At 43.3% G+C, this 224,551-nt stretch overlaps 1 protein-coding gene across 4 annotated transcripts; it reads right to left on the bottom strand.

The window, feature by feature from the left end:
- Window positions 1-21,377: 21,377 nt before the first annotated feature.
- fbxl16 (F-box and leucine-rich repeat protein 16) lies at window positions 21,378-195,973 on the bottom strand. 4 transcript variants are annotated; one of them, XM_087997658.1, is made up of 6 exons: window positions 195,799-195,971; window positions 142,812-143,531; window positions 68,444-68,952; window positions 31,270-31,354; window positions 27,151-27,214; window positions 21,378-24,466 (listed from the first exon to the last, which is right to left on the bottom strand). In XM_087997658.1, exons 2-6 carry the CDS (start codon window positions 143,517-143,519, stop codon window positions 24,318-24,320), a joined length of 1,515 nt encoding a protein of 504 aa, XP_087853784.1. In that variant the 5' UTR covers window positions 143,520-143,531; window positions 195,799-195,971; the 3' UTR covers window positions 21,378-24,317. The 4 variants fall into 4 exon arrangements, with proteins under 4 accessions (XP_087853784.1, XP_043567985.2, XP_043567986.2 ...); XM_043712050.2 differs by lacking the exon at window positions 195,799-195,971 and adding an exon at window positions 189,595-191,267; XM_043712051.2 differs by lacking the exon at window positions 195,799-195,971 and adding an exon at window positions 143,795-143,925.
- Window positions 195,974-224,551: the final 28,578 nt, after the last annotated feature.

Below are 224,551 nucleotides of genomic sequence, written 5' to 3'. Positions count from 1 at the left end.
GTGTGGAAACAGGCCCTTCGGCCCAACAAGTCCACACCGACCCGCCGAAGCGAAACCCACCCATACCCCTACATTTACCCCTTACCTAACACTACAGGCAATTTTAGTATGGCCAATTCACCTGACCCTGCACATCTTTGGATGGTGGGAGGAAACCGGAGCACCCGGAGGAAACCCACGCAGACACGGGGAGAACGTGCAAACTCCACACAGTCAGTCGCCTGAGGCGGGAATTGAACCCGGGTCTCTGGCGCTGTGAGGCAGCAGTGCTAACCACTGTGCCACAATACTTTTTTTTCTCAGCAATAACCATTACAGACATTCAATCCCAGTGAGATATTACTCTTGTCACTCTTTAATTTCTTACTTGACTGATGAGGTTGCAAGCATTTCCATTTGTTGGTGTTCTGCACGTTCATCAGATGTGATTTTCTCTATTACTCTGTCTTTCGGATATCCACAGACACAGTCTAACTCACTGACTCTTCCTCATTAAATTCGAAGAAAAGTTGAAATAAAAACTGAAATTGCGAGAGACATTCAGCAGGTCTGACAGCATCTGTAGAGAGAAAGCACAGTTAACACTTTAAGTCCAGTGACCTTTCTTTGGAACTGATGGAGGCTAGGAAAATGTGGTATATTTGTGAGAGACAGGAGGTGTGTGGGTGGAGGGTAAAGGAGTTAGTGATATGTTGAGGCGGATTCTAGAAGGAGAAAAACACAGGCAAACAAAGGGATGGATAATGGTAAGCCACAGAGAATGGAGAGCAGTTAGTGGGGACGATAAGTAGGTGAAAATGAGTTGGCTATGCCAAAAAAACAGTCCATGTGATGATAGGGACTAGGTTGTGAGAATGTGTAAAGGACATGGAAAAAAGGAGCTCAAGCCCTAAAATTATTAAACTTCAAATTGAGACCTAAGGCTGCAGTGTCCCGAAGCGGAAAATGAGGTGCTGTTCTTCCAGCTTGTGCTCAGCCTCACTGGAGCACTGCAGCAAGCCTATGATAAGAAATGTTGGCCGGGAAGCAAGATGGGGTGTTGAAGTAGCAAGCAACTGGAAGCTCAGAGTCACTTTTGCAGACAGAACATAGATGTTCCACAAAGTGGTCACCCATTCTGCATTTCGTCTCCAGTGAAGAGGAGACCTCATTGTAAATAGTGAATACAGATGACCAGATTGAGTGAAGTACAGGTAAATTGCTGGAAAGTGTGCCTGAAGCCTTGGATGGTAAGAATGGAGGAAGTAAACAGGCAGGTATTACACTTCCTGAAATTTCATGGGAAGGTAATGGAGGTGTTTGGAGGTGTTAGGAGTTGAGGAAAAGTAAATAAGGTGTCCTGGAGATAACAGTCCCTGCAAAATGTTAGCAAATGAGGGGAGGGGAATATGTGACTTGTGGTGGCATCTCACTAGAGGTGGCAGAAGTGGCAGCTCATGATCCTTTGAATGCTGGGATGCAAAGTGAGGACAGGGGAACCGTATCATTATTGTGGGACAGAAGAGAAGGAGTGAGAACAGACATGTGGGAAATGGGTCTGACACAGCTGAGTGCCCTGTCAACCATGCTTTTTTGAGGAAAAAGGTGGACCTTTCTGAGGGACCTGTGAAAGGTAAACAGATGCGACACAGAGGAACAGGGAGAATGGAATGGAGCTTTTACAGGGGACAGGGTGTGAGGATGTATAGTCAAGGTAACTGTGTAATTCGGTGAGTTTGAGGTGGATATTTGATGGCCAGCCTATCCCAGAAATAGAAACAGAGATGTTGAGGAAGGGAGAAGTCAGAATTAGACCAGGTCAAGGTGAGAGCAGGGTGAAAATTGGAAGCAAAATTGTTAAATATTTCCAATTCCGAATGAGAGAGGGAATCAGCGCTGATGATGACACTAGTGTATCAGAGAAAGAGTAGTGAGGATGGACCTTATAGGCTTGGAGCAAGAAATGTTCTTTGTACCCTACGAAGAGACTGGCATTACTGGGACCCATGTGGATACCCATGGCCACACCTTTGATCTGAAGGAAGTAAAAGGAGAAGTTGTTCAAAGTGAGGATGAGCTAGGCCAGATGGAGGATAGTAATGGTGGATGCGAAGGGTTCAGACCTTTCCTGGAAGAAAGGAATGTGGTTCCAATAATGTAATTGTCCATTGGATTTCTTTCATCACCTGAGATAATATCGCTGGGTTGAGTCTGTCGGGATGTTGTTTTAGCGGTTATACATCTCCTATGTTGGCATCATATATATCCAAAATATTTTTTTCTTGACACATATTTGCAAATTGATGTAAGAGTTTGTAATAAATTTTTTAAGTCTCTTTGAAAGTTTTTAGAGGAATAGCATGATCTTCAATCTAGTTTTATTGAGCACCTCTGTATTATCCAATCTAATTACTGGAGCATCAAATTTAGAATTTTCTACTTCTTTAATCTTTCTGATATTTACGTTTCATTCCCAATTTCTTTCAGTGCTACAAATACACTTCTGTTCTAATTATCCACCCTATCACAGTATCGCTTTAACATATTAACACGACATATTCATATTTCCTCTTATCTGGAGTGCACAGACTCATATCTTTTACAAATCATTCCTTTTTGATTTCAAGTCCAGTGAACTTCACTTATATTAGTTTACCAGAGTCAGGTAACAGCACTAATGCCTTGTCTCCAGCAACAATATTTTGTGCTTTTTTTTAATCGCCTCTAGGCATTAGTTCATTCCTGATGAAGGGCTTTTGCCCGAAACATCGATTTTCCTGCTCCTCGGATGCTGCTTGACCTGCTGTGCTTTTTCAACACCACACTCTCGACTCTAATCTCTAGTATCTGCAGTCCTCACTTTTGCCTTTCGATAAGTTCTTTGTTGAGTACTTTGAATTATTTTTTGACTAATTCGTACACTTTGGTTAGTTTTTTCCTCAGACACTTTATACATAGGTTAGAGTCCCTGACTTTACATGGTTTTCTTTAACTAACTTTAGGAGTCCTGTCACCTCATTCCCAAATATCAGCTAAAAAGGACTGAATCTTGTTGACTCCTTAGATAAATCATTAATGGCAAACAATAATGAGAGAATTGCCTTAGTCCAATTATTAGTACATTCTTGGCAATAAGCTTTAAGCATAATCTTTATAATTTGATGCCATCATTCCAATGTTCTTTGAGATTGTGGGCAATAAGTTGACGACATAGCTTTTTTTCACAAACTATTTTTTTTTGGGTAATCTATATTTGGTGTAAAAGTTCATTATTTTCACAAATGCTTTAATTATCCCTAAAGGCAATGCTTCAGGAATTCTTGTTGAATCATGCAGAATTGTTAAAAGATACTGATTCCCACTGCAGGTTTTAGGTAGGCATCTTGCACACTTAATTAGGTCCTTGCTAAATAACATGTTAAGAGCTGGTCCTGGAATTAAAGGGGCAGGTTTCCACAATATCTGACACACAAAGCATGTCTGGCAATATTTCACCACATCTTTAATTAATCTTGGCCAATATTTTAGTTTGTGTTTTCCTGAAGACAGAAACGACCTGCCATTGGAACTTCAAAAGCCACTTCTACAATTGTTTATACATAGGTTTTTGAAAATAGTGTGAAATAACTGAATTTCCAAGTCATCTTTCTTTTTCATTGACTTTTCCTCTTCCATTCTAATTCTGTGGGCATGAGATCTAGTCATAACACAATCTGAAAACAATCTAGAGTGGTGGTCAGTAGCATATCAGTTTATTTTGCTTCTATAGTTTATTCCAACATCCCAAGTGAGGTCAATATTTATGAATACAAAGTTAAAAATTAATTCCTTTTATCATCATTTGTTGCACTACTCAATCTACAACCTCTCCACTTACTAAGTTACACTTTAATCTAACTCTGTATAATGGCCAATGTTTGTAACTTCCATATATAATTGTAGTTAATATTTTCTTCCATCATACTTTTCATCATTCATATAAATCATTCGGATGTGAACATAGGAGGTATGGTTAGTAAGTTTGCAGGTGAGACCAAAATTGGAGGTATAGTGGACAGCAAAGAAGGTTACCTCAGATTGCAACAGAATCTTGATCAGATGGGTCAAAGGGCCAAGGAGTAGCAGATCGAGTTTAATTTAGATAAATGTGGGGTGCTGCATTTTGGAAGAGCAAATCAGAGCAGATCTTATTCACTTAATGGTAAGGTCCTAGGGAGTGTTGCTGAACAAAGAGACCTTGGAGTGCAGTTTCACAGTTTCTTGAAAGTAGAATCGCAGGTAAATGGGATAGTAAAAAAGGCATTGGGTATGTTTTCCTTTATTGGTCAGACAATTGAGTATAAACAGGACGTTGGTTAGGTCACTTTTGGAATATTGCATGCAATTCTGGTCTTCTTCCTATCGGAAGGATGTTGTGAAACTTGAAAGGGGTCAGAAAAGATTTACAAGGATGTTGCCAGGGTTGGAGGATTTCAGTTATAGATAGAGGTTGAATAGGGTAGGACTGTTTTCCCTGGAGTGTCGGAGGCTGAGGGGTGACCTTATGGATGTTTATAAAATCATGAGGGGCATAGATAGGATAAATAGATAAGTTATTTTCCCCAGGGTGAGTGAGTTCAGAACTAGAGGGCATATGTTTAGGCTGAGAGGGGAAAGATATAAAAGGGACCTAAGGGACAACTTTTTCACACAGAGGGTGGTGCGTGTATGGAATGAGCTGCCAGAGAAAGTAGGAGAGCCTAGTACAATTACAGCATTTAAAAGGCATCTGGATGGATATATGAATAGGAAGGGTTTAGAGGGATACGGGCCAAATGCTGGCAAATAGAACTAAATTAGGTTAGGATATCTGGTTGGCATGGACGAGTTGGACCAAATGGTTTGTTTCCCTGCTGAACAGCTCTATGACTCTATTAGTCATTGTAAGATAATTAAAATCATCAGCCAGCATCAACAACTAACTGACTCCAATGCCTTCCAATCTCTTTATTGTTTTGTTTCCTTGTTCAGAAGAATAAAGAAATTATAGAGTCATAGAATCCCAACAGTGTGGAAGTAGGGCATTCGGTCCATTGGATCCACAACAACACCTCCAAACAGCATCCCACCCAGATCCAGTCCCCTAACCTATCCCTGTAACCCTGCATTTCCCAGGGCCAATCCACGTAGAGTGCGCATCTTTGGACTCTTTGAGTATCTTATCCTTTGAAATAAAATATTCAGAACCTGTAGTGCTCTGATTTTCTGTATCGATAATGCAGGAAAAATTGTCTTGACTGTCCTGAGTCATCTTTCCCTTCCTAGTATTCCTGGTGAGTCCTGAAAGAACACAATCCATCTGTACTATTGATACAATTTCAGTACTCATTTTTCTTTCCTGATGATACACGGCTTTTCTGAGGATTCCTTAGGTATTCCTGCAGCTGCAATGGATCTCATTTAATTTCCAGCAATTGGCTTCCATATGTCCAATCAATATTTTTTTTTTCCTCTCTCAACAATCTACCCATTCCATTTAGTCTGAGCATGATTTTTGCCTGGCTTCCTGAGCCACAGGTTCAAAGTTTGAACAGCAGACTTTAGACTCCCTGCTGTAATACAACTTGAGTATTAGATTTTCATAAGCACCTCTCCATTTTATTGGTTAAGTGGAACTGAAAATGCCTCACATTAATCAGATATTTTCTTTGTTTTGGCCGGCAGGAAGCCTATTCCACACATTTTCTATCCACAACTTCACTTCAACCTCTTGCATCCAACTGTTATCATCCATGTGTAAATCCCTGCAGAAAACTTGATTTTTGGCATGTTCTACATTTATAAATTACCCTGAGCTTTAATTTTGTTCTGTCAGCTGTGCAAGCTGGAAAACCATGCCTTCTCATGTAGTGTGGTTTTCACCAGACTAGCCTCACAGCGCCAAGGACCCAGGTATGATTCCAGCCTTGGTTAACTGTGTGGAGTTTACACATTCTCCCTGTGTCTGTGTGGGTTTCCTCCCAAAGTCCAGAGATGTGCAGGTCAGGTGGATTGACCAAACTAAATTGCCCATAGTGTCAAAGGATGTGCAGGCCAGGTGGATAGCCATGGGAAACGCAGGGACGTGGTAGGGAGGTGCACCTGGATGCGATGAACTTCGGAGGATTGGTGTGGGCTGAATGGCATGCTTCACATTATAGAGATTGTATGATTCTAATGTTAAAGTAAGTTCTACATGTGCATTTATTAGCTGAAAAATGAGATGGGTGGGGGCGGGGTTTGACTTATACAACCTTTGTAGACCTAAACAAGCATTTTGGTCTTGGAAAAATTAAGTTGTTTTATATGCTAAGTTGATGTATATTTATGTTCCATCTACCATACTTTATCTAACCCTGTCAGCATAACCTTTTATTCAATTCTGCCTTGTGTCTTTTTCTAACCTGTCCTTATATGCTATTCACACCAACTAGTGAGTTTCACAATCTAACTGCTCTTTAGTTAGTGATTTTTCTCCTGAATTCTTTGCTGGCCTTATCAGTGACTATTTTATATTTCTGTCCACCAGTTTTCTTTTTCTTCTGAATAAGTATCCTGTTAAATTTATTCACAATCTTTAAAACCTCTGTGAGGTCATCCTTCGTCCTGGAGAAAAGTACCTCAACCTAGTCATAGAACATAGAACATAGAACATAGAAGAATACAGCGCAGTACAGGCCCTTGGGCCCTCGATGTTGCGCCGATCCAAGCCCACCTAAACTACACTAACCCACTATCCTCCATATACCTATCCAATGCCCTCTTAAATGCCCATAAAGAGGGAGAGTCCACCACTGTTACTGGCAGGGCATTCCATGAACTAACGACTCGCTGAGTGAAGAACCTACCCCTAACATCAGTCCTATATCTACCCCCCCTTAATTTAAAGCTATGCCCCCTTGTAATACCCGACTCAATACGCGGGAAAAGGTTCATACTGTCGACCCTATCTAACCCCCTAATCATCTTGTACACCTCAATCAAGTCACCCCTAAACCTTCTTTTCTCTAGTGAAAACAGCCCCAAGTGCCTCAGTCTTTCCTCATACGATTTTCCTTCCATACCAGGCAACATCCTGGTAAACCTCCTCTGCACCCGTTCCAATGCCTCCACATCCTTCCTATAGTATGGCGACCAAAACTGCACACAATATTCCAGATGCGGCCGTACCAGAGTCTTATACAACTGCATCATGACCTCAAGACTCCGGAACTCAATTCCTCTACCAATAAAAGCCAGTACGCCATATGCCTTCCTCACCGCACTATTTACCTGGGTGGCAACTTTCAGAGATCTGTGTACATGGACACCAAGATCCCTCTGCTCATCCACACTACCAAGTATCCGACCATTAGCCCAGTACCCCATCTTTTTGTTATTCTTCCCAAAGTGAATCACCTCGCACTTAGCTACATTGAATTCCATCTGCCACCTTTCTGCCCAGCTCTGCAGCTTCTCTATATCCTGCTGTAACCTGCCACATGCTTCCTCACTGTCAACAACTCCTCCGACTTTCGTATCATCCGCAAACTTGCTCACCCAACCTTCTAACCCCTCTTCCAGGTCATTTATAAAAATGACAAACAGCAATGGTCCCAAAACAGATCCTTGCGGAACACCGCTAGTGACGGCACTCCATGAAGAAACTTTGCCATCAACTACTACCCTCTGTCTTCTTCCATCCAGCCAATTCCTAATCCAAACCTCCAACTCACCCTCAATGCCATATGTCCGTATTTTCTGCAGTAGCCTACCATGGGGAACCTTATCAAACGCCTTACTAAAATCCATATATACCACATCTACCGCTTTCCCCTCATCAACCTCCTTCGTCACCTTTTCAAAGAATTCAATAAGGTTTGTGAGGCACGACTTGCCCTTCACAAAACCATGCTGACTATCCTTGATCACATTATTCCTATCTAGATGTGCATAAATCCTATCCCTTACAATTCTCTCTAAGACTTTGCCCACAACAGAAGTGAGACTCACTGGCCTATAGTTACTAGGGCTATCCCTACTCCCCTTTTTGAACAAAGGAACCACATTTGCTATCCTCCAGTCTTCTGGCACTACTCCTGTAGACAAAGAGGACATAAAAATCAAGGCCAATGGCTCTGCAATCTCCTCCCTTGCTTCCCAGAGAACAGTCAGTCTCCTAAACCCTGCAAAATACCTTCACAAATATGTAGAGCTAACAAACTAGGCGGGCCTTGGTTCAGATGTTCAGTTTATACTGAGCGACCTTTGACTTCAGAGCTTTGAGCCAGTCAGGAGGCATTGTCCTAAGCTCTTAATTATTATCCAGTGGTGGCTATAAATGTGTGCATGTGGCCATTATTTAAGGTAAAGGTTGGGTTTTACTGGGATGCCCATCAAATGGCTTGCAATACTTCACTTTGAGTGCTGGAGTCAGCATATTGATAAGGAGAGGGGAGCTCTTCCACATAATGAAAAGGAATTACTGTCATGATACATTTGCAGCAAAGAATTGTAAAAAATATTCAGATTCCAATCTGTCCATCCCTGTTTGAGATACTGTACAATAAACAAAAAGTCATTCTCACTCCATAGGGACAGCCTAAGAATTAGGAGAGAAGACAAGAAACGAGCTGTCAGTTTCCTTTTCTGCACAGAACTGTTTAAATAATACATACAGATTGCACAAAATCTGCTCTGATATGCAAATATAAAGCAGTAAGGTACTGCTTTAATGAATTCACACAAAATGACAATGAGGGCAGATGTTCCACAATGATCATAGTCACAGTTTAACAGTGCATTATAATGGACAAAAAAACTTCATGATTCCTGTTGAAACAGTTAACAAATATATGCTGTATTTTTCTCCATTGTTGTCTTAATTCTTTTAGAATTGAGTGACTGATAAATAATGAGTGATGCAACATCCTGTGAAAATAGTTCAGCATTAAGTGAACTTATTTCCTGTATTTACATCTATTTATCATTATAAGTAGTCAGTTGATTTGCAGTGTCACCTCATGCTGTGCTTTCAAGATGAGATTGTTTAAATAAGCTAATTAAATACACAAGATATGGCCTTACATAATCCAACAAGTAAAATTTCTGACAAGAATGTGTGGGTTGGTTTGTGATATATTTTAAACAGCTTTGGCAAATTTGTCCAAATTGGAAACTCGGGTGGGTAGGTGGGCAAATTTTAAACTTGTTGACCTGCCTGCTGATAATCCAATCGACAAAAGAGGAATTTGAATGTGGATTTTGTGCTGAATTTGTCTGACAACTTTGCATTTGCAACAAGGGACATTGTCACCAATCTTGTCAGTGCTGAACAAAAATCTGATCAATCAATGTCAGCAACTCATTAGTAACACCCTAGTGTAAACTCCACAGGTCAACAAGTAAGTGAACAATTCACAAATGTCAACAAATATGTCATAATGCTGAAAAAAATGTCAAATTCCAATGAATTAGGCAATAACGTTGAGTACATATCCTGTGCAAATATTATATATTCTCTTCACGCTATGAGGGAACTGCTCTCTGTCGGTCCACAGCCTGTGTACAAAAGCACAATGCATATTTAGTTATTTTTAGAGACTAAATCCCTGGGGATGTAAGCGTCCTTGCTATAGATTGGTGAAAGATGCACAGTTTGTTGACCTTCTTATGATTCAACAGATGAAAGAAAAATTTCAATGGGGCCTCATGTTAGATGTTAATGAGCAGATCAAGTCACTCTGCAAGACAAGCCATAAATGTATAATGTATTGAGACCTAGAAGCTTAATGACCGTGTGTGCTTTTCAGGAACACAAAGGCATTTAAGGTTTGAGGTTTGTGGCCAGTTATGGGCCAAAAGTTCCAGACTCACCATTTTCATAAAGATTAAAAAAGAAGCATCCAGGATTCACAAGTTAAATTTGCATTTGACTTAATTTTTCATTCACAGAACAAAGGTAGTTTTCCCCCTGAAAATCAGGAACAGTTCCATGGTCATTAAGCATTTGAATTCCAGATTTTTATTGGATTCAAATTCCACCATCCGCTGTGGTGGGATTCAAAACCAGGTTCTCAGAGCATTACCTGGGTCTCAGGATGAACAGTCCAGTGATAAGACCACTAGGCCATTCCTGCCCGTATAACTTATAGGGACCTGAGTGGTGTGGACTACAGTGAGATTTGCGGAAGAATTGTGTGAGAAGTCTAGTGAGCCTGATCTCGATATCGGGAGCAACTCATTGTGGTTTTTTATACTTTTGTTGAGCAGTTTCTCACTGGGCAGCAGTGAGTTCCCAATTCAGGGAGATTGTCACTGTAAACACCCTGTTAATGGCACAACACACCTCATTAATATTCAGCTTCCTATCTTACCTTACCATTCGCACGGAACAAGCTTGGCACCAGGAATTCTCCACATGGAAGTCTGAGCGGGTACCTAGTGACTGCAACTCGCTACTGGCTGTGAGGCATCTTCATGTTGCTCAGCGTCTCAATGCACCATCCACGGGCGCCAGCTGCAGTCACACCCTCTGTCCACAGGGATTGACATCCAAGATCTGTCAACCTCTCATGATACTCATGGTCCGTCTCCATGATCCTCATGGTCCATCTCCATGATCCCCCCATGGTCCCCATAGTTCATTTCTGATCCACTTGCAGAACACAGAGGAAGCACAGACTTGCATTGCCAATGAACTAGCAGCGGGTATTAAAACGGCTGCTGTAAGGACACGTTCGACTCAGGGACAAGGACCCAGGTCATAGACTGGATAAGACTGTATCTCAGGGCTGCACTCAGTGCTTACCTGCATGGTCACATCATCTAGGCCTTGCTTTGCCATGCTTGGCCAGTGAGTGTATTGGTGCTTCAGGCAGAGCTGATGGCTCTCAGTATTGCCCTATTCTGATGCTCCTTTGCACAGATGTGCAGTCAGGCTGCTTGTCAGTAAAGATCTTTTGGGTGCAGGGGACAGTCTTATTGTCAGGCACACACCAAAATATAAACATAATAACCTCATGGCAATTACACTGCATATTCTTTCAACCAAATGGATGTGTCAGAAATTGGGAGCAGGCTTGTCCCATTCATCATTTTTCCACTCAGTCTGGCCATGATCAAGGGCAGGTCCAACTGCAGCCCGGGGTAGCAGTCAGTCTGGTAAGGCCAGCAGCAGCACTCATTTGGGAACCACATCTTGTCAGTTGGGGAACTGCAAAGACAGCAGTCCAGGCTCCGGTCAGTCATGTCTAGGAACTGCCAATTGGAGTCAGTCAGAGGTTAGAGTGCGTAGAGTCCCAGTTGTCTGCACATTGGTGGTTGGGGAGGGAGCAAGAGGGGCCTGTTGAGTCATCATTTGCCAAATGCGTTGCAGTGGTTAGCAATGCTGTCTCACAGTGTCAAGAACACAGGTTCAATTCCAGGACCGGCGACTATCTGTGTGGAGTTTGCACATCCTCCCCGTGTCTGCATGGAATTCCTCTGGGTGCTCTGATGTTTTACCACAGTCCAAAGATGTGCAGGTTAGGTGGATTGACCATGGAAAATGCAGAGTTACAGGGAAAGGGTAGGGGGTTGGAGGAGGGTGTGGGACTAGCTGAAGTGCTCTTTAGAGGATCGACTGAATGGCCTCTTTATGCACCATAGGGATTCTATGAAAAGGGGTGGGGAAGTCAAGGCTGGGAGGGGGAACACAGAAACGTGTAGAAGTGGGGACAAGGATGATAATGGGAATGAAAATCCAAAGGTGTATTTGGGAGAAGGCAGAACTGCATCTGAAGGCATAGTGGCTATGAGAGGGAGGGTAATTAGCAATGACCACATCAGGACCATTACATGGATATCATAGAGGACCAGAGTGGGCATCATTAAGCTGTAATGTCAGACCTTAGGGGGTCTGGTGGAGGAAAAGTGCCCAGGATGGGCAGAGTCATTATTTCTTTGATGGGTGACAGCAGGGGATTCCACATCTGCTGGGCACTTGGACATCGAAGAGACAAATACATAAAGCATGGATTTGCAAACACCGGCTGCATTTCAGTTGCAAACAATTCTTTACCCATTTACAATGGCAAAGCACACAGAACGAACATGCTTGGGGTTCAAATGCTGCTCCCGGGTGATTACACCATACCACCGGTGCTCACAAACTTAACAATTCCACATCAATGATGCAGAAAGTAGCAGCAATGACTTTAAAAACAAGTGACTGCTATCCAAAAGCGTCCCATCACTTATAAACCTTTTGAGGGTGGTGTGGGAAAAGGGGGAGTATCTCTGTGTCATGTGACTATGATGATGGACTCTGCAATGGAAAAGTGAATGGTCAATGTGGCGCTGGGATGGGAGCGGGGTCAGAGGCACTCCCTTGATGTAATGAGTTGGTCACTTTGCTGGAGCAGTACCTTCATTAAGTCAGTGCCCATGCCATGGCCAGGGCCATAGTGGAGCTGATGTTGGGGTTGCTGAAGGTGTGGTTTCACAGCTTGGACTGTTCTATGGGGACCCTCCACCAGTATAGAGCAGACAGTATTCGGTACCACCCTGTTGTGCTGAGCTGTACTCTGCACAATTGGCGCGGGTAACAAGGCAATGTGATAGATACTGAGGAGCTGAAAGAATGGAAGCAGTCATCTGAGGATGAGGATGAAGGCATTGAGCTGGAGGAGCTCTTCTTGGACGGCTGCCTCACAGTGCCAGAGACCCGGGTTCAATTCCCACCTCAGGCGACTGACTGTGTGGAGTTTGTACATTCTCCCTGTGTCTGTGTGAGTTTCCTCCAAGTGCTCCGGTTTCCTCCCACAGTCCAAAGATGTGCAGGCCAGGTGAATTGGCCATACTAAATTGCCCGTAGTGTTAGGTGAAGGGGTAAATGTAGGGGTATGGGTGGATTGCGCTTCGGCGGGTCGGTGTGGACTTGTTGGGCCGAAGGGCCTGTTTCTACACTGTAACTAATCTAATCTAATCTAATCTTGTCTACAGCAGAGCTCAGCTGTGTTGGACACTAAAAGCTAGACAGGAGCTGATGGACAGTCAATGACGGCTGGATACGGCAGACTATTACATTATTCGTCAAGATGCCAGCATTTGGTTTATATTGTGAGGGTGAACTGCAGCCTCTACTCATTTCATTTTTGTCCACTTGACTGTAAATAAAAGCTCATCTTCGGAATTATCCGATTGCTCACCTATATGTGATATATGTATGGACCATAATGCACTGTAGGCCTCCAGTATATACTGGGGATAGAGTAATTCAGCTGTGAGGGTGTTCATATAGGATGTAGCTGCACACAGGTACCCTGAATGGCCTAGGGGTTAAACAGCAACTGGTGTGAGAGAATGACATTGTAGATGTGAGGGAGTGTCAGCCCATGCCAGCTCTGTATCATGAGCAGAGTGATTTTGTGGCTGCTGTGCCATGACTGTGCTCCTGGTGTGGGGCAATACCAATTGCCAATGCGTGTCCATGTGGACTATTAAAGGTGGCACAGCTGACAATCTTTCAGTAGATATCCACTGAGTAGTGAGGTGTTCTGGGGAATGGTGCATGCTAAGACAGGGTTAGAATTGGTTAAGAGGGGCGCCATAGGGGAAAAGGAAGTAGTTAATGAGGTGATACAGTGAGAAATCTTGCTAGGTCTTGCAGCAAAAATCCCAGCAAAAACCACAACACAATTGATAAAGATGTAAGATTCAGCCCTGTGCATTCCAAGCCCGCTTTGTATAATTGGTCTGCCCTGGATACAGCTGGTGCTGGCTGGCTTTGTTCAGTTAAACATACTGAACCAGGGTGACACCACCATCATAAAGATGGGTTTGAAAGGAAAATTGGCTTGATGGATGTGCCAAGAGGCCTTATTCTGCACCATAACCATTCCATAATTCCATGGAGCAGCAATGTGCAGGACCTAAGGGAGAAGGACATGTACCAGGAATGCCAACTTGACACCTACTAGACAGGCATGCAGATGCCAGATTGAAGGACAATTGGACAAAAGAATTGCAGAATATTGGTGTGCTGGGGAATGGAGGAGCTATTTACATGAAGCACATGGATAAGCTATTTTCTGAGAGCTCTCGCAGCTCAGTACATCACAAACACGATCGCTATTTGTCTTGCTCTACCTCCTTGTGGTGTTTCTTTTCCTTCTCATTTTCCCACTGTACTGTATATCGTTTGCCTGAGATGCTGGAAAGGGATGCACCTTCATTATGAAAAAGTCAATCAGCAAACAATCACATAGCTAAATGCATTGCTGAATGCCACACAGCTCCTCTCTCTGCACGAGGAAGAATTTCTTGTGTATTGCATGACTTATTGATGTTATTGTTGGTGGAAATCAGTTTGAGATGTGACGTGCTGTTAGAATAAACAAAACACAGATGACTGGTGGAGGATGAAAGAATCACAATCTTTGCCAGGAAATCAGGCACAAACTGCTGTATTCACTGCATTCGGTCACAAACAGGCTGGACAGTGAGGGATTAGAATTATTTTCTAATCATAAAGACTGTGGGGTTAATCTTTCTTTTTTTCTCCAAGTGCATGTAGCATTGAGTTTCTTTGGAGCGATTACTAGGGCCTGCTCCGATTTCCATTTAGTGTTTCTAGACATTTAGGCTATTTGGCACTTTTGGTAATATAGGAAGTTGAACATTAATGAGGTGAGTTGGAGTGCTAACAAGGCATTTATTAAGCAGTAATCTCCCTTAATTGGCAACTCACAGCAGCCTAGTGAGAAACTCACCACACGATTTGGCAAAACATAAAAGGTGAAATGAGCTGCTTCCAACGTTGAGATGAGACTTACCAAAATTCTCACACAATTCCACTACAAATCTTGCCATTCTCCATGTTACACAGGCATGTATAAAGTACTGCATAGTGGTAGGGTGCAAACAAGGCAGTATGGCTGCATTCTGTAGTTCCTTGGACTATGAGGAGCCTGCAATGTCATTGAAGCCCACAGCTGCTCGCACTGCTCATTTGTAAAGTGGTGCTGGTGTTCCTCTGGCACAGAGAACTTCAGCAGCTGACTTGATATAGTGACACACAGCAAACTGGGAGACAACACTCATGTCACATGCTATGGCCTGGAAGGAGTTTGCTACTTAATAGTTAATGTCTCACTGACCTCATCCACAACATAAAAGTGCTGTCTATACTTTGGTGTGAGGCTGCAGTTCTTGTTGTTGCCAGTGACGTCCTTGGTGCAGCAAAGGCACATTGCACATTGATCATCAGTGAAACCAAGACAGAGGATGTACTGACTGAAAGTGTACAGGGTACTCTAATATCATTTTGAATATAGTTTGTTTATTTGTATTCTATCTACTTATCCTATCTCTCGAGTTCAATTTGAATTAAGTTAATATCTTTTCAAGATTTAACTTACCCATTGTTGAGAAGTGTTCTTAAATAATGGGGCCACTAGCAATGTATTGTTCGTATTATATAGGAGCTGCCAGTTTGGCACATGCTGAGGTAACTGCACTCCGAACAAAGAGCACAATTTGGGGATCTTCCAGCACATGTCTCCAGTGATTCTCCATTCACTAAATTATTTTAACAAATGGCAAACAATAAGAATGTTCCAAGGATCAATCTTTACAGGACTTTCATACAGAAATGTTGAAGGAGAAAGCTTGTCCCATATAATTTTGCATTGTTTAATTTTTCTAAGGTCCTCTACAACCCTTTGAAATCACTGCATGTCTTCAGATGCATCACCTTACACATCCTGGTTTTGTTTGTTCCATCCAACTATTGACCATGCCTTCAGCTGCTGGAGTCTTGAGCTCTGGAACTCCGTCTGCTTCTCTTCCCTTCTCTCCTCCATAAAAATGCTTTATAACCTTCCTCTTCGAACAAACTTTTCATCACCTGTCCAAATTTCTCCTCATGTAATTGATGTGAAGGTTTGTTTGATAATGCATTTTGGGATGCTTTGACATCTTAAAAATTTTCTATAAATGCAAGTCATTGCTGTTGTAAATTTGTAGCAAGCCTTGAGACATAATAGCATTTCTGATGACATGAAACTTGGTGGGGTTGGTAAATAATGAGAAGGATAGCCTTGGGTTACAGGAGAATATAAATGGGCTGATCAGTAGCAAATGAAATTCAATCCGGATAAATGTGAGATGATTACTTGGGCAGGACAAACAAGGCAAGGGAATACATGAGGAACAGTCGGAGCCCGGGAAGCGCCAAGGATCAGAGGGACCTTGGCGTCCCCTAAAGTATCGGGATAGATGGATAAAGTTGTTGAGACAACATCTGGGGTTCTTGCTTTTGTTAGTTGAGGCATAGTATCAAAGAGCAGGGAGCTTATCTGGAACTGTATAAAGCATTGTTTAGGCCCCAGCAAGAGGTCTGACAAAGAGCTTATGCTTGAAATATCGACTCTCCTTCTCCTTGGATGCTGCCTGACCGGCTGTGCCTTTCCAGCACCACACTCTTCGACTCTGATCTCCAGCATCTGCAGTGCTCACTTTCTCCCAGCAAGTTCTGGAATCTTCTCCACGGGAGGGATGTGATAACACTGGAGAGGGTGCAGAGCAGATTTACCAGAATGTTGCCTGGGCTGGAGAGTTTCAGTTATGAAGAGTCATTGGACTGGGATTGTTTTCCTTGGAACATGATTGAGACGTATAAAATTAGGACAGCACGTTGCTTTTCCCCTTGGTGAATGGATCAATGTCCAGGGAGTGTAGATTTAAGTTAAAGGGAGGAGGTTTAGAAGGAATATGCAAAACGTTTTTTTTCTCAGAAGGTGATGGGAATCTGGAACCCACTGCCTGCAAGCATGATAGAGGCAAAAACCCTCATAACATTTAAGAAATATTTAGATGTACACTTGTGATTCCAAGGCATACAAGGTTATGGGCCAAGTGCTGCAAGATGGGATTTGAATAGTTAGATGCTTGTTTATGACTGGCACAGATTCAATGAGCCAAAGGGTCTTTTTCTGTGCTGTAGACCTCAATGATTATGACTATAACTATGAGTATGAACTATAATACTAAAGCACAAACTGTTTTAATAATCTTATCAGGACCTCGAAACGTGTTGTAAGTGTTAATAGATCTCAAAGTTTGTCATACTTTAGAATGTAAATGCTTCTTTGTAAATCAGAGTGCATCAATAAATTTCACTAACCTCTTCTGGTTGGTTCATACAGTCACTATATACTAAATTAAACAAATTTAGTTTTTTTTATCAACTAAATTTGATAATAACAGCGCCCACAAACACCCAACAATGTTGCTTATTTTTCCTGAAACTAGATTTAGCTGTTCTCTGACCTAGATGAATGTGTAAGTTTTTAAAAATTACAACATTAAAAAGAGAACATAGAACAATATCAAACTTAACTACTTTTCTACTAGGAGTGCCTTGAAGAATACCTCAAACAATGCACTGTTATCTACTTGTGTTACTCTGTGCATACCACATGGGTGGATCAGGGAAGACATCTATGCTGTCAGAATGCAGCTTTAGCTTCTCACTTCCTACTTAATCTTCTACAGTAATACAAGTATAATATTAGGTAGTGAGAACAGAGCTAAGAAGTAGGAAGTTGTAACCTTTTCATTAACTAGTCAGTCTTTACATGAGCCTTCTCTTACGAGAGATTCTGTTGCACTGGTCTGTTTCCAGTTCCACTGAACATTAATCCATGACTAGCTGCGTAATTGAGAGTTTCTCCATTGTAGTGAAATGGTACTAGAGTCTCAAATCCGGAACTCACACCCATGACCTGGCTTCCACCATGTGAAATGATGGGGGAAAAGAAGATTGATGTAAATTGCACATAACTGGTTCACTGAGGCAACTGCATGTATTGAAGTGCATGTATTAATGGAATGTGGGCATTGCTGGCTACACCAGCATTTATTGCCCATCCCTAATTGCCCAGAGGGTAGTTAAGAGTCAACCACGTTGCTGTGGCTCTAGAGTCACTTGTAGGTGAGACGAGGTATGGATGGCCGTGTTCATTAGTGAACCCAATGGGTTTTTTTTTCAACAATTGGCAATGGATTCATGGTCATCATTCGACCTTTAATTCTAGGATTTTTATGGAATTCACAATCCACCATCTGACGTGGCAGGATTCGAAAGCCGGTCCTCAGAACATTACGTGGGTCTTTGGATTAACAGTCCAGCAATAATAGCATTAGGCAATTGCATCCCCTTGTTGGTTCCAGTCTGATCCAATTTTCTTTAGTGGGATATCTAAAACACAACTTGTTCAGGTTAAACCTGACAGGAGAACAAAATGAAATTCTTTGCTAGGCATTTTCAATATTGTCCAAACTTGGGAGAGGTGAAGTCCACTTTGGGAAAGATAATGTGTCTTTTGGGATTGTTAAAAGTGGACATGAAAAGAACATAATGCATGCATAAACCCATTGCAACAGTCAAAGGAAACTGTCAAGGAAGCTGTTAAAGGGAACCATCAGAAAGAATTGTCAAGCAGTTAAATATCTTGCATTTGAAAAAAAAACTATTGTGTTAAGGAAATCATTGTTTGCTATTTCACTCTGTTTAAAGTGTGACAATTATCATTGTATGATAAGTACTGCATGACCAATTTCACAACCTATCATTATCACAGTGTTTGCCTGACAGTTCATAGTTTGATTGACAGATCTATTTGCATTTAAAGGCTTTGAAGTGCTTCTATGAATACAAATGCTTGCTTTTACAAGGGATCAAAAGAAGATAAATATGGTGAATAAGCTTTTTAAAGACAGTAAGTTCATCAATAGTCACCTTAGAACTCTTTAATTCCAGCACAGGTTTTAGAAGCTGCACATGGTGACAACTGGGTGAGTTAGCATGGGGGTTAATGGTGAAGGTGATAGATGGGGGCATATGTTGGCATTAATTTGACATAGATGCTATAAAGAGTTGTATGGTTTGTATAGAGGGTCATCGGTTGGCATGGAGATTATGAGGGTCCGTGGGATGTGAGATGGCATTGGTTGCCAGGGATGGGACATGGGAAATATGTGGGGCTGTTAAGGATGAGGACTGGTGGTGTACTTTTTCTTTGATTCTTTTCACCTCAGCTGTGACAAGGTGCTGGAGCATAGAGGTGGGCCTCACATATAGCCCACTTCTGCACCTGTCCTGTGCGTTCCTGCCTTCCCAACCCCCACTGACTGCAGAACAAAAGTTTAAATCTACATCACTGTTTCTGTCCCTTGTCCCTTGCTTACTTCATTGTGTTTTATTCTCAACCCTCTACTATCACCCCTGTATTGCAGTCTCCATTTTCCTACTCCTTGCAGTGTAAAACTTGCTGCACTAATGAATTTCAATGCAGAAGAATTACTTCCAAAAGTCTTGCCATATTTTCGTCCAAATTAAACATCAGGAGAGACATGCCCTAACTCACATGCCCATGAATAGTTAAGATGTAGAAATGCCAGTGTTGGACTAAGTTGGAAGTCACACAACACCAGGTTATAATCTAACAGGTTTATTTAAAATCACAAACTGTTGGACGATAGTCTGCTGTTGTATGACTTCTGACCAGGAATAGTTAAATCATACACAATAAAATCTTACCGGGGTGGTTATTAATGTACAGACTGAATCATATGACTTGACAAGAGAGTGATAAGGGATTTATTTCTGAATGATGCAAAGGAATGTCATAGCTTGAATACATTTTATGCATAATTAGAAACTGGGAATGTAATTGGAGTCTGAATTATACTTCAAGGGTTTTAATGATGCCACAAACTATTGGTGAAAGTTGTGGAACTATGAATGCCATCACATCCTGTGAAGGTGTTGTTGTCTTTAAAACACTTACAACTACTTTTATTGTTCTTTATGTCATTTACATACTTTATTCCACTTCATACTTTATTCCACTTGAGATGGGAATGAAGTTTACATCTTCTGTCACTTGTGACTGTTTTACTTGTGAAAAGAAAAGAGGTTTACATAATTTGAAGATTTTTTATTAACATCTATCTATTTTATTGCAGAAGAGCAGTCTGGAATATTCCAAAATATTCCGGGTGGGGCAGCATGGTGGCTCAGTGATTAGCACCGCTACTTCACAGTACCAAGGTCCCAGGTTCAATTCCAACCTTAGGTGACTGTGTGGAGTTTTTATGTTCTCCCTGTGTCTGCATGGGTTTCATCCGGGTGCTCCGGTTTCCTCCCACAGTCCACAGATGTGCAGGTCAGGTGAATTGGTCATGAGAAATTGCCCATAGTGTTAGGTGCATTAGTCAGAGGGAAATGGGACAGGGTGGGTACTCTTCGGAGGGTCGGTGTGGACTTGTTGGGCCGAAGGGCCTGTTTCCACGCCGTAGGGAATCTAATCACTGTAATATGCCAGAGTTTTATTCAGTGTCCTAAGAGATGCCTCAAGCATGATGAAAAATCAGTGGAATTTCTTCAGAGAGTTATAGCAAATTACATTTAGCTAACTTATTTTCAGTGAAAGGTAAGCCTTTCTGTTGTTTACATATGATCTCCTCACTTAAATTCAGATAATCTCTGCTGAACAACACACATGTAATAATAAGGATCAACTGAAGGACATCCAGCCATTCTCCTGATCTAGACTTTTCTTTCTGGACTATCATTTCACTAGCCTCACTGTCATTGCAGTTCTACATCTTAGCCTGAACCTATCCAAGTTGAAATCATTTTGTGCACACAAACTCAATAATAATATATTCTTGCCCAGGTTTCTTTGATCAGTGTAAAACTTACTGCACTAACAATGGAGGAGAATTACTTCTGAAAGTCATGCCATATTTTCTTCTGAATCTTGCAGTGTTGCCTTTTGCTCTATTCCTGCATCAAATTTCCAAGCACCAGCTTTATCTATGCATCGTACTTCTAAATATTTTTCTTTCCTTCGCTCCTCTCAATTAAACTGAGAAGCACAAATTGTTTTATCCTGTGCTGGTTTAGGCTGATTGGTTGATCCTTACTATATCTCATTCTTTAGCTCTGCTCTGAAATAAGTCAATGTCTTATCTTTTCATGCCCTGCAGAAGGAAGCTCATTTAGGAGTGTCAACATCGAGGAAATCGCAGTAGTTCTTGAAATTGTGTCATGGAATTGTTGATAGCTGCCTGAGAGGACAGACAGAATCTGATAGGTTCCAATACCACAATGAAGAGCGAGTCTAGTGAAGTGACTGCACAGAGGCTGGTATCCCGTCACCAAGTCACCCTTTATTTACTAGTGCTTAGCCAGCCAGCCAGCTTGGAGTCAGACCCCTGAACTGAGGAGATTCTAAATCCCTTGGTTAGATATTTTTAAAAATTTTTCTCACTCAACCATCTATGGTAGTGCTTATTTTTCCCCAGCATCCATGTTGTGCGTGTGCAGGCGAAGGACACAGTGAAGAACAATGAGTACAGAAATCTTTATTTATATTCCTCCACCACCATGAAGAAAGGAAACACCAGAGTGGCCAATGACTTTGACCCAGCGACACTGAAGGAACAGCGATACATTTCCAGGTCAGGATGGTGAGTGGCTTGATGGGGAATTGGCAGGTGATAGTGACCCCATTTTTTTAATATGGTCATTCCTAGGATCTTAGCATCACTAGCTAGGTTCTGTCTAAGAAGCCTTGATGAATTTCTTGTAAAAGGTACATACTACTGCTACTGAGTGTTGGTGATGGAGGGAGTGGATGTTTGTGGATATGATGTCAGTTTGGCTGACCAGTTTGTCCTGGATGGTGTCAAATTTCTTTTGAGTGTTGTTGAAGCTGCACCCATTCAGGCAAGTGGGGAGTATTCCATCACACTCCAGACTTGTGCCTTTTGGATAATGGACAGGCTTTTGGAGTCAGGAGATGAGTTATTTACTACAGTATTCCTAGCCTCTGAGCTGCTCTTCTGGCCATAATATTTATATGGCTAGGAGAAAGTGAGGACTGCAGATGCTGGAGACCAGAGTTGAAAAGTGTGGTGTTGGAAAAGCGCAGCAGACCAGGCAGCATCCTAGGAGCAGGCGAATCGACTTTTCGGGCATAAGCCCTTCTTCAGGAATGACGCTGGTGTGCCAAGCGGGCTGAGACAAAAGGTAGGCGGGGGGAATTTGGGGGAGGGGCGCTGGGAATACAATAGGTGGAAGGAGGTGAGGGTGAGGGTGATAGGCCAGAGAGGGGATGGGGGCGGAAAGGTCGGGAAGAAGATTGCAGGTCAAGAGGGCGGTGCTGAATCCGGGGATTGGGACTGAGATAAGGTGGGGGGAGGGGAAATGAGGAAGCTATTTATATGGCTAGTCCAATTCAGTTTTTGGTCAATGGTAACCCCCAAAATATTGATTGTGGAGGATTCAGTGATGATGATGTAAATGAATTCTCTCTTATTGGAAATGGTCATTGCTTGGCATTTGTATGGCATGAATGTAACTTACCACTTTTCAGTCTGAACCTGGATAATGTCCACATCTTGCTGTGTTTGGACATGGACTTCTTTTGTATCTGAGGAGTCACAAATGGTGCTGAACATTGTCCAATCACCAGTAAACATCTCCGCTCTGACATTGTGATAGAAGGGAAGGTCATAAATCAAGCAGCTGAAGATGGTTGGGCCTAGGACACTTCAGATAGATGACAATCAACATGGGCCCCTCTTGACTGATAGTATCTGCCAATCTCTTCAAGCAATGAGTAAATTTGAGAAGCCCAATGCTAATGTTGTTATACTTGCATTGATGTTGCAGTTATAAATTTTTTAAAAAGTGCGATGCGACATCTGTAGCTGAACACAGAAATGGGAAATCATTTGCTTAGGTATGAAGATTTGTTCATTAAGGTAATAGCAACTTTGCAACCATGAACAACATTAAAATGGCATTGGTTTAGTAAGCATTTGGGTTTTAGCAAACAAGTGTTTGGATTTAAACTGGCAGTGGATGAACAGGCTCATTTAGTGTGGAATGGTCTTCAATGAATTTGTTTGGCAACACTTTCAATAATATTAGCCAGGCCTAGGTGTTTGTTTGGAATATTTATTTTAAGAATATTTGTACTGACAGTGGGCTGACTTTCCGAAAGGATACTGCAGCATGGAAGCATCACACTGTACACAACAAAGGCATCACAATCCAGCGGAAAGCAATGTTAGAAATAATATTCAGCTTTTGCTTTGAATGTTTTTTGTAAAATTTCATTGTTTTGGGGAGGGAAGGAGGGGGAGGGTGGTAGGGGAACTTGGTGCTTTTACAAGTGGCATATGGAGTGCAGGCCTTCCTTTTCACCTTCGTTGTCTCAATCTCTTCCTGTACCTTTTCGTTTAAAGCGATGCAGTATATAAATCACAGGCGAGCCAGTGGGCAACAGCACAGGAAAACACTTAGCAAATATAAGCTATAACTTTTTTTTTAAAGAGTATCCAAACAGACAGAAAAATATATACAGTAAGAAAGTCCCAGAAGCATCCTGCTCTCGCAGGAGGCACAGAATCAGAGTGGGCTTCTTTTGGTCTCTATGAAAACAAACTCTTGCAGATATCAAAACAGTCCAGATTAGCCCATCTCTGAAGTCTTAAGGAATGAAATGGGCCATCGCTGATGCTGACCTTTTCCCCATTTGTCCTTTGACCTGGATGGAAAAATGGCATCCGATGCACTTGATCGTCTAAATCCCAATCCAGTTCCCCCACTTTCTTCCTCTTACAGATTTCAGCAGTGAACCAGCCAGCCTTAGTAACTGAAAAGGAGAATACCAAGTTAAAAAGAGAATTATCTGCTGATGTGAGGGCTGGCGGTGACAGGATTCCGTTGTTAGTCAGATAGAGTCAAGAGAATGAGTTGGCAAGCGCCTCCTGAAGAGATCCATCCCCAGTACAGGGGATGATCATCACAACTCACTTCTAACAAGAGAATTACAGCCTCACATCCGCAGTGGGAAACATTTCAGCAAACGGAACTCTACACAGACGTTAAGACACATTACAGAGATCCAGCACTGAAACAACAAGAGTTACAGCAGTGGCATGTGACAGCAGCTACCCGCAAATGCTGCACATGCTCAGAACAAGCCTGGTCACAACCACTCCACGTTTAGTTAAAAAGAGCAGTGTGATGAGCAGGAATGATTGTGGAATTCACACATCCAGACAGAGAATGGGATGACTCTGGTGCACACCAAAGCAAAAAGAATTTCAGTTTGTTAATATTCACAATTTCTTTCTCATTCCTGACACCATGAAAAACACTTTTCCGATCATTTGAGCCGATGCAGATTCGTCTCCAAGCTTTACTCTGATTGGTCATCAGTGCTGGGTTTGGCTGGAGGTGGTACTTCTGTGAAAACAGCCAATCCCTGATTTAATTACTCAATCACCATACAACGGGGTAGGTGCTGTGAGTAATATTTGAAGAGCTCAGGTGTAGCACCAGGGCAGTTGGTGAGTTCCAGCTCCTCCAAGTCTTGCAGTTGAATTAAGCCTGAGAGGCCAGCGGTGGTCAACAGTGGACACCCTAGGAGACAAAATAAAGCACCGTTATAACCCAACTTCAAACAAAAAGCAAACACATCACTTACATGGGGAATTATTGATAAGATGAGAGCTGGGCATGAAACTGTTAATCCCAAAAATCAGGACAATGTAATCGCACAATCTCTTTCTTGTGAGTTGTGTTGGCCACATTTAAATGGCCCCTTAAGTAACCTATTTATAGCCATTAATTATTCCTTTTCTTTATTTTTCTCTTTTTATGGCCACCCTTTCTGAAGCCAATAGAATATAATACTGCAGTTCCTCCGAGATTTCACTTAGTTGGCCATTCTTCATGCTGGAGCCTAGACAGCTAGGCCTTGAAGTGGGTTGGTACTGCATATAATAAATCAACAACCTCATCCTCCAATATAGTGATTACATACAAATGCACATTCTGCACCATAAGTGCACATGTATAGGTAAACGTTTGTGTGTACCATCCAGAGTCAACACCTGTTACAGATGTGAAGCCCTTTGCAGATGCAAATCAGGCATCCATCATCTATTTCTGACTTTCTTTGTAAAGTGCATTAGTTACTGATTTAATGTTGCAGTCAGTATTCTCTAACAAACCCGCATTCATTAAAGACACCACTGGAACTCAAAGATAAGTTTTAATTTTTTATACCATATTTTGAATATAGGAGGTGCAGCCAGTTCCATGTTAACTTTAGACTTACTCATAGACACCACTCACCTTCTCCCACTGCCATTTCTGGCCTCAACCCCATGCCTCGGCCAAAGCCCATGCCAGCTAGTCTTTGTTATTCAAAGAACCCACTAGTTTGGTTGGTTTATGATGCAGACTGATGCCAACAGTGTAGGTTCAATTCCACATTGGCTGAGGTTACCTTCATCTGAGGCGTGGTGATCCTCAGGTTAAACGCATCACCACCCATCTCTCTCTAATGAGAGGGCAGCACTCTGGTCCTCTGGGACTGTGTTGACTTTAACTTTAGTTGTCGCTGTGGCCCCAAATTGTGATCGCTGATGATAAAATGAGGACAAGTTGACTTCCATGTATTCTTGGCACTAGTGTGCTGGCCTTGAGCATGCCACAGCTGTTGCTCTTTATTTGTTCTGTGCAATTCACTAACCCTCTATGTCTGCCTTCCCTCCCTCTTTCCCCCGTCTAAGTGCCAATCTCAATGCTGGTGCCTTGGAGGTATGTAGTGCATGATGGTGATTCTTCAAGGGGTGGTAGGTATAGGACAGATGTTAGGGGTAGATTCTTTACTCAGCAAGTCGTGAATTCATGGAATGCCCTGCCAGTAGCAGTGGTGGACTCTCCCTCTTTAAGGGCATTTAAACGGGCATTGGATAGGCATATGGAGGATAGTGGGCTAGTGTAGGTTAGGTGGGCTTGGATCGGCGCAACATCGAGGGCCAAAGGGCCTGTACTGCGCTGTATTTTTCTATGTTCTATGTTCTACATGTCTCGAGCCTTTGAGCTCTCCACTTTGACAAGTTGCTAATTAGGTTCTTGCTGATGAAAAGAACCTAAAGGAAAAGAAAGCAGGACAGCATTAGGATGGTAATGAAAGGCTGAGGAGTCACCAATGCAGGCTCACCTTTTGCACTTATCTGAAACTATTTGCTTGGGGTTCATGAAAAGGCCGAAGTATGAAGCTGTCACTGCTCAGAGGAGTTATCAGCTTTGCCATCTTCAAAACTGCCAGCTCCTGTTGTGCCTCCTGCTCTACCTGGGTGGGAGCCACAATAACAGGTGTTCTGCCACTGTGCAGATCTCTTTACCTTCTGTTTTGCACTGTCTGCTACCGTCAAAGAATAAAAACGTCATGAATAAATACCTAAAAGGCAAGGGCACAAGTGAGGTTTATGCATGCAGTGCACGAGCTGGGAGGGAGACCTTTGAGAATGAGAGGAGGTGCCTTGTACTTAGTTTTGAAGGTGGATGTGCAGGTGTGGTCACTGCTAAAAATGTCAGAGGAGATTGAGTGTAAGTAGGTGCAAGAGATCACAAAATCACTGGCTGTATGGACCTTAACTCTACTTGTGAGGTCAGTAAGTATCTTGCCATATCATTTCTGATTTCCATTGTGCCAAATGTGTTGACTCCTTATTCTGACACGGTGAGACTCTTCAGGTCCTCCTCACAAACAATAGCAAATAGAAGAAGGCACTCAGGTCTGATCAGCATTGACCCTCTTCGTCTGTTAGCTGCGTATTCCAACCAGTGTACGATTCCAAGCTGTATGCTCACACACACGCAAACACACACACACACACTATAACAGACCACAACATCCCCAAGTAAACGTGACCAGAATGTCTGATGGCAGACTGCAATCAGCCAACCAATCCATCGAGCATTTTGAAAATCCCAAGAGCCACATGCAGGTATCTGTATTTGTGTTTGCTGTCAGGAGCCTCTCCCCTGTATATAATGATGACATTCCTCTCCATTACCATCACACTGATACATTAAGCTGTGCCTTTCTAAGTTATAGTCAGATCACAGAAATCAAGGGATGTAAGATCCACATCAAATGCATTCTATATGGGACAGAGCAGTTGTTTTCTCACATGAGGAATTCAAATATCCCTTTATAAAAAAAAATCACGTGAATAAAAATTAGGGAAAATATTCCTTACAGTTAATGGAGATAAATTGGAATATTCAATAAAAACAAAATTAGTCACCTGCTAATGAAAGAAATCGTAAACTCCTCATTCCAAAGAGATGTTGTAAACCAAAATCTTGCACCTGTGGAAAGAAGGATATGAGTCCATTAATTATCGAGGAATTATTTCACAGCTAGGAACTGCAACGATTGGTATGGGGTAACAATGAGGTAATTTGAGGAAGTTAATATAGAAAGGTCTGCTTTCATTAAAGAAACAGACCTGGGGTACTTCCTAGGTTCTGTCTGGTGCTGTGGCATCGTGATTAGTGGCAGCTGTAAGCCACTGCATGCCGCACTCGAAGCATCTGTAGGGGGAGGGGGTAGAGACTGTCACACATCTCCTGCTAGAACGTGCCTTTGTAAAGGAGGTCTGGAGAGAGGTGCAGTGGTGTTTGTTGAGGTTCGTCCCAAGCAGCTCCATGATGCAGGACTCTGTTGCTCCATAGTCTGTTCCCTAGGATGGACGCAAGACAAACATCGACTGCACCTGGAGGACCATCAACGTGGAAAGATGCTCTTTAGTTTTCCAGAAACCTAATGGTCTACTACAGCAAGGAGTTAACCTTGACTGAGTGTTGCAGGCTGGCACATTCCAAGGGTCCAGGACTATGTGCTGTGGTACGCACTAAAGCTTGGGGCAGCTGTTGCCAAGGCGCAGTGGGGAAAGACCACTGTCTGAGGTAAACGGGGGTCCATTCAGTTATTGGACCCTCCTGGTACCTCAAATATATGCAAATATAATCTTGCATAAGTAAGAAATGTCTTTAGTTTGTTCGTTGGATAGAATCAACTCCAACGTTTTTTTGTTCCTTCATATGTTACTGTACGGAACCAAACTGCTTCAGTGACTAATATATAAAGATGTTTTTATGAATAAAGTATATTTTTGAAATTAAAAGAAAAGTGATTACTGAGCATAAAGATTATTTCTAATCCATGTACACTCCTGCAAGCTTGGAGTAAACAGGGCATTTTGAATGGGTGCTTCCATTTTTATCTGAATGTAGATGCTTGGAAACAATGGTTATTCATCCAATGATAGTTCCACCTCTTTTTTTCTTGCTATTTACAAAGCTATACTTATGTTGATTCTATCATTGTGCATTTCATTTATTATTAACTCTATCAACTTGGAGTTTTCTGTATTTATACTTCTTCTGTCAATGTTGTCCCTGTATTAATACTGTTATCTCCCATCCACACTAACACTTATCCTGGGCACTCTGCCAAAATCACTATTATATATATTTGTTCAAATCTATTGTTATAAACCCTATGTACTGATCATGTCACAGATAATTAATTCTGACAGTTACACTGTTAGAACAGTAGTCAGACTGACTTCACAGATTGTCGACAAAAAAAAAGACCCTGAGCTTCTAGCTGCCTGCCACTTCAACATACCAGGCGAAAGTGAGGACTGCAGATGCTGGAGATTAGAGTCATAAAGTCATAGAGTCGTAGAGATGTATAGCATGGAAACAGACCCTTTGGTCCAAACTGTCCATGCCAACCAGATATCCCAACCCAATCTAGTCCCACTTGTCAGCACCCGGCCTATACCCCTCCAAACCCTTCCTCTTCATATACCCATCCAGATGTCTTTTAGATGTTGCAATTGTACCAGCCTCCACCACATCCTCTGGCAGCTCATTTCATACACGAACCACCCTCTGCGTGAAAAAGTTGCCCCTTAGGTCTCTTTTATATCTTTCCTCTCTCACCGAAAACCTATGCCCTCTAGTTCTGGACTCCCCCACCCTAGGGAAAAGACTTTGTCTATTTACTCTATCCATGCCCCTCATGATTTTGTAAACCTCTATAAGGTCACCCCTCAAACTCCGACACTCCAGGGAAAACAGCCCCAGCCTGTTCAGCCTCTCCCTATAGCTCAAATCCTCCAACTTTGGCAACATCCTTGTAAATCTTTTCTGAACCCTTTCAGGTTTCACAACATCTTTCCGATAGGAAGAAGACCAGAATTGCACGCAGTGACCTAACCAATGTCCTATACAGCCGCAACATGACCTCCCAACTCCTGTCCCCAATACCTGAACTATAAAAGAAAGCATACTAAACGCCTTCTTCACTATCCTAACTACCTGCAACTCCACTTTCAAAGAGCTATGAACTGCACGCCAAGGTCTCTTTATTCAGCAACACTCCTTAGGTCCTTACCATTAAGCGTATAAGTCCTGCTAAGATTTGCTTTCCCAAAATGCAGCACCTCACATTTATCTGAATTAAACTCCATCTACCACTTCTCAGCCCATTGACCCATCTGGTCAAGATCCTATTGTAATCAGAGGCAACCTTCTTCGCTGTCCATTACACCTCTAATTTTGGTGTCAGCTGCAATCATACTAACTGTACCTCTTATGCTTGCATCCAAATCATTTATGTAAATGACAAAAAGTAGAGGACCCAGCACCAATCCTTGTGGCACTCCACTGGTCACAGGCCTCCAGTCTGAAAAACAACCCTCCACCACCACCCTCTGTCTTCTACCTTTGAGCCAGTTCTATATCCAAATGGCTAGTTCTTCCTGTATTCCGTGAGAGCTAACCTTGCTAATCAGTCTCCCATGGGGAACCTTGTTGAATGCCTTACTGAAGTCCATATAGATCACATCTACCGCTCTGCCCTCATCAATCCTCTTTGTTACTACTTCAAAAAATTCAATCAAGTTTGAGTCAAGATTAGAGTGGTGCTAGAAAAGAACAGCAGGTCAGGCAGCTTCCGAGGAGGAGGAATATCGGCGTTTTGGGCAGGAGCCCTTCATCAGGAATCAGAATGAAGGGCTTTTGCCCAAAACGTTGATTTTCCTGCTCCTTGGATGCTGCCTGACCTGCTGTGCTTTTCCAGCACCACACTAATCTTGACTTCAACACACCACCATATTCCCTGGCCAACATCTCTATTTTAGGGTTGCTGCAATACTCCAGGGAAGCTCAGCACAAGCTGGAAGAACAGCACCTCATTTTCCACTTGGGGACCCTGCAGCCTTGTGGACTCAATAGCGAGCTCAACTTCTTTAAGGCTTGAGCTGCTCCCAAGTCCTCACCTCAACCCCACACCTTGTTATCCAGGCTTGTTATCCCATAGCCAGGCTTGTTATCCCATAGCCTGTTATAATGCACAACCTTTTGTTAGCCACGAACAGTTTCCATTAATAGCTATTCACTCTCCCAGACAGATCATTATCCACTCCTTTGTTTGTCCAACTGTTCTTCTCTCTCTTTGGGTTCTCTCTCCACCTATTGTTTACTCCTTAACCCCTCTCAGCCCATTCTATCTTCTGCATAAAAACCAACATTTTCCCAGCTACTATCAGTTCTGAAGAATGGTCACTCATCCTGAAACATTAACTCTGATTTCCCTCCACAAATGCTGCCAGAACTGCTGAGCTTTTACAGCAATTTCTGTTTTTGTTTCTGATTTCCAGCATCCACAGTTTTTCCAGATTTTAGATTGACTTCACTCTTTCTACAACTTTGTTTTGTAGCTACGGAGGAGCTATAGTTATGCCACTGGACTGGCAACCTAGAATCCTCGGCTAATGTTCTGAGTTCATGAGTTCAAATCCCATCATGGTAGATGGTGAAATTGGGATTCAGTAACTTAAAACAAAACTGGGAAAAAACCAAAAAGGTCACCAAGTAGCAAGTACTGCCAACACCAGAGGTGTGTCTGAACAGGTAGATCTAAAACATCTGTGATCACTGTCAATTGTTGTAAAAACCCATCTAGTTCAGTCATGTTCCCTAGGGAATTACATCTGTTATCCTTACCTGGACTGGTCTACATGTGACTCCAGACCTACAGCAATGTCGAGAGTGTGGTGCTGAAAAAACACAGCAAGGCAGGCAGCATCCAAAGAGCAGGAGAATCGATGTTTCGGGCATAAGTCCTTCATCAGGAAGGGCTTTTCCAGCACCACACTCTCAACTCTTATCTCCAGCAGACCTCACTTTCTACAGCAATGTAGTTGATTCTTAATTTTTCTCTGGGTAATTAGTAAAGTCTGGCCCAGCCAATGACACCCACATCCCATGAATGACTTTTTAAAATATTAACACATAGAAGTGACTTGAATTTTTATTTTACTTGAATATATGCATATTGCAATACATACCTGACAACACCATCTCAGGTACAGACTGCGCAGGGAAGACATTGTAGAGAGATAGCCAAGTCCAGTGTCAGTAATCCGCACGCATCTACAATGTCAATAATGTGGAACAATTAGAAGGAGTGAGGGGAATAAACTTAACAGTAGCATTCAACTAAAATTAACTCCATTAAGTGTGACTGACAACTTGTCACTGTCAACTGAGATCATGACTCAAGTGGACTTGAGCAGTTTTCAATGTTCAGTACTACCAACACTGTGTACTGTAGAAATCAATCTGGTTCTACTCAGGAGAAAGCATAAGCCTTTTAAATTAATTAAGTGATAATTAAAACCAATCAGTAAGCCTGTCTAGTGTTTTATTCTGCAATAAAACAACTAAAAAGTGATAAGAAAGATTAAGTGGTTCTTAGATGTTAACACTCGGGACATTATTGAACTGAGCTGCTCTATGTAACTCCTGCCATTGAGGTTTGCATGCACGATTTAAGTAAAATCATGTAGTCTCTCATCTAAAATCCAATGAAATATCATTTTGCACCCTGATAAGGGCAGAACACATTTCCTATGATGATCAGCAGGAAGCTATTACGATAGTCTTGCAATGACCAGTTACCCTAGTTCTTGTACAGGGTCACAATCTTAATTATAAAGGGAAGTGCAGAGAATGCCATTTCACTTTCTGACTTGTGCTTTATACATGTCAACTGACTTTCAGGAGTCAGGAGATGAGCTACTCTCCATAGAACTCACAACTTCTAACCTTGTATCTGGGAATTTGATCTACATGGACAGTGATCCAGACATGTGCCAGGGAATGAGTGGTTAGAAAGGATTCGAGAGAAGGGTATCATCGGGCAAGAAGGCAGATTTCACCCCTTCTCAATAACCTGAGGCAGTGTTTAGTCATCGGTAGTAAGTCATCTGTTTAAAACAACATGATTGGTGTAATCCATGAGATTTACAGGCCTTTCAGTTATAGCATTTCACCCTTGTTTTTCCTTCTTCGACAATGAAGATCTTGTTCTTCTGATTTAGTCTGTAAAGTTTCCAATTATAACCTTGCTAGGGAGAGAAAAAGAATCACATACAAACGCATTTATGCAAGGAAGAAAAAAGCTGGAGATGTGGGATATAAAAATTGTTGGCGGCTGATTGGGGTGGGGAATCAGAGCAGGAATCTCATTTTCATACAATAGCATGTTGTGCTTATTCATCATGCCATGTTAAATTGTACCTTTGGATTTAAGTATGCAGCAAATGAACAACATGCCTAAAGATTCACACTGGTTAAAGGTGGTGTGTAGTCCTGTTTTCCAGGTCTTGCTGGTGGATTTGGAATGAAGAGCCGCACCCTCTCCTATATACTGAGCTTTGGTGAAGCGAGGAGAGGAGGCACTGATACACTGAAGCTGGGTGGTGCCTGTGAAAGGTGAGCAGGCATGACTGACTGAGGAGGGTGTTAATGGGTGGCAGCCCTACAAAGGCTCATGGGGAACAGGGAAGGAAGCGGGATCATCCAAGAGAAGGTCACTGTCAGAAGATGTTAGCTCTAAGCACGATGATAGATATGTCAATGGTGAAGACCAGAGAAATGAAAATAACCAAGGTCAGGTCAAGATGGATAGATGGAGATTCATGAATGGCAAATGGTAAGTTGAGAGTGGCAGTTGACAGTTCCAGTCTGCCCGAGGACTGACCAATGGTGATGGGAGAGGGAGCTCTGATTAATGGGTGGTCAAGGGTGACTGGGCAGGGGTAATGATAGTTGGGTTGAGAGACACCTAAGGGAGGATAATTGAAAGACACCTCAGATGGACCTTTGACACTTCCTCACCCTGCCCTCTCATCCAGATTCCAGCCAGAATGAGGTCCATGCAAGATCTCTACATCTACTCATGAAATGTGCAGAGATGACAAACTCTTCACAAAAAGCTAGACTGAAACTGTCAGATGGCAGGAAGTGAATGCCTATCTGAGTGTCACTCATGATGTGGATAAGTAAATATCAATCATGAAAGAAGGAGTGAATTGTTCGAAGTATAGAAAGGAATCGAAATGTCATAGCGCCATTAATGATGCCAAAATGTTCAGAAAAACCTTGGCTCTGTGAGCGAACAGGGGAGCCAATGGCTCCCAGCACAATCCCTGCCACATGCTTGGTGGGGATGTCTGATTGAGTGACCACCATGCGATTACATGTGTCCCCCCCCCCAGTTTGGGTCTCACATTGGAACCCTTCAGCATGAGAAGAAGATCCTGCCCAAACTCTGCACTTGGCATTGGCTCATTTGTTATTGCCTCCTTTTGGCCAATTGATAAACTAAAGGCTACAGGATAGCTGTGTGGTGCAGTTGGGGTAAGTCTTAACATTCTTTGGCAAGGAATTGATTCACAAAGTGTAGCTTTTAATGATTCCCAGGCCGTGTCACAAGCTGTACAGGTAGAAACATCACCACTTCAACAATGCTATTCCCTTTTATACTGCAATATAACATTTTACTAATTCTGGCACCTGATGTACAATAATATCACCTTTTTAAAATAAAAAACCATTAGACATATTGTTTTGTGATCAATAATTCTGATGCATCTATTTTCTCAGCACAATCATTGCTTTTAACAGTACTCTTACAAAACATAATTTTATTTAAGTTCTTCTGATAAAGCAAGTCTAGTTTCAATGCCAAAAGCAATATTTTCCTCTGTCTCTTTCTTTGAGCCAAATGGGCAGGTGTATGAAAAGAACAGCTACTTTCAGAATTACAGGATAAATCATGCAGGAGTCTGGGCCAGTCAGTCCATTCATCAAAGTTTTGTTTAAGATCAAATGACAGAAGAGACTGCTGCTGAGCGCTCAATTAATCAGAGTAAGAATGGACAAAACGGCTAATTTTTTCAGTTGAAGCGTGTTTGTGGGCTCATTTCAAGGTCAAATACAGATAATTATAGCAGCAAAAACAGCAGCAGCCTGGAAATAAATCTGCTCCAAGCAGAACCGTGGAGAAATTGAACTGGCTAATGTGCCAAAAATGCTGCTTGAATGTTTCCTACAACTTTCCACAGACTCCACTCAGGACAGCTCATTCTAGAAATTCATATTAATTTCAATAATATATATTTCTGCCATTCAATTTCACAAGAGCAGTCAATCCATTTTTAGCAAATGTGAAGCTACCATAGCTTCTTAGATTTCTCAAATTTGCCTTCTGATATAACACACTAACCACATACAGTAATCCTGCTGGACTAGACCCTGAAGAAGGACTTATGCCCGAAACGTCGATTCTCCTGCTCCTTGGATGCTGCCTGACCTGCTGCGCTTTTCCAGCAACACATTTCTCAGCTCTGGACTAGACCCTTCACTAACACATCAATCTATATTATACCAGAACATCTAATATGAAACATAGTGCCATTATAAAACTCACTTATACAACTGACCCTGCTTGGAATTATTGCCATTTTGCCGTTTTTTAAAATTCATTATGTTGTTTGTGATGTTTCAGTTAATGTGCTATGATTTTCTCAAATGGCATAAACTTTACCTTATATCACTTTAAGTGTTGAATATACATGGAGAATATCAATATTGAAGGAAGGAGTGAACTCCTTGAATTATCGAAAGACTTGTACAATGATGTCTTGCCATTAATGATACCTATATATTCAAAAACACTTTACAGTCAATGAAAATATTTGAAGTGTGGTTCCCGTTATAATTTTAGAAAACTCAACAAATCTTATTTTAATTCCCTCATGGGAGATGTGCATCGCCATCTGGGTCAGCATTTATTGCCCATTCCCTAGATGTCCTTACGGTGTTGGTGGTTAGCTGCCTTCTTGAACTGCTGAAGACCACATGCCGTAGGAAGTCTTTGCAGCTAAGACTTCAAGCAGCAATGAGATAAAAGACCAGATCATCTATTTTTGTAATTTTAGTGGAGGGATAAATATTGGCCAGGACATCAGATAAATTCCCTGTTTTTCTTTAAATAATCCTTGCTTAGCCATTTACCAGTACCCATACTGAGAGCTCCTGAGACCTGGCATTTCTCTCTACCATTAGCTTGATGTTTGGGAGATACTGAGGAAGGGATATAAAATATAAATCCTGATCAGAGAGCCGCAAACCATGAAGGGAACTTTCCAAACTATCCAGGTTTCAATACTAATAAGAGTTCTTTTCTAGAACATTAAGTTATGTTTACGTACAACACTGGAAACTCTCTTATTCAAGGGAATGAATGCCTAGAATGGGATACATAGCCAATTATTTGGCTACTTTCATCTAGGAAACTGAAGCTCCGGTTTCCTCCCACAGTCCAAAAATGTGCAGATTAGGTGGATTGGCCATGCTAAATTGCCCATAGTGTATAGGGATGTGTAGATGAATTATCCATGGGAAATCGTTAGAGTGATGCTGGAAAAGCACAGCAGGTAATGCAGCATCCGAGGAGCAGGAAAATTGACATTTTGGGCAAAAGCCCTTCATCAGTAATGAGGCCTCATTCCTGATGAAGGGCTTTTGCCCAAAACGTCAATTTTCCTGCTCCTCGGATGCTGCCTGACCTGCTGTACTTTTCCAGCACCACTCTAATCTTGACTCTAATCTCCAGCATCTGCAGAACCCACTTCTGCCTATCCATGGGAAATGTAGAGTTACATGAATAGGGTAAGTGGGTGGGTCTGAGTGGGATGCTCTTCGAAGAGTTGGTGTGGACTTGTTGGACTAAACAGCTTATTTCCATGTTGTAGGGATTCTATGATCTATATCCAGGCATCCACCACACTCTGAGGTAGTGAATTCCACCGACTCTTTCAGACAAATAATTTATCCTCATCTCTGTTTTAAATATGCTATCCCCTCCTAAAACAATGACCTCTCATTCTAGATTGCTGCACACGAGGAAGTATCCACTCCACATCTACTTTGTCAACCTCCTCTCGCATCTTACGTACCTCAATTAGATCTTCTTTCCTTCTTCTAAACTAGACCAAAGGCCTAAACTGCTCAATCTCTCCTTAAGATAAAACCCCTCATTTCTGGAATCAATTTAATGAACTTCATCTGAATTGCCTCCAATGCAATTACATCTCTCCCCAAGTAAGGAGACAAAAGCCATATGCATTACTCCGGATGTGGTCTCATTAATACCCTATACAGTCACTGCAACACTTCCCTCCTCTTATACTCTCTTCCTTTACCAATAAATGACAAAATTCCATTTGTCTTACTGATTACCTGCTGTATCTGCATACTAGCTCTGTGATTTGTGCACAAGGACACCTGGATCTCAGAATCTTCTGAATTACTGGGAGAACCAATTGAATATAACATTATTGATCAAGAATCTGTTTATTCCAAACTATGCAATGAATATGATGAAAATAATTCAAACTCTCCATTATTGGCAAAGGGATTCATTAAACCTGAATAGATAGTAACTAAGGGCTACTGCTCCTCAGATGCTGCCTGAACTGCTGTGCTCTTCCAGCACCACTAATACAGAATCTGGTTTCCAGCATCTGCCGTCATTGTTTTTACCTATATATCTCTGGATCAGTGGTGCTGGAAGAGCACAGCAATTCAGGCAGCATCCGCCGAGCAGCAAAATCGATGTTTCGGGCAAAAGCCCTTCATCAGGAAAGGCTGACCTAGCGTGTACAGTATAAAGGATAGAGCAGAAAATAAAGGCTACAAACAGATGAGTTTTGACCTTATCTAACAGCAAAGCAGGCTTGAGTTGCTGACTCCTGTTCTAACTAATATGTTCAGCCATAAGTATATTTACGCATTTCTTTCAAAAGTACCACTGATGTACTCACATCTGGTAACAAACCACATCGTTATACCACTCTCAAAAATGTCACAAGACCGAGTAGATTATCTTGTCCATTGTACTTCACCCATCCAAATGCAGTCTCCAGTCAGCATTGATTTTCTATATTGACCTGTTTCATTCAATGCATTTGTGGCTTTTGCATTCATTAATCTGTATGAACTGCTTCCTCATATCAGTTCTAAAATTAGCTGTTTTAGGAGTTTGTCCCTATGTCCTCTTGACCTACTCACAAAGTATAATTGGAAGTCACAGTCCACATATACCATTTATTATCTAGGATATCTTTAAAAGGACATCACTCACGCTCTTCTTCATCAGCCTTAAAGGTCTGAGTTTTCCCAGCCTTTCCTCACATCATAAGCACTGGACCTCATATGCCGGCTCTTTGCACTGCCTCCAATTGATTTCAAACTCCTTTGTGGAGAAAGTGAGGACTGCAGATGCTGGAAATCAGAGTCGAAGAGTGTGGTGCTGGAAAAGCATAGCTGGTCAGGCAGCATCCGAGGAGCAGGAGAATCAACGTTTCAAGCATCAGAATTCCTGATGAAGGGCTTATGCCTGAAACACGATTCTCCTGCTCCTCGGATGCTGCCTGACCGGCTGTACTTTTCCAGCACCACACTCTTCAACTTCAAACCCCTTTGTGCCTTGAAGACCTGAACTGGATGTCATTCTGGTGGTGCAATAAGACAAGAACAGTACAATTTGATTATGATTTTCTTGAATATTTGTCAAGCTGCATTGGGTAGATGGTTCCGCCTCTCTTGGATTTGATAATAATCTGTTTTTTTGCTGGTTTGAATCATTAATGTTATATCTGGTATGACCTTGATATCTTTCCACTTGATTTTTACATATTTCAACCACTTGTGGGTAGAAATTTATCTTCACTGTGCCATGTTTTATGAAGACAATAGGAACAATTTCTACTGCTATGTTTCCGAAGGACACCTGAAGTACTCAAATGCAGTTGACCCCAGTGAATCCAGCCATTTTAAAGCTCTGACCCAGGCTGCTTGGTGGCTTGGATGAGTGGAATCTATCCAGTCCCTGAACGATGTGGACTATGGCGGGAAGTTTGGGAAACTCAGGTGAGATGTTGAGACCAAAATGTTGTATTTTCCAACCAAGTTCAAAACATTGAGACAAGATTCTTGTTAGTGAGTGATGAGAGGTCTACTAATGAGGATATCACTCTGTATCAACATAATTAATACATGATCCCACCCCATTCATATGATCTCACATTTTCCCACTTGCTGGATGCAAACTAGATGCTGTGAATTCCCATGCATGAAAATCTGAGCAGGTACCTGTGACTTCCTTCAGACAGACAAACAGGAGGCTGGAAGAACACAGGAAGCCAGGCAGCATTCAGGGGGTTGACATTTCAGGTGAAAACCTCCTTCAGGACCCTTGCTCCTTTAGACCTCCATCTTGGACATTTGGTATCAATGTCCCAGGGCACAGTCATGGGCAGTGACTGTACACTGCCCATGTTCATTGACATTGACATCCAATCTGTACCAGCCTGTCTATATGATCATGGAATATCACAACAGCTGCTCTCTCTCTAGAGTACTGCTGCAAGGACCCTGTGCGTACAGGCACGGACACAGCCTACATCCTCGGTGCAGAGCTCACTCACTCTGAGCCGAGCTGGATGCTCACAGCATCCTGTCTCACTATCTCCTGCCCTGCCTTATTGTTCTTTGGTTCCTCAGCTAGATCTTATAGAACATGAAACAGTCCAGCACAGGAAAAGGCCCTTCAGCCCACCAAGTCTGTGCCAACCATGATGCAATTATATGTATGGAATGCTCTGCCCCAGAAGGCAGTGGAGGCAAAGTCTCTGGATACTTTCAAGAAAGAGATGGATAGAGCTCTTAAAGATAGTGGAATCAAGGCTTATCGGGATAAGGCAGGAACAGGATACTGATTGTGGATGATCAGCCATGATCATAATGAATGGTGGTGCTGGCTTGAAGTGCCAAATAGCCTACTCTGCACCTATTGTCTATTGTGTATTGTCTTCTGCAATTCTAAACTAAATGCTGTGCCTGCATTTGGTCTACATCCCTCTATTTTCTTAAACGATCACAGCATTTCTATCTGGGCTTGTTGTTTAATGCCTACACAAGACCAGGCAGCCTGTCATGGTTATAGAGTCATACAGTACAGAGGAGGCCTTTCAGCCCATTGAGTCTGTGCCAACCTATTTATACTAGCCCCTTTTCCAGCACTTGCCCCATAGCCTTGAATGTTATGACATTTTGAGTGCTCATCCACATTTTCTTTTAAAGCTTATGAGATTTTCCAACTCTACTACCCTCCCAAGCAACACATTCCAGATTCCCACCACCTTCTGGGTTAAAAAACTTTTCCTCAAATTCCATCTAAACTTCCTGCCATTCAACTTAAAATTATGCCTCCTCGTTATCGACCCTTTGACTAATTGTCAGGAAACATCAGTGAATGGGGTGGATAGTTTGCTGTGTGGCACCATGCTATATCATTGTTATACCTGTACCATACACCAGCAGAGTATGCTCCAACACACTGCACTTGCTGCAAGCAAATAGCTTTGTCTCCAAGTCTGAGAGGTATAGTTCTCAATCCAGTCCAGGGAGACACCATCAGTCAGTGTGTCCAGGCACAGAAAGCCAAGAGCATTCCCAGAGGCATGGGGATGGCAAGTTATAGCTTTTTAAGTTTGGATTGTATGTTTATATGGTACGTGTTATGGAGGGAGCATGGGGGATACAAAGCTTTAGTTTCATTTTTGAGTTTGAGCGTTGCAAAATCTCAAGTCTGTTCACATGTATATTTTTTAATGAGTGTTTATAGCCTTGGAGTAGAGTTGTGGGTTAACAGTTCAATATAAAAACAAGGCAAAATTTGGGCTCTTGCCTAAGTGACCAATGACATATAAAAAGACAAAGACATCCGGAAAGTCAGTGACTGCGAACACTCTGGACAATAGAGACTGAAGTGCTAAACCAGCAGGAAAACCTTCCAGAGAACTGCTGCAAGTTGAGTGTTTAAGAAATCCATGTGTTTGGAAGTCAGTAAGATAGAAGCTCCAGAAACCACTGCATCACAGGAACAGGAGTAGGCCATTTATTCCCTTGAGCCTGTTCCAAACATTCAATGAGAACATGATTGATCTGTGGCTTAGCTCCATATACTTGTCTTTAACCCTTTTCCCTTAAGACTACTTCTTAGATTCATAGAGTCATCCAGCATGAAACAGACACTTGGTTCCAACCAGTCCATGCCAAACATAATTCCGAATTAAACTAGTCCCATCTGTCTGTGCTTGGACCATATCCTTCCAAACTTTTCCTTTTGGTGTACTTATTCAAATGTCGTTTAAATGTTGTAACTGTGCCTACATCTACCACTTTCTCTGGCAGTTCATTCCACACACTCTCTGTGTAAAAAAAGGTTAGATTTCCTCCAGTATGGAAATTGGCCTTTCAGCCCAACAAGTCCACACTGACCCTTCAAAGAGTGGCCCACCCAGACTCATTCCCCCACCCTATATTTACCCCTGCCTAATGCACCTAACACTATGGGCAATTTAGCACAGCCAGTTCACCTAGACTGAACATCATTAGGCTGTGGGAGGAAAACCACACAGACACAGGGAGAATGTGCAAACTCCACACAGACAGTCACCCAAGGTGGGAATCGGACCCAGGTCCCTGGTGCTGTGAGGCAGCAGTGCTAACCACTGAACCAGCATGCCACCCCTTGCGTCCTTTTTAAATCTTTCTCCTTTCCTTAAAATATGCATCTTAGTTTTGAACCCCCTCACCCTAGAGAAAAGAGCTTTTCATCCTATCTATGCCCCTCATGGTTTTATACACTTCAATAATATAAATAATAATAATATTATAATATTATACAATAATATAAACCTCATGCTCAACCTCCTACACTCCAGTGAAAATAGTCCCAGTCCTTCCAGTTTATTTTTATATCTCAAACTTTCCCTTCCTGGCAACATCCCGGTAAATCCTTTCTGAACTCCAGTTTAATAATGTCCTTCTGAAATAGGGTGACCAGAACTGCGGAAGAGGCCTCACCAATGTCCTGTACACTCTCAACATGATATCCCAAGTCCTATACTCAAAAGGTCTGAGTAATGAAGGTAAGCCTGCTAAATGCCTTCTTAACCACCCTGTCCACCTGTGCTGCTAATGTCAAATAATTATGTGCCTAAACACCTAGGTCTCTCTGTTCTACAACACTACCTGGGGCCCTACCATTAATTGTATAAGTCCTGTCCTTGTTTGTATTACCAAAATGCAATATCTCACATTTATCTAAATTAAACTCCATCTGCCACACCTCAGCCTATTGATCCAATTGATCAAGATCTGTTTGTACGCTGAGGTAACCTCCTTTGCTGCCCACTATGCCACCAATTTTGGTGTCACCTGAAATTTACCAACCATGCCTCCTATGTTCTCATCCAAATCACTTTTATAAATGATAAACAAAAGTGGACTCAGCACCCGATCTCTGTGGAACACCGCTGGTCACAGGCCTCCAGTTTGAAAAACAACTGTCCACCACCACCCTTTGCGTGACAAAAATGTATCTATCTCAGATTTAAACTGAACAACTGATGCTGCATGCACTACCATTTGTGGAAGACCTTTACCACTCCTTGTGGGTAGAAAGGCTTCCTCATATCTCTCGAACTGTCTGGACTTAATTTTTAGACTGTGCCCATGAGTTGTAAAATCTCCAACTATATCCGGTCTATCCTTTTCCATCACTATTTTAAAATGAATAAAATTATGGTCGCAGGCCCCAAAGTGCTCCCCTACTGACACCTCAGTTAACCTACCCTGCCTTAATTCCCGAGAGTAGGTCAAGTTTTGCACCTTCTCTAGTAGGTACATCCACATACTGAATCAGAAAATGTTCTTGTACACACTTAACAAATTCCTCTCCATCTAAACCCTGAACACTATGGCAGTCCCAGTCTATGTTGGAAAGTTGACTTCTTCGCCCTCCACCAAAAATACTTCCTGCTGACCGTTCTGCTAACCTGTCCTCCATGGCTACTCATCCAGTCCCTTTCTCTGTGATGTGCTTTGGAATATTTTATATCTTACAGAGTTTTATCTCTGGTTGTTTATGTACTGAATCACATTTTTAAGTTACAAATATTAAATACAAGTTAAATACAAATTATTGTTGTAGTATATCCTGATACTCATAGAGTCTTAAGAGTCATAGAGATGTACAGCACAGAAACAGACCCTTGAGTCCAACACGTCTATGCCAACCACATATCCTAACCCAATCTATTCCCATTTGCCAGCATTTGGCCAATATGCCTCTAAACCTTTCCCATTGATATATCCATCCAGGATGCCTTTTAAATATTGTAATTGTACCAGCCTCCACCACTTCCTCTGGAGGCTCAGTTCATACACAACACTACCCTCTACGTGAAAAAGTTGTCCCTTTTAAATTTTTTCCCTCTCTCCTTAAACTTACGCCCTCAAGTTTATGACTCCCCCACCCTAGGCAAAAGACCTTGTCTGTTTACCTTATCCATGCCCCCCCTCAATCTCCGACGCTCCAGGGAAAACACCCCCAGCCTATTCAGCCTCTCCCGAAAGCTCAAACCCACCAACCCTGGCAACATCTTGTAAATCTTTTCTGAACCCTTTCAAGTTTCACAACATCCTTCCTATAGCAGGAAGACCCAAATTGCACGCAGTATTCCAAAAGTGGCCTGATCAATGTCCTATGCACCCACAACATGACCTCCCAACTCCTATATTCAAGGCACTGACCAATAAGGGCAAGCATGGTTTGAGAAGATTTGTAGCTCAGGTTGAGATTCTGGATGTAGGTTTGCTCGCTAAGCTGGAAGGTTTGTTTTCAGATGTTTCGTCGCCATACTAAGTAACATCTTCAGTGAGCCTCCGAATGAAACACTGGTGGTGTAGCCCGCTTTCTATTTATATGTTTGAGTTTCCTAGGGTTGGTGATGTAATTTCCTGTGGTTACATCATTTCAAGCATCATTGTCTGTGTTCACTGGGGAAGACACAAACAATCTCCCTGAGGTAACAGTGGCTGAAGGACTTGAACTTAAGGGAATCTATATTTGCCAGGATTTGGTGTTGGAGAGACTGTTAGGTTTGAAGGTTGATAAGTCTCCGGGGCCTGATGGTCTACATCCCAGGGTACTGAAGGAGGTGGCTCGGGAAATCGTAGATGCGTTGGTGATTATTTTCCAGAGTTCGATAGATTCGGGGTCGGTTCCTGAGGATTGGAGGGTGGCTAATGTTATACCACTTTTTAAGAAAGGTGGGAGAGAGAAAGGTGGAAATTATAGACCAGTTAGTCTGACCTCAGTGGTGGGAAAGATGCTGGAGTCTATTATAAAGGATGAAATTACGGCACATCTGGATAGTAGTAACAGGATAGGACAGAGTCAGCATGGATTTATGAAGGGGAAATCATGCTTGACTAATCTTCTTGAATTTTTTGAGGATGTAACTCTGAAGATGGACGAGGGAGATCCAGTAATGTAGTGTACCTGGACTTTCAGAAAGCTTTTGATAAAGTCCCACACAGGAGGTTAGTGAGTAAAATTAGGGCACATGTTATTGGGGCAAAGTACTAGATTGGATTGAAAATTGGTTGGCTGATAGGAAACAAAGGGTAGTGATAAACGGCTCCATTTCGGAATGGCAGGCAGTGACCAGTGGGGTACCGCAGGGATCCGTGCTGGGACCGCAGCTTTTTACAATATATGTTAATGATATAGAAGATGGTATCAGCAATAACATTAGCAAATTTGCTGATGATACAAAGCTGGGTGGCAGGGTGAAATGTGATGAGGATGTTAGGAGATTACAGGGTGACCTGGACAAGTTAGGTGAGTGGGCAGATGCATGGCAGATGCAGTTTAATGTGGATAGATGTATGGTTATCCCCTTTGGTGGCAAGAACAGGAAGGCAGATTACTACCTCAATGGAATCAATTTAGGTAAAGGGGCAGTACAGAGAGATCTGGGTGTTCTTGTACACCAGTCAATGAAGGCAAGCATGCAGGTACAGCAGGTAGTGAAGAAGGCTAATGTTGGCCTTTATAACAAGAGGAATTGAGTTTAGAAGCAAAGAGGTTCTTCTGCAGCTGTACAGGGCCCTGGTGAGACCACACCTGGAGTACTGTGTGCAGTTCTGGTCTCCAAATTTGAGGAAAGACATTCTGGCTATTGAGGGAGTGCAGCGTAGGTTCACGAGGTCAATTCCTGGAATGGCGGGATTACCTTACACTGAAAGACTGAAGCGATTGGGCTTGTATACCCTTGAGTTTAGAAGACTGAGAGGGGATCTGATTGAGACATATAAGATTATGAAAGGATTGGACACTCTGGCAGCAGGAAACATGTCTCCGCTGATGGATGAGTGCCGAACCAGAGGACACAACTTAAAAATACGGGGTAGACTATTTAGGACAGAGATGAGGAGAAACATCTTCACTCAGAGAGTGGTGACTGTGTGGAATGCTCTGCCCCAGAGGGCAGTGGAGGCCCAGTCTCTGGATTCATTTAAGAAAGAGTTGGATAGAGCTCTCATGGATAGTGGAATCAAGGGTTATGGAGATAAGGCAGGAAGAGGATAGGAATGATCAGCCATGATCATATTGAATGGCGGTGCAGGCTCGAAGGGCTGAATGGCCTACTCCTGCACCTATTGCCTATTGTCTATATCAAGTGCTTTCTTCACTATCATATCTACCTGCAATTCAATTTTCAAGGAGCTATGAACCTGCACTCCAAAGTCTTTGTTCAGCAACACTCACCAGGACCTTACTATTAAGTGTGAAAGTCCTGCTCTGATTTGCCTTTCCAAAATGCAGCACCTCACATTTATCTAAATTAAATTCCAGCTGCCACATCTCGGCCCATTCAAAATGCAGTAAACTCTGGGTTCTAAGAATTATGATCTCTCAAAGTAAAACCACGCATGTTCAAACCCCAAAGCTTAAACAGAGCAGCCAATATGGATTTAGTAAACTGTGCCGATAAATCCACTGAAATTAACTTTCAAAAGCTGGGAATATGTCAGGTGTAGACGTAAATAGATCGTTGAATACACATCTAACAAAACTCAAGTAAGACTAGAATATTGTCAAGAATTTGTCACCTCTCTCCAAAATCACACAGCAGCGGTGCAAATACTGTAACAGCACTGGGAAACACAGGTTTATGGAATGAATTATAGTAGCCATTTCAAACAATGTAAGACCAACAGTGAATCTGGTTAAAATAGCAAACACACTATTGGTGTCTAGAGTGTCACATACCAAATAACTAAATTGCTGCCAGAGGAAGTGGTGGAGGCTGGTACAATTGCAGCATTTAAAAGGCATTTGGATGGGTATATGAATAGGAAGGGTCTGGAGGGATATGGGCCAGATGCTGGCAGGTGGGACTAAATTGGGTTGGGATATCTGGTCGGCGTGGACGAGTTGGTCCGAAGGGTCCATTTCCATCTCTATGACTATGACTCTATGATATGATCACGGAACAGGAGCAGGCCATTCAACCCATCGAGTCTGCTCTGCCATTTAGGAAGATCATGACAAAATCCACATTCCTGCCTATCCCAAATAACCATTCAATAATTAGCTTACACGAATCTACCCACCTCTGCTTTCAAAATATTCCAAACTCTGCTTCCACTGCCTTTCGATGAAGAGAGTTCATGATCCTCTGAGAGAAAACATTTCTCCTCATCTCTGTCTTAAATGGGTGACCATATAATTTTTAAACAATGAGCCTTAGTCCTAGACTTTCCCACAAAAGGAAACCTCCTCTCCTTATCCCCCCCCCCCCCCCAAGACTTCTCAAGATCTTATTTTTTAATCAAGGTTGCTCCTTATTTTTGCATTTTATCAATAGGTCACAGATCAGACACTCAAAAAGGTTTTTGCTATTGTTACTAAACTATTGCTTGGCACAGAAGGCAGGGGAGTGCCTGTGTCAGATGGCATTCTGTTGGTAAAATCTTTCTTCTGGTCGCAGTGGACTACCCCCTTCCTACTGAGAAAACAGGAGCCCCATGGAATATGTTTCTCAGCTACTGAACTGTTGAGGACAATAGTGGACTGTGACAGGAGGGAGGGAGAAGTAAGAGCAGGAAATAATAGGAAGGAATGAATCTTGTTTATAATTTTATGTATCCCATTCTTGAGCCCAGAGGGCAGAATTTAATCAGTGACTAAACATATTGTATTCTCTAAGGAGATAATTATTGCTAACATGATTCAAAATACTTACCTTTTGTTATTCATGTCTTTTATATGCTCAATTTCTCAGTATCATGCTCCCACATGAACCACCAAACAGAGTAGACCCAACCTTGCACAGAATCAGCCTGCAGGGGGCACTCTTATTCTACTCAATGACAGGAACCATGAAAATGGGGTCCAAGCTTGATAGGGCTACCAGCAAATGAAGAAATTCTGTATTTTGAGTTCTTGTTTCATAAGGAATTTCTGTTATGAGAATTAAAAAGTGCAGGAACTGCAACCATGACAATAGATCCAAAAGAATACTTCAATTCAGCTACCTGGTTGAACTGAACATGTGTCCGAGAAACAACAGTCTTACCACTCTCCATTAATACACAGATTACAGTCGTACACACTTGCTTAAATCTATGGACATTCTTATCCATTTATTCTTTTCCTTCTCTATTTCTCTTTAAGTCCCCTATCTCACCTTAATCCTGCATCCTTGGCACATACCATACCCCACTTCTTAAAACAGAAGGATGACCTGCATCAATCCAGCACCACACCTGCTCACCAAGTGTTCAAGAAAGAATATAGGAGTCGCTTGGTTTGAGAGACTTTATTTTTAATTTCAGCTTGCTCATCAAATGACTCTGTGCTCCATGCTTTGTTCCCTGACGACACACACCAAAACAAACATCGACCGTGCCTGGAGGATTCTTTGGTCTGCCTGAAATTGGTTGGTCTTCCAGAACAAGGAGTTGACTCCAACCGAGTGTTGCAGACTGGCATATTCCAAGGACCTGGACTATGTGCTGAGGGACGCAGTAAAGCTTGGGGCAGCTGCCACCTAGATGGAGCGGGGAAAGACAGACCACTGTCTGATGTCTTCCTGCCGAAGATAAAGGGGGGTCCATTCAGTTATCGGATCCTCCTGGTGCCTCTAATGTATATAAATATAGTATTGTATGTGTAAGAGAGGTGTTTGGCTTATAGGTTAGAGCCAAACTCCAGTATTGTTTCCTAGATATGCAACTGTGCAGAACAGAACTGGGTTTGTTACTATGTGTACATATTAATGATTTTTTTTTATGAATAAAGTATATTTTTTAAATGTAAACAAAATCTTTATTTTTGGCTTCAGCTTGCTCACCAATTCTAGGGCTGAACCCAGTTCCTACGCCTCCATGGTTACACAACACCAATGTACTTGTGCAGGTTAGGGTGAATTGGCCAAGCTAAATTACCCATCGTGTTCAGGGATGTACAGGTTAGATGCATTAGTCAGGGGAATGGGTCTGGGTGGACTACTCTTCGGTGGGTCAGTATGGACATGTTGGGCTGAAGAGCCTGTTTCCACACTGTAGGAATTCCAATTCCAAAAAAAAACTGTAATTGCAGAGCAATGTTTCCTCTTGAGTCGCTGAAGTCTATTTTTTCACAGCTATGCAAAGCAAACATATACCACATTCAATCCTCCTGAGTCATTTCTTTGTTACCAAATATTTTGTTTATGTGATTGCTGACTCCTGCCTCTGAGATGCCCATCACCAGAGATTCCAATTTGCTGCAAGTAACAACAAAAAAGCTGAATTTGTTGGTCACTGCAAAGACTACAGACCCTGACAACATACCAGCTTTAATGCTACAGACACATGCTCCTGAACTATCCAGGCCTTGAACCATGTCTACACTGCCATTTACCGGAAAACTGCCTGTTTATAAAAAAAATGATAAATCCAACCCAGCCAGTTACCACCTCATCAGCCTTCACCCAATCATGAGTAAAGTGGTAGAGTGAGTCTCATCCACTAATTATCCAAGCCTTGTGTATTTGCAGTGAGGACTCTCCTGAAAGAGACTCCACTTATTTGGAAAGTGTCTAACTACAACATCATTTACAAAGCTCAACACTACGTTGAAGAAAGTGTTCTGATTGGTCAGAACTCAACCTATTTGATTAAGCACACACAACTTGCATTATCAGTGAATCAGGACACAAATCAGTAAAGTTTCTTCTGCAACATCTCTTGACCTACATCAATTAGAATAACACCTTCAAATTATCTCCAAGTTGCACAGCATCTAGACTTGAACAAATGTCATATGTCACATGACACCAGGTTATAGTCCAACAGGTTTATTTGAAATCACAAACTTATGGAGTGCTGCTTCTTCGTCAGGAGAAGTGACTTCACCTGGTGAAGCAGCAGCACTCCGAAATCTTCACATTTCAAATAAACCTGTTGGACTATAACCTGTGGCTGTGTGACTTCTGACCTTGTCCACTGCAGTCCACCGGCAGTTCCACTTCATGAACAAATGTTGGCATTCCACCACCATCATCACTAGGTCAAAATCCTGGAAGTTCCGAATTAACACTGCTGTGGGAAAACTTCCATTACATGGATTTCATTTGGTGAAGAAAGCAGCTCACCATCACCAACATGGTGATAAATGCTGACCATGCCCCAAAGCAATGCCCATGCCCTGAAGAAACTGGTTTTCTTCCTGACTTCCTGGAACATGATTCTACCTAATTTACATGAACCTTTACCCTAACTAAGAGGATACACTATAACACTAACATCGATTTGTGTATGATTTGCATTGCCTTTTGTGATTTATTGCATTCTAAAATTTGCAACATTGAAAATGCAGAGGGAGCAAACAGAATTAAAAACAAACACAAAACGTTTTTCTGCATTGCGACAGTCATGCAATGAAAGAATGAACTTTTGAAAATCTGGCCTTTCATTTTGACAGAAGATGCATTGGAGGTGTATGAATAATTCGATTACTTCCAAGCCGTAACTTGTAACCAAGCCAAACATGTCCTTCAATCTATTTGTGCTCCCAGTGATATAGTTGGAAAGCAGAACTGAGCACAAACTCCATAGTCAGCTTCGATCAGTCACACAGAATGTACATGTGTGGGTTCACTCTGCTGCAACACCTTGGTACAGACTCTGCAACAAGAACGTTGTAGATGAGGAACATTTGTTCCTTAACACTATCGGGGCACTTTTTAAAAATCAGCTACAGTGGAAGTAAAACCAGCCCCATCATGCTTTCTTTCCTCACCCCGTCTGATTCCTGTTTGAACAACTTTAGCAGGATTTAGCTGTAATGTTGCTGCCACTTCCTACTTCTGGTTCGGCTACCGCAAAATTCTCCAGTTTTTTTATTCATGGACCGTATTATAGAGTCATAGAGATGTACAGCATGGAAACAGACCCTTCGGTCCAACCCGTCCATGCCGACCAGATATCCCAACCCAATCTAGTCCCACCTACCAGCACCTGGTCCCATATCCCTCCAAACCCTTCCTATTCATATACCCATCCAAATGCCTCTTAAATGTTGCAATTGTACCAGCCTCCACCACTATCTCTGGCAGCTCATTCCATACACGTACCATTCTCTGCATGAAAAAGTTGCTCCTTAGGTCTCTGTTATATCTTTCCCCTCTCACCCTAAACCTATGCCCTCTAGTTCTGGACTCCCCAACCCCAGGGAAAAGACTTTATCTATTTATCCTATCCATGCCCCTCATAATTTTGTAAACCTCTATAAGGTCACCCCTCAGCCTCCAACGCTCCAGGGAAAACAGCCCCAGCCTGTTTAGCCTGTCCCTGTAGCTCAGATCCTCCAACCCTGGCAACATCCTTGTAAATCTTTTCTGAACTCTTTCAAATTTCACAACATAGGAAGGAGACCAAAATTGCACACAATATTCCAATAGTGGCCTAACCAATGTCCTGTACAGCCGCAACATGACCTCCCACTCCTGTACTCAATACTCTGACCAAAAAAGGAAAGCATACCAAATGCCTTCTTCACTATCCTATCTACCTGCGACTCCACTTTCAAGGAGCTATGAATCTGCACTCCAAGGTCTCTTTGTTCAGCAACACTCCCTAGGAACTTACCATTAAGTGTATAAGTCCCACTAAGATTTGCTTTCCCAAAATGCAGCACCTTGCATTTATCTGAATTAAACTCCATCTGCCACTTCTCAGCCCATTGGCCCATCTGGTCAAGATTCTGTTGTAATCTGAGGTAACCCTCTTCACTGTCCACTACACCTCCAATTTTGGTGTCATCTGCAAACTTACTAACTGTACCTCTTATGCTCGCATCCAAATCATTTATGTAAATGACAAAAAGTAGAAGGCCCAGCACCGATCCTTGTGGCACTCCACTGGTCACAGGCCTCCAGTCTGAAAAACAACCCTCCACCACCACCCTCTGTCTCTACCTTTGAGCCAGTTCTGTATCCAAATGGCTAGTTCTCCCTGTATTCCATGAGATCTAACCTTGCTAATCAGTCTCCCATTGGGAACCTTGTCGAACACCTTACTGAAGTCCATATAGATCACATCTACTGCTCTGCCCTCATCAATCTTCTTTGTTACTTCTTCAAAAAACTCAATCAAGTTTGTGAGACATAATTTCCCACTCACAAAGCCATGTTGACTATATGATGAGGGTGTCCATCTCTAATTGCCCAGAGGACAGTTAAGAGTCAACCACATTGCTGTGGGTCTGGAGTCGCACATAGGCCAGACCAGGTAAGGATGGCAGTTTCCTTCCCTAAAGGACATTAGTGACCCAGATGGGTTTTTCCCAACAATGGCTTCATGGTCATCGTTAGACCCTTAATTCCATTTTTTATTATTGTATTCAAACTCCATCATCTGCCCTGGTGGGATTTGAACTCAGGTACCCAGTACATTACCTGGCTCCCTGGATTAATAGGCCAATGATAGCATCACTAGCCATTGCCTCCCCTTAATCGGTTTAATGGGACATTAAAGGAAGTTAAATTGCATAATCTCTACCTATACAACAGATTGTACAGCATTTCTCACACTCGGTGTCGCTATGGAGCAAAACACAAGAAATAGCTTTCAAAATTTATTTCCATTATTTCTGTCTGTTAGCAACCTTCTTGTTTATTTTTGGACAGACATGTTCTCTGACCGACATTGTTTCCAGGAAAAAGACCTTCACATTTGCTGTTGTGACTGAAGGATATTTAGCCAAGTTAACTATAATGCAAAATCAGACAATATTAATGTTCTTTTTCTTAATTTATCCTATTTTGCAAATTTACGTGTTCAGACATGTTAGCACACACCTCTGGAGCAGGTGGGACTTGAGCCCGGGTCTCTCAATCTAGGGGTAGGGTCACTACCACTGCACCACACATTCCGTGGAAGCAGGGAGTGATACTTCCATGTTTCAAACTCCTGTTCTTTCTCTGAAAGAGGCTGACTGAGATGTTGAAAATCTAGTGCGTGGACACCCACGGAATCAATTTACAATTTGACTGGATGCTCAGTACCAGCACCCCAGCGCCTCAGAACCAGCGGCATGGACAAGTTGGACCGAAGGGTTTGTTCCTGTGCTCTATAACTGAAGTTTGCATGTATAACTCTAAAGAATCCGTTGATAATTTGAGATGCATTATAGAAAATATGATGCTTCCTGCTTGCTGATCCAACTGAAAAGATTAAATGCATGCACTATATCCACATTGAGAAATTTAAGTCTATTCTTTGACCTCTACCACTTGCATGCAAAGCTAATTCCAGAATGTTCCAGTTAGAATGGTATCCTGAGGTGTAAGGAGTTTGGATTTCGCAAGCCACTTCTCATTATTACTTATGGCAAATTTGAAGCATGAATGTTTAATTAGGTTTGCTGTCAGCAGAATGGAAGTTATTTAATAATGAATTAACATAAGGAAGGACATCCTCATTATAGTGTCTTCATGGGCGTGTGCGGGTTGAGTTCACTTTCTGAAGGGAAGTGGTTTTCCTGGCGCAATTAATACCTCCACCAGAGAGTACAACCCACACTGACCTCAACAGTTTGTTTCCACATCACAATTCTCTTTGAAAAACGTATACTGGCTCACGAAAAAGTATTGTTTATTTAAAAGATGCAATATCAATGTACACCTGTCAGAATTGAGGTAGCTGAACCTCTTGTCTTTGGCTTTCTCTTAAAGAACAGTTGACTGTAATTGTCATGTTACTTTTATTTATTCATAAGATGATGGGCAGCATTTGCAACAGTACGTCAAAGGTGACTCAATACCAGCTTCTCAAGGGCTATTAGGGTTCAGCAGCAATCCTAATTAGCATTTTGAGTCTTCTCTTCAAAACTGATCCTTCCTGCCAGTAGCTTTGCATAGTTCACAGTATGTTGATAGTATTGAGGGCTATTGCAGGCTGCAATGCGACATAGACAGGATGCAGAGCTGGGCTGAGAAATGGCAGATGCCATTCAATCTGGATAAATGCGAAATGATGCATTTTGAAAGGTCGAACTTGAATGCTGAATATAGGATTAAAGACAGGTTTCTTGGCAATGTGGAGGAATAGAGGGATCTTGGTGTTCAAGTGCAAAGATCCCTCAAAGTTGCCACCCAAATGGATTGGGATGTTAAGAAAGCATATGGTGTTTTGGCTTTCATTAACAGGGGGATCGAGTTTAAGAGCCGCAAGGATTTGCTGCAGTTCAACAAGACCCTGGTGAGACCACACTTGGAATATTGTGTCCAATTCTGGTTTAAATTAAATTAATTAACAACTTCAGCCCAATTAATTAACAACTTCAGCCCAACAAGTCCACACCGAACTGCCGAAGTGCAACCCACCCAGACCCATTCCCCTACACCTAACACTACGGGCAATTTAGCATGGCCAATTCACCTAACCTGCACATTTTTGGATTGTGGGAGGAAACCGGAGCACCCAGAGGAAACCCACACAGACACGGGGAGAATGCGCAAACTCCACACAGAGAGTCGCCTGAGAGAGGAATTGAACCTGGGTCTCTGGCGCTGTGAGGCAGCAGTGCTAACCACTGTGCCACCATGCCGCCCATGGTTATCCTATTATAGGAAAGATACAGGGGCTTTGGAGAGGGTGCAAAGAAGGTTTACCAGGATGCTGCCTGGACTGGAGGGCTTGTCTTACGAAGAGAGGTTGACTAAGCTCAGACTTTTCTCTCTGGAAAGAAGGAGGAAGAAAGATGATCTGATCAAGATATACAAGGTAATGAGAGGAATGGTTAGAGTCAATAGCCAGAGACTTTTCCCCAGGGCAGGATTGACTGGCATGAGGGGTCATCGTTTTAAGATATTAGGAGGAAGGTATAGAGATGTCAGTGGTAGGTTCTTTACACAGAGAGTTGTGAACGCATGGAATGCATTACCAGCGGTGGTGGTGGAAGCAGAGTCATTAGGGACATTTAAGCAACTGCTGGACATGCACATGGATAGCAGTGAATTGAGGGGTGCGTAGGTTATTTTATTTTATATCAGAAATAATCGTCAGCACAACATCTGGGCCGAAGGGTCTGTTCTGTGCTGTACTTTTCTATGTTCTATCTATGTTCAGAATTTCAGTGGTAATCAAAACAAAGACGACATTGATGGGGTTTCTCAGGCCATGAAGTAGAGGTTACAGCATTGGCCCAAACTGAACATGCTTTCGAGATAGCCTTTTGCTCTGCCTCCAGCACTCTTTGCTGACTCTGCGCAAAACAGCTTGAAAGAAAATTCTGCTATTAATTCAACATTAGCTACCAATACCTTCGCAAAGTCTTTGATCAAGTTTTGGTTTTGCACATTCCCTTCACTAAATATAAAGATTCATTCAAATATTGAATGGTTTGAAACAGAACTTCATACAGACCTAACAAACCATTTCGATAATTCTAGTTCTGAAGAAGGATCACTGGACTTGAAACATTAGTTCTGCTTCTCTGTTCACAGACGCTACTAGTCCTGCTGAGTCCCTCTCTCCAGCAATTTTTGTTTTTGTTTAATTCAAATCTCCAGCTCCTGCAGTTCTTTGATTTATATTAGGAAGTTCAAGGGTGAGATCATTCAGAACTTGCAGTAGGTTTTACAAATTTAGAGACTAAGACAGGAATTTTAGTGGAGACATTCACCTAATAGTCTCAGAAATTGCTGGAAAAGCTCAGCAGGTCTGGCAGCATCTGTGGAGAGAAATCAGTTAACGTTTTGGATTGAGTGACCCTTCCTCGGAACTGGTTAACAGAAATGCTAACTCTGGTTTCTCTCCACAGATGCTGCCAGACCTGCTGAGCTTTTCCAGCAATTTCTGTTTTTGTTTCTGATTTACAGTATCCATGATTCTTATGGGTTTTTTAACCTAATATTGTCTTTAGATTGTTGATTGTATTTGCTCTTCATTCTCAATGATTTCTGTTTTTTAATTTTAATTTCCAATACTTGTTTTTTTTTAAATTCCTGTCAGATTATATTTTGTTCATTGGAATCCAATGTAAACTAAAACAGCGCTGTTTTACGTTGATTATCTCGCCATGGCACCTTAGTGCCACATCTATGTGTAGTTTCCGAGTGTTACAAAAAAAGAAATGCACGTTTAACATTTACTGCTTATCATTTTCACTGACCTTTGGTGATCCCTGAGGTCAAATTCACTTCTGGGTGAAACATGATGAGCCATAATGGTTTCTTTGGCTTCCCCCAGAGAACATGCAAAGTGAATTTGAAACAGAAATCAATAACACCTCAGTGAAGTGAGGGAGCCTGAGTCTAGATGCACCAGGAACTAGCTATGGTGTAAGTTTAATCTAACTCCCCGATTGGGAATCCCAAGGGGATGGCTGGAGGTTACTTTGTGCCTGGGATTACTCACTGCACTTGTTAAAATGAGAACAATTGGGAGTATAGATCCAGTGATGTCCGTTCCCTTCAGTTCTTCACCAGCAGGTTAAATTAAAATTGGCTATATTAAGATTCTGTACAAAGTACCATTATTCTGTAAAAAAGTACCATTTAAGGAGTTGGTCGCTCAGTCGTCTGTAAGCACATAATCCTGCAGACTCATCAGCAAACATAACTATCAGCCAGTCATTTCACAAGTCAAGCAGAAAGCACTAGCTACATCATTTTCTGTCTTTGGGCCGTTAGCTCTGATGATTCATGGGTTCTATTTTAGAATGCAGGTTCATTGTTAGTTACAATAAACACAGTGTTTTATTTCCCAGTCATCAGCTGTAAACTCAAAGGACACTGCCTTAATGAACGCATATATGATAAACCTTGGATAATTTGTTTACGTTGTACAATGCAATGAAATGAAATCTCACTGTAATTTAAACAATGCATTCTTAACTTCAGTATCACTGTCTGGGAGCATCACAATAAAAAAAATTGAGCACTTTTTAATATGGTTTCCAGCTTCTTAAATTCAATTCCTATTATTGCCGGAGGAAAGTAAAACCCAAAATGAAAATAAAATGAAACCAGTGCTGAAAAATCCAATGACTGTATTGTAAAACTAATGGCTGCACAGGAGGCCATTGCTGGTACAATCTCATTGTGGCCTTCGGAGGGTTAATGTAAATGTCATCTGGACTCCTGAGGCGATTACATTCACTCAATCACTTTCAGATAGCCATTATTCTTTAGATAATCTATGTTCGGACAGATGATTTCTTTCAGAACCTGCAGAATTGATATCACAGCTCTTAATCCCGGCTTGAGCCCCTTGATTAGATTGTAATACCCAGTTATCCATTATGCTAAATACAGTGTAATGAACATTGCAGCAAGCTCTATATTGGCTTTGAATCAGGGAACTGATTAACACATGAGGCAAAGTGATCAGCTTTCCTTAATCCACTATTGTGGGATGTTTACACCAATCATGAATTAAATAAATGATTGACCTAACAGCCTATATGTAGTTGTTGAACTGCTCAAAGTGTAGGGTTTTCTAATGTATGAACAATAGGAAACAAGCAGGTGGGTAAAATTCAATGGTTACAATCACTAGAGAGAAGACTCCTTTCCTTGTGTGATAGCTTAAGTAATTCCAGGACAAACATGATGCATGTGGGTGGGTCCTTAATCAATCACTTGTCTCCTCAACATATAAACAGGTTCCCATTTATGCATGAGGAGAGCTGCTGCTCACGCGACCTCATTTCTTGTGAATTAAGATCATTCATCATTATTTCATCAGCCACCACACAGTCTCATTTTTCGAATTAAAGTTAAAATGAGAGTAAGGAGGCAGATTACTTTCCCGCCTGTGGATGCAATTCATCTGCAAGGAGCCCCTCTGCAGTTGAAGACATTTAAATAATCCATGGTAATGAGTGCTCGATAGACTTGTTGGGGAGTCAATTTTGCATTTAAGAGAAATGAAAACAAAAATCTCCAAGCTTGAATTAAAGCACAGGAGATGTGCAATTTTATTTCAAAAAAAGACAGGAAACATAGTTTTGTGGCATAATGCATTTCTATGTTAGATATTGTGAGAGAACTGGCCTGTGTTATTATAAGAGAGAGTGAGGACAGCAGATGGTGGAGAATCAGAGTCGAAAAGTGTGGTGTTGGAAAAGCGCAGCAAGTCAGCCAGCATCCAAGAAGCTGGACAGTCAACGTTTCGGGCATAAATCCTTCATCAGGAATGTGTTATCTTATCCCTGCAGCAACGCTGCCTTGTAGCACTATTTTTGATCATCACCAGACTAATACACATTGAGATTTCTCTCTGCTGCTAACACTCTCCTGTCATCACACAAAATGTGAATAAAAATTTGATTTGGTTTATTTATTATCACGTGTATTTATTCCAAATACGATATTGTTTAGTGTCGCAGCTCTCTGGCGCCATCTTGAAATGCAGAAAAATAAACCAAAACACAGAAATATACAGCCAGAAAAATTAAACAGTGAAGTTCATCTTGTGGTCTTATCTCAATAGATTTAGGTGGTCTTTGTAATAGCTCCTGCTTGTAGATCAGTCCTGGGCCTGGATCCAGGCTCCTCCAGCCTAGTTCCACATGTCTATGCCACTAAACCAACGACACTGCTGTAACTGCGCTCCACTGCTGCTGGAGCAAAGAGCCACCACGCTTCATTACCATGTGTTCACACTGGGCCGACCTCACCAACGCAGCCACCGTCGATGACGCAGGAACCTGTGCTGGAACCAAACTCACCATCGTCAAGCGCCCAGGCCTAGTCACAGACCTGGAGTCTCGGCTAGGTCTACCAATCTGGATTGGGGGATTAAGCCTGGGACCTGCTCCTTGCTCATTAGGAGACCTCGGGCAGGGTTGGAGCCATGTCTGTCTCATCCTGCCTACTTTAGTTTTGTTTTTACAGAAGAAGAGACTTCTTTAAAATGCTAGGGAAGCAAATTGTTGATTGGGAAGGAGGAATAGATGGAGGTTAGGACTAGTAAAGAAAAGTAGTGCTAAGGAAATTAAAAGGGCTGAAATCTAATAAATCCTGGGCCTGATAATCTATATCCCAATGTACCAAAGGAGAATGCTATGCAAATAGTGATGTATCGGTTGCCATTTTCAAAACTTTTTTAGATTTGGGAGTCGTCTGGGCAGATTGGAGGGAGGCAGATATAATCCCATTGTTTCAAAGAGGGGAGGAGAAAACTAGGATTTACAGATGGTTAAGCCTAGCACCAGTTGTCAGGAAATGCTAGGATCTATTATAAAGGATGTAATGATAGGACACCTAGAAAAATACCAATAGGATTAAACAAAGTCAACATGGATCTATAAAGGAAAATCATCTTTGACAAACCTTTCGGAGCTTTTTGAGCATGGGTAATCGGTCGAATAGATGAGGCTGGATTAGTGGATGTGGGGCATTACAGAAAGCTTTTGATTAACTCCCAGGCAAGAGGTCAGTATGCAAAATGAAAGTACATGGGATTGGTGGCAATATGTTGGCATGGACCGAGAATTAGCTAGAAAACAGGAAGCAGGAAGTAGAAATAAATGGGTCATGAAATTCAGTGATGAGTGGGGCACTGTGGGAATCAATGCTTGGACCCCAGCTCATCAGAATATAAAGTAACAATTTGGATGTAGGAATCAAATATTTCTTGATTCCATCACCAGTGAGAACTCTGTCCAGACCCCTCATGATTTTGAACATCTGTATCATGTCTCCTCTCGAATTCCCTTCTCCAGAAAAATAATCCCAACTCTCTGATCTATCCGCTTTTCTCCTCTATTGAAGTTTCCCCCTGCTGGAACCCTTCCTTGTGAAGCTTTACTGCCCTCTCGCTAATGACTTCACATTTTTCTTAAAGAACAAGACACAACACTCCAAGTGAGGCTGAAACAATGTTTTATACAACTTTAAACAAAGCCTGTTTACCTTTGAATCTCTTGGGAAATTTTATGTGTGAACCATCGCACTAATGATTGCTGCCAACAATCGTTTTGGGCTTTCTACCTCAGAAAAGTTGTGTCTGATCATCATTTAGAGTACCTGGGATAGAGCTAGATGGATTTTTAGATCTGAAGGGAATTAAAATATATTGGGATAGTATAGGAATATGGAAGTTAGGTGAACAATCAGGGATGATCTTATTGAATAGCAGAGCCAAATGACCTTTCTTCTTTCCAATAATTTCTTATATTTTTACAATGGAGTTAAATGCAATTATTGAGAGGGAGGCCTTAATTATATGGTTAAAACTGTCAAATTTGATTCAAATCTGGAATTAAGCATTAAAATTGTCAATTTCAAAATTTAATATTTGGAAACATATGGTTACTAGGACTGTAAATCCCAAAGTTGAATCTGTTTTTCATGGTCTTATTTGAGGAAACAAAGAATATGAAGCAATGTCAATCATTTAATGTTTCTACATAATGGGCAGAACAGAGATTGTTGGTCTCTCTCTAAGGCACCTGCTGAAACCACGAGAGAAAAATCGTGGTATTGTTGGTTACAGCACATCTGTTCCTGAACTCAAGATATGGATAGTTTACTTGCTGTTTTGCATTGCTAAGTGCCAGTTGGCGGGGATATAACAATTTTATATATTCACAGAGTGGGTGTTTCATTTTATCACTGCTGAGGGCTAATGTTACTGCTCCTGTCAGCATTGTGATAAATGATTAGCTTTTCCATATGGGCCCAATGCGCTGCTTCATTGCTGATTTCAATAAACATGATTGGTGAGGTTCTTTGGTTTGCTTAATGCAATATAAGTTCCCCACAAAGCACTTAAATCTATTACATTTTATGTTCCATCACAAGGATTTCATGCTCAGTCACAAGGTGGAATCTGATCCCAAACCCATCACAAGAATAGCATCTGATTGTGCAACCTCATGGAGACACTACAAAGCCATCTTTATCCTCTTGTCACATGAACTGGCTCAAACAGAGAAGATTTTTTAATTAACCAATCTGTCTTCTCTTTACTCCTGTTTCAAACATCACAAGGCCAGACCATAACGTACCAGTAAGCCTCCAAAGCAAAAGTAAAACAAGCTTTGAGTCCTTTACTCTGCCTTTAGAATGGGCCAATTTGATGAAAACAGAGCAGAGATTACAATTGGTGATGATTTATCATGTGGTTTGTTGTCACGCTATGAGGTTGGGTTCTGTACACACAGAGCGTGGTGCTGGAAAAGCAAAGCAGGTCAGGCAGCATCCGAGGAGCAGGAGAATTGACGTTTCGGGCATAAGCCTTTCATGAAGAATTCCTGATGAAGGGCTTTTGCCTGAAATGCTAATTCTCCTAACCTCCATCTATTCTTCCTTCCCAATTGACAATTTGCTTCCCTAGCATTTTAAAAAAGTCTCTTCTTCTGTAAAAACAAAACAAAAGTAGGCAGGATATCAGTTATTACCTCATGTAACTATACAAGATCACACAATCTTATAATCCACAAGCACCTGAAGGAGCAGCACTCTGAAAGCTAGTGCTTCCAATTAAACCTGTTGGACTATAACCTGGTGTTGTGTGATTTTTAACTTTGTATACTCCAGTCCAACACTGGCATCTCTGAATCATCACTGTAGTGCAGCTTACAAAGTTTTCTAACTCTGCCCACACTGTGGTATTTGCACTTAATAATGTGCAGCTTGGTGACATCATCATAAGGTTGCTCAGGGTTCTAATCCTTTATGCAACAGGTGCCATTTCTTTATGAACCTTACAGAGCTAACAGTGTTTGTGCAAAAGCAACACAGCGTATTTCACACAAATATAGCAATGCTCACACTTTCTACCCTAATGACTATCACATTTTACATTATTTATTCCCTTTACTATTCCAAGCTTTCAACAGCAAATCTGCTGATGGGAGTGGAGGGGTCTGATACCTCCGCATTATTTTGTAAATTTGCAATTGAGCAATTTTGCTTTGACTCCACACCAGCTAAGGTGGCTTTGATTCATAGTTGTGCCAAAATATGAATCAATCCTATTCTGGCATGTACTTCTCAGACTTCACAATCTAAGAATAAGGTGTAAGCCATGAGATGAGTGAGCTGTGAACCTGTAGAATTCTCTCCCACAGGAAGCTGTTGGGGTTGGTTCACTAGATATATTCAAGAGGTAGCCGGATGTGGCTCTTGCAGCTATGGGATCCAGGGGTATAGAGACAGAGTGGGAACAGGATACTGAGATTGCATGATCAGCCATGATCATATTGAATGGTGGTGCAGGCTCGAAGGGCCGAATGGCCTACTCCTGCTCCTGTTTTCTATTTTTCTGTGTTTCAACCAAATTTTTTAAGATAGGGTGAGAAAACTTGCTAGATCTTGCAGTGATAAGCCCTCCTGAAAACTCAATACAACTCACGCAAAGCTAAAAAATAAGGTAAGATCCAGCCCAAAGTATTTCATGGCACAATTTGATGAGCAGTATGGGAATTTTCCTAATGTCCACACCAAGATTATCCCTCAACCAACGGCATCAAAAGTTAATTAACTGGTCGTGTGTCTTACTTTCTATTTTTTTTTTAACAAGAATGACTCCAGTTGGTAAGATATTCATCAGTTATGAAGCCCTTTATTTTACAATAGCAGACATGTTATGCTTCTTCACCTTGATCCTGTATTTACCAATGGGTTTCACATTGGGACTGCATTGGCTGCCCTCGTACTTGGCTCATGGCCAGGTTTGGCCACAAACCCAGAAACATACAGGATCTATTGCATCAAAATGGAGGAGCAAGAGGACCCAGAAAAATTGCATCCTCTTACATTGTCAGGAAGCTTGGTTAGAGAGCAAATCAGGTCACCAGAAGCAATGTGTTATTCACAAAGAGGATGGCGAGTAATCTGCCAGAAAAAAACCATCTTGATAATGGTGAGGCAAGAATGCTGTGGGGAGGAGGCGAAACGTGCCATGGTTTATCTGGCTTTGCATTCAAGTGAATAAATTTTATATATATATAAATATATATATATATATATGTGGCTTTTTTTGATCGGAGAATTGCAGAGGACCCTGGAATGATCATGGCTACTCTACACACCCACAACAGACTGAGAAAACCTGGAAGAGTGAGATAGTTCCAGGAATGAGCCCATAACAGATGCACATCCCAAAACTCCATTGGAAATGGGCTGACAGTTGCTTCATCCAGTCATTCTGGATGGAGCTCAAACCAATATGGCGAGTTGCACAGACCTTGCATACTCACACAGTACACCTTACTGGTCCCTCAGCTTCTGATCTTCAGGGATAGAATGGCCACTGTTTTCAATGACCATTATGACAACTGTTGAATTGTGGTGCACCATCAAACAGCATAAATAAGCACTCACAATTTTGCATAGGTCTGTCATAGGAGACAGTGAGGCCTGCAGATGCTGGAGATCAGAGTTGAGAGTGTGTTGCTGGAAAAACACACTTTTCTAGCAACACACTCAATATCTATCATAGGTCTATTGCAATCACTGGAATCGTACTTACTTTTATCATATTCAAAATAGGTAAGAATATATTACACTTTTTTTTGACCTGGGATATGCATATCATTGGCATGGCCAGTAGGAATTGCCCATCCCTAGTTGCCCTGAGAAAGTGGTGGTGAGCCACTTTCTTAAGCAGCAGGAATCTGTGTAGTGTAGATACACCCACGGTATTGGTAGGAAAGGAGTCCCAGAATAGAGCTGTAGTAAAGGAATGCCGACATCATTCCAAACTGGGATGGTGAGTTATGTGGAAGTGACTGGTCTCCATTGCAGCTGCTATCTTTATCCTCCTACACAAGTTTGGGAGATGTCTTTAAAGGTGCCTTGGAAAATTGTTGGATGGTGTTGAGTTCTTCCGTATTGTTACTGCTGCTCTGATCCATGCATGTGGAGAATATTCAATGATGGTTTTGTCTTCGCCTTGTAGATAATGGATATGTTGTGAAGGAGTTAGGATTTGAGTCATTCACTGCAGAATTCCGAGATTCTGATCTGCTCTTGAATTTGATTTGATTTGATTTATTGTCACATGTACCTAAGTACAGTGAAAAATTTTGTTTGCAAGCAATACAGGCAGATCATAGTAAGCAATACATAACAATATTGGGTGCTTCGACAGAGTGAGGCATACAGGTTACACTGCACAGGAGATACGTGAAGCAAGATCAACATTATTTGAAGTTAGAGATTCCATTCAGCAGTCTAATAACGGCATGGAAGAAGCTGTTCTTGAACCTGTTGGTGTGTGTTCAAGCTTCTGTATCTTCTGCCTAACAGAAGGGGTTGTAGAAGAGCATTACTGGAATGGAATTGGTCTTTGATGATGTTGGCAGCCTTTCTGTAGCAACAGGAAGTGTAAATGGAGTCCATGGATGGGAGGTTGGCTTCCATGATGGTCTGGGCAGGGCACACAACCTTGTGTAGTTTCTTACGGTCCTGGTTGCCACACCAGGCCGTTATGCACCTGGACTGTATACTTTCAATGATGTGTCTGTAAAGGTTGGTGAGATTACATTTCTGGTCAATGGTAACTCCCAAGATGTCGATAGTAAGGGATTGAGTGAGTAATGCTATTGAAAGTTAAGGGGAAGTGCTCCATTAAGAAAACTTCTACATGCTTTTCTGTGCAAGTTGCAAGTAAAACTTTTTGTGGCATGACTTTAATCACCTTCAGAATACATTCATAACTGAAACTCCACAGGTCAAACAAGATAAAAGTGTGTCAAATAGAGGAGAATCTTTGACAGAAGATATTCCGCTTTGAAATGGAAATTTCATTCCACTGAAGAGTTCCAAAATGAGGGAGATGACAGAGGAAACCTTTTACACCAAAAATGATTTTAAAAATTCCTCACTTGGTTGATAAATCTTATAGGCACTTATAATGGATGTTTGTATGACTTAATTATAGTCCTTTCTCTTAGTTTTATGTAAAAATATAAACATATCAATAAGCAATTCTCCAAAAACCTTTATGATTGAGGATTCCTTTATTGTGTACTTATACAGAGATAAATAACCACAGTGCAATTACTTGATGCACTTAAATATTGATCATGTATGATATTATTATACATGTAGACTTGTTCGATTCATCAATAGATTTCCAAGTATTGGCAGGAATTCTGCAAGGAATTCTCATTCAAGAAATTTTCACAAAGTGACAGTCAAGGTTGGAAGTGTTTTAAAGTGATTTCAAAGCCACATTGCGATTCCCATTCACAGTGTGCTCTGAAAAGTGAGGTCTTCGAAGTACTTGGATTAAACTTGATGAGTTATCAGTGTGCCCTCCAGGTTGAGTAGAAACACAAGCTGCTTTTGCCAGTTACACCCCTCTAAATACTGTGCAACAATGCCACATTACTTCAGCAAGGTTTCTCAAATGGCACAGGATGGGTGGAGTTTAGTGATTGCAGGGAATAGGGCCAGCCGTTGACTGGAGAGTCGGTAGCAACACTGACCACAACCATTTCCTGGGGTTTGTTGGGAATAGTTCCTGGTAAAGTGGTCTGCTGGCTGCTCTCACGATTGCCAAAGCCTGCAGGGAGACTTCCTACCTTCAGCCCAACAGTAATAGCAGGGCCAAGGGAGCAGATGTCATTGGTAGTACTCCAGCCAATGCAGGGAAGAATGATCATCAGTACAAAGGACACCAGGGGGATCTTTCTGTTCTACTGGCAGTCTCCACCAGTGAGCAGTGGATGCCTGAGAAGGAAGGACCTCCACCATCAGGGTAATACCCTTCCAGGTATTAAGTTCAGTGCCATAAGCACATTGCATTGCAAAATGGGTTTGACAAAAGACCTCCTCTAACATTATCAGTGTAAAATGCTAGAGCAGAAAGACAACTCCTGCCTTGTCAGTAGTAGACTCGCCAACTTTAAGGGCATTTAAATGGTCATTGGATAGGCAAATGGACAAGAATGGAATAGTGTAGGTTAGATAGGCTTCAGATTGATTTCACAGGTCGGCGCAACATCAAGGGCCAAAGGGCCTGTGCTGTGCTGTAATGTTCTATGTTGTCAGCAAGGCCATTCTCTAGTATTCTTTGCGTTGGAATGGTAAAGGCTCAAAGAACAGTTCTGATCACACTTGACATGTTGACCTTTTTCTAAGCAACCTGCTTGGAGTTCAGATCGCACATCCTTCTTGCTGGAGGTATTCCTGTGCGTTTTATTCACCTTCAGAAACTGTATCACCTGCATCATCTCACTGGGGTGCTCATCTGTAGAGATACAAATGATTTCCCATGATTAGGCCGCACACTGGACTGTACAGCATTAACAAGGAACAATGCAGGGAGTTATTAGTTGACTTTAATAAATAAATGATCAGTCATTATACATACTTTATAAAGAGAATATCCATTTTTATTGAAAAGCAACACAGAACTTAGATTATGACTTACCAACTCTTGAAGCAGTCTTCAAGGCGCGGATAGTATCTGCGAATCAGTCATCTGGGCAAGGATTTTCTCCAGGCTTGTTAGGTATTTCCTTGGCGGTCTTTTGGAGTTCAATGCTATAGACAATAGACAATAGGTGCAGGAGTAGGCCATTCTGCCCTTCGAGCCTGCACCGCCATTCATTATGATCATGGCTGATCATCCTCAATCAGTATCCTGTTCCTGTCTTATCCCCATACCCCGTGATTCCACTATCCTTAAGAGCTCTATCCAACTCTTTCTTGAAAGGATCCAGAGACTTGGGCTTCAAAGCCTTCTGGGGCAGAGCATTCCACACACTCACCACTCTCTGGGCGAAGAAGTGTCTCCTCAACTCTGTTCTAAGTGGTCTACCCCTTATTTTTAAACTGTGTCCTCTGGTTCGGGACTCACCCATCAGTGGAAACATGCTTCCTGCCTCCAGAGTGTCCAATCCTTTAATAATCTTATACGCCTCAATCAGGTCCCCTCTTAGCCTTCTAAACTCAAGCGTAAACAAGCCCAGTCGCTCCAATCTTTTAGCGTAAGACCTGATCTTTCTGATTAGTTAAGGTCATTGATTCTGTCTCAACAATCAATAGCACTTCCAGTCTTTAGAACATCAGTATAGTCCTTTGGTAATGCTGACCCATCCCTTAGCACAGTCATCTGCCATGGTTAAAGTGGCTGTCTCTCTTGGAAAAAAGATTCTTCTTCTGGATTGAATTACTGGAGGATAAAGTTCTCCTTTGCTGAAGCATGATCTCATGTATCATTTTCTCATACGAAGTCAGATTATTTTATGCAGGTCAAGTGGTTCATTTACATCGATAATAATATCACATTTGTATAAATAAACCAACACTCGTTCAGAAGGTTACCATTTCCGCTGACTATGTTGAAGTCCAAAATAACCAAAACTAGGTTTGACGATCATAACTACGCAAAATATTAAGCTGTTTAAAGTGTCAAGCAGATACAAACAATATCCTAAGGCCTGCAGTGGTCATGAAAGTAGAAGCTAATGGAAGAGTTACAGAGGAACATACTTGCTGATCCATTTGTATATCAAAAGGTATAATTGCCATAGTCCCTAGGCTCTCAGGTGGTTTAACCTGAGGATCACCACACCTCAGGCAAGGGAGGGCATTGAGAAGGAGAGTCCTTTATGGTACCTTCAGCTGCTGCAGTTGGAATTGAACCCACATTGTGGGTATCACTCCACATTGTAAAGCAGCCACCCAGTCAACAGAATTAACGACCCCTGATGGGTAATCCGCATCTGTATATTGCAATATGAATAATCAAAGGAGTTTTGGTGGTTCGGTAATCTAGCATCCATTACAGTAACTACGGTTAATGCAGTTGGCAACTGAAAATATCTGCAGTGATATGCACATGCCCAAAATACCTCATTAATAAAGTTGCTAACTGAAATCGAAATCAGAGACAAAGACAGAAATTGCTGGAAAAGCTCAGTGGAGAGAACTCAGGGATAACGTTTCGGGTCCAGTGACTCTTCCTCAGAACGGGACCGAAACGTTATCCCTGATTTCTCACTGCAGATGCTGCCAGATCTGCTGAGCTTTTCCAGCATTTTCTATTTTCGTCTCCGATTTACAGCATCCGCAGTTCTTTTGGTTTATTCAGATATGACACATTTTTGTCATTATGAACATTTGTCAGCTTTCCATTACTGCTCTTACTCTTCAGCTCCTTAGCAACTCCAGAATCAGCCCGTGTATATACAATGTCCCTTGAAGCTCCCCAGTTCACAGCTGAACTTCACGGAGGACAGCTATTGTAAATCAATAAGCAAAAAGAATAGTTCTGCAGCATAGCAACAGTAAATATAAACACAGTCAATGACAGGGTATATTATGTGCATGCACACATCGCACGAATCATGGGACAAAGAAACAACAAATGCGGCCAGTCATCTGATTATATGCACTTAATTTCCAGTTAAACAAATTTCATTCATATCACAGTTTATGAGTAACAGATAAACTCAGCAGAACTAAGCTGGTTTTGGCTGTGGATTTGGAGTTTGGACAGCAACAATACTTTCCAATGACTACACTTCATCTTCCAGATTCTTCTGCTTAAAGTGCCCATGATGGTCACACCGGGACCCTCACTTCATCAAGTGAATGTATATATTTTATATGTTGGTAGCTTTTGTGACAATTTGATGAAACTGGGCTGTGCAAAGTTGGTGCTACAGTTCCTCCTACCCTTGGGCAAACACAGGGGTGAGTTTTGACCATAAGCTAAAATCAGACCTCTGTGCGAAGAGAGAGGGAGAATAAAGTCACCAGGCGGTTAAGTATTGTCATAGTTATTGCCGAGCATTATTGTTAAGACCATGAGACATAGGAGCAGGCCATTCAGCCCATCGAGTCTGCTCCACCATTCAATGAGACATGGCTGACCTAATAATTTTCAATTCTATTTTTCTGTCTTTTCCCCAGAAACTCTTGATCCCCTTCCTGATTAAAAATCCATTCATCTCTGCCTTGAATGTACTTAATTCCCCAACGTCTACAGGCCTCTATGGCAACATATTGCACAGATTCACTTCAGAAGGTCCCTGACTTATGAACACAACCTCAAACAGCAAGTATCATTTCAAAGATCTGTCATATGAACATTTTCCTGTACGTACAAACAGCCCTTTACTTGCCCTGCTTTGTTTCTGACTTGTACACAAACCAACCTGCAAACAGACTCCAGAACAGAACTTGTTCGTAACCTGGGGACAACCTGCAGCCTGAGAGAGAAGAAATCCCTCCTTATCTCTATCTCAAATGTGGAACTTCTTATTCTGAGGTCATGCGCTTTGGGTCTAAACTCTCCCATTGGGGGAATCCACATCTACCCTGTCAAACCTCTCAGAATCTTACATGTATGTGTACGGAATGAGCTGCCAGAGGATGTGGTGGAGGCTGGTACAATTGCAACATTTAAAAGACATCTGGATGGGTATATAAATAGGAAGGGCTTGGAGGGATATGGGCCGGGTGCTGGCAGGTGGGACTAGATTGGGTTGGGATATCTGGTCGACGTGGATGGGTTGGACCAAAGGGTCTGTTTCCATGCTGTACATCTCTATGCTAGCTTATACAATCACTTCCGTGCATGTAAGTGCATTTGGAGATTTGTCTGTGAGATAATGGAGACCCCTACAGCTGGTGCTGGTGTGGACCTTTGGAAATTCACTGTGTGTGTGTGTGTGTGTGTGTGTGGCTTCACTGATAAATGACCTGAGACCAGTAATAATAAGTCTCACTGTTGCGTATGAAACTGCCCACATTACTAATGTCAACGGAGATGTAGGCTTTGGTCTACCTGTCCAATATCAACTCCTCGAGCTTGTGCAGATCACATGCAATATACTCCAACGCCATGTCGGTGATGCGTGGACACCACGAGAGGTCCAAGCTGCGCAGCTTGCGTAGGTTCTCCGCCACGAGCTCCACGCCGTCGTCGGTGATCTTGGAGCAGCCGGAGAGGCTGAGGGCGGTGAGGTTGGGCAGGCTGTGTACCATGTTCACCACGCCGTGGTTGGTGATCTCCCAGCAGGAGTTGAGGCGCAGCGTGTGCGTGGTGTAGCCCTGCTTGGCGGTGAAGTAGGCCATGGCCGTGTCCGTCACGTGGTAGGCCTGTAAGTTCAGCTCCGTCAGGTTGGGCAGCAGCTGCGAAATGGCGGCGATGGCGTCGTCGGCGACGTTGATGCAGTCGCTGACGCTCAGCGAGGTAATCCGCGCGTTCAGGCTGGACCACAGGCCGGCCTCCGTGAAGTCGTTGCAGCCTGACAGCTCAAGGTGGGCCAGCCCTTGCATCTGCTCCAACATGACCTGGGGGAAACGGAGAGAGAGCGAAGACAATGTGTAAAACACCGCAGCTTCCAATTCCCCGACTACACGAGCAATTCAAACCAGAGTTAAAAATCACACAACACCAGGTTATAGTCCAACAGGTTTAATTGGAAGCACACTACTTTCGGAGCTACGCTCCTTCATCAGGTGATAGTGGAGGGCTCAATCGTAACACAGAATTTATAGCAAAAATTTGCATGTGATGTAACTGAAATTATACATTGAAAAATTGATTGTCTGTTAAGCCTTTCATCTGTTAGAATACAGTGATAGTTTCACTTCTTTCATGTGTAAATCACAAAAATCACAATCAATTCAAAACGGCAACATAAAAAAAAAATTAATGAGGCAGAGAAATGAATTGCAGTTCCCCTCTCCAACCGCACACCCCAACCAGCAGAGGACAGGGATTACACAGAACTACCCAGGGAGAAATCAAAACATGAGAAGACTTTTTTTAAACAAAATTAGAATAGATTAATTATCTACAGTGTGGAAACAGGCTCTTCAGCCCAACAAGTCCACACTGACCCTCCAAAGAGTAACCCATGCAGACCCATTTCCCTCTGACTGATGCACCTAACACTACAAGCCAATTCACCTTGTCTGCACATCTTTGGACTGTGGGAGGAAACCAGAGCACCAGGAGGAAACCTACACACAACGAGAATGTGCAAACTCCACACAGACAGTTGCCCAAGGCTGGAATCAAACCTGTAACCCTGGTGCTGTGAGACAGCAGTGCTAACCACTGAGCCACTGTAGGGCCCTTTGATTTCTCTTCTCCCAAAATGGATCTTTTCCCGGTAAAGTTGAATACAGTCCTTCACAATTCGCTGGGTAAGCCTTCAGGACAAACGTTGGGGAATCTGAGTTTCTGTCTCAAGTGGCTATGGCATGGTCATACCCAATGCAGTTCCTTTTATTTATTCACGGGATGAGGGTGTCATTGGCCAGACAAGCATTTATTGCCCATCCCTAATTGTCCAGAGGGTAGTTAAGAGTGAGCCACATTGCTCTGAAATCACATGGAAGCCAAGGCAGTTTCCTTCCCTAAACGACATGAGTGAACCAGATGGGGTTTTTTTTCCTAACAATTGACAATGGATTCTTGGTCAACATTAGACACTTACTTCCAGATTTGTTTTTAAAACTGAATTGAAATTCCACAATTTGCCTTGTGACCCATGTGACCAGAACATTACCTGGGTTTCTGGAATAATATTCCAGCCATAATTCCACTTGGCAATTGCCTCAGTTATTTTACAATCTATTGTCAAATATAGAACAAAATAACTTATACAGATGGACTACAAGAGACTAGGTAATGTCAAACCCCTGGTGTCAGTGGTTATTAATATCATTCAAACCGTGATCTTATGTTGCATATTTTCATATTTGAACCAGTGACCATCTAGTCATGTACACAGTGTCCACTGGATGGCTTTACATGTGCTATGCAAAAATCTGTGGGATGTGAATCATAGCCAATAATTGGGCTGACCTAAAATAACACAGAGAATTGCAGATGCCGGAGATCAGAAATTGCTGGAGAAAGTCAGCAGATCTGGTGGTATCTGTAGGGGGAGAAACAGAGTTAATGTTTCAAGTCCAGTGACCCTTCTTCAGAACTGAAATCAGTTGACCATTGTTGAAAACTGCGCTGCTGTGGACTCTAAAATTGTTCCATCAGACTACAAATGATCGGATATTGAGTAAAATGCAGCTTGTGATGGATCTGTTCCTGTGTCACCTCAAGTTCAATGCAAACCCTCAACTTCATGAAGCTGACATATGAGGTTGTTTTTCAGCAGTGTCCTTTAGCTAATGTTCAGGTTAAAAATGTGTTGCTGGAAAAGCACAGCAGGTCAGGCAGCATCCAAGGAGCAGGAGAATCGACGTTTTGGGCATAAGCCCTTCTTCAGGAATTATTCAGGAATGAAGAAGGGCTTATGTCCAAAACGTCGATTCTCCTGCTTCTTGGATGCTGCCTGACCTGCTGCGCTTTTCCAGCAACACATTTTTAAGCTCTGATCTCCAGCATCTGCATACCTCACTTTATCCTAATGTTCAGGTTGTCCTGCTCACATAGGTTTCACTACTTACAGAATCCCTACAGTGTGGGAGCAGGCCATTTGGCCCATCAAATCCACACCGACCCTCTGAAGAGCATCCCATCCAGACTCAGCGGTATCCCTGCATTTCCTATGGCTAATCCACCTAACCTGCACATCTTTGGCATGTGGGAGAAAACCCACGCAGACACGGGGAGAATGTGCAAATTCCACACAGACAGTCATAGAGAGGTACAGCACAGAAACAGACCCTTCAGCTCAACTCATCCATGCCGAACAGATATCCCTACCTAATCTAGTTGCATTTACCAGCACCTGGTCCATTTCCCTCTAAACCCTTCCTATTCATATACCCATCCAGATGCCATTTAAATGTTGTAACTGTAGCAGCCTTCACTACTTCCTCATACACGCACCACCCTCTGCATGAAAAACTTGCCTCTGAGGTCCCTTTTAAATCTTTCCCCTCTCACCTTAAACCTATGGCCTCTAGATCTGGACTCCCCCACCCCAGGGAAAAGACTTTCTCTATTATCCTATCCATGCCCCTCATGATTTTATAAATCTCAGCCTTCGGCGCTCCAGGGAAAATAGCCCCAGTATATTCAGCCTCTCCCCATAGCTCAAATCCTACAACCCTGGCAACATCCTTGTAAATCTTTTCCGAACCCTTTCAAGTTTCACAATATCCTTCCGATAGCAAGGAGACCGGAATGGCACGCAATATTCCAAATATGCCTATCCAAATCTCCTGTACAGCTGCAACATAATCTCACAACTCCTATACTCAATGCACTGACCAATAAAGGAAAGCATACCAAATGCCTTCTTCACTATCCTATCCAGGTGCAACTCTACTTTCAAGGACCTCTGAACCTTCACTCCGAGGTCTCTTTGTTCAGCAACACTCCCCCAGACCTTACCATTAAGTGTATAAGCCCTGCTAAGATTTGTTTCGTCCGAGGGTGGAATCAAACCTGGGGCCCTGAGGTAGCAGTGCTAACCACTGAGCCACCGTATGGCCCTTTGTGAGCTTTTGATCAGTGGCAACAGGATACTTGTATATGGTCCTAACTGCATGTGTTCCTGCAGAAATAGAAATCATCGAGGGAACATAGTCACTAAGAAACCAAACCGAAAATTTAGAAGAAACTTCTTTACTCAAAAGAATATTGAGAATGTGGAGCTCATTACTGCAGACTATATTTTAAGATGAATGGATTCATACCAGGGAATGTGAGATGATTATGAGGGAAATGGGAAAAGAGGGCTGTGATAGTCAAGCCAGATAATGAAAGACTGAGAAACATAATCGCTGGAATGGACAGTTTCTCTGCTGTATATTCTTTGTAATATATCTAGCTGCCTCACCTTGACCCAAGTTTGCTAGATGGTGCCCCTCAGCTATTTATAATCAATTGTTTCTCTCTCTCACCTCTGGTCCTTTGTGTAATGTTGTTCATTTATCTCTGGCTCGTGCACTATATATTCAGACATAAAGGGTTTTGATATCATTAGTTGCAATCTCCTGTTAATCTACCAATCGACAAAGTTTTTTCATTAGTCCCTAGGAATCCAAGTAAACAAATGTGCTTTGTTTCTCCTTTGTCACGCATATTGTTGGGTTCTTTTTAACATTCACACTGAGAAACTGACCAGGCAATTCCTCTCCAAGATAAATATAAAAGTAATAGTGGTTAGGGTTTCAGTGCGCTCAGGAAGTAAACATGTCAATGCTTACAGGCATCTAACTAGATCCCATTGCTTATTTATTCATTCATGGGATATGAATTCACCACCCCAATCGTGGCAGGATTTGAATCCTTGTCCCAAGAACATTAGCCGAAGGTTCTGGATTGCTGGAACGGGGAGTTGAAATGATTCGCCATGCAGCAGTAGGGCTATTTAGTGCATGTGTCCCAGAGATGTTCTTTGAAATGTTCTGCAAGTTGGTGTCCTGTCTCCCCAGTGTAGAAGAGACCACATTGAGAGCAACGGACACAACCCCACCACCCTGTGACTGAACACCTCAACTTCCCCTCCCACTCTGCCAAGGACATGCAAGTCTTAGGCCCCCTCCACCACCAAATCCTAGCCAGCCAACGATTGGAGGAAGAACACCTCACTTTCCACCTTGGGAGCCTCCAACCATATGGAATCTATGTCGATTTCACCAGTTTCCTCATCTCCCCTGCCCCCACCTTATCCCAGATCCAACCCTCCAACTCAGCACCACCTTCTTGAACTGTCCTATCTGTCTATCTTCCTTCCCACTTTTCTGCTCCACCCTCTGCTCCAACCTATCACCATCACTCCCCCATGATCATCTACCTATTGCGTTTCCAGCTACCTTAACCCCAGCACCTCCCCCATCTCTCAGTCCCCTTTGCCATTCCCCCCTCCCCACCATCACATTTCTGATGAAGAGCTCATGCACAAAATGTCAACTTTTCTGCTCCTCAGATGCTGCCTGACTGGCTGTGCTTTTCCAGCACCACACTTTTGACTGCAATTAGTCCCCAGTTAAGGACCACCTCCTCCCATAGCAGCCCTGCAGAAAGCCTGTAAAGTGAAAGATGTTGAGGCTGTTGGTCGACTCCCATGTTGCCATTGATCAAGAGCTTATGATATATCATGCAACCACCTACTTAAAGAGGTCAACCTTGAACCTTGGCAAAAATTGGCCCACTGCTTCTCAAAAGCTAACATGGCCCAAGGAAAGCCAACTGCTGTGAAACAACCTCATATACAGCTTCCTGAAACGTGAGGATGAGAGGTTGCATTGTGAGGGCAGTGACAGGTAGGCAACCCTATCACTAGCTGAATTTCTAACCTGGTGGAACAATCTTAGAGTTCATAGCAGGGCAGTTTTCAACAATGGTCATTGAATTTTGCAACTTAGACTGAAGGTTTTTCACTCTGTGCTAGATTGAGGGAGCTGGAAGCTGAGTGCCACGTTCTTGCCCTCACTGTGATCCTTACTCTCCTCCCCACCTCCATCATGCACCTCTGGCCTGGCTCACTCAGTGAGCATGGGGCTCAAGTGCCTGCAATACTAGCAGCAGCCACTATGCCTATTGTTGAGCAATGCAGAGTTGCCAGCCTCTGGTTGTTCAGCTTTTCTGAGAAGAGGATCTTCGATCCCCCAAGATCCTTTGCAGGGCAAAGCCAGGTCTGTCTAGTTAAATCTTTGATTGGCACTTAGTGCAGATTACTTTCCAGAAAGGAGACGATATTTGGTTCTCCCCACTTCTCCTGCCAACGGATAAGATCCCTGACAGCCTCATTAAATTCTGCCCATTCTCGAGGGCTAAATATATAGAGATCAGTGTTGAAAATAAACCTTACACTTTCTTTCAGTAACATCTACAGCCATCAAATTAAGATAATTAGTACAAGAGCCAAAGGGAAATTGAGAATGTTTTTACATAGCAAATTACTTTAATCTGGAATCCACTGCCTGAAATAGTTGCAGAAGCAGAGTCACTAAAGGCAATCAAATGTACATCTGAAGAGGAAACCCTTGCTGAACTATCGGGAAAGAGCAGGGAGTGGTAATAATTGAACAGCTCCTTCAACGCACTGACACAAACGGACTGAAAAGTCTTCAGTCCAAGTTACAAGATTCAATGACCATTGTTGAAACTGCAGTGTTGTGGACTCTAAGATTGCTCTGGTAGACTAGAAATGATCAGATGTTGAACAAAATGGGGTTGTGTTGGACCTGTCATGGGCCCAGATTCGATTCCAGCCTCGGGCAACTGTCTGTGTGGAATTTGCACATTCTCCCCGTGTCTGTGTGGGTTTCCTTTGAATGCTCTGGTTTCCTCCCACAATCCAAAGATGTGCAGGTTAGGTGGATTAGCCATGAGAAATTGCCCATAGTGTTGAGTGCATTAGTCAGAGGGAAATGGGTTTGGGTGGATTACTTTTTGGAGGGTGGGTGTGGACTTGTTGGGCCAAATGGCCTGTTTCCACACAGTAGAGAATCTAATCAATTGATATGTCACTGCATTTTCAATGCAAACTCTTATCTTCATGTTTCATGAAGCCTGTATATGAGGCTGTCTTTCAGTAGTTTGCTTTTTTCAGTTAGTGTCAGCTTTTGTGAAGCCTTTTTTTGCACAGTTCAAGGTTGTTCTACTTACAAAGTTTTCACTAGAGTCATTGAGATATACAGCATGGAAACAGACCCTTCGGTCCAACACTATTGCCAGCATTTCGCCCATATACCCCAAAACCCTTCCTGTTCATGTACCCATCTAGATGCCTTTTAAATGTTGTAATTGTACCAGCCTCCACCACTTTCTCTGGCAACTCATTCCACACACACACCACCCACTATGTGAGAAAGTTGCCCCTTAGGTCCCTTTTGAATATTTCTCCTCTCACCCTAAACCTAACCCCTCTAGTTCTGGACTTCCCCCAAGGGAAAATACCTTGGCTATTCATCCTATCCATGTTCCTCATAATTTTATAAACCTTTATGTGGTCACTCTTCAGCTCTGATACTCCAGGGAAAACAGTCCCAGTCTATTCATTCTCTCCCTATAGCCCAAACCCTCCAACACTGGCAACATCCTTGTAAATCTTTTCTGAACGCTTTTAAGTTTCACAACATTTTCCGATAGGAAGGAGACCAGAATTGCACACAATATTCCAACAGTGGCCTAACCAATGTCCTGTACATCTGCAACATGACCTCCCAACTCCTGTATTCAATACTCTTACCAAATGCCTTCTTCACTATCCTATCTACATGTGACTCCACTTTCAAGGAGCTATGAATCTGCACTCCAAGGTCTCATTGTTCAGCAACACTCCCTAGGACCTTACCATTAAGTGTATAAGTCCCGCTAAGATTTGCTTTGCCAAAATGCAGCACCTCGCATTTATCTGAATTAAACTCCATCTGCCACATCTCAGTCCATTGGCCCATCTGGTCAAGATCCTGTTGTAATCTGAGGTAACCTTCTTCGCTGTCCACTACACCTCCAATTTTGGTGTCATCTGCAAACTTACTAACTGTACCTCTTATGCTCACATCTAAATTATTTATATAAATGACAAAAAGTAGAGGATCCAGCACCGATCCTTGTGGCACTCCACTGGTCACAGGCTTCCAGCCTGAAGAACAACCTTCCAGCACCACCCTCTGTCTTCTACGTTTGAACCAGTTCTATATCCAAATGGCTAGTTCTCCCTGTATTCCGTGAGATCTAACCTTGCTAATCAGTCTCCCATGGGGAACCTTGTCGAATGCCTTACTGAAGTCCATATAGGTCACATCTACCGCTCTGCCCTCATCAATCTTCTTTGTTACTTCTTCAAAAAACTCAATCAAGTTTGTGAGATATGATTTCCCACATGCAAAGCCATGTTAACTATCCCTAATCAGTCCTTTCCTTTCCTTTCCAAATACATGTACACCCTGTCCCTCAGATTTCCCTCCAACAACTTGCCCACTACTGATGTCAGGCTCACTGGTCTATATTCCCTGGCTTGTCCTTATCCCCCTTCTTAAACAGTGGCACCACGTGAGCCAACCTCCAGTCTTCCGGCACCTCACCTGTGACTATCGATGATACAGATATCTCAGCAAGAGGCCCAGCAATCGTTTCTGTAGCTTCCCATAGAGTTCTCAGGTACACCTGATCAGGTCCTGGGGATTTATTCATCTTTATGCATTTCAAGACACCCACCACTTCCTCCTCTGTAATCTAGACATTTTGCAAGGTGTCACCATCAATTTCCCTACATTCTATACCTTCCATATCCTTTTCCACAGTAAATACTGATGCAAAATACTCGTTTAGTATGTCCCCCATTTTCTGCAGCTCCACACAAAGGCTGCCTTGCTGATCTTTGAGGGGCCCTATTCCCTCTCTAGTTACCCTTTTGTCCTTAATGTATTTTTAAAATCCCTTTGGATTCTCCTTAATTCTATTTGCCAAAGCTGTCTCATGTCCCCTTTTTGCCTTCCTGATTTCCCTCTTAAGTATACTCCTACTCCCTTCATACTCTTCTAAGGATTCACTCGATCTATCCTGTCTATATTTGAAATATGCTTCCTACTTTTTCTTAACCAAACCCTCAATTTCTTTCCCTACCAGCCTTTCCTTTCACCCTAACAGGAATATACTTTCTCTGGATTCTCATTATCCCATTTTCCAGCCGTCCCTTTACCTGCGAACATCTGCCCCCAATCAGCTTTCGAAAGTTCTTGCCTAAATTTCAGAGCATTGCATTTGTAAATAATTCTGCAAATGTCCTAAATGTTGCAATTAATTCAGTTGAGATTCAAGATTTTAACGTAAGTTATTTCATTCATTGGTAATGAACAACAGACACAAACAATAATCCTCATGCCAACATCAACACAAATCAACAGTGTTTTCAGCTTACAGCAGCTAGCAAATAGAATCCAAACTGAATAATAAAACCCAACACAATATAAATACACTACAGACACATATTTCATATCGACTACATGCTGAATCTGAAATGATATGAGTAGGATCTTTTACAATGAATTGTGTTTGTGTTGAAGATGATGTTTGCATGAGAATGATCTGCACAGGATGAAAGTGGAAAGGAGAACATATTCTATTTTAATATAAAGGATGATAATTTTGGCATTATACCATTATCAGCAATTGTTCAAAATGGAAGTGTGTCTCTGCATATAATTGTGAACCAAAACTGCAGTTTGAAGATGTGTATCACAAAAATGGATTGGAGTGTGGGATGGTCAGGTGGAGTTTTAAGTAAGAGTTGAAGGGGAATGTTTTGTCATTTGGAGATCTAGGCTTATTTTGAATCCATGAATCATAACCTTTGAACTTCACTCTGTTCAAGTAACAGTCGGAAATCTGAAGGGTCAGTTTTCAATTTATTGATAAAAGGTAGCATTTTATTTTGAATATTTGAGTTTCATTTGGGTAATATAATTTGTTAGTTCTGAATTGCATTAATTTATGAATGTATTTGAAATTCATAAGTAACTGAAGTAGTAAATATTTTTATGAATAATTGTGTATTTCAGTATACCAATGCTGAGCTGCCAAATCTATTCCAATTCTATCCCATTTTGTGTGCTAGTGCCCCACAACTCAAGAACACACTCTGGTTGGGGGGACTTCAAAGTCCATCATCAAAAGTGACTCAGCAGCATCACTACTGACTGAGCTGGTCAAGTCCTAAAGGAAATTTTAATAATCGAAGATTATTGTAACTGCTTCAACCTTATATTCATCACTGTTGTGCAGGGCTCTCTTGTGATTGAGGATGGGGATATTGGTGGAGATTCCTCCTCCAGCAAGTTGTTCAACTCTCCACCACTGTTCATGAATGGTGAGGTAGGATTGCAGAGCTTAGATCTGATCCATTGTTTGCTGAATCCCTTAGCTTTGTCTAACATCTAACGCCTATGTTCCTGCATCCAGGAAGGCATCGAGCACCTCAAGACTTGCTGTTGGGAAAAGGTGGAAGCTGGGCGAAAACAGCGACAGGAGTGCACTGCCACACTAACGCCCCACCCACCCATTCCTGCGACCACCTTCTTCCCCCAGTGTAACACAGCCTGTGGTAGCCCCATCGGTCTGTACAGCCACCTATAGGCTCACCTTGAGAGTGGGAGAAAGTCATCTTCATCTGCGGGGAACCACCAATGATGACAATAACATTTTCTCTTATTTCTGAATCCACTGTGCGGACCTCTGAAGACTGTGAGTGGCAATGGGATAGAATTTGAACAAAGCTTGTATACTCTATGTCCTTGCCACCCTCAGTGCTGCTAAACATTGAGGAGTACCGATTCATCAGATTACAATAACAATAATCTTAGCAACTGTAATACGTATGATTGTATTTTAATTCAGTTAATGTGTTATTTAATCTTGCTTGTGAACATCGATGACTGCCCAGTGTCACATTCCTTTTATTGTTAGTTAACACTGGATCTGCTTTGACAGCACAACTCCAGAGGTCTGCTGCCTTACATCTTGGCCAGTCTTTAATTAGTACAAGTGGGAAAACAACAAAGGTCAATATCCACGAGTTATCTTCCTAAAAATATACATGTCCAGTACTCACAGTTAAGCTATAAGCATATTGCTGTCAAATCAGCCAGGAGGAATGTTGCCTGTATTACAAAGAGGTTATGAAAATGACAGACAGAGTCTTAATAACAGATGGTGTCAATATGTTGCACGCTAACAAGAAAATGGCAGTGCAATGTCCAACCACTAGTTCCTAATGCAATACACCTTCTGGCTTAGGAGAAGATAAAGAAACTCTTGGTGTGTTTCATAACTTCTCCTAAAGATGTTTGATTACTGTAGATCTTGTGTGATGACATAGCATTGATCCTCCAGTTCCTCAGCAAACCAACTGTCCACAATTTGCTCACTTCTCAATTAACCTGGATTACTGATTGCATATTTAACGGAAATAGGCACAATGGCACAGTAACATGGCATTCAGCACAAACTGTTTGTGCTCCACCCAAGCCCCTTTCCATCCTTCCTCCTCTTCATGTATCATGGTCAGCTCAGGAGTTGATCCCAAATAAGCTGATGTGGCTGAAGTCAATGAAACAGGTGTAGGAATGAAACTGGATGGACCACCTGACACTATTTTAGGCCCTATCCATGCCTAAATGTAGCATGAGCTGGATAATATCCAGGCTTGACCTGGCAAATGCAAAATAATATCAATGCCATACAAGTGCCAGACAACGACCATCTTCAATAAGAGAGAATCCAAATATTTTTCTTTGATATTTGATGGCAACATATAGAGTATTGAGTCTCCTATTATCAACATACTGAGGTTTACCATTGACCATTACAATTGAAATTGTAATGTGGCTACAAGAGCAGGTCAGAGGCTAGGTATCTTGCAGCAAGCAAGTGACTCTCCAAAATTTGTCCACTATCTACATGGTATAAGCCAGGAGTGTGATGGAATACTCCCCATTTGCCTGAATCAATACAGCTCCAGCAACACTCAAGAACTTGACACCCTTCAAGGCAAAACAAACACACTTGATTGGCACCACATCCATAAATATCCACTCCCTTCACTATCAATGCTCAGTAGCAGCAGTATATGTGAATTATAAGATGCGTGAGTGAAATTTATCAAGGCTCCTTAGACAGCACCTTCCAAAACCACAATTTTTACCACCTTGAAGGGCCAGGGCAGCAGATACATGGCAACACCACCACTTGCAAGATTCACTCCAAGCCGCTCACCATCCTGACTTGGGAATATATTGCTGTTCCTTCAGTGTCACTAAGTCAAAATCCTGGAAATCCTACCGTATAGCATTGTGGGTGTTCCTGCACCAATTGGACTACAGCAATTCGAGAAGGCAGCTTACCATTACATTCTCTCAGGCAATTAGGGATGAGTAACAAATGCTGGTCAGCCAATGACACCCATAACCCATGAAGGTTTTGTTAAAAAAACCCCATTTCAGATTGACCTGAATGTCCCAGGGGCCTGATGGTCTACATCCCAGGAACTGAAGGAGGTGGCTCGAGAAATCGTGGATGCATTGGTGATTATTTTCCAGAGTTCGATAGATTCGGGATCAGTTCCTGTGGATTGGAGGGTGGCTAATGTTGTACCACTTTTTAAGAAAGGTGGGAGAGAGAAAGCAAGAAATTATAGACCAGTTAGTCTGACCTCAGTGGTGGGAAAGATGCAGGAGTCTATTATAAAGGATGAAATTACGACACATCTGGATAGTAGTAACAGGATAGGTCAGAGTCAGCATGGATTTATGAAGGGGAAATTATGCCTGACTAATCTACTGGAATTTTTTGAGGATGTAACTCTGAAGATGGATGAGGGAGATCCAGTAGATGTAGTGTACCTGGACTTTCAGAAAGCTTTTGATAAAGTCCCACATAGGAGGTTAGTGAGCAAAATTAGGGCGCATGGTATTGGGGGCAAAGTACTAACTTGGAATGAAAGTTGGTTGGCTGATAGGAAACAAAGAGTAGTGATAAACGGCTCCATTTCGGAATGGCAGGCAGTGTCCAGTGGGGTACCAGAGGGATCAGTGCTGGGATCGCAGCTTTTTACAATATATGTTAATGATATAGAAGATGGTATTAGTAATAACATTAGCAAATTTGCTGATGATAATAAGCTGGGTGGCAGGGTGAAATATAAGGAGGATGTTAGGAGATTACAGGGTGACTTGAACATGTTAGGTGAGTGGTTAGATGCATGGCAGAGGCAGTTTAATGTGGATAAATGTATGGTTATCCACATTTATCCACTTTGGTGGCAAGAACAGGAAGGCAGATTACTACCTCAATTTAGGTAAAGGGGCAGTACAGAAAGATCTTGGTGTTGTTGTACACCAGTCAATGAAGGTAAGCATGCAGGTACAGCAGGTAGTGAAGAAGGCTAATAACAAGAGGAATTGAGTATAGAAGTGAAGAGGTTCTTCTGCAGCTGTACAGGGCCCTGGTGAGACCACACCTGGAGTATTGTGTGCAGTTCTGGTCTCCAAATTTGAGGAAAGACATTCTGGCTATTGAGGGAGTGCAGCGTAGGTTCACGAGGTCAATTCCTGGAATGGTGGGACTACCTTACGCTGAAAGACTGGAGCGACTGGGCTTGTATACCCTTGAATTTAGAAGCCTGAGAGGATCTGATTGAGACATATAAGATTATTAAAGGATTGGACACTCTGGAGGCCGGAAACATGTTTCCGCTGATGGGTGAGTGCCGAACCAGAGGACACAGCTTAAAAATACTGGGTAGACCATTTAGGACAGAGATGAGGAGAAACGTCTTCACCCAGAGAGTGGTGGCTGTGTGGAATGCTCTGCCCCAGAGGGCAGTGGAGGCCCAGTCTCTGGATTCATTTAAGAAAGAGTTGGATAGAGCTCTCAAAGATAGTGGAATCAAGGGTTATGGAGATAAGGCAGGAACAGGATACTGATTAAGGATGATCAGCCATGATCATATTGAATGGTGGTGCAGGCGCGAAGGGCAGAATGGCCTACTCCTGCATCTATTGTTGATTGTCGATTGTTATTAATTTAGGTACCTGAGCTAAGAAAAAAAATACAACCTTATGAGTATAGAATATCAGCCAGTTTTCTCCAGACTTTTCAAACTTAGAGCTTCTCTGAATAAGAGATGAATGAATACACTCGCAGTCACTGATGTAAAGAAAGATCTCAAAACAAGCTAAATTGATGATATCAGATATGCTACTTTTTAATGTGGGAATGGTCATTATGCTGCCAATCTTCCTAGACTTGTTTTATTTACACATTCATTCACTTGATGTGGGTATTGCTGGCTAAGCCAGCATTTTTTGTCCATTGCTATCTGCCCTTCAGAAGGTGGGTGTACAAACTGATGCAACTTTCTGGTGTAGGTACACAAGACAGTGCTGTTAGAAAGAGAGTTCCAGGATTGTTGATGCTTTTAGGTAGGGCGTTATCACCTTGTAGTGTGAAGGCCCAACACCATAAAACACATCATTGTGGGCTTTTGCTATCTTCATTCAAGAGCCATGAAAACTATTTCAGAAATCCATGTACAAACATGTTCACTTCTACTTTAGATGATAGTCCAACATGGTTGATTTGCAAGTACTAGCTTTCAGAGCGCTGCACCTCCATCAGGTAGCTGTGGAGCAGGATCATAAGATCATATGTCACTTTTTTTTATAAAACCTTAAGTTATCTTGAGAATGCGACTTGAAAGAAGTTCTGGGATTTACATATTAATGAACTGAAACCTGCAACCCATTCTAAAAGATGAAAGAATTAACAGCAATCTAGGTTTGTTCAATATATCATTTCAGTTGCATGACACTGAGATCTTTTGCTATAAATTCTGTGTTATGATCCTGCTCCACTAACTCCCTGATGAAGGAACAATGCTCTGAAAGCTAGTACTTCCAAATTAACCTGTTGGACTATAACCTGGTGTTGTGTGATTTTTAACTTGTGCACCCCAGTCCAACACCAGCACCTCCACATCATAGCTACTTTGTTCACGTCAGCTGATGTCAAGGAATTAAATTATATAATCAGCAAATTAGGACTGCACTTGGCTGTGAATATTTTCTTAAGAAAGGTGTAAATCCTTGTTTGCAGGAACCAGTTCAGTGGAAGTGCAAAGTATTAGGGAACAGATGATTCCTGAGCAAAGAAGCAGGCTTCTCAAAGAGAAATTGAGATATTCTTAATTGCATAAAAGCTCTCATTCTGTGAAGCCTATTCTCGTTTTCATTCTATGTTTCTGGTCTACTGATCATGAAATTCAGCCAGCTGTGTGATATCTATTTGGAGTGTGACACTTGGGTGTCAGGACCAGGGAGAGATGTCCCGGAAGTGGCATCTGAAGTGACATTCGGGGACAAGCTTCTGGGCTTGGATGTTTTGATGTGACATTCAGCTGTGATGTCAGGGGAGCAACATTGTTATTCAATAAATATGCTTTTAAATATTGTTACTAATCAATCTCTTGTGACATTGCACAAAGTATAGGGCATTGATGAGACCATAATCTTCAATCTTTATTTAAGGGAGAATGTAAATGTATTGGAGACAGTCCAGACGAGGTTAACTAGGTTAATAACTGGAATGAAATGGGTTCTTTTTGAGGATATGTTGGACAGGCTAGGCTTGATTCCCCTGAGTTTAGAAGAGTAAAGGGTGACTTGATTGAAGTATTTTTGATCCTGAATGGTCTTGACAAAGTGGAAAGAATGTTTCCTCTTGTGGATCAATCCAAAACTAGGGGGCACTATTCATAAACTAGGGATCACTCTTTCAACACAGAGATGAGAAGATTTTGTTTTCATATTCACACAGCACAGAAACCGATTCTTCGGCCTAACTAGTCCATGCCGAATATAATCCCAAACTAAACTCGTCCCACCTGCTTGCTCCTGGCCCATATCCCTCCAAATATTCCTTAGTCATGAACTTATCTAAGTGCCTTTTAATTGTTGTCATTGCACCCACATCCACCACTTCCTCAGGAAGTTGATTCCACATGCAAACCACTCTCTGTGTAAAACATTTGCTTTTCATGTCCTTTTACAATTTCTTTCCTCTCACCTTAAAGTGTGACCCCTAGTCTTGAAATCCCCATCCTAGGGAAAAGACAACTACCATCAACTCTATCTATATCCCTCATTATTTTATAAACTTCTATAAGGTCACCTCTCCACCTCCTACACTCCAGTGAAAAATGTTCCAACCTATCCAGCCTTTCTTAAAAACTCAAACCTTCCACATCCGGCAACATCCTGGTAAATCTCTCTGAACCGTCTCCAGTTTAATAATATCCATCTTATAGCAGTCAAGATCTGGAGATGCCGGTGTTGGACTGGCGTGTACAAAGTTAAAAATCACTCTACACCAGGTTATAGTGTGGTGGACTGTTGGACCATAACCTGGTGTTGTACGATTTTTAACTTTCTATAGCAGGGTGACAAGAACAGCATTCCAGAAGAGGCCTCAACAATTCCTGTACGATTTCAACAGGTCTTCCCAACTCTTATATTCAGACTGTAGAGGATTGTTTAACCTTGTCTCAGAAGCAAGGTCATTGAATATTTTTAAGACAGAGGTAGATTCTTGTTAGGCAGAAGAAACAAAGGTAGATGGGAATGTGGAATTTGAAACACAACAGATCAGCATGATCTTATCGAATGATGGACCAGGTTTGAAAGGCTGAATGGTCTACTTCTGCTCTTTCATATGTTCATACAATAAGTGAGATTAATAAGAACAGGAACACTATTTACTGTACATTATCAGTTTATCACCATAATATGTCTGTACGGCTACAAACTCTAAATGCTCTTTTAAAATAAGACCAGTTGAGGGCTTCAGATGTTTTGGGTCTTGTGCCACTATTTTAAGTTGTTGGGTCAAGTTTGCATATTCCAAAACGATTGGCATTGTTTTATTATACATTTTTAAATAAGGCACAGTCATTTACAATGTTTTTAAAAATTATAAATTTCTCATGCTGGTGTTCAAATACCTCTTTAGCCTTCACCTTCCTTATCTCCAAAATCAAATCCAGCCCTTTAACCCCCTCACCCTGAGATAGCAATGACCCATCACTCTGAATTCTCATGCCTCTCCAATTTGAAATGCTCCACCACTGGCAACTCTAGCCAGGCTCCAAGCCCCAGAGTTCCTGCCCAAACCTCTAGCCCATAAGACATTTATTCAAACCTTTCCCATGGTCAAACTCCATAACATGTGTCCTAAAATCTCCTTCCACAGCTCAGTGTCAAATTTTGTTTGATAACATTCCTGTAAAACACCTTGGGGTGTTGAATCATGTCAAAGATGCTGTATAAATGCAGGTTGTTGTTATTGTTTCCAGAGCATCGCCGGAGTATGGTAGTCAGGAAATTGATGGCACAATATGGGGTTAGCTGACCTCCTTGGCATTGATCATGATGAGTCAGACAATAAACAGTCTTTCAGAGTCAGGAGTAGATATTTTCTAATCAACCTTTTCAGAGTGTCTGAGCTGTAAAGAGAGACTAGAAAAAAATCGGGGTTTAATTGTAAAAAGTTGCAGCATGCTGCTATGCAGAGGCACCTGGGTGTCCTTGTGCATGAATCACAGAAGGTTGGTCTGCAGGTACAACAAGTAATTAGGAAGGCAAATGGAATTTTGTCCTTTGTTGCTAAACGGATTGAGCTTAAAAGCAGAGAGGTTATGCTGCAGCTATACTGGGTGCTGGTGAGGCCACACCTGGAGGATTGTGTGCAGTTTTGTTCTCCTTACTTGAGAAAGGATGTACTGGCCCTCGAGGAGGTGCAGAGGAGGTTCACAGGGTTGATTCCAGAGTTGAGGGGATTGGCTAATGATGAGAGACTGAGTAGACTGGAGCTATATTAATTGGAATTTAGAACAATGGGGGGATCTTATAGAAACATATAAAATTATAAAGGGAATAGATAAGATAGATGTAGAGGGGATGGTTCCACTGGTGGGTGAAACTAGGACACGAGGGCATAACCTCAAAATTAGGAGGAGTAAATTTAGGACTGAATTGATAAGGAACTTCTTCACCCAGAGGGTTGTGAATCTATGGAATTCCCTGCCCAGTGGAGTAGTTGACACTACTTCAGTAAATGTTTTTAAAACTATGTTTTGAACAATGAAGGAATTAAGGGATATGGTGAGAGGGTGGGTAAGTGGAGCTGAGGCCACAAAAAGATTAGCCATGATCTTATTGAATGGCGGAGCAGACGGCCTACTCCTGCTCCTGGTTCTTATGTTCTTATATTTTCTCTAGAGGGGTGGAGGTTGGAAGGAGACTTGATATAAATCGATAAAATTATGAGATGGGTTGACAGTCCGAATCTTTATCCCAGAGTTGAAATGTCCAAAACTAGGGGGCATGCATTTAAGGTGAGGGGGGGAAAGTTCAAAGGAGATGTGAGGGGCAAGCTTTTTTTTAACATTTCTTCCACTGCCTCTGCCTCCGGGCCCACTTTTCAATCAAGACTCCCACCCACCCACCATGGACTCCTTCTTCACCTCCAATACACTCCACCCACCTGGACACCCCATGCTAGTCTGTTACCCACCCTTGACCTCTTCATTTCTAACTGTCGCCGTGAAATAGATCACCTCAACCAGTCCACCCTCCTCACCCACTCTAACCTTCCACCCTCATAACACCCAGCCCTCCACTCCCTCCGCTCCAACCCTAACATCACCATCAAACCAGCTGACAAGTGGGAGGGGGGGGGGGCGCCGTGGTAGTTTGGCGCACCGACCTCTATAGCACTGAAGCCAGGCACCAACTCGCAGACACCACCTCCTACTACCCCCTCAACTTCGACTTCATCTCCCATCATTCCAGACCATCCACAACCCCATCACTTCTGGGGAACTCCCATCCACAGCCTCAAACTTCATAGTCCACGAACCCTGCACCACCTGATTCTACCTCCTACCAAAGATTCACAAAACTGACTTCCCCAGTCGACCCATTGGCTCAGCCTGCTCCTCCCATTGAACTCACCTCTGCATACCTTGACACCGTCCTGTCACCCTTAGTCCAGGAACACCTCCACTTATGTTTGGGATACCACCCACACCATTTACCTCCGCCAAGACATTCATTTCCCCGGTCCCCAGCCCCCTACACCTTATATTCACAATGGAAATCCAATCCCTGTACACATCGGTCCGCTACACCCTCCATTTCTTCCTCTCACGCCGTCCCAACCAGTACCCTTCCAACGACACCCTCACCCACCTGGCCGAACTGGTCCTCAACCTTAACATTTTCTACTTCCAATCCTCCCACTTCCGTCAAACCAAAGGGGTAGCCATGGGCACCTGCATGGGCCCCAGCTATGCCTGCCTCTTTGTCGGGTACGTGGACAAGTCCATTTTCCACAGCTACACCGGCACCATCTCCCATCTTTTCCTCCCCAACATTGATGATTGTATCGGCACCACCTCATGCTCCCACGAGGAGGTTGAACAGTTCATCAACTTCATTAACACCTTTCACCCCAGCCTCAAATTCACCTGGACCATCTTGGACACCCCTTCCTGGACCTCTCCATCTCCATCTCTGGCAACCAACTAACCACGGACAGCTACTACAAACCCACCGACTCCCACGGCTACCTAGGCTACACCTCCTCCCACCCTGCCTCCTGTAAAAACACCATTCTTCATTCCCAATTCCACTGCCTCCACTGCATCTGCTTCCAGGATGATCAATTTCTATATAGAAAATCCCAGATAGCCTCCTTCTTCAAAGACCAGTATTCCCCCTCCCACGTGGTCGATGATGCCCTCCAGCACATTGCCTCCATTTCATGGACCTCTGTCCTTGAACCCCATCCCTCCCAATGCAACAAGGCCAGAAACCCCTGGTCGTCACTTTCCACCACACCAACCTTTATATACATCGCATCATCCTCCGCCATTTATGCCACCAACAAACAGACCCCACCACTAGGGATATATTGCCCTCCCCACCCCTATCAGTGTTTCATGAGACCATTCTCTCCAAGACTCCCTTGTCAGATCCACACCGATCCCCACCCCCCCCCACCAGCCCACAGCCAACTCCCAGCACCTTCCCTCGTCACTGCAAGAAGTGCAAAACATGCGCCCACACTTCCCCCCCTCACCTCTGTCCAAGGCCCCAAAGGTTCCTTCCACATCTGACGGAAATTCACCTATACTTCCACAAATGCCATCTACTGTATCCATTGCACCCGATGTGGTCTCCTCTATATTGGGGAGACAGGATGCCAACTTGTGGGTCGTTTCAGAGAACATCTGTGAGACACCCGCACCAACCAACCCCAACCTCCCTCTTGGCTGAACACTTCAACTACCCCTCCCACTCCACCAAGGATATGCAGGTCCTGGGCCTCCTCCACCGCCAAACCCTAACCACCCGACACCTGGAGGAAGAACACTTCATCTTCCGCCTTGGGACTCTCCAACCACACGGGATCAATGTAGATTTCACTAGTTTCCTCATTTCCCTCCCCCCCACCTTATCCCAGTGCTAAGCCTCCAACTCAGTATCGCCCTCTTGATCTGTCCATCGTCTTTCCCATCTATCACTCCACCCTATCATCTTCTCTCTCACTTTCATCTACCTATTGCAGTCCCCAGCCCCCCTCCCAGAAGCCTCATTCCTAATGAAGGGCTTAAGCCCGAAACGTTGATTCTCCTGCTTACCAATGCTGCCTGACCTGCTGTGCTTTTCCAGCACCACACTCTCGACTCTGATCTCCAGCATCTGTAGTCCTCACCTTCTCCTGCAAGACCCTGGGGGTGCTGTCAGAGCTGGAGAAAATGCAGTTGCCTGCTGAATATCTTTCTGATGGGTCAAAGATCTTTGTTCTACTTGGAGGGTTTTTTACATAGAGAGTAGCAGGAGTCTGGAATGCGCTGCCAGGGGTGGTGGAGGTAGGTACGATAGGGGTGTTTAAAATTTTTAGATAAGCACATGATTGAGCAAGGAATATGGACCAAGGGCAGGCAGAAAGGATCAGTTTAATTTGGCATCATGTGCGGCACAACATCATGCGTCGAAAGACCTGTTCCTGCCTGTTACTGTTCTATGATGTTATGGCACACTTCTGGAGTAGGTGAGAATTGAACCTTCATCACCTAGATCCAAGATAGGGAACTACCACTGTGCCACAAGAGCCCTTCAGTGTCAGGAGCATCATACCAGGGAATGTATAGGTCATTACCCTATTGGTAATGCGTAATTCTGCAGCATTTATCTCCAACATTTTAACAGCTGATAAGTGAATGTTAACTTGAGTTCATGTAGAGTTCAACAGTCAGGCTGCAGAATCTAGCCTTTGCTCATTAACAGTAATTTATAAAACCAATTAAGAGACTGCAGGCATTTCAGATACAGTATTTCTAATTCCTGAAGATTATTTTTGTATACAGTGCAAATGTTTCCATTCAATCCTTTGTATTTCCACTTTATGTGTGACAAGAGATCTGAGTGTGACACTTTAATTGTGATGGTGAAGTCTGATGGAGAGGAAATGAATAAGTGCAATGAACCCAATCAGGATACACGCAGACCACAGAAACATCTCTGTCAGCACAAAACTGTTCCCTCCATTCCAACCATATTTCAGTCCATGCAGGAACTTGTCTGCTCCCTTGTCTCTGCAGGTGAACTACATTTGACTAGCGGCAGTGACTTCTGCATCAGACCCTGGGGGTGCTGTCAGAGCTGGAGAAAATGCAGCTGACTGCCGAATATCTTTCTGATGGGTCAAAAATCTTAGTTATACTTGGAGGGTTTGAGAATTCTCGCAGGCTTTATGTCAAGCCCTGGCCGACACCTTACCACTGACCCCAAAACACTCACAGTACAGAATCTGAATGTTGCTGCAAAGAAAAACATGGTACCAAAGGTTTTCATCTTGCACTCCATCAGGATAAATGCAAGAATGCCAAATTTTCAACAATCCTAACAGTACAGGAGAAAAGGGTGTTGATTGATTGATTGGCATATTGATTCTGATTGTGTGAGGTGTTCCCTTGACAAAAGCAACAGGGTAAAAACTCTCAGGTAATTCAAAAAAGATGCAAATTCATCTTGATTACAGAGATTGGGTCCCTGAGCTTGAATATGTATCACTTTTAACAAGCATAAATGAGTCACTTTACAAGCTTCAGTGATTACCTTAAATTGGTCATTTGTGTAGCTATCAACACACAGAGTTCAGTGATATGTTCACCCACGTATCCAAGCAGATGCATTTATATAATGGTTGCCAATGATCTCTGTTGCTAGTTTCACTAGAGTATCTGGGCTCAGTGGTAGTCTCCTTCAATAATTAAAAGCAATTAAGAATCAACTGCATAGACCAGAGCAGGTGAGGATGGCAGGTATCTTTCCTTAAAGGACACTAGTGAACCTATGGGCTCATACTCACCATTACTCAGAATAATTTTTAAGTGCAGCTTCTGCTATAATGGGATTTGAACTCAAAAGCTGGGTGGAAGGGTGAAATATGAGGAGGATGTTGTGAGAATACAGGGTGACTTGGACAGGCTCCGTAAGTGGACGGATGCATGGCAGATGCAGTTTAATGTGGATAGATGTGTGGTTATCCACTTTGGTGGCAAGAACAGGAAGGCAGATTACTACCTAAAAGGAGAAAGTGAGGACTGCAGATGCTGGAGATCAGAGCTGAAAATGGGTTGCTGGAAAAGCGCAGCAGGTCAGGCAGCATCCAAGGAGTAGGAGAATCGTTGCTGGAAAAGCGCAGCAGGTCAGGCAACATCCAAGGAGTAGGAGAATCGTTGCTGGAAAAGCGCAGCAGGTCAGGCAACATCCAAGGAGCAGGAAAATCGTTGCTGGAAAAGCGCAGCAGGTCAGGCAGCATCCAAGGAGCAGGAGATTCTTTTCCAGCAACACATTTTCAGCTACTATCTAAAAGGAGTCAAGTTAGGTAAAGAGGAAGTACAATGAGATCTATGTGCTCTTGTTCATCAGTCAATGAAAGCAAGCATGCAGGTACAGCAGGCAGTGAAGAAAGCTAATAGCATGTTGGCCTTCATAACAAGAGGAATTGAGTATAGGAGCAAAGAGCTCCTTCTGCAGCTGTACAGGGCCCCGGTGTGACTGCACCTGGAGTATTATGTGCACTTTTGGTCTCCAAATTTGAGGAAGGACATTCTGGCTATTGAGGGAGTGCAGCATAGGTTCACGAGGTCAATTCCTGGAATGGCAGGACTATCATATGTTAAAAGATTGGAGCGACTGGGCTTATATACACATGGGTTTAGAAGGATGAGAGGGGCTCTGATTGAGACGTATAAGATTATTAAAGGATTGGATACTCTGGAGGCAGGAAGCATGTTTCTGCTGATGGGTGAGTCCAGAACAAGAAGACACAGTTTAAAAATAAGGGGTAGGCCAATTAGAACAGAGTTGAGGAGGAACCTCTTCACCCAGAGAGTAGTGGATATATGGTATGCTCTTACCCAGAAGGTTGTGGAGGCCATGTCTCTGGATACTTTCAAGAAAGAGAACGATCGAACTCTTAGAGATAGTGGAATCAAGGGTTATGGGAATAAGGCAGGAACTGGATACTGATTGTGGATGATCAGCCTTGATCATAATGAATGGTGGTGCTGGCTTGAAGGGCCAAATGGCCTACTCCATTCCTGGGCACCTATTGTCTATTGTCCAATTCCTCTAGAACAGAGCTCCTAGATACTAACTCTGTGATATTACCACTACACCACTCCCCCTAGCTAGAGGTTAATGGTAGGTACCCATGTAATTTTGCAGACCTACCAGAGGTGGGGACTGGGCCAAAGCATTAGTGGATGATGATTGATGATCTCCAAACCATCAGCCCCCCATCTCCTCCTGACAAGCCCTGGTGCAGCAGTGGATTGGGTCAATCCAGTCAAATGGAGTTACTATTTCTGAGGTGTTATAGTTCACCTGGGTCCCTGGCAGGTCCTACTTATACTACAGAACAAACATAAACACTGGGATTAAGCTGGTGCCCAGAGAGTTAGACAATCCAGGGGCTCACCCATTGCAAACCATCCAACCAGGTATTCTGCTGAGCTCAGGAGAACTCAGGGCCATTGTCCAATATACAGGTAGATGCAGATATTTACAGATTTGCCAATAACCTGTCCATAAAAAGCAACACCATCCTTGCTGCCTCAGTCTGCGAGGGTAATGTTTGAGGTGGAAATGTAAAACAGGGCAGTGACACATTAACTGCACACAATATATTATGTCCTTAGGTGATGGTTAAGGACAATTGGTTGGGATACAATGGACCGCTGATAGGCGATTACCTATTTTGCATCGAAAGTTCGAGTTATGTTAGAATTGACATCTGACACTGCCATGCCACATGATAAGGGCAGGTCCACTCCAATACCTAGAGAAGAAACAGTTCCTGTATTGACGTTGTAGATGCTATTGAATGCAAAAACATTACGGTATCCCATTACATGTATATTTTTATAAACTTATATACACATGTGGAGAAAGTGAGGACTGCAGATGCTGGAGATCAGAGTTGAGAGTGCGGTGCTGGAAAAGCACGCAGGTCAGGCAGCATCCAAGGAGCAGGAGAAGCAACGTTTTGGGCATAAGCCCTTCATCAGGAATTCTTGTGACTGGCTTATGCCCGAAACGTCGATTCTCCTGCTTCTCGGATGCTTCCTGGCCTGCTGTGCTTTTCCAGCACCACACTCTCGACTTATATGCATATGTATATATTTTATGCTTTTTTTATTCTTCCCACATATTGTTGTTTCTAATTCCATTTAATGTTGAATTAGTCACATTTTGTGTGCATCTGTTTACCAAAAGTTGGATTGCACGCTCAGGTCATTAATTTACAGGGTCTCTCGTATATTGAAGGAAGAGCTGAGAATAGCTGAAGTGTGTTGGTAAACTACACTATCTCCTTTTATTGCTCTGCAGCTGGCTGCTGAGAGGTGTGGGACACAGATGTGCTTCCTCCGGGTTTCTCACTGTACATTTTTTTCCCTGTAAGTAAACACCTGGCCCCAGTTAAGTGCCCCAGTTCTGCTGATCGGAAACCTTCTGATAGGACTCACAAGCATCTACCCAGCTGCACTCATTCGCTCTGCAACACGGTGAATTAGATCTGTAACTTGATTCTTGTGGGGAGTATGAAACTCTCAAATTTAAGTAAAATCTGCTCAAACAGTATTGCATCTGTGCGGCAACGTTATCCAGAAAGAATACAGTCGCCCAGCTCTGCCTTGTTGAAAAACATTGAGGTCAACCATGCTTTAGTAAGTGAACAAACAAGATTGACATATACTAACAGTTCCTAAGGTTAGAGCATTACCAGAGCTGAGATCATTCTTGTTAAAAAGGTTGTGTTGTATGTAAAATCAATGGCTCACTGTTCCAGTTAAAGGACCACATCAGTGACTTTAATTTCAGTATTCAGAATGAAGTCATCGAGGGTGAACTCTGACACAAAACATGAATTTGTAATGTGTTGACTCACAGAGAAAGGAAATGTGCATTGCAGTACATCAGTAAGCTCCAGAACAGTAGTACAAGGCGTTAATTAGAAACCTTCAGAATAATTAATTGGAGCAAGATGCAACCATTATAAGGAGTCACTTTAGCATTTATGATTACCTCACCTTTAAGTAATGAAGGAGGCTTTATATAGTATTTTTGTCATTCATTTGTCATGGATTGACCAGAATATTGCAGTGTGCCAGGGTTCTACATAAAAGTCAGTGTCAAGACTAGCCTCGCTCCAGACATTGTCTGGAATTAGAATTAGATTTTACTGTCACGTGTACTCAAGTAGTAATATAGGAGTACAGTCACCATTTTAATGCAAAGGCCAGAATTAATACTATGAAAAAGCCATCAAATGCTCTGTGGGACATTAATTGAGTTGAAGCGAGACTCTGTCCCTATCAGTTTGGGTTCCACCAGGACTTGGAATTACATTTTTTTCTTCCTGTATCGCTGGATCAAAATCCTGGATCTCCCTCCCTCACAACATGATGGGGTGTCCCCACACCTGAAGATTATGGCAACTCAAGAAGACAGTTCAGCAGCATATACTCCGGGGCCGTCAAGGGTGGATGATGGATGCTGCTCTGGCCAGTGATGCCCACATTCCAAGAACAAAGACAAAAAAATCAGGATTAGATTCCCTACAGTATGGAAACAGGCTATTTGGCCCAACGAGTCCACACTGACCCTCCAAAGAGTAACCCACCCAGATCCATTCCCCTACCCTATACTTACCCATGACTAATGCACCTAACCTGCACATCTTTGAATTGTGGGAGGAAACAACTGGAGCACCCGGAAGAAACCCACCTAGACACAGGGAGAACATGCAAACTCCACATAGTCGCCCAAAGCAGGAATCAAACCCAGGTTCCTGACGCTATGAGGCAGCAGTGCTAACCACTGAGCCACCATGCCACCCATAAAGTTCACAAGCTGGCAGCAAAGGAGAGAGGTGTTCATCCAAGGAGGAGTTTCATATATACTGGGAACTGGCTGCAATTTCTCTGTAGGTTGAGGGAGCTCATTTCTGTTCCTCTTGGGCTGTCAAAGGTAAAAGTGAAGGAGTTTGTGCAACCTTTACTTAAGAACCTCAGTCTGAGCCTTCGATGAGTGTTTAAAGTTAATTTCATTAGTTTAGTGATAAACTAGGAAGAGAATACCATCTATTCGTGACTAAGTTTTGCATCCATTTTTAAGAAGGTCAATCAGCCAACCTTCTGGTTGATGAAAACATGCCAAAGCTGAGGTAAATTCACCACAGTCCCAGTCTCTCATTAGACCTGAGGGTCCCCACCTCAGGCGAGAGGCGAGGTTGAGAATCAGAATCCCAATGGTAACTTCAGCTGGTGCAGGAATTGACCTCATGCTGTATGGCATCACTCTGTGTTATAAACCAGCCAACTGACCCTCTAATTTGGAGGTCTAATGTTTGTAGTGAGGCTATGATGTGGAGGTGCCGGTGGTGGACTGGAGTGGACAAAATCATATGACATCAGATTTTAGTCCAACGCGTTTATTTGAAATCACAAGCGCTGCTCCTTTGTCAGGTGAAGTCAGGATGAGTGATGGCCAGAAATAACGACCCTCCAGCTACGACCATCCATAGCTTCAATCTACAGCATGCAGGAAAAAACATACGTTGCCACAGCAACTCAAACTCAAACTCCCTGATTGAACCATAATGCATCACAACCAACACTCATTTTACATTGGCGGCTGTGGGCTGAGTTTGTTCCCCAGTAGACAGGCAGGATGCTGGAAGAACACAGCAAGCCCGGCAGCATCAGGAGCTGGGTGGCATGTTGGCTCAGTGGTTGGTACTGCTACCTCACTACACCAGGGACCCGGGTTCAATTCCAGTCTTGGATGACTGACTGTGTGGAGTTTGCATGGTCCCCCCGCTATGTTTGCATGGGTTTCCTCGGAGTGCTCTGGTTTCCTCCCACAGTCCAGGTGAATTGGCCATGCTAAATTGCCCATAGTGTTAGGTGCATTAGTCAGGGTTAAATAGAGGTTAGGGGAATGGGTTACTCTTCAGATGGTCAGTGTAGACTTTTTGGCTAAATGGCCTGTTTTCACACTGTAGGGAATCTAATCTTAAAGTCGATGTTTTGGGTGTAGGATTTCTTCCCCAGACAGGCCTCACTCAGCATTAACATTCAAGGCTGCACACGGTTTCCACTTCCGGAAGCTTCTGCTGCACACAGACCTTGGAAGTCCATGCAGAAGAAAAAGTAATGAGAGGGAACTTTGCTCAGGATGATTGCATTATCGCATTGCTATAATGGAATTACCAACCTACGTGCTCGGGCTTAAAAAATACACAGAAGGCAGTTTTCAACAACATACTAATCTTGAAACGTCACTGCCTCACATAAATATCTGGACAGATTCTGTAGGCAGATTTGAGTTTCATTAACATAATCTCCAAGGACTGGACTGGGATGGGTTTCCACTGGACTGCACTGATCGTTTTCAATGTGACCCACTCCAGATCGGCCAAACCAGCGCAAAAGGGCGAGGAGTTTCAAAAGCTTCTCACGTCCAGCAGGAAAAACAAAATCACACTTTCACAATCTTTCGCAATAGTTTACAAAAAGTCTCTGGAAACAAGTTCCGCACACATACTAGGTGAGGCACCCCCACATATGAGCCGTCAAACGGACTAAATATTAAACCGATAAACCAATTTAAATTTTGACCAATAAAATTGCAGCAAGTTACCTGTACTGAATTTACCAAGGAATCTTTTTAATGCAATTAGTTTTAAAATGCACTCTAAAATGGTACCCAGTTGTGTTTGATAATGGAACATTTTCATATTTAGTAATAGGTACACAATTTAATTGAATACTTATGCAAAATGAAGAATGCCCAATTTAAGCTCAAATTTCTCTAAATTGTCATCTGCTCCTAAACCTGAAAATCTTGGCCAGCAACTTTGTCTAACTGAATTGTGAGAAAATCCTTTGTGCAGCCACTTTCCATTTGACTCAAAAAGAGAGCTCTTCATTTGACTGTCTTTTAAAAAAGTTCTTTCATTAAAACACAGACTGAATGCAGTGCAGCCCATTGTGTGTGGCTAAGAACCATTCCACTTGGAAGAAAATTCCAAAAGAATTAAACCTGCGCAATTGTCAACTCCAGAGTCACTGTCTTCATCTCCCTCTATGTGTTCCTCTCCCTGACTGACAAAGTGTGCAGAACTATTTCTGAATAGGGATGTCTTTGTTGTTGAATTATGTCTGCATTGGCACTGTTTTGTGAAGGATACTAATAGACTGAAACTTGCTGATTGTGCTTTTAGTATGGCTCTTCAAGAACTTATTGCAAAATGTTCAAATAGAAGAATATAGAAAACGCTGTGTTATTCTGTGGGATCCTCAAAGTAACAGAAAGCTCTCAATATACAACACCTAAATTGTCTACCCACCCACACTGGAGTCTCTTTGTAAATGATGGCAATTAAGGATAATCCCTGAGGTTTTGATGTTACAACGGGTTAAGAGGTTAAAAGCAGAAGCAGATGGTTAAATGTTAATGCATCTGACATGTGCATGAAGGTACCCCCGTTTCATTGACTGTGGGATTTCTATTGACAATGTTAATATTTCAAAAGTATAGTGAGCAATCAGGACTGTTATATTATCATTTAATATACTTTTCCCCATCGTTTTCAGTTGAATTTTATTTGTTCAATTCAGTTATTGGCAAAACAATGAAATATCCAGCACCAAGTATAGGTGAGTCTGACAATGTGAAGGAGCTGATTTGAAATCCCAATCACGTGTGCCTCTTATTAATGTGAAGATAAGGTTGGACTCAAGGAGAAGTCAGAGTCACCTCAGATGCGAAGTCAGGATTGTTAGAGCTTTGAGACCACTTTTGTGCTCACTTTTCCCTAATGATCAGTCGGTCACTCTCACTCGTAATCTCTGTTTTTTGTTGAAAGTACGGGCACAGCGTCAAAATTATTGTTATAGAGATGATTGATTCGATAGAATTTCACAGAGTCTACAGCACAGAAACAGATCATTTGGCCCAACTGATTAATGCCAGTATCTTTGCTCCCTGTAGACTACACAATACTTCTTTCACTCTATCAGCACATTCTTCTGTCTCTCTTAATGGACTTGTCTAGCTTCATCTTAAATGCATCTATGCAATATTCCCATGTTTTGATACAAACTGCACATTATGAAGCATATTTCAATCTCAGAATTAACATTAATTTTACCTCAAAGTCCCCAAAACGGTTTGATAGATTAAGAAAAAGACATTTTAGTTACTGCATTATCAATTTTCAGCAGTTTATTCCTCCCTGTTAATCCCCAAGCTCTAGAACCAGTAAACCACTCAAACAAATATCATTTTCATTGAACAGCTGAGTTGGTAATGATCCAAGGTAGCATTGCTCATGCTTTGATATTGTGTTGCAAAGGGAAGGAATCTAGTTACTGAAAGTGCTGAAAAATGGATTGAACATTTGTAAAGCAATATAAAATAAAAATTGCAGTAACCCCGTTGGCATTTTTGCTGCAGTCTGCTTAATCTGCACTTCCACCTATCTTATTTTTTCTTCTTTGTTCTTGCATAGAATACGGGAAGGCCAGCATTTGCTGCCCATCCCTAGTTGCCTTTGGTCCTCTTGGCCATTTAACAGTCATGCACATTGCCGTGGGTCTGGAGTTACATGGGGGCCAGATTGGGGAAGGATGGCTGCTTTTTCTTCCCTAAATGCATTAGTAAACGAGATGGGATTTTTAAAAATCACAATCAACAGTGGTTTATGTTGGCATTGTTAGACTAACTTTTAACTCCAGATTTCATTGAATTCAAATTCCATTATTTGTCATGGTGGGATTCAAACTAATGACCCCATGACGTTAGGCAGGGGCTCTGCATTACTCATCCACTGGCATCACCACAACACTTTGCCTCTCTATATGAAAGAATATTGACTGCAGTATATGTTATATTGTTCCATCCACCTGAACCCTCAGAGTTATTTTGGATAGATTCACTGCCACCAATACTCCTTGCTAGAATCAGTCTAAGCTTCTGATACAATGTGGGGAAAGATATCCACATTTCAGCTTAGGCAGAAGGTAGCTTCAGTCTTTGCTAAGCAGTATGAGTTTATTGAATGTTATATAATTGATAGTTATAATAGCTCTTAGATACATAATGGATTTGAATCAGATTTGTTTTAATTCATTCATGGGACATGGGCATCACTGGCTGGCCAATATTTATTGTTGATGGTGTTCCCATGTATCTGCTGCCCTTATCCTTTGAGATGGTCATGATTGTGGGTTTGGAAGCTGATGACAAAGCAATGTCAAAGTTGATGTCCTGGAATTCCCCCCCCCCCCCCCCCCCCCCCCCCCCCACCCACAAGGGCCTTCTGTATAACCTACAGCAGGTGGACTGCAGCGGTTGAAGAAGGCAGCTCACCACCACCTTCTCAGGAGCAACTAGGGACAGACCATAAATGCTGGCCCAGCCAGAATGCCCATGTCCCATGAAGGAATAATAAAAGGACTCTTGGTGAATTCTTAACTGACATCCTGCGGACAATACACACTGCTGTTAGTGGTGGTGGAGGCTCTGAACGTTTGTGGATGTGATGCCAATCAAGTGGGCTGCTTTGTCCTGGATGGTGTCAAGCTTCCTGAGTGTTGTTGGGGCTGCACACATCCAGGCAAGTGGAGAGCAGAGGAGGAAAATTGTGAGATATTTGGATGGAGCAGGGGAGTGGAATAATTGGACTTCAAGTTAACTAGTACAGACCGGAATGATATCCTTTTGTGCTTTTTCTCTATGCTTATATAACCTTGTGTTTCCAACATCCCATTCTGAACAGCTGCATTTCCCAGAAATGAAAAAGAAAGTCAAAATAGGAAATATATAATTTTTGTTGAATGTCCTGAGAACCTTTCTGCCAGTTTACTCATAGCAGTGTCCAGGATAGTAATCTTTTATTCTTAGAGATTCCAGGACATTCCTAGAGGCTTTTGGAACCTTTCTGTTCTGCTTTGCATGCTTCACACACTGAGTTCAAAAGCATGGCCAGACGGCCTTGTACAATTCTGTCTCAAACATCCCCAGCGCTAAGTTATTCTGTACATGTGCTTCAGAAGTGGGCCCATTGCCCAGTAACGTGTGGCAGAGCTGACTCCACTTTAAAAGGTGCAGATTAGTTCCCTTACAAATCTGCTTGTTTGCCAGGAGCACACAGATTCTATACAGCACAGCACAGCTCCTCCATGGGAGGAAGAAGCTGGCTGGCTCAGTAACCTTTAAAATGATTCATTCACTGAAGAGAGCAGCAACAGAATGGCTGAGCAGTAATTGTTGATCATGAGTGCATCAAATGTCAGCTTATGGAACATAGATATTTAACCAAAGATTGTTTGTGCTTTTGTAAGAAGAGTCTAACTTCAGGAGTTGACAGAAAGAATTTGTTTACAGCATGGAAGCAGAAAGGAAAAGCAACAAAGTTTGAATGAATCTAGCTTCCTCAAGTACAGGGCAAAAGTGAGGACTGCAGATGCTGGAAATCAGAGTCCAGGTTACATTGCTGGAAAAGCACAGCAGGTCAGGCAACATCCGAGGAGCAGGAAAATCGACGTATTGGGCAAAAGCCCTTCATCAGGAATCAAGTACAGGAAAGGAGACAAACATAAAGCATAGAACATTACAGCGCAGTATAGGCCCTTCAGCCCTCGATGTTGCACTGACCTGTGGAACCAATCCGAAGCCCATCTATCCTAAACTATTCCATTTTCATCCATATGTCCATTCAATGATGATTTAAATGCCCTTAAAGTTTACGAGTCTAGTCCTGTTGCAGGCAGTGCGTTCCATGCCCCTACTACTCTCTGAGTAAAGAAAAGACTGATAAGAATGGACAGGAGTTAATCCCAAAATGCTGTCCCCAAAATATGTGGATGGCAGTAGCAGTGGCCAACAGCAAGACAAACAAAAATGAAAAAGATCAAATAATGATACTGTAGTGAAGGTCTCCTCTGTAAAGGAGACCTGATAGCCTAATGGTATTATTGTGAGTGGTGTCTTCACTAATTGTGTTATCGCTAGTGATATTATCTAGATAATGTGCTGGGGGCCCTGGTTTGAATCTGTCATGGCAGATGATGAAATTTGAATTCAATAAAAATCTAGAATTAAGCTGACCATGAATCAATTGTTGGGGGAAAACCCACCTGGTTCACCTTTTGGGAAGGTAACAGTGTGTCTGGCCTACATGTGACTCCAGACCCACAGCAATATGGTTGACTCTTAACTGCCTCCTGGGCAATTAGGGATGGGCAATAAATTAGAGATGGACACCCTCATCAAAGAGTCATAGAGTCTTTGAATACAGGAACAGATCCTTCAGTCCAACTTATCCATGCTGACCAAATTTCCCAAATAAGCTAGTCCCATTTGCCTGTGTTTGGCTCATATTCCTCTGAAACTTTCCTATACATAGAACATAGAACATAGAAGAATACAGCGCAGTACAGGCCCTTTGGCCCTCGATGTTGCGCCGATCCAAGCCCACCTAACCTATACTAACCCACTATCCTCCATATGCCTATCCAATGCCCGCTTAAATGCCCATAAAGAGGGAGAGTCCACCACTGCTACTGGCAGGGCATTCCATGAACTCACGACTCGCTGAGTGAAGAACCTACCCCTAACTTCAGTCCTATATCTACCCCCCCCTTAATTTAAAGCTATGCCCCCTTGTAATACCCGACTCCATACGCGGGAAAAGGTTCACGCTGTCAACCCTATCTAACCCCCTAATCATCTTGTACACCTCAATCAAGTCACCCCTAAACCTTCTTTTCTCTAATGAAAACAGCCCCAAGTGCCTCAGTCTTTTCTCATACGATCTTCCTTCCATACCAGGCAACATCCTGGTAAACCTCCTCTGCACCCGTTCCAGTGCCTCCACATCCTTCCTATAGTATGGCGACCAAAACTGCACACAATATTCCAGATGCGGCCGCACCAGAGTCTTATACAACTGCATCATGACCTCAGGACTCCGGAACTCAATTCCTCTACTAATAAAAGCCAGTACGCCATATGCCTTCCTCACCGCACTATTTACCTGGGTGGCAACTTTCAGAGATCTGTGTATATGGACACCAAGATCCCTCTGCTCATCCACACTACCAAGTATCCGACCATTAGCCCAGTACCCCATCTTTTTGTTATTCTTCCCAAAGTGAATCACCTCACACTTAGCTACATTGAATTCCATTTGCCACCTTTCTGCCCAGCTCTGCAGCTTCTCTATATCCTGCTGTAACCTGCCACATCCTTCCTCACTGTCAACAACTCCTCCGACTTTTGTATCATCCGCAAACTTGCTCACCCAACCTTCTAACCCCTCTTCCAGGTCATTTATAAAAATGACAAACAGCAATGGTCCCAAAACAGATCCTTGCGGAACACCGCTAGTGACGGCACTCCATGAAGAAACTTTGCCAGCAACTACTACCCTCTGTCTTCTTCCATCCAGCCAATTCCTAATCCAAACCTCCAACTCACCCTCAATGCCATATCTCCGTATTTTCTGCAGTAGCCTACCATGGGGAACCTTATCAAACGCCTTACTAAAATCCATATATACCACATCTACCGCTTTCCCCTCATCAACCTCCTTCGTCACCTTTTCAAAGAATTCAATAAGGTTTGTGAGGCACGACCTGCCCTTCACAAAACCATGCTGACTATCCTTGATCACATTATTCCTATCCAGATGTGCATAAATCCTATCCCTTACAATTCTCTCTAAGACTTTGCCCACAACAGAAGTGAGACTCACCGGCCTATAGTTACTAGGGTTATCCCTACTCCCCTTTTTGAACAAGGGAACCACATTTGCTATCCTCCAGTCTTCTGGCACTACTCCTGTAGACAAAGAGGACATAAAAATCAAGGCCAGTGGCTCTGCAATCTCCTCCCTTGCTTCCCAGAGAATCCTAGGATAAATGCCATCAGGCCCAGGGGACTTATCTATTTTCACCTTTTCCAGGATTTCCAACACCTCTTCTCTACATACCTCAAAGCCATTCATTCTACTTATTTGTGACTCAGTATTCACATCGACGACAATGCCCTGTTCCTGAGTAAATACTGAAGAAAAGTATTCATTCAGTGTCTCCCCAATCTCTTCCGCCTCCACACGCAACTTCCCACTACTATCCTTGACTGGACCTATTCCTACCCTAGTCATTCTTTTATTCCTAACATACCTATAGAAAGCCTTAGGGTTTTCCCTAATCCTACCGACTAAGGACCTTTCATGTCCCCTCCTTGCTGCTCTTAGCTCTCTCTTCAGGTCCTTCCTGGCTACCCTATAACTCTCAATCGCCCCAATTGAACCTTCACGTCTCATCTTGAGATAGGCCGCCCTCTTCCATTTAACAAGGGATTCCAATTCCTTATTAAACCACGGCTCCCTCGCACGACCCTTTCCTCCCTGCCTGACAGGTACATAATTATCAAGGACACTCAATAGTTGCTCCTTGAACAAGCTCCACATATCATTTACACTCTTGCCTTGGAGTCTACTTTTCCAAGCCACACATCCTAAGTCATGCCTCACCGCATCATAATTTCCCTGACCCCAGCTATAACTCTTGCCCTGTAGTACACACTTATCCCTCTCCATCACGAGAGTAAAACTCACCGAATTATGGTCACTATCCCCAAAGTGCTCACCTACCTCTAATTCAAACACCTGGCCTGGTTCGTTACCCAGAACCAAATCCAGTATGGCCTCACCTCTTGTTGGCCTGTCTACATATTGTGTCAGGAAACTCTCCTGCACACATTGAACAAACACTGACCCATCTAACGAACTTGAGCTATAGCTTTCCCAATCAATATCAGGAAAGTTAAAGTCCCCCATAACAACCACCCTATTACTGTCACTCATCTCCTGAATCACCTTCCCTATCCTTTCTTCAATGATTCTAGGACTATTAGGAGGCCTGTAAAAGACTCCTAACAGGGTGACCTCACCTTTCCTATTCCTAACCTCAGCCCAAACTACCTCAGATGGCAAGTCCTCATCCATCGTCCTTTCCACCACTGTAATACTATCTTTGACAAGCAATGCCATACCTCCCCCTCTTTTACCCCCACCTCTGACTCTACTAAAACATTTAAATCCTGGAACCTGCAACAGCCAATCCTGTCCCTGTTCTAGCCATGTCTCCGTAATAGCCACAACATCGAAGTCCCAGGTACCAACATGTGACTGTCCAAACATGTTTTAAATGTTGTAATTGTACCTGCATCTGCCACTTCCTCTGGCAGTTCATTCCACATACAAACCACACTCTGTGTGAAAAAGTTGCCCATCAGGTGCCTTTTAAGTCTTTCTCCTCTCACTTAAAAAATATGCATTCTAGTTCTGAATACCTCTACCCAAGGGAAAAGGCCTTTGCTATTCAGCTTATCTATGTCCCTCATGATTTTATAACCTTTATGAGAAAATATTGGATTCAAAGTGTTAGTTTGTTATTTATTTTCTTCTTTTTTTCTCTATTTCATATCCAGAAGTCCTCTTACAAATAACTGAACATTCTTTTCTCCTTCACCACCCTAACCATGGTAACGTGCCAATTTGGTTTCTCTCTCCAAAAACTCCCAGCATCTGTAGTATTTTCCCCAGGGTAGGAGAGTCCAAAACTAGAGAGCATAGGCTTAGGGTGAGAGGGGAAAGATTTAAAAGGGACCTAAGGGGCAGCTTCTTCACACAGTATGGAATGAGCTGCCAGAGGAAGTGGTGGTGGCTGGTACAACTACAACATTTAAAAGACATCTGGGTGGGTACATGAATGGGAAGGGTTTAGATGGATATGGGCCAAATGCATTTAGATTAATTTGATCAGCATGGATGAGTTGAACCGAAGGGTCTGTTTCCATTCTGCACATCTCCATGACTCTACGATAATAGTTTTATTAGATACTGAAGGAATGAATATGTACCTCAGTGACAGGGCACCAAAAACTAGCTCATTTTGCCTCAGATCCATGTTTACTTGAGGCTTTGTGGTTCAGTTACTAGACAAAGTCAACTTGAACTTCTTCAATAATTCTACTAGGCTCCTACAGATAAACCAATGGAGACAAGGGACATTCCAGGGAATAACATGAACAGAGCCAATGACTATTAGTTCAAGTTTTTCTGAAATGCCCTCCAATGTCCTTCTTGAGCTAAAGCCCAGCGGAGGCTCAGGATTAATTCTTGGCAGATTCCTACCACATTCCTTGGTGGATCAATGTTGGAATGAACCCATTTCTAATCAATTCATCAATGCCTATGAACAAAATAATGCACGTGACAGAACTCATGCAGGCACTAAACACAACCAGCACCTCAGTCTTTACATCCTCATGTAATACAAACTCAGAATAATAAATGTAATTAGATTAGGTTCCCTACAGTATGGAAACAGGCCCTTCAGCCCAACAAGTCCACACCGACCCTCCAAAGAGTAACCCACTCCCCACTGACTATGGGCAATTTAGCATGACCAATTCACCTAACCTGCACATAGAACATAGAACATAGAACATAGAACATAGAACATAGAACAATACAGCACAGAACAGGCCCTTCGGCCCACGATGTTGTGCCGAACTTCTAACCTAGATTAAGTACCCATCCATGTACCTATCCAAATGCCGCTTAAAGGTCGCCAATGATTCCGACTCTACCACTCCCACGGGCAGCGCATTCCATGCCCCCACCACTCTCTGGGTAAAGAACCCACCCCTGACATCTCCCCTATACCTTCCACCCTTCACCTTAAATTTATGTCCCCTTGTAACACTCTGTTGTACCCGGGGAAAAAGTTTCTGACTGTCTACTCTATCTATTCCTCTGATCATCTTATAAACCTCTATCAAGTCACCCCTCATCCTTCGCCGTTCCAACGAGAAAAGGCCGAGAACTCTCAACCTATCCTAGTACGACTTCCTCTCCATTCCAGGCAACATCCTGGTAAATCTTCTCTGCACCCTCTCCAAAGCTTCCACATCTTTCCTAAAGTGAGGCGACCAGAACTGCACACAGTACTCCAACTGTGGCCTAACCAAAGTCCTGTACAGCTGCAACATCACTTCACGACTCTTGAATTCAATCCCTCTGCTAATGAACGATAATACTCCATAGGCCTTCTTACAAACTCTATCCACCTGAGTGGCAACCTTCAAAGATCTATGTACATAGACCCCAAGATCCCTCTGTTCCTCCACCTGACTAAGAACCCTACCATTAACCCTGTATTCCGCATTCTTATTTGTTCTTCCAAAATGGACAACCTCACACTTGGCAGGGTTGAACTCCATCTGCCACTCCGCAGCCCAGCTCTGCATCATATCTAAGTCCCTCTGCAGCCGACAACAGCCCTCCTCACTGTCCACAACTCCACCTATCTTCGTATCATCTGCAAATTTACTGACCCACCCTTCGACTCCCTCATCTAAGTCATTAATAAAAATTACAAACAGCAGAGGACCCAGAACTGATCCCTGCGGAACTCCACTTGTAACTGGGCTCCAGGCTGAATATTTACCATCTACCACCACTCTCTGCCTTCGACCGGTTAGCCAGTTTTCTATCCAATTGGCCAAATTTCCCTCTATCCCATGCCTCCTGACTTTCCGCATAAGCCTACCATGGGGAACCTTATCAAATGCCTTACTAAAATCCATGTACACTACATCCACTGCTCTTCCCTCATCCACATGCTTGGTCACCTCCTCGAAGAATTCAATAAGACTTGTAAGGCAAGACCTACCCTTCACAAATCCGTGCTGGCTGTCCCTAATCAAGCAGTGTCTTTCCAGATACTCATAAATCCTATCCCTCAGTACCCTTTCCATTACTTTGCCTACCACAGAAGTAAGACTAACAGGCCTGTAATTCCCGGGGTTATCCCTATTCCCTTTTTTGAACAGGGGCACAACATCCGCTACTCTCCAGTCCCCTGGTACCACCCCCGTTGCCAGTGAAGACGAGAAGATCATTGCCAACGGTACTGCAATTTCCTCTCTTGCTTCCCACATAATCCTAGGATATATCCCGTCAGGCCCGGGGGACTTGTCTATCCTCAAGTTGTTCAAAATGTCCAACACATCTTCCTTCCTAACAGGTATCTCTTCTAGCTTACCAGTCCATTTCACACTCTCCTCTTCTACAATACGGTCCCTCTCGTTCGTAAATACTGAAGAGAAGTACTTGTTCAAGACCTCTCCTATCTCTTCCGACTCAATACACAGTCTCCCACTACTGTCCTTGATCGGACCTACCCTCGTTCTCGTCATTCTCAGGTTTCTCACATACGCATAAAATGCCTTGGGGTTATCCTTGATCCTATCCGCCAACGATTTTTCATGCCCTCTTTTAGCTCTCCTAATCCCTTTCTTCAGGTCCCTTCTGGCTATCCTGTATCCCTCCACTGCTCTGTCTGAATCCTGTTTCCTCAACCTTATGTAAGCCTCCTTCTTCCTCTTTACCAGACATTCAACCTCTCTCGTCAACCAAGGCTCCCTCACACGACCATTTCTTTCCTGCCTGATAGGTACATACATATCATGGACACGTCGTATCTGCTCTTTGAAAAAGTTCCACATTTCCACCACATCCTTCCCTGACAGCCTATGCTCCCAACGTATGCTCCTCAAATCCTGCCTTACAGCATCGTAATTTCCCTTCCCCCAATTATAAAATCTACCTTGTTGTGCGCACCTATCTCTCTCCATAACCAAGGTGAAAGTCACAGAATTGTGGTCACCATCACCAAAATGTTCACCCACTAACAAGCCCACCACTTGTCCCGGTTCATTACCGAGTACCAAATCCAATATGGCCTCCCCTCTGGTTGGACAATCTACATACTGCGTTAGAAAAGCTTCCTGGACACACTGCACAAACACCGCCCCATCCAATCTACTTGATCTAAAGAGCTTCCAATCAATATTTGGGAAGTTGAAGTCGCCCATGACTACGACCCTGTGGCTTCTGCACCTTTCCAAAATCTGTTTCCCAATCTGTTTCTCCACATCTCTGCTGCTATTGGGGGGCCTATAGTAAACACCCAACAAGGTGACTGCACCTTTCCTATTTCTGACTTCAGCCCATACTACCTCCAGAGGCAGATCCCCTTCAAACTTCCTTTCTGCAGCCGTTATACCATTTCTAATTAGCAATGCCACCCCCCCTCCTTTTTTCCCACCCTCCCTAATCTTACTGAAACACCTGTAACCAGGAACCTCCAACAGCCATTCCTGTCCCACATCTATCCATGTTTCCGTGATGGCCACAACATCGTAGTCCCAGGTACCGATCGACGCCTTAAGTTCACCCACCTTATTTCTGATACTCCTTGCGTTGAAGTATACGCACTTGAGCCCATCTCTGTGTCCGCAAGTAGTCCCTGTCAGTGCTACCTTCTCCACAGCCTCCCTACAGTCTTGGGCATCCTGACAAACAGCTAACCTACTTGCTGGACTACAAGTCCGGATCCCATCCCCCTGCCAAATTAGTTTAAACCCCCCCGAAGAGTGCTAGCAAACCTACCCCCCAGGATATTGGTGCCCTTCTGGTTCAGGTGCAACCCGTCCTGTTTGTACAGGTCCCACCTTCCCCAGAATGCAGTCCAATTGTCCAAATATCTGAAGCCCTCCCTCCTACACCAGCCTTGCAGCCACGTGTTCAACTGCACTCTCTCCCTATTCTTTGCCTCACTGTCACGTGGCACCGGCAACAACCCAGAGATGACGACTCTGTCTGTCCTAGCTTTTAGCTTCCAGCCTAACTCCTTGAGCTCTTGAATGACCTCCCACCCCTCTTCCTACCTATGTCGTTGGTGCCAATGTGCACCACGACTTCTGGCTGCACACCCTCCCCCTTAAGGATTCTGAAGACACGGTCTGAGACGTCTCGGACCCTAGCACCCGGGAGGCAACAAACCATCCGTGAGTCTCGCCCATGTCCACAGAACCGCCTGTCCGTCCCTCTAACTAGAGAGTCCCCTATAACTAGCGCTCTCCTCCTCTCCCCCTTTCCCTTCTGAGTCTTAGAGCCACCGACCCCTTCACTGCAGCTTACACCTGCAACGCTGTCCCCCCCAACAGTTTCCAAAGCTGTATATTTATTTTTTAGGGGAACGACCAGAGGGGAACCCTGCTTTGGATTGTGGGAGGAAACCAGAGCACACCCACCCAGACACAGGGAGAATGTGCAAACTCCACACAGGCAGTCACCCGAGGCTGGGATTGAACCTGGGATCAGTGAGGCAGCAGTGCTAACCACTACACCACCGTGCAGGAATTATAAGCATGTTGCGCTGTGCACAGTTCCAAATTTGATTAACTGGGTGAATAATTAATATCTTTCATGATGTGTTTTTTTTACAGAAAAGCATTTTCTTTCAGTTTCAATTAAGTACCCTGTATATTGCATGATGTAAGGCTAGTCCATGTGAGCTTAATCAGAAAAGTGAAGTAAGACTTTTCTTGTAATGTCTAAGAGCACAATGGCTGTGTGCAACTCAATACTGCCAATGTCCTAGCCAATAATATAATGGCTGATGTGTGTTCAGACTGGTGTACGTGCAGACTAACAGGGAAGGCAAATGGGAGTCTTGAGTCTGCGATTACTGTGGATTTGAGTTGGCACTTGTACAAGAAAGTCACTCCTTTGAACTCTGCAACGTATTTGTAGCTCTTAACATTTTGATTCAAGTGAGCAAGGCTGGCCTTATTACAGTAATACTCACCATTGCTAAAATTAGCAGTCATCAGCATCTTTACTGTTTCCTTACTATACATTTGCTTCTCCCATATTTAACCTTATTTTCATTGATAACCTCAAGTTTTGATTCATCATTCTTCATAGCCAGGTATTACTAATCAGTTAACTGTCCTCTGCTTTCTACTTGAATATTTTACATTCTCAATTCTTATGTTTCTAACAAAAGATCGATACTCGAAATGTTAACTATTTCTTCACTGATTCCGCCTGAAATGCTGGGTGTTTCCACCAAGTTCTGTTTTTGTTTCAGACTTCCAGCATCTGGAGTCTATTGAGTTTAGTTTGTGTGATAAACTTTAGCCTAATTTTGCGTCTCTTGAATTAAAAAAAAGAGATTGAGCTTCAGTGGAGATTTTCCCAGCCAAACTCTGGCTGCAGACCAGTGAGATCCCAAGAGAAAGGCACACATAGCTATTTCAGTTGCTTCCCTGCTGTCTCTGTTAGTTTCTTGTCAGAGATACAACCGGCTGCAATCCCTGTGGACTTTTAGGGCCAGTTTCGGGCATGCTGATGACTTCATTGGGGAACTGGTTTAGAATGAAAACAATCATTGAGGAAACTGGATTAGCATGCAGACGGGGGATGGGACACGATAATGGAAACATTTGCAGTTACTAACTTTATCTCTGACCAAGATAATTCAGAACCTTGGAACGGAAAAGCAGAGATGATTTGCCTTAAAGCAGATTTGATATAACAGGAGTTTGCTCCAACCGTGGTGAAATGTCTTCCTGGCCAAGTGACTGCTAGTGAACCGAGGATAGCATGACAACAATCCAACAGGCAACTCAATGATACAGTCACAACCCTTGGGATCTCCCTGTTCCAGATTTATTTCTAAGTCACAGACTAAAGGTAAACCAAAGGAAAAATACAAAAACTAGCCGGAGGCAATTAAGGTATTTCAGAGAAACAGCCAATGGAATACGAGGAAATAGACAGTTTTTTTTTAACGAGAAAGGGGTTGCAGGATTGTGGAGAATAGGTGGGAAATTGGAGTTGAGGCAAAAATGAAATCAGCCATCATTGTATTAAATGGCGAAACAGACCCAAGGAGCCGAATTGCCTATTCTTGCTCCTTGTTCTTATGAAAGGCTACTGAACTGAGTCCATCTGATGTATTCTAAGTCAATCCGTATCTTGCATATTCAAAATGGGAGCATACTGATTATGTTACTGGGCTAGTAAAGACCCCAGACTATAGATTTGGAGATATGGACTGGATTTTCCCAGCTTTGTTGAGGGATGTTAGGGGAAATGGGAAAAAGGCAGGACATCCTTGGGATAAATGTTAACCACAATCTGCCAGGAAAGTTTTTTGCTTTTAGCGTTTTTGGATACCTCTCACCTTCCCCCGCTCCCCCGTTCCACCCCATGCCACCCGATAAAGCTTAATTAGATGAGGCTCCAGTAGACTGCTTCTAATTGGTTCCTCAGGAGATGTCAAACAGGAATTGAAGCCAATGTTAGGATCGCAAGCTGAACTGGGAAATCCATCTTTGTGTTCAAATCCCACCAGGGCAGCAGGAGAACTTAAATTCAAGAATTAAACACATCTGGAGTGAAATGTTAAAATCATTAATGGTAATCATGAACCTACTGGTTTGTTGTACTAGTTTCCCTTTAGGAAAGTAAATCTGCAATCTTTGCCTAATCTATTTGTTTACATCAGACTCACGACAATGTAATTGATTCTTATCTATCCTCTGAAGCCACCAAGCAAATGATTCAGTTGTATTCCCACCACCATGTCAAGGATAATGAGGCATAGACAATAAATGCTGGAATTACCAATGATGCCTACACCTCACTCATAAAGAAAATGCACTTTTTGAGAATTCAGACATTATACTTTTAATAAAATATAATTTAAGCATGAACAGTGACTGCTTGTCTGGACTTGACCTTAGAAGACAGTGTTCAGTATAAACACAGCAAGATTTAATCTACAGTCTTGTACTAGATGCATGCAGACTGGTGATTTGTACTTATGATCATGACAGCCTTTAGTCCTGCTACATTAAACTGAAATATGCAATACGCCTGGGAAATGATGACCCATTTTCTAACTACATCGTAAGCATTATGACACAAGTATGTTTCAACCATTATGCTATAAAAGATCTTGCAGTCAATCAAAAGTTAATCTCTAATAAGAGAATTCAGGAGATTCTACTGCTATCAGTGGTATTATACTCCTCAAACAGATGCGTGCATGAATCTCGGACCACATAAACACGTCAGAAACAGTGCCAGGGGTAACCATCAGACATGACATAGGACTGAGTCAGCACAGCTTTGCCAAGGTGAGGCCATGCCTGACAAATCTGTTAGAATTCTTTGAGGAAATAATGAACAAAACAGTGAACATAATCTATTAGGATTTCCAGAGGGTGCCACACAAGAGACTGCTAAGTAAGATAAAAGCCCATGGTGTTAGGGCAAAGGTACTGGCGTGGACTGAGAATTGACTGACTGACTGACAGGAGGCAGAGAATAGGGATAAAGGGGTGACTAGTGGAGTTCCACAGGGGTCAGTGTTGGGACCAGAACTATTAAGGTTATACATTAGCAATCAGGATGGAAGAACTGAAGACATTGTTGGTAAGTTTTCAGATGATACAAAGATAGGTGGAGGGACGGGTAATTTTGAGGAAACAGGCTGCAAAAGGACTTGGAAGGTTAGGAGAGTAGGCAAAGGGGTGGCAGATGGAATACAATGTAGATAAGTCTGAGGTTATGCACTTTGGTAGGAAGAATAGAGGCGTAAACTATTTTCTAAATGGGCAAAGAAATCTGAAGTGCAGAGGGACTTGGGAGTCTGAGTCTTAAGGTCAACATGCAGGTTTAGTTGGCAGTTAGGAAGGCAAATGTAATGTTAGCATTCATTTCAAGAGTGCTAGAATACAGGAGCAGGAATGTACTGCTGAGGTTGCATAAGGCTCTGGACAGACTGCATTTGGAATATTTTGAGCAGTTTTGAGCCCCATATCTGTGCTGGCATTGGAGGGGGTCCAGAGGAGATTTACAAGAATGATCCCAGGGATGAAGAGTTTACCATATGAGGAATGGTTGAGGACTCTTGGTCGGTACTCAATGAAGTTTAGAAAGTTGGCAGGGGATCTGATTGAAACCGAGATGCTAGATACAGTACAGGGATGTGGAGAAGATGCTTCCACTAGGAGGAGAGACTGGGACCCAAGGACACAGCCTCAGAGTGAAGGACTGACCTGTTGGAACTGAGATGAGGTAAAATTTCTTCAGCCAGAGGTTAGTTATTCCACAAAGGGCTGTGGAGGCCAAACCGTTGAGTTATCTAAGACAGAGATAGATAAGTTCTTGATTGGTAAAGGGATCAAGGGTTACAGGGAGAAGCAGGGGAATAGGGTTGAGAAACATATGATTGAATTATCATGATCCAATGGGGGGAGCAGATCAATGGGCTGAATGACCTAATTCTGCTCCAATGTCTTTTAATTCTATGGTCTTATGACTGTACTGAGTGGCATTGCCCATAACAGCAAGTAGAGACGGTAATGTGATGAAAACGGTACATTCAATCTTTTTTACTTTTCACATCGAGCTCAAACTAGCTCAATCTTGGATTATAGAACATAGAACATAGAAGAATACAGCGCAGTACAGGCCCTTCGGCCCTCGATGTTGCGCCGATCCAAGCCCACCTAACCTACATTAGCCCACTATTCTCCATATGCCTATCCAATGCCCGCTTAAATGCCCATAATGAGGGAGAGTCCACCACTGCTACTGGCAGGGCATTCCATGAACTCACGACTCGCTGAGTAAAGAACCTACCCCTAACATCTGTCCTATATCTACCCCCCCTTAATTTAAAGCTATGCCCCCTTGTAATAGCTGACTCCATACGTGGAAAAAGATTCTCACTGTCGACCCTATCTAAACCCCTTATCATCTTGTACACCTCTATCAAGTCACCCCTAAACCTTCTTTTCTCCAATGAAAACAACCCCAAGTGCCTCAGCCTTTCCTCATACGATCTTTCTACCATACCAGGCAACATCCTGGTAAACCTCCTCTGCACCCGTTCCAGTGCCTCCACATCCTTCCTATAGTATGGCGACCAAAACTGCACACAATACTCCAGATGCGGCCGCATCAGAGTCTTATTGTCAGACAGTACATCAGAATCTATGAGAGCTGTGAGAGCCTGCTTTTAGTGAGTGGTTAATTAACCTAAACATTTTATATAGTGTTACCACAAATAACACAACATAAAGAAAAAGGAGGAAAAGACACAAATGATGAGCTACGTACAAGCTCAAAGATGGAGATGAAAATGTGGACTGTGAAGTTCCCACTAACATTATTGGAAGGAGATCATTTGGCCTATTTGGTCCACACTGACCCTCCAAAGACTATCCCACCAAGACCCACCTCCTACCCTATCTCTGTAACCCTGCATTTCCCATGGCCAATCCACCTAACCTGCACATCCTTGGACTGTGCAAGAAACCACAACACTGAGTGGAAACCCATCCAGATGTGGGGAGAACATGCAAAATCCACTCAGACAGTCGCCCGAGGGTGGAATTGAACCCATGTCCCTGGCACTATGAGACAGCAGTGTTAACTACTGAAACACGTGTTGGAAATGTCCCTCTCTCTACCACTGATGCTTATTAGCAGCAGTATGTACCAGCTATGAGATGCACAGCAGAAATTTACCAAGGGGGCAAATTCTTCACACAGTGAGTCATTCGTGTGTGGAATGAACTTCCTGAGAAAGTGGTGGATATAGGTCCAATTACAACATTTAAAAGACATTTGGATTGATACATGAATAGGAAAGTTTTTAGAGGGATATGGACCAGGAGCAGGGAGGTGGGATTAGTTTAGTTTGAGATTATGTTCAGCATGGACTGGCTGGACCAAAGGATCTGTTTCTATGCTGTATGACTCTATGAATCTATAGCTCCTTACACAGCATCTTCCCAACCCAAGGCCACTTCCATCTGGAAGGGCAAGGGCAGCAGATACACATGCAAGGTCCCCTCCAAGCCACTTAACTTCCTGACTGTGGAAATATAATTACCTTTTCTTTAGGTTCTCTGGCTCAATATCCTGCAAGTCCCCCACTAGTCTACCCACAGCACATGGCCCACAGTGGATGAAGAAGGCAGTTCACCACAGCCTCTTGAGGGTTATGTACCGATGGGCACTAAATACTGACCCAGCCATCGATGCCCAAATCACATTAGTAAATCAAAAAACATTAAAGTATTTGTATAAGACACTTGTTAGACTTCAGCTGGAGTATTGTGCACAGTTGTGAATACTACATTATCGGAAAGCTGTGAGTGTATCCGACAGAGTTCAGAAGTGATTTACAAGAGTGGTTTCAGGCATGAGAAACTTCAAGTATGAGGACAAAGTGAAGAAGTTGGGACTCTTTTCTTGGAAAGAAGAAGGTTAAGAGGAGATCTGATATGGGGTTTTTAAAATAATGAGTGGGCTGTACAGAGTAGGTAGGGAGGCATTTGTGAATGAAACATTATTTTTCTGATAACCAACAAAGGCTTTATGGTCATTGTTAGACTCTTAAATCTTGATTTTTATTGAATTCAAATTTCAGTACCTGCCATTGGCGGGATTTGAACCCAGGTCTCAAGACAGTTATCTCGATCTCTGAATTAGTAGTATCCAAACAGATACAGGGTATCAAAATATGAAACCTGATTACTCGTAATGAGGGAGTCTTGCCAGGTGGAGTCCCTGCTTCCCCAGTAGGAACACCACAAAAACTGATGATTGAGACATATTGTTCAAATGTGTATACTTCAACAGAGAGGTCTGCCATGTTCATTTTCCAAGTAATACAAGTTTTCTGTTTACTGGCTTTCCTCCAGCTCCCCAAGAACAAACACTAGATTTCCCAGTACAGAACGTGTTGCCCGCATTACTGCAGTCCAGCCTCTCCACAACAAATCCATATAATGAATGAAAGCCTCTGTCTTTTGGCCGGGATAATTGTTCAGCAAAGTCTGTGCTGACTAGCTGCATGTTTATTGATGAGATTTGCTGAATAAATATGAGGTGCTGCATTTTGGAAAGGCAAATCAGGGCAGGACTTAATGGTAAGGTCCTGGGGGCTGTTGCTGAACAAAGAGACCTTGGAGTGCAGGTTCATAGTTCCTTGAAAGTGGACTCTCAGGTAGACAGGATAGTGAAGAGAAGGCATTTAGTATGCTCTCCTTTATTGGTCAGAGCACTGAGTACATGAGTCGAAAAGTGTGAGGCTGGAAAAGCACAGCAGGTCAAGCAGTATCCAAGGAGCAGGAGAGTTGACGTTTCGGTACATAAGGTCTTCATCAGGAATGAAGTGTTTGTGCCCGAAAGGTCAATTCTCCTGCTCCTCGGATGCTGCCTGACCTTGTGTGCTTTTCCAGCCCCACACTTTTCGACTCCAACTCTCCAGCATCTGCAGTCCTTACTTTCTCTCAGTCGCATTGAGTATAGGAGTTGGGAGCTGAAAATGTGTTGCTGGAAAAGCGCAGCAGGTCAGGCAGCATCCAGGGAACAGGAGAATCGACGTTTCGGGCATAAGCCCTTCCTGAAGAAGGGCTTATGCCCGAAACGTCGATTCTCCTGTTCCCTGGATGCTGCCCGACCTGCTGCGCTTTTCCAGCAACACATTTTCAGCTCTGATCTCCAGCATCTGGAGCCCTCACTTTCTCCTATAGGAGTTGGGAGGTCATGTTGCAGCTGTACAGGACATTGGTTAGGCCACTTTTGGAATATTGTTTGCAATTCTGAGCTCCCTTGTACAGAAAGGGTCTTGTGAAACTTTGAAAGGGTTCAGAAAAGATTTACGAGGATGTTGCCAGGGCTGGAGGATTTAAGCTATAGAAAGAGACTGAATAGGCTGGGGCTTTATTCCCTGGAACTTCTGAGGCTGAGGGGTGGCCTTATTGATGTTTATAAAACCATGAGGGCATGGATAGGATAAATAGACAAGGTCTTTTCCTTGAGGTGAGGGAGTCCAGAACTGAGGGCAGAGGTTTAGGGTGAGAGCAGAAGGGTTTAAAAGGGACCTAAGGGGCAACTTTTCCACACAGAGGGTGGTGTGTGTATGGAGTGAGCTGCCTGAGGAAGTGGTGGAGGCTGATACAATTACAACATTTAAAAGGCATCTGGATGGTACATTAATAGGAAGGGTTAAGAGGGATATGGGCCAAGTGATGGCAAATGGGACTAGATTAATTTATGATATCTGGTCAGCATGGATGAATTGTTTCCATGCTGTACCTCTCTATGACTATGACTGTTTGACCAATAGCATTAGGATTGCACCTGTGCATATTTCAGCTGCAGTGCCCTTTTGTTTCAGACCTTATCCTCCACTCCAACCTTTACACTATGGCTCCTACAATATTGTGTCTGGTTGCATTTGACTCCTGACCCAGGGTCCTGTGTACATCTTTTGACATCTGCAAGAGAAGGCCTGTCTAGGATATCTTAAGGGGTTGACCACAGATGGACACGATGTTTTAGGAGTTTATGAATGATTATGTCAGGCATATGGAAATCTCCCCTGCACATTTCAAATTTAAATATTAATTCTTGCCATACTACTGTGGGGGAGAAAGCAGTGCAAATCTCCATGTGGATGATTTCCAGCACTAAACCAAAGGGAATAGCTTTTGTGTGGGTGTAAATCCACAATACGCTATCAAGAATAAAGTTCAAAAATATAGAGTAGCAAAGGCCAGGAATCACTTCCATGGCAACATAATTAAATCCATATTTCATGGATTAAGTCACTTTTTGAGAAGATTTGTAGCTCAGGTTGCGGTTCAAGTTGTAAGTTTGCTCTCTGAGCTGGCAGGTTTGTTTTCAGATGTTTCATCACCATGCTAGGTAACATCATCAGTGAGCCTCCGGTGAAGCACTGGTGTTCTGTTCCGCTTGCTATTTGTGTGTCTTGGTTTGTTGTGGTGGGTGATATCATTTCCTGTTTTATTTCTGAAAGGTTGGTAAATGGGGTGCAAATCGATGCAATGGTTGATGGAGTTGCAGTTTGAATGCCAGGCCTCTAGGAATTCTGGAGAATCGACGTTTCGGGCATAAGCCCTTCTTCAGGAATGAGGAAAGTGTGTCCAGCAGGCTAAGATAAAAGGTAGGGAGGAGGGACTTGGGGGAGGGGTTTTGGAAATGCGATAGGTGGAGGGAGGTCAAGGTGAGGGTGATAGGCCGGAGTGAGGTGGGGGCGGAGAGGTCAGGAAGATGATTGCAGGTTAGGAAGGCGGTGCTGAGTTCGAGGGATTTGACTGAGACAAGGTGGGGGAAGGGGAAATGAGGAAACTGGAGAAATCTGAGTTCATCCCTTGTGGTTGGAGGGTTCCCAGGCAGAAGATGAGGCGCTCTTCCTCCAACCGTCGTGTTGCCATGGTCTGGCGATGGAGGAGTCCAAGGACCTGCATGTCCTTGGTGGAGTGGGAGGGGGAGTTAAAGTGTTGGGCTACGGGGTGGTTGGGTTGGTTGGTCCGGGTGTTCCAGAGGTGTTCTCTGAAACGTTCCGCAAGTAGGCGGCCTGTCTCCCCAATATAGAGGAGGCCACATCAGACCACTGCCTCTGTGACTCCCTCATCAGGTCCACACCCCCCACCAACCCAACCTCCACTCCCGGCACCTTCCCCTGCAACCGCAAGAAATGCAAAACTTGCGCCCACACCTCCCCCCTCACTTCCCTCCAAGGCCCCAAAGGATACTTCCATATCCGCCACAAATTCACCTGCACCTCCACACACATCATCTATTGCATCCGCTGCACCCGATGTGGCCTCCTCTATATTGGGGAGACAGGCCGCCTACTTGCGGAACGTTTCAGAGAACACCTCTGGGACACCCGGACCAACCAACCCAACCACCCCGTAGCCCAACACTTTAACTCCCCCTCCCACTCCACCAAGGACATGCAGGTCCTTGGACTCCTCCATCGCCAGACCATGGCAACATGACGGTTGGAGGAAGAGCACCTCATCTTCTGCCTGGGAACCCTCCAACCACAAGGGATGAACTCAGATTTCTCCAGTTTCCTCATTTCCCCTTCCCCCACCTTGTCTCAGTCAAATCCCTCGAACTCAGCACCGCCTTCCTAACCTGCAATCATCTTCCTGACCTCTCCGCCCCCACCCCACTCCAGCCTATCTCCCTCCACCTATCGCATTTCCAAAACCCCTCCCCCAAGTCCCTCCTCCCTATCTTTTCTCTTAGCCTGCTGGACACACTTTCCTCATTCCTGAAGAAGGGCTTATGCCCAAAACGTCGATTCTCCTGTTCCTTGGATGCTGCCTGACCTGCTGCGCTTTTCCAGCAACACATTTTCAGCTCTGATCTCCAGCATCTGCAGCCCTCACTTTCTCTCTAGGAATTCTGTTTTGCCTGTCCTGGGATCGATGTGTTGTCCCAGTTGAAGTGGTGTCCTTCTTCACTTGTATGTAAGGATACTAGTGATAGTGGGTCATGTCGTTTTGTGGCTAGTTCTCTGCCTGTCTGTCCTGTTTGTTGCAGTCCTTGCACGGTATTTTGTATATGACATTCAATTTGTGGGTTGTTGGTACAGGGGGGTCCTTTTGGTTCATCAGTAGCTGTTTCGGTGTGTTAGTAGGTGTGTGGGCCACCATGATGGCTACCAACACACTGAAACAACCACTTATGAACCTAAAGGACCCTATACCAACAACCAGCAAAACGAATGTCATATACAAAATACCATGCGAGGACTGTAACAAGCATTACTTCGGACTGACAGGCAGAAAACTAGTCACCAGGATACACGAGCACCAACTAGCCACCAAAAGACATGACCTCATTATGACTAGTATCCTTGCATACAGACGAAGAACACCACTTTGACTCGGACAACACATCGATCGTAGGACACGCACAGGAATTCCTAGAGCCCTGGCATTCAAACCAGAACTCCATCAATAAACACATCGATTTAGACCCCATTTACCAAACTCTGAGAAAAAGAACTGGAAATGATATCACCCACCACAACAGACCAAGACACACAAATAGAAAGTGGGACAGAACGCCAGCGCTTCACTGGAGACTCACTGATGATGTTACCTAGCATGGTGATGAATGTCTACGAACAAACCTGCTGGCTCAGCAAGCAACTTACAACCCAAAATCACCTCTGCCCACAAAATACTAAGAAAAATGAGTTTGGTAATTCATAGATTACAGTAAACGTGGAACTTTGGGGGAAGAATGGGAACCCAACATAGTGAAAGAAAATAAAAGAAGCAAACATTATGTAAATATTTCAAATAATTGTCACAGGTCAAATCATAATGATAAAGTTGCATTTATTTCATGTGCGAACTCATCTGTTTAATAGATTTTTTAAAAACGTGTTCATGGGATATGGGTGCTATTGGCAGGGGCTGCACTTATTGCCCAGCCCTAATTGGCCTGCAGAAGGTGGTAGGGAACTGTCTTATCGAACCATTTATCTAGAGTAGGGACACCGATGATGCTGATAGAGAGGAAATTCCAAGATTTTGACCCAGCAACAGTGAAGTAACAGTGACACAATTCTAAATCAGGATTTTAAAAACTTATTCATTCACAGGATGAGGGCGTCGCTGGTACAGGAAGCATTTATTCCCCATCCCTAATTGCCCAGAGAGTAGTTAAGAGTTCACCACATTCCGGAGTCATATGTAGACCATACCAGGTAAGGATGGCAGTTTCCTTTCCTAAAGGGTATTAGTGAACCAGATGGGTTTTTCTGACAATGACCAATGGATTCATGGTCATCATTAGACGCTTAATTCCAGATTTTCATTGGATACAAAGTCTACCATCTGCTGTGGCGGGATTCAAGCCTGGGTCCTCAGAACATTATCTGGGTCTCTGGGTTAACAGTCGAGCAATAATGCCACTAGGCAATCTCCACCCCTGTAGAATGTTGCTACTGGGGGATTCAGTGATGGAAATGTCACTGAATATCAGGGGGTGATGGTTAGATTGTCTTGCTTGGCATGCATGTTATTTTCTACTTATCAGCCCGAACGTGGATATTGGCCAGGTCTTACTGCATGGGGACACTGACTTCTTCCATATTTGAAGTGTCGCGAATGGTGCTCAACATTCGGCAATCAACAGAGAACATTCCCATTTCTGACCTTACAGTGGAGGGAAGGTCATTGATGAAGCAGCTGAAGATGGTTGTATTGAGGACACTACCCTGAGGAACTCCTGCAGAGATGTCCTGAGGCTGAGATGATTGACCTCCAACAACCACAACCACCTTCTTTTGTGCCAGGAATGACTCCAACCAATGAAGAGTTCTCCCCCTGATTCCCCCAACTCCAGCTTTCCCAGGGCTCTTGATGCCGCATTCAATCAAATTCAAGGGTGGTCACTCTCACCTGACTCTGGAGTTCAGCTGTTTTGTTCATGTTTTCACCAGGGCTGTAATAAGATCAAGAGCTAAGTGGACCTGGCAGAATGCCAGACTGAGTGTTTGTGAGCAAGTTATTACTTTGCTCGATAGCACTGCCCTTCCAACCTTTCACTAATGTTTGACAGTAGATGAAAAGGGCAGTAATTGGCCGGGTTGGAGTGGTCCTGCTTTTTGGACACAGGGCATACATTGACAATTTTGCACGTTGTTGGGTAGATACTAGTGTTGTAGCTATATTAGAACTGTATGGCAGTATGGCAAGTTCTGGAGCTTAAATCAATGGCTGGGATATTGTCAGGGCTCATCGCCTTTGCAGTGTCCAGCCATTTCTTGATATCACATGGAGTGAATCAACGTGGCATCTGTGATGCTGAGGACCACAGGAGGAGCCTGTGATGAGACTGAGGATGGAAGTGAATACTTTAGCCTTGACTTTTACACTGATTGATTCATCTTATGCCTATAATCTTCAAGCCAATATCCACAGTGCAGTTATATTCATTATACCGGTACTTGTGAATAAACATTTATATATTAATATACAATAATATAGTGCATTCATATATTACTTTAAATATAACTATACATAAGAACACAGGGCTTAGGAGGAGCCATAGGCCATTTGGTCCATCAGGCCTCCTCCACCATGCAACGAGATCATGTCTAATCTGCTTATGTTTTCAATTTTATTTTCCTTTTGCACCCGTAACCCTTAGTGCCATTGTCCATCACAATCAATCAATTCAGCCTTGAATAAATTTGAAGTCTTGGCCTCCAGTATCAGCTGAGGAAGAGAATTCCTCACTTTAATGGCCCTTTGAGAGAAAACAAATCTCCACATCTCTGTCTTAAAAGGAATCTCTATTATTTTCAAGCTATATTCCCTCGTTTCACCCTCACCCATGACTGAACACATCCTTTAGATAGCTACCTACCCAGTTCCCTCAAGATGTCATCCCAAGATGCGACACAGGAGAGAATGCTTGACACCAAATGATGTACAGGGTTATCAGATCAGGTAGACGAACACTTACTCAAAATGATAGTTGTTAAGGAGTGAGAGGTTGGAGCAATGGATAGGTTGAAGAGGGAAATTCCTGAGCCTAGATCTTTGGAATCTGGAGGTGTGGTCATCAGTAGTAGGGCATTCAAGTGGACTATGTAAAGCGAAGGAAATGAAGTAACATTGAGAATGGTTTCTAAGATTTGAATCCAATATTTAATACTTAAGATCTCAAATGAAGGTCATTTCAAAGGTTTTCAAGGATATGTGTTGTATAAAGTAATGGTTCTGAAGAGGTTAATGTTCCTTCTACATTACCCATCCATTTCCACTGCCGTCATACACAGTCTGTGGTGGAGACAAGCAGTTCAACTTTAGCTTTCAGGGGGAGGAGATGTAACTGTACCAGCTCCCTCGCATCCATGACAGCACAACAATGTTTCTACTTCCTCAGGAAGCTAAGGCAATTCAGTATGTCCATAAAGACTCTTACCACTTTTTATAGATGCACCATAGAAAGCATTCTATCTGAGTGCATCATAGCTTGGTACGGCAACTGCTCTGTCCAGGACCATAGGAAACTACAGAGAGTTGTGAACATAGTCCAGTCCATCACACAAACCTACCTTGCATCCATTGGCTCCATCTACACTTCCCGCTGCCTCGGGGAGGCAGCCAACACCATCAAAGACTCTCCCACTCCAGTTATAATCTTTTCCAACCTTTTCCATTGGGCAGAAGATACAAAAGCTTAAATACACATACCCACAGATTCAAGAACAGCTTCTTCCCCACTGTTATTAGACCTCTGAATGGACCTCTCAACTTTTAAATTTAATGTTGATCTCACTCTCTGTTCATCTTCCCTGCAGCTGTAACATTGTATTCCTCACTCTGTTCTATTACCTTAATGTGTTTTGTATGGCATAATCTGCCTGTTCTGCACACAAAAGAAACCTCTTCACTGTACCTAGTTACATATGACAATAATAAATCAAATCAATCAAATCAAAGTTATTTTGCCTGGCCAAATGTAGTTGTATTTATTGCCATGATGGAATAAGCCACCCTGATATCTAAGATCAGTGCCTCTTCAGTAGATATCAATGTTAGCATACCCTCTACCATTCATCACTACCACAGACCCAAAAGGAAGCAAAGACAAAGGAGAATTTGTGGCAACAAAGCAACCCTTAGCCAGTGCCACCTACTAGTAGAGATGGCAAGTACCAGAAGATGCCAACAGTGATCATCTGGATATACATATATTGCACAGGATAGACAAGCAGGAGGCTGGAAGAACACAGCTAGCCAGGCAGCATCAGAAGGTACAGAAGTCAACATTTCAAGTGTAACCCTTCTTCAGGACCCTATCGCAGGTTACACCCGAAAAGTTGACTTCTCCACTTCCTGATGCTGCCTGGCTTGTTGTGTTCTTCCAGCCTCCTGCTTGTCTACCTTGGATTCCAGGATCTGCAGTTTTTTTGTCTCTATATAACTCAGGGAACATGCTTGGTTTCAACAAGAATATATTATGAAGGTAAGATCTCAGCTGGTCTTTGAGAACATGCGTGAGAGAAAATTAGTTCCTTATGGTTTTGGAGCATCTAGAGTAAGACTGGCCTTTACATTATCAACCCATCTGGAATCACTTTCCATGGCCTCTGTGCAAAAATATAGCTAGGCCCAGACCATGCAGTCTCAGCAAAGCCCTCAAGCTTCAAATCCTGAAAGGCAACCATCTGATTGGCTACATAGCAGGTTAGCTGCGGAGTAGGAAGCTGCAAATAACCCATGACTGAGCAGTAAAAGGTCACACACGCTGCATCTGTTCAGACTAGCTGTGCAACATCTGTAGATTCCAAACCATGGAGGAAAGACAACTGAAGCTGTTGCAAATGAATCTCTGCACGGAAGGGTCAAACTTGTAACCATCAGTACAGATGGCTGAAAATTTACAACGTGCAACAGCTTGCATTTACATAGTGCCTTTCAAGTAGTTAAGTAGCCCAAAACTCTTAAACATTGCAGCTGTGAGAATGCAGTGGCTGACAGAATGTACAGTCATGGTCAGCATTATGGGTGCTGGGCAGACATGTCCACAAATCTGTCAGAAATTCTCGAAATAGATAATGAAAAGGTAAACGAGGCAGGGGTCAGACTGAGGAAAACTGCTGATTTGAGAAGCTATGTCCCACAAGTGTGTGAAGAAAACATCGGAGTTACATGAGACTGGAGGGACTCATAGGTTGTATGTCACTTGTATCCTGTACAGCACTGACGTAGCACATTTCTAGAATTCTGTGAGATTTTCATCTTGTTGAAGTCACAGTTTGGACGAGTCATTGATGGTCTTAGTAATATTACTGCCAATTGGGACCATGTGGGTTAGACATTTTGGAATGAACAATATAGAACATAGAACTGTACTGCACAGGAATGGGTCCTTCGGCCCACACGGTTGTGTCAAACATATCGCCAAATTAAACTAATCCCTTCTCCTGCCCTTGATCCATATCCTTCCATTCCTTGCATATTCATGTGCTTATCCAAAAGCCAAAAGCTTATCTAAATGCCACTGTTGTATCTGCCTCCACCACTACCCCGGCACCGTGTTCCAGACTCCTACCACTCTCTATTTAAATAACTTGCCTCTCACATCTCCTTTGAACTTTCCTCTCTCACCTTAAATGCATGTACCCTAGTTTTAGACATTTTTACACTGGGGAAAAAGATTCTGACTGTCAACCATATCTATGCATCTCATAATGTTACAGACTTCTATCAAGTAACCCTCAGCCTCTGCCATTCCAGGGAAACAACCCTAAGTTCTTTTAGCCTTTCCTTACAGCTCATATCCTCTAATCCAGGCAGCATCCTGGTAAACCTCTTCTGCATCCTCTCCAAAGCCTCCATGTCCTTCCCATAATATGGCGACCAGAATTGAATGCTTCCAGGCTGACGGCAACATTACTATTTTCAGTTGGAGTCTAAATGTGCTCTCTATCTTTCACACAACAGACCACAGCTGGTGAAAAGGGAGAAGCACAAATTAAATTCTCAGAATCAGAGAATTTTTACAGTCCACAAGGAGGCTATTCAGCCCATCGTGCCTGTGCTGATTCTATTACCAAGTGCCAATCTACTGTCTTTTCCCCATATCCCTGCACACCATTTTGATCCAAATAACCTCCATTGCCTTCTTCAAAGTCTCAATTGAACCTGCCTCCATCATATTTCCAGGCAGTACATTCCAAACCATAACTAACAGTAAAGTCAGCAGAGTAGATTAAGACTGCTGTCTCCTCCGAGAGAGACATTGGGTGGTGGTTTAACCTAAGGGTCACCACATCTCAAGCAAGCTGTGAAGTTGAAAAGGCATGACTTTCACAGTAACCTCAGCTAGTGCAGGGATTGGACCACACTGTTGGCATCACCTGTATCACAAACCAATCATCCAGCCAACTGAACTAACCATAACTCATGCTCTAACTTCTCCCTGTGTGAAAAAGATTTTTTCTCACATCACATTGCTTCATTTCCACATCAGTTTAAATCTCCTCCTTCTTGCTCCTTTTATTTTATGAGTGGGAATACCTTTCCCAATCTAATCCCTCCAAATTCCAGCGCTCAGAGCCTAAGTTACTGAAGTGACAGTCACCAATGGCTGAGCAGGTTAAAAGTGGGAATATACGAGAGGCAAAATTACAGGTGTGCAGATATCTCATAGGGTTGCACAACTTGAGGAGATTACAAAATTAATGAGGGTCAAGGACATGGAATAATTTGAATTTTGGAGGATGGGAATTTTAAAACCAGGACATTGCTTAATCCTAAGCCAATGTACATCAGTGAGCAGTAAGGGTTTTGGAGGACCTCAAGTTACAGAATGTGGGAATGCATGGGAATAGTCCAGTCTGGAGGTGGTGGAGGAATGCATGAGAATCCCAGTAGCAGATAAGCTGGGATAGGTGAAGTCAGGTGATGTTCCAAAGGTGGAAATGGACAGTCCTAGTGATGGTAAGAATATGAAGCCAGAAGATCATCATGGGATCAGACATTACAAAAAGGAGTTAGGAACAGACCAGCTAACACCAGGGAAAAGGACGGAATGGGTATCTAGGGAGCCGAGATTGCAGCAAGGACCGAAAACAATGGCTTCAGTCATTAAATTGGAGAAAGTACTTTTTCTGATGAAGGGCTTATGCCCAAAACATTGATTTTCCTGCTCCTTGGATGCTGCCTGACCTGCTGTGCTTTTCCAGCACTACTCTAATCTTGACTCTAATCTCTAGCATCTGCAGTACCCACTTTTGCCTAGAAAATATTTCTGCCCACCCTGTACTAGATGTTGGATAAACAATCTGATAAATTAGTAAGATGTGTTGAGATGGGTGTTTGTGACATAGAACTGGATGTCATTAGCGTATGTGTGGAAACCAGCACAGTATTTTCTTCTGCTGTTACTGTGAAATAGTTTGCAGATGAGAAACAGTAGGGGACCAAGGATAGATCCTGGCCTCACTTTGGAAGTAACATTTGGGAGTAGTGCAGTGCCACATGGCTGAAAGACAATGGAGAAATGTTGGATGAGGATGGTATGGTCTAACCTGTTAGAAGCGACAGATGGGAAGAGAAAGTTCAAAAGCAGAAGCTTGTAGTGAAATTCATTGTCCACCCAATGAGGAATTCGAATACTCAAGACTGGATGGGAATGGAAAGTTAAAAGTGTGAGTTAATGAGAGTTAAAACAAGCAAACTAGATTCTAACCTGTCTATAAGACACCACTTCCCACTTTAACAGACATAGGTTATGTGGGGGATGGGGATCACGGGATGGTACAATGGATATCCAGCTGGAGGGGGTGGGCAGGGGGTGGGGGGCGGATATCTTTAAATAAGGCTTCTTGCCTCAAATGTAACCAGTGCTTTATTTTGTGTGGAAGAGTTTCTGGACATCATAAACCAGAAGATAAAGAAGGCAAAAGGAGCTGAATCCATCAAGCAAGTGTCTTTCCAGCATGGTCAAGATGAGCACGGTGTGATCCCAGCACCCCGAACTAACCTGTAAATGGTCCCGTGATACGTGCTAGATTTGTGAACACTGCCCACCCCCTCTGCCCCAGCACCTGACCTTCTGAGCCATCAAATCTGCAATATCTGACTGGCCTCCCCCTCACTTTGCTTACATCCAAATCTACAATGTCTAATTTCCCCTACGTGTGCCCTTCCTCTCACTATCCGACTCATCCTTTGGTGAACCATACGGCTGCCTATCCATGTGATGGCCACCCATTCTCTCAGTCTGGCTGGCTGCTGCTGGGAAACCATCAAAAATGTGAATCTACCCGGCCATTAAATTCAGCAGACCTCTGGGAGTCTCATATGCTGAGGTTTCTTGTCTGTGGAATTCCCCACTTTCCATCTTCGTTTTCTTCTTGTTATTTTTGGGCTCAATCCATCTACCTATTCGCAACTTCCTACTTCCATCTGTACGATATACAGTGCCCCCTAACCTAATGTCATCTGCAAATCTGAACACACAGCTCTTTATCCCTTCATCCAAGCATTGCAAAGAGTTTAGGACATTTTCCAGAGGTGGACACATTCCCTGTCACACCTAGGTCTGCTTTAATCATTCCTTCTCATTCAAATTTGTAATACTTACTCAATGATTTGCACCATCTGCAAATTCCACAGACAAGTTTTCCAACATTGTTAACTGGGTCATAAATACAGATTGTGAAGCGCAATACTCCCAATGAATCCCACGAATAATTGGTCTCCATTTGGAAGCATTACCAGTATTGACAACCTTTCGCCTCTAAGACTGTATCAATTTATTGACCAGCCCAAAGGAATTCCCAATTCCATAAAACTCATTGTGAAAAATAGCCTATTTGAAAATTGGCACCTTTCAAAAGGTTTTGAAAATCCAGGAATGCAATATGAACTACATTGATGTCACCTACCAACCTAATAACTCCTCAGACAGTTCATCCAGATTTGGTAAATATTATCTATTTTTTATACCATACCATGTTGAAAGTCTCTAATAATCCCTTTGCTGATCATGAATCATACAGTCTACTTCCAATGATACTTTCAGCAACATTCCTACAACAGAAGTCAAACGAATTGCCCTCAAATCTTGGTTATGATTGACTGCCCTTTTCACCTTGGCACAACATCAGCCTCCCTGCAGTCACAATAAGTCCTAATGAATTGTTAAAGTCAAAGGCACATTGAGCACAGCTCTTGTTTGAGTGTCTTTTCAGATCACCTATTCTTTCCTGGATTATATCAGAATCAAAGTGATACTTGTATCAGTATATTCCAATAATAATACCTATGCTTCGGCTGCCAGGAGGACAGCTGTTGCAAATGAGCTATTTGAAATCACTGTCCTACTCTGGAAGGTCACCTGATCCATCTCTAAGGACTCTTTTTGACTGCCCCAGTTTGTCATCACCTTCTGACTCCCAGCATAGCTAATAGAAAGATTCTCAATTAAAGGCTCAAAGCCTTTCCCTATTCCTCTGAGACTCACTTTTACTCTACAAGAGTAATTTTATTTCTAAAGAAAAGTCACTGAACCGGTAACGTTAACTTTCTCTCCACAGGTGGTGTCAGACCTGCTGAGTTTCTCCAGTACTTTCAGATTTTGTTTCAAATTTCTAGTATTGCATTTTTAATTTAATTTAATTAAAAACTGACTGACTTGGCTTTGCACAAACCCAATTAGCCATTGAGACTTGATTTTACTGGATGCACTTTCCTTTTGACATAGAAGGTCTTCTTTATAATTAGATGGTTCAAAATCCTTTCTTAGGGTTTTATGGTAATATTGGGGGGAAGGGAAGATTAACTCCGACTGTAGTTTCTAGTCTCAGTAATTAAAGAACACAGGGCAATTTCCTCTTTAAAGCAGTTTAGAACTCATCGATTATTTCTCATATGTATGCTCATTTGTAATTGCATAGCACCTTTAACATAATAAAACTTAAAAATCACACAACACCAGGTTATAGTCCATTTGGAAGTACTAGCTTTCGGAACACTGCTCCTTCATTTTAATCTAAGATTGTTTATTGCATCACATCTCCATGACATTGGACTCCTTTGGCTATAAATTCTGTGAGCATGATCTTAACCTCCACAACCACTTGTTAAGACATTCTGAAAGCTAGTGCTTCCAAATGGACTATAACCTGGTGTTGTGTGATTTTTAACTTTGTACAACCCAGTCCAACACCAGCATCTCCACAATATAATAAAACTTATCAAGCCACTTCACAGAGCCATCATGAACCAGCAATGACACAACCACATGAAAGTGGTCAATCAGATTGGTTTTTAAGGCACGCCTTAAAGAGGGAGAGAGAGGTGGAGAAGTGGAGAGATGCAGGGAGGGAATTCAAGAATCATGGGTCAGCAACAGTGGAACAACTAAAATTAGGGATGCTCAAGAGGCTGGAACTAGAGAAGTATAGATATCTCAGAGGATTGTGGGGATGGAGGATGAAATAGGAAAGGTTATGGCTATGGAATGGCTTGAGAACATGGATAGGAAATTTAAAATCTAGGTATGGTTTAATTGGGCACCAGTATATGTCAGTGAGCACAGGATGATGCCTACAGCCATATTAGTGGGAAAATGCCTGAACACATCTAACCCAGAAGCTAAGTCCTAGTTTATATCCTAGATCCTGGAATCCTTACAGTGTGGAAGTAGGCCCTTTGGCCCAACAAGTCTACAACGACCCTCTGAAGAGTAACCCACCCAGACCCATTCCCCTATCTTATACTTACCCCTGACTAATGCACTTAACCTACACATCCCTGGACACTATGTGCAATTTAGCACGACCAATTCAGTAGCCTGCACAGCTTTGGATTGTGGGAGGAAACCGGAGCACCGGGAGGAAACCCACGCAGACACGGGGAGAATGTGTCCATGCAGACAGTTTAATTGTATTAGCTTTAACGTGTTCTTTTACATGATGTGTGTTACAGGGTGTTTGACCCCAAGATGTGCTTCCAACACACACCTACCCATCGTTAAGATTGCCTATTGCCCTTCCATTGCACTGCTGGTTTCCTCAGCTCTTCTGCTACTGAAGCTCTCATTCCTAATTTGTTACATTCAGAGTTGACTGTTGTAAGACTACCTGACAAATCTCCCACTCTTACCCTCTGAAAACCTGAGGTCACCAAAACACAACTCTGTCTGATCTTATACCAAATGTCTTTTTATCAATCATCCTGTTCCTTTAAATCAACCTGTTATGACCCATCTTTGCAGCAATCACACCCAAAGAGATTTGAGCTTGGTCCTGCTAGCCCAGAGGTAGGAACACTACCAATGCACCATGAAGTCTTTTAAAGCCTACTGCACCTCCTTTCAACCATCCAAGCACTGGGTGGTTAGCACTGCTACCTCACAGCGCCAAGGACCCGGGTTCAAGTCCAGCCTCAGGCAACTGTCTGTGGAGTTTGTACATTCTCCCCATGTCTGTGTGGGTTTCCTTTGGGTGCTCTGGTTTTCTTCCACAGTCCAAAGATGTGCAGGTTAGGTGAATTGGCCATGCTAAATTACCTCTGGTGTTAGCGGCATTAGTCAGAGGGAAATGGGTCTGGATGGGTTGCTCTTCAGAGGGTCAGTGTCGACTTGTTGGGCCAAAGGGCTTGTTTCCACACTGCGGAAATCTAAATCTCTTTGTTCCTTGGCCACTCACTCCTCCTATAAGACTCTCCTAAAGTTTTACTTCAACCTTTAGGTCACCATTCCTACTATCTGGCCTCGTATCAAGTTCTCCTTAGTAATCGCCTGTAAATAATCTTGTTGGTGGTGGTACATACCCATATGTATAAGATGACAAACCAGCATGAATCAGAAACCCAGAAGGGTGAGTTTAAATATCAAAATCAATCTCATACCCCTGACCAATCAAAGCCCTTATGGATAAATTTGTAAACTGGTGACAATCCCACAGCTAGGGAGGTCAGTAAGAATGAAACTGGTTCAAAAGCAGAAACAAATACAGAACAAGTCTTGATATCACACAGTCTGCTATTACACACAACCCATTGTAAGTCACTAACAGTCCCCATTAACAGCTATTCACCCTCCCACCTGGATTGTTATCCTTTTGTTTGTCTGTCCAACTGTTATTCCCTCTCTTTGGGCTCTAGTCCCACTAAAGGTTTACCCCTTACCCCTTCCCACACCCTATCGTCTGCATATAAACTGACATTTTTCTAGCTACCATCAGTTCTGAGGAAGGATCACTGGATCCGAAGCGTTAACTCTGATTTGTCTCCACAGGTGCTGCCAGATCTGCTGAGTGTTTCCAGCAATCTCTGGTTTTGCTTCTGATTTACAGCATCCGCAGTTCTTTAGGTTTTTAGAACATAATTAGTGTTGATGTCAAATTGGTCAGCTGTTATCTCAGTAGCTGCCTGAGCTTGTTCAGACACTTCCAGTAACTTATTACCCTGGGTGAAAAGTCAAAGTTCACGGTACACGAAAAATCAAATGTCCAAAATATAAGAGAGAAAACAAGGTAACTCAGAATTATTGTTAGGTCTGCTGTGGATATTGGTGCAAGATTTTTTGCATCATGGATTATGCAAAGGCATAAAATAAAATTATCATCACTGGGTCTCTTTCCATAGTCATAGAATAAATCTTTGTGGAAAGCTTCATATATTCCTAACCCAAGCAGACCATTGCTTTGGAGGAAGAGTTCAATTGAAGAGAAGTTGAAAAAATCAACAGGAACAAGAGAACAGAGGTGTGGGGTCATGAAGAGGTGAATGACAACCAAAGTTTAACAGGAAGGGGTAGACAAATAAGCAAAACAATGCAGCAGAAATTCAAACCCAAATAAGTGATAATGGTAAAAAGTCAAAATTCTTTATCTGACTGCATGCAGAATTTATAATAAGATAGATCAGTTGATGGCACAAATAGAAATAAATGAATATGACTTGATAGCTATTACAGACAGGGTGTTACACAGTGACCAACTCTGGGGACACAATATTCAAAGGTGTTTGATATTCTCAAAGAATAGGCAAAAAGGAAAGGGAGATCTTTTTTATTCATTCACAGGACATCACTAGTGAGACCAGCAATTATTGCCCATCCCAGTTCTGAGGAAGGGCCACTGGACCCGAAACGATACCTCTGATTTCTCTCTACAGATGCTGTCAGACCTGCTGTGCTTTTCCTTCTGTTTTTGCTTCTGATTTACAGCATCTGCAGTTCTTTTAGTTTTTATTGCCCATCCTCAATTGCCCAGAGGGTAGTTAAGAATCAAACATATTACTGTGGGTCTGGAGTCAAATGTAAGCCAGGTAAGGACAGCACTTTCCTTCCCTAAAGGGTTGGGTTTTTCCTAACAATCAGCAATGGATTTGTGGTCATCATTCAACTCTTAATTCCAGACATTTATTGAATGCAAATTCCACCACCTGTGGGATTCAAGCGCAGGTCCCCAGAACATTACCTGGATCTCTGCATTAACAGTCCAGCAATAATACCATTAGACCATTATCTCCTCTATGGTGGTGGGGCTTTGTTAATAAAAGATTATATCAATGTCGTGTTTAGTAGTGATGTCAGTGAAAATAGATTGTGACGTGGAATCAGTTTGGGTGGAAATAAGAATATGAAGGAAAATAAGTCATGGCTGAGAGTTCACCATAGGCTCCTGAAGAATTGTCTCTCTTTAGGACAAAGTATAAATCTGTAAATAAGAGAAACATTTAAGAAGGACCCTAAAATTGTCATGGGTGATTTAACCTGCATATTGACTGAACAAACCAGACTGGTAAAATGGAAAATGAATTTGTAGAATGCATCAGGGATTGCTTCTTAGAGCAATACATTACAGAACTTACCCAGGAACAGGTTATTTTAAGCATAGTAATGTGTAATGAGGTAGGACTAATAAGTTGCTATATGGTTAAGGATCCTTTAAGAAGTAGCAATCACAATATGGCAGCCTTTCAAATTCAGCTTGAGGATGAGCAACGTGGGTCTCAAATCAGTGTCCTAAATTGGCCATTATAGAGGCATGAAGAAAGAATTGTTTAAAGTGGGCTAGGAAAATAGCTTAAGGGAAGGTCAATGATAAAGAGTAGCAATCAAGGCATTTCATGTTGCTAAGCAAAAGAATAAATATTGCCAAAAAGAAGGACTGATGAGAAGGGTGAACCATCTGTGGTTATTAAAGATAGTTAAGGGAAGTATCTAAACAAAAAAATATATAAAATGGCAAACACTTTTGATAGGCCAGAGGAATGGATTTTTTTATTTTATGAACTAGTAGTGGATAATTAAAAAGCTAATAAAGGGATAAATTGATGCTGAAAGTAAACTGGCAAGAAAAATAAAAATAAACAGTAAGAGCTTCTACAGATATATACAAAGAAAAAGAGGAGCCAATGTGAGTGCAGGAACCTTTGAGGATGCAAATGAAGAATCAATAATGGGGACCAGGGAAATGGCAGGTAATTTAAATCAATGCTTTAGATTGGCTTCACGCTGGAGGATACTATCAACACCTCCCCAAAGATAACAGAAAACAAAGTGTTAATGGGAGGAAAGATTCTATTACAAGGGACAAAGTATTTAACCAACCAATAGGACAGAAGGCGGACAAGTCACAGACACTGAGCCACTGGGTGGCATGGTGGCTCAGTGGTTAGCACGGCTGCCTCACAGCACCAGGTCCCAGGTTTGATTCCAGCCTTGGGTGACTGTCTGTGTGAAATTTGCATATTCTTCCTGTGTATATATGGGTTTCCTCCCACAGTCCAAAGATGTGCAGGTCAGGTGAATTGGCCATGCTAAATTGCCCATAGTGTTGGGTGCATTAGTCAGAGGGAAATGGGTTTGAGTGGATTAATCTTCGTAGGGTGAGTGTGCACTGGTTGGGCCAAAGGGCCTGTTTCCACACTGTAGGTAAGCTAATCTAAGTCACAAGGTCCTGATAACCTGGATCCAATTGTTTTACAGGAAGTGTATTCAGAGATAGTGGATGGTCGAAATATTCCAGAACTCACTGGATTCAGGGGGAGTTCCACTGGATTGGAAACCCATTAATGTTATGCCCCTGTCCAAGAAGGGAGGAAGGCAGAAAACAAGAAATTATAACCTAGCATCTATCATTGGAAAAATGTTGGAGTCCATAATTAAAGAAGAAATAATAGGACATTTGGAAAAGTTTAATGCAATCAGAAATGACATGGTTTTGTAAAAGGAGCATTATGTTCGACAAATTTGCTAAAGTTCTTTGAGAATATAGCAAGCAGATTTGATAAAGGGGAACTGGTAAATTTAGTACATTTGGATTTCCAGAAATTATTCAATAAGGTGTCACATAAAAGATTAGATCTGATGTCACAGTATTGAGGTTAACATCCTACATAGGTGGAGAATTGGTTAACACACAGAAGACAAGAAATTGGGATTAATGGGTCTGTTTCAAGTTGGAAAGATATAACCAGTGGACTACTACAAGAATCAGTTCAAGAGCCTCAATTAGTTATTATCTTCTTTAATTCTTGCTGGAGGGGGCAAGATGCAATGTATCCAAATTTGAAAAAAAAATGCAAAAATATTTTTGCTGAGAACATTAGGACTCTACAAGGTGGTTTGTTGGGCTGAGTGAGTGGACAAAACTTGGCAGATGGAGTTTAATTAGGCAAGTGTACCTGGGGAGAGATACACTGCATCTGGGGAGAGAGATACTGTACATGGTGAGAGATACACTGAATATGGGGAAAGATACAATGTACATGGGGAGAGAAACTGTACATGGAGAGAGATACACTGTACTTGGGAGAGACATACTGTACCTGGAAAGAAATACACTGTACCTAGGGGGATATGCACTGTACATGGGGAGAGATACATTGTACCTGGGAGAGATACATTGTACATGGTGAGAGATACACTATACCTTGGGGAGAGATACACTGTAAACAGTAAGAGATACATTGTACCTAGGGAGAGACACACTGTACCTGGGGAGAGATACACTATTCATGGGGAGAGATGCATTCATAACTATCTGTACATAAAGATGGGGACATGCATACAGTGTTCAGGACTGAACATGATGCAGCTACACACAGAATGTGCAGCACGCATAAAACCAATTACTATTTGAAGGTCCTTCTTGAAGGATTTCACAATTATTTCGTGATGTTTTTTAATAATTAAAAGTTTTTTTCCCATTTTGTGCACAGCTGTTGACCTTTCCAAATAAATGATTTATCTTTACATTGTTATACTGTGATCTTTATGTATATATGTATTTATTCATTTAAAGTCACTCAATCAAATCCAACATTTGAGCAGTTTACTGAAATGATTTGAACTACAAGACTGAGCAAAAATAAACCAGTCCTCACTGACAACAATACATTGTCCAATGGAATATCTATCATAGTCCCAGTAAAAATGGAACCCATTTTGCAACGCTAGTCTAAGGTGATGAAGTGATAATAGTTTAAACCTGAAAGACTATAATTACTGCAATGTAGATCTGTCAGATGATCCACGGAGTATAGGTTAATGGAAACCTCTCTGATTAGTGTTCTCTTTTAAAAATTAATTGTTGAAAATACAAATCTGAACCAATAACAGAAAACTACATGGATTTAGGACTGGGCCATCAACATTTGAGAAATTGAAGAAAGCCTAACATTTTAGATACAGAATGATGGGTCTTCAGTGAAATGTTGCCCAATGATTTCTCTTTGCACTGTGGCAGCATTTTCAGTTTTAAATCATCTCTGAGGTGTTTCAGCTTAGGCATCAGTGTAAATGGTTTTATATTCACTACCTTCAGCTCCAGAATTGAATGGCAACTTTCAATTGATCAGCAGCTGGTTGTCACTGTTAATAATACTATAGATACACAGTAGGGAATTCCTTTTCCAGTTATGTTTCTTGCTGTTACAGCATCATTTATCCAATTTTACTTCAAAGTACTGGAGGGGGAGCAAATTCTTATGTACCTGTCAAGTGACAACATTATAGACTTTTTAAAAAATATAAACAGGTCTAAGATATCCTGACCCATGGTGCACAGAGGAAATCTTCCGATGCAAGGTAGGATATAAAAGAGTATTGGTTTTGTGACTGTATTCAGAGGATATTGGATTTGTAATGTTGGACCTGATGAGATAGTGCATTAATGATGCAGGGGCTTGAGGAAGTTTAGACTTGTGCCATTGGATCCAGCAAATATTGGATTTGTACCATCCCTGTTGGAATATTCAGTTTCTGATGTATGGTATGAAGCATATAGCAACCTGAAGATCTGAAGGACGTATAAATGCCAGACTTCAGAATTCCTGAAGGATATTGAGCAGGACTTGCCAAAATGAGAGTTAGGACCCCAAGTGGGGTTATGGGCTGAAATGTTAATTCACTATGGAACTTTAACATTATTATAACAGCCACAGTCCTGTCCTTCACATTCTCACTGAGGATTGTAAAAAAATTCAAATATTGACATAGGATAACAATTGGAAAAGTTTTGGGAATATTGATGTAGATGTTCAAAAGGTTCTTGAATGTGAGGATCGAGGCCTGTGGGAATGTTGGATTCATGGAATACTCCTATATAGTAAAACAAAATCAGGAGTGGTTCACTGCTTTGTTCTACTTTTAAATTTTGTAGTTGAAAATATTCCAGCTGGGACATTGTAGAGTGTGAGACAAACAGGTGGAAAGTTGCCTGCTAGCCTCAAATAAGACAACGTTATATTCAGCAGAAGCTGATTTACAAACACACCTGGACATTAACATTCACAGGCAATGACACCAAATGAAACTTCAAATTCAAAGTAAAAGGTAATTACACAAACAATGAAGGCAAAATAAGAATTTCAAGTAAGAAATAGAAATGGCACATAACTAAGCTATCAATCATTAATGATTTCAACTCAATGATCACAAAATATATTAATGAAGTGCTTCTTAAATTGTTTGCGGTTTGCATTGAATTTTGTAGATCTGGAACAGGACTTACTATCAAAGTTTTCATTTCACAACTGTTGATATAAAACGCTATTTACATTAATACCCACTCTAGTAATTAAAGAAAATCAACTGAATAGTTGTTCAATGAGAATTCTAACTTTTGCAGCATGATCAATTTTGTTCAATTTTCATCCATTTGTAAGGACTTAAATAACACAAGCAGACATTTTTGGAACAAAGAGTTAACTTTAACTCTACCCTGTCAGCAGTTTGAGGCAGATGTGTACATTGAAAGTACAGAAATTCACTTAGAATCCTATTCCTGATTTGAAAGTGAAAAGTCTTCAGAACACCAGAGGACCATAGGCTGCTCCCTCATTAGACAGAGAGACAGACAGACAACTGAGTTAAACCTGAGACTCACCATATCTCAGGTGAGAGTTGAGGTTGAATCCACACCTTGGTATCACTGTGTCTCAAACCAGTCTATGAACTAACTGTGCTAACCAGCCAAATGTCTTTGTGGAGTTTGCACATTCTCCCCGTGTCTGCGTGAATTTCCTCCGGATGCTCCGGTTTCCTCCCACAATCCAAAGATGTGCAGGTTAGGTAAATTGGCCATGCTAAATTACCTGTAGTGTTAGGTGCATTGGTGAGAGGGAAATGGGTCTGGGTGGGTTACTCTTCAGAGAGTCGGTCTGACTTATTGGGCCGAAGGGCCTGTTCCCACACTGTATGGAATCAAATCTAATGTATATAAAACAAATGTCACCCCGATGCTCAGAAGCTAGAAACTTGTGTGTGTTGATCAATGATTTCATATTAAGGTCCCCATGATATTTTTGGGACTCTGGTATTATTTTCTGCCCTTCTGATGACTGGAAAGAGAATTTAAAGGGGTACTCACTTAAAGTCATTTGGATGGTTAAACATCGCAGTGCTTTTTTTGGTTAGTAGATTGTCAAAGGATTTCTAAGCTTTGATATCTTTGCCTTACTCTGATTAAGGTGTTCTTGCTTTTCCTTTGGTCTAGATAGAGGAACAACTGGATGAAGAACAGCAGTATCTTAGTTAATTGGAAGACAGTGAGTAAGCAGGGATGCCTGGAGCAGGTCATATCTAGCCCAAGGGTTTGTAGACAAAGGTGCTTTCATACACATCTGGAGAATCAAAAAGTACAGCAGGGCCAAAATCTGATGGATTGTGGTACCATCTTTATCGATGGCCTTGAAAATAACTTTACACCCTGTATGTTTTCACCTCCTACATACCTACATCTTCAAGTGTGCAGCAGCATTGAGCAGACCACCAATTCCTCTTAAACAGAGGCAGTCGCTTTGGTCCAACTCGTCTAGACTGACTAAGTATCCCAAACTGAACTAGTCCCATTTGCCGGCATTTGGCCCATTATCCTCTAAACCTTTCCTTCCCATGTACCCAGCCAAATGTCTTTTAAATGTTGTAATTGTACCTCTTCTAGCACAGTAGTTCATTGCTGCCTTACAATGCCTGGGATCTGGGTTCAATCCTAACCTCAGGCAAACATTTGTGTGGAGTTTGCATGTTCTCTGTGGGATTCCTCCCAAAAGTGTGCAGGTTTAGTGGATTGGCCAAGCTAAATTGCCCATTGTATTCAGGGATTAGGTGCAGGCTAAGTGGGTTAGACAAGGGCAATGTGGGATTGAAGGAATGGGGTGGGTCTGGGTGGGATGCTCTTCAGAGGGTCAGTATGGCCTGAATGGCTTGTTCCCACACTGTAGGGATTCCACCATTTCCTCTAGCAGCTCATTCTATACACACACCACACTCTGTGTGGAAAAAGTTGCTCCTCAGGTCCCTTTTAAATCTTTCCCCTCTCACCTTAAACCTATACTCTCTAGTTTTGGATTCTCTTACTGTTGGAAAAGGACATTTGCTATTCACCCTATCTATGCCCCTCGTGATTTTATAAACCTCTATAATGTCATCCCTCAGCATCCAGCATGATTTCATTTCAGATGACTGAACTCACGTCTTTAAACACTGAAGTCCTCAGCCTGTAGTGCTTTTCTTTATCAAAAAATGCCTTATTCTGTGCTCCCTACCAGCTACTCCTCCCATTATCTTCATCCCAACTGGTACAGAGTTACTGTTGTTCAGTCTGGGGGCCATTGAGTTGGCCAATGACTCCTAGCTGCCTGAACCCAAGAAGACACAGTTGCAGGTGGCATCACTTTAACCTCTGCTGGGTATTGACTGAGGGTGTCGTGCAGGGTCAAACACGCGGACATCCTGAGAATGAGCGACATGTACGTCCCACACCTGCTATCCCCAAGGGAATGGGGTGCAACATCGCCACCTATCTGTGGCAAAGCAAAGTACAGAAGATGAACATCTCTTGAAAGCTCCTACCCCTGTGTCTCATCAACGCCTCCAAGATAGACATCTGCCACTTCAATGCTTTTCTCTCTAAAGTGGAACACTCCAGCATCTACAAAGGCAATCATTTGAGACTGTCCACATCAAAGCACCCAAACATGGAATGATGCTGTAAGGGTGTGAGCACACTGTCCCTGGAGATGGCCATTCTATTCTAAGCTGCAAAACTCTACTCTATTTGTGGAGCCACTACTTGGGTTTTCCTTCGTATGTCCAGGCCTGGAGGAGCAACCCCATGGCAAATTCTCCTCCAATTGTTCGAATAAGGCCAGCAGTCAATACCGAACCCAAGAGAACACCTCACACACCAGCAAGGTCTCTCTCAGGCAGGTCCTGCCACTACGATCAACCTTTGTGCTGTAGTGCTCAAGGCATCATTCTGTACAGATCACTCTAGCCCTCTCCCTCATGTCAATCTCTGTGCTGTTGCATGGGTGGGATGGGGTGCATGACTGTGCCTGCTAAGGAAGATTATCCATCTCCGAGGAACTGGCTGTCTAGAGGAAAGAGAAAAGGGACAATAGTTACGTTGGCATTTGGAAGCTACAGAGTTGCAGAAGACACAGGTATTCTCAATGTAAATTAATGTGTTGAAACTGATTCAATGCTGCATGCACTTTTCCAGGGCTTCATGAAAGAGAGGCAAGTCACTATCAGAGACACTGTTCAGTGAAATTTCTGGCATCAAAATGCCCCTGCCACACACTCTGTCTGGGTCACAGATATCTATAAGTCACTGCTACAGGATCATGAAAACAATTGGTCCTATTCTAATCCTTCCCCTAAAGCTTTTTCATTTCTCTTGCAGAGAGACAGTCAGAGGCATAGTGAGAGGTCAATAAGAAAGAGAACACAGAGATGAGCAGATGTGCACAGGAATGAGAGGTAAACAAGATGAAGTGCAGCTGAATGAGCTGTACGTTTGCAGATTGTGAAGTTGGGAATGATTCAGGGTTGGAGCTCATGACTGTAGATTAGTGAGAGAGGAAAAAATGTTATTCACAATCGATATGGAGGAAGAGAGGGACATGTGAGCATCTCTAAGTAATGAGAGGGCATATTGCTTGGTTGGCTCTAGATGAGAGTCAAGTGGCCGTCTGGAAAGAGAGAGAAAGACCCTTGAAATGTCACACCTATAGATGCAATTGGAAGTTCCAACAATAAAGGGGGAAAAGTCAAGTCGCAATAGACTGGGCTGTGATTTTTTGTGACTACAAAGATAGTAGAGGTGATGACCATCCCTCATCAATAGCATGCCACTTTGTGTTTTTCTCTTTGAAGAATACACAAGGACAGAGGTTAAAAAGCTAGTTTCAGTTTTACTGGAGTGCACTAATGGGACTAAATGGTCTTATATGTACCAGTTTGTGGTTGAGTGTCAGCATGCTGTGAAGAACTATCCCCTAGTCACCCTGGTGTTGGATTCAGAGAGACTCTCTCTCACCCTGAATGCTGGAATTCTGTCAAGGTCGAAATGAATCAGGACAAGAGAACCTCAACCAACCTACAAAATAAAAATCCTGAAATGATCAATTATTAACATCAAAGCTATCAGTGCAGCGCCATTGCAACTGCCATAACATGCAACTGCCCATTCTTCATGACCAATTCAGAGACAGTTGCGTAATTCTAAACACTTATTTCTTTTTGGACTCACCTCCCATTTCTAATCTGTATTGTGTTATTAATTCTTCTCACGTAGTTATCAATAAATTTACTCTTCATATTGGTTTTAAAACAGCCAGGTTAAATTGGCTCCATCAAAATTAATTTGGGTTTGGGAGAGGGAAGGGATGTGGTTTTAAATTAACCTTGTTGCAACCAATTTGTCGGGGTTGGGGGCGGGGGGGGGGGGGGGGGGAGTGGGGGGGGGGGGGGGGGGAGGAGATGGTGGTGGTGGCAGGGTGGTGGTGAATAAAGAAGGGGAGGAAGTTTATTTCCTCCTCACCCAGGAATTTAATTTTTTGGAGAATCCATCAGGCACCATAACAAATTGGGAAATCTCACCTGGGTGTAACTGTTGGATGGTGAACAATGGTGGGGAATTATTACCATAGATTGGAGGAAAGTGTGAAGGACTGCTGTCAAATGATATGGACAGCATAGGGAATAAATAAAGAGTAATACTCACTCTTGTCCCTCCTGTAGGTCACTGATCTATTTCCTCCAGGTCCTGGGAATGACAGTCTTGGAACTCATGACCACTGAATTCTCTCCTTGCGGATACAGTGTTTGGCAACCATCTAGGAAACTCTTTCTTGGGCACATGTCCCCACAGAGGCTTCTGAGGGCCTGGGTCAGTGACGCAATTCAAAGAAAGATCTTTCTCCAGCACCTTGGAAATGAAATGAGCCACAAGGGAAGTAACCCCTCTTGAAGAGACGCGTTCCTACTTTAAATAGACTGGCTGATCTGTGGGAACGGTCTCGCCGGAAGTGGATATATTCCTGGTCAAGTCAGTTCAATGAGAAACTTGGCAAACACATTATCGAGAAGTCTCAGAGTTAAAATATCCTGGGCCTGTTTTTGGTTGCAGATCACCCACCCAAGCACTGGAAATAGAACTGAGAAAACGAAAGTATTGTTGGAATATGTGCCCTAAACATTTGACTGCAGCAAGACTTGTTTCAGTATCCCTCGTGCTAGTTTCATACTGGGTCTGTGCCAGTTCTCTCAGCAACATTATTTCCAAAATGCTCCTGTGTAGACAGCAGCTTAGTCTAATCGATTTTAAAATAATTATAACTTTTTAAATTATAATTAAAAGTAAATATTTTATAATAAAATAGAAAAACATTTCAGCCAGCCACGAGTAAATGTTTAGTGTATTATTTATTGTGAATCTCTTTCTTTTCACTCTCTGGCCACTGCAAAACAACTCAAGACCACCTGGTTAACATTCAAGGATGTAGAATCCCTACAGCATGGAAACAGGCCCTATGGCCCAAAACGTCTACACCAACCCTCTGAAGAATATCTCATCCAGACCCATGCCCCTACCTTCACCCTCCACAAACGCACCTAACCTACACACCCCTGAATACTATGGGCAATTTAGCATGGCCAATTCACCTGACCTGCACATCTTTTGGTTGTGGGAGAAAACCGGAGCACCCGAAGGAAACCCACGCAGACACGGGGAGAATGAGCAAACTCCACACAGACAGTTGCCCGAGTCTGGAATCAAACCTGGGTCCCTGGTGCTGTGAGGCAGTAGTGCTAACCACTGAGCCACCGTGCCACTCAGGGGTTGGGATCTTGAACATTGTCCCTTTTCTGGACAGCAATTTACTCTACAAGTGGCCCACAAAATGGGAGGTTAAGCTGTAGAAAATTGGAAGGTTAGTCTGGATTACTGAGATTGCAGGGGGATGATATTACCACAGGGTGCTGGAGATCGGTAATAACAAGGATATTGATGTCTCACCTCAAGTCCTGCGTCAGTGATCGTCGATCTTTTCAAGCTCACTGACCTCACACCTTTTTTGGACAGAGGGTAGTTGTCTATAAACTCACAGATGTCCAGATCAGAGACTCCAATCAGGCAGAAAGAATCAAAGCCACGGATGGCGAATCCTTGCAGGTTGACAAACTCCTTTTCTCCATTGAGAAGGATATTGTACAACTCCTTTGCATGGAGAATGGGTGTGATGCCTTCCCAGAACTTGACCTGATACAAGACCTTTCTCCATACTTTACAGACCTGCGCCAAAATACATCTTTCGCATGAGGAAAAGTACCAGAAGAGTCGGTTGATGATCTTCTCATCCAATATAGGCAATTGTCCTTCCATTGAAGACAGTGACAGTTTTCGTTTGGACCCTGATGGCTGGCATGTACTTTGCAAGATCTTGTTAGAGTTTGGTTCCACCAGTGGAATCGTGTCAGTCAGTCCACACAGAGATGAGGAGGGTCCGTGTGCTGCCTGGGTTAGTGAAGCCAGTTCACTGTGGTTAGGTAGAGGTGGGGGGAGTACTGTTGGAATTGATGAGGACTGGCACAGTCGGTTTTTAGCGGCAGGGGTTCCTTTGGTGATACTGGCTGATCCTAATCCATTGGACTGGGCTGGAATCTTGACTAGTCCGTTCCTGGGCATGCAGGGAGGCTTGATGTCACTGGAGCTATGTGTAGACATTTCTCAAATTCACTGCAGGCAAATCAAGACCATAGATCAGTAATTAGAATGACAAACAATGTACATAAAAATGCAGAGATACTATAGCACAGAAACAAACTATGGCAGCCAGAACAAATTACATTTATCCTCCAAATTCCCATATCCCTTCAAATCCTTTTCCTTTTTCCATCTACCAACGTAATCTTTAATACAGACCTGGCTTCTGTCTTGACTGCTAAGTTTGGAAGTGAATTCCACAGACTCATAACTCACCGTGTAAAAAGGAATTTTACCTGTTCTCTGCTTCAAATATTCCACAGTCAGTCTTGAACCCACGCTCTTTCATTCTTGAACCCCGAGAATCAAGAATCGTCTATCAACTTGACACCTCGAGTCATCTAAACACTTCAATCGTATCACCTCGTATTTTAAAACGCTTTCACGAGAAAGGTCCCGTTTCTCATTTTTTTTTAATATTTGTAGTTCCTCATTCCAAGCAGCATCACAGTGAATCAGCACTGTACTCTCCCTAAGGCATTAAAATTCTTGCTGCAGTGTGGCAGACTCAATGGTAAACACAATGAGGTCTTGTAAGCCTCAACAGTGACTTACGCCTCTTACACTCTATACATCTTGAGATAAAACATAAAATTCCATTAACTTCCATTAAAAGATTGATCAAACTAAACAACTGCCACTACTGATCTGTGACCCTTTTCTGACCTGGGGAACTTTTACACCTAATAGGATGAGGCTGAATTTTAATGTTTGGGCCTACTCTAAGCAGGAGTTGACAGCAAACAGGGTGGGTTTCACCAGGGTTCTTTAACACAACCAAGGCCTTAGCATCCTAAGTATTGATTTCCTGATAATTGGAGCTACATGAGTGACTATACACACCTGACTGGAGGGATAGATTGACTCCTTTGTTAAGGAAGAGGGACAACCCCACTGACAGATGTAGGAATTCTGTCCCCAGATCTTTGGGGCATCTGTGGGGAACTGTTGTTCCCAGCTGATAAGCATGTTAAGGTCAAGCAAGTGTGGCTGGAAGCAACTGAGAAGCAGGAGTGTAGGCCCTGAGTTATGGGTACGAAGCCACCTGAGACTCCCTAGTTCACTGAGGCAGACATTCCCCATTCAATTGCCAAGCTCCTCACTGTAAATTCCCAGCCTTCTCCAGCTCCATTCATTCCTGTCTCAAGACACTTTCCAGTAGACCAGCTACGTCTTACACTCACCTTTATTTTATTGCCATCGCACACTCTATCCTTCGCAGTTACCTCCCATAAAACGTCCTTCAAAACATTCTCCATTAAAGAATGGGAGGGAATCTAATTGAGGTCATAAGATGCTAAAGGGGATTGACAAAGTGGATGGAGAGTGGATATTTCCTCATTTTGGGACAGTATAGAACAAGAGGTTTTGGCTAAGGGGTGACAAATCTAAGGGGTGATTGAGGTAAGGACGAATTATCGCTCTCGAAGGGTCATGAATCTGTGGAATTCACTACCCCCAGAATGCAGTGGACTGGGACATTAGGTAAATTTAAGGAGGAGGTAGGCAGATTTTCTAAATTCATATTAGGTTGAAGGGTTTTGGAGAGAGGGCAAGAACGTAGGGTTGAAGCCGAGATGAGGTTAGCCATGATCATATTAAATGGCGGAGCAGGCTCAAAGGACTGAATGGCCGACTCCTGCTCCTCGCTCTCATATTCTTATGTTCTATTTCTTGCACACATAGAGGGCAGAACATTGAAGAAAAGGAATGATCTGGGGGGGGCGGGGTGACCCTCCAGTCATTGCCCCTCTGAGTGGTAGAGAGAGTGTTTATTGGCTGAGCGTTGGAATGCAAGGAATTGCAAGTGGCCTCCCAGACACTCGGTGACAGAATTAGCACAGGAGCCTCCAGGTTCTGCTTGGTTAGACGTTGATGCTGGACCTCAGCCACTGATTGAGAGCAGCAGCAGGAATTACGTGGCATTTTACCAGCCTTTCCAAAGGCAGTGCACATATTCCGAGAGATATGGTTCAACTCTCAGGCGAAGAAAGCAACAGTGTGCCCCAAGTACTGCTGGAGGGGTAACACCCTATTGGCGCAATAGGAAAAGGAGCATTAAGATTTTCAGGTTTCATCAGGGGAAATCAATTGGGTGTTTTTGTAAGTTTGTCAATAGTTCTGCACCATTCATAAAGGAGATAAGGGTGTCGCAGGCAATTATTGCCCATCCCCAGTTCTCCTTGAACTTATGAGTTCTCGAGGCCAGTTTAGAGTCACACTGTGGGTCTGGAGTCACATCTAGGCCCAACCGAGTAAGGGCATTAATGAATCAAATAGATGTAGAAATCCCACAGTGTGGAAACAGGCCATTTGGCCCAACAAGTCCACACAGAGAGCATCGCACCCAGACTCACCTCCACCTCCGCCTATCTCTGTAACCCTGCATTTCCAGTGGATAATCCACCTTAACTTAGGTGTTCCTGAACACTATGGGCAATGCACCTAACCTGTACATCTTTGGACTGTGAGAGGAAACCAGAGCACTTGGAGGAAATGCACACACACACTGGGAGAATATGCAAACTCCACACAGAGAGTTACCCAAAGCTGGAATTGATAACAGGTCCCTGGCACCGTGAGACAGCAATGCTAACCACTGAGTCACCCTGGTTTTACATCACTCAGCAGTGGTTGTAGCTTTTAGTTCCAGATTTTTATTGATTTCAAATTTCGCCATTTGGTTTTTAAATCTGTGTCCCCAGAAATTTAAACTAAAATTAAAATACTGATGATGTTGGACATGTGTAACAAAAATAGAAAATGTTGGAGAAACTGGGACACCCGCACCAACCAACCCCACCGCCCTGTGGCCAAACACTTCAACTCCCCCTCCCACTGCACTGTGGACGTACAGGTCCTGGGCCTCCTCCATCACCACTCCCTTACCACCCAAAACCTGGAGGAAGAATGCTTCATCTTCTGCCTTGGGACCCTCCAGCCCTATGGCTTTAATGTGGATTTCATCAGTTTCCTCATTTCCCCTCCCTCCCACCTCATCCCAGTTCCAACCTTCCAGCTCAGCACCGCCTTCATGACCTGTCCCACCTGTCCATCTTCCTTCCCACCTATCCACTCCACCCTCCTCTCTGCCCTATCACCATTACACCCACCTCCATCCACCTATTGTACTCTCAGCTACCTTGCCCCTTGCCCCACCACCCCTCTCCCATTTATCTCTCCACCCCTGAGGCTCCCAGCCTCATTCCTGATGAAGGGCTTTTGCCTGAAACATCGATTCTCCTGCTCCTCTTCAGAACTCCAGTTCAGAACACGCAACTCCTCAGAAGAAACTTCCCACCCCCATCAGTCAGATGGCCTCCTGACCCCATGATTGTGTTAACTTTTCGAGTCGATATTCTTCAGAAATGAAGAACTTGAATTCTGGAGAAGAGTCACACTGGACTTTGAAATGTTAATTCTGCCAGACTCCTGTTGAATTTTTCCAGCATTTTTGGTTTTTATCAGATTGTCAGGCTGGGGTTCTGGAGTACTAGTCCAGTGTCATTACCACTGTGCCATTGCCTCCCACTCAGTATAGTTTTAATCTTCATTGCACTCTTGTCTCCATTGTTGCCACTAACCAGAACTACATCAACCTCAAGGTAAGAGGAAGATGAGCACTCGCTGACAGCTGAATTATTGACTGAAGGGCTGCGATTAGTTAAATTAATGGGGATTGCCCATTGAGTTCTGCACTGGTGTAATGTTTGACAGTGCAGAGTCTGATTAGTTGAATCATGCCTGTATGAAACTTTCCCAGGAAAATCTAGCAAGGAGGTGAGGGACCACGGGAACCTTGTCCACATCCAATTCCCTCCTTGTCCTGTTAGTGCTCCTCCTCTGATGATTCCATAAGACCATAAGATATAGGAGCAGAATTAGGCCATCCAGCCAATCAAGTCTGCTCTGTCACTCGATCATGGCTGATATGTTTCTTAACCCCATCCTCCTGCTTTCTCCCCATAACCCTTGATCCTTTTACCAAATAAGAATCTATCTGTCTCTGTCTTAAATGCACTCAATAACTTGGTCTGCGCTGCTTAACGTGGCAATGAGTTCCACAGATTCACCACCCTGTGGCTGAAAAAATTCCTCCTCATCTCAAAGCAGCTCTTCCTCAGCATGGGGGCGGCTCAGTGGTTAGCACTGTTGCCTCACAGCGCTAGAGACCAGGTTTGATTCCATCCTCAGGTGACTGACTGTCTGGAGTTTGCACATCCTCCCCGTGTCTGCGTGGGTTTCCTCCGGGTGCACCGGTTTCCTTCCGCTGTCCAAAGATGTGCAGGTCAGAGTGGATTGGCCATGCTAAATTGTCCATAGTGTCCAGGGAAGTACAGGCTGGGTGGATTAGTAATGGGACATGTAGGGTTACAGGGTTAGGGTTGGGGATGGATCGGGTGTGAAGCTCTGCAGAGAGTTGATGTGGGCCGAATGGCCTATTTGATATAGTCAAGATTCAGGTGAGACTAGTTCATTTGGGATTATGTTCGGCATGGACTGGTTGAACTGAGGGTCTGTTTCCGTGCTGTATGACTTGAGCAGTGAGATGCTCATTGGAAGGACTTGATTGGCTGAGTGGCCTGCTTCCACACTGTAGGGATCCATTGACTCCTGCCGCACCAGTCTTCTGTACAGATGTTGCACTGGGCGTGAGGTGTCACTATCAGTCTGGATACCTTTGCTGTTAAATTTGGAAACTCAGGTTCTGTCTGGTTACCTGCGCTGCATCTTCAGCACCCCAATGGCTTTCTCAGGGTCTGCCTTTTGGGCTCCATGTGGCTTCAATTATATTGTATCTGCTAAGCAGTAACAGGTTGTGTCAGCATCTCTTAGAGAGTGCTCCTTCCTTAAAAAAGTTCAATTGCTGATTCGTCATGGAAAGGCAAAAATCTGGGAAAGTCTTGATGAACAGGGAATGAGGACATCACAACAGATTTCTAGCTATCCCCGTGTAAACAATGATCTGCTGATGAGGCCATCCAGCATCGTCAACAGTAATGAATATATTTACTTTTATTCCCGTGGATCATTGATGGTGTGAAATCCCTCCGGACGGATGAATGTTGCAGATGAATCAAAAGGGACCTTGATCACACAGTCCCTGATTCTGTAGGCCCAATGGGATTTAGCTGGTGTGCCAACTCCAAGCTCCCCCTGTGTCTGATCAAGACTCAAATTGCACGGATGTGGCAACCCTCTCTAACATGGCATCGTCTGCCTGGTAGATTACAGATTGTTAAATGTCGCAGATGGCACCGGGGCAGGTGCTTGGAAGAAGCAGGAGCCAAGGAATTCAGGGGATGTGATGGCAGCTGGCAGTGCCTGCTCTCCAGTCCACTTGGCAGGAGGCTTGGTTCCAGGAGCTTCATCAATGACCTGCTTTCAGAGGCATCGGTCGTGCCTTGAAAGCGGATCGTCAGTCCCTGAGCTGGGTGCATTGGTTCTTGAAAGGTGCTTGTCTCCTTTGTTCGGTGCTGCAGATGGTAGCTGAGCAGAGGACAGCTGCTGTTGCTCGCTGCTGCTGCCATCCCCTGCCTTGGGTCATGTTGGTGGTGTAATAGCTCATTTCCCCAGCACAGGCACATGCCAAAACTGCTTCCATTTGGCTGTGAGGGGGCTGACAACTGACAGATGCCAATCAAAGGCAAAAAGGTCTCAGGCCAAATGGATGGCCTACGTTGTTTCAAAGCACCTTCAAAACAGAAGAAAGCAGACTCTGAGAACAGCTGCCTTTCATTAACAACCTGTTTGGCTGCTCCTTGAAATGCCTTAGCAAGCCCCTATGATCAAGAACATTGAGGGATAATCGATAAATGTCAGCTTTGCCGGCAACATCTGTATCCTTGGAAAGAATTTTTAACAAGGCAAAGACGTAACAGTCACATTCTGCATTTCACTGTCAAGTCCTGCTGCCCATTCACTTTCAAAGAATAAAATAGAATCCCTGCAGTGTGGAAACAGGCCCTTCGGCCCAACAACCTTCAAGTCCACACTGACCTTCTGTAGAGTAATCCACCCAGACCCATTCCTCTACATTGATCCCTGGCTAATACACCTGACCTACACATCCTTGAACACTATGGGCAATTCACCTAACCTGCACATCTTTGGACTGTGGGAGGAAACCAGAGCACCCAGAGCAAACGCACACAGACACGGGGGGAATGTGCAAACTCCACACAGACAGTCGCCTGAGGGTGGAATCAAACCTGGGTCCCTGGCGTTGTGAGGCAGCAGTGCTAATCACTGAGCCACCGTCTTTCAGTTGGCTGGGGAGACCTGGGCATTGGCATTTAAGAAACAAAGAGCGAGGGCAAAATGCAATTTATTGTCTTTTTGCATTTTGTAAATAACAGGCATCGTCCACACACTTTGAAATGCACAACAGTGAAATGCAGCTCTTACAGAGTGAGGGCCCATTTGCTCCATAGCTTCTTCCTTGTACAGGGTGATGGTTTCAATGCAGACATGTTTGTACCCTACCTTTGGCATGTATGGTGTGCCAACTTGGCTTGCAAGTAAATAAAACAAAGGAGAAGACTTAGCTGTGAAATGTGTGTCATTACCAACTGGCATAGGAGAGGTGAAGGGCCAAGAGTCTGGTACAGTAGAGGAAAGGTTTTTGTGCTATGGTAGTTAGGGAATAAATGTAACCATACAGTTAGAAGCATCCCTAAACTGAAGGCAGTGGTAAAAGTTGACCGTGAGAGTGCTGCTTTAAGAGAGTGAAGAATGTTTTGGTACCCAAGGGTAGAATTGAGATAAAAACAGGAGGTACCCATTGCCGTTAACTGGAATTGTTGAATGAAAGCAACATACTGCAGATGCTGGGAATCTGAAATAAACCCAGCGAATGCTGGAGAAACTCAGCAGGTTTGGGGCACCATCTATGGGGTGAGCGAGAAACAGAGTAAACGTTTCTGAAAAAGACCTGAATCGTTAACTCTGTTTCTCTCTCCACAGATGCTGCTGAACCAGCTGAGTTTCTCTAGAAACCTCTGTGTTCGCTTGGGCTAGCTGAATGTGTTTATGAAGTTCGGGAGCTGAGTTGGCAATTCTACCTCCGTCCTGGCAGCATGACTCAGATCCCTGGCAGCATTAATCCAGGAACCTGTGTTCCCTGCCTTCAATATCTTCATGGATCATGGCTGGCTGCATTCGTGAAGGTTTTGGTACTCTTCACCAGGATTAATTTGAACCTGCTGCTCTCTGAGTACAGGTAGTACTTTAGGAAGCAGAATTCTGTGCAAACATAATTTAGTAGTACAGTCTCAGTGAGCAGAGACAAGAGATTATACATGAAATCTCCACAACAACCTGGAAGGTTTGGAAGGGTGGGCAGAGAATGAAATTGGGCTAGAGGCAGAATCTCTTTTCCCTGACGTTGGGTTAAGTTTTCACTACTGATTTCTTAGAACCTTTCAGGCAGGTCAGTTTTATCAGAACCGCATATGAATTCATTAGCATGTCATGATTGCTCATTAACACATCACCAGCCTTATAGAATCATAGCATCTCTGCAGGTTGGAAGCAGGCCATTCGGCCCATTGAGTCCACAGTGACCCTCCAAAGACAATCCCACCCATTCCTCATTCCCCCTAACGTATCCCTATAACTCTGCATTTCCGTTGGCTAACCCACCTAGCCTGCACACCCCTGGGCATAAGGGGCAAATTAACACAGCCAATTCACCTAACGTGCACATGGAATGGAATTATTCATGAGTGCAATCTTGTCAGCCCAAAACAGGAAACCTGCACATACAATGTGTGTACTTGGCAGGGTAGACTTCTTTCTCTAAGCTCCACTGGGTACAATCTTCCTCACTAACCTGAGGTGGGGGGGGGGGTGGCCTCTTAATCTGTAAAAGTTAAAGCCTCACCAGATCAATCAGCTTAAGAGGGTGGTGGTTGATGGGAAATATTCATCCTGGGTTCAGTTACCAGTGGTGTACGGCAAGGATCTGTTTTGGGGCGACTGCTTTTTGTTATATTTATAAACGACCTGGATGAGGGCATAGAAGGATGGGTTAGTAAATTTGCAGATGACGCTAGGGTCAGTGAATAGTGCTGAAAGATGTTGCAGGTTACAGAGAGACATAGATAAGCTGCAGAGCTGGGCTCAGAGGTGGCAAATGGAGTTTAATGCGGAAAAGTGTGAGGTGATTCACTTTGGAAGGAGCAACAGGAATAAAGAGTACTGGGCTAATGGCAAGATTCTTGGTAGTGTCAATGAGCAGAGAGATCTCGGTGTCCATGTACATAGATCCCTGAAAGTTGCCACCCAGGTTGATAGGGTTGTTAAGAAGGCATACAGTGTGTTAGCATTTATTGGTAGAGGGATTGAATTTCGGAGCCAAGAGGTCATGCTGCAGCTGTACAAAACTCTGGTTAGGCCACACTTGGAGTACTACATACAGTTCTGGTCACCGCATTATATGAAGGATGTGGAAGCTTTGGAAAGGGTTCAGGGGAGATTACTAGGATACTGCCTGGTATGGAGGCGAAAGTCTTATGAGGAAAGGCTGAGAGATTTGACACTGTTTTTGTTAGAGAGAAGGTTTAGAGGTGATTTCATTGAGACATATAAGATAATCAGAGGGTTAGATAGAGTGGACAATGAGAGCCTTTTTCCTTGGATGGTGATGGCTATCATGAGGGGGCATAGCTTTAAATTGAGGGGTGATAGATACAGGACAGATGGCAGAGGTAGTTTCTTTACTCAGAGAGTAGTAGGGGCGTGAAATGCACTGCCTGCAACAGTTATAGACTTGCCAATTTTAAGGGCATTTAAATGGTCATTGGACAGACATATGGATGAGGATGGGATAGTGTCGGATAGATAGGCTTTAGATTAGTGCAACATCGAGGACCAAAGGGCCTGTACTGCGCTATAATGTTCTATGTTCTATGTTCAGTAGTCTGCCTCATTGTCCTTCAGCATTAGGGGTGAAGCCTCCCAGGGTCAACAAGCCTGCCCAAGTGAGGCAGTCATAGTGGCAGATGCCAGCAAACTTAACTGGGGCAGGTAAATGGGGCTGAACTTAAAAGGGGGGCTGAACTCTGAGGACCATTCTTGTCCCTCTCAAGCCTTTATTGAAAACCTGTCGGATGTACACATGAAAAGTCAATGACATGGTGATGCAATGAGTTGCAGACAAGTGTTGCTCCTTTTGCATTTTAAATGTGAACTCTGACAGATGTCTGCGATATAATATCACCATTTGTACTATTATTGGTAGCTGCAATAAAATGATGGAATTTGGTTCCAATGAGGCATCTGATGAAGATGTCTGTCACCCAACCTCTTGTGTGACAGTCCTGTACAGTGACAACTCATAGCGCAATGAAGCATGATGTAGATTGTGGCACATACTCTGGCAAAGGGTATGATTCACCTTTCATTTAAGAAGTATTCAGATGTGCACTTACAATGCCTTGGCATGTGAGGCTGTGGGCCAAGAGCTGGAAATGGGATTAGAATAGCTAGGTGCTTGTTTATGACTGGCACAAACTTGCTGGGGCTCAAAGTACCTTTATCTGAGCTGTTTATGGCTCTATAACATCCTCTTGTGATGCAGGAACTGGCCATTGGTGCTGACCACCACAGTCTCCTCTGTCCAGGCCACCATTGTGAAGAAGAATGGCCTCTTTTTGCTATCCTTTCTCTCCTGGACAGCCTTCAGGAGATCTTCTGGGGAGGCATCGCAAAAACGTGGTGACACTTTTCGCCAGGTCGCTGACATCTCCAGGGGTTAGATAGGAGTGGTGTCAAGCAGAGGTTAGGGTTGTTGAGTGAAGTGCATTCTGGGTACCTTTTAAATATGGCGCCTAGATGTTGGAACTTGAAGGGTCCCAGTGGGTCTCAGAACATTCAACACATAAAATAGAACATAGAACATAGAAGAATACAGCGCAGTACAGGCCCTTCGGCCCTCGATGTTGCGCCGATCCAAGCCCACCTAACCTACACTAGCCCACTATCCTCCATATGCCTATCCAATGCCCGCTTAAATGCCCATAAAGAGGGAGAGTCCACCACTGCTACTGGCAGGGCATTCCACGAACTCACGACTCGCTGAGTAAAGAACCTACCCCTAACATCTGTCCTATACCTACCCCCCCTTAATTTAAAGTTATGCCCTCTTGTAATAGCTGACTCCATACGTGGAAAAAGATTCTCACTGTCGACCCTATCTAAACCCCTAATCATCTTGTATACCTCTATCAAGTCACCCCTAAACCTTCTTTTCTCCAATGAAAACAACCCCAAGTGCCTCAGCCTTTCCTCATACGAAAATCTAGCTTTTTAACCCATGAATACGTCTGAAATCGCTTGAGAACATGGCACACAGGAAAATCCATCCCACTCACAAACCGACATCTCTCCTGTTTCTCTCTCCCACCTCCTTGCTGTCAATAACAGACAACTTTCTGCCTCCAGTCTCTAAATACTGTGTTGACCTTCAGCAAGGTCTTTGTGTCTGGTAGGAGCTGATCTTCCCCTCCCATTTTACCTCTGGGATAGAAGACAGAGAGTAAAACTGACTTTTTATTTCGCTCTTCCATGGGCTGTAGGTGTCATTGGTAGGGCCAGCATTGAGCTGCGCGATTAATGTGGTTCAGTAATTCACTGTTAGGAAGGTAGTTCCAATTTGAACAGGGTTGCTGTGTCACCATAGTATTACCAGACCATAGGAGCTGCTCTCTCATTCAAGAGAGAAGTGACTGGCAGTGATTTAACATGAGAACCACCAGACTTCAGGTGAGGGAAGAGGTTGAGAAGGAGAGTCCTTCATGGTAACCTCAAACCAGTAATGGGAATTGAACCCATGCTGTTGGCATCACACTGCTCTGTAAACCAACAATCCAGCCAACTGAGCTAAACCGATTCCCTGAACAGGGTCAAAGAGTAGGTGATCTTTCATTGGTTTCCTGTTACATGCTCTGCCTCATAATCACTTTCCATTGGCTTCAGTAGGAATTTTGTATAATAGAGGGAAAATACCAATCTGCCACATATCCTTGTATATGTTTCACCCTAGGAGAAGGTGAGCACTGCAGATGCTGGAGAGTCAGAGTCATAAAATGTGGTGCTGGAAAAGCACAGCCGGTCAGGCAGCATCCGAGGAGCAGGAGACTCAATGTTTCAGTCATAAGGTTGTCATCACCTGCTCAGCTTCAGGCTCAGAATACTGCTCCAGAAGCCTGCAGGCCACTCCCAGTCAGTGGGATTGAACTGAAGACCTCACTATCACCATTCCCAGCCAGCTGCCCTCACAATATTGCATCTGGCCAATTCTGGTGGTAAGCAGTCAGGATAACGGCCTGTAAGAACTTCCAAGGTCCAGGGCCACGTGCACTAAAGATTAGGGCAGCTGCTGCCGAAGTGCGGTGGGGAAAGACCACTGTCTGAGATCTTTCTGTCGAAGTTAAATGGGGGCCTGTTCAGTTATTGGATCCTGCCAGTACATCAATTATCTGTAAACATAATCTTGCACAAGTCACAGATGCCTTTAGTTTGTTTTTTGGATAGAGTCAAACTCCAATGTTTGTTTGTTTTCTTCATATGCTACTGTACAGAACTGAACTACTTCGGCAACTATGGATTATATAAAGATTTTTATGAATAAAGCGTATTTTTAAAATTAGAAAAGAAGATAATGGTCTATGCATATTGTTACTGAAAGCATCCAGCAAGTAATCTCCTGAATACAAAGGCAGCATTTTCTGTTTTTGTCAAAGAAATAAGTTTTCTCAGGTTCTATAAGGCATGGAGCAGAAGAGAAATAAAAACGTTGCCAGGGCATCAGTGAAATGATCAGAGTGAAGTGCCCAGTGCTGTATCCTCTTGTACCCCTTTGGGTTCTCCCAACCGTACCTGACTCCTTCACTTGCTTAAACATGATCTGCACATAGAGTCATAGAGTCATAGAGATGTACAGCATGGAAACAGACTCCTCGGCCCAACCATCCATGCCGACCAGATATCCAAACCCAATCGAGTCCCATCTGCCAGCAACCAGCCCATATCCCTCCAAACCCTTCCTATTCATATACCCATCCAAATGCCTCTTAAATGTTGCAATTGTACCAGCCTCTACCACTTCTTCTGGCAGCTCATTCAAATACACGAACCACCCTCTGTGTGAAAACGTTGCCCCTTAGGTCTCTTTTATATCTTTCCCCTCTCACCCTAAACGTATGCCCTCTAATTCTGGACTCTCCCACCCCAAGGAAAAGACTTTGCCTATTTACCCTATCCATGCCCCTCATAATTTTGTAAACCTCTATAAGGTCACCCCTCAGCCTCCGACGCTCCAGGGAAAACAGCCCCAGCCTGTTCAGCCTCTCCCTGTAGCTCAAATCCTCCAATCCTGGTAATATCCTTGTAAATCTTTTCTGAACCCTTTCAAGTCTCACAACATCTTTCCGATCGGAAGGAGACCAGAATTGCACGCAATATTCCAAAAGTGGTCTCAACAATGTCCTGTACAGCCGCAATCTGACCTCCCAACGCCTGTATTCAATACTCTGACCAATAAAGGAAAGCATACCAAACGCCTTCTTCACTACCCTATCTAACGGCGACTCCACTTTCAAAAAGCTATGAATCTGCACTCCAAGGTCTCTTTGTTTAGCAACACTCCCTAGGACCTTACCATTAAGTGTATAAATCCTGCTAAGATTTACTTTCCCAAAATGCAGCAGCTCGCATTTATCTGAATTAAACTCCATCTGCCATTTCTCAGCCCATTGGCCCATCTGGTCAAGATCCTGTTGTAATCTGAGGTAACCCCCTTCGCTGTCCACTATACCTCCAATTTTGGTGTCATCTACAAACTTACTAACTGTACCTCTTATGCTCGCATCCAAATCATTTATGTAAATGACAAAAAGTAGAGGAACCAGCACAGATCCTTATGGCACTCCACTAGTCACACATTTGCACAATTGACTACAGAATACAAGTATGAGCAGGTGGGAGAAATCTATGTGTAACACCCATCACAGACGCTGTTGGACACATTTATTTTAAAGAGGCAACAAAACTGTCATTCATTTTGAGACAACTCTAGGCTATAGGGGCCAAATGAATCCTCCAAAGTCCTTCGCACCCATCTGTCCCATTTCTGGGGGTACATTCTTAATTTCAAGATTCACAGAGAATGTCTAGATATGTAATGGTTTCCCAATATTATATAACTAGCTTAATTTCTCACTACAAACATTAGTGGTTCATATGCTCCTTGTTTGGACATCTTTTCTCATCTCTGTTTATTGCAAACCTGTCAATTCTCACTCAAGCGGAATATGGCTTGCTCCTTTTGAAATACTATCCATTTTACATCACTCATGCATTTAAATGGATTTGTATTCTGCCTCACGCTTTACAATCATTCATGTCACTGCAAACATTGTCAGCTTTAAGAAGAATTACTGGAATACATTGGAGGAGCTGAGCTAAGGGACATCAAGGATGTGGAGGCTTTGCAGAGTATTGTATGGCCGCAACTTTACCAATATTCAGTCGCTCTCAGTTCTCCAACAATATAATTGGCAATTGTTTCAATAATTCAAAAAAAAAGGAATTACAGAAACGAAGTGTTCTAGGATTCTAATGATGAATTGCTTGTCCTTTGTTAGCTACATATCCTGAGCTTTGTCCAGGTGACTCAGTCTGCTACTAAGCCAGAGATCATTGACTGACTGTAATTATAGCATGGCTTCATTACAGATGCAATTTTGCAGTTTCTGGGGCTCAACGGAACGGGTTTCTAAAATCATATTCATCAAGCACTGACGGCTTGATCCATAAATTAAGACTGTGCATTTGCCAAAAATGTGCTCAGTTCAGGAATTAGCTGCATTCTGAAGGTTTCACTTCAAAGGGATTAAACAATTCTCTTTCATATGCCCGGAACCAAACAACATTAGCAGCTAAAGGAGACTGAGAGGCCAGGGGCTCCAATTTCAGTATATAGGATAGGCGGCACTCAAGGGAACCTGTTTGATAAGTCTGCCCCCACCCCCTGTAGGTTTCATTTCTCCTTTCTGCAAGAAGAAAGCTGTTAAAAATGACAGCAAATGCCCTTCACAGCAGCTGCTGCCTGAAATGATGGTCATTAGATGTGGCAAAACCCAGGAATCACTTCTGCATTTCACGTTGGCAGACTGTACAATCGCAAGGACCTGGCATATGTCATCTGGCAGACATTGGGAGCTGGCAGGAATGGTGTCTCTGCAGACACAAACAACACCTCCAGCATTTTCTCCCCTTAACCAGCAAACAGGAAAGGAAATCTCCAGGAGACTTGGCGAGCTAAATTCACTTATACACACACACACACACACACATATACACACAGACACACACACACAGACACACACACATATACACACACACACACACACATACACATACACACACGTAGAGACACAGACAAACAAAAACACAAACACACACAAACACCAATAAACACACAAACAAACACACAGACACAAACACAGACAAACACACACAGACACACACAAACAAACACACACAGACACAAACACAGACAAACACACACAAACAAACACACAGACACAAACACAGATACAAACACAGATAAATACACACACACACACACACAAACACAGACAAGATGTGGAGGAGTGCTCGTGCTTCCAAATAAACCTGTTGAAGTTTAACCTGGTGTTGTGTGATTTTTAACGTTGAAATACAGACAGGAGAGATACAACTACAGACACTTAACACGAACACACACACAGACAAGTGTATACAAAGACAGACAGATAAACGCACATGCACACAAACTCACACAAACAGACACACCAACACAGACAGACACAACTACAAAACACACCCACACACACACAGGTGTTGTTTAATGAAATGTGAGCCTGCAGCCGGCAGCATTTCGTAATGAACTGTTTATCATTGATTAGATTTGACATACAAACCAGTATTACAAAGATGTATGGACACAACACAACACAAACAATCACAGTTATTGTTCTTTCGCATTCCTTAATAAAGTCATAGCAGCTAAATAGAATGATGAGGTTGAGCTGGTTTCAGTTGAAGGAGATTTTAAATACCTTGCATACCTAACATAAGTGTTTCACATAGTTATAAAGACTGGGCCCTACTACATTGATTGCAATGCATTCCTAGCAAAGTTTTCTGTCCCCCACCCCACCTTTTGCTGTATGGTGGCTCAGTGGTTAGCACTGCTGCCTCACAGCACCTGGGTTCAATCCCAACCTTGGGCAACTGTCTGTGTGGGGTTTGCACATTCTCCCTGTGTCTGCGTGGGTTTCCTTCCACAAGCCAAAAGATGTGCAGGTCAGGTGAATTGCCCATAGTGTTAGGTGAATTAGTCAGGGGTAAATATTGGACAGGGGAATGGGTCTGCCTGAGTTACTCTTCAGAGGGTCGGTGTGGACTTGTTGGGACGAAGAGCCTGTTTTCATGCTGGAGGGAATCTAATCAGTCTCCTTCTCCAGCTTCGTGACAACTTTCTTTCCTGACTTCCAATGGCATTAGGAGTAGGACAGAGTCTAGGAGCGAGAGCTATCATTTATACTCTGAAGGAACTGAGCACCAGCTGAGAGGACACTACTGACTGTACAGGGTAAAACAGCCTTCATTATATGTGGCCTGAACACAATGTGTCAAAATGTTCTGTAATCAGGCTACACTAGTCAGAGGATTCGGGCCTAGATTCAACGTGAGAAAAGCAAGCCTGCAGAGAGGCCGGAAGGCTGTTTAGACCCAGGTCTCCATTCAGCTAATCCACTTATTCCACATGTTCACACTTGTACTTGTCCTCCTATCAAAAAAATGAATTTCAATCCACCAGCAGCAGCTCCTAGTTATTCTTGTGCACCAGTCACTGAAAGTAAGTATGCAGGCAGTGAAGAAGGCAAATGGTATGTTGGCCTTCATAGTGAGAGGATTTGAGTACAAGAGTTTGGATGTCTTGCTGCAGTTGAACAGGGCCTTCGTGCGACCACACCTGGAGTATTTTGTGCAGGTTCAATCTCTTTCTGAGGATAGTGAGGACAGCTGAGATGATCATCGGGGTCTCTCATTCCCTCCATTAAAGACATTTACACCACATGTTGCATCTGAAAGGCTAAGGGCATTGTGGATGACTCCACACTCCCATCACTCAAACCCTTCTCCCTCCTGCCATCTGACAGAAGATACTGGAGCATTCGGTCACTCATGGCCAGACTGTGCAACAGTTTCTTCCCCCAAGCTATCAGGCTCCTTAACACTGTATGATCGGACTCTTTCCCTTCTGAAATTCTTTGCACAGCTTCAAACTGCTGCTAGAAGAGTGTCTATCATTTGCCATTCTTCTGTTACACTGTAATTTGTGTGTTTTGCATTTCTTATGCACTTTATTGCGTGTACGATCGCAAAGTTTGTGCTGTCCATGTAGCACCCTCAGTCCTGGAGGAACGCTGTCTCATTTTTACTGTATCAGTTGGATATGGGAGAAATGACAAAAGTGCCTCACAAACCTTATTGAGTTCTTTGAGAAGATGACCAAACAGGTAGATGAGAGTAAACCGGTTGATGTGGTGTATATGGATTTCAACAAGGCATTCGATAAGGTTCCCCACAGTTGGCTATTGTACAAAATGTGGAGGAATGGGATTGTGGGGGATATAGCAGTTTGGATCAGTAATTGGCTTGCTCAAAGAAGACAGAGAGTGGTGGTTGATGGGAAATGTTCATCCTGGAGTCCAATTACTAGTGGTGTACCGCAAGGGTCGGTGTTGGGTCCACTGTTGTTTGTCATTTGTATAAACGACTTGGATGAGGGCGTAGAAGGGTGTGTTAGTAAACTGCAGACGACACTAAGGCCGGTGGAGTTCTGGATAGTGACGAAAGATGTTGTAGGTTACAGAGAGACATAGATAAGCTGCAGAGCTGGGCTGAGAGGTGCCAAATGAAGTTTAATATGGACAAGTGTGAGGTGATTCACTTTGGTCAGAGTAACCGGAATGCAAAGTACTGGATTAATGGTAAGATTCTTGGTAGTGTAGATGAGCAGAGATCTCGGTGTCCAGGTACACAGATCCTTGAAAGTTGCCACTCAGGTCGACAGGGTTGTTAAGAAGGCATACAACGTTTTAGCTTTTATTAATAGAGGGATCGAGTTCCAGAACCATGAGGTTATGCTGCAGCTGTACAAAACGCTGGTGAGGCCGCACTTGGAGTATTGTGTATAGTTCTGGTCACCGCATTATAAGAAGGATGTGGAAGCTTTGGAAAGGGTGCAGAGGAGATTTACTAGGATGTTGCCCGATATGGAGGGAAGGTCTTACGAGAAAAGGCTGAGGGACTTGAGGCTGTTTTCGTTAGAGAGAAGAAGGTTGAGAGGTGACTTAATAGAGACATATAGGTTAATCAGAGGGTTACATAGGGTGGACAGGGAGAGCCTTTTTCCAAGTATGGTGACGACAAGCATGAGGGGGCATAGCTTTAAATTGAGGGGTGATAGATATAGGACAGATGTCAGAGGTAGTTTCTTTACTCAGAGAGTAGTAAGGGCATGGAATGCTTTGCCTGCAATGGTAGTAGGTTCGCCAACTGTAAGTGCATTTAAGTCGTCATTGGACAAACAAATGGACGTACATAGAATAGTGTAGGTTAGATGGGCTTCAGATTGGTATGACTGGTCGGTGCAACATCGAAAGGGCCTGTACTGCGCTGTAATGTTCTATGTTCTATGTTCTAAAACCTACTCTACTCTCTACTACTCTCTACTCCTTATCTGAAGAAGGACGCTCTGGCTATGGAGGGAGTGTAGCCAAAGTTTACCAGACTGCTTCCTTGAATGGCAGCATTGACATATGAAGAGGGGCAGGATATGTTTGGATGATATTCTCTGGACTTTAGAAAAACGAAGAGTGATCTCATAGGAAGCTATATAATTCTAACAGGCCTAGACAGGATAGATGCAGGAATGATGTTCCCAAAACCATGGGTCATAGTTAAGGATATAGGGAAGGCCATTTAGGAATGAGATGAGGAGAAATCTCTTCATCTAGAGTGTGGTGAGCCTGTGGAATTCACAGCAAGAAGGTGAAGCCAAACATTGAGTGTTTTCAAGACAGAGATAGATAGATAGGTCAGTAGGTATCTTGGTAGGTAGATAGGTAGGTATATAAAGAGTTCATGGCCATAAAGAGTTCATGGGCCAAAAGAATCAAAGGATATAGTGATAAAGTGGGAATAGGAGACTAATATGGGTGATCAACTATGATCATATCAAATGGCAGAGCAGGCTCAAGGGGCCAAATGGCTACTACTTTTGATATGTCAATGCTTTTCTGCTTTGTTCAGTTAGTAGGTGATTGCCAGGACTATGTAGTCACTGGGGATATCTCCTGCTCTATTTGGCTCACTCTTTGTCAGCTATAAATTCTGAAAGGCTTCCCTTAACAGGCGTAGATATTAAATTTACATCGTTAAGGAGGCTATGCTTGTTTCAATTTTCTGGCTTGACCCTTTATTCCGCTAATCAGGAGAGCAGCACAGGAGGCAGCTTGCAATATGAGACCTGCAATCCCCTCAGATCCAGGCCCAAGGAAAACCAGAGGCAGCAGCTGGAAAACGGGCTCCCCTGATAAAAGCAGGACATCTGTCATGACTTAGCATTGTTCCGACCAACTCAAACACCAAACCACCCCCCCCAACCTTTTAATCACTGTACATTTACAATTATTTTAGACACGTTCCCTAACCCTGCTTTCTCTCCACAGATGCTGCCAGACCAGGTGAGTTCCTCCAGCAACTTCTGTTTCAGATCTCCAGCATCCACAGATCTTTGCTCTATTTTTTCTCTCTCGCTGTATTGTTTGCCTCTTTCTACATAAAGTGCAAGGTTCCATCAAAGGTGTCTTTCATTCTTTTACTGGGTTATGCGGTGTCCCACTGTTTCCACTGACTGCAGTCACCAGGAACTATAGGACAGGTTCACCCCAAATCAATCTCTCAATAACGTACCTTCTAAATACAGCAGTTAGACCAACCCTCTCTCCTGCAGTAGTATGACTGCCCCTTTCCCATCCTGTAGGCACTTTGGTTTCTTTTCTGAATGAACATAATGTGTGCTGCATTCATGTCAGTTATATTAAAAATATGCCCAGCCTTCTATGATGGAGCCATCTCTCGGCTATTTGACCAAGCAGGGCCTCACACTAAGCCAGCACCATCCATACACTCACATACTCATGGAGAATAGCAAGGCTGATAGGATAATGTTCGAGGAGAAAGTGAGGACTGTAGATGCTGGAGATCAGAGCTGAAAATGTGTTGCTGGAAAAGTGCAGCAGGTCAGGCAGCATCCAAGGAACAGGAGAATCGACGTTTCGCGCATAAGCCCTTCTTCAGGACTTATGCCCGAAACGTCGATTCTCCTGTTCCTTGGATGCTGCCTGACCTGCTGTACTTTTCCAGCAACACATTTTCATCTCTGATAGGATAATGTTGTAGTACAAAGTGAGGACTGCAGTTGCTGGAGATCAGAGTCGAGAGTGTGGTGCTGGAAAAGGCAGCATCCGAGGAGCAGGAGAATCGACGTTTCAGGCATAAGCCCTTCCTGATGAAGGGCTTATGCCTGAAACATCAATTTTCCTGCTCCTTGGATGCTGCCTGACCTGCTGTGCTTTTCCAGCACCACACTCTTGATAGGATAATGATGGCATTATAAGCTTTAGAAATCAGAGAGCACTTTCTAATTTAGAATATGATGTAAACACAGCTTGCCCAATCAAAACTGAATGTTCTTTGGCTTTGTTCCATTCCATAAACTCACAGATTTATTTCTCTCTCTAAAAGGTAAAGCAAAAAAAACCCATCATAACAGTAAATGGGAGATACAGATTTATGGTCTGATATTGATGCACACACAAGATTAATACGGGAATAAAAACAATCACAGAATCCCTACAGCGTGGAAGCAGGTCATTCAGCCCATCGACTCCAACCCAACCCTCCAAAGAGCATCCCACCTAAACTGACCTGAGTTCTGTAACTCTGCACTTCCCATGACTAATCCATCTAGCCTGCCTAGACACTATGAACAATTTAACATGGCCAACCTACCTAACCTGCGCATCATTGGACTGTGGGAGGAGAGCCATGCAGACACAGGGAGAACGTGCAAACGCCACACAAAAAACAGTAGACCGAGGGTGGAATCAAAGCCAGGTCTCTGATGCCATGAGGCTGTAGTGCTAACCACTGAACCACCGTGCTGCCTAATGTCCTGTAGTATGCTGGAAATGTGAAGTAAAATGAGGAAGTGCCTGAAAAACTCAGCAAGTCTGGCCACAGTTAAGGGGAGACTTAATGTTTTGAGTCCAGCATGACTCGTCTTCCATTTGTAAGGGATCTGGTCACTGTTTGAACTATGAAGGGAGCACAGCATTTTCACAACCCCAAGGACAGACAGCAGAGGGCCATCAAACCGAGCAAACCTTTATCTCAGCTCTCATTGCTGGAAATGAATCCAAGGTCAATGCTTACTCATGAAGAACTGTGCTTGGTTTGAAATTTGCTGGAGGTCGTTTTGAATAGACTCAAATACATCCAATGATGTCCACTGAACACATAGGAATGTCCGTTTGAAAAGAAACTTTAACCAGAGGCAATGGCATTGCATGATAGATGAAGCCGATCGCATTCTCACCCCCTACCCTATCATTACTCTCAAGCTGCTTTCACCACAGTTTTCACTTCCTGTGAAGGTAAAGGTCATTGGCAATACATCATGACATTGTCCTAATATGGCTAACCCTCAGCAATTTTCCACATCAGAACGATATTGGGAGCATATATGGTGTTTTGGTAAGCAATTTTATTAAAATGGCTTTTAAAGAGGAAATTCAGTCTGCAAATATGAATTTAACACCTGACCACATGATTGTAGTCATATCTGGCATGAAGGTTGTGACTATTGGGGTCAGTCATCTCAGTTCCAGGACATCCCTGCAGGAATTCCTCAGGTAGTATTTTTGGTCCAAGCATTTTCAGCTGCTTCATCAATGATTTCCCCTCCATCATAAGGTCAGAGGTGGGACTGTTCGCTGATGATTGCACAATGTTCAGCACCATTCGTGATTCCTCAGATACTGAAGCAGTCCAAATGCAGCAAGACATGGACATTATCCAGGTTTGGGCTGACAAGTCATAGAGTCATAAAGATGTACAGCACGGAAGTAGACCCTTTGGTCCAACTCATCCAGGCCGACCAGATATTCCAATCTAATCTAATCCCACTTGCCAGCATCTGGCCCATAGCCTTCTAAACCCTTTCTATTCATATACCCATCCAGATGTCTTTTAAATGCTGTAATTTCCTCCCCACTTCCTCTGGCAGCTCATTCCATATACACACCACCCTATGCATGAAAAGTTGCCCCTTAGGTCTCTTTTATATCTTTCCTCTCTCACCCTCTAGGGAAAAGACTTTGTCTATTTATCCTATCCATGCTCTTCATGATTTTATAAACCTCTATAAGGTCACCTCTCAGCCTCCGACGCTCCAGGGAAACAGCCCCAGCCTGTTCAGCATCTCCTTGTAGCTCAAATCCTCTAACCCTGGCAATATCCTTGTAAATATTTTCTGAACCCATTCAAGTTTCACAACATCCTCCCAATAGGAAGGAGACCAGAATTGCACGCAATATTTCAAAAGTGGCCTATCCAATGCCCTGTACAGCCGCAACATGATCTCCCAACCCCTATACTCAATACTCTGACCAATAAAGGAAAGCATACAAAACGCCTTCTTCACTATCCTATCTACCTGTGACTCTACTTTCAAAGAGCTATGAACCTGCACTCCAAGGTCTCTTTCTTCAGCAACACGCCCTAGGACCTTACCATTAAGTGTATAAGTCCTGCTGAGATTTGATTTCCCAAAATGCAACACCTCACATTTATTGGGCAGTACGGTGGCTCAGTGGTTAGTACTGCTGCCTCATAGCACCAGGGATCGGGTTCGATTTCAGCCTTGGCCGACAGTCTGTGGGGAGTTTGCACATTCTCCCTGTATCTGCGTGGGCTTCCTTCGGGTGCTCTCACAATCCAAAGATGTGCACATTTGGGTGAATTGGCCATGCTACATTGCCCACAGTGTTCAGGAATGTGTAGGTTAGGTGCACTAGCCTGGGGAAATGTGGGGTAATGGGTCTGAGTGGGATACTCTTTGGAGTGGTGGTGTGGACGTGTTGGGCCGAAGGGCCTGTTTCCACACTGTAGGAATTTGAATTCTAAAAAAAAATTAAACTCTATCTGCCACTCCTCAGCCCATTGGACCATCTGATCAAGATCCCATTGTAATCTAAGATAACTTTCTTCACTGTCCACTACCTACAATTCTTTTGGCATCTGCAAACTTACTAACTATACCTCCTATGTTCCCATCCAAATCATTTATATAGATGAAGAAAAGGAGTGGACCCAACACCGATCCTTGTGGCACTCCACTGATCACAGGCCTCCAGTCTGAAAAGCAACCCTCCACCACCACCCTCTGAATTCTACCTTTGAGCCATTTCTGCATCAAAATGGCTAGTTCTCCCTGTATTCCGTGAGATCTAACCTTGCTAACCAGTATCCCAGGGGAACCTTGTTGAACACCTTACTGAAGACCATATCAATCACGTCCACCGTTCTGCCCTCATCAATCCTCTGTTACTTCTTCAAAAAAACGCAAGTGGCAATTAACATTTGCGTCACAGAAGTGCCAGGCAATTACCATCACCAATAAGAGCTAATCAAGATATTCAATGACTTCATCATGACTGAATCTCCATTATTAACATCTTGGGAGTTACCATGAAACACAAACTAAATTGGTGTGGTCATATAAGTACTGGCGCTATAAGAGCAAATCAGAGCCTATGACTCATGTGTTGATTTCCCAAAGCCTGTTCATCAATTACAAGGCACAAGTTAGAAGTATAATGGAATATTGCCCACTTGCCTGGTTGAATGCAGCTCCAATAATATTCGAGAAGCTTGACATCGTTCAGAACTATCTAGTTGGGGGTTCATGTTAAGGGTATACAGGACGTTTATTAGGCCACCATTGGAATGCTGTGTGCAATTCTGGTCTCCCTCCTCTAGGAAGGATGTTGTGAACCTTAAAAGGGTTCAGAAAAGATGTACAAGGATGTTGCCAGGGTTGGAGGGTTTGAGCTATAGGGAAAGGTTGAGTAGACTGGGGCTGTTTTCCCTGGAGCGTCGGAGGCTGAGGGGTGACCTTACAGAGGTTTATAAAATCATGAGAGGCACGGATAGGGTAAATAGACAAGGTCTTTTCCCCAGGGGGAGTCCAGAACTAGAGGGCATAGGTTTAAGGTGAGAGGAGAAAGTTTTAAAAGGGATCTAAGGGGCAACTTTTTCACGCAGAGGGTCATGCGTGTATGGAATGAGCTGCCAGAGGAAGTGGTGGAGGCTGGTACAAATACAACATTTAAAAGGCATCTGAATGGGTATATGAAAAGGAAGAGTTTAGAAAGATATGGGCCAAATGCTGTCAAATAGGACTAGATTTATTTATAATATCTGGTTGACATGGACGAGTTGGACTGAAGGGTCTGTTTCCATGATGTATATGGCTCTGTGACACTATGACTCTGTGACAAGATGCACTTCAGATATTCACCAAAGATCCTTAGAAAACATCTTCCAAACACATGACTGCTACCATCAAAAAGGCCACGGGCAGCAGATTCATTTGCAACACCACCACTTGTAAGTTCCCCTCGAGCCACTCATTGTCCTGACTTGGGGATATATCGTCTTAACTTCAGTATCACTGGGTCAAAATCATGGAACACCTTCCCTAACAGCATTGTCTACACCAAATGGTTCAAGAAAACAGTTCACCATCATCTTCTCAAGGGCAACCAGGGATTGGCAATAAATATTGGCCCAACCATATCATGTGAGTGAATTTTAAAATAAACCTTTGCGGTATTCTGATGACCAAATACAAGAAGCTTTTAAGAGAACAGCTTTTCCAATTATAACATTCAGCATAAGGACTTTCACTTATAGGGAACTTTTAACATAAAAAAATGCTCTGAATGAAGGTATATAGAAACGTGATTCAGAGGACATACTAACTGCAGCAACCAATCTCCCCATTAACATCAGTATGAGGCATTCCCAGGGCAGTTACATCTTAGGCTGAATTCAAATTAATAATCTAATTCCATTTTCACTTAATATAGAATCATAGAATGCATAAAGCTTGGAAGGAGACTTTCCATGCTGTAAAGCTCATGTCAGCTATCCGCTGAAGTTATTCAGGGACTCCCACTTCCAACCCTTTCCCTACAAACCTTTCCCTCAGACTTAACTAATCCTCTGCTGAAGGCTAGGATTAAATCTGTCTCCATGACCTTTGCAGACTGTATTTCCTGATTCTAGTAACTTGTTGCATAAAAATGTTTTTCCTCATGTCCCCTTTGATATTTTTGCCAATCACTTTAGCCTTGTGTCCTATGGCTGTGGACCCTTCCACATGAGAATAGTTTCTTTCTGTCGAATCTGTCTAGACTCCTCATGACTTTGAACACCTCTAGACAATTTCCTCTCAACCTTCCCTGCCTTGGAACAAACTATCGTCCCAAATTTATCCTCATAAGTGAAGTTCCTCATCCCTGTAGTAACAAGGTCCATTAGCTGGACTTCATTGAATATGAGTTTGCTGACTGGAGCTGTTAATCTGGTCCAATCAGGAAGCCCAGACTGACATATAAAAAAGGGTGAGTACTGTTTGATTACGCAGCATTGCCCTCTGAGAAGGGCATGGCTTGTCACTGGCCACCCGGGTGTTTTCCTATCTTCCTGGTGGTGGAAACTGAATAAAGATTCGTGCACCTTGTGTCTCTCACTGTGTCTCACACCTGCACGCACACAACATGGGTGCTGGAGAAAAAATAAGCACTACCGTGGTTAGGCGGTAGTGTGGGGGTAAAATATTTTTTAAAAATTAAAAAAAACCCAGGAGTGTCAGAGGTTCTGTTCACTCTGAGAGCTGGCTCTGAGGGAGCCGGACCAGTGTCAAGTACCATGCACATGAAAATGAAGGATGACTTGGTGACAGGATACCGACATCTGTGGAGTTATTTCAAAAAGAGGATGCCCTTAGCCCGCTACGTTATCTGGAGAAACAAGAGAGGAAAAAAAGGGTGAGTACTGTTTGATCACGTAGCATTACCCTCTGTGAAGGGCATGGCTTATCACTGGCCACTCGGGTGTTTCCTTTCCTCCTGGTGGTGGAATATAAATAAAGATTTACACACTTGTTGTTTTTCACTGTGTCTAACACCTAAACACACAACATGGGTGCTGGGGAAATAATAAGCACTACCGCTGTCAGATGGTAGTGTGGAAAAGGTAAAAAAAGAGATTAAAAACAAGATTAGAGAAGAAAGAGTGAGTGTCAGATTCACTGTATGAGGCAGTACTATTATCAAGGAGAGTCCTTGGTGATGGGATACCGGCCTCTGTGCAGTTACTTCAATCCCTGGAACCATTTTCTTAAATTTTTTTTGCATCCTGTAAAAAGCCTTAACATTTTTCCAGACGTGCAATGCAAAGGGTTGAGAAATTGCATGCAGTAACGATATAAACAAAAGATTACTCACATTCACCTCTATTAGTAACTGACCCAGACCCACTTCCCTCTGACTAATGCACCTAACACTACAGGCAATTTAGCACGGCCAATTCACCTGGCCTGCACATCCTTGGATTGTGGGAGGAAACGGGAGCACCCAGAGGAAACCCACACAGACAGTCACCCAAGGCTGGAATCAGAACGTGAGGCAGCTGTGCTAACCACTGAGCCACCGTGCCACCCGATCAAAATTACCCCCAAAAATGTGTCAAGCTGAACTTAAGCATGGCAATCTTTAATGCATCTTTGCGACTTTTCAGATGATCTTGAATTGTCTCTGAATTGAGGTTGTTCAATCCAATTTGTTTAAAACAACTGGCAGAGATTGAAAGGAGACTCTCAACTCATTGATCTGGTTTGTATTCAGACTGAAGTTTCGTACATAAAGGGACAGTGTTCTATGTAGATACAATGACAAAAATAAATGTGTAGCATTTCTTCAATCAAGTCAAATTATTTTGTGTGTTGAACAGAAACTAACCAGAGCTTAAAAGGATTAATCTTTACCTTTTTGTCATAAATGCTTTGAAAGAATTCATAGAATCCCTACAGTGTGGAAGCAGGCCATTCAGTAAGTACCAACCCCCTGAAGAGCATCCCACCCAATCCCTGCATTCCCATGCCTAACGCGGACACTAGAGGCAATTTAGCATAGCCAATCCACATAACCTGCATATCTTTGGACTGTGAGAGGAAACTCAGAGCACCCAGAGGAAACCCAACCAGACATGGGGAAAAAGTGCAAACTCCACACAGACAGTCACCCAGTGGAATTGAACCCAGGTTCCTGGTGCTGTGAGGAAGCAGTGCTAACCACTGAGCCACTGCACTGCCAATCAGCTAGCTTTGACTGTGAGTTTTAATCATAATGTGAGTGACCTCTCTGGCATATTCTGGATGAATTATGTCGTGTACATTATTTCCTAATAAATCACCACCTTCAGCCTGGAATGTATTTGCCAAACTGTAAACAGCAGGGATGCCAGTATCCACATTAGCACCAGAACCCAGCAGCATAAGCTCTATTCATAACCATTAATGACATACAGTGCACAATAACCTTGTAGTACAGACTGTATGAAATTTATTTTATATCTACCTATATAACACACACAGCCCTGCAGTGCCATACCACTGGAAAACTGTAAACAGAAATTATGTATTTGAGTTAGGTACAAGGAATGCCAGATAAATATGTACAAAGCTATTTTAAATCAACAACAGACAATCTTAATTATATAAAAATATAGAAGTATTACCCAATATGAAGTTAGTGGAAACTTATAAAAATCCTAATAAGGGACTACCATTATGTGACAGTCTGTCCAATGAGTTTTTTTTGAAAAATACTTCCCCCCTTCACTTTGTACGATAAGTGAATATGTTCACAAGCCCCTTCACTCCATCATTTGAATGAATTTGTTAACCTATTTGTTTTAACAACAACATCCCAAGTAAACACACCTTGCATCTATGTAGCACCTTTATCATAGAAATCTGTCCTCTGACACTTCATTTGGGATCGAGCAGAAAAATTGTGTCGCCATGAGCAAAGAAGGAGGTATCAGCAAAGGTGGCCACAAAGCTGGTCACTGGGGTAGATTTTAATGAGAGTTTAAAGAGGTAGAGGAAGGCAAAGAGGTTTAGAGAGAGAATTTCAGAGGGCTGGATATTGATGATTAACATCCTGGTCACTAATTGTGCGTCATAGAGTCATACAGCACAGAAACACACCCTTCAGTCCAACTCATCTATACTGACCAAGTTCCCCAAACTAAACTAGTCCCCCTTGCCTGTGTTTGGCCCATATCCTTCTAAACCTTTCCAATTCATGTATTTTCCCAAATGTCTTTTAAATGTTGCAACTGTACCTGCAACCATCACATCCTCTGGCATTCTCTGTGTGAAAACGTTGCCTCTCAGGTCCCTTTTAAATCATTCTCCTCTCGCCTTAAAAATATACCTTCTGGTTTTGAACTTCCCCACATTAGGGAAAATATAGACTGAGGAGTGGCAGATGGAGTTAGGCATTGGTGAGGACACTTTAGGAGTACTGTCAAACTCAATCAACTTTGTAAGACACAATTTCCCATGTACAAAGCCTTGCTGATTATCCTCAATCAGTCCTTGCCTCTCCAAATGTATGTAAATCCTAACTCTCAGAATCCCCTCCAACACCATGGGTAGCATGATGACTCAGTGGTTAGCACTGCTGCCTCACAGCGCCAGGGACCCACGTTTGATTCCAGCCTCGGGTGGCTATCTGTGTGGAGTTTGCACATTCTCCCCGTGTCTGCGTGGGTTTCCTTCAGGTGCTCCGGTTTCCTCCCACAGTCCAAAAATATGCAGATTAGGTGAATTGGCCATGCTAAATTGCCTGTAGTGTTAGGTGCATTAGTCAGAGGGAAATGGGTCTGGGTGGGTTACTCTTCAGAGGGTCGGTGTGGACCTGTTGGGCCAAAGGGCCTGTTTCCACACTGTAGGGAATCTAATCTAAAAATAATCTAATCAACGTATCCACCACTGATGTCAGACTCATCGGTCTGTAGTTCCCAGGCTTCTCCTTACAACCTTCCTTCAATGAGCCACAAGATTAGCCACCCTCCAGTCTTCTGGCATCTCACCCATGGCTATAGATATTTATTTAGTATCTCTCCCATCTCTGGTTGATCCACACAGAGGTGAGTTTGTTGATCTTTAAGGGACCCAATTCTCTCCCTTGTTGCTCTTTTGTTCTTGATGTAATCATAGAATTTCTTTGGATTATCCTTAACCTTATCTGCAAAGATTATCTCATATAGCCTTTTTGCCCTTCTGATTTCCCTCTTATGAATGCCCCTACATCCCATAAGCTTGTCAACGATTCATTTGATCCCAGTTATAGAACATAGAACATAGAATAGTACAGTATAGAACAGGCCCTTCAGCCCACGATGTTGTGCCGACCATTGATCCTCATGTATGCACCCTCAAATTTCTGTGACCATATGCATGTCCAGCAGTCTCTTAAATGTCCCCAATGACCTCACTTCCACAACTGCTGCTGGCAACGCATTCCTTGCTCTCACAACTCTCTGTGTAAAGAACCCGCCTCTGACATCCTCTCTATACTTTCCTCCGACCAGCTGAAAACTATGACCCCTCATGTTAGCCATTTCTGCCCTGGGAAATAGTCTCTGGCTATCGACTCTATCTATGCCTCTCATTAGCTTGTATATCTCAATTAGGTCCCCTCTCCTCCTCCTTTTCTCCAATGAGAAAAGTCCGAGCTCAGTCAACCTCTCTTCATAAGATAAGCCATCCAGTCCAGGCAGCATTCTAGTAAACCTCCTCTGAACCCTCTCCAAAGCATCCACATCTTTCCTATAATAGGGCGACCAGAACTGGACGCAGTATTCCAAGTGCGGTCTAACCAAAGTTTTATAGAGCTGCAACAAGATCTCATGACTCTTAAACTCAATCCCCCTGTTAATGAAAGCCAAAACACCATATGCTTTCTTAACAACCCTGTCCACTTGGGTGGCCATTTTAAGGGATCTATGTACCTGCACACCAAGATCCCTCTGTTCCTCCACACTGCCAAGAATCCTATCCTTAATCCTGTACTCAGCTTTCAAATTCGACCTTCCAAAATGCATCACCTCGCATTTATTCAGGTTGAACTCCATCTGCCACCTCTCAGCCCATCTCTGCATCTTGTCAATGTCCCGTTGCAGCCTAGAACAGCCCTCTATACTGTCAATGACACCTCCAACCTTTGTGTCATCTGCAAACTTGCTGACCCATCCTTCAATCCCCTCATCCAAGTCATTAATAAAAATTACAAACAGTAGAGGCCCAAGGACAGAGCCCTGTGGAACACCACTCACCACTGACTTCCAAGCAGAATATTTTCCTTCTACTACCACTTGCTGTCTTCTGTTGGCCAGCCAATTCTGTATCCAGACAGCTAAGTTCCCCTGTATCCCAGTCCTCCTGACCTTCTGAATGAGCCTACCATGGGGAACTTTATCAAATGCCTTGCTGAAGTCCATATACACCACATCCACACCTCGATCCTCATCAACTTTTCTAGTCACGTCCTCAAAGAACTCGATAAGGTTTGTGAGGCATGACCTGCCCCTCACAAAGCCGTGTTGACTGCCTTTAATCAAGCCATGCTCTTCCCGATGGTCATAAATCCTATCCCTCAGAATCCTTTCTAACACCTTGCAGACGACAGACATGAGACTGACTGGTCTGTAATTGCCTGGGATTTCCCTATTTCCTTTCTTGAAGAGAGGAATTACATTTGCCTCTCTCCAGTCCTCAGGTACGACTCCAGTGGAGAGCGAGGATGCAAAGATCTTCGCAAGTGGCGAAGCAATTCCATTTCTCGTTTCTCAAAGCAGCCGAGGACAAATCTGGTCTGGGCCTGGCGACTTGTCAATCTTAATGTTTGACAAAATTTTCAGCACATCAGTTTCCTCTATCTCTATCCATTCCAGCATGCACACCTGCTCTTCAAAGGTTTCATTCACTACAAAGTTCGTTTCTTTCGTAAAGACAGAAGCAAAAAACTCATTTAGGGCTTCCCCTACCTCCTCAGACTCCACACAAAAGTTCCCTATGCTATCCCTGATCGGCCCTACTCTTTCTTTGACCATTCTCTTATTCCTCACATAAAAATGCCTTTGTGTTCTCCCTAATCCGTTCTGCCAAGACTTTCTCCTGCCCCCTCCTGGCTCTCCTCAGACCATTTTTGAGCTCCTTCCTCGCCTGCCTGTAATCCTCTAGAGCTGAGCTTGACCCTAGCTTCCTCCACCTTATGTAAGCTACCTTCTTCCTTTTGACGAGAAGCTCCACCGCTCTTGTCATCCAAGGTTCCCTTCTTGCCTGTCTCAGAGGGACATATTTATTCATCATTCTATACCTAATATATGCCTCCTTCCTATTTTTCACCAGAACCTCAATATCTTCCTTCATTCATTGTTCCCTACTCCTGCTAGCTTTACCCTTCACTCTAACAGAAACATACTGCCTCTGAACTCTCACTGTCTCAATATTGACAGCCTCCTGCTTGCCAGTCATCCCTTCACCTGCAAACAATCTTCTCCAATCAACGTTTGCAAGTTCCAATCTCATATCGTCAAAGTTTGCCTTACTCCAATTTAGAATGTTAACTTTTATACAAGGCCTTCCCTTTTCTAGCATGATTTTAAAGCTGATAGAATTATGGTCACTAGTCCCAAAGCACTCCCCCCCACTCTCCGCCCCCCCCCCCCAAAAGAAACAACACTTGCCCTGCCTTATTTCCCACCAGAAGCTCAAGTTTTGCCCTTTCTCCAATGGGTACATCGACATATTGATCAAGAAAATGTTGTTGACCACATTTAACAATGTCAAAGAGAGGAGGCACCACGCAAAAGATACTGTCAGAGGATTGGAAAATTTGGGAGTAGGAGATGATTGTAAATCTAGACAAGGTTATAGAGCCTTGAAAGACGATAAACACAAAGATGAAAACTTCAAACTTTAGACAATGGGGATCTGGGATCTACGGTCAGACAACCAGCATAGGGGTAATGAATGTAAATAATCAGTGTGGGATATGATATGGGCAACAAGGATTTAGCTGAGCTGAAATTTGCAACAACAAGCATTTCATGCACTCATAACTATGGCATATATAAACATAATACCAATTACCATTACTTCATACATAACATAATGGCAATGACTTATTGTCTTATACATAACAAGACCATTTTGGTTTTTCTTTAATTCATTCATGCAATGTGGGCATTATTGACCAGGCCAGCATTTTTCTACCCTTTCTGAATTGCCCAGAAGGCAGTTAAGTTTCAAGCAATTGCTGTGGATCTGGAGCCACATGTAGACCAAACCGAGTAAGGACGACAGATTTCCTTCCCTCAAGGACATTAGTGAACTAGATGGGTTTTTACAAAAATCAGCAGTGCTAATATGGCCACCATTGGGCCAGATTATTTACTTCAGGTTTTGTTGAATTGAAATTTCACCATCTATGAACAGGATTCAAACCCAAGTCCCTAGAATATTAACCTGGGAGTTGTGGAATGCTGGTTTAGTGACATTATCACTACACCACTGCCTCCCTTATGCAAAGTTCTGTTCCAGTGATCAGGTACCATTTAAACATAATTGGAATTCAAAGCCTTTCCTGGAATCTAGACAATATGGTTGCAGTGAGGAACCCTGTATAATACCATCATTAGCACTTCACACTCAAGGGAAACCCACTATCCACTGAAACCTTTGCTCCCTCTGTAACCGATGCCTTGTGGTCACAGGACAGGTGTTGAAAATGTTGTCACCTACAAACGTTAGTCACACATTGGGTCACCAGCTCCTCACCAACATGTACTAAAGGCTGTGTCACATGGCAGATGCACACTTAAATGCATTTAGTACAACATGAAGTCCAAAAAAGTTATTGTAGCTTTCAATGTAATGGGAAAAGAAAACTTCTTGTTCCAACTATAGCCTACAGGACATAATAAATTTCTGTGCTAACCTGTCTAGTGAAGTTAAGCTAGCCATAATATGCCTCTTTTGTCACAGAATTATTGAAACACACAGCACAGAATCCATTATGCCAGTGCCAGGTCTTTGAAAGAGCTATTCAGTTGGTTCCTTTCCCTGGCCTACTCTTTCCCCATAACCTAGCAGTACTTTTTTTTCTTTTTTAAACATTTTCTTTCTCAAGGTACTATTAAATCTGCTTCCATGTGTGTGAGGAGGCCAAAAGATGTGGGTCACAGAATGCATGTAGCTGTCAGCTGTTCGTTCTCCCCTGGGCTATTCAGTACTGTGAGAAAATTCAAGTTAGGATTTCCAGTTACCACCTTGTATCATGCTTCTAACATAATAATTGAAAAATATCAAAGGAAAACTTTGGACAAAAACTCAAAGTATACAGCAAACTTTCCAGAAAGATCAACCACGATGCAGAGTAAAATCAGGCAGAAGGTAAAATTCACCACAGTCCCACTCTCTCACAGCTACCTAATGAAGGAGAACGCTCCAAAAGCTAGTACTTCCAAATAACCCTGTTGGACTACAACCTGATGTTGTGTGCTTTTTAACTTCTCTCATTAAAGAGAGAGAGAGAGAGAGGATGCAAGCAACTTACAATCAACCAACTTACTAATTTTTAAATTGTAAAAGTTTCCACATGCAATTTTCCATTCTAAAAAAAATTTGGTTTTCAACATAGTTTGGCTCTGATGCTATTGCTTAGTAAAGTGGACTTGAGGTGAAAACGCCAGGATTATATCTGTGAGGAAGAGATGGGTTGTGGTCTTGTTTGTGTTCCCTCTAATTATTTAAAGTTTTTTTATCTCTCTCTGTGGAAGGAACAGAATGTTTGAGTGCCATTCAGTCAAACTGAGTGACGGGGTACATGAGAGTGTCATATTGCCCTTCAAGGGGTTTAGATCAGAGTGGTGCTGGAAAAGCACAGCAGATCAGGCAGCATCCGAGGAGCAGGAAAATCAACGTTTCGGGCAAAAGCCTTTCATCAGGAATAGAGGCAAAAAAATTTTTTTTTTTGTCTTCCCCCACCCTTGAGGCTTCCTGCCTCTATTCCTGATGAAGGGCTTTTGCCCGAAACGTTGATTTTCCTGCTCCTCGGATGCTGCCTGATCTGCTGTGCTTTTCCAGCGCCACTCTGATCTAAACTCTGGTTTCCAGCATCTGCAGTCCTCACTTTTGCCATATTGACCTTCACGACTACTGGACAATCCCGTTCTGCTTATTGGTGTCTTTGCTTCTTAAATATCTTTTGCAGTGAATACATACTTCTTTGCATATTGTTACACTCTGAATTGTTTAACAACCTGTGCATTAAGAGTAGGACATGTACAGTACAGATTGGAATTGTCTGTTTTAGTTCAATGTCCCCTTCAATCTCTGTCTCACAAGTGCAGACTTGTGAAGGTGAACAATCAGTCACAGAAAGGATCCAGTGACACCAAGTTCCAGTCGAATTTTGCACACTGACTTCACTGTTTGCACGGAGATTGCAATAGTTTTTCTGTCTTTGCCTTTCTGTAACCACAGAGGAAAAATCACAAGGATTCAAAGAAATAAAAAGGAAAATGTAACATTTTGGTGGACTGGCGAGGATAGGAGTGCTTCAGACAATACACCAGCTCTGTTTTTTTGCATTTAGAAAAACAGAACTCATCTCATACACTCATCTGGATTACTTTTGTGTCAAATCTGATTGTCATGCACAGGTTTAAGAATGGTTAATTTCCAATTTTTTTCACTCATCTATCTATTTCCTTTTAGCAGATTGGAATGACTGAAGGGCTGATATTCCTCTTTTGTTTTGGAAAATTACTCATTTTCAGCGTGATTTACCAATGACTGGCAAAATTATGGCAGCATGTGGATTACTGACAGCAAACAAAATGAATAGCCATTCATGATCCCTATGCAACAATTTTATGTTAGACATAGTTGAATGGCAAAGGTAAATGGCAATTTCTGGGACGGTGGTGTATGCACATTTTTGTAAGGGAGAGGGCATCCTCTTATGTGTACAAAGAAGGTGTGGTGCAACCACAAATGCCATTGACTGACAGAACTCAGTTTCAACTGGCATGATGTTCGTAATAAACTGTATGGCAAAACTATTATTACATAACAGCAATGTCAAGGGCAATCAAGCCAGTACTTGATTGAATGTAGCTTCAAGGACACCTAGCTAAAAGACTTCAACCTGACATGCCTCCCAGTGACCATTCTGCCTTTGCTCTTGAGTGGAAAACTCTTTATATTATGCATTTCTGTCATTGCTCTGATGATAATTAAATATGCCCCACTTCTTTCAACACACTAATCCAGTTGCAATCTGAGTTAAAGAAGCCACTGATGATTTCTTGAAAACGTTGCATGGGTTCCTCATTACTGACTTAAGGCCTTCAAACAATCAGTTTTTTAAATTTGATTGCTAGCCAGCACTCTGCTCATAACTATGCACAGGCCAAGAGGCAATTGATACCTTTGGCCATCAGACTGGAGTTGCTACAATGACAGCAAAATACCGCAGATGCTAGAAATCTGCAATCAGAACAGGAAGTGCTACAGATACTCAGCAGATCTATGTAGGGAGAAAGAGAGTTAATGCTTCGAGTCTTGTATAATTCTTCTTCAGAATTGTTGCTGCTAGACCTGCTGAGTTTATCCTGCATTTCTCTTTTACAATAACTATAATCCATTTCACAGAATTAACCGACCAGGTTGAATGTCCTCAATAGACATTTAAACCAATTTGTTCAGGTATGTTATTACACACCTCAGGAGCAAGTGAGATTTGAACCTCAACCTTCTGACCAGAGATAAGGACACTTCCACTGAGCCAAAAGAGACTCCAGCCATAAGAGACGAAAGATTGTTGTAAGTCTGTTGAGAAGAGGTAGGCCCAAAGATACAGATATTCAGGAGGTTTATATGTTTTTGGAGATATGTCTCTTGATTAAACTTAAAATATAAGCCATAACTATTAATTTAACCTGGGGCAGTGTTTGTAGAGAAATAAGACGGTGTTAATTTCTGGGTTTGTAGATTGTGAAGGAGCAAAAATGGCCTTTAATAGAGTGATATGTACTTCTTGTCAGACGTGGGAGTTTAAAGAGAGTTTAAGGGTTACTGCAGATTATATCTGCCATAAATGCTGTTGGCTGTGAATCTTATCAGATCGAGTGGATCGGTTGGAGAGACAGTTAGAAGCGATGAGGAATTTGCAACAGCAACTGTACGTGATGGATGGTAGTTATAGGAAGGGGGGACAGTCTCAGATACAGTCACATAGATGGCTTAACTCCAGGAAGGGTAAGAGAGGTAGGCATCTAGGGCAGGAGTATTTTGTGGATATACCCATTTCAATCAAGTGTACTGTTTTGGAAAATATAGGGGATGATGGATTCTCAGGGGAACGTAGCACGAACAGCCAAGTTTCTGGTATTGAGACTGGCTCTAATGCAACGAGGGGTCCATCGGTTTCCAAGAGACCAATTGTGTTCGGGGATTCTCTAGTCCGAGGTACAGACAGACGTTTCTGTGGCCAGCAGAGAAAAAGCAGAATGGTGTGTTGTTTCCCTGGTGCCAGGATCAAGGATGTCTCAGAGAGGGTGCAGAATGTTCTCACGGAGGGGCCAGCAAGAGGTCATTGTCCACATTGGAACCAACGATATAGGAAGGGAAAAGGTTGAGATTCTGAAGGGAGATTACAGAGAGTTAGGCAAAACTTTAAAAAGGAGGTCCTCGAGAGTAGTAATGTCTGGATTACTCCCGGTGCTACGAGCTAGTGAGGGCAGGAATAGGATAGAGCAGATGAATGCATGTCTGAGGAGCTGGTGTATGGGAGAAGGATTCATATTTTGGATCATTGGAATCTCTTTTGGGGTAGAAGTGACCTTACAAGAAGGACGGATTGCACCTAAATTGGAAGGGAATTAATATAGTGGCAGGGAAATTTGCTAGAGTTGCTCAGGAGGATTTCAACTAGTAAGGTGGGGGGTGGGACCCAGGGAGATGGTGAAGAAAGAGATCAGTCTGAGACTGGTACAGTTGAGAACAGAAGTGAGTCAAACAGTCAGGGCAGGCTGGGACAAGGTAGGACTAATAAATTAAACTGCATTTATTTCAGTGCAAGGGGCCTAACAGGGAAAGCAGATGAACTCAGGGCATGGTTAGGAACATGGGACTAGGATATCATAGCAATTACAGAAACATGGCTCAGGGATGGGCAGGACTGGCAGCTTAATGTTCCAGGATACAAATGCGACAGGAAGGATAGAAAGGGAGGCAAGAGAGAGTGTGGGGGGGGGGGTGGCATTTTTGATAAGGGATATCATTACAGCTGTGCTGAGGGAGGATATTCCTGGAAATATATCCAGGGAAGTTATTTGGGTGGAACTGAGAAATAAGAAAGGGATGATCACCTTATTGGGATTGTATTATAGACCCCCCCCAATAGTCAGAGGGAAATTGAGAAACAAACTTGTAAGGAGATCTCAGCTATCTGTAAGCATAATAGGATGGTTATGGTAGGGGATTTTAACTTTCCAAACATAGACTGGGACTGTCATAATGTTAAGGATTTAGATGGAGAGGAATTTTTTAAGTGTGTACAAGACAAATTTTTGATTCAGTGTGTGGATGTATCTACGAGAGAAAGTGCAAAACTTGACCTACTCTAGGGAAATAAGGCAGGGCAGTTGACTGAGGTGTTAGTGGGGGAGCACTTTGGGGCCAGCGACCATAATTCTATTAGATTTAAAATAGTGACGGAAAAGGATAGACCAGATCTAAAAGTTGAAGTTCTAAACTGGAGAAAGGCCAATTTTGACGGGATTAGGCAAGAACATTCGAAAGCTGATTGGGAGGAGATGTTCGCAGGTAAAGGGGCAATTGGAAAATGAGAAGCCTTCAGAAATGAGATAACAAGAGTCCAGAGAAAGTATATTCCTGTCAGGGGGAAAGGAAAGGCTGGTAGATATAGGGAATGCTGGATGACTAAAGAAATTGAGGGTTTGGTTAAGAAAAAGAAGGAAGCATATGTCAGGTATAGATAGGATAGATCGACTGAATCCTTAGAAGAGTATAAAGGAAGTAGGGGTATACTTAAGAGGGAAATCAGGAGGGCATAAAGGGGACATGAGATAGCTTTGGCAAATAGAGTTAAGGAGAATCCAAAGAGTTTTTACAAATACATTAAGGACAAAAGGGTAACTAGGGAGAGAATAGGCCCCCTTAAAGATCAGCAAGGCGGCCTTTGTGAGGAGCCGCAGAAAATGGGGGAGATACTAAATGAGTATTTTACATCAATATTTACTGTGGAAAAGGATATGGAAGATATAGAATGTAGGGAAAAAGATGGTGACATCTTGCAGAATGTCCATATTGCAGAGGAGGAGGTGCTGGATGTCTTGAAACGCATAAAGGTGGATAAATCCTCAGGACCTGATCAAGTGTACCCTAGAACTCTGTGGGAAGCTAGGGAAGTGATTGCTGGGCCTCCTGCTGAGATATTTGTATCATCGATAGTCACAGGTGAGGTGCCGGAAGACTGGAGGTTGGCTAACGTGGTGCCACTGTTTAAGAAGGTTGATAAGGACAAGCCAGGGAACTATAGGCCAGCGAGCCTGACGTTGGTGGTGGGCAGGTTGTTGGAGGGAATCCTGAGGGGCAGGATGTACATGTATTTGGAAAGGCAAGGACAGATTAGGGATAGTCAACATGGCTTTGTGCATGGGAAATCATGTCTCACAAGCTTGATTGAGTTTTTTGAGGAAGTAACAAAGATGATTGATGAGGGCAGAGTGGTAGATGTGATCTATATGGACTTCAGTAAGGCGTTCGACAAGGTTCCCCATGGGAGACTGATTAGCAAGGTTAGATCTCACGGAATACAGGGAGAACTAGCCATTTTGATACAGAACTGGTTCAAAGGTAGAAGACAGAGGGTGGTGCTGGAAGGTTGTTCTTCAGACTGGAGGCCTGTGACCAGTGGAGTGCCACAAGGATCAGTGTTGGGTCCTCTACTTTTTGTCATTTACATAAATGATTTGGATGCAACCATAAGAGGTACAGTTAGAAAGTTTGCAGATGACACCAAAATTGGAGGTGTAGTGGACAGCGAAGAGGGTTACCTCAGATTACAACAGGATCTTGACCAGATGGGCCAATGGGCTGAGAAGTGGCAGATGGAGTTTAATTCAGATAAATGCAAGATGCTGCATTTTGGGAAAGCAAATCTTAGCAGGACTTATTCACCTAATGGTAAGGTCCTAAGGAGTGTTGCTGAACAAAGAGACCTTGGAGTGCAGGTTCATAGATACTTGAAAGTGGAGTCGCAGGTAGATAGGATAGTGAAGAAGGCATTTGGTATGCTTTCCTTTATTGGTCAGAGTATTGAGTACAGGAGTTGGGAGGTCATGTTGCGGCTGTACAGGACATTGGTTAGGCCACTGTTGGAATATTGCGTGCAATTCTGTTCTCCTTCCTTTCAGAAGGATGTTGTGAAACTTGAAAGGGTTCAAAGATTTACAAGGATGTTGCCAGGATTGGAGGATTTGAGCTATAGGGAGAGGCTGAACAGGCTGCGGCTGTTTTCCCTGGAGCATCGGAGGCTCAGGGGTGACCTTATACAAAATTATGAGGGGCATGTATAGGGTAAATAGGTAAAGTCTTTTCCCTGGGGTGGGGGAGTCCAGAACTAGAGGGCATAGGTTTAGGGTGAGAGGGGAAAGATATAAAAGAGACCTATGGGACAACTTTTTCACACAGAGGGTGGTACGTGTATGGAATGAGCTGCCAGAGGAAGTGGTGGAGGCTGGTACATTTGCAACAGTTAAGAGGCATTTGGATGTGTATATGAATAGGAAGGGTTTGGAGGGACATGGGCCGGGGGCTGGCAGGTGGGACTAGATTGGGTTGGGATATCTGGTCGGCATGGACAGGTTAGATCGAGCGGTCTGTTTCCATGCTGTACATCTCTATGTCTCTATGGCTTTATGAATGCAATTGAATCTGTTGAATCTGGTCCAAGGCATGATGTCCTTGAATAAAGCATCAAACCTTAGATCCAGCTATTCCCCGAGATCACCAGGAGATGCCTGGAGATCTATCCACTGGGAAGGAATTGCACTGCCCTGGAAACAATGAGGAAGGAGTCTGGGAGCTGTCTGACCACTGGCAATGGGTGAAGCCCTCATCCCTATTTATGGAGCCTAAAATGTGCAACAAGTGTTCCAACTTCCTTCTCAGATCAAACTAAGCCTATTTGATGCATCCAAGAGATTTCTGCAGAACAGGTTTGAAATCAGCCAGTCTGACCAGGGTCCAGACAGAGCCAAGCATTAGCAAAATAATTGATTTCCTCACTCTGCACTTGCATAGAATTCAGAAACATATCACAATTGAAGGTTAGTGAATTAGTGATTTTTTTAAAAAGGGATCCTATTGACCATCCTGGGAGGTACACCCAACATTTTGAGGCTGGTTTTAGGAGGATAATACAAGATGGACTTTGTTTCACAAGTGAAGCCCTTTCACCTGCCTATCAGCAGCCTCTGAAGTGACATACATAAAGCAAGAGGGACATGCACTCTAACATAAGGGTTCTCACACCTTATTAGTCTGACCTGGGCCCTACCATCTGAAGAAGATAAAGAATTTCTGGGGGAGGAAAAGAAATGAATGAATCAATGAATCAGATTCATGAACAATTCATTACTAATTTTGGAACAGATTCAGAAAATTGTGAGAAATATCCCACATGAATTTAGGGATGAATATTTTACTAACACTCCCTCTGTCAGCTTAGAGTCATACAATCATAGAGATGTATAGCACAGAAACAGACCCTTCGATTCGACTTGTCCATGCCAACTAGATATCCTAACCTAATCTCGTCCCATTTCCCAGCACTTGGCCCATATCCCCCTAAACCCTTCCTATTCATATACCCATTCAGATGCCTTTTTAAATGTTGTAATTGTACCAGCCTCCAGCAGCTCATTCCATACACGCCCCATCCTCTGTGTGAAAAAGTTGCTAATTAGATCCCTTTTAAATTCTTCCCGTCTCACCTTAAACCTATGCCCTTTAGTTCTGCACTCCCTCACCCCAGGGAATAAGTTTTATTTACATTTGAGTGGGTAAGAACATTAGAAGACAAACGCAGGTAATGCAGACTCAGACATACATTCACACTTCAAAACACACTGTTCACATAAACACTCACAGATACATAACATAGATACAGAAACACAGATACACACATAGACATACACAAAGACCCACATAGACATGCACTCAGACATACATCACATGGACATACATTTATACAGGCACACAGAGATATCCACAGACAGACACACAGAGGCACGCACAGATATATATAGACACAGAGACACAAAAATACACACATATAGACACACAAACAGTTATGCACACATTCGCTCACACTGTCTCACACTATCATAGACACACACTTATAGAAACACACATACACACTGCCTCAGACACACTCCCACACTGAAACTCACTCTCACATTGACACACATTCTCTCACACTAACAGTCATAGAATCATACAGTGATATATCACAGAACCGGACCCTTTGGACCAACTTGTCAATGCCCTCCAGTTTCCTGAACTGAATCAGTCCCATTTGCCTGTGTTTGACCCATATCCGTCTAAACCTTTTCTATCTATGTATCTGTCCAAACCTCTTTTAAATGTTGTAATTGCACCAGCCTCCACCAGTTCCTCAGGCAGCTCATTCCATACACGCACCACCCTCTACTTGAAAACGTTGCCCCTTAAGTCCCTTTTAAATCTTTCCCCTCTCACTTTAAACCTTTGCCCTCTGGTTTTGGACTCCCCGCTGCTGGGAAAAAGAACTTAGCTATTTACCCTATTCAAGACCCTCATGATTTTATAAACCTCTATAAGGTCAATCTTCAGCTCCCTATGCTCCAGCAAAAAAAATTCCTAGTCAATTCAGCCTCTCCTTATAACTCAAATCTTGCAGATTCACTTTCACAGTGAGACACAATGATATCATTCACAGTGACACACACACTTTCTCTCACATTGACAACACACACTCTCACAGTGACACACACAATGACACTAATGATGACACATGCACTTTTTCTCTCTCACACACACTCTCACAGTGACACACACAGTGACACTAATGATGACACATGCACTTTTTCTCTCTCACACACACTCTCACAGTGACACACACACACAGTGACACTAATGGTGACACACACTTTCTCTCTCACACACACACTCTCACAGTGACACACACACAGTGACACTAATGATGACACACACACTTTTTCTCTCACACACACTCACACAGTGACGCTCACAGTGACACTAATGATGACACACACACTTTTTCTCTCAGGCACACACTCTCACAGTGACGCACACAGTGACGCTAATGATGACACACACTTTTTCTCTCTCACACACTCTCAAAGTGACGCACACACAATAACATTCATGCTGACACACACACACACACTTTCTCTCTCACACACACTCTCTCAGTGACACACACATAATAAAACTCATGCTGACACACAGTTTCTCTCTCACACACATTCTTACAGTGACACACACACAATAACACTCATGCTGGCACACATATACTTTCTCTCTCACACACACTCACAGTGACACACACACAATAACACTCATGCTGACACACATACACACTCACAGTGACACACACACAATAACACTCATGCTGACACACAGTTTCTCTCTCTCACACACACTCTCACAGTGACACACACAGTAACACTCATGCTGACACACACTTTTTCTCTCACACACACACTATCACAGTGACACACACGTAACACTCACGCTGACACAGTTTCTCTCTCTCACACACACTCTCACAGTGACACACACAGTGACATTCATGCTGACACACACTTTCTCTCTCACACACACACTCTCACAGTGACACACAAAGTAACACTCATATTGACACACACACTTTCTCTCTCACACACACACTCTCACAGTGACACACACAGTAACACTCATGCTGACACACACTCTCACAGTGACACACAGTAACACTCATGCTGACACACACTTTCTCTCTCACACACACTCTCACAGTGACACACACAGTAACACTCAGGCTGACACACACACTCTCACAGTGACACACAGTAACACTCATGCTGACACACACACTTTCTCTCTCACACACACTCTCACAGTGACACACACAGTAACACTCAGGCTGACACACACACTCTCACAGTGACACACACAGTAACACTCAGGCTGACACACACACTCTCACAGTGACACACACAGTAACACTCATGCTGACACACACACTTTCTCTCTCACACACACTCTCACAGTGACACACACAGTAACACTCAGGCTGACACACACACTTTCTCTCTCACACACACTCTCACAGTGACACACACAGTAACACTCAGGCTGACACACACACTCTCACAGTGACACACACAGTAACACTTATGCTGACACACACACTTTCTCTCTCACACACACTCTCACAGTGACACACACAGTAACACTCATGCTGACACACACACACTTTCTCTCACACACATAAGGCGGCCCTAACATCCCTGCTCCTGCCAGCTAATTATTGCCCTGAGCGTCTTTTCAATCTCTGGGTCCCCCAACCTCTCCAGCGAGGAGAAGCTTGTTGCCTTGGCCTGATAAAGCACCTCTCATGCCTTAACTCTCACCTCCCTGTCAGCTCTGAAACAACCTGACAACTCCCACCCTCCTAGGGAAGGGTGGCTGACAGAGACCAGTCAGGGGTTCCGATAGAAAAATCTCAAGCCATCACTTAATTTTCTGAGATCGTTTCCTCACTAACCGGAATGAACCGAGATTCAAAGCAACACTGATTGCTTCCCTTCACCCCTTCTGTCAAAACTTGCTGGTCCTTAAACACACACACACACACAGACATGCAGACACAGACACATACACACATAGATGCACACACACACATACACAGACATACAGATACATATACACACATACACACTCAGACATGCACACAGATAAACATACAGACACACATACACAGATACACTCATACATACAGGTACGCATAGACACACACAAATACACACACAGACACACGTATACATATATACATGCAGACACACATATACATACACAAAAACAGACATACACACAGACTCAGATACAGACACACAAGCACACACACACAGGCACAATCCAGCATCTACAGCAAAAAATCAGACATGCCTGAGGGCTGCATTGAATTAGGAAGCAGAGACTTTAATGAACCAGGCTGCAGCTATGAAGACTGTTTGTGACACAAGGGCATAATGCGAGGCTGCATCTACAAGAAATGAAGTCCTGGATCTGACTGGAAGCAAATGAGTAAAACGCTTTTATTAAATCCCTATGTCCCATTTATTGATACAATATTTGTCAGTTGTTCATGTATTTCTATCTCTGTAAGACCCCATCCCCCACAATAATCCCCTCCTTTGAAAACTCATGTACTTAAGACATCACAGAATGACTTTGGCGACAGCGAGGACTGAGCCATTTCCCTGGAGCAGGAGGGAGCACTGTTGGTCACACCGAGTGCACTCGGCTCAGATCCTGCGACTTTTCTCGATAGCATTTTCTGGTTTTTAATTTTTTTTAAAAAAGAAACTCGACTTCGGCACGACACGATTTTTGCTTTCTATTATTTGAAATGACTGGAGGAAGAAACAAGATAAAAGACTTTAATATTGGCGAGCCAGAAGGAGCCTCCCGTAAGAAACGCATCGAGTCTGAGAGGGGAGTCAGAGGGAACAAGGGGCAGTGGTAGCTGGTGGTGAACTTGCTGAGGTTGGGGAGGTGGGGTGGGGGTGGGGGTGGGGGTGGGGGTGGGGGTAGGGGTGGGGGTGGGGGTAGGAATTTAAAACAAAACACCCTCATTTTCAGTGTGGGGGGGGGGGGGGGGGGGAGGGTGTTGTTTAAACAAGCATGGGCACCTCGCCACACATATGGTCAGAGCAATGAGTTATTGACTGAGTGGTGATGAGTTGTCTTCACTCCAAGCAAGGGCTGTTGAGTCTGGGGGAGCCCCGTTACTGGAGGGAGGATGCCGACCCCAGTGAGCTCCTGGGAACGAATGGAAGGGTATGCGGCCGCTGCCGAGTGAACCATTTCCCCCATTCCCACCCCCACCCCTTTTACTGATCCGAGTGAAACCAGCGAGGGTAGACTGCGTCAGGACTGCAGTGTGTCTGTGTGTGTGTTTTAGCTGCTCCCTCTCCCCGCCCCCACCCGAGAGAGACTGGGAGCTGAGCGCTGTGTGAAGCTCAGCACTGCTACACGCCCTCACAGATTTATATGCAACCTCCGGTCTCGCACTCATACACACCCACAGGCACATGGACACTCCCATACTCTGTATACTCCCAGATTCATGCATACTCTCAGATACATTTACACTTCCAGAGCCACACACAATTCCAGACCCATGCACACTCAGTCTCATATACTGTACAGCCCCCGGCCCGCAAACGCCTGCAGACTCATATACACTCCCAGACACATACATTCTCAAACTCAAATACATTCCCAGACCCATACACACTTTCAGACTCATAGACAATCCTATATTCATATACACTCGCAAAATTACATACATTCCCAGACCCATGCATACTTTCAGATCAGCATACACACCCTGATACATACACACGTTCAGATTCACACTACCAGACTCATGCACACTCTGAGACACATACACAAACCCATATACACTGTCAGACTCATATACATCCACAAACTCTTATACACCCACATATACACTCCCAGATTTATTTACATCCATCAATTCATGTATACTCGCAAACATCCATTCACTACCACACTCATACACCCCTGCAGACTTTGAGACTCAATCACACACAAATGAACGCATACTCTCAATCCATCTAACGTCCCAGGCTCATTCTCAGAAGTATATATATCTTGCAGACTTAAACTCATCCCCCAAACACATGTACATTCGCGGACCCATATAAACTCCTCGATACATATGCTCTCCCAGTCTCATATACTCCTAAAGACCTACACTCACTTCCAACAAACTCCCAGATTCATGCACAATCACATACTCATACACACCCCTAGAATTATCTTAGTTCGTCCACATATCATACATGTGTACACCAGCGCATGCAGCTTCACTTACACACATAGATCTACACGCTATATGTTCTCACTCACAAACGTGTATTCACGAATATCTAGTGGTATATTCACACACAATTTCACAGATACATTATGACACACTGTCGCACAGACTTGCACAGGTGGGCATGCATGTTGTATTCTGTTTGAAATTCTCTTCATTTCTGACAAAAGCCCTTTGACATTTATGACACACAACGCTCCTTCCTGATGCTCTTCCAAATGTACGCCATCGCACATTCTTACGTTTACACACTCCATTTCCTTTTAATTCACTCACACACTCGCTGGCATGCTAGTATTTCTCAGCAACCGCTCCCTTTCCCTCTCGCTCTCTCTCTCGCTCTCAGATTGCGTTTAATTGCCTTTTCTGCATGAACGCTCTCATCTATCCTCTTGCCGTATTATCACCTTTCAATGTCTGTTCTCTTCTTATTTGTCAGCTGCCCACTTTTGATTTTTTTCCGACAGTATCTCGACCACAATGTTAGTATTTAGACTTACCTTACAAGATGAAGCGTCCGCAAAAGGGAGTGAAGCTTGCGTGAAATTTCATCGAATTACGAACCAGTCGAAAGGCCACTTGGCGGACAATAAGGAGACGCGGTTTCACTTTAAGTGAGCGGTGACATAGGGGTGACATATAGCCACAGGCTTCGACTGTATAATGCCGTTTCACCCTCACATAAATGCTGCTTCTACACGCAAGTCGCTCCAATCTGTTCTGGGTTAGCGCCGATCCCCGTGCATGTCGCGGGTATTGACACCGCTCTCCTTGGGCGTCCCGGTCAATTTAGGATCATTCTAGGCCCCTGGCCGAGCCCGGAATCGTATCATTCACGCAGAAACGGAACAGGAGTTCAAAAAAATAGGTAGCCTGCCCGTGCGTTTGTGTGTGTGTGTGTGTGTGCAGCCGTAAGTTACAATCAACGGGAGCCACAAACAATACCACGGACACGGCTACAGCTCGAAATTTCGTCGATTGTACAAATAAAAACCCCAGAGAGAACAAGATGTTTCATCGCAACGATAATGGCTGGCAAACAGCGACTGAACCGACCCAGGTAGAGCGACAGCGATCAGGACCGCGGACAGCAGCCCAATGGCGAACACCGCGAGATCAGCACCATGGACAGCGACATCACCCTGGGCACGCCATAGACACTGGGGGCAGGACAGCTGGCCGGGTGCCGACTGCGACAGGTCCTGGAAAAGCGCTGCATGAGCGTCGTCAGTCAAACGGAGTGGCTCCTACCGCCAGCTCTTTTGAGTCTTACCAGGATCTTCCAGTCAAATAACAGCCCTAAATAAAGCCGAGAGCGACGGAGGGGGAGGTGATTCCTGACAGCCTGCTAGATCACGCTGTATTTAGAGCTCCCAGCGCGAATGGATTGATGTCCCTTTCCTCGCCTGAAAATCGGAGATTAATAGCTGATTGTTATGGGTGCTGTTTGGCCTTTGCTTGACAGGCTATTCCCAGCTGTTAGAGTGCCCGGGATCTTCTCAAATCTGTCAGTGTTCCAATCTCATCACAGCTCCGCATGTTGTTAATGAATGCCTTGTGTTTAATTATAAATCAAATGACTATAACACATAGAGCATGAAATCCAACCTTACAAATGTGAAAAAATAACAAAATCGCAGTAAGATTTTGTATGTTTGCCCCAGTACAGAGACAGCCATATGCTTACAATTCTAATTAAATTCAAACAGAACACCACTGCCATTTAAAACAATCTAAACAGTAACCTGTCTTCAGGTTCATCCCCTTAACTGGAAAGCATCTGAATCATAAACCAGACAGACCACTTAATTGGCCTCTGGTCTTGTGCCAAATTACTATCCCTGATCCCAGGGCAGGCAAAAGTAGAAATCCTGGACCACCCCCCATCTCTCCACATTAATGACAGATAAATGAGGCCAACTTCCCTGCTCCTTGTCTGTGTTTATCATTCATTGATGAAACAATGCCTCTGGATGTCAGATGAATGCAAACCTTGACTCAGGTATCCCAGTTTGGGCCCATTAGTCCTTTGACATTGTCAAGGATAACTCTTGACTAATGGAGCCCTCTAACCAGGCTGCCGGAGGTGACTTGGTAACTGGGGCCCAGAAGGAAATAACAGTTCCAGGAAAGGAGATGAGCTAATGATATACAAATAAATTTGAATCAAATCCTGAAATTAAATATTCAGATAATTTAAACGTGCTAAGAAAGAGTGAATCATTCTGATCAGCAGGTGAAGGACTGGGTGGAGAGGAGGGTGTGTTCAGCGTGTGTGTGTTTCAGTATAGCTGAAAAAAGACATACATTATGGAAGCTTTACATCAGAGCAATTTGCAAGAAATATCAAAATGAAGAGTAAACAGCATTACTTGCATTTTAAATGTTGTTTTCTCTTTCTATTGGTAATCTTGTGAATTGTGCTGATGACAAATTTCCACAAAATGTGTTATTTTCAACTTTAATTTCTGTACTTTTTAAAATTTATTCATGGGATGCAAGCATCACTGGATGATCCAGCATTTATTGCCCATTCCTAAATGCCCTGGAGAAGATGGCTACCTTCTTGAACCACTATAATCCATGCCTTGTAGGTGTACCCACACCGCTGTTAGAGGGGGGTTTCCAGGATTTTGACCTGGAACAATGAAGCAATAGTGACACATTTCCAAGCTGGGATGGTGAGTAGTTTTCAGGGTGGCACATCCATGTTAAGCCTACCTGCTCCAGGTTGACTGCATTCTTTTCCTCTATTTCCTTTTCATTTCTTTTTTGCTTTTTCTTAATTTTTCTGACAAGATACCTCAAAATGGTGCTGGATTGTGGCGACAGAACACTTTTCATTGGATCTCGGTAGGTATGACAACAAATCATTCATTTATTCCATTCTTCTCCTTCTAGTGTAGAGGGCACAGATGTATTTTTTTCTGTCGAAGGAGCCTTGGTGAGATGCTGCAAAGCATTTAGCAACACTATGAGCAGAACCATTCAGCTCTATTTTACTGGAGGTCCCATGCATTTAAATAATTCTGGAGACCGGAAACAGAAAAGTCCTTCCAGTTGAAGTCGAATAGTTAAAGGAATTGAACTATCTGTACAGAATCCCAAGAAGGAGATGGAAGCACCAACAAGAGGGTGGGGAAAGAATGGTCCTTTTTTTAAAAAAAGTTGTCAACTCCAGTTGAAAATAAAGCTGGTAGTCTCATGTTACCACACTGTCCCAGGTAAACTCGGCACTGGGGTGATGGGCCATGTTGTTAACTGGCCTGCTGGTTTTATGTTTTGTTTATTTTTCACTACCATCAAGCCATTTCAGTGGACATGACTAGCTCACTAAAATTGCAACAGCCAGTAATCCAGATCCATTGACTGCATCTTGTAGCAATCCAGAAATGTGTCCTCAAACTTGTTCTTCAAATTAGTTAGACCATGCATCTTCAATCCATTTGATCTTTTTTAGCCCATATCATTTGACAGTCTTACCATCATCTTACCCAAAATCTTGAAATTGTACAAATACAACAAATGTTATGTTCTTACCATTGCCCTTGTTGGTAATGTCACACATCAACATCTGTGAAAAATTATTGAGACTTGATGAGAAAATAAAAACCTCAGGCATATTAAATTGAACAGAAGTGCCCATAAATATATTTAAATAGGAAAATTGCTGGGTTTAGATAAAGAGAATGTGGCCTCTGGGAATTGAGTCAATTTCATTAATAAATGGATAATTCAGACACATTCAGAAAGTAAATGACTGCTTCTTGCATTTTTATGGATTTTCAGCACAAGATAACCAACATGATACTGTCTATTAAGCCCTCTCCTAAAAACAACCACTTGGAAGGGAACTGTTCTTTCAGCACAAACAGTTTCACAGAACATCTTTGGTCAATGAATTCTCATCCAGCTCCATCCACAGCTTGCCAAAGTTTGAGAATAAACAGTGACTCCCTGAAATCTGAATGTAAACTGGAAGTGAGTTGAATTTCTAACATGAACTCAGGGCCATCTGAACACTTTGATAAAAACTGGAAACAAACATTTATTTCCATCAATTGAAGAGCATATCGAACTATTCAGGGAGCAGAGCAGCAACAAACAATTCCAGCCACTCAAGGCAGTCTTCACTAACGCTGCAACAATACTGGCATCATGAAACAAAACTCAACACTTAAAGAAATGTATGCTGTACTGGAATTTACACAGATCTCTGTGAGGATGGGAACAACACAAATGTAGGTAGCATCACATTAGGATTAACCAATAGAGGCCCCAGTTCACAGACTCTCACAAACACACAGCCAAGCACACACACACATTAACACACACAAACACACATCCATATACAAGCATACACATATAAACACACACACATCCATACACAAGCATACACACACATTAACACACACCAACACACACAAACACACATCCATACACAAGCATACACACATAAACACACACACATCCATACACAAGCATACACACACATTAACACACACCAACACACACAAACACACATCCATACACAAGCATACACACACATAAACACACATTAACACACACAAACACACACAAACACACATCCATACACAAGCATACGCACATAAACACACATTAACACACACCAACACACACAAACACACATCCACACACAAGCATAAACACACACACGCACACATTAACACACATCCACACACCAACACACACACACAAATATGTAAGACATTGATAATTAATTTTAATTCTTTTAATTCAACAAATCAACAGCTTTGACCTAAAAGGTGCTCGGTTTTTGTAGTTTACAGATCCAGATGGATTCAGCTCCTTTATACTGCAATTTCTAACAGCCAACACCCGTCTGACGTTAGCGTCTGAAGCGATGTAGATCTGCGCCCAGGGCCGTGTCATAGTCCCGTGTCAGGATGGGGCGCTCGGGGTTGGGGGAGCTCAATCTCAGAGCCAAACCACTGAGAGGCACAAAGAACTCACACCTGATTCACAGGGGCCTCCGGCCGAATGAGAAATGTGCGGAAGGAAAGGATTTACAAGCTCCCGGGGCGGTCTCCACACCCTCCCTTACACTTGCTGACGTGCTCCTTGTCTCTCACATGCATACGGCCAAACATAACGCAAGCAAACTCCCACCAATACAGAGGCTGACTGCACAGCACAGAAGCCATGCACACCAGGCGCTCAGCTCTCTCCCACCGTCAGACACACCTTTCTCCATCACTAGAGGACAAATTTGTCACATTGCCCTCTCCCACATTCTCGTTCCAATGAGTAATGTTACCACATATTTGCATGAACTCCTTCTTAAACACTTTTACCCGTCTCCACCTCTCACTGACTCTCTGACAGAGCCTCACATTCACATATGCCTGCACAACACACGAAGTACACAGGATTGCGTAATGGAAACAGGCCGTTCGGCCCATGCCAGCATTTATCCGACACGGGAGCATCACCCCGAATCTGTCTCCTGCCCCAAACCGTTACCATTCACTACGCTCCACTCACTTCCCCAACCTGTTCTTAAATCCCGCTATCAGTTCTTTTCATCATTTCGGTCACATACATTTGTCCTTCGCACGGGCAAGTGCACCCTCTACATTGTAATCACATGTAACCTCTTCCTCACAAACATTCCCTCCGGTCCTCTCTCAAATGCAGTCTCACTCAAAATGCATTTTCTCTCACGTATCCTCACGTATCCTCCCCACGCCCCCCAAACACACATTTTATCACATTCTCCCTGTCTCTCTCACACACATAGATATTCTCACATTCTCCCCGCTGTCTCTCACACACAGATAATCTCACACATTCCCCCTCACACACACAGATAATCTCACACATTCCCCCTCACACACACAGATAATCTCACACATTCCCCCTCACACACACAGATAATCTCACACATTCTCACACACACAGATATTCTCACATCCTCCCCCCTCACACACACAGATAATCTCACACATTGTCTCTCACACACACACAAATAGTCTCACACATTCCCCCTCACACAGATAATCTCACACATTCCCCCCTCACACACAGATAATCTCACACATTCTCTCTCTCACACACACAGATAATCTCACACATTCTCTCTCTCACACATTCCCCCTCACAAAACACAGATAATCTCACACATTCCCCCCTCACAAAACACAGATATTCTCACACATTCTCTCTCTCACAAAACACAGATAATCTCACACATTCCCCCCTCACAAAACACAGATATTCTCACACATTCTCCCCTCTCTCACACACAGATAATTTCACACATTCTCTCTCTCGCACACACAGATAATCTCACACATTTCCCCTCTCTCACGCACAGATATTCTCACACATTACCCCCCTCACACACACACACATATTCTCACACATTCTCCATCTTTCGAACACATATTCTCACACATTCTCTCTCACACACACATAATCTCACACATCCCCCCCCCCCCACACACACATACACATATTCTCACACATTCTCCCTCTTTCACATACACGCTGTCGAACATCCCCTCCTGTCCTGCCACATTGCACCTTACAGCGCCAGATCTGTGCACGCCCTGGCCATGACTGTGATTTATTATTAGAACCCAAATAAAGCATCTGCTCTGCTTTCTAATACAAAAAAAATACAAAGCGGTTGTTGCAGTGTGGCTTCAGCGGTGTCTTACCGTTTCAGAATTGTCCCTGCTCCATTGTTTCCTTGCTGTGCTCTCCGGAGGATGTGGCAAAGATTTATATGGTTTTAAAATTAAAACCGGTCCCTGGCAGCGTAAGGTCTCTCTGTCTCTCTCTGTGTCACACACACACACACACACACAGAGCCGCCAGTCAGAAGGCGTCTCCGGGCCCCACGTAACATGAACACATCCTCCTGCAGGGGTTGTCAGCGACTGACAAGCGAGAGAAGGGGAGGGGACTGCGGGGTGGGGGGGAATAAAGAGGAAAGGGAATGAACAGAAAAAAGGAGGGGTTTGGATCTGAGATGGGCGAGGAACAGGCAACTTCACCTCCGTTCCCCCGCCCACACACAGAGCCACCCAATACCCTGTTCACCCCCTCCTCCTCCCTTAATCTGGTTGAGACGAGGTGCGTGGGGGCAGGAGGATGGACAGTTTCAATCAGCCCCCCCTCCCCAAAATCCCCCCCCCCCCCCTCAGTGACCGGGTACGGCTCAATCCCCGGCTCTGTCCCCTCACAGACCACCTCCCACCCCCCACCAACCCTCCAACCTCGGTGGGGGGTTGAGGGGTGGGGTGGATTCGCCATCGACCCCCACACACACGCCCCACCCTCCGGTAAGGCCGTACGTGATCTGGTACACCCCCCCCCCCCCCACACACACACACATCCAAACCCTCAGCCCACACCAGTGCTCTCAGGTCTGGGATCTTCCTCTGCCCTGCCCCCCTGCTGGTGAAATTTCAATGTCAAAGCCGCTTGGCAAGGGAGGAGGAAGGTGTGAGGTTGGGGAGGGTGGTCAGGGCTGATGGGGGGGAGGGGTGGGTGGGAGAGTTATTTAGGGGCTGTTCAGGAGAGGTGGAGGTTGGTGGGGAGAAAGTTCTAGATGGTCTGATTTCTGGAGCTGCTGGGGGAGGGGTGATCTTTGGGCATTGGTTGACCAGTGGGTGTTGCGAGGGGGAGGGTATGAGGGGCTGCTGTTGGGGTATGGGTTACTGGCAATGGGGCCTGTTGGGGTAAGGAGGTTCTGTGGAATGGGGTTTTGGGCTGGGAGATGTTGAGGGATAGGATTGTTGTGGGAGGGGGAGGGGCTGAGTTATGAGCTGTTGTGAGAGTGCAGGCTTTTGGGGCTAGGGACTGTTGTACGGGAAGGGATATTGGGGCAGAGGTTTTTGGGGAGGTGATTTTTGGGGAAATTGGTGCGATTTGAGGAATTTGGGGGTTGTTGGAATATTTTTGGTGGTAATGGGGATGTTATAGATGTGGTCGTTGGGGTATTGTTTGGGGTAATGGGTCTGTTATAGATGGGCCTAGTTGGGGTATTGTTGGTGGTAATGGGACTGTTATAGATGGGGCTAGTTGGGGTATTGTTGGAGGTAATGGGACTGTTATAGATGGGGCTAGTTGGGGTATTGTTGGGAGTAATGGGGCTGTTATAGACAGGGCTGTTGGGGTATTTTGGGGAGTAATGGGGCTGTTATAGACAGGCTGGTTGGGTTATTATTGGGGTAACGGGGCTGTTATAGACGGGGCTGGTTGGGGATTGTTGGGGTAGTGAGGCTGTTATAGACGGGGCTGGTTAGGATATTGTTGGTGTAGTAGGACTGTTATAGACAGGGCTGGTTGGGGTATTGTTGGGAGTAATGGGGCTGTTATAGACAGTGCTGGTTGGGGTATTATTGTGAGTAATGGGGCTGTTATAGATAGGGCTGTTTAGGGTATTGGGATAGTGTGGCTGTTATAGACAGGGCTGGTGAGGGTTTTGGTTGGGGTAATGGGCCTGTTATAGACGGGGCTGGTTAGGGTATTATTGGGGGTAATGGGCCTGTTATAGACGAGGCTGGTCAGGGTATTGTTGGGGTAGTGGGGCTGTTATAGACAGGGCTGGTTGGGGTACTGTTGGGGGTAATGGGGCTGGTTAGAGTATTGTTGGTAGTAATGGGGCTGTTATAGACAGGGCCGATTAGGGTATTGTTGGGGTAGTGAGGCTGTTATAGACAGGGCTGGTTAGGGTATTGGGGTAGTGTGGCTGTTATAGTCGGGGCTGGTTAGGGTATTGTTGGGGTAGTGAGGCAGTTACAGACGGGGTTGGTTGGGGTATTGTTGGGGTAATGGGACTGTTATAGACAGGCTGGTTCGGTTATTATTGGGGTAACGGGGCTGTTTATTGACAGGGCGGGTAGGGATATTTTGGGGGGTATTGGGGCTATTATAGATAGGGCTGGTTAGGGTATTGTTGGGTGGTGGGGCTGTTATAGACGGGGCTGGTTAGGGTATTGTTGGGAGTAATGGGACTGTTATAGAAAGGGCTGATTGGGGTATTGTTGGGGTAGTGGGGCTGGTATAGACGGTGCTGGTTGGGATATTGTTGAGAGTAATTGGGCTGTTGTAGACGGGGCTGGTGGGGGGGATTGATGGGGTAGTGGGACCGTTATAGACGGGGCTGGTTGGGGTATTGTTGGGAGTAATGAGGCTGTTATAGACAGTGCTGGTTGGGGTATTATTGGGAGTAATGGGGCTGTTATAGACAGGCTGGTTGGGGTATTGGTGTAGTGTGGCTCTTATAGACAGGGCTGGTTAGGGTATTGTTGGGGTAGTGGGGCTGTTATAGATGGGGCTGGTTGGGGTATTGTTGGGGTAGTGGGGCTGTTATAGACAGAGCTGGTTGGGGTATTGGGGCTGTTACAGACAGGGCAGGTTGGGGTATTGTTGGGGGTAATGGGACTGTTGTGGACAGGGCTGGTAGGGGTATTGTTGGGAGTAATGGGACTGTTATAGACAGGGCTGGTTAGGGGATTGTTGGTGTAGTTGGGCTGTTACAGACAGGGCTAGTTGGGGTATTGGGGCTGTTATAGACAGGGCTGGTTGGGGTATTGTTGGGGGTAATGGGACTGTTGTGGACAGGGCTAGTAGGGGTATTGTTGGGAGTAATGGGGTTGTTATAGACAGGGCTGGTTAGGGTATTGAGGTAGTGTGGCTGTTATAGACAGGGCTGGTTAGGGTATTTTTGGGGTAGTGAGGCAGTTTCAGATGGGGCTAGTTGGGGTATTGTTGGGGTAGTGGGGCTGTTATAGACGGGGCTGGTTAGCGTATTGTTGGGAGTAATGGGACTGTTATAGACAGGGTTGTTTAGGGTATTGTTGGGGTAATGGGACTGTTATAGACAGGGCTTGTTGGGGAAATGAGTGTTATAGACAGGGCTGTTTGAGTTAATGTTAGGGGTAATGGGGCTGTTATTATTGGGGTAACGGGGCTGTTATAGACAGGGCTGGTTGGGATATTGTTGGGGGTAATGGGGCTGTTATAGACAGGGCTGGTTGGGGGATTGTTGGGGTAGTGGGGCTGGTTAGGATATTGTTGGGGGTAATGGGGCTGTTATAGACAGGGCTGTTTGGGGTATTCTGGGGGTAATGGGACTGTTGTGGACAGGGCTGGTAGGGGTATTGTTGGGAGTAATGGGACTGTTACAGACAGGGCTGGTTAGGGTATTGTTGGTGTAGTGGGGCTGTTATAGACAGGGCTGGTTAGGGTATTGTGGTAGTGTGGCTGTTATAGACAGGGCTGGTTAGGGTATTGTTGGGGTAGTGAGGCTGTTACAGACGGGGCTAGTTGGGGTATTGTTGGGGTAGTGTGGCTGTTATAGACAGGCTGGTTGGGGTGTTGGTTGGGGTAATGGGCCTGTTATAGACGGTGCTGGTTAGGGCATTGTTGGGAGTAATGGGACTGTTATAGACAGGGCTAGTTAGGGTATTGTTGGGGTAATGGGACTGTTTTAGACAGGGCTTGTTGGGGCAATGGGACTGTTATAGACAGTGCTGTTTGAGTTAATGTTAGGGGTAATGGAGCAGTTATTAATGGGGTAACGAGGCTGTTATAGACAGGGCTGGTTGGGATACTGTTTGGAGTAATGGGGCTATTATAGACAGGGCTGGTTAGGGTATTGTTGGGGGTATTGGGGCTGTTATAGACAGGGCTGGTTGGGGGATTGTTGGGGTAGTGGGGCTGGTTAGGATATTGTTAGGGGTAATGGGGCTGATATAGACAGGGCTGATTGGGGTATTGTTGGGGGTAATGGGACTGTTGTGGACAGGGCTGGTAGGGTTATTGTTGGGAGTAATGGGACTGTTATAGACAGGGCTGGTTAGGGTATTGATGGGGTAGTGGGGCTGTTATATACAGGGCTGATTAGGGTATTGATGGGATAGTGGGGCTGATATAGATGGGGCTGGTTGGGGTATTGTTGGGAGTAATGAGGCTGTTATAGACAGTGCTGGTTGGGGTATTATTGGGAGTAATGGGGCTGTTATAGACAGGCTGGTTGGGGTATTGGTGTAGTGGGGCTGTTATAGACAGGGCTGGTTAGGGTATTGTTGGGCTAGTGGGGCTGGTATAGACATGGCTGGTTGGGGTATTGTTGTGGGTAATGGGACTGTTATAGACAGGGCTGGTTGGGGTATTTTTGTGGGTAATGGGGCTGTTATAGACGGGGCTGGTTAGAGTATTGTTGGGATTAGTGGGGTGTTATAGACAGGGCTGATTGGGTATTGTTGGGGTAGTGAGGCTGTTACCGACGGGGCTGGTTGGGGTATTGTTGGGGTAATCGGACTGTTATAGATGGGGCTGGTTAGGGTATTGTTGGAGTAATGGGACTGTTATAGACAGGGCTGGTTAGGGTATTGTTGGGGTAATGGGACTGTTATAGACATGGCTTGTTGGGGTAATGGGACTGTTATAGACAGGGCTGTTTGAGTTAATGTTAGGGGTAATGGGACTGTTATTATTGGGGTAACGGGGCTGTTATAGACAGGGCTGGTTGTGATATTGTTGGGAGTAATGGGGCTATTATAGACAGGGCTGGTTAGGGTATTGTTGGGGGTAATGGGGCTGTTATAGACAGGGCTGGTTGGCGGATTGTTGGGGTAGTGGGGCTGGTGAGGATATTGTTGGGAGTAATGGGGCTGTTATAGACAGGGCTGGTTGGGGTATTGTTGTGGGTAATGGGACTGTTGTGGACAGGGCTGGTAGGGGTATTGTTGGGAGTAATGGGACTGTTATAGACAGGGCTGGTTAAGGTATTGATGGGGTAGTGGGGCTGTTATATACAGGGCTGATTAGGGTATTGATGGGATAGTGGGGCTGGTATAGATGGGGCTGGTTGGGGTATTGTTGGGAGTAATGAGGCTGTTATAGACAGTGCTGGTTGGGGTATTATTGGGAGTAATGGGGCTGTTATAGACAGGCTGGTTGGGGTATTGGTGTAGTGGGGCTGTTATAGACAGGGCTGGTTAGGGTATTGTTGGGCTAGTGGGGCTGTTATAGACAGGGCTGGTTGGGGTATTGTTGTGGGTAATGGGACTGTTATAGACAGGGCTGGTTGGGGTATTTTTGTGGGTAATGGGGCTGTTATAGACGGGGCTGGTAAGAGTATTGTTGGGATTAGTGGGGTGTTATAGACAGGGCTGATTGGGTATTGTTGGGGTAGTGAGGCTGTTACCGACGAGGCTGGTTGGGGTATTGTTGGGGTAATCGGACTGTTATAGATGGGGCTGGTTAGGGTATTGTTGGAGTAATGGGACTGTTATAGACAGGGCTGGTTAGGGTATTGTTGGGGTAATGGGACTGTTATAGACATGGCTTGTTGGGGTAATGGGACTGTTATAGACAGTGCTGTTTGAGTTAATGTTAGGAGTAATGGGACTGTTATTATTGGGGTAACGGGGCTGTTATAGACAGGGCTGGTTGTGGTATTGTTGGGAGTAATGGGGCTATTATAGACAGGGCTGGTTAGGGTATTGTTGGGGGTAATGGGGCTGTTATAGACAGGGCTGGTTGGCGGATTGTTGGGGTAGTGGGGCTGGTTAGGATATTGTTGGGAGTAATGGGGCTGTTATAGACAGGGCTGGTTGGGGTATTGTTGTGGGTAATGGGACTGTTGTGGACAGGGTTGGTAGGGGTATTGTTGGGAGTAATGGGACTGTTATAGACAGGGCTAGTTAGGGTATTCATGGGGTAGTGGGGCTGTTATATACAGGGCTGATTGGGGTATTGATGGGGTAGTTGGGCTGGTATAGACAGTGCTGGTTGGGATATTGTTGGGAGTAATGGGGCTGTTGTAGACGGGGCTGGTGGGGGGATTGATGGGGTAGTGGGGCTGTTATAGACGGGGCTGGTTGGGGTATTGTTGGGAGTAATGGGGCTGTTATAGACAGGCTGGTTGGGGTATTGGTGTAGTGGGGCTGTTATAGACAGGGCTGGTTAGGGTATTGTTGGGGTAGTGGGGCTGTTATAGACAGGGCTGGTTGGGGTATTGGGGCTGTTATAGACAGGGCTGGTTAGGGTATTGCTGGTGTAGTGGGGCTGTTATAGACAGGGCTGTTTAGGGTATTGGGGTAGTGTGGCTGTAATAGACAGGGCTGGTTAGGGTATTTTTGGGATAGTGAGGCTGTTTCAGATGGGGCTAGTTGGGGTATTGTTGGGGTAGTGGGGCTGTTATAGATGGGGCTGGTTAGGGTATTGTTGGGGTAGTGGGGCTGTTATAGACACGGCTTGTTGGGATATTGTTGGGGGTAATTGGATTGTTATAAACAGGGCTGGTTGGGGTATTGTTGGGGGTAATGGGGCTGTTATAGACGGGGCTGATTAGAGTATTGTTGGGAGTAGTGGGGATGTTATAGACAGGGCTGACTGGGTATTGTTGGGGTAGTGAGGCTGTTACCAACGGGGCTGGTTGGGTATTGTTGGGGTAATCGGACTGTTATAGATGGGGCTGGTTAGGGCATTGTTGGGGGTAATGGGGCTATTATAGACAGGGCTGGTTGGGGTATTTTTGGGTGGTGGGGCTGTTATAGATGGGGCTGATTGGGGTATTGTTTGGGGTAGTGGGACTGTTAGAGACAGGGCTGGTTGTGGTATTGTTGTGAGTAAATGGACTGTTATAGACAGGGCTGGTTGGGGTATTGTTGGGTTAGTGGGGCCGTTATAGACAGGGCTGGTTCGGGTATTGTTGGTGTAGTGTGGCTGTTATAGACAGACCCCCCCCATCGCCCCCCCCCCCCCCCCACCACACCCCCCACCAAACCAACCTCCACTCCCGGCACCTTCCCCTGCAACCGCAGGAGGTGCAAGACTTGCGCCCACACCTCCCCCCTCACCTCCCTCCAAGGCCCCAAAGGAAACTTCCATATCCGCCACAGATTCACCTGCACCTCCACACACATCATCTATTGCATCCTCTGCACCCGATGTGGCCTCCTCTATATTGGGGAGCCAGGCCGGCTACTTGCGGAGCGTTTCAGAGAACACCTCTGGGACACCCGGACCAACCAACCCAACCACCCTGTGGCTCAACATTTCAATTCCCCCTCCCACTCCACCAAGGATATGCAGGTCTTTGGACTCCTCCATCGCCAGACCACAACAAAACGACGGTTGGAGGAAGAGCGCCTCATCTTCCGCCTAGGAACCCTCCAACCACAAGGGATGAACTCGGATTTCACCAGTTTCCTCATTTCCCCTCCCCCCATCTTGTCTCAGTCAAATCCATTGAATTCAGCACCGCCTTCCTAACCTGCAATCTTCTTCCCGACCCCTCCGCCCCCACCCCAGTCTGACCTATCACCCTCACCTTGACCTCTTTCCACCTATCACATTTCCGACACCCCTCTCCCAAGTCCCTCCTCCCTACCTTTTATCTTAGCCTGCTGGACAAACTTTCCTCATTCCTGAAGAAGGGCTTATGCCCGAAACGTCGATTCTCCAGTTCCCTGGATGCTGCCTGACCTGCTGCGCTTTTCCAGCAACACATTTTCAGCTCTGATCTCCAGCATCTGCAGACCTCACTTTCTCCTGTTATAGACAAGGCTGGTTTGGGTATTGGGGTAGTGTGGCTGTTATAGACGGGGCTGGTTAGGGTATTGTTGGGGTAGTGAGGCTGTTACTGACGGGGCTGGTTGGTGTATTGTTGGGGTAGTGGGCTGTTATATCGGGCTGGTTAGGATATTGTTGGGGTAGTGGGGCTGTTATAGACAGGGCTTGTTGGGATATTGTTGGGGGTAATTGGACTGTTATAGACAGGGCTGGTTGGGGTATTGTTGGGCGTAATGGGGCTGTTATAGACGGGGCTGGTTAGAGTATTGTTGGGAGTAGTGGGGATGTTATAAACAGGGCTGGTTAGGTTATTGTTGGGGTAGTGAGGCTGTTAACGACGGGGCTGGTTGGGGTATTGGTGGTGCTGGTTAGGGTATTGTTGGGAGTAATGGGACTGTTATAGAGGGGGCTGGTTAGGGTATTGTTTGGGGTAATGGGACTGTTATAGACATGGCTGTTGGGGTATTTTTGGGAGTAATGGGACTGTTATAGACAGGCTGGTTGGGTTATTATTGGAGTAACGGGACTGTTATTGACAGGGCTGGTTGGGATATTGTTGGGGGTAACGGGGCTATTATAGACAGGGCTGGGTAGGGTATTGTTGGGTGGTGGGGCTGTTATAGATGGGGCTGATTGGGGTATTGTTTGGGGTAGTGGGACTGTTAGAGACAGGGCTGGTTGGGGTATTGTTGGGAGTAAATGGACTGTTATAGACAGGGCTGGTTGGGGTATTGTTGGGGTTGTGGGGCTGTTATAGACAGGGCTGGTTGGGTATTGTTGGGGTAATGGGGCTGTTATAGATGGGGCTGGTTGGGGTATTGTTGGGGTAATGGGTCTGTTATCGACGGGGCTGGTGGGGGTATTGTTGGGGTAGTCGGGCTGTTATAGATGAGGCTGGTTGGGGTATTGTTGGGGTAATGTAGCTGTTATAGATGGGGCTGGTTGGGGTATTATTGGGTAGTGGGACTGTTATAGTAGGGGCTGGTTAGGGTATTGTTGGGGTAGTGGGGCTGTTATACACGGGGCTGGTTAGGGTATTGATGGTGTAGTGGGGCTGTTAAAGATAGGGCTGGTTGGGGTATTGTTGGGGTAATGAGGCTGTTATAGACAGGGCTGTTTGAGTTAATGTTAGGGGTAATGGGGCTGTTATGGATGGGCCTGGTTGGGATATTGTTGGTGTAATGGGGCTGTTACAGACAGGGGTGGTTGGGATATTGTTGGGGTAATGGGGCTGTCATAGACAGGGCTGTTTGGATTAACGTTAGGTGTAATGGGGCTGTTACAGACAGGGCTGGTTGGGATATTGTTGGGGTAATGGGGCTGTTATAGACAGGACTGGTTGGGTTAATGTTAGGGGTAATGGAGCTGTTATAGATGGGGCTGGTTGGGTTATTGTTGGGGGTAATGGTTTTGTTATGTACGGGGCTGGTTTGGGTATTGGTTGGGGTATTGTTGGGGTAATGGGGCCATTATAAATGTGGGGATTATTGCTGTAGTGGGGTTGTTGGGCAGAGCGGTCTGTAGTGCTGGTGTTTGTGGGGATGCTGTTTTTGGGGGAAAGAATTGTGGCTGCAAATCATTTGGGCTTTTGAGATGAAAATCAATGGGCATTTTGCTGAACTGAACTTACAACATTTTGAAAAGACATGATTTAACAAAGTTTTAAGCAGAATAACCACTCAGAAGCGAGAGCCAAAAAGAAAGGCAAATTAAATTCTTCACAGCCTTCCTTCTTAAAGTGCATTGCCTGGAACTGCAAACAGTAAACTCAGCTGAGGCTGGACCAGTGTCTTATTTAGTTTATGATAACTTCTTTGTTTTTACACTCCATGGCCCTACTGAGAAACAAGAAACACTAAAGTAGCAGAGAATCCTTTTGACAGAGAATTGCATTCCCAAATGACGTGAGGTTCTGCAATGTGGAGGAACAGAGGGATCTAGGTGTGCAAGTACATAGATCCCTCAAAGTCGCCACCCAAGTGGATAGGGTTGTTCAGAAAGCACATGGTGTTTTGGCTTTCATTAACAGGGGGATCAAGTTTAAGAGCTGCGAGGTTTTGCTGCAACTCTACAAGTCCCTGGTGAGACCACACTTGAAATATTGTATCCAGTTCTGGTCACCCTACTATAGGAAAGATACAGATACTTTGGAGAGGGTGCAAAAAAGGTTTATCAGGATGTTGCCTGGACTGGAGGGTTTGTCTTATGAAGAGCGATTTGAATAAGCTCTCTGGAGAGAAGGAGGAAGAGAGGAGACCTGATCGAAGTGTATAAAATAATGAGAGGAATAGATAGAGTCAATAGCCAGAGACGTTTCCCCAGGGCAGGATTGACTGGTACGTGAAGTCATAGTTTGAAGATATTAGGAGGAAGGTATAAAGGAGACGTCAGAGGTAGGTTCTTTACGCAGAGAGTTGTGAATGCATGGAATGCGTTGCCAGTTGTAGTGGTGGAAGCGAAGTCATTGGGGACATTTAGGTGACTGCCGGACACGCACATGGATAGCAGTGAGTTTAGGGGTGCGTACGTTAAGTTACTATATTTTACATTAGGATTAAATCTTGGCACAACATCAAGGGCTAAAGGGCCTGTTCTGTGCTGTACTTCTCAATGTTCTATGTTCTTTGTGTAAAGTTTTGTTGCAACATCAGTAATGGGCGCCAACTTTAGGTCAGTTCATTCCACTGAGAAACTGACACAAAGAGTTGGGTCAATAACATCCTTAGAGATTTAGGGAACACCTTACCCTTTTGTACTCCATGATGCAAGAGATAGAACTGAAGATGGAGGAGGGTGTGTGTGTGTGTGTGTGTGAGAGAGAAATAACCTGGTGACCTTGAATCATCTAAGTGAGAGCACTCTGACAATCACTGTGCAAAAAACTGTCTCCCTGCCGCCCTCCCCCACCCACCCACCCCCACACCCCAGCAGTGGCTTGTGGGTGTCACCTCGCCTCAAGGACTGTAGCGTTTCAAGGAAACATCACCTTCTCAAAGACAGTTAGGGATGGGCAATAAATGCTGGCAATAAAATAAAAATCCCTAACTTCACCCACTGATGGAAGACCATCAAGGTAAAAAATGCTGGTCTCCCCTTATGTTCTTACAACCGTTCACTCTTGCCTCATCCTTTTTCTCTATGCTCTGTATTTTCATGTTTCCTCCAAAGCAAAATCCTCGACCACCTAGAAGAAGGTGCAACTAATACATGGAAAAATCTTCATCTGCAAGTTCCCCTCTGAGCCACTGATCATCTGACTTGGAAATATATCACTGTTCCTTCAGTGTCATTGGGTCAAAATCCTGGAACTCCATCTCCCTAACAGCGACGTGAGTTGTGGGCGTATTTACATCCCAAGAACTGTAGCTCGCCACCACCTTCTGAATGGCAATTAGGGATGGGCAATAAATGCTGATTCAGTCAGAGATACCCATACCTTTAAATGATTAAATAAAAAATCTCCAACTTCATCCAATTCTAATGCAAGGTCATTAACTCATTTACCCTGTTCACAGATATTTCCTAACCTTGTGAGTATTTCCTGTATTTTCTGATTTCATTTCAGATTTCCACTACCTGCAATATTTTGATTTTGTCCCAGTGCTCTAGATCGCTGACTCAAGGTCTTACTGACTGTTATACTATCAACGTGACTCTTTCATAACTGAGGTGCCTTGGGATCTCACTCCTGAAGACCAATACATACTTGAGCAGTTTGTGGCCACTCCATCAACTGCAGAATGATGAAGTGAAGGCAAGAAATGTGATTGTGCTTCGCAAGAGGTTTTTCACTTTTTCATCCAGTCACTGAAAAGTATTCCGAAAAACATGTCTTTACCCAATTCAGAAAAGCATAAGACCAGTGCAATATTTCCAGCAATCGTACATCTAGGGGGTGAATTTCTTCTGTGCATAATTGTAACATGATTGCAATTCCACCCCATTTCAGGGTCTGAGTGAGGAGCAGGTCCTGGGCTGAATCCCCTGGCCTGGACTTGCAGGCAGAGCTGAGGCTCTAAGTCCACAGTTGGGCCCGATCTCCTGAACAAGCGGCAGCATCGGTGGAGGAGGACAGGAGTGGTGGAGGACCACTGCGGCCGATGTCCGGTGGCACAGTTTGGGTTAGCATCGGTTGGGGCTCCAGTTGTGTAAGAATTGGCTCATGGATCCAACTCAGACGGCAATGGACACCCATAGCCGAAATCCAGAGTCTATTCCAGACCCCAGATGATGCCAAGCGGAGCAGGAACTAGAAGACAAGAGGAAGATAAACTCTAGCAATATCTTTAAATATGTTCGGTAATTTAAAATGGTGCTAGCGCATGGCAACACTTTATACTTTTCGCTACATTTTTTTGAAATAGATGTGACAATAAATCATTCGATTCACCTTGGTCGACGAGTTTGCTCTCATTACCCCCACATCTCCTTCAATAGCATTTCCTTGCAAGGTATCAAACCATCAACGTGCCTTTTCCTGTGCTGCCAATGGTAGTACAGGCCTCCTACTGTGCTCTTTCCTCTCTTCACTCTTGCCCTTTACCCTCATAGAAACACAGAAAATCCTGATGGGACTGGGCAGGCTAGATACAGGAAGAATGTTCCGATGTTGGGGATGTCCAGAATTAGAGGTCACAGTCTAAGAATTCAGGACTGAGATGAGGAAGAATTTCTTCACTCAAAGAGTTGTGAACCTGTGGAATTCTCTCTCCCCCACGAAGCTGTTGGGGACAGTTCATTAGATGTATTCAAGAGGGAACTGGACATGACCTTTTTAGCTAAAGGGATCAAGAGATATGTGGAGAGAGTGGGAGTGGGGTACTGAAATTGCATGATCAGCCATGATCATATTGAATGGTGATATAGCTAGAAGTGCTGAATGGCCTACATCTATTTTCTATGTTTCTTTCCTCCAGACTCAGTATTAGCACATCACCTCTTTGTCTGCACATTCCAAATGCACAATCTCTATCTGTAGCCTTTTTGACAGGATATTGCTGAGATGAATTTGACATACACATACTGGCCAGTGTATTTCAAAGAAAACAGCATGGAGAGAATACCGAACCTCTGGATGAGAGCCAATTCATATTTAAAATAAGAGTTACTTTGTCCAGTGGATCCATATATACCGGGATGATGAAAGGAGCAGAAGCTGTAATTATGAAGAAAGACTTGCAAAAGGAAATGGGGAAAGGCTAGTTTGTCTCCACAGGATCTATCCTGGCGAATAATCAAGGCTGAACCAGACTATTTGTTATCTTCGTGGCTTTTTTGTTTATTCCTTCTTGGAAAATGGCCTTTACCAGCAAGACCAACATTTGGTGAGCTGCCTTCTTGAGTCACTGTCGTCCACATGATATAGGTTAAGGTAAAGTTGCCATGGACCCAGAGGACCTTAGGGTTGCTCCCACAATAGAGAGAAACACATTAGGGGACGAGTTTAACTTTAGGGTCACCAAGCCTGAGGGGAGGGGTGCGGTTGAGAAGGTGTTATCTCAGATTGTGTAGATACATCAACAATGTTGTGAGGGAGCAAATTCCAGGACACTAACCCAAACAACATTAAGAAAACAGCCATATAGCTCCAAGTCAGAATGGTGAGTGACGTTATATTTAACCCCTTAACGGTGCTACATGAAGAAATTTTCTCCCATAGTCTTCATCATGGTTTATTTTACAGTTAGACACTTCAAATACTAGAAGCTATTTTAAAATATTTTCAATTAATGTCCTCACTTAAACTCTGCATCAAGTCTCAAGGCTGGTTCTCCCTGAGGCCTTAACTCTGTTTTCACTAATTTATTGACAATGTTTCTAAACTTTCTCCTGAACAGGTGCAATCCTCAGAGATGTGCTAAGTACAGGTAAGTAGCTCAGTGACATTTTCTACTATTGTTTTACACAGATCTGCCCATAATGTTCAAGTGATTTAATGTGAAATATAGCCAAGTCAAATTTACCCTGTACTTGGGCCTGGTACTTAGACATGGATTGAGTTTGCTAACAATCATACCAATTTTAACATTTAAAGGACATCTAAATTCATTGGTTTAGGCTGGATTAATATCCACCCTATTTAGATGGAAGGCTAACTGACTAGACTTCAACTTCCATATCTCCACAACTGACTTCCAATTTCTCATACATTCCAGAGCAGCAATAAAAAAAGACCCAAACACCCACTTTCAGCCTTTAGACATTGCTACTGTGAAATTGGCACTCTCCTGTGTTGGTGGGCAGCAGTCTTTCACAATGACAATGATATTTGATTATAACATGAACCAGTGCATGGAATCCTTTAATGAGGGGAGGCTATTATCTTGGGGCTACTACAGAATTCTGGTTGACCAGGAAACAACCGCTCTTGCCACTTGCCATAGCTGTCAGAAGTGTTTGGAGATTGACACTCACCCTGTCTGACTGTATTACAACATATCTTCTGAGATGGAAATGTAACCTGGAACTTCGGGCCCAGAGGTAGGGACACTATCCAGTGCTCCATAAGAGTTCTGGTAAATGACTGACCTTCACTAAACAGCTCATCCTGATACTGAGCTTGTAATCTGATGGAAATACGGAAAAATATCTATGAAATTCTGAAATTGTTTTTGCACTCCTGTTAGACTTTAGCTGAGGTAGAACATGATACAGGGCTAACTCCCTGCTATGGAAAGAAAGCTCTGCTTCAGATTAAAGTTGACTTGTCTGCTCCATATACTTTAAGGGGTCATTGAACGCACAGTACACAAAGAATCCAGTAACATGTTTTTGAAGTAGAGATTTAGGAATTGGTCACATGAGGGAGAGGACAAGCATCCAAATCAGAGCTCCGTCATGTCAAGATCCAGTAGCAAATCACTGTGCAAGGCATTTCCAGGAGAACTGGAAAGCTCCTCATCATTATGCCTCCACTTTTTCAAGAGCTCTCTTGTACTTGCTTCATAGCCTCATTTGAGCCCACACACTAATATTCTGATACTGGTAATTCAGTTATTACTGGCATAATCTAAACAATTTCTGTAGGAGTTTGAGAGAGCTTCTGAGAGGTTGCTGACTTGTTAATGATTGTATGTGTGGAGGCGGATATCTGTTTGTGTGGGTCAGGGGGGGCAGTTTTGTATATGTGTACATGGATGACAATGTGTGGGATTGCTAATGTTTATTAACAAGAGTGATAATGGTTTGCACGTAGTATTGCAATCAACTTAGCCTCTGCGTGGCGTAATCACTTTCTGATGTTCAGATCAGAAGTAGCATACATATCCAGGCCCTAAGTTTTCATATGTGGCTGTTACAGAGGTCTGTTTGGGCCAGTTAGTGTGTTGGCCCTTATTATCTCTTCATGACTGGTCCTTCATTGCTGAGCATCTTTCATTAGTAGCTTGCACATTCGTGGATGAAATCTGTTTTCTTGTTTCTTTATTCTTCAGTGGGATATGGGCATTGTTGGGAACACCAGCATTTGTTGTCTATCCCTAATTATTCTTTAGTGGCTTGTTTTGCCATTTTAGATGGCAATTAAGAGTTAACAGCATTAATATGGGTCTGGAGAGACATGCAGGCCAAACCATGTCAGATATGGATGGCAGATTTTCTTTCAAAAAGGAGCTGGCAAACCAAACAGGTTTTTAACACTAGTCAAATAATAAATTCATGATCACAATTATCAAAATTAACATTAAATCCAACTTTTAAAAAAATTAATTGAGTAACCTCCTCCAATTGCCACAATGGAATGTGATAGCATCAGCCAGGACTCTGGATCATTAAGCCAGTGACCTAAGCACCATGCCATCATCTCTGCTAAAGGTTTCAAGGTCTATTCTCCATTTTCATATCTCCCATATCATTGGGCCTTCTGTGTCATAGAGTCACAGAGATATACAGCATTGAAACAGACCGCTCAGTCCAACTCGACCAGATATCCTATCCTAATCTTGGCCCATATCCCTCCGAACGCTTCCTATTCATATACCCATCCACATGCCTTTTAAATGTTGTAATTGTACCAGTCTCCACGACTTCTTCTGGCAGCTCATTGCATACACGCACCGCCCTCTGTGTGAAAAAGCTGCCGCTTAAGTCCCTTTTAAATCTTTCCCTCTCACACTAAACCTATGCCCTCTAGTTCTGGAGACCCCAACCCAGAGAAAAGACTTTGTCTATTTACCCTACATGCCCCTCATGATTTTGTAAAGTCTATAAAATCTGATTAGCTGTTTTGTTTTAACACAGCCTCATGGCTTGTAAATTTAAAACATGATTTCAAAATGACTTTGACACTTTTACCGAGTTCACTTTGACCAGTCCTGTGGCTGGAATCTGCAATGTTGGTGCCTCAGAGACTGAACCTCCCTTTACATCCATGACTCACGCCAGCCGAACAACAGCGAAGTGTGTGTATCTATAACAACCATGATCAAACACTCCACAGGCATGGTGAAGATGAGCTGGGCAAAACAAGAGCTCTGACAAAAACACTCAGCAATAATACTGACATGAACCAGGTTAAACATCACACAATGCCAGGTTATAGTCCAAAAGGTTTATTTGAAATTACAAGCTTTCAGTATGCTGCTCCTTCATCAGGTATTCAAGGACCAGCACTCCGAAAGCTTGTAATTTCAAATAAACCTTTTGGACTATAACCTGGTGTCGTGTGATTTTTAACTTTGTCCACCCTTCATGTCACGAGCCAGGGCTGCAGAGGATGGTCTTCATGTCTTTGGCAGAAGCCTTACATTTTTTCAGCCTCAGTACTGGCAAAAATAAATTCAACAAACTTGTGAAAAAAATGATCTGAAAGCCCAAATGCAGACTTTGCCGTTAACTAAGTTTGCATTGAATGACACAGTTGACCAAGATTGGGTGCCCAATCTGTAAGGCTAAATTGGGTGTGTGCCGTGCCCCAACACAAATGCTACAAAATGGCATCTATATTCCTGGTAATTCTCATTGAGAATGTGCTTGTAGTCTACTGCTAGCATGAATTGTCTGTATCATTCAGTTCATTGGCTGGAAATTCACATTAAGGAGCGTTGTGGGTGGAAATCCAACCATAATGATCTTGGCTCACATCTCTGTTCAAAAGCACACCATTCATGTCAATTTTAAGTCAAGACTCAGAGCCAAAAATTCACTTTTAACTGATTTTTTTTTGACTCACCAATGGCTGCATCACAATCAGGCCTTTCAAGTCTGAGTAAGATTTTAAACTGTTACACAATCAACAATGCAAAGAGCATTTGTAACAAATATGAATGCCAGCGTAGAGGACACATGTCAGGCAATGTTGGATTGTAAACCTTAACGTAGGAGGTATTGGTAGTCACAGCTTAGTCATAAGAGTGAAATCACTCTTTCATTTACTTTATGTAATTTCTGAATTACAGAATTAATTGCTTGCAATTATTTATATTAATTGCTTACAATTTTTAATTCTGTGTATCTTGATTCTGTTTTTAATAAACTTCCCTGCTTTTTTTTAACATGGTGTGGTGACCTTTACCCCAAAGTCAGGAGAGTAAAGAAAATGTCTAATTTCTTTAAAATGTATGTAGAATCTATAATTGTTAAGAATCCTTGAAACTGATCTCTAAGATCTTGCATCAATTTTAATTTTCTTGAATCATTACGTTAAGTGAATTAATTAAAAAACAGTGAATTGGATATTTTTTTCCTTCAATCAGCCAGAGCTGGCCAGAGCAAGGTTTGTTAAAGAGATTGATAAAGGAACCTACTAACCTTAACCTGAACCCTATCGCAAGACTGATGTGAACCAAGCTGAGCAGATTGTGCAGGAGAGTACCATTCAGATAATTACCATCTCCAGAAGCCTCAGATGAAACATGACTCAAGGGCTGAATCAATTGAGTGGGAAAGTGTGTATCAGTGGCTGAGTTTGAAAACGTTCAAACTATAAGTGTGCCCCATGTCTGTGCGGTATGTCACTGTTGCTTAATGTTGTGTGCTTTCTTGTATCGTGTAGAAGATAAAATGTGACTTTCTGTTTGAAATATAATGCACTTGTATATCCATGATCAATTTGCATTGGTTCCCATTTGTGATAAAATAGAAATAACAAAAATGAAACCTTGTGTTTAATGTCCTCGGTTGGGGTAGTTAGACAAAATTAGGTCTTTTTTAATGGTATATACAGGGGTCACAGCTACAGTATTTTGTCATTTGAGCAGTGGACTGATCAGTGATTTGATAATGTCTGTGCACCCATGTTGTGCAAGGATGTAAATATATCAGAAACAGCTTAGAGAGAGGCAGTGGCCTAGTGATATTATCACCATCCAGGGATTCTGGCAATGTTTTGAAGACTTGGGTTCAAATCCTATCATGGTGGAATTGGAATTCAATATATATATAAAAAATTGAGCCTCTAAAGATGACCATGGGAGGGTAAGCAATAAGGACAGTCCAGAGAGGGTTCATTCAATTATTCCCAGGGATGACCCCATTTTTTAAATAGATATTTTTATTGAAAAGCTTCTTTAAATCTTTACAAGACATTTATATATAAAGAAAAAAAGAACCATCAAAACAGTAACAAAAAGTACAAAGCACAAGGCCATAACATAGTACCATTGTTACTAAACAACCTATTATTCTACCAAAACAAACCTAAGTATTTAACAAAAACTAAACTACAAACGTATTGAATAAATACTAGTTTAAATTACATTCAAGTTACTTAAATTAGATAATGTCTTACTACTTTATTCTGTCTTACTCATCACACCTCCACTGAGGCTCCCATTCCCTGGGAGTACCCCCTACAGTGCCCAGGGATGATCCGATGAGGAAAAGGCTGTATTTTAATCCATTAGAATTTAAAAGGGTTAGAAGTGATCTTGTTGAAGTAAAGGTAATGCTGAGGGGACTTTACAAAATGGATGTTGAAAGGATATTTCCTCTTGTGTGGGTGACTGGAACTAGGGGAAACCATTTAAATATCAAAGGTTCCCCATTTAAGACAGAAAGGAGGAGAAACCTTTCCTTTCAGAGGATCATGGATTTGGAAATCTTATCAAGAGAGTAGTCAAAGTAGGGTAATTGAATCAAGTAGATTCCTGACTAACAATGGAATCGATGATTATCTGGGTAAGCAGGAATGTGGAGTTGAACTAGATCAGCTGTGATCTTATTGAATGGCAGAATAGGATTGAGAGGCCAATTGACCTACAGCTCCCAACTGAAAGTTTCTAATCATTGAGAACCCCCAGGATGTTTACAGAGGGGAATTCAGCTATAGTAATGTCAAGGGGAAATGATTGGATTCCACCCGCCATTTAAATTTGGAATGCTTTCCAGTCTTGCTGCATTTGGAGATAGACCTCTTCAGTAACTAAAGAATTACAAATGGTGCTGAACATTGTGTAATCATCAGCAAACATTCCCATTCCTGACCTTATGATAGTGAAGTAACTCCATAGAGGCCAATATTCCATCACCAAATCACCCTTTACTTACACATGAACAATCCTTGACTTTAGTACTGCCTCATTCAGAGTCACTATCCCTGATACTTGCCATTTTAAAAAATGTCATTAAACAATACACACTTTACAAAAAACAGTTAACATTAACAGCTGTCTACAAAGAAAACAGCAATTTTACAAGGGAGAGAAGCAGCAAAGCCAAGCTCCAAACCCTATCGTACAACCAGTTTTCAGGGAAATGAGGACAAACCTCAAATCCCACTTTCGGTCACAAAGCAGTAACAATAACATGTACATAAGACAGTCCAATAACATAAAGAAGGTGCAACCCAGCAAGCCCTCCTGTCCCTCCCAACTTCCGGCTCTCAGGGTGACAGCTTTCAGGACAACCTATAAGCCTCCCAGCTACTCACCATTTTTATCTGTTAGCCAGGGCCCCCTGATTGGATCAAATTAACAGCCCCAATCAGAGGACTCATATTCTATGAGGTCCAGCTGGCTGATCTCATTACAATCACGACAGGAAGGTCATTGATAAAGCAGCTGAAGGTGGTTGGACCTAGGGCATTTCGGCGAGGAATTCCTGCAGAAATGTCCTGGAATTGAGAAAAGTGACTCCAACAACCACAACTCTCCTCTTTTGCTTTAAGTATGACTCCAACCAGCTGAAAAAAGATAACCAGCCAATTTAATGGGGATACATCAAAGAGGAAAATGGCAGACATCAGAGGGTGTCCATAAATAAGTGGGAGGTTTGAGGGGTACATGTGATTCTCTGGAGTAACCACATCCATGACATTGCCTTCTCAAACAATAAATGCTACAAACTGTATTGTCGCAGTCGGTTTTAAGAGCTTAATGTTTTGTTCTGAATTTCTTCTTTGAAGTGTGTGGGAGGAAATCCAGAGATCTTGCTCTTGGCAAGTTTGGAAAATGCTCAGGAAGGAATATATATATTTTCAGTTTTATTTAGCTAATCTCTCAGCCTTTTTAGGCTTATGGCCAAATGTTACACAACACTCCCTGATCCGCTGCTGCATTGCTGATTACATCATTCCAGTTGAGCACAGATTGATATGCAAAAATGATTCTGATCGTCTGAGATTATAGTTTCCACTTCCTGATGGAAGAGTACCTTGTGCCCACTCTGTGTCTCTAATGTCAGCCTGAGAGAAGCAAGGTGTCACATTGTAGAGGAAATATGAGGTGTGGAATGGAATCTTATCATTCCAGTGCAGGCACGATTAGCACTTCCATGCACCACACTAGTTGGCTATTTGCCACCCATGACTATATCCAGGACCAGAACACAACAGGCTAATGGACGTGTTGCATTAATGTGAAAATATCTATTTAAAATGTGAGGAGATTCATAGAATTTGGTTTCTGTTTCATTTGACAGATGTGCAAATGGAAGCTAGAACAGTGACCTCAGTTCTATGACCTCACTTCTGAGATGGCACCATTTCATTTGTGAATTATTTCGGTATAGTAACTAGCATTGCAATTGTCATGCTTTGTTGATCATTTTAACAAGCTGCACTTGATGAATTGCATGGAATACTAACATGTTATGAATACTATTGCTGTTAGGCCATCCTCACTGCTCACACTGAGGACTAACTATTCACCAGTGTAAAGACTGAGCAGGTTAAATAATCCTTGACATGACAAGTTAAACTATCTCCTGCATTTGAGACCTCTGTTTATACCATATGTTTCTGCAGTGCATTAAATTTTTATAAATAGAATGTTGCATGCTGAATTATCAATTGAAATGGTTTGCCCTCATTCCTTCTTTATGTAGGACAGCGTTAAGGTACACAGTAGTGAGGGGAAAGATGAAGAGATTTAAAAAGTACTGAAAGAGAATGCTTGTACTTTTGTTACTGTTTATGTTGTCATTACAAAGATTGATAGAGCAGAGGATGAATAATGTTTTAGCAGATAGAAGGAGCTGCCACTGAATCTCTGTATTATAGATACTGAGTTCGAGTCCTTCCTTTCACATGTTGAGAGATACAGTCTTGTGGATGATACCCAATTGGTTTGGGTCCATTGATTTTTTATGCTGCATTGCTCACTGCATTGTGGTGCCATTTGTCCCTTTGTCTCATGAGCAAATCGAGGTCACTGTAACTGATAATGTAATGTTCTTGTAATAACATAGAGTCATAGTAATAGAGCCATACAGCACAGAAAGAGACTCTTCAGTCCAATTCATGTACTTGAATAGGAAGAGTTTGGAGGGATATGGGCCAAGAGCAGGCAGGTGGGACCAGTTTAGTTTGGGTTTAAGTATTTCAATAGTCAAACTCTAGCAGGGGACTGATTTACAGGATTATAGTAAAAGTGCTGGGACATGGGACTAAATTGATTAGCTCTTTCAAAAGGCTACTACAAGCAGGCCAGGCCATTTGGCCCCTCTTTTGTTATGCAGTACTATAGGAACATAATGTAGGAGTAGATGCAGGCCATTCAATCCATCAAGTCCGTTCCGTTATTCAGTGAGATCATAGCTGATCTGATCTTCCTCAACTCCACTTTCCTGCCTTTTTTTGTAACATTCAACTCCCTTACTGATTGAAAACCTGTTCATCTCAGCCTCAAGTATACTCCATGAGGTCCAAAGCCCTCTGTGGTAAAGAATTCCACAAATTCACTACCTTTTAAAAGAGAAAATTCCTCCTCATCTTTGTCTTAAATGGCCGACTCCTTGCTCTGAGCAATGTCCTCTGGTCCTACAGTGTGCCACACAGGGAAACAACCTCTCTGCATCTACCCTATCAAATCCCCAAAGAATCGTGTATTTCTCAGTAGGGCTGCCTCTTATTTTTCTAAACTCCAATGAGCACTCATCTAACCAACTCAAACTCTCCTCAAAAGACAGTCCCCTGCATACCCCTCATGAACGTTTTCTGGACTCGTCCAATGCCCATACATCTCTCCTTAGTGAATGGACCAAAACTGTGTACGTTATTCCAACTGTAATACTAGGTGTAATTTAATCAGAGATAAAGTGAACTAATGTCTCACCAAAGATTTCTAATCATTAAGGGAAGCAAGGGTTATGAGGAAAAGGTGGGAAATGGAATTGGGGATTATCAGATAGGCCATGATCTCATCAAGTAGCAGGGTGGACTCGATGGGCTGAATGAACTACCTTTCCTCCAGCGTGTCATGGACTTCTGGTCACTGGTATTGCGTCTTCTTCTCCACTCCGCTACTTTCCAAATTAAGTCAAGGGAAGGGCAACAGCCTAGTGGACTGTTAATCATTGGATTGTTAATCCAGACAGGGTCTAGATTAGAGTGGTGCTGGAAAAACACAGCAGGTCAGGCAGCATCCAAGGAGGAAAATCGACGTTTCGGGCAAAAGCCCTTCATCAGGAATGGAGGCAGGGAGACTCCAGGGTGGACAGATTAATTGGGGTGGGGGTGGGAGGGAGGGTGGGAGCAGGGGAGAAGGCAGCAAAGAGAAGAGCTTCAGGGCAGAGGAGATGACCTGGGATTTGCAGTGAGAGAGAGAGACTCACTGAGATTCTTGTAGAGAGAGGAGGAGAACTTCTTCAGGGTAGGCATCCTTGCAAGAGGATTCACAGAAAGGTTAAAATCAACTCGGCGAAAGTGAGGACTACACTCAGATGGCTTTCTGGGGACCTGGTTCGAATCCCACCATGGAAGATGGTGGAATTTGAATTCAATAAAAATCTGGAAATAAGAGTAAAATGCTAATTGCAAATCCATCGCTAATTGTCAGGAAAAGAAAACATGTCCTCTAAGGAAGAAAGCTGCCATCCTTACCTGGTCTGGTCTAAATGTCAGTTCAGACCCACAGTGACGTGGTTGACTTTTAACTGCCCTATGAGTAATGCTGACTGAACCAGCAATGCCCTCATCCTGTGAATAAAATAAATAAAGTCAGAACAGTTTTCTGGTAACAACAATATATACATCTATCTCCTTTTTCTCAATTCTAGATTTCCTGAATTGTTTTATCATTTCCTGGCAAAGAAAGTGGGCAGGCAACCAAATGCAACATCCTCTACAAAACTCATTAAGAAAATTGGACAAGAAAATATGATCATTCCCACATTCTAGACAGATATGTTCTTCTGGGTGCAATTTAATATAAAAGAACGCAAATGTTTAAAAGACAGCAATTCTTTCATAAGGTTATGATTATGTTCATAATTGGTAAAGCTTCCATCTCAGAGTTTGACATGTCACTTGAATCTTTTAGTTGAATTATAGCCTGTGTGCTCTGTTATTCTAGGTGTGATCAAAGGGTCCAATGTAAATTAACATAGGCAGTGATTTGGTGAATTCGTGGATAAGGAACAGATGTAACTCCTAAACATTCCTAACTAAAGAAATTCACTGTTAGGACAAATTTTCATTTGGGAAGGATTTTTCTTTCAATTTAATTAAAACATGACATCATCATAGCCCCTCTCTCCAACTAAGACAGACAACTCGTGGTTTAAACAGAGAGTGACCACACCTCAGGTGAGGGAACAGGTTGAGAATGAGTGATAATAGGAGCTACTAGAGGAACTGAATCTGTGCTGTTAGCTTCATACTGTATCACAAACCAGCCATTCAGCCAACTGAGCTAACTTTAAACTTTGCCAGTCAGCCCTGACTTCAGTGCTTATTGTCTATTTTAAATGGATGCTGACACCAATCATATATTTTACATAGAAGCGGTGGACCCCAGGAGGAGGCTATTCAGCCCAACCAGCCTGTCCCACCATTCAATTAGATCATCTAACCTCAATGTCATTTTCCCGCATTATCCCCATGTCCTTTGATATCATTGGTCTCACAAAACCTATCAATTTCTTTCATAGATGACTGAGCTTCCTCTGGGGTAAAAGACTCTGAAGATTCACTTCCTTCTGAATGAAGAAATTCCTTCTCATCTCGGCCCCGAATGACCACCATCTTACATTGAGACTTTGTCTCCTGGTTTTCGACTCATGTCCTTGGAAAACTATTATCAACATCCACCTGCTATGCCCTATAAGAATTTTGTCAGTGTCAAAAAGAAATATTTGTCAAAGCTTTTTGACATAAAGGTGTAAGTGCAAGAAATAAAATGTTTGTCTCTATACTTTCCTTCACCAATTGAATGTTTTGGATTGAAACAAGCAAGAGGAAGAAATAGACAAAATGTTGCACTGATTGGATTGGATGACATGTAAACACCAACACAGACCAGTTGGTTCCAATTTCTGCACTGTATGTTCTGTGCATTTCTCTGTTAAAAACCTCTGTCTGCACCATTTTTGGGCATACTAATCATGACAAAAGTAGCAGATGCTTTGTGAAGATAGATTGTGAGCTGAATCAATCATGCTTTCATGATATGTTCATGATGTAATCATATTAGGATGTGAATTCCACCAAAATACATTAGACACTCAAGCAAACTCTGGCCTATTTACCACGAAAATCACCAGAAATCAGACCAAACTACAACACAACAGTAAATATGCCACAATGTTAAAACATTGAAACATGCAAAAGCTTTTAGAGGCTTGGGAAGTGAGTCCATTAAGAAGGTCCTCAATAGAGCTAGGAAGCTGATAAAACAAAGCGCACAGCTCCTGGTTTCTGATGTATTAAACAAGTGTCCAGTTCAAGCAAATATTCCAATATTTGGATAGACTTATAGTCTTGACAGAATGTCAAAAAATGTTGTACCTGATACTACACTACTTCATCTTTCACAAAAGGATAATGCAAGACGACCAATGGAGAGCCTTTATAGAAGAGGAGGAACTGCAACTGACTGGGGTGATGTGCAGCTGATTAAACTGGCTTGCCACTCAGTGATAGGACTTTCACTTAACTTTGCAAATGTGTTCCTAAGCCTTTGACTTCAGCACAGAGTTCTGGCCTCAATAAGAACATGTCTTGGCTGATCGACAGTCTGCATCTGTTAGCACAAAGGCCCATTAACCGTTGAAATAACTCCACAGTGGCTGGTATCCCATCACCAAGTCACTCTTTGTTTGCACATAGAGAGTCCTTAACACTGATGCAGCTGCCTCAGAGCCAGCTCTCAGAGTGAACAGAACTCTAACACTCCTGTCATCCAGGGCTCCCTGATTGGACCAGACTAACAACCCCAGTCGGGGAACTCGTATTCTTTGAGGTCCAACTGGCTGACCTTGCTCCAATCAGTACACCCACAATTTACTACATTAAAAGCATAGCAGATAGGAGCAGGAGTGGGTCACATAGTTGCACATTATTCAATAAGATCATGACTGAATACAGCCATTCTGAACAAAAATGTAATTATGATTCTCAAAACTATGTGAAACCAATTAATTTCTATTTTTTTGGGGTTGGTATGTGTTCTTTTAGTGCTTGATTCTTTGATGTTGATGGTGTCTCTAACCTAATGGTATGTTTATTTGGAAGCTAAAATTCAGAAGGCTAAAGCTGTGAATTTTTCATGTCCTGACTCCTCAAACACTGTCCACCATCTGCAAGGCATAAGTCAGGAGTTATAGAATCACAGAATCATGCAGTACCGAAGAGGCCATTTGGCCCATCAAGTCTGCATTGCCAAAAATCTACTACCACCTATCCCAAGCCCACTAACCTCACTAAGTCCAAAGCTCCGAATGATATGACAGCTCAAGTGCTCATCCAAGTACATTTTAAAGATTGTAAGGTTACCTGCCTCAACTATTCTCCCAGGTGTTGCATTCCAGATCCTCTCCACCCTGTGGCTGTAAAACATATTCCTCAAATCCACTCTAACCTTTCACATTAAAATTATGCCCCTTGTCATTGACCCTTAAACTGAAGGGAACAGTTGCTTTCTATTCACCCTCTCCATACCCTTATAAACTTTTACATCTATATCAGCATCCCCTCAACTTTCTCTGCTTTTTCTTGGAGTTGTAATGCTTCCCATGATTGAATAGACACCACTTGCCTGGATGAGTGCAGTTCCAACGTACACAACAACAATCTCAACACCATCTATGGTTAATCAGATCACTTGGCACCCCCCTCCCCCCCCAACAAACCCCACCTTTGACATCCACCCTCTCCATTACCAATGCACAGCGGCAGCAGCGTGTACTATGAAGAGATGCACTGCAGATATTCATACTGCTCCTACAACATCACCTTCCAAAGAAGAACAAGGATAACAGATCCTCGGGAACACCACCACTGGCAAGTTCCTGCCAAAGTTCCTCCTCACTATCGTGGCTTGGAATATAATCCTGCTCCTTCACTGTCACTGAGTCAAACTCCTGAAACGCTCTGCCGGACAGTTCAGTGTGTGTCCCTATGTGACATGGCATGCAGCAGTTCGAGAAGACAGTTCACCACAACCTTCTCAAGGGCCATTAAGGATGAGCAACAAATATTGGCTCAGCCAACAACATCCACTTCCCAAAAATCCCCAAATGAAGGTGGAGCAAATGTATTTGCATCTTACTCGATGGGGAACCCACATTGTACCTATGGTGTCGTCCCACTCTGTGCTGGGTCATGGGGAGCTGCCCCAGGACTTCACCCCAGATCCTGTCTTCAGTCTCCTAGATTTGGCACCTTTCACATCTTATCGAAGTCTCCTCCTGCTATTCTATAGCTGTCAGGTAGTCCTTATGAATGGCCAGGATTCTGACTGGGAAAAGACACTTGGCTGCAGGTTATAAGTGGGGACCTCCCATGAAAGCTCCATCAAGTCAATGTTCAAAGCTCTGTAGTTCAGAACTGAGAGCCGTCAACAGCTTGGAAGATTTGCCTCAACAGCTCCCAGCATATGTTGGCGAAGGAACTTTCAGCCACGGATGGTGAATCAGTTGAAGCATACCTGATAACCAAGGCTGTGATAGACAGGTTTTATTTAATCAGCAAGGGATTCGAGGGTTATGGGAAAAAGGCAGGAAAGGGGAGATGTCAAGTATTATATCAATCATGGCCTTATTGAATGCTGGAGCAGATGCGATGGGCTGAATGGCCTACTTCTGCACCTTACCAGCATCCAGCAGGGCAGGTGGGTCCCACCAGATTTTTTGCCTGCATCTCTAAAATTGAAGATTATTATAAAAATTAGCATCAACTTTCTGGACCTCTGCTATAGAGTCATAGAGACGTACAGCATGGACACAGACCCTTTAGTCCAGCTTGTCCATGCCGATCAGATGTCCTAAATTAACTTAATCCTATTTGCCAGCATTTGGTCCATATCCCCCTAAACCCTTTCTATTCATATACCCATCCAAATGCCTTTTAAATGCTGTCATTGTACCAGACGCCACCACTTCCTCTGGCAGCTCATTCCATACATGCACCACCCTCTGCGCGTAAAAGTTGCCCCTTAGGTCTCTTTTATTTCTTTCTCCTCTCAACCTAAACCTATGCCCTCTAGTTCTGGACTCCCTGACCCCAGGGAAAAGACTTTGTCTATTTATCCTATTGATGCCCTCCATGATTTTATAAACCTCCATAAGGTCACCCCTCAGCCTCCAATGCTCCAGGGAAAACAGCCCCAGTCTGTTTAACCTCTCCCTATAGCTCAAATTCTCCGACCCTGGCAACATCCTTGTAAATCTTTTCTGAACCCTTTCAAGTTTCACAACATCAGAGATCAGAATTGCACACAATATTCCAAAAATGGCCTAACCAATGTCCTGTACAGCCACAACATGACCTCCCAACTCCTGTACTCAATGTTCTGACCAATAAAGGAAAGCATACCAAACACCTTCTTCACTATCCTATCTACCTGCGACTCTACTTTCAAGGATCTATGAACCTCACTCCAAGGTCTCTTTGCTCAGGAACACTTCCTAGGACCTTACCATTAAGTGTATAAGTCCTGATAAGATTTGCTTTCCCAAAATGCAGCACCTCACATTTACCTGAATTAAACTCCGTCTGCCACTCCTCAGCCCATTGGCCCATCTAATCAAGATCCTGTTGTAAACTGAGGCAATCCTCTTCGCTGTCCACTACACCTCCAATTTTGGTGTCATCTGCAAACTTACTAACTATATCTCTTATGCTCACATCCAAATCATTTATATAAATGACGAAAAATAGAGGACCCAGCACCGATCCTTGTGGCACTCCACTGGTCACAGGCCTCCAGTCTGAAAAAAAATCCTTCACCACCACCCTCTGTCTTCTACCTTTGAGCCAGTTCTGTATCCAAATGGCTAGTTCTCCCTGTATTCCATGAGATCTAACCTTGCTAACCCCCAAGGCAAGTCACCGCACAGGAAGCATGGCCAAGGGAAGAAGCTTCCTACAATGGGAATTTATAAAATCATGAGGGGTATAGATAGGGTTAATGGTACAGGTCATTCTGCTATAACGCGCATTTTGTCAACGCAAATTGGCTATAATGCAATTGACGAATAGGGGACATTGTTTCTAAAGCACAA

The sequence above is a fragment of the Chiloscyllium plagiosum genome, unplaced genomic scaffold (assembly GCF_037043375.1).
Source record: "Chiloscyllium plagiosum isolate Xiang-an unplaced genomic scaffold, Cpla_swu_hap1 HiC_scaffold_20, whole genome shotgun sequence".
NCBI classification, from domain to species: domain Eukaryota; kingdom Metazoa; phylum Chordata; class Chondrichthyes; order Orectolobiformes; family Hemiscylliidae; genus Chiloscyllium; species Chiloscyllium plagiosum.
This window is presented reverse-complemented; position numbering and strand designations above follow the sequence as displayed.

Coding starts and splice junctions, on each gene's coding strand:
- fbxl16 (XM_087997658.1), bottom strand. CDS start 143,519: ATGTCTACACATAGCTCCAGTGACATCAAGCCTCCCTGCATGCCCAGG. Junction 68,953..142,811: donor TCACTGACGCAGGACTTGAG/GTGAGACATCAA, acceptor CGTTTCCCCCAG/GTCATGTTGGAGCAGATGCA. Junction 31,355..68,443: donor GAGGAGTTGATATTGGACAG/GTAGACCAAAGC, acceptor TTGACATTGTAG/ATGCGTGCGGATTACTGACA.